The sequence below is a fragment of the Urocampus carinirostris genome, chromosome 3 (genome assembly GCF_059441175.1).
Source record: "Urocampus carinirostris isolate Australia breed hairy pipefish chromosome 3, RoL_Ucar_1.0, whole genome shotgun sequence".
NCBI classification, from domain to species: Eukaryota; Metazoa; Chordata; class Actinopteri; order Syngnathiformes; family Syngnathidae; genus Urocampus; species Urocampus carinirostris.
This window is the reverse complement of record NC_142351.1, coordinates 32,273,416-32,535,423: the sequence shown is the minus strand read 5'-3', so window position 1 is coordinate 32,535,423 and position 262,008 is coordinate 32,273,416. Positions and strand designations below refer to the sequence as shown.

General features: G+C 39.5%; 1 protein-coding gene and 1 pseudogene across 1 annotated transcript; one reads left to right on the top strand and one right to left on the bottom strand.

Annotated features, from left to right (window-relative positions):
• Positions 1 to 17,284: 17,284 nt before the first annotated feature.
• LOC148369474 (5.8S ribosomal RNA) lies at positions 17,285 to 17,430 on the bottom strand (annotated as a pseudogene).
• Positions 17,431 to 60,661: 43,231 nt separating this feature from the next.
• Positions 60,662 to 202,320, top strand: LOC148369473 (neuroligin-4, X-linked-like). Its single transcript, XM_088331498.1, has 6 exons — positions 60,662 to 60,876; positions 86,707 to 87,367; positions 126,642 to 126,794; positions 189,390 to 189,575; positions 191,732 to 192,521; positions 200,485 to 202,320. The coding sequence occupies exons 2-6, from the start codon at positions 86,926 to 86,928 to the stop codon at positions 201,365 to 201,367; spliced, it is 2,454 nt and encodes an 817-aa protein (XP_088187624.1). The 5' UTR covers positions 60,662 to 60,876; positions 86,707 to 86,925; the 3' UTR covers positions 201,368 to 202,320.
• The last annotated feature ends 59,688 nt before the right edge of the window (positions 202,321 to 262,008 follow it).

Below are 262,008 nucleotides of genomic sequence, written 5' to 3'. Positions count from 1 at the left end.
ATAAATTGGTAACTACGCTCCACTGTTAACATCCATGAGTACTTTCCCAAACACTGAGTGCATTGCGTGTGATGTCACGTGTCCTCTTCTGCGCATGCGCACCAGTTGGGGGGTTAGTAATAATCATAATAATAATTTTCCTTTTAAAACAGAAATATGTTTGAAATATAGTACTGTACAAGTGTTTAATTATTTAAATAATTTTACTTTATAAATTTGTTCATATAGTAGAATAAATATATTTATATGTACTCAAAGCGATCAATGTTTGGTGGCATATAACAATATATGTACGTAGCAAAGGAGTGAAAGACCCAAATAGTGTACTTTTTTCTGTATGTCTTCTTATGGCCCAAACAAGTGCACATTGGAAAGAAACCATTTTTGTTTGAGTAAGTATTTTTTTATTCTGTTAAATGAAATAAAAAAATGCTTATTGTCTTGCTTTTTGTTTCTAGTACCTTGCATTTTGCAGCAGACACTTTAATAATGATCCTACACGTGTTTTGACATGCAAACATCGTTACCAAACTGATTAATCAGCGATCTTAAGAGCAAAATGCCAAAAGTGAGTGGAAAATTGTATCCTAATTTATTTTTAGTCCAAGTCAATTTTTTTGTCCATTTTTAAACATACTTGACATACAAGTAACAGAAATTCTGTTTCCCACTCTCTCATGCGTGGACAATAAAGTGCAAATACAAGAAATAGCCCTGATATTGAATAATAAAAAATAAAGTGTCTTTTCAGCTAATACTGATGTAAAAACAACTGAAATATAACACACGACATATAATAAAATAATATGTCTTTTACGTGATTACTTTGTCTACGCATGTCTAATCTCCTTGCAAACAACATCGTTTGCAATGACAATAAAGTGGGTGCAGTTTAGGATCCTGGGAAATTGAGTCCTATATTCCTTAGTTTCACCATCTTCCAAATCCTTGATGCGAAGTATAATCACTCTAATTAAACCCCAACGATGCGTGATGCTGTTAAAGATCGTTCCTGACTTGTGCACGAAGGCTCATTTCTGCCCAACGTGACGGAACCGAGTGAGTTGCTCCCCCAGCATCAATTAAGCTAACATGGTTTCAGCATTAACTCTCAACACACTCTTGACGTGAACTCACACGAAGCTAACACTGATTGCTACGGGGAAAACTTTATGGCAGTAAAATGCGTTTTGCTTTCTGAACACTGCCAACCTTTTTAGGATTTTTGGGGTCACCACCCTGTTGACAATCCCTAACAGGAACGTGTGTAATTTTTACTGCCTCATACTGGTACAAAAAAAACCCTTTAATTTAAATACTGGGCAAATATACAGTAAATGAACTTTGATACTAATGTTGTTGTTGTTGTCATTTATTTTGAATATGCATTGGCTTCCTGATTATTGTCAAACCATTTCTCAAAACAAAAACATGTATAAGTAGAACAACAAGTGAGGAAACTACATAAACAAAAAACAAAGGAAGAGAAAACAAAATACATATTGAGAGAGGAGTGAGCAGTAGCGTAGCTTATTAGCTCTTAACCCTTTACAAAACAAAAACAAATATATATGTATACACATATACATATACATACATACACATGTGCATATGTACACCAACATACGTACATAAACACAGGATGCATACTGTTCATGCATTTACACACATACAAGCTTATATGCATAATTACACATAGATACATATTAGATTTACAAGTTATTCAAGATGATTTTCCAGATTAGTGGATTTTGAATCGCTAAACTTGAAGGGTTTTTGGCCATTGGAGGTTTCCATAATTGGGAATCAAGAGAATCTTCCAGACTTTTTTAAATGGATCCGTTTCAGTTGAATTCAACCAGCAACCAAACCAGGCCGCTGGTAAACTGAGAAAGAAGCAATCACAATACAGTTAAGCGTAAAGTATAATCCCTGAGATCACATTTGATTCTCACTAACGCTGTGCTCTTCACTTTGTGGCATCTATTCGCGAAATGCAGAGTGCAATTCCGGTTTAGATGGCAAACAGAAAGATTTTATTACCATTTAGCACCGCATAATTAGCAATCACCAAATTGACTTAATTTCATTTTAAGGGTGGTGGGGATTTACACCTCTATTAAGCTGTTACAAACAACGCGCAACCTTTCTAAACACTCGTCGTTGATAAACGCCCTTTTCCTGTGCAACATGTGAAACAAATGCAGAACTGCTTTAATCTTTCAAGCTTAAGTGGCTTAACTTAACCAGGAATTGGTTTACAAATGTTAGAAGGAATCAGCAATTACTGAATCACGAACTGGGTAGGGAACAGCGGAACACTATTCCTTCTGTTTTTATTATTCGTATACAGACGCTTACCTAGTTACGATGAAAATAGGTTCCAGTTGATCGTTTTGGTAATTTTGGTCATTTACAATCGCCGTTGTTTGTATTCTTCCTTGAGCTTTTTAGTCAAATAACATGCACTGTCCCCTTACATTTTGCAGACCAGTCCATGTGTTGTTTAAGTTGACCAAATAAGTAAGACAAATGACCCAAAGTGTGTGTATTCTTATTTTCGAAAGCTAGCCGGACAGTTAATGATTGAAACCATATTTTTCCCATATATTCGAAACAATAAATATAAAAAACAAATCACAATGATTTGAATCGGGATTAAAAGATGGGTTACAGCTATATTTTCTGGTTGTCAAATAATATACACTCTTCCTTTAATGTGACTAGAGCAAAAGTGTGAGAGTTGCTCTTACCAGAAGCGGCAGAAAAGCACATTAGTAAGGAAAGCCTTGAGCCTATTTGATGGTGATATTGCTTTTTTTCCTCTTTTAGTTTATTGATGATGGTGTTGAATAATGAATTCACCAGGCAATGATCTTTAAATGCTTAGTTTCTTGTGACATTCACGGCCTTACATACATAGAACAATTTAGTTTAACAACACTGTTTAAATAATATGATACGATCGCATGAATTACCCCTTAGTTTATACCTTTAATGAAAACAGACCAGACAATTATGTTTCGTTTTATATGTTAAAAAAACAACACAAGAATAACCAGAATTTATGTACTAGGTTTCAGACAAGGCTATTCAACTGTATAAAACTTTCAACGCACAGGAGGAAAATCTCGGCCCTTTCTCCTGGAACGTCATATTTACGTGAAATGTGTTAGGATCGAGCATGGGTTGACTTATAAATTAATTTTCCCTGGAACGAGATCAATACCGCTGTCGGTGTTAATTCACATAGGAGCTATAAGATATTGGGAATGTGAGCTACCAATTGACAGTGGAATTGCAAATCGTAGACCACCATCCAACGAGATTTACCCCAAGGTCACAGGTCCAATTTTACTGACCCCCTCCACCCATGTAGAATCTCGATGCCTCTGAAAAACAGCTTCTTCCAGAATTTCAACATGACACATCACTAAGGTAAACAGTAATTGATTTAGAACAAGGGTCCTCCAACGTTTTACGGTGAGGGCCACATACATTTTCCCTCCTGTCATGGGGGCCAGGGTCAGTTTGTACCGGGGCCAGTGTCACGATTTTTGTATGCCAGAAAGCCGCAATCCCTTCCGGATTCTTTACAGAGCAAAAGTGATAAAGTAAAATAACACCATTAATGAAATAAATATCAACCAGAGAGAGAGAGAGAGAGAGAAAGATATAGTGAAATACAGAGAGAGAGAGAGAGAGATAAAAAGAGGAATAGAAAGAGAAAGAGAGAAAGAAATAAAGTAAGGAAGATAGAGACAATGAAAACATGTAAGAGAGCAAGAAACAAAGAGAAATGGAGAGAAAACAAGAGGAGAAAGAAAGAAAAGAAAGAGAGACAAAAAGAGGAATAAGGAGAAAAAGAAAAAAGCAAAAAAGAGGGAGATGGAGAGGGAGGGAAGAGAGGATGAGAAAGAGAGATAGAAAGAAAGAAAAGAATGAACTACATAATGAGAGAAAGAGAGATAAAAAGTGAGGGGAGAAAAAGAGAGGGAAAGAGAGAAAAGAAGGAGTAACAAAGAAAGAGAAATATATCGAGATAGAGTAGGGCAAGACACTGAATCCCTAAAGCCCCCAATATGCAGGTTGGCGCCTTGCATGGCTGCATGGCCGCTATTGGTGTGTGTGTGTGTGTGAGTGTGTGTGAATGGGTAAGTGTGAAGCACATTGTAAAGCGCTTTGGGAAGTCTTCATTGACTTGAAAAGCGCTATATAAATGCAGACCATTTACAATTTAGGCTTTGAGAGAGGCATTGGGCTTTGGCGACATCAAGTGGACATATCTATAACTGCAGCTCATTTTTCTTTTGCGCCCCTCTCAGTGTTGTCTTGTGTACCATCTTTAAATCATTGGCTGCATGCTTGACACCCTCAGTCGTAACAGTTCCGAGTTGATCTTGTTTGTACGAGCGCAGGACCGCAAGTGGTGTAAGTGACTAGCAAAAAGGGGAAAATATGGCAACTTCTGAACTGAGAGCAACCGCGCTAATCCGAATGTCAATTGGCAGGACAAGAGGACATGGTCGGCTTTCTCGTCTTTGCTCTAAAACGACCATAAAAAAGTATTCACGAAACTCCAATTAGGGGACCTCGACATGATTCAACATGTCACATGCCCCGATGACATTTACTGCAAAAGAACTCTTTCCCCCCCTCTCAGATAACAGGAGACTGCATAATTACGTGTCGGGTGTTGTCTGGAAGTCCAAGGTACCAATTTAGAGGTTTAAATTGCCTCAAAATTCGAATTCACTTTAGTTGTTAACACACAGTTTTAGTGTGCGCCACACAAATGTACTGGGTTTTGCCCAACCACCCCACACTTATATATTAGTGCACGGGTCTCTAACCTTTTTGTTACTAATTATCGCAAAGGGCATCCAATTTTTAGATACATTTTTAAAATAGCAACATATAGCTTGCTAAATAGCTAAATAGCTGGATAGTGAGTTGGAAAGGTAAACAGGTTCAAATCTAAAAGAGAGCTAGATATTTAGCTAACAGAATGAAAAGCCAACAAAATAGACTGAAAGGGAACTATAAACTGGATGACTAGCTATAAAGGAGGCCAAAATTTAGCTTAATAACGGCACAAAAAATAAAAAAGCTAGATAGTGAAGGATCGTGGATTCTGATCTTGTCCTTCGCGTGTTTGTTAAATTCCAGGTAAGGAGAATGTTGGTAAATTAGGAGGCTGGAGAGAGCTTTTTCCACAATTTTTTTATCAGCAGAATACATTCTGGAGACAACTGGAAGTCTTTAATTGGACAATCTTAGCAATAGTCTGTCTATGACATTTTCAAGCAAGATTCTTATACCTTTAAGGGGTATTGTATAGGTAAACAGGAAACCGAAACTTCTGATCTCTGCTTGACATCTGTTCGCACATTTTTGTGTTATCAGCCAATTCCTCAGTTTAGGTTTTTAGAAGCAAGGTTAACAGGAAACCGCAACTTCAGTTTTCTGCTTGCGCTTAGGTCTTAGGCTTAGGCTGGACTTCGTTCTTTCGCTTTAAGTTCCTGGCATTAGTTTGAACTTGAAGTTTGCATTGAATATCCATTTATAATAAAAGCTGGTATATTTTTTTTCCATAAGGTCTTCAATAGATAGCTAGCTCAAGAGTTTATAAGGTAGGAAGATAGCTAGCTAAAAAACTGCACATTATCTGCTAATTTGCTTTATCTAAAACATTAAATTATCGTGATGTTACTATGTGATATGTTATCACCAGCCTTATAATAAAAAAGAAAGGTTTAAATAAAGTCAGTCAATCAGTCAAAAAATATTTTTCCAGAAAATCACGATGACCCAGCACTGGTGAGATATTTTCAAAACATGTTCTCGAGCAAATCAACTGTCCTCAGGGGGTGATCATTTCAAAAGACTAGGGAAAAAAAGGAACCAAAGAAAAATTAATCAAGGAATGCATACAGAATAGTCCTTATTGCCATTGATAACAATGTAGTGTTTGCAACAATATTAGACATGGCACTCCAGGATAAGCACGTATTAAAGACAGAAAAGAGGAAAAAGAGATAAAAGGTTTTTACAAGGTAGTGATTAAAGACTGGCTTAACTTCTAACTTCTATTTATTTCATCATAATCGTGCATTGAAAAGTACTGCAATGTTATTTAGCGGCAAATCCATTTTTTCAATACAGCTATCCATCCATTATCCGCATTGCTTATCTTCAGTAGGGTCGCCGGGGTGCTGGAAATGAAATGATCTGCATTTATATAGCGCTTTTCAAGTCAATGACTTCCCAAAGCGCTTTACAGTGTGCTTAACATTTCCCAATAGCGGCCTTGTATTGCAGCCATGTAAGACGCTAACTTGCTTATTGGTAGTATCAGGGGTTCAGTGTCTTACCCAAGGACACTTCGAAATGTAACACGGACAAGCCGGGATTCGAACTGGGATCCCTTGACTGCAAGACGAGCGCTCTACCTCCTGAGCTACTGGAGCCCATCCCAGCTGTCCTCTGGCGGTGGGCATGGGACACCCTGAACCGGTTGCCAGCCAGTTGCAGGGCACACAGAGTCGAACAACTCTTGCGCACATTCTCAGCTAGAAACAATTTGGACCGACTGATCAACCGGATATACATGTTTTTGTAAACCCGAGTGGCCGGAGGAAACCCACGCAAGTGCGGGGAGAACATGCAAACTTTGCACAGGACGGCCCCTAGCTGAATTTGATCCCACTGTGCCGCAGACGCGCTGACCACTCAGCCGCCATGCTGCGTCAATACTACTAGCAAAGTATATATTTTTTACACTGCTTATCTAAGCTTGTGATGTACTAAACACAGTTCCTGAAGCAGTTCTTCCAAAAATAAAAACGTTTTTTTTCTTTAAATACACTTCTGGTCATTTGAATGAGGACAAACAGATTCAATTCGTTCCAATCACAATTCTGATGAAAGTCGGCTCTGTTTATTGGCATCAACAAGCTTACATTATTGTTCAGTTTGTTTTCAAGCGCATTTGGCTAGGAATTGTTTTGACTCGCCGTCTCGCTCGCAATTATTCATTTGAATCCCCACCGTGGACTAATGTAGAACTAGCAAACGTGCCGTGAAAATCTCATTCCGATGCTAAAAGCAGCCCGACGTTGCTTTTCCTCTCCGTTCCACCATAGTCCTACCTTTGCCAAATATTCCGGGGTTTTGCTGTTTTCCAATAGCTTATTATGTATTTCCATTGTTTCCTCCCCACTACATTTCGTGCAGGTCAATCGGTATAAGAGTTAAATCATTCAACAGGCCATCAGCGTGTAATATTATTAGCGGCACACAACGATAAATTAAACATCAGCATCATAGGGGAGGAAATTATGTAGATGGAAATGAATGTAGTGAATAAGTAGAGCAGAAATAGACGTGTCATGAAAAGTATCTTCCACTTTGTGTTTTCGAGGATGTAATGGCATCAAAGCTTTTTACTTTTGAAATCCAGGGAGAACGGTTTTGCATCTAGAGTGGAAGTCGCTGCAGGGTTCTGCGTTTTAACACGACAGCAATTTAACTCGGAACGATCGCCAGCCTAAGAATGGATTTCTTTCTTTGGTTCTTTGACTCGATAACCCGGTTTAGGTGTCGGGACATTACCAGGAGGGTAGGCGTCGTCTCATCGGATTGCCCAAGCTTGTTTTGGTGATGGTGATTAATGACTCTCAAATTGCCCTTGGCTGCCATTTCCATTATCTCGGATGCATCACGGCGAAGTCCAGAAGGAAGGCGTCTGCCGCAGGCTCATCGGGCACCTTCTGATTTAACCTCCGGCTCTTACGTCTTAAATGATAGATCAGCCAAACAAGGCCATTAACGAGGTTTCAATTTCACAAGGAACACACTCGCTCACTTAAAATGCTACTTTACTCGGTTTGAAGTTCCAGGATAAGAATCCATTACATCTTGTATTCGATGCTCATTATTCAAAAGAGATGCAATCTAAATATGGTCTATTGACTTGGACAGTTCCATTTTCATTTTGAGTTTATTTTTCCTTTCAGTGTTTTGGGGTTTCTGAGGATTTTCGCCAGGGGAGATGGTCATTCCAGTCGCATGGAGATATTGAATTAATCACATCTGTGAATCTTCAATCGCCTGCTTTAAAGGTATTCCTAAAGATGGGCACAGAAGGTGTAATGTTCCTTCCCACAAATATACAAATATGTTGCAAAATATGCCACGCGCTAGGAGACTCAAGATATTTAGTCTGAAAGATGAACCATCTTTCTTGTTGCTGTAGAGCTTTGACGTCATTGAAGAAAACGGAGAATCTCATTATGTGAGGCCAGCTCCAGAACAGGCAGCGATTGTAGTGAACAGCGATTGCGTACTGCTTATTTCTGCCTGTTGGTAGGAAATTGTAGCTTTTGTTTGTGTTTTTCGCCACGCGTGTCGCCATTGGTATAATTTTGTACGGCTAGCTCCCTGTTAGCATTTTGTCTGGTGAGGGTTTTCTTGTTTTGTTTGCTCCCGGATGGCATTCGTTGGCTGCACAGCTTTTGTTTTTTGGCCGGCTATCTTGGTGTTAGCGCCGGTTTTGCAGTGTTCCTATTCCCAGCCGGCTTTGTTTTTATCGTCGTAGCTGTTGCCGCTTTTCGTTGTCGGTTGTTGGTTAGCCTGGCTACTCACCACGTTTTTTCCGCCAAGAATGCGGCTGCCTTTCGTATTACATGTTTTTTTTATTTTTATGTTCTTTGCCACTTTTTTGCTGCTTTCCATTTGTTGTACCTTCACTGTATCCACTTTTGACTCAACACCTTGGGATTCTTCACAAACTACCAAAACTTTTTGAATAATCAACACGTGAACTAATATGGCGACTAACCTGCTGAGGTGCTGGTGTTTCACCGATGATGTCACAGCTCAGGATGACAAAGACAAGACCTGCTGTCTTCAAAATGCATTATTTTTCAAATTGAAATATGCCCACAAAATATATGTAGACTTTATGGTAAATCCATGTATCGTAAAACCGCGACTTTTTTGCTAAGCTTTCAACCCTACGGCTTATGCAATGATACGGCCAATTTATGCATTTTTTCAAACGCCCGCCAGGGGCGCCGAGCAGTAAAGGTGAGAGTGAGACACGTGGAATATATATATGTCAAAGAAGAGTTTAATGCAACTGTGCTTTGTGCATGAATCAAACAAGCATGAACAAACCCTCAACATGGAAACGGTGTCAATCGAAAGGGGAGGGCTAACTACCATATTGGGAATCAATAAGTGTGCTTATTTGTAAAACGGGAAAAATGGGGGGAAACGAATAGATTCCAAGGAGCAACAGCCAACAAAGCAGAAATGTTTAAGGCAGATTCCTATTCATCTGTTAGCATTATTGTGTGTTTTGAAATACATATTTTACACTGACATATTGTATGGACTGTCTTTAATGTAACGAAGCCATTTTTTCAGACATTCAAACTAGTTGAAGACGGCCAGGGGACGTTAAACCGGCTTTATAGGCATCTTGGTTTAGACTGATCGTGATGTTTCTCTGATGAGTATATTTTGAATATCTTGAATATCATATCTTGAATCGCAAGGGTTTAAGCTTTCCATTGATATGTGACATGACGTATTTCAGTGATTGGTGACATTGTTCAGACACATATTAGTTTATCAAAAGTTCGGCGACCCACCAGCACGTTCAGGGGTTAAGATACCATATATTATTATAACTCTCTCTGTGTCTTTCTTTGTAATATTTCATGTTTTAATGTGGGCACATGCGGCTTATAATCAGGTGCGGCTTATGTAGGTACGAAAAAAAAATCCTCTAAAAATCGAATGGGTTCGGCTTATAATTAGGTTTTTTATTTTACAGTACCAGTTCCTCACATTTTGTATGTTTAAAAATTTGGTATTACGTTTTTCATTCCTTGTTTTCCTTTTTTTCCCTCATAATCCGAATAATTCTCTTTTTTTTCCGGCAGTGCACAGGAAGATGCTGTGCCAGACATAAATCCAAATAGGTGTTTTTTTTTAGATTGTAGACATACAGTACATATTGTGCACAAGATCATTTATCACCCTGCCTTAATCTCCTCATTGGAGCGGAAGATACAACATCATAAAATACTTAGCTTGAAGTCTGCCATGCAGTACGGTTAGTGGGCCTCTGCTTGCTTTTAATGCTTCGCCTCAGCATCTTCCTTTGATTGCTTATCAGTTCTCACTTTCTGTGCTCAGCTTTAACGATTTCATATCTGGACACCTAACTCTCTTGTTCGAGACAAATGATGATGGACTTTTTTATCTCTTATCTTAGACCAGTGTTTTTTCAACTGGTGGGTCCGGACCCTGAAGTCAGTCGTAGACCGTTTTCAGTGGGTTGCAGGAGTTGCCCTGGCAAAATAATGCTAAGAAAAGGAAGATAAACCGAGAGTTAATGACATCCTTAAGAGTCGAAGGCGATAATACCCTGATAAAGTGATAAAATGAGATATGTGTTTTATTCTCTTGAAAACATAGCCACTGAAGTGAAGCATTTCAGGTTTTATTTAAAATGTATCATTGGACCACTATATGTCACTGTATTGTGTTGTGCGACCAAAAGTGAGTGTTAAAAACCACAAGGAAGAATATAAACCAAGGACACTCAAAAGTACACGAAAAAAGAGAATAACAAATGAAAGAAAAGAAAAGTAAAAACAAGTAAAGCCAAGTCAAGTCATGTTTATTTGTATAGCCCTTAATCACAAAGAGTCTCAAAGGGCCGCACAGACCACAGATTAACAAAAACAAAAAGGAAAAACTAAAAGTATATAAATAAAATGAAAGATGAAGCAGAAACATAGAAAATAAAGGAAATTTTAAAAAAACACACAAAGAAAAAAAGGTAAAAAGAAAGAAAAGAGAACACAAAGAAGGAAAAATAGAGAGTAGAAAGAAGGGAAAAATGAAAAAATGACAAAAGAGAAAAAAGAAGAAAAAAAAGCAAGAAGAAAGAAGGGTAGAGAGACAGGTTTTTGTTTGCCCACAATAGCAAAATGGCTTACAATGATGAAAATTCTTTCTAAGACTGGATGAGGATGGTGTTTAGATTCTGCCTTTGGATTATTCCAGAGCATGTGCCTTCTTGTGTAAAATGCTGTATTTGACTTATAGAGCGGCAGAGTGGCTCTTCTTTCTCAATTACCATAAATTGACACAGCACGAGTAATATGTAGACCACTGATCTTAGTAAAGGATGATACTGAGGAGATATTGCAGAGGATAGCAAGTGATGGTTGTATCGATCACAGCCCAAAACTCATCTGCCGTTCCAAGAAAATGTCCAATGGATCCAATAACCAGCGGACGGCTCCCGTATAATTCTTGTGGGTGGCTAATGCCAATTCTACATTTGTATACATTTGAGTCAGAGGGCAAGCAAAAGGATTTGTAGCTAGCACATTTTCAAATGTAATGAGTTACATTTATTCCCTTACATTTACTTGAGTAAGTTTTGGAACATTTTGTACTATTTTAAAGTCACTACACTTTTTACTTTTACTTGAGTACATTAGTGAAGAAGAAACTACTTCACTACATTAGGCCATATCGAACCTGTTACTTAAATTTCCTTCCATGTAAGTACACGCATTTGATTCGCTTGTTTTTTCTCTCCGGTGTGCCCTCAGTGAGAGCCGCTGTGCCCAAGTTCCACCCCTTTTAAACTAGAGCAGGTGGCTGTTTTAAAGCAAACTAGTGGATGTGTGATCGGCCATGGAGTCCAAAGGTAAAAAGGGATAAATAACACGTAGAAATCAAACTTAAACGGTAAGTGAAGTCAAGTCATGTTTATTTGTATAGCCCTTAATCACAAAGAGTCTCTAAGGGCTGCACAGACCACAGATTATTGCAAACCACAGACTATTATTACACCATCCCCTGATCTAAAACCTCACTGAGGGCAAGGAAAAACTCAACAACCTCAACATGAGGAAAATGAAGAAACCTTGAGAAGGGACCACACATGAGGTAATCCCCCTTCCAGGAGGACCAGGCTGCAATGGATTTTGCAATAACAAATAATACACAGCTATCATGAACAGGATATATGGGTCATTCATAAGCTATAGAATAGAAGTGTGTTTTAAGCCTAAATTTAAACATTTCCACTGAGGTTGCCGATCGAATCTCAGGGGGAAGAGCATTCCACAGTACGGGGGCCCGAATGGAGAACGCTCTCGAACCTGCAGGTCTCTTCTTGGCTCTTGGGATCACTAGTAGACCAGCATTTTTAGACCGAAGGCTCCAGACTGGAACATAGGGGGAAATTAAATCTGAAAGATATGAGGGAGCAAGTCCATCCATGATTTTATATACTACCAACAGAACCTTAAAATCACATCTTATGTTAACAGGGAGCCAATAAAGGTTAGCTAAAATCGTGGTAATGTGATCAAACTTTCTTGTCTTAGTTAAAGGCCTCACTGCAGCATTTTGTACCAGCTGAAGGCTCTTGATTTTAAACTTCGGGAGACGGGAGAGTGGTGCATTACAGTAATCGAGACTGGAGGTAACAAGCGCATGAATTTTAATCTGCGAATCTGAATGAGACAGCATAGGGCGAATTAAAGCAATTTTGCTAAGATGGAAAAAAGCTTTTCTAGTAATATTCTTGACGTGTGTTTGAAAAGACAGATTTGGGTCAAATATGACACCTAAACTTTTAACTGAGCCACTCTGGGTGATATTACCTTTGTCTATGTTCGGAGCAGTTTTTGAGAACAAGTCACGGCATTTAGATGGAGCAATAACTAACATTTCAGTACTATTGTGATTCTATTTACTTTAGCTTTTCAAAAAGTTGCCTTCTTATTTTAATTACTACATGGTACGTTTTCTTGCTCTCTTTTTGTTGGCCAAATAAGGGGGAACATTATGCACCCTTGTTGTTGTCTTTTTGCAATCCTCGAAGTAAAATGACATCAAAAATTGAATTTCTTTAATTTTCTCAAAAAATTAAGCATTCCCCAATTCATTTATATAGTAACAAAATTAAACTTGAGCCGGTTTCATACAACATAGTAGTCATGTCAGAATGTGCTGCATCCAACGTCGTGATTGTGATAATAGGCTAATCTTGTTACATACAGCATGTGTTGCTTTTATTGCCCAAAAAAAATGGTGTGCCCTGTTAAAAAAACAGACGGCGATTGTGGTAATTGAAACTTTCGCTGGGGGACTTCTGACTCTTGTCCGAGTTACGGGCTTTCGTCATCTCAAGCTGCCTCCAGTAACTTTACCTGCCGTCTTGTACAGTGACTTTTATCGCTGCGTGTTTTGCAATTAATATAATGTTGTCCAGATAGCTCCCCATTTGCTGGCGGCACCCGAAGATTTCCAGATTTGTTTGATCTAGGTTAGTCCCGTTATTAGTCGGCTTGCTGGGTTGCCTGCTGTTCTCGTTGTTTTTTCTCCCGGCTGGGTTCCTGTCTGTTGCTGGTAGTTTTTTGTCGTTGGCCCGCGGTTATCCTGGCTGCTTACTGCATGGTTTTGGTCAGACTGCCTCCTGTTTTTCCGCCAGTTCACCATTTTTTGCAGCAGGCTAGCCCGCTGTGTTCCAGCTGGTTTAGCCCCTGTCGGATCTCTGTGTGTTATTTTTGACATTTCTCCCAATTTCGGGTGCTTGCCATCTGTTGTACCATTGCTGCATCCACCTGCAACACAACGTCTAGGCATTCTCCACAAAACTGCCAAAATTTGGCTTAAAACGCTCTCAAAACCTTTTCGACTAGTTAACATGTAAACCAATAGGGTGTGCTTCATATTACGTCAGAGCACAGTAAGTCAAAGACGATAGAGACTGTCAAAATGTTTTATCTCCGAAAATAATTGTAATATACCAATGACATATATACATATGGATATTATGCAAAAATATGTACTATTTTCTCACATTTTGTATCCTTTAGAATTTGGGTGTCCCTTTGAATTCAAGCCAGACTCGACCCAAATGTTAGGCTGGGTCAGGCCTAAAATGTCAATCTTACGTTCAGGGTGGGCTAGGCCTCTCGCTCGCTGCCTTTTTTTTCTTTTTTGTGTCTCTGCCTCCCTCTCTCTAAGGGCCCGGTCACACAGCCGTTTGCGGCTGAATCACGGCCAGAAATTTCTGCCTGTGAGGCGGACGCTATTGGACGCTTTGAGATCGCCATACAGACGAGATACAGCAGTGCTTAACACGCGGTCGGAAATTCACGCGCGGTTGGCAGCGCGAAAAAGTTTTGAGCTGCTTAAAACTTTGAGCCCGTGTTAACCGCGGGCGGCACACGAGGTAATGACGCGGAAATGACGCGGAACGACGTGCTATGGCCGCGGCCAGGGCGTGGTTACACATGGGTAGGACAGGAAATTTCAGCGGGTAATCGTGGGTGGAGCATGGTATTAGCATGTTCTGCGCCTGTATCACGGTGTTGTTACGTGAAATTTGCGTGTTACGCGTGTGACGGTCAAACGCCTTTCTCCGCGTATATACAGCGCGATTTGCCGAGCACACGTCAGTTGTGCTCGAGACGTCAAGGGGTGGACATGGATCCCCGTCACCGTAGTGACCTCGTCTTAATCCATTTTTATTTCTTGACATTTATTTTCATTTCATAACAAGATAATAAAATAAAAATGGAAAACTTTTACAATAATAACATATTGGCTTCTTCGGTGCCATAGCTTGAAATCTTGATCTTCACGGGACTGTGTCTTGAACGGTTATGATTTCTACAGCCCGGTGTTATGCCGAGAAATGCATCCCTGCCGAGATTTGCGTAGGAGTCGTATTTGGGCACAACACCGGCTCTGGAGCTTTTATACCTGTGGTCCACACAAGAAAATGACGCGGAAATGACGCGATGAGGAAGCGGAACACTCGTCGGCGTCTGTTTTGTGGGCATACCACCGATGAACAGCGGGTTGGCCAATTTTGCGCATTTTCCATCGCGGGCAACCACGGGCAAAAAAAAAACCCGCAAAATTTTACCCGTGATACAGACGCAAACGGCTGTGTGACCGGGCCCTTAAAAAGCCGCACTAGACTCTTGAGGATGCACAGCTGTTGTGGTTTATGGTCAACTTTTCAACCCATCGAAATGACGGACGACCTAAAAATGTTCTTGTCAACTCTTAAAGAAATTCGTTAATGATAGAAAACTGTCGGTTTGTGTAACTTCTGCAGACACAGAAAAACAAAAAATGTAAATATTTATACAGAATTTTTCAATTTAGATTCCATTACAAAAATCTGGTTTTAATGTGTTACTATAAACCACTTCTCCTCCTCCCGAGTCCTCACAAATTAAATATGCCATTTCTGGTTTTGCTTTGGGCTTAAGTTAACTTGTCGGGCTTGGGGTGGATCGGGCTCTAATACCTGAGAGACGGGATCGGGTCTGGCTGGAATCAGGCCCGATCTTACCTCTGCACGCTGCTGCAGTTGCCTGTCTGCTGTAGCATCACTGAGATTGAGAGCCCAGAATGATGACATGGTATCCTCTGAGATTAGTTAATGTAAAAAAGTCCAAATCATGTCAGTAAGCATGAAGAGCACGCTTATGCATCTGGAAACCAAACCAGCGGTGCATGCAAACGTACTATAATGCGACAGACCTCTCAAATGAAATACTGCAAACACCTGCCAGAACAGAAGGGGAGAGTGCAGAGCAGCTTCTGGGAATCCAATCATTTGTCTGGTTGTCTTACTCAGGATTGATTGGTGGGTCAGTCGGGAGATATGAGGGTCACCAATCAGGGAGGAGCAGTTGGAGGTGATAGCACGTCCCAGCAGAGCACCAATTATTCCGATTAAAATACATAAGCACTTTGGCAAGACGGAGTGACAGCTGGAAAATACAATGCACCATAAGAGCCTCTCACTCGGCAAAGATCAGGCGATCGGCAAAACAGACGGGGTAACATAAATTTGCTACAGAAGCCTTTGAACAGCCCGAGGCCAGTTGGGACAACGATTTAGTATCAACTTTCCAAAGCTTTGAAATGCTGACGGTTGGGATGGGTGATGGGACAATATTAGATCGTTAAAGACTCTAACGAGATTGCGATCTGAAAGACAAATGAAAATGGAAAGATTGCTTTAGCGACTCTTTCTATCCAAATCAATTTATGGGAGTTATTAAATTATTCATTGATGTTTTTAATTCTGTTGGGTTTCGTTTGCTTTTCGTATTATTGAAATTTAGAATTGACTTTAGCTTTAACTGAGAAGCCGTTTGAGAAGTAAATAATACTTGCTTTCACATATATCATCATACTCTCACTCATGCTCAACAACACTCTCATACAGAGACAGTCAAAACCATGCACAAACACTACTATACTCTCTCATACATACTGCTACACTCGCACATACTATAATACTCTAATACACCCACTACTAAGGTTTCACAGACGTACTATTATTCTCTCACACACATATTACACACAAACACTATGATACACTCTTATACTCTCTCATGCACACACTATTATAAACTCTCACACATATTCCTATTCTTCAGAGACCAGAAAACATTACTCTAGGGGTTTTTTTCACATCTAGTGTGATGATCACCTATATTAATTTATTAATTAATTGACTATATTAATATAATGTACAGTATGAGTTTGTACCCAAATATATTAAGGCCTAGTAGAATCACTTCACATTGACAATATATTTGACAATATATTTACAAATAATATTGAATTTACAAACGTCAGTGGATTACTGGTTTGTGATAGTTCTGATCACCTACCAGTATTTACAGTGTATGATGAAAAGGTTACTGGACAAGAATCAACCAAGGAATATGTTTACAAACGAGTTAGAACTGAAGAGACTATTATATCACTCTATGAGGACTTAGTTAATCAAAACTGGAATGCTATATATGGTACAGATGATGTGGATTGTGTGTTTGACATATTTCTGGAAATATTCACCAACAAGTATAACAAGAACTGTCCAATGAGATAAACTAATATTAAGAATAAATCTGTAAAGCATCCATGGAATACTAAGGGTTTATATATACCGGTTATCGCGGTTAATGGGGACCAAAACCACCCGCGATAAGTGAAAATCCGCGAAGTAGCGGCGCACCTAAAAAAAAAAATATATTCTCGTTTTTTATTTTTTAATTATTATTTTTTAGACCCGGTTAATGGGGAACAAAACCACCCGCAAAAAGTGAAAATCTGCGAAATAGCGACGCCCCTTCAAAAAAAAAAAAATCTCATCTCATCTCATTATCTGCACTGCTTATCCTTATTAGAGTCGCGGGGGGCTGGAGCCCATCCCAGCCATCTCCGGGCAGTGGGCAGGGGACACCCTGAACTGGTTGCCAGCCAATCGCACCTGCAAATCACATTAGTTCTCGCAGCTTGCTGCGTTCTTCATCGACGCACGAGCCGAGTTATCCACCGCTAAAAGTCGTACAGCTGGGCGATTTTACGTCCGCCCGGGACGATCAGAGACAAATTCACGACAGGGTTTTTACCTGCGCCGCACCGCGGGTGCCGTTCGGTCGCTCCCGCGAGCGAGCCCCTAACCCGCGGTGCGGGTACTCTTGGGCGCGATACGCACAACACCGACACAGTTACGGGGGTCCCGCGCACGTCCGCCGCCTTTCGCCCGCCGCCTTTTGCCCGCCGCGCTACTGGGGTCGTCGGACGAGTGGGCTCCCCTCCAGTTACGCGTGTAGCCCGATCACGCTCGCCACCTTTTCTCGCATTGAGCCATGTGACGCCGCGTCCGCCGAACTCGCTCCGTCGCGTGGCCCGGGAGTGACCCCCGCCGTGACTAAAAACTGGAAAGATATGGCATCAGGGGCGTGGCTTTGCAATGGATTCAAAGTTATTTGACGGGGAGGAAGAAATATGTAAAAATGGGAGAGTTGCCATCTGAATACTTGGACATGTGTTGTGGAGTACCACAAGGTTCTATCCTGGGTCCAAAGTTATTTTATTTATGTATCAACGATATTTTTAATGTTTCAAAACTTTTGAAAATAGTAATATTTGCAGACGACACTAACATTTTCTATTCAAACGATAGCTACTGTATATTGATTTGGTAACATGTATTAATTAACCTAAAAGTATGGAAGGATATAAATAAATTACGTTTAAATTTAAATAAAACCAAAGTAATATTCTTTGGTAATCGCGAGGCAACTCAAGATTTAGAAGTAAAAATGGATAATGCTGCAATAGACGCTGTATCAGAAATTAAGTTTTTAGGGGTCATAATAGACAATAAATTGGGCTGGAAAACACACATACAAACTAAAGTATCTAAAAGCATTTCAATAATTAATAAAGCCGAATTCATTTTAAACTATAATGCATTGTAGCTCGGTGGCCTTGGGGGTATGGCGCCCGCCCCGAGACTGGGAGGTTGTGGTTCAAGCCTCGGTCGAGTCATACCTGACTTAAACATTGGTACCCGTTGCTTCCCTTCTTGGCGTTCAGCATTAGGGGTTGGAATTGGGGGGGTTTGTTCACCTAATGACTCCCAACACCTAAGTTATATATATATATATATATATATATATATATATATATATATATATATATATATATATATATATATCCCTAGTTCTGCCATACTTAACATATTGTGCAGACGTCTGGGGCAATAATTACAAAAGTTCATTACAGCCCCTTTTTACTCTCCAAAAACGTGCAATTAGAACTATACACAGGGTAGGATATCAAGATCATACTAATATTTTATTTCTGCAGTCCAAATTATTAAAATGAGATGATTTAGTAAAATGTATCACTGCACAACTGCCATTTAAGGTCAACAAAAACATAGTGCCAGAAAACATCCATAAAATATTCATTCGGAAAGAAGGAAATTATAACATTAGGGGCTGTAGTGAATTGATGATCCCAAACGTGAGAACCACCAGGAGAAGTATGTGTGTGTCTGTGTGTGGAGTCAAGCTCTGAAACGGTTGGCAAGACAAGATCAAACGATGTCCATCTATTCACTTGTTCAAATTTAAATACAAAAAACCATTCCTGGCGGAATACAGGGATGAAGAAAATCGGGTATGAGTGATACGAGTGCGTCTAGAACTATGATTAACTTTGTGTTATTGTTGCTGTTGTGATACCATAACTGTTATTATTATTAGTATTACAATTGTTGTTATATAATTGGTGTGTTTAGTAGAAAGGATGAAGGGGTAGGGAATATAAGCATTTGCCTCTGACTACCCCTTTTCGAACATATTATGTAATTTTATTTTGTTGTCGAGTTATTGTTTTTGTTCTGTTTTTATTTTAATGTTTGAACAAAAGTTTTCACTCATGTTGTAAGATTTATTGCACCTGAACTACAACAGATTTATCCTACACTAAACTGCCGCGGGAGTGCTGGAGCCCACCCCAGCCATCTTCAGGCAGTGGGCAGGGGACCTCATGAACTGGTTGCCAGCCATTTGCTGGGCACACAGAGACAGACAACTCACTCGCTCATTCACACCTAGCGAGGTAACCAGAGTGCCAAGAGGAAACACAAACAGGCACGGGAGAACATGCAAAGTCCACACAGGAAGGCTGGGTAGCTGGAGTCCAAACCATGACCTCAGAACTGTGCTGCAGACGTGCTAACCACTCAACTACTGTGCCACTAAACAGTAAACAATATAATAAAATAAAACTGACCAAATCAAACAATGAAATGTGACTTAAAAAAACAAATTTAACTCTCACAACCTCAGACAACTGGTCAAGAAGACATATGCTACTGTACTTGGTTTAACACTTGAGTGTAAAATTATACAAATCACACTCTCACAACCACAAGCACTGGTCAAATAGAAAAAGGCAAATGCACTTCAAATGTTTTATTCACAACAAAGGTCAACAGCAAAACAATTTAAAGTGACTATCCAATCTTGCTCTCTTTGTGATGGTATGTGCTTGATAACACAAGAACTGCATTACCCATAATGCTACATTGTTACTGAGCATACACGGTGTGTCCTCTAATGTTTACAGTTGTATGTCATGGTTTAATTTGCGAGTGACACGGAAGTAAACACTTGTCCACTCCAACACGCCTTGTCTCAATTTGTTCAAAATAACGCACTGCATTGGCAGAAATACCGATTATACATTAACCCAATTCTGAAAACAACGCTCTTAAGTAACCATTATTTACAACACGGTTATTCCCACCACTGTTGATACGCGTTTCCAAATAACAATGTATTCCTGCTAGGTTATTTATGTTATTACCAGGTTATTCATTGGAAGTAGGGTTAAACGGAATCACCCAACCATTTAAAAACAATTACAATGACCCTATATCCTGAACCAGTCAGCGGGCTACAAACTTTTTCTTAGTGGGCTTCTTGGTGCCGACAGGAACCCCATTTGAGAACCCTGCTTTAGGGTCAAATTGTGTTAATACTGCATTAGTCTCATTACAGTCACACACACACCCCACTGTCTTGCTACTTTCAATCCATGCAAGTGCATTTGAAGGATAACAGGTCGTAATGTGTTTAAATTGTGATTTTCTGCTACTCAAGCTGTTACCAGGAAAACACCCCTACATCAATGTCAGAGTATTCTATTTTTTTTTTTTAATTTACTTTCATACTGTTTTCTGTAAAAAAAACTTGATTAAAACGTCATCAACGTGTAGCCAATATTTCATCTTTTTTTAATTACAAATGTAATAAAGCCCAAGCCCTTTTATTTGTGAATTGTTTTTCTCAGCGATGTCGTTCGGCAGTAGCGGGACACTGAATTAATTAACTCACTTGGTGAGCAGCAGTTTTGCAGATTATAAAAAAAAAACTATATTAAGGTGGTAGAATAATATATTTTTCATTCTTCACAGAAAGTGACTATTATTGAAGCAGTTTATCAAAGAGCTGGGACCAGCTTCTTGCACACTACACTTGAATGAATGAATGAATGAAACTTGATTTCCAACATGAGAAAACAAAAATAAAACAAAACAACAAGCCAAAAAACAAAAACAATGTGACGTAACATGTCCGAAAAGGAATAGGAAGAAGCATATGCTTATTTGACCCTAACCCACTTCCTTAATAATTGTGTCTTCTAGCTAAATATCCTGTGTATTTAACCAGCTCGGTGGCCTTGGGGTAGGGCGCCCGCCCTGAGAGTGGGAGGTCGCTGGTTCAAGCCTCGGCCGGGTCATACCTAAGACTTACAACATTGGTACTCATTGCCTCCCTGCTTGGCGCTCGGCCCTAGGGGTTGGAATTGGGGGGTTTGGTCACCTAATGACTCTCAACACATCAGTTGGGCTGGGCGAGGCGGCTGGGAATCCCCTTTTCTATATCGATTTCCCAGAAAGAGTCAGAAAAAAGACTCTAGCCACCTCCCACTAGGGGGACATGGCTTTGGTATACAGGACTGTCTCAGAAAATTAGAATATTGTGATAAAGTTCTTTATTTTCTGTAATGCAATTAAAAAAACAAAAATGTCATACATTCTGGATTCATTACACATCAACTGAACTATTTCAAGCCTTTTATTATTTTAATATTGCTGAATTTGGCTTACAGCTTAAGAAAACTCAAAAATCCTATCTCAAAATATTAGAATATCATGAAAAAGTATACAAGTAGGCTATTCAACTAATCACCTGAATCATCTAATTAACTCGAAACACCTTGCGAGGGTTTCCTGAGCCTTAAAAACACTCAGCTTGGTTCAGTAAACTAAATCACAAGTATGGGGAAGACTGCTGATCTGACTGCTGTCCAGAGGACCATCATTGAAACCCTCCATCAGGAGGGTAAGACACAAAAATAAATTTCTCAAAGAGCAGGCTGTTCACAGAGTGCAGTTTCAAAGCATATCCACAAAAAGTCTGTTGGAAGGGAAAAATGTGGCCGGAAACGCTGCACAACCAAGAGAGATGATCGCAGCCTTAACAAAATTGTGAAGAAGAGCCGCTTCCAGAATTTGGGGGAGCTTCAAAGACAGTGGGCTGAAGCTGGAGTCCAGGTATCAAAAGCCACAGTTCACAGACGTGTCCGGGAAATGGGCTACAATAGCCGTATTCCCATGGTCAAGCCACTTCTGAACTCAAGACAACGGAAGAAGCGTCTGACTTGGGCTATGGAGAAGAAGCACTGGACAGTTGCAGAGTGGTCCAAAGTCCTCTTTTCAGACGAAAGCAAGTTTTGCATTTCATTTGGAAGTCAAGGCGCCAGAGTCTGGAGAAAGGCTGGAGAGGAGCAAAATCCAAGTTGCTTGAAATCCAGTGTGAAGTTCCCACAGTCAGCAATGGTTTGGGGAGCCATGTCAGCTGCTGGTGTTGGTCCAGTGTGTTTCATCAAGTCCAGAGTAAATGCAACTGTGTACCAAGAGATTTTAGAGCACTACATGCTTCCATCTGCTAAAAAGCTCTAAGGAGATGAGGATTTCATTTTCCAGCATGATCTGGCACCTGCCCACAGTGCCAAAACCACCAGTAACTGGTGCACTGACCATGGCATCACTGTCCTTGATTGGCCTGCTAATTCCCCTGACCTGAACCCCATCGAGAATTTGTGGGGTATAGTTAAGAAGAAGATGAAAGACACCAGACCTGCAAATGCAAATGAGCTGAAGGCCGCTATCGAAGCATCCTGGGCATCAATAACACCTCAGCAATGCCACAGGCCGATTGCCTCCATGCCACGCCGGATTGATGCAGTAATCCGTGCAAAAGGATTCCCAACCAAGTACTGAGTGCATCAATGGACATTTTCAAATGTTTGATTTAGTTTTGCTGTTATAAAATTATTTTTTTACTTGGTCTGAGGAAGTATTCTAATATTTTGAGATAGGATTTTTGAGTTTTTTTCAGCTGTAAGCCAAAATCAGCAATATTCAAATAATAAAAGGCTTGAAATAGTTCAGTTGATGTGTAATGAATCCAGAATGTTTGACATTTTTGTTTTTTTAATTGCATTACAGAAAATAAAGAACTTTATCACAATATTCTAATTTTCTGAGACAGTCCTGTATATATATTTACATATAACAAACACCTCAAGAATATACATGAGTTTTGTGGATGCCCAGTCACTCCGTCATCATTATCATTATCACCGCCATGTTCACCGTCATTATCATTACTGTCTCCATTCATTGTAATAAGAGTATCTATTATAATAAGAATAATTCTCATTGGTGCTCATGGTGACAATTGCGTTGTATGTTTTAAGTCATACAAGTATCTTTGGACCTGCTACTTTAGGGGGGCCGCCTCCAGGCAGCAGGACCACCGTTATTGAGTGTCCTGATTTTTGCATTAAAATGACAAGGTACGGGAGCTTGAGCTAGATGCCACCAGCATCAAAACTCCCACTTGTCTGCCCTAACTAAGAAATGTCCATATATGTCTGTTCTGTGTTCTTTAAGCGATTGAATCTCCAGTTATCTAGTTTTTGTTTATTTGTAACCATTATCACTAACATCACTAGAATTTTGGAGAACTACGGAGTCTCCCACAAGCGAGTCTAGCGCTACTAAGGATTATCTTTAGGCGCCTTGAGTGACTCAACAACAACGACAATAAGAATAGTCATATAGTTCACGACAACAAAAATAATAGTCTCGATAATAGTTCTAATAATCTCATCTCATCTCATTAGCTGCACCGCTTATCCTCAGTAGGGTCGCGGGGGTGCTGGAGCCCATCCCAGCAATCATCGGGCAGTGGGCAGGGGACACCCTGAACTGGTTGCCAGCCAATCGCAGGGCACACAGGGACAGAAAAAACGCTCGCTCATTCACACCTAGGGACAATTTGGACCGGCCAATCCACCTAAAATGCATGTCTTTGGAATGTGGGAGGAAACCGGAGCGCCCGGAGGAAACCCACGCAAGCACGGGGAGAACATACAAACTCCGCACAGTAAGTCTGGTAGCTGGATTTGAACCCATACAGGAGGTTCCCAAGACCTTAGAACTGTGCCGCACACGCGCTAACCACTGCGCCGCCGTGCTGCCCAGTTCTAATAATAACAAGCTTAATTATTAGCTTTAGGGTTTGCTCTTTGGTTTCTATAAATAGTATAATATTTGAATAAATACATATTTATTTTGTACTTTGCAGGTTTCGGCTATTGAAGGTGTTTTTTTTATGCAACACCTATAAAAAAAGATGGATCACTTTCTATTACAGTAATTCTATATTTCTGGATGATACTGCCGCGAGGCTACTGAGGCATAAACACCGGAAAATGTTGAAAAATAGAGTAAAAATAGAACCATTGTTGACATTTAGTATCCAACCTGTCATGGTTGCCATGGCGGCCAATTGGCCGCGCCCGTGTGTGTCACGGTTACCATGGTGCCCCAATTGGCCGCGCCCTGTGTGTGTCACAGTTGCCATGGTGCCCAATTGGCCCCGTCGTTGAGGGATTAGATTTCTGTCTGTATAAAGCTCAGCCCTCTCTTGCTTCGGTTGTCAGCCCGTCAAACGAACTTCTGCCCCACTGACTCGGCCCTGTCTTCCTGTTTCAAGTCCGGCATTGTTATGGTTCATTTTTGTCCTGTTTAATTTCGGGTTCAGTCTATTTTTGTACTGTTTGTTAGTTTCTCCAGTTTTGGTTCCCGTCTAGGTTATCCTGTTAATTTTGTTATCCTGATTCGTTATCGATCTCGTCAGTCTCTGGCTTCCTGTGTTTCCACGCCAGACCAGCTGCTTAATGTGCATGACTCCCCTTTTCCCGTAAAATAAAGGCTTGTGAGAGAACATCACGCGATTGGGTCCTGATCCTGTTCTGGCTCCTGATAGTAGGGGCTGACCAGAAAATGGACCCAGCGAACGCTTACACGAGCGTGGATTAGGGAGAGCTGGAAACTCCCTTCGTCCCACAACAGTTGCACCGGACGGAGGGCGAGGTCTGGTGGCTGTCAAGCGATGTCACCGCCCTTCAGCTCCTGTTCCAGCAAAGTGAACAGATCATGCGGCGTCAACAGGAAAAATTAGCTAAGCTTACTGTCGGCTGTCGGCAACGGCCCTGCTTCCCGGGGGCTCTCCTTTTGCCATGCGGTCGCGTTTCCCGCCCATTCGGCCCACTGACTCGCCTGCAACGGGAATTGCTGTGCCTCGAATGGGATTTTTGGGAAAATTTGGTGCCGATCTGTCCGAGGTCCACGTCGGCCTGTCCGCCGCGCACGTGGGCCACTCCGCCACGCACGTCGGCCTCTCTGCCGCTCCCGTCGGCGTGTCTGCCATGCCCCTCGCCCGGCCTGCCATGCCTGTCCGCCTGTCTGTCTGTTCCTGACACAACCGTATTACATGACGCTGACATTGTATTCAGTTTTTTTTCTTTCACAAGAAAATACATTATTTCTGATTGACTGAACTATTTTAAACTTCAAAGAAAATATGAATTGAAGGCCATCTTGATTTGTGAAATGTCTTTGATTTATATAAAGATCTTGTGGTTACCCTCATGTCAGAAAAGTTTTAAGGTATAATATGTGACCTGCATATTCTGAGATGGGTTACATGAGTGTCCACACTCATAGGGAGAATAACACAAACTTGATGCCTCAGGTGCTGTGGTTTACAATGGCGCTCTGTGACGATTGCATACATATTGGAGAGGTAACACCAGATAATAGGTTTCCTGCCCTCATAACCGTTACCATAGGGCTCACGATTCCTAAAAGACAAGACAGATTTTTTCTCAGTTCTTTTCAATCATTGTTGCTGTGCTATTTATAACATGCAGAAATATATAGTGCTAGTGTTTGTTTTTTTCAATTTTATTTTTTGGGTTCTGATTGATAATATTCAAAAATAGTTCAGCAAAAGATGGCTTCAGTTAAATGTAGTAAATGAACTCAGAACTTGTATCCCTTGCTACTGCTATATATGAAAATATGAGAAGTAGCAATGTTTTAATAGAAATGGTTGGGCTTCTGATACAATAGTTAAAAACCAATCTGATACTGATCCGGTCTTACTTTTTTGTGTACTCCAGACCCAAGAAATGGACAATGCTTGAAACATCATCTTTGTGATGTTGTGATTAGTCCAAACTTGAGACAAAATCAGCTTGCCTTGGATACTTGTTGGAAGGATCCCAGGGTATTAGAGGTCCTGAAAAACAGTGAGGAGGGAAATCCACATGGGGCAAAACAATCAACGATACATTTGTCAGATGTGTGTTGTAGAATAGAATAGAATAGAATAGAATAGAATAGAATAGAATAGAATAGAATAGAATAGAATATACATATATATTGTAACATTAGTGTTATCGTTTTTTTAAACTTGAATCTTAAGGAATGACCAGCAATCGTACTTAGTTAAAAAAAAAAAACAACAACCAAAAACTCAATCCTGTCACCAAATTTAATTATCTTGGCACTGTCATATCAGAAAAGGGGTCAGAACCAGAAATTATGGCAAAAATAGCTCAAACCATAGCTGCAATTGCCAGACTTAAACCCATCCAGAGGGACAAGAATGTAGCAGTGAAATTAAAGCTCAGACTCAAGCAAGTCTCTTAGCTTGGGAGACATGGACTCTCACTGAAAAGCTGGAAAGGAAATCCAGGCCATGGAAATGCAATGCTACAGGAAACCTCAAGGCACCAGCTACATAGTGCATGTGACAAATGAAACGGTGCACAGCACCATTCGAGGGCATATTGGTCCCTTCGGAGAACTGTTGTGCATCCATATGATGACATCACAAGATCATCAGGACGGGGCAAGCTTATTCTGCAGGGCACAGTCCAAGGGAGCAGGAGGAGTGGGAGATGGACAAAGAACTGCACAGACAACATTAAGGAATGTTCTGTTGCCAACTGTGCCAGCCCAAAATCAGGCCAGGAACCATCAGCAGTGGAGAGAGCTGTCCAGAATTGCGTTTTTAACGGTGTCCCAACAACCCATGTGGTTAGGGGTTCTGTCATTGCTGTTTAGTCATTCCAATAGCAGCCACAAACTTGCCTATTCAGACAAGTTACTTACAGGTTTTTTTGATATACAATAGGAGTGGGTAATATGCCAAAAATCAAACAAACAAATAAATTAAAAATAAAAAAATAAACAATTTGCACATTTCTCATCTTTTCCTTTCCATTGTACACATAACTGAGGGACAAATTGTCTTAAGATGAATGGACAATTAAAAAAATCAAATCAAATATGAATCTTTTGGCTTTGAATAAAATTACTAAATACCCAGAGAGTGTAAATACAAAGTAAACAATACATGAAAAAAACTATAAGTCAATACTAAAAGTTCATCCTTCAATTGTACATGTCCCTTTTTAAATACACGAGAACAAAAAACACATTCTACTCAATAATGAGCAACCAACTAGGCTTCCTCTTGTTTAATATCAATTTGTTATACTCACCCTTTTTTCAATCTTTTCTCTCCTCCCTTCTTATTCTTATGTATTGAACTCTCTTGTCACTCTATTATCATTTGTTTATGTAGGGCAGTTAGTGATAAGTGTCACTAGCGGGTGAGCTTTCAATGTCTTTTGTATTTGAGTTCTTTTAAAGTCAAGCAAGCGGTTTCGTTTTGTCTCCTTATTTTGCCTTCGGCGTCCCGTGGTGCCACTTTCACGTCAGTGTTTCTTTCGGTTTAAAAAGGAATTAAAAGTGAAGGTCTTGGCTGCATTTCTAGCTCTCTGCTGGTTTCTTCCACACCAACATCAACAACCAAAAACACAACGCAATCTTTTCAAGTGTGCAGCCGGCCGGTGCAGCGAAGAAGGGTTACTTATACATAAGAAATGCCTACAGCCTTTCACGCTGTTAAAGCAAGTAGGGGAACGGTGATTTTGGCTTGCGGACCTCTTTTACGGGGTTTTCAGACCGTCAATTTTCATCTAGGCTTGGCAGTTCTAAAGTGAAAGTCAAAGATGCGGTTTGTGGGAAACAAATTGGCCCATCGAGGGCCTGTGTTGGGGAGCTGACCCCATGCATTTGCCTGTCTTGCCTAATCGGAAGCCGGTGGAGAAAAATATAATCATACTTGATTTGTATCATCACATGCTTATTGGCAATGCCAAATTATTAGAATATGAGTTTCTTTATATACGAAAGACAGCAATTTGACATTTCCCCTCTGTGTTTTCCTTTTTTTGCTTTTTAAGGGGACTTTGTGTGTAATTTAATGCCTTGTAGAAAAAAAGAAAAACCTAATTCATTCGAAAAACAACAACATTGGGTTTAATTGATTTTGAAATCGGAAAGAAAATTGCTTTAAATTATATTTATTTGGTTCAGAATCTAATTCAGTGGTAACGGATTTGAAGAACAGGTAGTGCTTACGGTTTCCCACACAAATTAATTTGACTCTAGCCTTATCGATATGTCTAGCATTTATCATGAAGGAAGCAATACTCTAAACATATCTTATTTTGGGGCTTTAAATTATTTATTTTGCAGTTCATTGATATGGATAAGCGTTGATCAGTCCGGAAGGAAAATAATATTAACACCCCAATAAATAATGCCGTGGTTTGATTCTAACAAACTACGTTTTATTTACATGACAAGGAAAATTGGATCGAACGAGAGAAGAAAGCACATTGTTGACACTCACGATGTTAGCAAGGCGTAAGGCGGAAGACATTCTGTAGCAATTATGAAAGTAATGTCGATAAACCCAGTTTTAAGATAATCAGCTCGTTTAAATGATCAGGAATTATTTTCATAGCGTATCAGATATCAGAAAAATATTCTTTGCCCCGGCACCAAAAACATGTTGTTGCGTTTTATTTTCTTGCGTACCTCTGAGAACAAAGGAGGCCTCTTGGGGAAAGGGGTGTGTGAGAGGCACATAGTCTCACAGGGGCTGACAAAAGCCAGGTCCCTTTTTGCAGTTGATCCGGACTTCACGGTGGTTGTCCTAATCTAGGCGAAAAGGACAGTGAGACTTACAGAATCTCACAATTTTGAGATCCAAGCCCGAAGAACCCGTCAGCCATCTTCATTTCACAGTGTTGTACCGTTGGTCTGTTTGCTTCTAGCAATCATAGTATCTGTGAGCAGCAAACCTGTGAGAAGATTTTTGTCATTGCTTCTATGTGGGTCACAACTTAGTTCACGAGATTTTGTGCATTTGTCCTCAGACAGCCAAAATATGGCGTGAAACAGTTTCCTTGCTCTGATTTTGTGCTGTGGAATGCTCTTCCCCCTGAGATTCGATCTGCAACCTCAGTGGAAATGTTTAAATCTAAACTTAAAACTCACTTCTACTCCATTGCATACGAATAACCTACTCCTCTTGTCGGTTGAAAATAGTTTGTGTAATATAGTGTAACAATCTGTGAAGCCCTTTGAGACTCTTCGTGATTTAGGGCTATACAAATAAAAATGACTTGACTGACTGACTGACTATTCATACATTCATACTTGGTCCACAAACGGAATGTTGACATGTCTTCGAATTATCTTTACCTCCAGTCCAGTTCGCCTATGTCAAGCACTGCTATATGCGTCATGCACCCAGCCTACACTCCTTTGCCCTCTCTGGTTTCATAAGAGGCTTTCTGTGTCAGTGATTTCTGTACGCTTCCAGTCCAAACCCTAATCCCAGGAGTGCTGCCTTGTTTTATGCATGTCCTCTCCCAGCCACAATGCCCATAAATGGTCTCTGGGTGAGCAGAATTGGGCCAGGCTGCTGCATGTCACTCACGTGGGCAGCACCGGGCAGCAGAATGGAACTGATGGACTGCCCTGAGCTTCTTCAAATCGTGATGATTCTTCTTCCCTCAACCTGTGGAAGTACATGGTAAATGGTCCGCATTTATATAGCGCTTTTCAAGTCAATGAAGACCTCCCAAAGCGCTTCACACTTACCCATTCACACACACACACTCACACACTGATTGCGGCCATTCAGCCATGCATGTCATGATTGCTGGTTCAGGGCACTTGTGACTGCCCAATTGGCGCCAACAGCCCTGAGTGCTGATTGGTTCAGAGACTTTTTAAACCCCCGGCTTCCAAAAGGAAGCCGTCAGACCGTTTGCGAACCTATGCTCCCAGCTAGGCAAGCTCATAGCTTCCGACATTTTTCAGCCCTGTTTTCTCCTGCCTGATACCTGTTGCCGACCTGTTTCTGCCCTGCTCTGCCATTCCGACCACCAACCTGTTTTGCCCTTTTTCCTGCCTGATACCCGTTGCCGACCTCTTTTCTGGACTCGATACCGCCCTTGCTCTCCTGTCCCGGCTAGTGACCAGTATCCTTGCTGCCTACAATTATCCTCGCTCGACACGGAAGTGCCACTTCCGCGTTCCAGCCACCTGCTAGCCATGTCCGTCGATCATCGGATCGTGGAAGCAAGCACTGCTCTCTCTCCTTATCAATAAAACTGAGTAAAAGAATGCTACTGGGTCCTGTCTCCGTTTCTGGCTTGTGATAATGCAAGGCGCCTACATGCTTATTGGGGGCATTAGGGATTGAAGTCCATTTAACTGTTCAGGAATAATATTAAATGTTTGTACAATTTGTTGATAATGCTTTCTGAAAACAATGTTTTTAATCCCAATTCTAAATTCTCGTCAAGAAGCAGATGGAAAATCATCAAAAATAATTCTCATTGATCTATTTTTCACTTTTTTTCACACCCACAAACATATTCAATACTTCTACATGGATAGAATCCATCCATCCATTATCTTCACCGCTTATCCTAAGTAGAGTCGCAGGGGTGCTGAAGCCCATCCCAGCCATCTTTGGGCAGGGGGCAGGGGGCAGGGGACACCCTGAACTGGTTGCCAGCCAGTCACAGGGCATACAGAGACAGACAACTCACTCGCTCATTGACACCTAAGGACAATTTGGAGCGACCAATTAACCTGACATGCATGTTTTTGGAATGTGCGAGGAGGAAACCGGGGTGCCCGGAGGAAACCCTCGCAGGCACAGGGATAACATGCAAACTCCGCACAGGAAGGCTGGTAGCTGGATTTTAACCCATGACCTCGGAACTGTGCTGCCCACACGCTAACCACTGATCCGCCCTCATGGAAATAGAATATTATATTATAAAAAACATTAAAAATCAAGCGTTTTTCAAATAGCTTAACAATAAACAAAAACACATACAAATATATGATATACACTTGCAAATATGTATAATACCTTTTTAGAAAGTGCAAAAAAAAATAGGGGTAACATCAGAGGAGGATTTGAGTACTTTGTCGGCTCAAGAGGACCCCGGGCAACAAAATGTGATCTCGAGTCACTCTCTGCTGGATTAAAGTGGGACTACAATCTTCCCTCAACAGACCGACTACAGTACAATATCACAGCAAAATCCAATGCACTCTTGTTTGCATTGAAGTATCGTGCTGAGTGACGCATAAATCGTGATCAAATTCGTTGACAATACTTTTAATAATTGATTTTAATCAATTTTATCAAATAATTGTTCCATTACGCTATGTCATCTTTTTATTTCATTTATTTATTTTATTTTATATTTTACTATAATTATTTTATATTTTATTTTTATTGTTATTGTTATTGTTATTGTTTGTTCATGCAACTTCCATTGCAGCCTGGTCATCTTCTCAAGGTTTCTTTATTTTCCTCATGGTGAGGTTTTTGAGTTTTTCCTTGCCCTCATATAGGTTTTAGATCAGGGGATGGTGTAATAACAGTTTGTAGTTTGCAATAGTCTGTGGTCTGTGCAGCCCTTTGAGACTCCTTGTGATAAGGGGTTTTGGAAATAAACATGACGTGACTTGACTACTTTCGAGCGGCCAACTGTCAACAATGTTTTTCTGGATTTTTTTAAAGTCAGTAGTCATGCAGCTTTCGCTATGTAGTCACACACATATACACATCGGTCCACAGATAACCACGATTGGAAGGGTCAGTTTTTCCTCCTTCCGCAAATAGGCAGTGTTGCTGTGTGTTCGGGACACAGACACAAAAGCGAATATAGGTAACATCAGACTAGGGGGATTTTCAACAACAAAATGTGCTTGTTTGAAACCGGAAATACCAAACTTTTAACAAAACAGAAATCTAATGCGATCGTCGGCGCGGTTAATATACGAATAAAGACTAAGTCTTGCTTAAAGATAAAGCAGTTGTAGACTTAAATACTAATCAAGATTTTTTGTTGTTGTTTAAATTATAAGAAACAAGAAAAGAAGAAAAAAACGTAGATTCAAAAAAAACACCGGTAGGTGTTTTTAAAGGGAGAAAAACAGAGTCTAACGCATAAAACGGTAAGTTTGTTGAGTATGGAATCAGTTACATCCATAACAATGACTCCATCTTCCTGCTGAGACGGTATCTAGTTACTGTAATGACTGTGGTCAATGTTCCCTCTAATTTTCCACGGGTCTGAGCGTTCACACAAAGTCGGTGAGCAGCGCTTGAAACAACAGTGAGCAACCATAATCCCAAGTGTGGCAACTAAGTCATTATCAAACATGTCCAAAACTTGACATCAAGTTACATTTTTTTTGGCAATGTAAAATTATTTTTCTCTTTTGAATGAATTGACTCATGTACTATTGCAAAGGTTGTACGGCCTACAAACGTCGTTTGTTGTTACAATTCTTTCACAAGATATCCCTTTCTTTTTATTTCCTGATATATTTTGTCACATAATATTAACATTTTTGGGGGCTTATTTAGTCGGTTGTAAGATACAGAACTGTACTTAATCACATTTTTAGTGGAAGTACAATGTTGGCAACAAGATTCACTTGATATAATTGGAAATTATTTGAATGCAACACAAACTTTTTCTTCTTTTTTCTGTTTTTTTTCTACTTTTTTTTAAATTCCTTTAAAAAAAATCTCATTGTGTTTATTTTTTCCGAGCTGTTACTTTTTTGTTTTTGTTCTCTATGTACTTTTTTCCTACATTTCTTTCTTTTCTTTTTTTCGGACTTTTTTCTAATTTTTTCCCTTTTTCTCAGCTTTTAACTACTTTTTCATTTTGGTATTTTTTTCTTTTTTGTTCTATTCCCCCCTTCCTTTAAGTCATTTTGTGCATAATTTTACATAATATTTGGTCATGTTGGGATTAAAGAAGCAAAAACAACCCGAAGAGCCGTTTAGGACCTGAAAGAGCCGGTTCCTTTTACTGAGCCGAGCCAAAGAAGCCGGTTCCCCAACAAACTCTACCAACTTTCCTCAACTTCGTTCTCCTTCGACTCGACTTCAAAATACCGCATTTAGGACACAACGTCAGGGAAACCCGTGTATTTTTACCTTCATGCACTCTAACTTTGACTTAAGACGCTTCTTAATTAGTCATTTTGAGCCCTCATTTTTGTGCGCTGGCTAGATTTTCTTGTGCTCTGAGAGTGTGCGAGCAGTGTGCAATTGCGCACGCGCGCAGCTTAGAGGGAACACTGACTGTGGTGGTAGATTGCTGTGCTGACTGGCTGCCAAAATTTTCATATGTGTTGCCGGGCTGCCACACATTCCGGTACCAGACAGTGAATTTACTGGATCAGCATTCGTGTTTACTAGTGATAATAAACCCAAACCCATATTTTATTTCTATGGTCTATTGAGGACAGGCACCGCATAGTGATGGTTCAGCTTTGCTTACTCCGAAATTATTTTTAAGCTGATGTATTATTGTTTTGTCAATTAATCAAGAAGGTTTGCTATTAGCTCCCAGGTTTTTGGTCTGTATCTATCCATTATCTTACAGTGTATATAGTTTTCTTTACTCATTTTTTAACCAATCTTTAAATTCTTTGTATCAGGCAATGAATGTCCCACACTCAATAAAAACCTAACATAAAATAAAAATCTCCTCCAGGTAGGTATCCCGATTATTTGCGGAACTGATCAGCCTTCCACACAGTGTTGTGACACACACTAGATCATCTTGAGCTCGATCCCCCTCTATTGAGCAAATTGCTCACTTTTGTGACACTTGAGATGGGAAGAATAGCTGGCTATGTTGGGAATCATTCCCCATCCACTCAACTGTGACCCATATAGGGAGTCCCCTCTTTTCTGATGCTCTTTGAATTTGTACATCGTATCCCTGTGGTTCTAAAACGTCTCATACTATCCCTAAAAATAAGTCTCCCCATGTTCAATTATAATGAGTGAGCTTCAACTACAGCAGCATAGTTGGACAAAATATGAAATAAAAAACCCAACAATGTTGTATTTTCAACTCGTAATTATGTGAAGAAAATCAAGTAGTTGAGCAATTACACATCATTTAAAATTGACTGAAAATAGCCGATTGAATGACCGGGTTTGGAGTCTATAGATATAAAGATGAAATATAATGAAGAATAACTGGGAATACAAAAAGACAAGTGTACATTTAAAAATGAAGGAAGATTGAATTGAAAGTAAACAAAAATAAGGTCATAACAACAATACCGTTTTTGGAAACATTTTAAGTTATCATAACATTAAGATATACAGATGGTTGCATAAAGTGTTGTGTATAATTTATTTTAGAGATGTTCGAATCAACATATTTTCAAGTAATACTCAACTTTCATCAATACTCTTACCAATACCACCGGTACAGTAAATGTCATTCCCTCTCAAAAAACAAACAAACAAACAAATTTAAAGAAGTATTTGTAATTCCCAACATAATCTTTTTTCATGAATATTCAATCCGAATAATAGCAATGTCGTATTCATCTAACTTCAGGATCTTTATCATTAATTGGCTATTAGATGGAAGCCACAAATGATCTCCCTTGAAAGTACTGATACATAATAAAAGGTTGTTATTGGCACCCATACCTGGGGCTTAAACATCCCTAATATTAAAAAAAAAAACGGTTGTTCCACATATTACAGTGAGAGTAATAAGTAAACAGGTAACAAGGTATCAAACAGTATCAGAAAGTTTTGTTTGCTAATCTGTCACTGAATATGTTGTTACTATTGCATGAGTTTTCTAGTTAATGTTTATCCATATATTTTATTAATTAATTACTTGCTGTATCCTGCTATTTAGTATATTCCCAGCAATGTTTCTAAGTAGTACCTGAGTCTGCCCTAATCTTATCATACAACCTTCAAAATCAAACTGGGTCCAGTCTTAACAAAAGTCTTGTACTCCCTTACTTCAATTGGGAGATAAGTTTCGTTTTGGTCAATCCACGCCCATTTATTTTATAAAAATAGTGGTCAGCCATTTTTAGATGCTTGACAGGGAGGAAATTGTCCTGATGCCCCAAGACCTAAACATTATGTTTATTTCTTATTTTATTTATGTGTTATAATAATCCTCAACAGAATTGCAATCTTCAGCTCTCGTTTTCTTCGGTAAAATACTTGGTCCGAATCCCGGAAATTGAACACAGCGGGACACAGATTGTCTACACCAACACTGCTCCTAAGCACTTCAAATGTTGCTCACCAAAACAAATACACCGAGCATCGATGGGAGCAAAAATTCACATCTAATCCTAAATCCTCCTAAATCCTAATCCACTATTGTTTATTAGCGCCAAAGGAGCATTTTTATGTGCAACTCAACTTTGGTGAGCTTGCAAAGGGAATTCACTTTTATTTATTTTTCTAGCACTCTACCTTTCACATGATGAGCACCTCTGAGACGTGTCAAGAACCTAAATACTGGTACTCAATTAAAAACATTGCAGTACAAAGTCCAATGCAGTTTATAAAAATGATGGCATTGGTTGGCAGATGGGCAGAGAAATGTTACTACGAGGCAGCTGGCATGGCGCAATTGTGCCAGCTGGTAGTGACCCACAGCAAACAAGTGAAAGTCCATCACAATTTTCAATTGAATCTTCGAAAAAATGACAGCCCAGAGGTTCATCCCCTAAATACAAGGGATTTTATTTGTATTTACTGAAACTATAATGAAAAACATGTAACAGTTTAACATTGTATGCGGTAACCCAGAATGCACGCTTGCAATTTAGTTGAATGATGGACTTACTTTACGTGTGATTCAGTGGCGAGCGCTGAGGTTCCAGTCTGGTAAAGCAAAGTGAACTCCAAATAAACGAACCTGCGGCACAGTTTATTTATCATTTGATTGGCAACACATTAAGTGTTTTGTTTGAAAACCAGCATACCTTTTCCAATCAATATACAAGCTGTAGCAGAGAATAATAAATTAAAATGTTATTGTCTTAACTCATCAATCAAAACTAAGCACCGCTCCTTTTAAAGAAAAGTATGGCTAACTTGTCCCACGGTTTGATTTAAGGTACAGTGTGAAAGGTCAAGAAATGTGGCTAAAATTTCCAGATGGCTACACTTGAATTGCTAGTAGCATGCAAATACGTCTTTTTTTATCAATTTACAGGAAATCCCTGGTCATGTTTTCATGATCGCTTTCATGACTTTTGGCCCTCCCTGGGGGCAATAGTGAGACAACTAGATATGAAAATTCAACAATTTCAAAAAAGGAAATTCCCACATTTGTGAAGCTAAATAAAAATGAACTTCAGCACTGAATTAAAAAAAAATTCAATATAGATTTTTTAATTTTATACTTTCATGATCATGGAATGAGGAGGGTTTGCCACCTGCCCTGACTGCACGTCACTGGTGTAATTTGATAAGTCCTATGTAGCAAGTATTTAGCTATCTATCCATCCATTATTTGCACCGCTTATTCTTGTGAGGGTCTTTGGGCAGTGGGCAGGGGACACCCTGGACACTCTGGTTGTTAGCCAGTCGCAGGGCACACCGAGACAGACAACTCGCTCGCTCATTCACACCTAGGGACAATTTGGACCGGCCAATCCACCTGAAATGCATGTCTTTGGAATGTGGGAGGGAAACCGGAGTGCCCGGGGGAAACCCACGCAAGCACGGGGAGAACATGCAAACTCCACACAGGAAAGCTGGTAGCTGGATTTGAACCCATGACCTCAGAACTGTGCCACGGATGCGGTAACCACTCAGCTGCCGTGCCGCCCCCTCCTGCGTACCGACTATAATTTCTTGTCGCCCTATTGGTAAATGGTCACTAAAATGCAACTGTTACAGTTAATTACCACCGGGAGGCTTTATCAGTACTCAGTACTTGATAATTTCCTACAGCACAATAAATCTAGATGTAATTTATTTAGTTGATTTATAAGGGCAGCAAAGATTTGATGAGAGTGGCAACGGGCGTTATTGTGTGGGATACTGGGAGCATGGCAGTGGGCAGAAATAACATATGCAGAGTAATCAACACAACCCTGAAGATTATTCGCTGCTTTAACCAGTCTGGAGGACATTACCTTGGGATACCACAGCAGACCCATCAACATCACAAAAGACTCTTCTCTGTACTTCAAATAAATGCCGTCCAGACAAGTGTGAGGATCTCGCTTACAACAAATCAAAGCCGAGGCACAATTATGTTTTAGCCAACTCTAATGGAGGAGAGCTGTTGAAAATCAACCCCGCATATAAATCAACACACAAATAAATAAATAAATCAGGGTGCCAGTAGAGTAGCCTGCCAGTTCATGAACCCACATAAGAGATTCAGACCCTTTACATTTTTATAACCCCACTTGAACTGCATCACTGGGCGGATATTAACCACAACAGAAACATGAATGCCTCAATTATCGGTAGAGAGCAGTTTTGGGCGCGTTACTGTAAAAAACATAATTTATCACAATCATTAGTTACTTTATTTAAAATTTTATTTCGCCAGTCAATCAGTCAAATTTTCTCTTTTCCATTTCTGGGTAATTTCCCAGACATTTTTTTCTTCCCCAGGCTCGGTGTATTGCAAAAATGATCTTTCAAATGAAACGACCAAAATTCCGCACTCTTTTACCGTAAATTCTGTGCTCACGTCTGCCCTATTGATTTTGTTGTTCTTGCATAAGCCACTACCCCCTCCCCCGCACTACATACCAGTGTGTTATTCTACAGTTGTAAAAACGGCTTGGTTGGGAGTATACGAAGACCCCCTGGCTACTTTGCTTTTCGTTTATTGTGACTGGACGTCACTGGTGTGATTTGACAACCATTAAGTTAGCTATGTAGCAAATGCAATTGCGAAGGCAGGTTAGGAAGAGCATTTTGTGTTGAGTTGGCGTCACTGCTTGTGTGTGTGACTGTGATAGACTGGTGTATGCTATCAGTCGGCGGGGCGGGAACGCAAGTCCCCCCAAAAAACTGTGGTACAAGGCTACACCTGAGCTAGCATTTTAGCGGCTTGTCCCATTGAAAATGAATTCATCAATTAAATCGGACTCTGAAGAAAAGCAGAAGAGCTCAAAGAAACGGTGATCACCAGCGGCTGCTTCATGGATCGTTATCGGGTCTGGGAAGAGACTAAGACAGCGTCAGGAGAAAAGGCAATACTGCTATGGCTAGGCTAACAACTCTCTTAAGCCAACCTTGTCTGGACCTCACCAAAGCCATTACCCTTAAAACGGACTTGGAGCTGCAACTCGTAGTTGTATTTTAATCATCGTGGAGACCTTGCTGAAATCACGGGGACCTACTACTAGTGTGCAACTAGCCGGCGGCCGGACATTGCTTTCTTACGCTGAAATGAAAAGCTCCCTAATGTTGTCGTACTTTCAATATGGGAAATAAAGATAATTCATTCAACTGCAATTCTGTGTTCTGTGTTCGTTTTACCATTTTTACCATAGGGGGGGGTTTATGAAGGTGTAACGCTACATCATGGATTTTCACTTTTCACGGGGTGTTCTTAATACGGTAGGAAGAATTTCAGAATATTAAAATGGAAAACTGACACATCTTTGTACTCTGTGCTTGAGACTGCGCTACTGTAAATATAGCGCTACTGTAACTGTATTAATTTGTATTTTGTGGGTAGGTATAACTTTGCCCACCCTTTTTCGATGTCGTGTTCAGTATTGTGTTGCTGGCGGATCAAGGGTTGTATGTTGCAGTCAAAGCACATAAGACATGATTCACTATTAGCCTTTACAAAGTAGCGGAGTAACGCACCAGGATGTAACGACAGTTGAGTTAAAAAATTGATCAAAAACACATTACAGTACTCGTTACTGAGAAAACTAATTGCATTCCATGAACGTGTTTCTTTGTAATGCATTACTCCGAAGGCTGTTAGGGAGGTGAAGCGACACATGTTGGACTAGTTCAATTGAGTTAAACTGGATATGTAGTTCTGCTTTTATCTTCATATAAATTCCTCAGCCTGTTAACAAGCAGCCTGCGAGTTGGCTTTCTAAATACAACTCTGGAGAGCCTTTCCCTTGTTTTCCAAATAAACATCCCTGCCGACAGCAAAAAGAAAATTATTTTTGGCCTCAGTGCATTATAAAAGCACAAGAGACAAAGGCGTGTCCGAACTGTTTGGAATTGCATTCACAATATTACATTGTCTCCAAAACAATGAAAATAAGGCCTACGGGTCTTTCTATTTTTTAAAAGCATTTTTAGTTGGGACACAAGTTAACTCATTCAATGCCAGACATACAGTATAGGAAGAGCCGGTGCCAGCCAATTTTTGCAAATTTGACTGACTTTTGAAGGGCCGACGGAAAATTTTGTTCTGTAGCACAAAGAGGCATATAGCCTTAGAACATAAAAAGAAAGCTTGAACGCTCATCTTTCATGAGAAAAAAAGCATTTTTCTAGATTCTACCATTGTTTGGTAAACAACAGTTGAACATTTCTAAGTTTCTTGAACATAATCATTTCCAGGATAACTTCTGAGAAAAAAACACCCTTTTGTGAAAGGTTGTGTTTCAAGCAGAACTTTTTTTTTTCTTTTTTTTTTTTGCATTTGTGAAACCTCCAATATCTAATCAATGTCAAGAACCGGAACAGGAGGAGAACCCAAATGCGTGACGTTTCTTACACAAGCTTTGATTTTATGGGAAATGGGGCAGTCATGCACGTTAACACAAAACGCCAGTGATTCGGTGATCGCTGGGCGAAAGAAGAAAGACAGAAGTCTGGCGTGGAACAACAGAAAGCAATAGACCAACGAGATCAATACCAGTTACACGAGCCAATACCAGACAGAAGATGTCAATACCGGACAGAACGGGATTGAAAGGAGTGATAACAGATATAGGAGACCGGAGACAGTTATCAGACAGGACGAGAATGACGGGCACGATACCAGACACTGGAGACCGGAGCCTCAAATCCAAACAGGACGAAACAGACGGGATTGAAACCGGACATAGTCAAAACCCACGTCTAGCGGGTGCAGAGGTTTGTTGACGGACTGAGAAAGGGTGAGTGAGAGCACTGAGCTTGAATTGAAAGGAAGCCAATACGCAGCTGGCGCCAATTTGGCGCCATGACAACCGTGACAATCAATGCTTTCCATAAACAGAAGTGCACTTTGCTAGCAAAACAACATTTTATTGCAGGAACACTGAAATTATGCATGAACGATGCATACATTTTGCTCAAACTTTTCAGCATCACAATGGCGATCACGCCCATGCGAACGTTCACGAAACGTCATCTGTCTGCTGAGTCCTTGTTATCATCCTTTTTAGAAAGAAAAAGCTCAGTTGAAGCGTCTGTCCGTTCTTATTCATATATTTGCTTTTCTCACTACAGACGCTTCACTACTTGCAAACTGAAAATGCATTTGTACATTACAGCCCTAAATGAGAAAAGCAGTGAATTACTTGTGTAGTTGTGAAATCCTGTGCACCGTTTGTGCTATATCTTAAGCATGGAGCGTCTTCTTTGGGTTTCCTTCTTATGTCTGTTTTACTCAACTTGCTTTGCACATATTTGATGTGCCATCTCCTCAAAATAGAGTGGCCTCTTATCTTTAGCTGAGCGTTGCAGAGAATTACTCCTGGATCCCCTCAGACGATCTTGCGGGGCAAAACACTGCGCATAATGTATGCACCGTGTGGCTTTTGAAAATTCAATTGATTTATTTCACTTGGAACAATATTCGACATGCATTCTGTTTACCTGCAAATTTAGATTAATACATTGAAGAAAAGTGAGGTTTAAAGCTTACTGATCCAATGTAAGGCATCTATGAAATCATCTTCTATTGAGCATGAATAAGTGGGGCGAGATATATTTTGTGTAAATTAGAATTGTATTTATTGTCATTGAGAACAACATATTAGACATTGTTTACAATGAGATTAGACACAGCACTCCAGGATAAACATGTAATAAAAGACTAAAAAGGACACTGTGTAATATCTGTCCACAAGATGTTGCTGCATTGTGCAAACAAAAACGAATGCCACAAAGCACAAGGAAGAATACAAACTACGGAAACTCAAACTGACCAAAACAAACCACATGATGTTTCGCCTCATTTTTTGGCCGGCCTTTCACAAAGGTTTTGGTTCTTAGGTATACCCTTGGCAGCAAGATAGTGGACAATCATGTCAGCTCCCTCTATGTGAGCCTCATGTCATGTAAAATAAATACACATATCTTGACCTATTCGTATCTGAAAAATGTACATGTAAATGATAGTTCATTTAAATCAACATTGTTTTTCTTAATTCATTATGTTTTTTGACCACTAGAACATGCTACAAATACATCAAGTCCTTTCAAGAGAGAAAAATAAGAATGTTTGGATAAATAGATAGAAATGTACACGGTGGTGCTTTGAGGTTGGCCTAAGAAGTGATTGTAATGACATAGCAGCAACATATTTCCCAAAATACAATCAAATTTGCTGTTAGTCACCATTCAGATGCTGGTGGCAAACAATGCTCTGCTATCAATTGTTACAATTGACCTTCTTCTATCTGGTTGTAAATAATAAATATTGTAGCAATGTGTCGTGTGCAAACGAAACTGTTCTTTGAAGACAGCTAGCTCCCTACCAATCAAAAGCTGGCTCCCTTCACGATGCTTTTTTTTTCTTTGTCAATATGCATTTTTACATGGATTCTGTGTCATTGACTTTAAATCTGTTGAGTCTATAAAAGGCTAAAAAAATGTATTTTTACTTTTTTGTATATCTGTAAAACTTTGAATTTTCATTCATTGTAGAGTGAAAAATTATGGATGATGTTTTTTTGAATTCTTAATTCCTTTTGTGTAGAATGTTACTATTGATATTATCCTTCTTTTCTTTTCTTTTTTTTCTCTATTTACCTTTCATTTTTGTCTTCATTTATTTCTTTTTTTCCCAGCTTTTTACTTTTTTCCCCTGTTCTTTGTTCCCCTCTTTTTCCTTTTTTTATAATAATTCTTTTCCTTTTGTTTCTTTTTTTTTATATTTTCTTGTTTTTTTTCTCCTTTTTTATTTAATTTTTTTCATCGCTTCTTTTTTAATATTTGGCTTTTTTGCTCTATTTTACCCCTTTTTAAGTCCTTACGTGCATGATTTTACATAATAATTGATATTATACTTCAGACTTCAGAAGGAATGGCAGGAATCCAGCACCACTCATCATAAAAGGAGACTGTGTACAGAGAGTGCACTCCTTCAAATTTCTGGGTGTGCACATCTCCGACGACCTCTCCTGGTCTGCAAACACCAGAGCGGTGGCAGGGAAGGCCCAGCAGCGACTGCATTTCCTTAGAGTGCTCAGGAAAAAAACAGCTAAAACAGCAGCTGCAGGTGTCCTTTCACAAAGCCACAGTGGAGAGCATTCTGATGTACTGCATTACGGTGTCGTATGCTGGGTGCACAGCAGCAGACAGGAAAACGCTCCAGAGGGTCATCAAAACAGCCCAGAAAATCGTCGGTTGCTCTCTGCCCAGTCTGGAGGACATTGCCTGCTCTCGCTACCTCAGTAGAGCAGAAATCATCATCAAGGACTTTTCTCACCCCGGCCACCACCTCTTCGACCTGCTGCATTCCGGCAAGCGCTACAGGTCACACAAAATAAAAACAAACAGACTCAGAGACAGTTTCTTCCCCAGTTCACCACCGTAAACACACACCGCACAAAAAACTGAAAAACTAATGCAAAAACACTACCTCATACGAACGTAACTTGTACTCATGTCTATGTTTCTTGCACAATGTTGACTGCACTATGTTACTGCTCACCTTGCACAATGTTGACTATCTTTTTTTGCACTATGATGACTATTCTGCACCAAATGCATATGTTGACCATTTTTTTGCACATGATGACTATTTTTGCACCAATGCATATTGCACAAACCCTACAATATGTAACATCCTATATGCCGACAATTCTTGGGTAAATTTTGTGTAAATTATAACTATAACCTTATCCTCCTTGTTTTATAACCTTATCTTCTCTGTTCCTTTATCTTCTTGGGATTTTTACCTCACTGTGAATGTGTGAACTTGAGTGTCATGCCCAATTTTGTTGTCACAATATGTTAACCCATTTTGTAACAATGACATTAAAGGTATATTCTATTCTATTCTATTCTATTCTATTCTATTCTATTCTATTCTATTCTATTCTATTCTATTCTATTCTATTCTATTCTATTCTATTCTATTCTATACTGATTAAAGAAACAAAACAATCTAAACAGCTGTTTTGGGGCTAAAAAGGCCAGCTCTTTTTAACGAGCCGAATGGAAAGAGACACTTTTTTAAAAAAAAGTCATGTGTCCAGTTATTACAAAAAGGAAGTAACAGTTGAGCTGGAAAAAAAAAACAACAACCCAAAAATTAAAAACTTGAATTGTTGATGTTTTTCTTGCTTGAAAATACTTGAATAAAAAAAGGAAACATCGAAAAATAACAAAATCCATCGGTCAACTATTAAGATATTTCCATTTCCCCAACAATATTTTTGAAATTGATGATCTCCCTCTGCAATGTGAATTTTACGCGGTGGGCTTCGGTATAGATTTATATTCATTTCGTTCCCACGTCGTTCTCCATCTTCCCATCTGGCGAAAACAAATCATTTCCACCCAGTCGGCCAATCAATGTGGTTTCATCTTCATACAAGTCATTAGGCTATCGTCTGGTGTGCTGACATAAGTTCAATGCATCTTGTGCATCAGTGTTGGCGTGCCCGGAATTGGAGCAATGAAAAAAAAAACTTGGGAGTAGTCTGCACAGCAATAGAACTGATTTTGCAGGTTGATATGCAAACATTTTAGATGCTAGGTGTTTGAATGCATTCTTTATTGTGGTCATCATGTCTTGATGCTTTTTAATGTAACAACTGTTTTTGCCTTAGTGAGGGGACGGTCACACAGACATTTGCGGCTGAATCACGGCTAAAATTTTGTGTTTTTTTTTTGCCCGTGGTTGCCCGGGATGGAAAATGCGCAAAATTGGCCAACCCGCTGTTGATCTGTGGTATGGCCGGAAAAAAGACGCCGGCGACTGTTCCGCTTCCTCTCATCGCGTCATTTGTCAAATTGTTGGTCTATCTTCTTTATTCATTATTGATCAGATCACAATACGCTACAAAGCTTAGGAGCCGAAATTCCTACTCTCAGCTAAAAGGCCAAGTTAAGGTCCTAGCAATAAAGCGTTGCTGCGATCATTGAGAATGCACCGAAAGATTTATTCGAAATGAAGAGAAACTATGCTGACGGGGATCCATGTTCACCCCTTTGACGTCACGAGCACAACTGACGTGTCCTCGGCATTCGCGCTGTTTATACGCGGAGAAAGGCGTTTGAGTGTCACACGCTTAACACGCTAATTTCACGTAATAACACCGCGATACAGGCGCAGAACATACTATTACCATGCTCCACCCACGATTACCCGCTGAAATTTCCCGTCCTACCCATGTGTAACCGCGCCCTGGCCGCGGCCAGAGCACGTCGTTCCGCGTCATTTCCGCGTCATTTCCGTGTCATTTTCTCGTGTTGACCACGTGTGCGGCACGCGGTTTAAACACGTGCTCAAACTTTTGAGCTGCTCAAAAGTTTTGAACGCGGCCAACCACGTGAAAATTTGCGACCGCGAGTAAAGCACAGCTCTATCTCGTCTATATGGCGGTCTTTAAACGTCCAACAGCGCCCAACGGCATCTGCTTCAAGGCCAGAAAATTCTGGCTGTGGATCAGTCTCAATACGCTCGTGAAAGGCTGCGTACCCGCACTCTGAACAATTGAGCAGGGCAAAATTTTTTTGCGCTGCCACCCGCGCGCGAATTTCCGAACTCGTGTCAAGCACCGCTGTATCTCGTCTGAATGGCGAACTCAATGCGTCCAATAGCGTCCGCCTCAAAGGCAGAAATTTCTGGCCGTGATTCAGCCGCAAATGTCTGTGTGACCGGCCCCTGAGGGCCAGCGGAAACTTTCACACAATCAAACTTGTTCCTTTTATCTTATTGTAATGAAAATAAACATGGATTTCTCTGCCAAATCATATTGTTCTGTAGTTGACATAATCAGGATGTCAAGGAAATGTGATGTAAATTATTAAAAGTGTTAGGTCCTGAATTTATTTCTTTTTATGGGTTTAGTGGGACATTTTTCTTCATGTGAATCCTTGATTTTCAATGTCAGGTAAATTTGTATCATGCCCACTGATATATTGTTGTTTCGTCTCTGGAGACCGGCTATCAGCTCCTTTATTTGCATTTGTTGGTCAGTGAGTATTTCTTTAATGGTTTTCTCTTTCAGTCATTGTCAGGTTGTTGACTGTCAATTTTGGGTTGCTGTCCGTTTTCTGTTATGTTCAGGGTTGGGTAGGGTTACTTTAACTTGATTACTTTCAATTACTTTTGGATTACGTCGATACCAAATATGCTAATAAAAGACAAAAGAAACTAAATATGAATAAAATTACTAAATTTTGTGCAGGCTTGGGGAGTAACGGAATACATGGAACGGCAAAAATGATGTTGGCAAGCTGTTTGAATTTATTTTCATTTTGTTTCTGTCGCATTTAATGTTAGTTTTGACGGAGATCAAAGAGATCAAAGCCAGGAGAGAAAGCTTACCACGTGTTGTGAGTCATAATTGTATTCATATTTAGTTTCTTTTGTCTTTTATTAGCATATTTGGTATTGGAGTAATCCAAAAGTAATTGAAAGTAATCAAGTTAAAGTAACCCTACCCAACCCTGGTTATGTTTACCTTTTCTGTGTTTTTTCGTGTTCGGTTTGCTACTTTGATAAATAGATAGATAGATAGATAGATAGATAGATAGATACTTTTTTCATCCCCATAGGAAAATTCACACATCCAACAGTATCCTTGTGTTGAAAATAAAACAATAATAAAGTAAAAGGAATATCACACATAAATACCCAGTGTAACGTGTTGATATAGAGTATTTAGATAGTGCTACATAAAATACACTCTGTAATAAAAATAGCGCAATGTGCAATGTGGGGGTGTGGTTTAATGTGGGCTTTTACTCCCCCAGGTGGAGTTAGAGAGCCTCATGGCATGAGGAAGAAATTATCTCCTCAGTCTGTCCGTGGAACAAGACTGTGACAGCAGTCTGTCGCTGAAGCTGCTCTTCCGTTTGGAGATGATGATGTGTAGTGGATGTGATGAATTGTCCATGACTAACCGCAGCTTTTTCAGTGCCCGTCTCTCAGTTACAGTTGTCAGGCTGTCCAGCTCTGCCCACAACAGAGCCCGCTTTCCTCACCAGTTTATTAAGACGAGAGGCATTTGTTTGATTTTGAAGAGAGTGTTTTATTGTAGAGATTTTTTGTTACTTTGTACCTCACATTTGTTAATCAAAACACACCTTTTTGAGCACACGTCTTTCTTATTCCTGTTTCCCAAATTAAGTTCCACAATCCTCAATTGGCAACGATTTTGGTCAGAAATGCGTTTTGTGTGTATTTTGGTGGAAGGGGTATGCTCATACATGCCAACCTTTTGAAATTAAAAGCGTTATGTGTTATTGTGCACTCTATTTTGAAACACATGAAACACAATCCTTCTCCAGAATAAGAAGAAACAATCAAACAACATATGCTTTTTCAAAACCTGAATGACAAAATTTTACCAAAACGGAAATCTATTACGATTGTTGGCGCGGTTCATTCTTGCATACTTAGTCTTGTTTCAAAATAAAGCAACCTTAGACAAAAATATCAGTCCCAATTTAAGATTGTTTTATTATAGTTTAATTGAGAAAAAATAAAGAAATAAATAAATTATCTAAAAATGGTAAGCGTTTTAAAGGGGAGAAAAGCAGTAGTCTAACGCATAAAACGTTAGCATTAGTGAGTATTTATGTCATGGCAATAAAATGTTGAGATAACAAAAAAGTAATGACATTTGCCCTTAACAATATCGAATACAACTATTATATTTATCCACTGTAAATATGTAATCGGTGACATTTTGGTGTTTAAAGCTAAATGGTACAATCCCAAGAATTTTCACACTGCATTTCAAAAAGTCTAATCAGAAAAAGAATGTTATTGAATGGGTAAATTTATAATATTTCCCTAAAAAGTATTCTGGTTCTGATGGCATGTTATCTTGGTACTTTAAATATTTTTCTAATTGTTTGTTTCGTTTTTATTTTTCAAGATTTTCAAGAACTAAAAATTACCAACAAAAAGGGGGAAAGGGGGAATAATGTGTGATTTTAATGTAAGTCTGTGTTGAATAAATTCTTACCTTTTCTGTATTATTATTATTACCAGTGTCTAATGATTACATCGTAAACATTTTCGCCTATTTATCCTGACAGTCTCTTATATTTCTCTCTGGAAGTTTGAAGTCTTCATTACATGTTTACAATAAAGTATGATGTCTAATAACATTGCATACAGTGTTTTACCACGTTAATATCAATGAAAACTTCAATTTTTTTCACTTCATATTAACAATTTCCAGCTTTATTACATGTTCTGAAAGTTATTTCATAGTAGAATGTTTTGCTAAATTAGCTGATACAATAGTATTTATTATTGAACTCCACAATTAAAAAATAATGAAACACTAGGTTGAGTTTAAGAGTGTGCCCAATGTTTGTAATTTAATAACTATTTCATTTATTTTGTCCTACCAGAATCCCACTCTTAAGGGATTTAATCTGATTGAGACATTTTATTTAGGGAGGAAAATAACTCTCCTGGTTTGACCTTTCATTGTACTTACTACTTAATAACCCAAATATTTACAGTATAAAATTGACATTCATTTAAATGGATAGGGATAAAAAGCGCCTTGTAAGGGGCTTGCATTCTTAAATACCTTCTTTTAATGTGTTCTCATGGGATATAAATAGATCTTGTTTTACCTCAAAGGGATAAACAACACCCAGGTAAAATACTTTGTCTCTCCTTTCCAAACAATAAAAATTTTGCATTCAAACTTGGGGGAATTCCAGAAATCTATTCACTCATATTATGATTGATGCAAGTGTCCCACCTATCTTTAATCCGGTGATCACCATCAACAAGCACAAGATTAACCCTCAGACAAATAACTAATCCATCTTAATCCGGAACAGCACCTGTGCGACTGCGGCCTCCCACCTCGACGTTTGCTATGGAACATATCGAGTTCTAATGCTGCTCCAATGAACATTAGACATAGTTTGTTTCCTCACTGCACTGACTCACGCGGCCTGGAAACATGCGTGATAACATAGACTAATGCAGCTTATGATTTTATGTGATTAACCAGAATTTCTGAAACCAGCCAGTGAGAATCTTGGCGCTTGTCGCCACCTGCCAGACACTAATGGGCCCTCTGTGACCGTCCCCTGTTAACTGACTGCTAACATGGTTCGCCCAATTTTTAGACGACTAGGGTATTGATAGTGTGGTTTTGATTGTTTTTGTGCAAGCGATCCCAACTATCAATCATTTGAAAAACGCTGGTAGTGCAAGTTGAAGATGTCAAACAAAGACACAAACCTGATGTTTATTTTTAACAAATGCTAAACTCAAATGTGACATTTGACAAACTTTTGGACATTCAAAAACGAATGGTGCACCAACGCATAGACGATATACTCACATGCATTTATTCTTTATGCGTTGGCTTCATTTTACAGATTTACTCACCATATTTGTGAAACGGTTATTTTTTATAAAAAGTTGTATTAGTCCCTATTTGGTAGAATGGCTGCGTTCAGTGGCCGATCAGGTGCATCAGAAGAATGCCAACGCAATTTTAATGCTCTGTTAAATTTTGCACGTTTTTACATGAATTATTTTTATAAAGTGAAATACTTTATGAAAGTGTGATAATTTTATTCCCTTGAATGAATGAATGAATGAATGAATGAAACCTTTATTCGAACATTAAAATAAAAACAGAACAAAAACAATAACTCGACAACAAAATAAAATTACATAATATGTTCGAAAAGGGGTAGTCAGAAGCAAATGCTTATATTCCCTACCCTTTTCATCTTCCCTATTAAATACACCAATTATATAACAACAATTGTATTAATAATAACAGTTATGGTATAACAACAATAACACAAAGTTAATCATATTTTTAGACGCACTCGTATCACTCATACCCGATTTTCTTCATCCCTGTATTCCGCCAGGAATGTTTTTTTGTATTTAAATTTGAACAAGTGAATAGATGGACATCGTTTGATCTTGTCTTGCAAACCGTTCCAGAGCTTGACTCCACACACAGACACACACATACTTCTCCTGGTGGTTCTCACATTTGGGATCATCAATTCACTACAGCCCCTAATGTTATAATTTCCGTCTTTCCGAATGAATATTTTATGGATGTTTTCTGGCACTATGTTTTTGTTGACCTTAAATGGCAGTTGTGCAGTGAAACATTTTACTAAATCATCTCATTTTAATAATTTGGACTGCAGGAATAAAATATTAGTATGATCTCGATATCCTACCCTGTGTATAGTTCTAATTGCACGTTTTTGGAGGATAAAAAGTGGCTGTAGTGAACTTTTATAATTATTGCCCCAGACTTCTGCACAATATGTTAAGTATGGCAGTACTAGAGAACAATATAATAAATACAATGCATTATAGTATAACATAAATTTGGCTTTATTAATTATTGAAATGTTTTTAGATACTTTAGTTTGTATGTGTGTTTTCCAGCTTAATTCATTGTCTATTATGACCCATAAAAACTTAATTTCTGATACAGCGTCTATTGCAGCATTATCCATTTTTACTTCTAAATCTTGAGTTGCCTCGCGATTATCAAAGAATATTACTTTGGTTTTATTTAAATTTAAAGATAATTTATTTATAACCATCCATACTTTTAGGTTAATTAGTTCACGATTAATACAGGTTACCAAATGAATATAGTTATCATTTGAATAGAAAATGTTAGTGTCTTCTGCAAATATTACTATTTTCGATAGTTTTGAAACATTAAAGATATCGTTGATATATAAATGAAATAACTTTGGACCCAGGATAGAACCCTGTGGTACTCCACAACAGATGTCCAAGTATTCAGATGACAACTCTCCCATTTTTACATATTGCTTTCTCCCTGTCAAATAACTTCGAATCCATTGCAAAGCCAAACCCCTGATGCCATATATTTCCAGTTTTTTAAATAGTATATTATGATTAATGGTATCAAATGCTTTTTTTAAGTCAATGAATACCCCGACTGCGTATCTCTTTTTTTCTATGTTATGGGTGATTTATTCTACTGCATCAATAATAGCCATTGTTGCTGATTTGTTTGCTCTAAAACCATATTGACTTTCATTAATCAATATATGTTTATCTACAAATTGTTCTAGTCTATTGTTGTAAAGTTTCTCTAATATTTTAGAGAACTGAGGAAGCAGAGATACCGGACTATAATTTGTAAAAATGTGCTTGTTTCCATTTTTGTATATTGGTATAAGTTTTGCTATTTTCATTTGATTTGGAAATTTGCCTGTTAGAAATGATAGATTACATATGTAGGTGAATGGTTTCACAATGCTATTTATAATTTGCTTAACTAGTACCATATCGATGTCAAAACAATCCATTGACGTTTTGTTTTTACAGTTGTTAAACACGTCTAAGATTTCTGATCCCGTAACCCCAGATAAAAACATAGTCTTGGAGTTCATTTTTATCAGTGACTCAAATTGCTTACCACTACACTCTGGGATATTTGCAGCGAGCTCTGGTCCAACATTTACAAAATAACTATTGAAATTCTCCACAACTTGATTTCAATTATAATTTTCACTGTTCTTATCAATAAAATAGTTTGGATATGCATTACTTGCGTTCTTTCCTTTTATTACACTATTTAATATATCCCAAAAACCTTTAATATTACTTTTGTTATTATATAATAAATTGGTATAGTATAATTTCTTGCTCGCTCTTAATATTCCTGTCAATTTGTTTTTTTATACGTTTTATATCGGATTTGGCTTCCTCAATTCTTAGTTTAATAAATTTTCTATATAAGGTGTTTTTTTTTCTTACAAGCATTATATAAACCCTTAGTTATCCATGTGTCGTGATTGCCTAAGTGAAGTCACCTGGGGCAATCGTTTGGCGCGCTGTAGCGCACTTCCTGATTGGCTGACGTTCTCCTCTTAAACGGTCTGCGTCCAGAGATGGACGTCGGATTGTACTTTTTGTATCCCTGTGTGTTTCTCCAGATTAGAAAGTACCTACGACTCCTCTTGCCTGATTCATGCCTGCCTTCCGTTTTTGACCTGTTTCCGTCCCACGTTTTTCGACCTGCTCTTCCGCCCTGGCCATCGACTTACCTGCTAAGCTGTACCTTCCACTTACCTGTCACGGAGCTGCCATTCCACCCAAAGAGGTTGATGACCGACAAGCGCCGGCGTCACAAGCCAGCTCCAACAACTCTTTCCAATAAAAACTCCTTTGAAACAAACGCTATTGGATCAGAGAGTCCGTTCTGGTTCTTGACACCGTGGATGCTTTACAGATTTATTCTTAATATTAGTTTGTCTCATTGGACAGTTTTTGTTATACTTGCTGGTGAATATTTCCAAAAATAGGTCAAACGCACAATCCACATCATCTGTACCATATATAGCATTCCAGTTTTGTTTAACTAAGTCCTCATAGAGTAATATAATAGTCTATTCAGTTCTAACTCGTTTGTAAACATATTCCTTGGTTGATTCTTGTCCAGTAACCTTTTCATCATACACTGTAAATGCTGGTAGGTGATCAGAAATATCACTAACCAGTAATCCACTGACGTTTGTAAATTCAATATTATTTGTAAATATATTGTCAATGAGTGTTGCACTGTGTAAAATGATTCTACCAGGCCTTAATATAGTTGGGTACAAACTCATACTGTATTTTATAATTATATAGTCATCAATGTTTTTATGTTTGTTTGGATTTATTAGATCGATGTTGAAATCTCCACAGATGAATAGTGTTTTGTTGCCTATTGTTGAATATGTTTTTTCAGCCCAGTTTGTGAAGGTTTCAAGATTTGAGCCCGGTGATCTATATACACAACTGACTATAATATTTCTCCTTTTTTCATTTCTAATTTCTATTGTAAGACATTCAAGTAAATCGTCAATGACAAATGACATGTTTTGTAGTATCTTCGATTTGAATCTTTTGTGCACATATATAGCTAGTCCTCCTTCTATTTTGTTTGTTCTATTTACATAGTTCAAATTATAGTCGTTTGATTCAAAATTAACTCCTTTCCTCACTGAACCACGTTTCAGAAACTGCAATCACACTGAACGGGTTCTCAAATTGATTGAGGTGATTGATGTAAGAAAGACCTCATCTGGTGTACCACTGTCAGATTTTCCTTGTATTACTTAGGGGCCGGTCACACAGCCATTTGCGGCTGAATCACGGCTAAAATTTTGCGGGTTTTTTTTTGCCCGTGGTTGCCCGCGATGGAAAATGCGCAAAATTGGCCAACCCGCTGTTCATCAGTGGTATGCCCGCAAAACAGACGCCGGCGACTGTTCCGCTTCCTCATCGCGTCATTTCCGTGTCATTTTCTCGTGTGGACCACGGGTATAAAAGCTCCCGAGCCGGTGTTGTGCCCAAATCCGACTCCTACGCATAAAAGTGAGATAAAACGAGGTAAAAGTGGTTGTAGTAGCGAGGGGATGCAAATCTCGGCAGGGATGCATTTCTCGGCATAACACCGGGTTGTAGAAATCATAACCGCTCAAGACACAGTCCCGTGAAGATCAAGATTTCAAGCTATGGCACCGAAGAAGCCAATATGTTATTATTGTAATAGTTTTTCATTTTTATTTTATTATCTTGTTATGAAATGAAAAGAAATGTCAAGAAATAAAAATGGATTAAGACGAGGTCACTACGGTGACGGAGATCTATGTTCACCCCTTGACGTCTCGAGCACAACCGACGTGTGCTCGGCAAATCGCGCTGTTTATACGCGGAGAAAGGCGTTTGACCGTCACACGCGTAACACGCTAATTCACGTAATAACACCGCGATACAGGCGCAGAACATGCTATTACCATGCTCCACCCATGATTACCTGCTGAAATTTCCCGTCCTACCCATGTGTAACCACGCCCTGGCCGCGGCCAGAGCACGTCGTTCCGCGACATTTCCGCGTCATTACCTCGTGTGCCGCCCGCGGTTAACACGTGCTCAAAGTTTTGAGCAGCTCAAAACTTTTTCGCGCGGCCAACCGCGTGTGAATTTCCGACCGCTAGTAAAGCACTGCTGTATCTCGTCTATATGGCGGTCTCAAAGCGTCCAACAGCGCCCTACAGCGTCTGCTTCACGGCCAGAAATTTTTGGCCGCGATTCAGCCTCGATATGCCCGTGAAAGGCTGTGCACCCGTGCTCTAAAGTATTGAGCAGCGCAAAACGTTTTTGCGCTGCCAACCGCGAGTGAATTTCCGACCGTGTGTTAAGCACTGCTGTATCTCGTCTGTATGGCAACCTCAAAGCGTCCAATAGCGTCCGCCTCACAGGCAGAAATTTCTGGCCGTGATTCAGCCACAAACGGCTGTGTGACCGGGCCCTTAGGTCATCATTAAGTGGTTGGTGGACAGCTTCTAAGATCATTTTGGGAAGAATCTGCACTCTCTCCTCTGGTTTTACTAAACTCCTTCAAAATCATTGACCTTTTGGATCAGGATCAATACAATTCTGCTCAAGTCCCCTGCTCATGATTGACTTTAAAGGAGTTTATTTTGCAGATTTTGAAGTATCAGCAAACTTTTTTATTCTGCTTTAACTTCCTCTTTCCCTAATTTCAGTCTTGAAAATTGAATAATGTTATCACACTGCATAATAACCCTTGAATATTTCACGTTTAGCTAAAATCACTTCAGGATTGTGACTGTAATTTTTATATGAATTGCAAATATTTCTCCATCCTGCATTTCTATCCATATATATATGGAAGCACTCAAGTGTTCAATGCATTGATACCCAAAATCGTTGCATAAATTCGTCTATAAAACTGTATACTTTTACGTTTAACCCTGTGGCACACAGTCTGCAACAGCACATTGTAATAATTGAAAACGGGTATGCTAGGTATTGACTTAAAAGATTTGCAACGCCAATTTTTACAGAAAAAAATGCCACTAGCTTTCAAAGTATACTGTTATGATTTGGGGGTGAATGGACCCGTGTGGGGGAGGAAGGACCTGCAGGGGATTGTATTTAATACCAAACTATGCTCAAACTAGAAACAAAAAACAAACTTGACAAAGTTAAAACTAGAAACAACGACCAAAACTGGAAATGGAAAATATGAGGGTCAAAGTAACAAAAAACCTAGAAAAAAGAACTCTCGTGGAAGTGAAATTGACACAGGAAGGATGACAGAAGATCTCAAAATGACCCAACAGAGTTTTCTAAACAAAAATGTCCTTTTAAAGGGTTCAGGATTATTGGGCACGAGTGTGTGATAATTAGACACACATTCTGTTATTGGTATACAACACCTTCAAATATTACAGTATCTATGTGCATAAAAACATAAAACCCAATTTCTCCCAAACATCCTGACCCTTGTGGCACATAAAGTCTGGCAATGGCATTGCAAAGAACTCTGTCCTAAAACAGAGGCCAGTGGGGAAGTGGAATAAAATGGAAACAGTGACAGGAACATCTCAGTGTTGCCGACCAGCCTCAACACACTTTTCTGCTGCTATCATTGACGTTCTTTGTCTGGCTTACAGGTAGAAAGTAACCCAGGACATCAGTGTAGCCTCCAACTGCCCTGCAGTTAGCAGTTTTGATGAGAATTTGCTCTGCAGTGTGTGCGGGGAAAATGAAAAGAAATTCAGACCCGGATGGATGTTTATATTATTTACGTTTGTATTGAGGCAACAAGAGTTGTGGAGAAGTTGTTCTCTCAGATGACCTGTTTTGAGCCTTTTGAACCCTTTGGGCTGTTTTCTGTTATGGTTTTCTATTCTTTAATCAATCCCCCAATCCTTGGTATTTTTTTCAACTATTTATTTATTATTGTAGGGCATAACCCCTAATGTATTTCAGGCTTGGATGCAACCAGGATGACTTTGCCATGACTTTGACAATAATTATGATATTTACTTTGGTGTAAATCGCGGATGCATTGCCGCCCATGCAGGGGTTTTGTTGAGGAGGTCATAAGGGGCGGAAAACTATGACAAATCCAGTGAAACTGGTTCTGTCCTATGAACCTGAGTAACACAACGGATGGATGGCTGTCCAGGAAAAAAAATGAGATGTCAACTTGAAATGTGTTGGTGAGCTTTAAGTCTAGTGGCATCAGTCTTTGAGTGTCTGTCTCTTTTAGTGTTCCAGTTCGAATGCAGGTGTGGAATCTTAATGTGTTGTCCAAGGGAGCAGCAGAGGGAGCATCAGGAATTGTTTGATGAAGTGGTTGCCTCCAAACTCAAAGGTTGCCGGATTTTCTTTCAGGCGTTTGCAGTTTAAGTTTGCGATATAGCCCAAAATCATTTCAATGAAATGTTTTGACCCTAGTTTTTTTGAAAAGAAATAATTAATAAATAGCCTGATTTAATCTGAAAAAATAAATGATGATGTATGGTGAGTGGTAGTAGCTTTTTAATTGCTGCTGCCGTAATGTATTAGCCGAAGCTTAATTCATTCCTATGACTGAAAAGGACTGCTAACAAATGTCATATGAATTGAGATATCCATTTGAGTGTACTGGAAAATATTCTATCTTAAATGCTTGTGAAAAAAACTATACATGAAAAGACTGCGGTGACAGGGAAAGGTGCTGTTTATTGGCGGAAAGCTAATCCATTGAAGCTTTTATTGTACAAAGGTTTTGTCTATTAATAAAATTCTCATCTGTGTCATCAGCATCACCAAACTTAGACAGTTCAAATGTCCAGAACCTTCTTGGTTTATAAGTTTCTTAGGTCAGTTATATAATAAAACATTAGTTCCACATGTCCTGTAAAGTTGATGCCGAGTTAACCGGGTCCCTCAAAAATAACTTTGTGAGACAGAAAATTGAACGGGGACATTTACCGTTAGCAGAAAGATGTCGGAAAATTAAGTCAGCTCATGTTATGTAGAATAAATACAAATTTCTCAACCTTCGAGTTAAAGAAAAAGTGCACGTTCATGTGATATATAATTTATTTTTCTTATTATTCAAATGAATATTGTGTTTGTTTATTAAACAAAGCTTTTTTACCACCAGGAGGCGCAGAATAATACACAATGTCCCTTTAACTCATCTCAAGCTAAAACAACCCAACTGTTTCATCGCTACTTGAAAAACTTTCGCCGAAATAAAAGGCACACTTGTTGCCAAGCGGTCCGGAGCTAGTTTGATGTCTGAAGCCTTCTCATTGAAGTATCAACATTACACTCCTGAATAATCCCGTCATCACACCTCATTGCTCCTCGACTGCCTTTTGGTGTCTTTTTCCAGCCTCGAGGCGAAGGGAATCATCTGTGCCCAAACACAGAATCGAAAGAAGAGGTCTTTTCTTCGCTTACCGCCACTCTTAGTCTTAATGGTCATAGGCAAGCTTGTCGCCAGTGAAGTATTTAAGGCGGCGCTCTCGCCATCCCTCGGCAGTGCTGTAAGTCTACAGGTCTGACAGGCCGTTCACTCAGCCAAGAAACGCATGGCTGCGTTCTCCATCCTTCCTCTATTCCTTTTTTCACAGCTTCTGGTTTCACCTGGGGCCCTCACTCAGTCTCAGTGCAGCATGGACGTATTGTGAGCTAATCATCGGAGGTACCATTTTAGTCCTCATAATAACAAATGTGACTGGATGTGTGCTCTAAATATGTGAAACTCACATTCTGCTTTATGTCCTTCAGCGGCGATATAGACGTCAAAGCAAGTTTAACTGGTATTGTTCTGAATAAACGCCATTCTCACCAGAGCTGGACTGGTTCCGAATAAATCAGCTCCTTCATTTTGGCTTGGGCCTGACAACAACACACATGGCAAGGCTCTTGACAAATCCTATATCTGCACATGGTAAAAAATACTTAGTTACTTGTTACTTAATTTAAAAAGTAATTCAGTTACCCCCAGATTAATGACACCCAAATGGTAGCGTATTGATCTAGTTTTAAATTACTGTATTTACTCACATTGAAGCCGACCGCCTAAAACTGCTTAAGAATAGCCTCATAATTAAAGAACTAGAAGAAAATGTGTACACCAATGTGTGAAGCCCTCATATTTCTTGGCTTGTGCAATCTTGAAAGCTTGCAAACAAGTACTTAGCCAAGAAAATCCATATCCGTTTTGTCTCTGGGCTTCAAACAACTCGAAAATCTCCTCCATTTCCGGGTGATGTCAGAGACATTGTACATATGAGGTATTGCAAACACAATTATACAAAGGAAAAGACTGAAATTGTTTACTGTAAATTCTGTGCTCATGTTCGCCCCATTGATTTTTTGCTGGGTTGTTGCTTGTGTATAATCCCCACTTATACAGATTCTCAATTCTTGATTCTAGCCACCTTCAACTAGGGGATTTGGCTCCTGTATATACAGGACATGCAATCCAATAAACAGTAAATAAAACTGTAAAACACACTTCACACACATACAAACTAAGGTATCTAAAACATTTAAATGATCAATAAAGCAAAATTATTTTTAAATTTTAATGCATCGTATCTATTATATTGTTCTCTAAATTCTTTCCTTAGTTAACGTATTGTACAGTTGGCCAGGGCAATAATTAAAAAAGTTCACTCCATTCCCTCTTTATAGTACAAAAACGTGCAATAAGAACTGTGCAAATGGCAGGATACTGTTATCACACAAATATTTTATTTCTGCAGTCCAAATGACTAAAACTGTTTGATCTCGTTGAGTTTTCTACATCACAACTATTTTTTTAGGTGAACAAATTTGTACTGCCAGAGAACATCCAAAATACGGAAAAAAATGCGATAGGGGAGCATCTGTAATAACTATTGTACAGTATCTAAAAACATCTTTGTCAAAGATTGTCAGATGCAAGGGAGCATTTTTAAAATAGGTGTTACAAATCCAAAGGTGCCATCAGTTCTCACTTTTTGTGACTGTTCAGTCCGTTTTGCTGTGTCACTTGAGTTTGCAGCAGGCAATGTACCATCCTCTCTGCTCCCTGGGTTCATATTTACCTGTAGTAAATACTTATTGAATGTTCGGCAGGAACTTAAATTACACGGCTTTTCTCCACTGCAACCCGATTTTGTCCAGGAGGCAGTGGGCCAGACCCTCCTACTTTTTAAGAGCAGACTTAATAGCTTGCTTTTATTGTCATGGTTGACTCAAAATTGTCCTGAGTCATCCTTTAGTTATGCTGCCATAGGCCACAACTGGCAGGGGGGAATCTTCTGTGACAAGCCCCCCACGCTTCCACTCTTCACATGCCATGCTTAGATGTTTTGGGAGGCCTTGTAGACAGTGTAGGATAAAATGACTCCTGCCGAAAAACATCCCTAAAGTAGGAGTTTTGAAACGTCTGTCGTATGGTCGCAAGAACATCAGGAATTCAACTAATATTTGAAATATAATTTATCAGTCCAAACACACTTAGTTGTTCAGCAAGCTGTGGGGAAACGAGACAGCGATCCTGATGATCTAAATAAGGTGCTTTGTGTGAGACAAATATACACGTGTTATTTGTTTGTTTTTACAACAGTCACTAATATTCTCATGGTTTTTAATGTTTGCAAAGTTTCAAATAGGTATTTTTTGGAAGTTGTAACTGTTGAAGAAAACAAGCTCAGTTATTAAATAAACAAGAGAGGGGCAAGATAGATAGATAGAGAGAGAGAGAGAGAGAGAGAGAGAGAGAGAGAGAGAGAGAGAGAGAGAGAGAGAGAGAGAGAGAGCTTCTTTGCGCCTGGCTAAGTCGGATGAGATAGAGCAAGACAGGTGAAATAGTGAAATAGTGTGCGTGCGTGTAAGAGAGAAAGATAGAAAACACGGGTGAGCAAGATGGAAGAGAGAGAAAGAGCAAGAGAGAAAGTGTCCGATGAGATAGAGCAAGACGGGTGAAATAGTGAAATACGGTGTGTGTGTGTGTGAGTGAAAGAATGATAAAAAAGACGGGTTAGCAAGATGTAGGTAAGAGAAAGAGAGGAGACACAGAGAGAGCAGGGGAGACAGAAAGAGAGAGAGGGAGAAAAAATGAGAAAAACAGAGAGAGAAAAAGCTGGATCAGATAGAGCGAGATAGTGAAATAGAGAGAGAGAGAGAGAAAGAGAGAGAGACACACACAGACAGACAGAAATAGAAAGAGAGAGCATACAATAGAGAGATATAGAGAGAGAGAAAGGGAGAGAGGAAGAGATAGAGAGAAGATAGAGTGAGAGAATAAGGGAGGAGAGAGAGGGAGAGAGCAGAGAGAGAGAGAGAGAGAGAAAGGGAGAGATGAAGAGATAGAGAGAAGATAGAGTGATAGAATAAGGGAGGAGAGAGAGGAGGAGGGTAGAGAGAGAGAGAGTGAGAAAGGGAGAGAGGAAGAGATAGAGAGAAGACAGAGTGAGAGAATAAGGGAGGAGAGAGAGGGGGAGAGAGGAGAGAGAGAGAGAGAGAGAGAGAGAGAGGGAGACAAACAGAGAGACAGACAGAGAGAGAGAGAGAGAGAGAGACAGAGAGAGAGAGAGACAGGAAAGAGGAGGGGAAAAACTGGATGAGATAGAGCAAGAAAGTGAAATAGAGAGAGAGAGAAAGAAAGAGAGAGAGCAAGAGATAGAGAGATGAATATGAGTATGAGAGTGAGGGGGGAGAGATAGGGAGACGGTAGAGCGAGAAAGAGAGTGAGAGAAAGATGGATAAGAGTGAGAGCGAGTGGGGTGAGATAGTGAAACTGTGTGTGTGAGTGAAAGAAAGACAGAAAAGACGGGTGAGCGAGATGAAGGGAAGAGAAAGAGAGGATACACAGAGAGAGCAGAAGACAGAAAGAGAGAAAGGGCGAAAAAATAGAAAAACACAGAGGGAAAAAGTTGGATGAGATAGAGCGAGATAGTGAAATACAGAAAGAGAGAGAGAGAGAGACAGACAGACAGACATAGCGAGAGAGAGAGAGAGAGAGAGACAGACAGACGTGGAGAGAGATAGGGGGAGGAAGAGATAGAGAAGAAAGAGTGAGAGAGTGAGGGGGGAGAGAGAGGGAGTGAGTGGAGAGAGAGAGAGAGAGACAGACAGACATTGAGAGAGATGGAGAGAGCATACGAGAGGGATAGTGAGAGAGAGAGAGAGGGAGCAAAAGAGAGAGAAACAGAGAGATAGAGAGAGGGGGAGAGAGAGAGAAAGAAGGAAAGAGAGAGGGAGAGAAAGTTGAATGAGGTAGAGCGAGATAGTGAAATAGAGAGAGAGAGAGAGAGAGAGAGAGGGGGAGAGAGAGAGAGAGCTTCTTTCCGCCTGGCTGATCTTGTCCCGCCAATTGACTAGCTGGCTGGCTGGCATCCCAGTTGTTCTCCATCGCTTTCAGTGTCGCTGCAGTGACTCACTGAACCTCATCTGCGCCCTTCACAACTAAGCGCGCCTCTCGTCTTGCCGCACGCGCCATCCTGCAGGATTGATAAGAGTTGTGGAGAAGCTCCATCACTTTGGATTTCGCAGTTATTCATTTAGCGGACTGGGATTTAGATGCACGTCTGCGTGGACCCGCACAAGGGAGTTGAAAGGGCTGAGGTAAGAATTCTCGAGACAAAAATGCGGAGACCCGTTTTGACGCACGCTGTTCATGCCGTCATTTACTGCGCTTCACTCGTCCCCAAATGATCTATTAACAGCGCGTGTACGCCTTTGATTTTCCGGGGATCGACCCGTTGAATGTGAAGCTTTGAGCCACAGTGAGGCACTTTGGACCCAAACGCAGCGGTCGTTGCGCGAAAACGGACGCGTGCGTCGTTCAAATGATTGAATGGCAGCGCAGCGACTCATCACGTGGGCGCGCGCATTTATTGTTGGCGCTTTTCCTTAGACTCGGCGTCATGTGCGTCATTTGCTGTTTCGACGAGGCCCCCAGCGTTTTCACTTGTTTTCCCTTTTCGTTGGAAGCAAAAGACCCCAAAAACATTTATGATTTGTTCCCGACCACCCCCCCCCAACCCTTAAGTGTGAGATCAAAATGCAGACTGGCAACTCTGTGCACGCACGCCTTTTGCCAAGCAACCACAAGATGGGGGTGTGTGAGAAGATGTTTTTTTGAGGGGGCGCAGGGGGGTTCCTATGTTTAACACGTCTCCTCAGATAAACGGGTTGGACTTTAAAGTTGTTAAAACATTTATCAACGGAATCTCAACTTTCACCTGCTCTAAATGCACAGAGAGCTCATGTGTGTTATGCAGTTTTGGCCTTGCTCAAGGGCACTTTGACACATGTCCGATCAATAACTAATTATATTGATAACATATGACAGATCAGAAATGAAATTTCATACATTTTCGAGGTGCTTCCATGATAAAGTGGAACGATTCGATTCGACGATTCGATTTGAATCGTTTAGTGCAAGGTAATTGAGGATGTTGCTTTTTGGTGGACTTCTTACATGTTTTCGTTTCTGCTTCAGCTTTTAAATTTAATCCGTTCCAGGTTGGAGGCTGGCTTAGTTTTCGATTTGCTCAAGTTAATTTTGGCCAAAGAAACTAAAGGTAAACTCGTTAATCTGTTCTGGCCCATATGAAAAACCCTATTTTTAATAAAATAAAAGGTGTATTTAACCCACAATTTAGTTCTTAACATGGATATGTAAATAATACTGATATATAAATGTATTCAAAATGATAGTAATGCCTTGCTATAAACACTTTGTGGACATTTACTTACCTTTGACACAGGCTTGACGACAGATACCTTCTAGTCAAGTCAAGTCTTGTTTATTTGAATAGCCTTTAATCACAAGAAGGCTCGAAGGGCTGCACAGACTGCAGACCACCATTACAACATCCCCTGATCTGAAATCTACACGGGGGCAAGGAAAAACTTAACAACTAACACTAATTTGATCTAAATGAAGAAACCATGACAGAAAGAAAACAAAAAAATATGACTTGACTTGACCTTGGAGTGACTCGTGACGGCATCTTTGTTTCCTCCGTAGTAAATGTGAAAACTGGCTGCATTTTCCCAAAAAGACCGTGGGCAGAGAGCAGCCGATGATTTTATGGACTGTGTTGATGACACTGTAATGGTTTTCTTTTTGCAGCTCGGCTCCCAGCTTACCACACCGTAGTGCTGTATGCCAGAATGTTCTTTACTGTATCTCTGCTAAAGGACACCAGCAGCTTCTGGGTTCAATTTTATTGTTGTGTTTTAAAACATTGAAAAGTGCTTAAATGTTGGTTGAAGTGCTTGTAACTGCTTAAAGTTGTTGCCATGTTTCACAATTTTGCTTAAAAATGAGGTTCGCTCTGCTCTTTGGTCGCTTCGCTTTGCAGTTGTATTACTCCCCTCGTGATTGACGGCAGCCGGCATTAGTATGTATGACATTGTCCTATGATGCGTCTTCTCCCCTTACAGCTCGCGCCCTTGAGGACAGGTGTACGCTAAACCTAACCAGCTATGAAAGCTGTATTTGTGCAAAGATTACATATTGATTTTGCCTAGGGAGGGGTGGGAGCCACCAGGCTGGACTTGCCCAAGACACACCACAGGAAATGCTGCCCCTAGGACCCTCGTGGTTAATGGATCCAACCAACCTACCAACCATTATGGGCCGTGCAAAATAATAAGGTAGTGTTTCCCAGTGGTAAATTGTAATGGGAAGAACTTCCTGCAACTGAAAATAAGAAAGCTACAAATTTCTGCCATTTTTACCCAACACTTTCAACATGAGAGATTGCTCTCAAAACTACTTAGACGCATATTGTTCGGATTCATAAATGTATTTGCGTTTTACTCAAGATCTAAAAGTCCTGCTCATTCATGCGTACGATTAAAAATCACATGTTTAAATCACGGATATAATTGTATTATTTGTCACCTCCTAGTGGTAGAAAAAAACCATTAATGACAAAGAACATTGATTTAAAGAAGAATCCAAAATACATCAACTATAAAATAAACGTGCATCTTTAAACAAATACTCCTTGCTTGAGAAATTTGCATTTCATTAGCTAATTGTCAGCCATCTTGTTGCCAAGGGTAAGTAAAAACCTCAAAAAAGCCTGGGCAAGAAATTTAAGTTAAAATTGTGCATTTTGGTCACTTTGAGTCTCCATAGTTTGATTTATACCTTGCACTATTTTTTAGTTGCACTACACAATACAGCAACCTCTAGTGGTCAAATGATACACATCGTCCCTTTATTCTAAGTAAAGCCCATGCAAAATACAGAATTATTTATACTTTTTCACATTATTTATAGTTTTACCATGATTCTTAATGTTTTTCAGATCTTATTTTGTAAATCGAATTCAAAAATATAACACAGAACAGTGGGACATGTTTAATCAGAAGTTTTCTTGTTGAAATTCTGATTTGTTCTAGTTTTACCAGGACCCTAGCTCCACAGCAGTGCTAGGAATTAAATAGATGGAACTATCTCAAGGCAGTGGAGTATATCTAATGCTGCGTTGTTCACATTTTCGTTTTCCTTTTTTCTTTTTTGAATCGAGCGTTTTTCACTATATTAAAGCTGATCCTTTTCTTTATCAAGATTTTTTTTCTTTCTTTCTTTCTATTTGGGGTTGCCTGGGTTGAATGTGGGGTCCTCGAGCACCCGGCAAAACAGGTTGGTTACATCCATGGATACAATTTCACTATAGAATAAAGTGGATTCCATCGTTCAGCTACTCCCCCCACCCCTCCAGGGCTGGTAGGAGCACAGCGGCGAGACAATACAATGTTTATTATCCAATCAACTATACATAAACATGTTGATTAACCAATAAACTAATTAACCGAAATAGCGAGTGCGAGGATGAAAAAAGCCAGCAAGTGGAAACACCAGCGCGTTTGCTCTATCTAGAATGGCTTTATATGATAGAGTCTATCATATAAAGCCATTCTAGATGGCCAAACACTCCATCAATCATATAACCGACCATGAATTTTAAAAATATGCAGTGTTTTACGTTAGTCAAGAGAGGTCATATTTATTTGTATAGCCCTTAATAACAATGAGTCTAAGAGATCTGCGCAGACCATAGAAGATCGCAAACCACAGACTATTATTACACCATCCCCTCATCTAAAACCTACATGAGGGCAAGGGAAAAAAAAAAAGAAGTAATCTTGAGAAGGGACCTCTCATGAGGTTTTCCACCTTCCAGGATGACCAGGCTGCAATGGATGTTGCAATAACAAATAATATACAGATATTGTCAACATGAAATTTACTTTAGGCCATTCATAAGCTATGGGATATAAATGTGTTTAAGCCTAGATTTAAACAGTTCTACCGAGGTTGCAGATTTAATCTCAGGGGGCAAAGCATTCCATCAATTGGATTTTGTTAATCGTGCAGCCCTTATTTTATCTGCACTTTATTTGTATGCAGTGTAGATGTAGAACACATTTTCTTGGACAATCTTGATTCTTTGAAAATATCTCGGCTTGTAAAAGCAACCTGTATTGTTTTGTACTAAAAAATAAAAAAAAACATTAAATAATATGCTTGATAAAGATAAATTAAGTTAAGTTTAACTTACTTTTGGAAATAGGGCTTCAAGAGTTCGGCTACTTCCTCCTCCGTGGTAAATAGTGGCCAAAAAATCTGACCATTTTCTCAACCGCTTCAAGCTTCCATATTCCACTTTCATTTCAAATGAAACAGCTTGCCTCTATTTTACACTTATTGAACGGATGCACGAGATATCAAACAATAAAAATATCTAAGTTCTTAGCACGCTGGAGATAAAGTATAGAATTTTTACACATGATCTAGGAAAAGGAAGCGGATTTCTTCGGGGTGGATGCTGTGTGACCTCTTACAGCGCCACCACATGCCGGTAGTGGCGGAAAGAAGCACAACATTGCCAACATCATCCCTGTGCCAAAGAAACCCCAGATCTTATCATTCAACGATTACCGGCCCGTTGCACTGACTCCTATCATAATGAAGTGCTTTGAGGGACTGGTTAAAGAGCACGAAGGCTGTGTCCTGAGCCCCTTGCTGTTCACCTTCATGACACACGACTGCGTCCCTAGGTCCGCCACAAACCACATCGTGAATTATGCTGACGACACAACAGTGGTGGGCCTCATCAGGGACGACAACGACCTGGCCTACAGAGAGGAGGTGGAGCAGTTGGTGGCCTGGTGCAGGGACAACAGCCTGGTCCTGAATGTTGACAAAACTAAAGAGATCATTGTCGACTTTAGGAAAAACCAGCCCAACCATGCCCCACTTTGCATCAACAACAAGGCTGTGGAGGTTGTCAGCAGTATCAAGTTCCTAGGGGTGCACATTACAAACAAACTCACCTGGTCCGTGAACACTGCATCACTGGTTAAGAGGGCACAGCAGCGCCTGTACTTCCTGCGGAGGATGAGGAGAGCCCACCTGCCCCCACCCTCCCTCATCACATTCTACAGGGGCACCATAGAGAGTATCCTGACCAGCTGTATCTCTGTGTGGTGTGGAGGCTGCAGCGCTACCGACTGGGGTAGTGTGAGGAGGGTAACGAGGACAGCAGAGAAAATAATCGGGACTACACTTCCCTCCATTCAGGACATTGGCCAGAAGCGCTGCCTATCCCATGCTAAGAACATTATCGGGGACCCCTCTCACCCCCATCATGGACTGTTCACTCTGCTAGCCTCTGGGAAGAGGTACTGCAGTGTGCGGTGCAGGACCACCAGGTTCCGCAGTAGTCTAGTCCCCCTGGCCATTAGACTGTTAAATGGTCAATCTAACATATAGTTAACCTAAATCTTAACGGCTGCTAATCTGACTTTTTGCACTACTGGCAGTTCTTTATAGCTTGCCACTCCTTGCACATTTGCTCTCTGCACTATTGTACTTACAGCGTTACTGTTACAGTGTTAATGTTAGTGTTTACCTGACTTGTTAACCTGAATGCCCATTTTGCACATCTGGTTAGCTACTCCTCTTGCACTATCGGCACTATGGTATGGTAAAATACTATACGTAGCCATAATACAATACAACTTTTACTTATATCTGTACATTCGAGGAAACTGTGCGGGTCAGATGTATCGACATTTCGTTCTGTATACACGTGTACTAGAATGACAATAAAGTAGATCTGAATCTGAATCTGAATCTGAACAGTAATGTCCTGTACTTGGAAAATACAATACAATATATGACTTACAACAATGTACGGATATTTTTCGACATCCCGAAATTTTTTTCGAATCTATCCAAAGGTTGTAAGTAGGGGAGCATACATATTCAAAATAATTTGTTGCCACTGTATTATCATTATTCTTATTCTACAATAATACAATAATAAAAATGAAAGATAACATAGGACAAATATATTATTAAAGACATCGCTCCCTCTAGGAAAACACATTTTAGTGTTCAACAAGCGCCACAATGCAGGGCTTCTGTATTTCAAGGTGGCTTTTAAGAATGAGCACCTTGGGTCTAAAGGGAAAATGGGACGCTGTGAGTGTGATTGTATGTGAGAGATTTCAAAGATTACAGTTTTTTTTTAATCATCTGTCTTCCATTTACTCTGGATTCAGCATGTCAATATTAAAAAGGACAGCAAATTGCATGACCCTTACGCGGCGCATCTGTGCAGTCATTTACGATTGTGCTCTCAGATTTGAGAGGCTTTTTCCTCTTAGACAAAAGCAAACTTTATGGTGCATGTTGAGGGACATGGCAAATAAAACAATCAAACATAAAGTGAGACCAGATGTTCATTGTTTTGGAACTTTTAAAGCTAAGTTAACTTTTGCTTTACTCACATTAACCCAATGTCATGATTACTGATGCAAAGTACCTGTGCCCGCTCATTTGGCGCCAACTGCCTCGGACTCTGATTGGCTCCCTGTCCCTAATTAAACCCACCCCTTTCTGGCACCTGTTGTCAATCCATCTGAGAACCTCTTTTTACTCTAGGCAAGCGTTTTGCGACCCTGACTCCCACCTTTTTTTGTTCCCTTTTGTTCCCCGGCTTCGACCCGTTTTTTGATCCTGACCACGTCTACTCTCCTCTCCTGGCTTTCAACTCGTTTTCAATCCGGACCACGTTTTTTGCTCTCCTGTACCGCTACTGCCCCTTTTTTTCCGTTCCCGACACCGCCATTGCTCGCCACGGAAGTCCCACTTCCGCGTTCAGAGCGACCTGCTTCCCGCGCCCAGCGATCACCTGAACGTGGGTGCAACCCTTTCCTTGAGAGAAACGTAACGCAAGTGGGTCCTGTCTCCGTTCTGGTCCTGATACCTTAATCTTTAACTCTTTCTACTAATCAATATTTGAGCACAACATATTTATAGATTTTATTCATCTCCTTACATCCGTCTGAAATGTAGCCGAGAGGACTCCCTTATTCACTTAACTCATTCAATACCAAAACGCATTAATACGTTTTCAGACGCACTGTCCCTGAGTGCCGAAACGTAATGTTTTTTTTTTTTTTTTAATTTAAAAAAAACTACAACAAAGGCTTTGACATAGCTCCGCAGTAGGTATCAAGCCTTTGGAAATGGTTACAGTATGATAAATCACCATTATTTAGCAGAAGAGGCTTTGATCAGATCTTTGTCCACACACTAAGAAAGGCCCCATTTTCTAGTTTCGCTTCCTGCATCCAGCGCTTGAGAGTTTGTTGGTGGCCCCATATGGCGAGTAGGCGTTGTGAAGCAGTGTGTTTAGACATGGAAAAATAGTGATAGGAAGGTAACCCTTCAACAGGGCTTGTTTCTTTTAAAAAAGATGACATAGTGTCCTTGGGTAAGACAATGAACTCCTAATGCCCCCAATAAGCAGGTTAGCACCTTACATGGCTGCACGGCCGCTATTGGGAAATGTGAAGCACACTGTAAAGCGCTTTGGGAAGTCTTGACTTGAAAAGCGCTATATAGATGCAGATCATTTCATTTCATTTCATATTCCCATCGTCATCGTTTGCTCAGAGAGGGTTGATCGTACACGCGTCTGTGGGAACGCAGTCGTCCGAGGGAAAGTAATCGCCATGGTGACCGAGATAGTGTGAGTGCATCAGTTCACTGTTTTTGCAATAAGCTGTTCTTTTGCATCAAATGTCCCCCTGTGCTGTTTGTGGACAGCAATGTTTGAAAATTGGAAGTTTCACAAATGCAAAAAAACAAAGAAACAAAACACCAAAGTGAAAGTTCTGCTTGAAATGCATATTTCTTGGAAACTTATCAAGGAACTTCGATGTTCGACTGATGTTTTCTAAAAAACGGTAAACGCTAGAAACAAACGTTTTTTTTTTCTAATGGAAGACGAGGCTTTATTTAAATATGCCTGTATAACTAAAAAACTAAATTTTATGTAGGCCTTCAAAAATGAGTCAAAATGTCAGAAATTGGCTGGCACCAGTTCTCCCAATTTTAGAGAAACTTCTGCGATTGAATGAATTTTTCTAAAAGGCAGGAAAATTGTCCCAACATTGATAATATGACTTTTATTAATGGAATTATTGGATACAATTGCTCTGCAGTATTATAATTCAACGGCAATCCAACCTTGGGTGGCACTAGGAAATTGAGTGAGTAAGTGAACCATTTTGTTTATTTCCTTATCTCTGTCATCGAAGTTGTGTTTTGCACCCGTTTTTCCACCTGCCCATTCCTGATCTCCCCGTTTGTCTCCGACTACGACCTGTTTTGATCCTGACAATGTCTCCTCTCCTGTCCCGGCTTACAACCCATTTCCAACCCTGACCACGTTTTTGCTCTCCTGTCCCGACTATCGATCTGTTTTTCCGTCCCTGACTCCCCCATCGCCCGCTAGGGAAGATCCACTTCCGTATTCGGATCGCAATCCGATTGCGAGAGCGACTTGCTCCCCGCGCCCAGCGAGCACCGGATCGTGGGCGTAGCCCTTCCTATTTCTATTCAATAAAACTTGTGAGAAACGTTACGCGATTGGGTCTCCACTGTGCTGGTCGTGACAAATTTTGAAAGTTTTCCAAACTAATGAAACCCTGTTTAACTCCAATGTAAAATATTTAATTCTTTTGAAACTTCTATATAAACCCAAAACCGGCCTGATAATTTTGAACCCTATATTCGCCTGGAAAACCACATAAAAACAGTAATCCGGCATTTGCCGTAGACTCCAAAATGAAAACTTTTATTTAAAATCCTACTTCATTATCCTAACCTTGATTTGAAACTCTTATATGACACTTAAACCCATTTAGAACCGTAAACATTTGTTCAAAATCCGAATACAAAAATATTGAATTTGCATTTTAAAGTTTTAATATGAAACTCTTGGCATTAGCTCAGGAGGTAGAGCGCTCGTCTTGGGATCAAGAGGTTGCAGATTCAATTCCCAGCTCCTCCGTGTTATATGCTGTCTAGAGTGTCCTAGACACTGAATCCCTAATGCCCCCAATAAGCAGGTAGGCGCCTTGCATGGCTGCATAGCCGCTATTGGTGTGTGAATGGTTAAGTGTGAAGCACATTGTAAAGAGCTTTGGGAGGTCTTCATTGACTTCAAAAGCGCTATAGAAATGCAGACCATTTACCATTTTTCTGTTAATGAGTATTTGTGTGTCTTTTTTCTCTCTTTACTTTGCTTCTCTGTTGTATGTTTTTTGAAGGTGTCGTAGAAATGTATTTGATTAGAACAGTCTCTACATCAGGGGCGGGCCACATTTGGTCAAACCATTGGCGGAGGGGCTGGACTTGGAGGAAAAATCAGATTGATTTTATTTTTTTCTGTCTACCGATAGTCGCAGATCCAATAGCTTGTCAGTAAACGAGTAAAAAAGAGAATGCAGACCTATCCAATTTTTTTCAAATTTGCATCTGTAAATAAGTGTACAATCAGATATCTACATTTCTATGTGTTTTTTCAGTTTATATTTGCTTTGATTTGATCATTTCATCAAATTGGCTCAAAGACACTGACAGTTATAGCAAAATAAGATCGTTAGGGTTAGGGTTCTTCTTAGTTTGTTTTTAAGCACTAAATTTGATAATGTACACAGAATAACTGAAAATGCAATTGTTCTAGCTCGGAAGGATATTTTTCTTGCACAACATTTTATGAATATCCTGTTTAATAAATTATATAAATAAAATAAGTCCACGTGAAGACAAAATGTAGCTATTGAATGTTGAATGTAGGTCTAAAGTGCAGTACACATTAATGCTTCATGAAAAACAAGAGAAAAGGGGACAAGATATATATATATATATATATATATATATATATATATATATATATATATATATATATATATATATATATATATATATACATATATACAACAAGCAAACCATTTATAGGTTTGCTTGTTGTTGTGGAGTCTGTTGTTTTTTTAATTCCTTCCCTCAAAAAATAAAATAGATACACAGAAAAAACGATGTAATATAATGTGTGAGGGGAATGCAATTTTAAGGGTACAAGTATTTACAAAATTGTGTTACTTATTTTACCTTGGGCTGGGCTCTTAAATTGGATGATGAGGAAATACATGTCTTATTTTATTTCGTACCATTATTTCCTTTTTGTTTTCTGATGTGAATAATACAATGTAAATAATTGAGCACAGCATATTACAATAAAATGTTGCAACAAATAGGTTGAATGCTTTTACCATTTTAAGTAAAGCTCTAAAACGGTTTTAACTCATAAGCTTAAAAGTTAATGCAGATTTAAAGGTTAAGGTTACTGGCCGGGATTTGAGAATCTGCCGGCATCTCCTGGCTTAAAATCATGATCGCAGTTTATGTTTCAAGTATGTACATTTTTTTGAAGCGCTCCTATAAACTCTTTTTTCGACTGTATTTGAAACAGGCCTTCTCTTACTTTCACCATTTCAATGCTTCATTGAAAGAAAAATGTGATGACGAGCATAGAGTCACTCTTCAACCCCCTATCCCACCTAATGTCGTGCACGTCTAAGACCAGCATTAATAAAAGTTAGATTAAAGTAGATAGGTGCGATGGAAAAATAGAACCTCTTTATACTCCATTTTGCATTGTTAACACATGCCTAATAGACACAATAATCTATTTTCAAATGTTTAAGGACACCTCTAATGACGCACCCTACCGCTTACCTACGAGTTAAAGAAATTTGGATTTTTAAAAAATCTTTACCTCAGCTTTAGCTCAATGTTAAAGTCAATTTGTTAGGTGTGACTGCTTAAGGAGTTTATTTCAAGCTAATCTTCAAATCAGTACGGATTTGATAAACCATTTCAGAGGATTGTGTGTAAAAATAAAATGGATTTACAAATAAAAATAAAATCCCAAGGCGTTTATTTCACACGGCGTTGATTCAGACACAAATTAGTGATGGAACTCATCGCAGCAAGTTGTGATTAAACGTCATTATTGAAACCAAAGTCAATATCTGTGAAGCATCCACAAACAACTCTTGGCAGGAAGATAAACCATAGAAACATCTATAATGATCCGGCAGCTGAGAACATTTCCTTGGCTTTGTTTTGCTTGGTCAGGAATGAGAAGTGTTGCAAACACCAGCTGCTCTGGAGATTTCAAACAGCATACTATTTACTAAAACATACAGTGCCGAGCGAAAGTAGTGCCAGATTTTGTCATATTGCTTCCTTTCAGGCTTCAAAGTTAAAGCTAAAAAACTGAACATATTTTTTAAGAATCAACAATATGTGGGACGCAATCGTGAAGTGGAACAAAACTTTTTTCAACATTTCATATCATCTGTACAACAAAAAACTAAAAAGTAGGTGTTGCAAAAATATTGGACCCCTGTTCTCTCAGCCAACTAACTCCAAAAGTTCCCTGATGACTTCCGAACGATCCAATGTCGACTTAAATGACTAGTTCTAATATACACTTTTTGTGCAACTTAAGACACATCATCAGTGTTGACACCTGTGTTCACTGGGTGTTTCAGGTCTCACAACAGACACCCCGCCCAGGGGAGCTAGCTGGAGTTGATTAAGTTCCTGCTCGTGTCTTAAGAGCCTGTAACCACGTGTCGTCTTGCTTGATCCACAGTCGTGATGTTCCTGATGGCTTGCACGTTGGGCAGTCCTTTCACTCCCAGCACATTGAGTGCTCTGATGAGAGACCTACCGGCAAGTCGTCTTCTCTATGGGATTGCACCAGGTCTTCTATCCCCTGCTTTAACGTTTGCCTGCTGATTCCTCATACTTTTCTCTCGTACTTTAAAAAGTCTCCTCCATCCTATCTTCACAGAGAACAGTCAATTCTAGCAGGACCACTTGCCTCGTTGTTTCTGACCCAAGGACAATATCAGGCCTGAGTGTGTTCACCGCAATGTTCTCTGGGAACTTGAGCCGTTTCCCTTATGTTGATGATGGTAGCGGACATCGACTGCAATTACTGGTCTACTTTTACTCCTGCAGTAGCGTCCAGAATTTGCTCCGGATCCTCGTCAAATGGAGCCACTCTCTTCCTTTGTTAGCAGCTGAGCACAACACCCGGTGCTGTTCAGAATGCCCATAGCAAGGTTGGGCTTGCAGTGTGTAGAGGGTCTGGGCACTGCGGGTTCACTCTTGCATTTCACCAGGTTTTAGAAATTTTCTTTGCACCACTCGCATCCTCGTCAGGCATCCCATTTTGGTCTGGTGGATTTACAGACAACTCGAGTTATTGCAGACTTTGGCACATGGATAGACTGCACTCATTGTTGATATTTAATTTAGTTTTGTCACCAGGCTATCAATCCTGTTGGAGTGCTCATTCACCCTCACCCCCTCTTGGGCACTCCTGGGAGTATAGCTCCTTGGGGCTTTCTGTAGCTTCTTTGTGGGTGCACCCTCACGGACGTTGCAGTTTGGGTTGCTAGTCCTCACTGCCCCGGTTATTGGCTTTCCAGTAGTCAGCCGTCTCTCCAGCAGTCGCCATTATGTTCATGGTGTTGTTAGGAATTAATTATTAAAATGTACTGTTTACCAAATTGTTCGAATTAGTTATCTGACTCCATTAACCAAACACAACCTACATTTCCCTAACAATGCGCGCTCGTCTCTTGATGGAAAAATGAACAAGAGACCGGCATTTCCACACAGGACCAGATTTAATTTCTTAAATAATTTAGTTAAGTAAGCTAATTGAATATATGGCCGAATTAGCTGAAATAGGGACGCTCGAGTCTCCGTCAAGCCTCTCTCAATCTTCTGCTTCTCCCTCGGCCCACGTTTTTTTCACAATCTGGTGTGCCGGCTCCTCCCATGGGCGTGCCAATGAAATGGGGTCCAACCCTCGCCTCGATGTCTGGAGAAACTCAAAACAACACCGTGCATTTGTCAAAACAATGCCTGACGTCCTTCGTCAGAGTCGTGTTATCAAAACGTTTCGAATTTGGAACAGCGTGACCTGAAGCCCACTCAGTGAAAATCTTCATTGCACTCGATAAATATGTATATATATGTATTTAATCGTATAAAATCATTCATAGTAAAATGTATAAAATCCTTCAGTGTCATCCGGCTTATTCCAGGAGGTCACTGCTTTAGCCAGATTAAATAGTTCTAATGTACACTTTTTCTGCAACGGAATGGTTTAAAACTAACAATATAAAGGCAAAGCCAAAGCCTAGACCTCAATCTCATAGAGCAGGGGTGGCTAACCCGGTCCTGGAGAGCTGCACGCCCTGCATGTTTTGGTTCCACCTGGATCGTTATCAAGCTCTCACAAAGCCTGCTAACAAGCTGAAAATTGGCGTCATCTGTATTGGGGCAGAGAAACCTCCAAAACATGCAGGACGTGCGGCTCTCCAGGACCGGCTTAGCCACCCCTGCCATAGAGCATTTGTGGAAAGATCAAAACAATGCTGTGCACAAACAGTGAACATTAAACCTTAAGGAACATGAGCTGTTTTGTAATGAAGAATGGGCAAATATTTATGTTTTAAGATGTGCAGAACTTATAGAGACATACCCATAAATTCTTGTGTTTGTAATCACAGAAAAAGGAGGTTTTACAAAGTATTAACTCAAAGGAGGCCAATATTTTTCCAATGCCCACTTTTTAATTTTCTCATTTGTTTGCACAATATACAATGTTGAATCCATCTGTTTTATTTTCTTGATCGTCTCTGACATGTTGATGATTCTTAGAAAATATTTTTAGTTATTTTAGTTTGCAGCCTAAAATTTTGTAATATGTCAAAAAGTAATTGGGGGAGAATATTTTTGCAAGGCACTGTAGCTTGTATCCCCTTGCTATTTTCTTCCATTAGTTAAGACGATGCCTAGGTGTAAATCAAGACCAAGTGTTTAGAACATGAACCTGCTTTTTTTTATCAGTGTGACTCCAGAGAGAGAACCGTATACTCTTCATCTTTGACTCCCGACTTTTTTTTTCATGACTGTGGAAAAAAAAGATAGTGAAGTCATTCCACCTACAAGAAGTGAAATGTCATCAGCGTCAAGGAATCTTTGCTTTAGGGGTCTATAAAAAGCGCAGAGTTACATTGAAGTCAATTGCATTTGAGGCGGTGTGCAACAACAAACCCCGGGGTACACAAACACACATTTGAAAAAGCTTTGGGGGTATTACCCTTTGCCGCCGCGAACATCAGAACACGTTTATTTTTGACCCGCTGTTTCTAAAACAGAGGGCAGGTTCACATCCCAAAAGTGGGTCACAACCCATCACTTTAGAATCGTTTGTTTTTAGCGTACCTCAAGGGGGAAAAGCTCCCTCCTATCGTAGCCCTGTTGTGTGTGAATGTTTTTCTTTTTGTAAACGGCACGCTCTACGCAGCATTTTTTTTTTTAATAAACTTCTAGACCAGTGTTGGGTCTGAACCCAAAAGGAGAGTCAATTACACAGCAGATGGCAATAATGCCTTGCTCAATCTTTTTAACCTGTTCAGATAATTGGCACTGTCCCAATTGCTTTTGAGAGGGACCACATCTCATTTTATCATGATTTTGTTTGTTAAATTTCCTTTTTTTGCTCATAATAATGTGTCTCAAAAAAGTTATTGATAAGAGTATAAAAAAGCGGAAGACATAAGCAACGAGGATTGAGTTGAAGAAAGAAATAATCGCAAATTACAAAAATAGTGTAAGAGTGTCTGCCATTGAAGGTACGGTGAATGGTTTTAAAATGTCATATTTAAGAGCTTTCTTACCATAAATTGGTCCATACTATCTACTCAATTAAGTAATTACTGTTGTTAAGGTACAGAATTTGTTTAATATTTTGTGTATAAATTTATTTAAGTATGTGGCTATTTTAAAGCAGGTTTAGTGGTTTACTTATGCGAGTTTATATGGGATTTGAAGTCGTTTTGGTTTTGCTGGTCTGGATAAGAAAAAGTGGCTCATAAGGAAGATTGTAGAAATCTACTTATTGGAAAGGGACATTGTCTATTATTTAGTGTCTCTTTATTCATTCAAAACATATTTTAATTTTAAAAAACACAACCTATCATATAAATGTAACTTAAAAAAATATTTTTGGGTCAAGATATTTTCATTTTACATAACCTGAGGCTCAGATAGAGAGAACTGACAGGATTATCAGCCATCTTGCGGCAAAGGGTACCTCTAGAACCCATAAACAATTGTGAAAAGCTGGGGAAATATTTTTTCACGATAAATAATACAGTTTGGTCACTGTGTTTTGTAGCACTCATTTTCAGTTGTACTACACTTTACAGCGGCATCTAATGGTCAAGTATTAAGAGATGTCCCTTTACCTATTATTATTACTATTTTTGATTTTTTTAGCTATCAGAGATTCACCGAAATAAAAATGTGTGCCCAAAAACCACAAACACTTGGTTGAAAAACCAATAAAAAAATAAAAAATACAAATAATGAGCTAAACAAATAATACATATAGTTTGCACTGATTTGCCTAAAAATGTACAATAAAAGGGCAAATGAATGAGAGGCATTTTACCATCTTCTGATATCAAGTATTTCTTTTATTAAATTCTCATTAAAAAGGCATTTTTAGTGTTGAAAAAAAAACTGCTGAAAGATTCAAAAATCAAAAAACATAAACAAGTTGTTTTTTCTAAGTAAAGTTCTTGGGATGGAAAACTTTTGCTCCTTTCTTATAAGTACATATTTTTTGGTCATTTCTTCTTTAATGGAGAGTCAATTGTCATAAGAAAACGGGTGACGGAGGGAACTGATGATGGTGATAGTGGTCTATACAGTTTAATGCAAAAAAGACAAGTCACACTCACATATTTTCCAGCGTATTGTGATAATAATAATAGTAAATTAACCTCTTCTTGACAATGCTTAGCGCCAGCCAGTGGACTTCGGAGACAAAGGCACTGAATTTCACAAACAAAGTACATGTTTACGGATAAAAACTGGTCAACTGCAGCACATTAGCTCTGTCATGCTTCCATGTAAACATTAGCTAAAGTTGTGTAGACCATGGCTTTCTCCAACCTTATCACGTGCCAAAAAATAAATAAATAAAATATGAAGCCGCATCCTGCGAAAAACTGCATAATATTATTAGTATTTTTATTTTTTATTGTTATTATTTTTCTTTCCTTTGGACGGAAACCGAAAATGCACTTAATCCATTTTTGGACAAAGGTTTTTTTGGTGCTGAAAATTTGCTGCATCCCTAATAAGTATAACTATTATAATTTCCTTACCTTAGTCTAAAACAACCCATTCCTTTTACTTGGGAAATAAATTTTACCTATAATAGATTATGAAAAATATATTATGGAAATAAGCAACATTTTATGATAAACAGGTAAGAATTTACAATTTTGCACAAAATAAAGCACACCAGGTAATGGCGCATCTTCAAATGATAATCTTATATATCTCTTATATTTTTTATACCTAAGGCCATTAGGCACATGAAATTGAGACCAGAGTAAGAGCTACCATATTTATAATACCTGCAATGCAATGTTGGTGCTTGATTAACTTCCCATGGTGTACCGATTGCAGTTCATGGTCTCAAGGTGGCGGACAAAACCTTTTCTCTGTTGCGATTTCTCATTAATGTCCAGCTTTTCTCAAATAGTCTGTCTTAAAAATTGCTTTGACATTCGCATACTGCAAATCTGCCACCAAATCCAATTAGTTTCCTCCTTCTGCCATTGTGGGTTATCAAAAATGCTATGAAATTAACAGAATATACCGTATTTGGCGGCATGGCAGTTGGGTGGTGAGCATGCAGCCCTATGGTGCAGAGGTCCAGGGTTCGATTCCAGCTTCCTGTGCCTGCGTGGGTTTCCTTGAGCACTCTGGTTTCCCGCCACATTCCAAAAACATGCGCGTGTAGTAAATCGGCCAGTCCAAATTGTCCCTAGGTGTGAATGGGCAGGTGAGTTGTCTGTCTCTGTGTGGCCTGTGAGTGGCTGGCAACCGGTCCAGGATGTCCCCATTCCCACTGCCTGAAGATAGCACCCCCTGCGACCCTTGTGATCATAAGAGGCCCAGAAAATAGATGAATGGATACTTTACTTGTGCAGAGGGTTAAGGGCAGCAGGTTTGCACTGTTGTTTTGGATTATTACCACTCTTTATGAAATGAACCTAACCTGCTTATTGGGGGCATTAGGGGTTCAGTGTCTTACCCAAGGACACTTCGACATGTAACACGGAGGAGCCGAGATTCGAACTGCGATCTCTTGATCCCAAGACGAGCGCTCTACCTCCTGAGCCACTGCCGCCACCCTTTAGTTTGTGATAGCGGTAACATATCTCTTGGCCTTCCAGAAGGCTGATTTAAACCGATTGGAAATTTGATTGGTTGAACCAACAGCAACACCACACCTATCTTAAGCTGCAAGAGGCCTTCTCAGAAAATAATGAAGGCCTTTATCTTTATCTAGCAACAAGTAATGACTAAAATGTGATCGGTTGAATGCTAATTATGAAAGCACATGTCTAGAATCAATTAAATTTGAGACCAGTTTAAGACCACTGCTCTAGCGTTTGTGCTCAAAAATCCTTTGACACACCTTGTATCTATAACTTGACAGGTATGTGTGAATAATCGTTAGCCACCGCGGTTCAAAGTGTCAGTAACGTTTTTCCGATAAGACTTGAGTAGCCTCAGGCGGGATCATGTTCTGATTGAAATGCAAATTAAAAACCTTCATTGGTATTCACAAGACCTAGCTGTTATAATCAGTTACAGTGAAACAATGTATGCTATCCTCGTCCAAGGGGAGCGCCGGCTGTGGCAGCGCGAAACGCCTCGCATTCAGCCCCCTCACTCGCCATAGAGAGCCAATTGTCATTATGTTCCACATTAACACACATACTGTACACCGTGTCCGCTCACAAAAAATAAAAGTAATTTACAAGCCTATTACTTTACTTGGACTTTGAACAAAAACTGCAGCGTAGAGGAAACGTCGCCATATATATCCTTTTAACTCTTGTATGTTTTTGCTCTACCGAGTGGCTGCTATTACTACTTTTGGTATTGGTTAATCTCGTCATTATATAAGCACTCAAATCAGCAGATAATGATAGAGACTCAGCATCTGTATTCAAACCGCTTACTGCAAATGTACTAAATGGAGGTCAGGGGGTTTGAATAGTCTTATACTCGACATAAGAATTCTCAAATACATAAAAAATCATGTGTCAAATTATATATAATTTTTGTCCTCAAATGCTTTTAAACCTGAGCTTGCTGTCCCTTCATTGAAAGATTCAGGATCATGGAAGTGCTTCATTGGTTTGCAAAAGAAAGAAGGCATCAATTTTAACCATAAATTGCATATAATACAGGCACTCTTATAGCAGACAGGTGTCAATTGGTTTGCCATAAAAGTTGATATACCATATAGCACATAAGCCCATATCGCATGTAAGTTGCAACCCTAAATTTGCTTAAAAAAGCCCAATACTAAAATAAATGTATCCCGAAGGAGGGAGGCTTTATCTCATCCCCCCTGCTCAATTCAACATCCAGGTTCAGCGAGACTTTATGGCGAATAAAACAAAAGCTGCTGGAGAGACACAAAATAAAACAAAAATCGAATATATTCTGGACTTTTGAATAAGACAAAATGTGTTCCCCAAAAAGCACCAGAAAACTGGTCAGGATATTTTTTAAACGTGTGCAAACGTGTGAAAGAACAGTCTCTGAACATAAAGGAATATTCTTAATGGCCTTGTTTACAACCAAATCCAGTTCAAATGGGCACATTTGCATTTGCATGTGGTCTGGACAGGACTCATACCCTTACCCTTCGGCAACCATAATCACTTGTAATTCAAAGAACGTACATGGACGGGACGAGACATCAACACATCTAGATTAAATACTTTATTAAATTATACAGATATTAAATACGAGTAATTATTACAACTAAATTAATAATCTGATGATCAAAAAAAATGTGACAGGTAAATAATAAAACAAATATTACTGGAAAACTTGTACAATCAGGACTATATGCAGTGACCTACTACAATATTCTAACAATACCCAAAATATTATTCAAATATGAACCTAAATATCAATAATTATTGAAATGTGTAGATAATGAATATTGAAATATTGATAATACAGATAAAATAAACCATTTTAAACCATTTATTGAACCTTTAAGAAGCACTTCAAAAGCAGCCACTCGAACACCTTTTTTGTTCTTTGCAATAATTTCCTTTTTCGACTCGATCATTGTTTTCACGGTGTTCCACTTTTCCTTCCCGTCATCACCAACTTTCTTGCGAACCATTATTTGTACGTGCAAAAAAATGGCAATAAGAAGCAATAATCAGAATAAAATGAGATGTGGTCTCCCTCAAACATAATCGAGACGGCGCCGATCGCCTTAACAGGAAAGATACATTGGGTGGGGGAGGAGCCTAACCCCTGATTTGAGTCTTGTATTTTATTGTTCTAAATTTGACCTATATGCCAGTGTATACAGTATCTTCAATTATTTGCGTGCACTACACTTTGCATGTCTTGCAAAAGTGGCAAAACAAGATTGTTTATAGCTTTAAACAAGGCAAAATAAGCCAGATTCCGAATCTGGATATGTGTAAAGTACATGTTGGCATATATCATTAAATGAATATGGAATTTATGGATATATAGTAATTACCCTAGTTATCGTGTTTAAGGGGACTAGAACCCCTGCGAAGAATGGTAAACTGCCAAGAAGCCACAACCCTTCTTATAAGCGCCCAAGGGGTCAGACCTACCTCGAGATCAGTGGCTGTTCTACACTAAATTACTCCATGTGTGAGACCATCTTCAGGAGATGCTCTCTGCTTGAGCCACCATGACAGGCAGAGTGAGGAAAATGCGAGCATTTTACATATGATTTCAAAGTTATGAATAATATGCGTTATTTGGAAGACAGGAGCCGCCAACTATTTTTTACATATAATAATAATAGAGAGAATCTTTCTCCTTCCCCAGTCAAAGGTGAAGTGTCCCCCGCGTGTACCCTCCCCTACACTTTTCCTCATCTCAGCATCAGTCTATCTGCACACCTTGCATGGGCATCAAAGCTGCAACGAAGGGGCACTCTTAATTGTTTTTTGTTTTTTTTCTTTTTGTGAAGATCTCGTGAGCAATCCATCTTAGCTTCGGGACAATCTCCAGACATCATATCTCATAAAGCAGAGTCCAAGCATGTTGAAGCCCTTAGCCCCCCGATGATGCTGTGGCTTTGTTCTTTCCTGCACACAGCTTTAAATCCCACTGGGAGGCTTTCAGAAGTGGAGAGTTTTGTTGCCCATTAATGGTCTGCAGGGTTTTAGTTAAAAAAAAAAAAAACCCAGATGCTTAACTCACACCCGCTTAGTATGCCGTGTAAAGACTGACCAGGCAACTGAAATAGAACAGCTGCATATTTTTAGAGCAGAAAGGGGATAGCTTTTGGCGTTCTCTGGAATTGCATTGTGCTAATTCTTATGACTTTTGTGGTATAGCGTCATATGGTCTGTGTTGGAATTTAAACTCCAAACGTTCCGAATGTTGAGTAGCAAATGTGTGTATGATGTCACCAGTAACTGAAATACATTATGACACATATCATTGGAAAGCTTAAACTCTTGGGATTACTCCAAAACACACAATAATGTTGACACATAAAACAAACAAAAAAAATGCCGAAAAGCATCCCTTCATTGATGGACATTCCTAGGTGTTAGCTGTCTGTTTAGCAAATAAACAGACTAGTAAAATTATTATCTCTAGGCCTTTTGCATCCAAACTTGTGATTGACATCTTTTGCAGACAATGGCACTTTAGGAAGGACCCAAACCGATCCTTGGATAAATGTGAAAAATACAATGTTTTGTTTTTCAGATTATGATCAAATTTGACAAGCTACCAGATAAGGCTTACCTTGTCTGTTTTCCAGCTAAGATGCCCATGCTAAACTCTTTTGCAGTCATTTATGGGAAAGACAAAATCCAGGCGACAATGTCTGTGTGTTCTAACTCAGATTACTAAATGTGAGTAGCACTTGCAGTGATTATTTCATATTGGGACAAAGTTTCAGGGTCTTACCTTTCAAAAGAGATCATAAACAACCGTATCCTTCGAACGCTTCCAAAACAGCATTCAATTTACTGGGATTTTAGGCGAATTTTACAGAAACTTTAAGGGTTCATTATTCAAGTTTAAAAAGTGGTTTGATCGCAATTCTGAAGGTCTGAAATACATAGCTAAATAGAATGATTTACCCAAGTGTCAAATAAGATTGAAACTATGTGAAAAGTGAAACTCTTAAATTGATTTGAGCTTGATTTTCGAAGGCATGGGAGGAACAAAAAAAAGTTCAAGGCCATGCAGTGTATGATGTGACTAAGGGTGGGATTATCAAAGCAAATATAAATATTATTGATACTGCGCAAGTAATTTGATCAGATTGATACTATTGTCCTAAGATTGATACTGTCTTCCCACTGCAACTACCACTATAATAATGTTGTTCATGTGGCGTAAGATAATACATACAGCACATGATAACTTTCAAATTCGATCCATTTGTGGTTACAATTTTTCCACGACTGATTTTAATATTTAAAATATTGAAAGGTACCGTGTTTTTAAAACTTTTAGGCACACCTGATAATAAGACATTTTCATTTATTAGGCGCAACAAACTATAAGGCGCTGCGATTAAAACAAACGTATTTCATCGAACATAATTATTAGGGAATCTGGTTTCACAACTAAAATTAATAGATTAATTCTTAAACGATTACCATATGTATAACCATTTAATTATGACTATGCATTGCTGATTTTTTTTTTAACCGAAGCTCCGGCTAAATGAAGGAAAGCTAGATGATAAGACACACTTTCGAATCTCAAGCAAATTCTGGGTTTTCGGGTGCACCATATAATCTGGAAAATACTGTATTTGAGTTGTCTTGTTGAAATTGTTATACAGTATTTGTAGTTTTGATTTTTTGGTTTGGCTGTATTGACTTTTGTCCTGCAACAGTTGTTGTCGTTGTGATATTTTAACTTGTATACCGTTGAAGGTTTTTTGCATCATATTGTTTACACTATTTGCACATTGTGCAATGGCAGGGATTATATTTGTCATTTTGACATGTTTTATGTGTATGCTTGTCACATTGATGCTTTTTTAATGACTTTTGTAAAAGTTGTAACAGAAATCTAAATATATTGCTAAAACTGTTAAAATTTAAGTTGTAGCCATTCAATAAAAAAAATAAAAAATATAATTTCATTATTCAATGCTCATCAGATTTTCAAGCAAAAACTGTCAGTTTCGTATTGGTATTGATCGTTAACACCCTGTTTTCACTTGAATTGGATCGATACCAAAACCCCAGTTGGGCCCACCCTTATCTGTGACAGGATAGCATAGCTGCTTGAAATGAAAAATTATGTTTTCATTTTCTTCTACCCAAAAATAGAGTTTCTGAGATTATCCTCAGATTTGGAAGAAATCGTGGCTGATTAAAGCGAACCACCCATCCCAAAATATCATCCTCCTTCTCCACCTTTATCTCAACACGATCTCTCATTTCCAAATTGATTACGCCTCGAAGCATTCACTTCAAAGTCAAAGCAATCGTTTAGATTAGGCATGGCGGTCGCCCCTGTCACATTCAGAATGACTCAGAGCGTCTTTGTCCGGCCTTCTGTCTCAGGCCTACATGGGATTCAGATCACGTTTGGAAAGCTGCTTGCTTGTCCCCATATGAAGTTGGAAGTATAGAAGAATGCTCCGCCTACCTATGCAATTTCCTGCACTGACTTTGAAGACAACCTATGACGTTTTTCATAATTAGGTGTGTGTGAATGTAAATGTGAAGTCAAGTCATGTTTATTTGTATAACCCTTATTTACAAGGAGTCTCAAACGGATGCACAGACCACAGATGATTGCAAACCACATACTATTATTAAGCCATCCCCTGATCTAAAACCTACATGAGGGCAAGTAAAAACTCAAAAACCTCAACGTGGGGTAAATGAAGAAACCTTGAGAAGGGACAGCACATGAAGTAATCCCCCTTACAGGATGACCAGGCTGCAATGGATGTTGCAATAACAAATAATACACAGATAGTGTCAACATAAAATGAGGTTTATTCACATGCTATAGAATTGAGGTGTGTTTTAAGCCTAGATTTGTACTGTTCCACTGAGGTTTCAGATTGAATCTTAGGGGGCAGAGCATTCTACAAAATTGGGGCCCGAATGCAGAATGCTTTTGGGTCTGTGGTTCTCTTCTTGGTTCTTGGAAACAAGAACCAAAAAACAAACAAACGGTGAGATAGAAGCCCGGCCCAGCCTGACTTAATGATTGACATTCCGGGCCCAGGCTGAACATCTAACCTCTAATCCGGACCAATGAATGTATGGGTGTCCCGATCTAATATTGATTTAAAATATCGATACGAAACAAACTATCAAATTTTAAAATGTCTGACATTGCGGCTTGTATACATGAAATCCATTTCCCCCCACTTTTCCCTCTTTTTCCTGCAGTCTAGAAGTAGCTTGCACATCAAGTAATACCTGATCAAGACCAAAGTGTGTTTTAAATCATTCACTTTCTACATTGGCTATGGAGCAGTTTAAAAAAATCAAATGTAACTGAATAAACTTGAACAAAAAGCATTCTTGTACCAAATTTCCCTGAAATTTTTTTTTAAAATAAACAAAACACGACCACTATTGGATTTGTCTGTACGGTACAACAGTTGAGGCATACATTCTTTTATTTAAAAAATTGAGGCACAGTCAATAATGTTCAAAAATACATTGCCGCCACCAGAAATGTATGTTCATCTGAAATCTTAATTGAAAGTGTAAAGATCATTTGTGGCTAAGGTTGTTCATTATGCCTAATAATTTTGCTGTAATTTGAGATGTTGTTGTTTTTTCCCGTTATATAAAGTTTTGCTTTATTTTTATCAAAATTTTCTTGAAATATAAATAATTAAAATGAGCAAAAATTATCTTCTGGTTGAAAAAAAAAATATAATTTCGTTTTAACGTTTTTTTTTTAAATATAAAATAATAAGATAATGATAAAAATGATGCGCCAGATTTGTATTTTATTTATTTACACCTATTTCATCAATTTTTGCTGGGCAAAAAGCGACCTCAACAGCTTCATTGGAAAAAATGAATTATTAAATATACTGTAGAATTAGAAGATAAATAGTACCGTAAATTCCAGACTATAAGCCGCTACTTTCCCCCCAAAACTTTCAACCCTGCGGCATATTCAGTGATGCGGCCAATTTATGTAATTTTTCTAACGGCCGCCAGCGGCGCTCGAGTACAAAAGGTAAGATTTAGACCGATGGAATATATGCGCCGAGGAGGACTGCAACTTCACTAAAACTGGCCGCATGCGAAAGGCAACTTTTTTGCAAGTCTGCCAGTGGATCCTGACAGCGTTGGGCAGCATCAAAAAATCCACCATCACCAGTGTGGATTTTTCTGCTGCGTGACGGAAAGGAGGGCACACCAGCGACAGTGACAGCACGAGTCAGGTTGCGGGAGCGTGGGACGACGTCTATATGACACTGTTTCTTTCCGACAATGAAGACTACTTTGATGGCTTCAGTTGTAAGGAGTAAGATAAGGGACGGTTTACAGTGATTTTTACAAGTACGGTATGTTTTTTTAACTGACCCGTTTACTTTGTTGCGAGCGTGTTGCTATTGTGTTGCTACCATTAACGGGCACCGTTATTATTAAAGCTTTGAAAACTCTCGGTGTACTGTCTTTCTTTGTAAATATGTGTAACCCATGTATAATATGTATTTGCAACTGTATGTTTTTGTAATGTATTTATTTGTATTTATTTAAGACACTTATTCTGATATGTTTTGCGAATTAAGAGAGGCGGAGCAAACGCGGGCTGACGGGAAGTGGGGTAATGGTGAGTGAGACATGTTTGTTGTCGCGGCGGACAATAGTGGATATATATTTTTCCCACCCTTACCTTTGGAAATATGTACTTTTTTTTTCCTTGGATTACTTTCAACGCGACCCGGACTCTGCAGGTCTGCATCAAACCATAAGTACCGGTATTATTTTCCGTTCATTTTGCCGGCTGTGACTTTTGGACTGTGTACTTTAATGAAGGACATTCAGTTTCAATCGCGGGACTTAAAGTCAAGTGTGGATCAATTTTTTGTTTGTGTTACAATTTTTTAATGTGGGCGCATGCGGCTTATATACAGGTGCGGCTTGTGTATGTACAAAATCGGTTTTCCTCTTAAAATGTGGTGGCTGCGGCTTATAATCAGGTGCTGTCTATAGTCCGGAATTTGTGGTATATAATATTGTTTAAAAGAAGTGTGCCACCATGTAATGATATGGATGCATTTATAGTTTCTTGACTGACCACAGGAAAAAAGCAACAACATGTGTTTTTAGAAATAATAACAGTAAAATAATGAAATTCGTCAATATCCTGCGGCACACTGGTTGAAAATCCATCCATCCATTATCTGCACCACTTATCCTTAGTAGGGTCGCGGGGGTGCTGGAGCCCATCCCAGCTATCTTTGGGCAGTGGGCAGGGAACACCCTGAACTGGTTGCCAGCCAATCGCATGGCACACAGGGACAGACAACTCGCTCGCTCATTCACACCTAGGGACAATTTGGACAATTCACCTGAAATGCATGTTTTTGGAATGTGGGAGGAAACCGGAGTGCCCGGAGGAAACCCACGAACATACAAACTCCGCACAGGAAGTCCGGTAGCTGGATTTGAATCCATGAACTCAGAACTGTGCCGCACACGCGCTAACCACTGTGCCGCCGTGCTGACCTGGTTAAAAATCACTGCTGTATAATATTCCGGGCTGCAATGTCATTATCGTATCCTAAGTGAAATGATGAATGAGAAGACCCCTAGATCAACTTAAACATTTCAAAATGGCATTTGTTTCTATGTTTAGCAATTAGCATGTGTACACCCAAATTTCATACCACCTTTCTATTTCAGGCTCCCATCAAGCCGGAGCTGAGCCAACCGCGTCCCAGATCATCTCTTCTGCATTATAGCACCTGATCAACACAGAATGGAAAACGCTGGGCAAGCCACGTCTTTTTGCCAGGACACTTTCTCTGTCTCGCAGCTTTTAGCCTGAGGAAGTTAAGGAGGCATTGAAAAACCGGAGGGCGGACTTGACCCACTCCAAACTTGGCCCAACAAAGCAGGAGCATGTGTGCTCACAGAAGCCCTTCATGGATGTGTTCCATGGCTTTTCTGCCACCATGGTTGGGCTTTTTGTCCATCTGCGCACTCGCAATGCAAAGTCCACAATCTCCCGTGGTCACCACCAACTACGGAAAGTTGCGGGGGGTGAAAGTCACATTACCCAATGAGATCTTAGGACCGGTGGAGCAGTATTTGGGGATACCGTACGCTTTGGCCCCCACAGGGGAACGGAGGTTTCAGGCACCGGAACCACCAATGTCCTGGCCGGGCATCAAGAACGCTACCCAATTTGGTCCTGTTTGTCCTCAGTTTTTGGAAGATCGCTTCCTGCACAACGATATGCTCCCGGTGTGGTTCACAGCCAATTTGGATACGCTGGTAAACTATGTGCAGGACCAGAGCGAAGACTGCCTTTATCTGAACATCTACATCCCCACTGAAGATGGTAGGTCCATTTGTTTTGCATGCATTCCATTTTATTTGACTTTCGCCTTGTGATGTTTACATCCTTTATGGAATCCTTTAGAATTTAGATCAAGAGCCAAGGGGTTTAGAAATCCAGTGCAATTATTGAAGGTTTTCTTTTTTTTACCAACACCATTTAGACTCATGAGTGCCTTATTATCTGTTAAACGTTGAATTTGGCTCAACCTAAGAATGGCTCACATATTTATTCCAGGAAATTCGGTTTCTAAGGGTTAGTTTGAAAGTCCTCAAACTCCAAATTTCTGACTTTTTCAATTGTTTAAAGCAGGTCTCTCAAACTAATTTGAACTTTAGGGCCACTTGGTAGAATACAAAACTCTCACAGCGGCCGGACTAGTAGATTTAAGAGAACAAATAGAGAAGGATAGAGAGGATGAGAGGAAGAGCAACAGAAAGAGAGAAAAAGAGAGAGAAAGAAAGAAAAGCAAGAGAAAAAGAGAGACAGATATAAAGAGAGAGAAAGAGAGTGAAATAAAAGAAAAAGCAAGGGAAGTAAAAATATATGGAGACATAAAAAGAAGATGACATGGGAAAAGAGAGAGAAAGAAACAGAAATAAAGAGAGAAAAGGAGAGAAAAATAGATAGCAAAAGAGAGAGGAACAAAAGGAAGAGAGGGAAAGAAGAAGACAAAGAGAGTGACAGAGAGAGAAAAAGAGAGTGACAGAGAGAGAGAAAGAGAGAGCAAGAAATTAGCAAAACAGTGAACGAGAGATCGGAAAATAGTGAAAGGGTAAGACAGAAAACAGAGAAAATGACAGAAGAATAAAGAGAGAGAAAAATAAAAAATATAAAGAAAGGGAGATAGAAAGCAAATAAAAAGGGAAAAGAGAGAGAGGGCAAGAGAAAGAGAGAGCAAGAGAGAGAGAAAGAAAGACTGCTAAGTATGACATTGACACCCCAGGATACATAAAACTATTAACTTCCAATCATCTTATATTTACCCTTATGTCCCTATCAGATGAATTGTCAGTCAACGATCAGGGAACATTAATCGTATTGCCACCTCTCGAGTGCATTGACAGATTAAGTGACATGTATTCTTTATGGACTTAAAAAAAAATTGAAAGTCCATTTGAGCAGACAATGGCCATGCTAAAATAACAGGGTGTCAAAGCATGAAGTGCTAAAAGGCAAGAATCTCAAGAAAGAGTAAAATCCTATAGGCTGGATCTGTTTTGGACCAATTCTGATTAAAGGGGTTGCTTTACATGCATCTAAACCAGCGTTATTCAACTTTTATTTTGTCAATGTACTCCTGCCATATATATTTTTTTTCAGCAAATTACCCAAAATTTCCGTGCTTCAAAACCTTGCACTGTACCTTACCAAAAATGTTTAAATCTTTTCAGATTATTTTTCAAATTAATTTATTCTCATATTAGCAATGTTTGTTTTTTGGGAGGTACAGGGACAGGGGAGGGATTTCTCATTTTAATAAAATGATAACTGATAAGTAAAAGAAGATAAACAAAGAAGTTAAAGATTATTTTAAGGTATTTCCTATTCTGTCATATTTGAACTTGTTTGTTTTTGTACTTATCATACTTAAACCTATTTATCAAGTAAAATAAAAGTGCTATTTATGTATTGTCTTTCTTATTTTACTATGTAATTTTAATGTTCTTCATATAAGACAACTCTGATATGTCTATAATTTTTCTAATTGGACGCATACTTTTTTTCTAGTCAAATAAGGAAATATTTTCACTGAGAAAAATAATATTGATATACAAATTGGACGCATATTACCTAAAATCTTCACATAAAAGATATGAAATAATAAGTCATGAAATAAGAAATATAATCATTATAATTCACAAGTTTATTTGCCAATCAGACATTTTTTTTCAGATGAGAAATAAATCAATTTATTTTATGTTAGTAGTACTTTTAAACATATATACGTAGTTAAAATCTTAAGTACTCTTTAGACTACTAGAACTCCTATTAGAAAACCATTGGTCTGAACAGATGTGGAATAAATCCTTTTACAAAAAATGTTGCATTCCTTTTGTTGACTTATAGCTATCGATTTTATTTAAATCTATTGATTTAAGAAAGGGTAACCTCTCAATTATTTAACTGACCAGCATGAGCTTTTAATTTCTGTGTTTAAAGTCTAATGTTTAATCACTTATATATACAATAAAAATACTAGTACTATTAACACATACAAAAGTACTTTACAGTTCAAATCCAACCTCAGTCTCGTGCCCTGTTTATTGCATAGAGAAAAGTAGTTCCTAACCAAAACACAAAGAATAAGGATAAAGAGACAGTGTAGACCACAGGTGTCAAACAGGCGGCACTGCGAGACAACACTCAGAGAAGCGCAAGAGAAAAACAAGCTGCAGGTTGAAATATGTCAACTTGATGTTGCCAAAGCCAGGTGCGTCTCACAAAGACACTGTACTTGTATTTATTTCTCTCTCTTTCTCTCTCTCTCTCTCTCTCTCTCTCTCTCTCTCTCTTTCTCTATTTCTTTTCCAGCCCTTTTCTCCCACTGTCTTTGTCTCTTACACTCTCCGTGTATCTCTTTTTCTCTTCCTTTGTTGCTCTTTGTCTCTTTCTCTCTCTGTGTCTTTTAAGCTCTTTTGCTCGAACTTCCTCTTTTCCTTTTCTCTCTTTTCTCTTTCTCTCTTCATACCCTTCACGCTTTCTTTTCTCTTTTCTCGCCTTCTGTCTTTTTATTTCTCTTTGGATTTCTTTCTTCCTCTCCCTTTCTTTTCCCCCGTCTCTCACGACTTTTTATCTTTTGTTTCTCACGCTCTCTCCCTCTCTCTCTTTTTCTTTCTTTGTCCCACCCTCTCTCCTTTTCCCTCCCTCTTTCTCTTATTTCTTTATCTCCTTTTCTTTCTCTTTAATCTACTAGTCTGGTCCCCGACAGAATGTTTGTTCTATCGTAAATTTACATTTACATTTTTTTCTGCCGCTTGCAGGCTTTGTTTTGCCCTGTTTTAGCCTTTGCGAGCCTGTAAATGCTAAAAAAAGACCCACCTTCTTTACCTCCAAGTTAAAATGAGTTTGACACCCCTGGTGTAGACCAATGGGACATGGCTGACTTCATATTCAGACCTTTGTTGTGGTTTACTTTTCCACTACCTTACGGTTTGTGCTTTGTACCCCAACCGCATTGCATTTTTAATTGGTCCTTATTTTTCACCTTGTGTGTTTTTATACCATACTCAGTGTAATGCCCTCCTTCAATGTTGGAATGGAAAGCCACAAATGGTTGATGCAATGCGTGGCTGTTTATTCAAAAGTGCCTCGCTGAAAAACACGCTCATGCAGGAACTGCTGATTGCCCTGACACTCGTACATAAACTCACGTGCTGCCCATAACTGATGAAGCTACACCCTTTCGAATGCATTTGCACAGACACTTCAACAAGCAGTTGGTACAGGTGCTTGAAAACGTTGAAAAGCTTTGAATTTTAATCTTGTCTTTACAATGATTGAAAAGTCCTTGAATTTTGGGTGAGTGCTTTCAAATGCCTGAAATTGTTGCCATGTTTCAGATGTCTGATTTGATTAGAATTGACGCACAGACTGCTTTCTGGTAGCTACACATTCCCGTTGCATTTCTTCCCCCGTGATTAACAGCAGCTGGCACGAGTTTGTATGGCATTGTCCTATGTCTAAGGGTCGCGCATTGGAAGACAGGTGCATGCTAAATCTAAACAGAGCACTATGAAGTGTTTATTAGTGCAAGCATAACATATCAGTTCTGGACATTTATTATTGGCTTTGCAAAAAATCAAGGTAGCGTTTTCCATTGGTAAACTGTCCTCGGAAGAACTTCCTGCACCTGAAAATGTAAGTTACATATTACCATCATTTTATCCAATGCTTCTATGAAGAGGGATTAGTTTCAAAGATATTAACACACGCATTGTTCAAATGCACAAATATATTTGCAATTTATTTAAGATCTAAAAATCATGCCTTGATAAATGCACACGCAAGATTAAAAATCGCATACCTAAATCATATTTTTTGCAAGATACATGATTCCGACTGAATTTCTTATTTTAATGGTACTGACGAAATTGGCCTTAAAAGTCCTTAAAACGTTTTTGAATTTGGCCTTGAAAAAAGGGGTAGGGTCCCAGATATGAATGCCACATTCTCCTTGAAAAGCCATTTTTGTCACAAGTCAGTTTTCTGATTCATATTGCATGTGTAACTGAAATCGACCCCCCCCCAAAAAAACATTGTAATTAGCCATATTCAATGGCCTTGCCTGGTAAATATCACATGACGGATTTCACACAGTAGGTAAGCTGTGACTTATAAACTCAAACCTTTTGGCAATTCAATTCTTAGCTGCCAATTACATACGGAACAGCCGTCGTTGAATGGTCGCCTCCGGAGAAACACACAAACAAATGCATTTTCCCGGATCGATTCATAATCCACAACCAAGTAATGGGTACCATTCAATGTATTTACATGACTACAGACGTCAATTCTTAATGTTCCCATTTAAGTTGGTTTGGTATAATACATTTCGTATTCCACGCACTATTAGGGGCACCTGACAGACTTTAAAGCACGTGGAATTAAGACTACAGCAAGGGCTATTATTGAATACAAATTAAAGTACCATATTACTGCATTGATTGATCAGTCAAAAAGTCACTTTTTACAGTTGCTAAACTTTTGGACTGGATCCTATCCACTAGACAACACGGGATACAAACAACACATGAAAAGGTATTGTGTTTGATCATCACATTCTAGTCACTACCATGATAGAGAATAAGGAAAACAGAATCATCCTGAGAAATATAAATAAATGTAAGAAAAGCAGGAGAGGGAAACAACTCTGGTTTATCTAATGATAAATCGAACTTTAAAAAAACAACCGTATTTTCACGACTATAAGGCGCACTGGGTTATAAGAAGCACACCCCAAAAACTGTTTTTTTGTCCTATATATTCCATGCATAAGGCGCACTGGACTATAAGGCGCTACAGTGAGTTTGTCAACCAAACAGTATGATAGTTCAGTGAAACTTATTAACCTCTTAACATTCCGACGGGTTGCAAAGAGGCAAATGTGCGTCCCAGACACATATGGACATGGTGTCTGTACGATGTCACCAATCACTCAAATGCGTCAGTTCACATATGATTGGAAAGGTTAATCTCTTAGGATTCAAGAAATGTCAACCATTTCTTAGTCAGTCTGAAAAAAGATACTGGGAGAATTTAAAGCCGGGGTAGCTCACCAAAGTCTTCTTGCAGCCATCACGTTCAATAATAATACGCAACCATGGTCCTCTAACATCCGTGAGCATAGTAAATCCAACCGTGTAAAATATCTACATACTCCACAACACGCAATAATGCCGACCAAAAAAAAAAAAAAAAAAATCTCCCGAGAAGCATCTGCATCGATGGACATTGCTTGTTGCTAGCTGACTGTTTGGCCCAGGGGTGGGCAAACTTTTTGACTCGAGGGCCACAATGAGTTTCTAAAATTTGACAGAGGGGCCGAGCCAAGAACAGATGGATTGAGTGTTAAATAAATTACATACAGGATCTGACCTATTAATGATTTATGATTAATTTAAATGCATTTCAGTTGAATAAACAAAGCAGGAAAACTCACCATTAGTTTCAGTGGGAACAGTGTTGTTGATATCCCTGTTTTGTCAATGCATCAAAGTCTGGAGTAAGTTTTGTTGTGGCGATTCTCAGGATAGATCCAAGGTGTTGTTCAGTTGTCCTGGATCTGTGACGGGCTTTGTTTATGTTCATAACACTGAATGTCTGCTCACATACATAGGTCGAGCCAAACATGGCCAGCATCTTCTATGCCGTCCTCCGTAGGTTTGGAAAGTTGGCTTCGTTCAGTGAAGCATAAAAGTCGTTAAGTTTAAGAGTGTTGAACTTTTCCTTCAAGGTGGCGTCAGACTGAAGATCGATCAGTTCCAATTGCACCTCATGTGGTAGTGTTTCCGGGTCTTGTGAGAAAGGACAAGACACGAGCTGAAGTGACTCATCAATGTTTTCAAAATCAGAGAACCGGCGACTGAATTCTCTGTGCAGTTCATCCAGTGATTTGCTTTATTTCTTTGCATATCGCGTCGCCTCTTTCTGGGTGTCAAGTGTGGCGAAATGAGTGAAAGATGTGTTCGCAATTTGTCTGGAGAATAAAATGAGCTTAGATTTGAACGCTGTAACATGTTTGTACATGTCTCGCACAAACTGATCTTTCCCCTGCAGTTTCACATTCAGCTCATTCAAGTGTCAAAATATGTCCTCGGTTTTCGAACGCCTCTCAGTGTAGAGAAATTTTTGCTTCGTTGTTCGGTCAAAAAATCTGAGTTCGAACGCCGGTAATGCGTGAGTGCGTACGCTAGGGTGCGATGCTGAGCGGCGTACGGGTGTAGATCGCTCTTTTAGTGACCAACTGTTATCGCGTGCGGACGTGCTTCGTTTTGCTTTCGCTTTTAATATAGGTGTACGAAGTGTTTTAGCCCCTATTTATGCCTCTGAAGAAAATCAGTGCAAGCAGCAAAGTTGCTACAGGTGAAAAAAGAAGGGTAGTGCGTACAACTATTGCATTTAAGAAATAAATAATAGCAAAATATGAAGGAGGTGTGCGAGTGTCTGATCTTGCTAATCATACAGCATGGCTTCTGCTGAGCACCACAAAGGTAAGGAATCCTATTCATAATTCTTTTCTTTATCCTTTTTTTAATTTTTAATCGTTCATGTTAGCGTAATCTCCCGTACGGAAGGATACGATAATGCGAACGTACGATTAGCCTGGGTTAGCTTTATGTCTACGTTAAACATTAAAGGTAAACATTCAGGGCGTTGGAACGGAGCCCAACATTTAGAGTGTTGGAACAGAGCCCCCTTTCCAATGAACCGCTTACTACTTGTTGTGGAGACCCGGGTGCTAAATGACTTGCAAACTAGCTGATTTTTTTACTTTTACACGTTCATGTTAGCGTAATCTTTCGTATGGAAGGTTACGATAACGCAAACGTATATATGTATATATATATATATATATATATATATATATATATATATATATATATATATATATATATATATATATATATATATATATATATATATATATATATATATATATATATATATATATATATATATATATATATATATATAAGGCTCGCAGTATATTAAGGCGCATGGTCAGCTTTTGAAAAAAATTAAAGGCTTTTAGTTGCGCCTTATGGTTTTGAAAATACGGTACATCGTAAATGTTATGTTCATGGCTACTTTGCCAGCTTACGGCCATACTACCCTGAGAACGCCTAATTCAATTTTGATCTTGGAGGCTGAGTTACTTAATCATAGCTGCACATATTCAAAAACATTTCTCAATTAAAATGATTTACTTGAGCTGAGAAGAAGCGAGACGAATTTTTAATCGATTTTTTATCACTTTCTGTGTTCTTCATTCTCTATCATTCGTATCTGGTACCATGACTACAACTAGTTTGATAATGAGACAAGACCCTTCGCCTTTTCTTACTCCATCAATGTCCCTTGTGGCCTGGTGGTTAGGATTAAGCGATATTTTTCAATAATTTTACAAACATGGTAACTTACCGATATGCATTTCCAACTTTATCCATATGCAAGGCGCACGTTTGAATTTCTGGCCAGTTTGTGTTTTTTTGGTGCACCTTTATAGTCTGGAAAAGAAGATATGATTTCCTTGTTCCCCAGTTGCAAATGAAGAAATTTAAAAGATACATTTTGGAATTTTTGGAGCTTACGTTAGCACTACGTTTTTTTGCCACTGCGTTCCAGAAGTACACTGCTCGTCATGTCAAGTCAAATCAAGTCACATTTATTTATATAGCCCTTAATAACAAAAATGTCTCAAAGGACTGCACAGGATTACAATGACACAATTACATGATCTTAATCCAACATGCGGGCAAGGAACAACTCAAAACCTCAGCGTGAGGAAAAAGAGAAACCTTGAGAAGGGACCTCACAAGTGGTAATCCCCCTTTATGGATGACCAGGGTGAATTACGTTTAGCATTACAATACACAAACATTATAAACACTAGGTAACATGTTCAAAATTTGTCCGGAAAGTGTATGACAGCAACGACGCCCCCAGCCTGTAAACTAGTCCAGAAAGTCTATTGACGGCCGCGACGCAGCTTCCCATCTCTGCCAGCTGGTCCATGCAGGCGTTGACATGCTTCAGGTCAAATGCTGGTCCGCTGACTCATCTCAAATCGTCCTTCTCCTTCGTATCACCACCAGGCAGGCAGTCGGAAAATGACAGGACAATACAGAATATGAGGTGGGCATCAATCATAAGCTTTGGAATAGAAGTTTGTCTTAAGCCTTGATTTAAAAACTTCCATTGAGGTTGCAGATCTTATCTCCGGAGGCAGGGCATTCTATAGCACCGGGGCCCGGATGGAGAACGCTCTAAAGCCTACAGACTTCTTGGCCCTCGAAGTCACAAGTAGACCGGCATTTTCCGAGCGCAGACTCCGTGCAGGAACATAGGGGGAAATCTAATCAGAGAGATAAGAGGGTGCAGATAAGTCCATGCAAACATTTGTATGTTAATAAAAGAACCTTAAAGTCACATCTTAAGTGGACTGGGAGCCAGTGCAAGTTGGCCAATACAGGAGTAATATGCTCAAACTTTTTGGTCTTAGTCAAAAGTCTAGCTGCCGCATTCTGAAACAGCTGCAAACTTTTGATGCTAGACATCGGGAGACCGGAAAGCAATACATTACAGCAATCAAGCCGAGAAGTAATAAACGCATGTATTAAAACCTCTGCATCTGATTGGGACAGCATCGAGCGAATCGTCGCAATATTACGGAGGTGGTAGAAAGCTATTCTAGTAATATTTTTCACGTGTGACTGAAACGACAGATTAGGATAAAATATAACACCTAGATTTTTGACTGAGTCACTATGGGTGATACTACATTTGTCTAGGTTCAGGGCAGTGTTTGAAAACAACTCACGACAGTGAGCTGGACCAATAATCAACATTTCAGTTTTTTCTGGGTTAAGGCGCAAAAAAATAGGTGACATCCATATTTGAATCTCAGTAAGGCAAGCCTCTTGATTTCTACAACTTAACTGTCCAGTTGTCTCCAGTGGCACATACAGTTGAGTGTCATCTGCATAGCAATGGAAATTAATATTATACTTGCGGATAATGTCGCCAAGCGAGATCATATAAATACTAAAAACAAGGGGGCCAAGTTCAGAGCCCTGTGGAACACCACAGGGGACATTAGATTGTTTAGAGGTCAGATTGCCATAGTTAACTGTCACGGAATGGAAGGGGTGACCGGACCAGAACGGAGGCAGGAGGCAGGAAGGGAGAACTCAATTGCGTAACGATCCAAAACTTTTATTTACCAAAACAAAAGTTGTCCATAACTCAGGGACAAGACAGAACAAACAGGTTTTAACAAAACGTGCAAACACAGGCTTCTTCCAACTCAACAAAACAGGACAAGGCATAACAGAACGGACAATGTGTATTAAATGAGCCAGCACCCGCAAAGCCCACAATCCAGCCTTAAATAGCAGACACGCGATTAGTTGAACTGCTTCAGCTGGTGCCCAGGGGGCGGGGCAGACCGGTCGCCAAGGCGACCATGACAGAGCCCCCCCTTTAAGGGACAGCTCCCGAGGTCCCAAAAAGAAAAAATTACTACCTCGCGCCCCGGAATGGTTCGACGCTCACGATTGGGGCAACCCCGCTCCCTCCTCCGAACACGCAGGAACGGGGAGAGGCAGGCGCCATCTGCGTCGGGCGGATCGGAATCGGCGCTCGGCAGGGGGGGTCCGGCGGGCAAACTGGACAGGCGAAAACAGACAGGCAGAACCGGCGAGAACAGGACAGGTAAACAAGGGAGTCGGACAGGCAGAATCAGGGGAGTCGGACTCAGGACAGGCAGATTCAGAAGAGTCGGACTCAGGACAGGCAGATTCAGAAGAGTCGGACTCAGGACAGGCAGATTCAGAAGAGTCGGACTCAGGACAGGCAGATTTAGAAGAGTCGGACTCAGGACAGGCAGATTCAGAAGAGTCGGACTCAGGACATGCAGATTCAGAAGAGTCGGACTCAGGACAGGCAGATTCAGTAGAGTCGGACTCAGGACAGGCAGAATCAGGAGCGGCGATTCAGACAGGACAGGCGGAACCAGGACAGGCGGAATCAGGACAGGCAAGACAGGACAGGCGGAATCAGGACAGGCAAGACAGGACGGGCGGAATCAGGACAGGCAAGACAGGACAGGCGGAATCAGGACAGGCAAGACAGGACAGGCGGAATCAGAACAGGCAAGACAGGACAGGCGGAATCAGAACAGGCAAGACAGGACAGGCGGAATCAGAACAGGCAAGACTGGACAAAATCAGTACAGGCAAACTGCAGGCAGGCCGGAGAGTCGAACAGGCAGGCAGGCCGGAGAGTCGAACAGGACAGGCGAAAACAGGACAGGCGGAGTCGGACTGGCAGGCAGCGGAGTCGGACTGGCAGGCAGTAGAGTCGGAGTCGGACTGGCAGGCAGCAGAGTCGGGGTCGGACTGGCAGGCAGCAGAGTCGGGGTCGGACTGGCAGGCAGCAGAGTCGGGGTCGGAGTGGCAGGCCGCGGAGTCGGGGTCGGACTGGCAGGCCGCGGAGTCGGGGTCGGACTGGCAGGCCGCGGAGTCGGAGTGGCAGGCCGCGGAGTCGGAGTGGCAGGCCGCGGAGTCGGGGTGGCAGGCCGCGGAGTCGGACTGGCAGGCGGCGGAGTCGGAGTCGGACTGGCAGGACGGGGAGTCGGACTGGCAGGACGGGGAGTCGGACTGGCAGGACGGGGAGTCGGAATGGCAGGCGTCAAATCCTCCCGGGACCCCATTCAAGGCACAGCATAGGCCACGACGGGCGGGGCCGTGGTTCGAACGGGGAGGGAAGGATACCTCAATGGGTGCTTGCCAAACGGCGTCCTCCAGCTCTCCCCAAATCGCGCAGGGATCGTTCGCTGAGTTCAAATGTTGGCTGGCTCATTCTGTCACGGAATGGAAGGGGTGACCGGACCAGAACGGAGGCGGGAGGCAGGAAGGGAGAACTCAATTGCGTGACGATCCAAAACTTTTATTTACCAAAATAAAAGTTGTCCATAACTCAGGGACAAGACAGAACAAACAGGTTTTAACAAAACGTGCAAACACAGGCTTCTTCCAACTCAACAAAACAGGACAAGGCATAACAGAACGGACAATGTGTATTAAATGAGCCAGCACCCGCAAAGCCCACAATCCAGCCTTAAATAGCAGACACGCGATTAGTTGAACTGCTTCAGCTGGTGCCCAGGGGGCGGGGCAGACCGGTCGCCAAGGCGACCATGACAGTTAACACATTGCATCCTGTCTGACAGGTAGGACCTAAACCATGAGAGTACAGTTCCTGAGATACCAATGCATTCCAGACGAACAAGTAATATGTTGTGGTCGACAGTATCAAAAGCAGCACTGGGATCCAGCGACAGTAACATTGATGAGGCACCGGAATCTATTGCTAAAAGGAGATCATTGGTTACTTTAGCCAGGGCTGTCTCAGTAGAGTGATTTGCCCTAAATGCTGACTGGACAGTTTCAAAAAGGTTATATTCTGACATGAAGTCATTTAGCTGCTGTGCAACGACCTTTTCAAGTAATTTTGCAAAAAATGGCAGATTTGACACTGGCCTATAATTAAAAGTTAGCTGGAAAAATATTCTGATCAAGCTATTCAATTCAAATCTAATTTATTTTTTAAAGCACCTTTCAGCCCTAAAATTGCCACTCAACATATTCAGCATACACTAAGTCAATAAAATCCCCGCTCCCATCCCACCCAAAACCCAACACATCACATCATACACAGACACACGTGATGGTTAAAATACAATGAAAACAAAATAAATAGTAATAGAAATACAACATAATTTAGGGAAAGGCAAAGACAAACCATGCGAGGATACGGACCTGAGGGAAGTTTACGATCACTGATAGGGATGTCAGCAGATGCCCCCAAGATTTTCAGCCATAGAACCACACCCTACCATTGTGGCCCCACCAAATGAGGAAACACTGAAATATAAAATAGAAATATAAACAACGGCAGTACAAAACATACAAGTGTGAAATAAAACAGTAAAGTATGATGGACTGAAAGATCAGAATATAAACAGATCAAAACAGGGTAAAAAGGCTCAATCAAAAGCCAAATTAAAAAAGTGGGTCTCGAGCCTCCTCTTAAAAACATCAAGGGTCCCTGCAGACTTGATGTCCTCCGGCGGACCGTTCCATAGATGAGGACCAACGTGGCTGAATGCTGCTTCACCATATCTAGAAGGTCTTGACTAAATTTTGCTCAGGCTTGCTGCTTCAAAAACAGGATCATGTTCCAGAAGTATGGTGATGAAAATTTTGTTTTGCCATTTCTTTTTCAGGTGTTTCTCCGATCAAAACAAGCCAGCTTCCCACACTTTTTGGTATAAAAGATAAAACTTTAAAGGGTTCATAAGGGAGCAAATTGTCACTTTATGTAAGCTACAGTTTTCTGTTCTTTTTAGATAACCGCATGAAGGTATTGGGTGGTTTTTAAGGGTAAAATGTGAGTGGCTCCACTTTATATGCTGGCTTCAAGAGGTGTTTTCCTTAAAATGAGTGGTTATTTTACATTCGCAGAGGTAGGTTACATTTGTGATGAAATAAGATCATTTCTCCATTCGTTCATTACACAGACAATTTTCAGGCAGCTAAAGTGAGACTCGTGAAAATAAAGTTAGTTCAGTAGAACCAAGTGTAGTCAAGTCATGTTTATTTGTATAGCCCTTAATCACAAGGAGTCTCAAAGGGCTGCAGAGACAACGGATGATTGCAAACCACAGACTATTATTACACCATCCCCTGATCTAAAACCTACATGAGGGCAAGGAAAAACTCAAAAACCTCAACATGAGGAAAATGAAAAAACTTTGAGAAGGGACTGCACATGAGGTAATCCCCCTTTCAGGATGACCAGGCTGCAATGGATGTTGCAATAACAAATAATACATAGATTTTGTCAACAAAAAATATAGGTCATTCAAAAGCTAGAAGCTATACGTGTGTTTTAAGCCTAGATTTTAACAGTTCCACTGAGGTTGCAGATTTAATCTCAGAGGGCAGAGCGTTCTACAGCTTTGGGGCCCGAATGGAGAAAGCTCTCATCCTGTGATCCCTTCTTGGCTCTTGGGGTCACTAGTACATCAGCATTTTCAGAGCGAAGGCTCCGGACCGGAACATAGGGGGAAATTAAATCTGAAAGATATGAGGGAGCAAGTCCAAAGTAATTTTTTGGTTGTGCATCTGTAGTATTTTTATTGTGTTTTTCGATTATAGTATTGCTATAGTATTACTGTAGAATTATTTTTTTAGTATTTTTGTACTATCTCTGTTGTATTTTATAGTATTTCTATATGAAGATGTTTGTTGTATATCTATAGTATTTCTGTAGTATTTTTATAGTACAGTGTTCCTGTAGTTTTATTTTTGTAGTTTTTTTTTGTATTATTTCCATAGGAGAATTTTTGTAGTATCACTATAGGTGTGATTTTCAGAATGTCTGTTGTAAATATCTTGTAGCAGTAATTTTGTAGTAATATTTCTCTAGTGCTTTTTTATATTAGTGTATTATGTATTGGGGGGCAGCACGGCGGCGCAGTGGTTAGCGCTTGTGCGGCACAGTTCATGTCATGGGAACCTGTCGTGGGTTCAAATCCAGCTCCAGACTTCCTGTGCGGAGTTTGTATGTTCTCCCCGTGCTTGCGTGGGTTTTCTCCGGTCACTCCGGTTCCCTCCCACGTTCCAAAAACATGCATTTCAGGTGAATTGGTCGGTCCAAATTGTCCCTAGGTGTGAATGAGTGAATGCGTTGTCTGTCCCTGTGTGCCCTGCGATTGGCTGGCAACCAGTTCAGGGTGTCCCCTGCCCACTGCCCGGAGATGGCTGGGATTGGCTCCAGCCCCCCCGCGACCCTAATGAGGATAAGCGGTACGGCTGATGAGATGAGATGAGATTATGTATTGGTATTGTTTAGTATTTCAGTAGAAGTAAAATTGGTGTATTTACAAAGCAGTACTTTAGTAATCCTTTTGTAGAATGTTTGTAGTATTTCCAAAGTAGTATTTTTGTAATATTTCTTGAGTATTTTTGTAATATTACTGTAGTTGTCGTTGTGTAGTATTTTTGGCGTAAATAATTTTGTAGTAGTATTTTGAATAGTATTACTGTAGTAGTATTTTTGTAGTAATTCTATACTATTCTGTTATTTTCAGAATGAAAGCAAAACAATACATCAGGTCCCTGTTTGTAAGCACTATATTTGATATTTAGTTTTGAAGTTATTGTGTAGTAGAAGTATTTTAGAGTGGACATCCAAAGTGACAATGGGGGACATTGTTGGCACCGAAAAAGTTAACCACTCTTGGCGGCCCCCTTGTGGTTGCGGGGCCCTAATACGCCACGTAGCTCGTTCACTCTTCGTACTGGGGCTCTGCACAAAGCCCTCCCTAACCTCCCCTGTAGTAGCCTTTGCTGTGTGCTGTCTGCTCCAAACACAATGCAAGACACGTTTACACGACAATACGAACAATTAAATGCAAAATCGGCGAAAACCACAGCGTGAAGTACCGAATGGTCTCAGTTTTTACTTTATAAGTAAAGGAAAATCTCTCCAAGTATACACCTTCTAAGTCCTTATGTGGTGCCTAATGGGAAGTATTTCAATATTTTCACAGAATATCAACATACCAAATGTTAATAATAAAACAATATCATCAAATTTAATCTCAGATTTGTTGTCTGTTTCCCATCACCAGTCAAATTGCCGACTTTTAAAAACTCCAGGAACCCCCCCCATTTTTTTTCTCTTTTTAGTTTAGCATTTTACAAAGCAACAATAGTTTCTCCCCTTTTTAATTTGCACTTCACTGCTCTCACAAGGCAATCGGGCAGAAAACTAGAACACAATTTGTGTTCGAGGTGTCACAAATGTAATTGCACAAATAATATCACATCAGGATTTTTAGATGCTTCTATTCTTTGTTTTTTTCCTCAACACCAGGCTGGAACTATCACAGAAAGGGCGCAGATTTCAAGAGTAATGATGGTGGCACTCATCAAAGTATTCTTTCATTTATTTTGCCAAGCAAAAAAAGAAAACCCTACAGTGAAAAAAATAAGTACTAAAACAACCCCGCTATTTTGCTATTTATCAAGAAATCATGGAGGGGTCTGAAATGTTCATCGCAGGTGCATGTCCACTATGAGAGAGATAAACTAAAAAGAAAAACCCAGAGATCACAATGCATGATTTTTTTTTTATTTATTTGCGTGATATAGCTGCAAATAAGTATTTGAACACCTGTGTGTCATCGAGAATTCTGACCGTGAAAGACCTGTTAGTACGCCCATTAGAAGTCCACCTGCACTCCATGTATCATCCTGTATCATCAATCTCAATCGGACTTGAGCCTGATGCAAGAAATCACCTCGTAGGGTCTCATTAATTCTAAGAAAGGTGACGCATCAGCCCGGAACTACACGACAGGAGTTGGTCAATGACCCGAAAAGAGCTGGGACCACCGTTTCCAAGGTTACTGTTTCCAAGGTTACTGTAGGTAATACATCATGATTTAAAATTATGCATGATACGAAAGGTTCCCCTGATTAAACCAGCCCATGTCAAGGCTCGTCTTAAGTTTGCATATGACCATTTGGGTGATACAGAGGAGTCAGGGGAGAAATTTTTGTGGTCAGATGAAATCAAATTAGAACTTCTTGTCCATAATTCCACAAAGCGTGTTTGGAGGAAGAAGAATGAAGAGTACAATCCGAAGAACACCATCCCTACTCTGACGCATGTGGGTTGTTAGCATCATGCTTTGGGGGTGTTTTCCTGCACATGGGACACAAAGAGAGCACTGCATTAAAGAGAGGATGACTGGGGCCGTCCATTGTGTGATCAACCTCCTTCCCTCAGTCAGAGCATTGAAGATGGGTCGTGGCTGGCTCCTCCAACACGACAACGACCCAAAGCGCACAGACAGGGTAACCAAGGAGTGGCTCCTGTAAGAAGCATATCAAGGTTCTAGCATGGACCAGCCAGTGTCCAGACCTGAACCCAATCGAAAATCTTCGGAGGGAGCTCAAACTCAGTATTTCTCAGCGACAGCCCAGAAACTTGACTGATCTATAGATGATCTGTGTAAAGAAGTGGGCCAAGATCCCTCCTGCAGTGTGTGTAACTTGGTAAAAAACTACAGGGAACGTTTGACCTCTGTAATAGCAAACAAAGGCTACCGTACCAAACATTAATATTTATTTTCTCAGGTCTTCAAATACTTAAATGCAGCCAACACCCTCCATGATTTCTAAGTGGGAGAAATAGCAAAATAGCAGGGTGTTTAAATACTTATTTTCTTCACTGTAACTCCTGATTTTGCATGACATCAAATAACGTCCCACCTCATATTCCTTTCTTTCATTGTTTTGAAAAAGAGCATCCCAAAAAAAACATTTAACCTGTATTCCTGTGCAAAACATATTACAAACCATGCATGTTTTTGGTATTCTCAAATGAAACCTCATTTTCTAACCCGGCTCGACTCGGCCTGGAGATAACGGAGATTAGGGAGGTGTCTTCTCGTATTGTTGGGGGAGCAATTGAAGGCGTTTTAGTTAAAGGTCACCCTCCTCAAAGGAGAGATGAGCAAGTGCCCAGAAAAAGCTCTGACATTTCCGAAATGCATCATTACTGGCGGTGGTTCGATTTAAATTTTAAAATCATTTTATGTAATACGCACTTTTGGTGTGACGGCAAGATTCACTGCACATTCATTTTGAACTACTCACTAGGATTCAATTTCTATCAGCACAATATTGGCTTACATTTTCAAGGTGCAGTTGTTAGCGGGTGTGTGGCACATTTCTAAGGTCATGGGATCAAACCTTCCTGTGTGGAGTTTGCATGTTCTCCCCGTGCTTGGGTGGGTTTCCTCCGGGCTCTCCGGTTTCCTCATTCAGCTTGTTCATGATGTGCGTCCAAGTACGTGCATTTCTTTAGACACGCTCAAATAAACTCTTCTTTTTCCATGTTTACAGGGTTTTGGTTTTGGGTTGGTGTTTGGACTCGCCTTGAATCTGACCTTTTCTTATTTTTACCGTTTTTATGATATACTGACAAATAGAAGTGAAATAAAAACATGCTGGTGCGAGCATGAAATTACCCTCTTGCATTCCCTTAGCTCCCTTTCCTCAAACCTAATTTACCTCTGTGAAAAGTAAGATAAAAGCAAATAGGTGCAGTAGATTTTTTTTTTTTTTTTTTATAAAGGACAACTCCAATTACCACGGGCACCAGGGTGCGGACTTGTTCTGAAAAAAAACTCACCGTTGCTGGGCGTTTGCGATTTTCTAGTAAAATGATTTTATTCATTGGTTTTGCCGAGTCTAATTAACCCTATGTTTAATAGTTAACTTGGTAATAACATGATAACAACATAGTAATAACAAGTTATTTTTAGAAATTCAAATAAATTAATTCCAGTTTATAGGCTTCATAGACAAAAAAATAATGTTCAAGTATTGAAAAATATTTTGACCAATTATTTAACAGACTAAAATGAGAGTCTATTTGTGTATTAAACTAATGTATTGATTAATTTTTAATTGATTTATTTGACAGGAAATCTAACTAAATACGTTTTTTTTAGCTAGCTACTTGGGTAACTTTTTAACTTTGTAGTTAGCTATCTTCCTACCTTTGGCCATTTATCAAGCTACATAGCTAGCATTTTAATTTTTTTTGTATGCTGTCTAGCTAACATTTTACCTTTCTTGCTAGCTATCAAGCTAAATTTTGGGATATTTTCTAGCTAGCTATATAGCTTTATTTTTAGCTTTCTATCTGGCTATTTTTACTCTTTTACCTAGCTATTGAGCTCCTTTTTAGTTTATTATCTGTTTACCTTTCTAACTAACTATCAAACTGCCTTTATAGCCATTTAGCAAGCCATCTAGCTAAGTTGCCTTTTTAGAAATTCCTAACAAACTGGGTGCCCTTTGGTGTAATTTGTAACAAAATGTTGCTCTCAGCTTGAAAAAGGTTGGAGTCCCCTGGATTAGAGCATACATTAGATCAAAGAGCCAGAAGTGACACAAAAAACCTTGAAGTACTTTACCCGGAAGTAGTATCATTTTACTATAATTTTCAACTTAAACACAGTAATTTATTTATTCAACAAAGCAGTTGTCATAAGTACAGTTATTGTGAGCCTATGTTTGTGAGGTGTCAATTTTTGGGCCCAATGTTTTGAACTTGAAAAACTACATATTGAAACTGTAAATACATTTGTTTATGTGTATTTAGAAACATTTTGTTAGGTATTAAAAAAAACTAATTTTGAGAAATGGTTCTTCAAGTTGGATATTGTTTTGATTCACTTGTTTTCAATGCCAGATATTGGTTAAGTTTTTTTTAGAATTTACATCTTTTTTTCGGTTTCAAACATTTTTAAAATGTTCTCTTGAGTTTCAAGCTTTTGGTAGTGGCAGGGTTTTCATGATACCAAGCTCTGATCAACTAATACCATGCCCTCAAATGATATCTCGGGGCCTTTTAGTTCACGGTTTCAATTACTCTGACAGCGACAGGCACAAGGAGTGGGTCATATGAAGGTTTTCACGCCATTCCCTGGGATCACAATTCATTTTGGAAGTTCTACCACCAGCTGGCACATGGTCTGACCCAAAAGCAGTTGTTGGCATCTGTGAAGTAAACCGTGCCTTGGGCAAGAAATAACAAGATGGCGAAGATTATTTTTTTGTATTCTCAACCTTCATCTGTGTTACTTAACAGAGAGCATTGTCAAATTGATGCTGCCAAAATCCTTTTTGAATCAGCTATTAACCCTTGGCAAAAATGTCCATGTTGTAAATGGAAACACTGATCCCATTTTCGACATTTTACGCGTGCGTCTTTGTTTGTTAAGGTATAATCGCGGGCATATCCAATGTAGAATTCAAAGTTTTTGAAAGCGTTCAGTTTTACTTCTCCAAGTCTGTGTTTACATGTGCATTAAAAGCCAAGATGTACGAAAATATCTTTGCTTTGCCAACTAAAAGGCATCGTTTGTACACCACGTATAAGGGCTACATCAAATATTATATATATTCAATTCAAATATTTAGTTTAGTTGCTTTCTGTTTTTTCAATCTTCATTCTCAGACTTTCTTTTGTAATTTCTGGCATGAATGCGTGTGTAGGTTTGTGGTTGTGAAACTGACATCCTCTGTGACACTGAAAATTAGTATGTTCCAGGGGTGTTTCTCTGTCATTATTTGAAACCCATTGAATGACTGTTGATGCACAATCACTGGCATCCGTGCTGTTTAATGATTGCTCGAACAGTGTCTGAAAACCAGGACAGTAAACACAGGTGTAATGCTGGAAAGAAAATTAACTTTTTATAGCAAATTTTAAAAAATCATTCGCAAAACTAGTTTGAATTTCTTTTGAATACCAATTGACTTTACAAACAAAGCATCTCACTTGGGCATTTAAAAGATGTATTGTTTTACTCTTTATTATTTAATAGTTGAAACCATTTCAGGATGTTTTTGAAACAGGTAAGAGGTGCTCCAAAATTTAGGAAATACATTTTAAATACTTAATGGACTCAACTTAGTAAGCGTGGTGTCGTAACACACTGGTGAACAGGAAATTTGAGCATTGTGTGATGTGTTATAATAACTTATGTAAATGCTGAACTGAGATCACACCAAAGGGTTAGTTAGACCCTATCCATGAATTGTCTATCCATTTGCCTGTATATTAAAAACCCTGAGTAGAGAAGGTTGGCTTATCATGAGGACCGCCCCAGTGATGCCATCGAAGCAGTTTTTGATAACTCTTGTCAAGTAGAATATTAAATGTTGTATCTTTCACATTCCAAATCAGGCGAGTCAAGCATACAGCCTGTGGCCTGGACCTGGCTCGTTGGATAAATTCATCCAGTCTGCCGTACATTTCCGAGTATGTGAAAAATGTCTCAGGTCATTTCTATCAAAAGTTATGTTTTAAAGAAAAAACAACAACAAAAAAACAACAAATCAATCCAGTTTGGTTTTATCTTAACTCGTTCAATGTCAGACGTGTCTCTGTACTGGGTCAAATGGGAAGTGCGTGTAGCAATTTTTTGCCATTTCAACTCATTTTTGAAGGCCTACTGAAAATGTTGTTTTGTAGCTATGTAGCCACAGGACATATCAAAAGAACCCTCATCCCCTCACTAAAAACAAGTATGTTTCTAGCTTTTACTATTGTTTAGTAAAACAGTTGAAGTTGCGATATATTTTTTTAAATACTCGTTTCTGTGAAAGTATGCATTTCAAGCAGAGCGGTGCTTATTGGCATTTATGATGCCTCCAATATCTGAACAATGTTTTCCTTAAACACAAGGGCACTTTGCTTGCAAAATAACCATATTTCTATCCATAGCTCTTCAGCTCGTTTGTTTGTGGTGGGTTGGTTCAGATGTAAAGCTGCATTTACCCAACCGTTAAAATAAACAAGTTGTTGACACATTCAATGCCAAACATAAAAATAATATTCTTCTGTTGTTTGTAATTAAAAAAGGCTGAATGATAAAGCATAGTAGTGAAAAACAAAAGCTAAATATTTGGCGTTGACATCTTCTCACTGATCCAGTCCACCTGAGAACATAAAGTCTGAATCCAGGCCCTGGGCCAAACTTAGTTTGACATGCCTGTTCTAAATGCTCTACTCTCATCATAAAAACTGAATGAAAAGTGAATTAAAGCAATTGAAACCTTAAATAACATTTTCCACAGATATTTTAATCAAAGTCTCATTATAAACGATCTTATGACTCATTCCACAAAGAGGGTTACTGGGCATACCTTTTAATGCACACATATGGATTGTGATTAAGGCCTTAACAACAATATTAAGCAAAACTTGCTCGTAATAAACACATTAATCAGCAAAGGATTTGTTTGAAGTCGCCTTTTTATCCATCATCCATTAAATACACAACCGCTTGGCTAGCCAAGGTCCATTTATGAGTCCTGGGCTGCACCCAAGGCCCATTTAGCTGCGTGTGTTTTATTGCCTGCCAGCGATAGAAGAACAAAATCAGCATAAATAGAAATGTCTCACTTATTGAAATACTCGTGCACCTGACACAGGCCGGGCATAATGTTGATGTTATAGCTTCCGGCCTGTCATCAGATGAGGGATTGAGGCCGATAAATTGGGCCCTTGTCTGAGGAGAGGAAAACAACTGACTGATGCGTGTCTGTGATTATATGAGCATGTCACAGAGAATGACAACAAATACTTTCGACAGTGATTATGAAGGGAAATCCCCCTGATCCTTCATGCTCTAAACCAGCAGGAAAAAGCAGAACCAAATATCGACAGACAATTTATGATTCATTTGACAGCCGAGAAGCAATCTATTTAAAACTGTCAGTCTGTTGGAGAGCCTCATGCCTGCAGTGTCCGACCTATAAAGGTTTCTGATTGGTTGGGAGATCAATAGCCAGAGCCAATTAGTTGTGATCCAACTTAGTCCAATCCCAAAAACAGATAAAGTGAAAAAAAAAACAAAAAAAAAAAAAACACTATTTCAGTCAAAGGCAATTCAAAACAAAACACCCTCTACTGAACATTTCTCTGTTCAGAGAACGGGTTGCCAGCCTTTTTGAAACTAAGAGCTACTTTCTATTACTGACTGGCAACTTTTTAAAATGATAACTTATGTTATTATTATGTTATAACTAGTTGGAATTGGAAGTTAAAGTTGAGGTGCGTTGTTTGAGATGTCCTTAAAAAGTTGAAAGTAGAATACTTTCTTTATTAAGTATGTGGTAACTTACTTGTGGTAACTATTTTCAGAACTTGTGCGCTGGCTACTCACGTGTTCTCAGGGGGAAGCATTATGTTGGAGACCCCTAATTCAAAGCATATTGAATTCTGTTGTAAATTAATATGTTATATATTTTAATAAATGGCCTACAAGTCAAGTCAAGTCATTTTTATATGTATAGCCCTTAATCACAAAGAGTCTCAAAGGGCTTCACAGGTTATGAATCACCACTAGCCTTCAAGGCTAAACTGCACACATGCTAACAACAAACTATCTGCTTATTTGCTCTAATAGCCAACCTGGAGCGAGAATTACTCAAATCATTTACATAAACAATGTTCATTTTATCCATCAATTGATCATTCTGATCGGAGGAGGGTTAGAAATTTATCAGTAGCGTTTTGCTGGGGGCCACTTTAAGGCAATGGTGAGGAAAATAGTGTTACATGTACTTTGTTTTTCTTACACACTCTACTTTCGTGTTATTTGTTGATTTATTTTTTGCACAGTAGAATGATGATTCCTGAAGAAGAGTCCAGTCCAGTTATGAAATAGCAGTGCATTCAAAGACCTTGAATGGCGTCCAAAACAAAGAAAAAGCTGCAGCAACTGATTTTTTTGCCTTTTTTTTTCAAATAAGGCGACACGGCAGCTGAGAGGTTAACGCCTCTGCACCACAATTCTGAGGTCCTGGGTTCAAAACTAGATATACCAACCCTTCTGTGCAGAGTTTGCATGTTCTCCCTGTGCTTTTTTGGGTTTCCTCCGAGCACTCCGGTTTTCTCCCACATTCCATAAAAAACATGCATGTCAGGTGAATAGTCCGTTCCAAATTGTCCCTAGGTGTGAATGAGAGAGTGGGTTGTCCGTCTCCTTGTGCCCTGCGACTGGCTGGCAACCAGTTCAGGGTGTCCCCTGCTCACTGCCTGAATACGGCTGGGATGGGCACCAGCGCCCCCACGACCCTTCTGACGACAAGCTGTGCAGATAATGGATGCATGAATGGATGTCTCAGATAATTTAAGTTATACTAGTTTAAAAGAAGCAGCTGGGTGATTAGCGTGAAGCCCCACGGTGCGAGGTTCAGGGTTAAGTCGAGCTACCACAGCCTCCCTGTGTGGAGTTTGCATGTTCTTCCTGTGCCTGCGTGGGTTTCCTCCGGGCTCTCTGACTCCCTTTTCCACTGCTTGTAAAGTCAGACACAGCTTAAACCTGTTGTGCCGTGTGCCTTTGGGACTACAGAAGAATACTGTACAGCACAACACTTTTGGTTAATTTAGTTAGTTGTGTTGAAATCCTAATTAAAGTACAATTAAAGTGCTACTAAATTTTATTTGAAACTATAATGAATATTCTTATTTTTGCATTATTACAAATGTATACACACACACACACACACACACACACACATATATATATATATATATATATATATATATATATACCCGCGACCCTAATGAGGATAAGCAGTATGGCTAATGAGATGAGATGAGATGAGATATATATATATATATATATATATATAGATAGATAGATAGATAGATAGATAGATAGATAGATATAATATATACATATATATATATATATATATATATCCCCCTCGGATGGGTCTGGCCTTGATGCGGCGAGGGGGCTTGCGTGTTCCAGTGACCCTGGAGAGCGATACCGTCGGAAGCTTGCTCCTGGTAGGGTCACCCATGGCGGGCCGGTCTCCGGGGTAGGTTCCAGACAAACAAAGACCCCAGCGTGTCGGTACGCTGAGAGGTGGCAGCCCCACCAACCGACTATCCTGCGGAGGGCTAACAACTCACCCAGGAGAAACACACTTTGTTACGAAACTGACCAGAGAAAGAAGCCGGACTGACCAACACGGTAACGGACCCCAGCCTGCCCCCGACCAACGAGTACGGATCGATCTTCGTCATAAGACCCGTGTCGCCACCTGGAATGTCCAGACACTCCTTCGCCCCGGAGCTGCCACCCTGCTGTCCCGAGAGCTCTGTCGCTATAACATCACCATGGCAGGGCTCTGTGAAGTACGATGGCAAGGCAATGGTGAAACAACAGCTGGCAACCATTGCTACATCTGGAGTGGCCCCGAGAGTCGGACCGGCCTTTACGGTGTGGCTCTTGCCATTCCAAAAGCCCTCCGGAGGTCCCTCATCAGCTGGACACCAATAAGCGACAGACTACTGTCTGCTCGATTCCTCCACCATCACGGCAAGATGACAGTGATCGTCGCCTACGCCCCCACCGATGTCGCTGATGAGGATGCGAAGGACGCGTTCTTTGACCAACTCCACCAGGCTGTCAACCAAGCCCCACCACACGACGTCACCATCATCCTCACTGATGCCAACGCCACTCTATCCAGCAGTGATCGGTCCCCCGGCTCACCTGTCGGCACCACCTTCGTTGACAGCACAACAAACGACAATGGCAACCGCCTCCTCCTCCTCTGCCACCAAAACAACCTTTGTGTTGCTGACACCTGGTTTCCCCGGAAATGCATCCATCACTGGACGTGGTACAGCCCAGATGGCAGAACCAGGAAGGCATTGGACCACATCCTGATATCACGACGCTGGAAGTCGTTTGTAACCAACTGCCGGGTGTTCAGAGGAGCACAGCTTGGCAACACAGACCATCGTCTGCTGGTGGCCCAGCTCAAGCTAAAGCTCCGAGCCAACCAGCACAAGACTCTGCCTCGCCCCGACTCCTCCCGACTCAGCGACCCCAACATCGCCAGAGACTTCAGTTGCTCCATCCGCCGCTCTCTTAATACCCTGGCTCCTGACAAGCTGACAGACTGGGCGGCCTTCAAGGAAAGTGTCCTCCAGGCTGCTCACAATGTCCTCGGACGCCCGCGATCCTCCCCGAGAAAGCCCTGGATATCAGAGAGGACACTAAACATCATAGACCAGCGGCGTGAGGCCCGACTCCGAGGCGACCTCACAGAGTATCGGAGACTGAATCGCCTGCGCAATGTGGCCATTGCTGAAGATAGGGAGAGGTTTTGGCAGGCAGAAGCCCAACAGCTTGAGTCCGCGGCCAACAACAACAACATGAGCCGCGTATTCAGTCTACTACGCCAAGCCCGTAGCGGCCCACACATAAAGACAGCCCTGGTAAAGGACTCAGACGGCAACCTCATCATGACAGAAGCCAACTGCCTCGAGCGCTGGAAGGAGCACTTTAGCCTCCTCTTGCAGCACAGCACCATCCTGGCTGATCCCACCCTCCTAGGGGCTGCGAGCACAGCACCTCCTAACGACACCTGCTGCACAGACCCTGTAACACCCGAGGAAGTGAGAGCTGCTCTGAAGAAGCTGAACACCAAGAAAGCCCCCGGCATCTGTGCCATTACCGGTGAGATGCTCAAGGCCGGCGGTGATGGCATGGTGGAGTGGCTAACCCGCCTATTCAACCAGGTGTGGGAATCGGAGCAGCTGCCCACCGACTGGACCAGAGGAGTCATCTTGCCCTTCTGGAAATGCAAGGGCGACAGGCTTGTCTGTGGAAACCACAGAGGCATAACCTTACTCTCCATCCCGGGCAAGGTCTTTACCAGGATCTTGCTCAGCCGTGCCCTTCCAGCAATCAGAAGCTGCCGCCGTCCCCAGCAGGCTGGCTTTATGCCCAACCGCTCCACAACGGACCACATCTCTGCCGTCCGTTTGCTGATAGAAAAGACCCGTGAATTCCGTAAAGATCGCCATCTATATATCGGATTCATTGATCTGAAGGCCGCCTTTGACACCGTCTGCCACTCTTCACTGTGGAACATCCTCCAAGCTCTCAGAGCACCACCCAAGATCATAGCCCTGTTCAAGCTGCTCTACAGCAACGCAGAGAGCTGTGTCCGTATCAACGGCATTGACTCCGACTGGTTTGCTATCTCCAGCGGCGTTCGCCAAGGCTGCGTGGCTGCTCCCGACCTTTTTAATTGCATCATCGACCAGCTGATGTTCAGGGTTAGTGAGCGCATCCCCGGAGTGTCTTTCGGCAACTACCACCTGACTGACCTGGAGTATGCTGACGACACCATCATTCTCAGCACTTCCTACAGCCAGCTGAGAGACGCTCTGGGCATTTACAGCGAAGAGGCAGCGCGGCTTGGCCTGCAAGTGAGTTGGACGAAAACCAAGTTCATGTATGTCGGTGATGGACCAGATCCACCTCCCATCCAAATTGGTAGCGACATCGTAGAGCCTGTCAAGAGCTTTGTATATCTGGGGTCCATGGTGACAGACAATGGGGACCTAAAACCAGAGATTCTCCGCAGAAGAGCCCTGGCAGCATCTACTCTGCAGTCTCTCTGGAAACCACTCTGGCGGCACCAGACCATCGCACGCAAGACGAAGCTCCGCATTTACAACCTCGCCGTACTCCCTATCCTGCTTTATGGCTCAGAAACATGGCCCCTGAACGACACCCTGGCCACAAGAATCGATGGTTTTGATAGCAGAGCTCTCAGAACCATCGAGAACATCAGGTGGCCCCAGCGAGTCTCCAATAAAGAGCTCAGAGCCCGCACGTGCCAGCCCCAAGCATCTTCCTTGGTCGCACAACGCCGCACCCGCTGGTTTGGCCATGTCCTTCGTCTACCACCAGACCATCCGACACGAGCCATTCTCCAGTTTGACCCAAAGGCCGCAGGCTGGAGACGACCACGAGGGAAACCCCGCACTCGATGGCTCGACGTCGTTGCGGGCGACCTCCAACAACACGGAGTTGCCGTAGAGGATGCAGAACAGCTGGCACAAGACCGCCAGCATTGGAAAAACCTGGTTCATCTGGTCGGCTCAACGCACAGGGACGGGACCCCCCGACCTTCGCTGGAGCAATAAGTAAGTAAGTAAGTATATATATATATATATATATATATATATATATATATATATATATATATATATATATATATATATATATATATATATATATATATATACATACATTTATAATATAGAGATAGATAGATAGATAGATAGATAGATAGATAGATAGATAGATAGATAGATGGATATAAAATATATAATTACATAGATATTTACGGCATCTGCGGCACAGTTCTGAGGCGATGAGATCAAATCCAGCACCCAGCCTTCCCGTGTGGAGTTTTCATGTTCTCCCTGGGCTTGCGTGGGTTTCCTCTGGGCACTCAGGTTTCCTCCCACATTCCAAAAACATGCATGTCAGATCAATTAAACCCCACTTGATAAAGACTAACAGTATCCTTGGACTAATTTAGAATATACAAAAAGCATTTTTTTAGTTTGAAATTAAAATGAAATCACAGTAAACGTTGCTTTTCACGTCACTGAACAAATGTTTTTCTGATATTTAAATGATCTTAGGAGTTGAGTTTACCTCATTTGCAAAGTGGGCACGAAATAATTACCATTTGGATGATTCTGGCCAGGCGATCAATCGAAAGTTAACATCATCAAAGCTCCACAGCAATCCTGCACTGATGCTCCACTGCATTTGAAGATTAAGATTCCTGGAAATTGGACTTCTAATTGAGAAAATCATTGGCCTTAAGTCAAAAACGGCAGGTCAAGCACTTATCGATTTGCTCAGTCATTGAATGTACTCTTACCCTTTTAAAGGAGCAGAAACATATGAGACTATTTTCTTAAAATTTGAAAACGTGTGTGGCTTTTTCTCTTTTGCCAAGGTCGTAAACATGTACACAGGATTTTGCAAAATCGTTTTGGGAGATAAGTACACATGCAATTTGGCCACCAAGGTTTTATGGATGTGTGCAATTTTGAATTTATCTAGTAAAGTACTTCAGACAGTTTATATTTTATTAGGTGCTTTTATTTTTATAAAGAAGCTACACAAGCGAAATCCTTTTTTTTTCATGACGAATGCAAAGTTAAACGACTGATCTCCTGCAACTTTTGGTGATGAAAGGATATTTGTTTTCTTGCCAGTCTTGGCTTTTTTCTCTCTTTACCGCACATCCGCATTTGTAGGCAACCAAAAGTTAACATCAGCGCAATCTCCGAAAGCCTTTTCGAGCTCCACTTTCTAATGATGATGTTTCTGTGTTTTCCTTCCTCGCTCATCCATGAAAAGGATTGTCACTTGCAGCAGGGACAAATGCCGAGCGAGCTGATTGTGTGTGTGTTTTTCTGTTTTTTTTCACGGCTTGGCTTGAAAACACGAGCTTGTCTTTTGTGGGCTCGTTGAAAAAGCGCGTAGAGAAACTGTGCTTGAGAAAATAATGAAAGCGAGCGGCCTCTTCCCCTGCACTGGCGGCTGCCTTAGGCTCAGCGATCTACCGCTGTATCGCTGAATACCGTCTTGTCTCATCATATCCTGTCAGTTTTGGACTCATCTGGATTGCACTCAAATGTTATAAAAATCATTATGAGGTTGCAAAACTTGTAAATAGTTGAGCGACACTTTTTTGGACCTGTCAGAATATGCTTTGCGCCGATAGGGTCTGATAACCTTGTTATTGTTCTCTATCGCTCTCTTTTTTAAAATATGTTGAATATATTTGGTGTATTTTCACGATTGTGTCTCACATGTTGTTGATCATTAGAAATTCATCTGAGTTTCAATAAGTCTAAAGCCTGCAATATGGCAATGTGTCAAAAAGTTGTTCGGGAGCCAATACTTTTGCAAGACACTGTATCGTGCATTCTTCCTTTCGATCTCAAAATATTTTTTTGTTTAGGTACACTCAAATTATAGTACTCGGTATCACATCAGATCCAATGCCCTATAGAATCTACAATGTGAGACGATGATGATTTTTCTCGCTTTCTCTGACTCTTTTCATTTAATTGGCCTCGAAGTGAAATGAAAGAGCAAAAGCGTGTTCTCGATTATCTCTGTTTCCCACTTGTTAGAAATTGACATGGACAAAAGGATTCAAACACTGCCAAAGAAATATACCAGGAAAAAACACTGCAGGAAAAAAAAAAAGTTAGGCCTTTCCAAATAAAAGCCTTCCGATGTATGATCGGATAGGGGTTTCACCTCTAAAAGTCTGTCCTTAACCTACCGTTCCTCAATGAGGAATTTCGGCTGTTTTATCAACCGAAAATAGGGACATCAAGGGTTTTCTTTCTTCCAATAAGATATCCTACATGCCTCTACAAGTACTAGTGGAATTGGAAATGTCTTGTCATTGATTACAATGTAGTGAAAATTGTTTACAAAGAGATTGGACACGACGCTCAGGGATCGGAAGTGCATTAAAAAAACATGAATTCGGAACCAAAATTCCTCCATTCCCATTCATCTGAGACAGCTATTTTACTACTTGATCACCAGTGAAAATAACAGGTGCCTAGAGCTCAGCTTGTGACTACAGAGGTAGCACCTGATTTGGTTATGTGATGCTCACAAAATCCAGGCTGCATAGAGCATATCATTGTGAACGCAATTTCTGACCTGGTTTTGTGTTAAATGCGAGTACAAAGGGCATTGTTTTACACATTTTGTTGTTAGTTAACTCATTTAGTGCCACAATGTATCAATACTTTTTAGGAGCATTGTCCCTGATGACCAAAACGTAAACATGTTTTTTTTTTTTTGTGTTTTTTTTTTATTTTTTTAATAACGATTACAAAGGGTTTGGCACAGCTCATCAGTAAGTAGCAAGCCACTAGGAATGATTTCATATGACAAATTACTATAAAATGGCAGAAGTGGCTTGGATCAGATCTTTGTCCTCACATCAGGAAAGCATAACTTCCTACTGTTGCTTTCTATATCCAACGTTTGAGAGTTTGTAGGCGGCCCCATATGGTGAGCTTAAGCATTTTGAAGCGGCGTGGTGAGAGAAGCGAGTATATGGATAAGTACAGACGCTCAACAAAGTCCCTTCGCCATTGTCGAAGTGGAGAGAGATGACGTTTGGTGCACGTCTGCAGGAACGTGATCGCCATGGTGACTAAAATCACAAAACTTGACTGGCCCCGGCTCTTCCCACTTGAGATAGACATCTGGCATCGATTGAATGAAACTTCTTTCAAATGCTTGCGTCACCGAACTATAACTATTGTTATACATGTAGAGTTATGGAATTGAATTTAGTGTAAACAACATGTGTCAACGTTTTTATTCCCTTTCTGGTTGGACGGATTAGTGGCTCAAAAACAATAAACATTCATTCATTTTGAAGTTGCTCATCACAATCAGGACCGGGGGAAATAAACACAATTCTTTTATTCTGCTTGATAAGCAGGTTAAAAATGATAAAACCTAGTTGTTGTTTTTTAATGAGAGTCTATGTTGCACTTCAAGCATTCCTAATAACAGCACAACTATCATTGCCTTGAAAATGCACATTAAATTTGTGCCAAAAACTATTGTCTTAAAACCCAGCATTGTTCTCTACATTGACAGTTAACCGCATGGGTCTTCGGGGCACTAATGAAGACGCAACTCTGGACAGCCTTCTCCCCCAGTTGACGGTCCTAGCACCAATCCATTCCTTTGTCCTGTCAGCCCAGTTCGTTTTCGGTCTTCCTCTCCTCATGCCCCCTTGGACTGTGCCCTGGAGAATTATCTTGTTCAGTTCGTGACCATACCACTGAAGTTTCCGTCTGAGCACGGTTGAATTTGCCCTATGATGGTGGTGCGCACCGTTTCGTTTGTCACATGGGCTAAGAAATCCAGGACATCGACATGTACAATACAATTATATAATATATAATAAATATGTGCCCAAACGCTGAAGCTGAAGCTTTTAGTTGACTATTCCTATTTATTTTTTACTTGTATGATAAACATATTCAAAATAAAACAAGGATATAGAACCCTACTCCACAAAAAGGAAATTAGAAAACAAAGAAATGTCATTTTAGACCTGCAAATATACTGCTAGTGACTCATAATACACCCACAGATACTCTTGATAAATGAATCTTCTTTAGCATATTTATCTAAAATAAATATATATATATAACTGACATATACATCAAAATTTACATAAATTAGAAATAAATTCATAACGAGAGACTAAACCGGAAAAAAACATACAAACAGATTGAGTCCGGAAGCGAACTCTGTCAACATGAATCACAAAGGCCAACATTGTTATGTTGTTGTTTTTATTAATAAAAAAAATATTTGAGGTATTTCGCATGCACATTTCTATATCCAGAATTTTACATTTTTTTAGTTAAAAACTTTTTTAATATGTTTTTAAAATGTATTTTTACCAAATTTGTCACGGTTGGCATGGCGCCCAGTTGGCCCCGCCCGTGTGGCGCCAGCTGTGGCTCGTTGACGGATTGTCTTCCCTTCTATTTAAGCTCAGTGCTCTCACTCACCCTTTGTCAGTCCGTCAACGAACCTCTGCCCCGCAAGACGTGGGTCTTGACTCTGTCCGGTTCCCTGCCTGTTTTTCCTGTCCGGTATTGTTCCCGTCTATTTTGTCCTGTTTAATATCGATCTCCAGTTTCGTTGCCGTCTAGTTTGTCCTGTTTAATTTCGATACCCAGTTTTGATATCAATCCCGTCAGCCCCGTCCTGTCCGGTATCGCTCCATCTGTCCGATATCTGCTCGAGCAATTGGTATCGATCTTGTCGGCCTCTGGCTTAATGTCATTCCACGCCTGACTGCTGCCTTACGTCCTTCGCCCAACGATTTGGGTTAACGTGCATGACTGCCCCATTTCCCGTAAAATAAAAGCTTTTGTGAGAAACGTCACGCATTTGGCTTCTTCTCCTGTTCCCGTTCATGACTAAACTATTATTTGTTATTTGTATTTGTGTCTTATTTATTGCATGTTTGCATGCCGGTTCAGGAAGTAATTGTATCTGTTCCGTATCCTGTGCCAAGAGCATATTTGACAATAAAGTAGTCAATGGCAAAACATATGAATGGATTTGTTTAACAAAATTCACAGTCAATCCCTCGATACATTTCCTGTTTATATTACGATTTTATCCTACTCATTTTGTCAATGCAGTTCTCATTCATTTTTTTTTTTCGATAAAGAGACCAAGACAATACCTTACATTTAACAATGGTTTATTAATACACAAATTCAAACAGGTGGTCCTCAGAAGAATTAAACATCCACACCATACAAGAGACAAGACATGGAAATGGACATTTATGAATATATTCACCTCTATATATTTGAGTTCATTTTAGATTTTTTTCAGAAATTTTACCCCAAGATCATTGACTTATTTACACAGGTAGGATCCTTTATTAGAAACATATTTGGACTGAGAGAAAAGATTGTTTCATTCCTTTACAACAAAGGTCGCTACGACAGCATGGTCTTCTAGGACCACCATCATTTTTTTCTCAGGAATGAACATGTCCTTAGATCAATAAACCAATGCAGGCAGCTGACCCCAGTTTAACAACCTCATAAAACAAGAATAGTAACAATCCGCTTCCTTTTTCTTATGTCTTCAATCCCATGTGTAAGTACCGGACTCAACAGCGTATGGCATGCATGGAACCAGCTCGAGAAAGACAACGACTCATTTGCTGTTGTTTAACCCAAAATGTGCGCTGTTTAATTTATAATCACCGCCAACCCGTCAACTAATCGCCAGGTTTAATCACAACTGGCCTAACTGCAAATTAAGCAACAGGAACAAATGGGCCTAGCCGCATGCGGGGGAGACAGATGTTGAGATTGTCGGCTTAAAGCCGCCGGGAGCGCTTATCAGTCTGTAGAAAAATTTAAAGCCTCCAGGTCATCCTATTGTTGTCATGTAGAAATTATTTAAAAATAAAAAACGTTTTCTGATAAGATTGAACCTTGTGCTGCATTTATTGAAAGCTGCATGAATGAAGGGCATTGCCATCAGGAAAAAAAAGCTTTTTATGAAGCCACCTTATATTATGAATATTATCATTTTTATCTTAAGTAGTAGCAGTAGTACGGAAACATCAAGTTTAGAGTACCGTATTTTACGGACTATAGGGCCCACCTAAAAGCACTCATTTGGTCAGAAATTTGAAAGTGCACCTGATCTTTCCTTATATACTGGGAATATGGTGGATAAAAATGGAAATGCATAGTTATAATTAAATGATACTGCCTACCGTAACTCTTCTGCCTTTGAGAAACATATAGAGTGGCCTTCGAGTGCCCTCTTGTGGTTAATTGTATGTTGCTAAAAGGAAACCAAAGAGGCAGCTCAGGCGCCAACATTCGAACCCTAATTGCAAATCCCCTTTTGTTCTTGGTTTGTACCATAATTGTCTGTAAGTATGAAATGTATTGTGATTACTTGAATGCCGATATTTGTTTATGGTAACAACGTTTTGTGTACAGACGCTGCCTTACTTACGAAAAAGATAGGTACCGGACGATCGTTCGTAGGTTGAATTTGTTCGTAAGTTGCTTCAGTGCTATATTTTGTATGTTTAAGGTCTATTCAAGTATGTTTAAGGCTTGTATAATTAACCTGTATTGTTTTGTACTAAAAATTAAACATTTCATAAAATATTATGCTCTATAAAGATAAATAAAGTTGAGTTTAACTTACCTTGGGAAGATAGGCTTCAAGAGGTCCTCCCCCGTGGTAAAGAGTGGACGAAAAAAAAAGCGATCCAACAATTTTCTCAACCACATCAAGCTTTCTTATTCCACTTTCATTTCAAAAGAAACGGCTTCCTTCTTCTTTACACTTTACACCAACCATATTGAATGGATCGCCGAAATATTAATTAATAAAAATGTCAAAATTCTTAACATGCTGGAGATACAGTATAGAATGTTTACACACGAACTAGGAAGTAGAAGCTGCATTTTTTCTTTGGGGTGGATGCTGGGTAACCTCTCACAGCGCCACCGCAGGCTCAAAGCGGCGGGAAGAAGCACTACAGTACTTTCCTCTACTTGGAAAAAGGTGCACACAATACAAAATTTAACTTACAGCAATGTCTGGATATTTTTCGACATCCCCAAAAAATTGTTCGTATCTACCGTTTTTCGGAAGTCGAATGGTCGTAAGTAGGGGAGAGTCTGTACTCTTTTTTTAAATTGTTTTAGCATGTCTTAGGTTAGCTTGGAATGTGTCTCTAAGGTTAGCAAGCTAACTGGACTTTTTTGTTGTTTGTTTATAGTTATACAACGACTATTGGTTGAGGCCATTGTCTGAACAAATAATAAATAAAGAAATCATTCTGGTTATTTGGGACGTCTTTCACTAGGTATCTGGGGAAATAAGGAATGTTTCAGAGTGAGGACATCACAGTAACCATCTATCAACAAAATTATTATTTCTAGCAGTGAAACCAGGTGCCATTTTGTTTTTCAATGAAATTTTAATAAAATGTATTTTTTTTAATGCAACCTTAGCTCTTACTGAAGTTTCGATTTTGAGCACATCATAGTCCAGTGCACCTCGTATGTAAAAATTATATCACAAAAGACTATTTTGCGCCTTATAATCCAATGGGCCTTATAGTGCAGAAATTACGGTAAATAAAACCACGTTATGGATTTTCGTTACGCTGTAAAACACATTATGCTCTCAAAGGATAAACAATTTATTACATCCGGCTGTTTTTCTATTATAAATCGTATGAGTACAAAACTCACTGATTTTAATCAAAGTGCAAATGCCGCTACTGCCTACGATTCATAAACCTGCAATTTAATCACAGTTTTCTACTCTTCCAATTTATAGTTGCTGCTTGTGAAAAGGTCACAAGAGGTTGACGGTTGAGTACAAATACTTACAAAAAAAAGCTGGGTATCTGCAAAATTTCAATCCCTGGTAACAGTGATCCACTACCTTATTAACTGTTTTTTGTGTTTGTTTTTCTTTGTAAATATGATATTAACATATTCCATGCGAGTATGCAACCGTGAAAATATTCAATTGACTTAACGTAATGTTATACAATTAACAGCAGACATCATATCGAGGGGTCAATTTGTACTTTATGTACTAAGCAAACAAATGCTGATTAGATATGTTGAATGTTTTCACACTTGGAATTAGACAATATACCGTAAAATACGGACTATAGCGCGCACCTGATTATAAGCCGCACCCACCACTTTTTAAGTGATTTTCCACTTTTGTACTTACACAAGCCGCACCTGTGTATAAGGCGCGTGCGCCCGCATTAAAACTTGTGACACGATCACAAGTTTAACCCAGACCAGGCTGTAAGTTCCACGATTGTGATTTTGTATAGATTTATTGTACTATATTCTTTATCAATTATCCATTACCTGTTAAATCATAATACACTACAAAGCCAATAGGCCGAGACACTTGCTCAGAGCCAAGAGGCTGAGTCAAGGTCCTAGCCTCCTAGACTCCTACCGAAACAATCCAAAAGGGGATTTTGTAGAGGTTTATTGTTCTATATTCTTTATCAATTATCCATTAACCGTTATTGGTCAAATTATAATACACTACAAAGCCGGGAGGCCGAGACACTTGCTCCCCAGCCAAGAGGCTGGGTCAAGGTCCTGGCCACAGGGCCAAGCAACGATCACAAAGTTCTAGCATAAAGTACTCAGTTTAACAACCATTTCGCAATTGCAGTACGGCTTTTTTTAACAGTCAATAGTACACAATCCTAGAATCACAGTCGGCATCATGAATGTAAAATGATACCCGTAATTACCGTATGATGCAGACTTGTAAAGTCCGGGTCCCGTTGAAAGTAATCCAAGTAAACAAAATGCATATTTCCAAAGTTAAGGGTGGGAAAAATATATATCCACTATTGTCCGCTGCGACAACAGACAGATCTACCGGTAACTCAGCTTTACCCCACTTCCCATCAGCCCGCGTTTGCTCCGCCCCTTCTTTTTGATTCGCCCGTAGAACACATAACAGAATAAGTCTCTAAAATGAATACATTACAAAAATACACAGTTGCAAATACATATTATACATGGTTACACATATTTACGACGAAAGACAGTACACCGAGAGAGTTTTCAAAGCTTTAATAATAATAATATAACTTTCATCCCAAACCGTGCCTTTGAAGGGTACCAACACGCTAAAAGGATCACGCTCGCAATGCATCAGACGTGCCTGTCAAAGAAAAAGCATCCCGTAATAGTGAAATTCACGGTAGTTAGTCCTCAACTTTCTCCTCATAACTATCGCCATCAAGGGCGTCTTCCTCATTATCGGAACATACCTTTACTTAACAGACAATGTATGCATTAACTTAGAGGTTGCAGTCTTTCTTGGCGCACATATTCTACTGGTCTTAATCTTACCTTTTATACTCCAGCGCCGCTGGTGGCCGTTAGAAAAATTACATAAATTGGCCGCTTCACTGAATAAGCCGCAGGGCTGAACATTTGGGAAAAAAGTAGCGGCTTATAGTCCGGAATTTACGGTAATGATCATAGCTGAGGGAGCTTATTTTGAGGAAAAATGAGACCTGAGGTTGAAGACGCTCTCTTCATTGGACAAAATAATTCATAGTAATTTAAATTAATCTTTTTGTGTACAGGTGACTGGGTCTCAGATTATTGACAATAAAACCAGATTCTGCCTGAAATGCATTCACATGCTATGCTGTTTACAATGATGCGCAAAGTGTGCTTTACTTGTTATTGAAAATAAATCTGTATGTAATCAGATGTTTTATTGAAAGATGTAAAACTAGACATTGGAATATTAAATAGGTAACAATGCAATTAGTAATCCATGTAATGGGTAAACTTTATTTATATTGCACTCTTATTCTTCAGTGATGTGCAGTGACATTTGTGTCTGGTGAGGCACAGCCAGATTTACAGATAAACGAAGCTACATCGTATTCATTATTTGATTGTCAGAGAAAAGCAATAAATAAACTGTAGCATATATCAATCCATACATTATCTGCACCGCTTATACTCAGTAGGGTGGCGGTGGTGTTGGAACCCATTCCAGCGACCTTCACACAGTGGGCTTTTTTCAAGCGTGTCTACGAAATGCACATACTTGCACCCACATCATGAATGAGCTCACTAAGGCTGCAATCATGACGTTGGCGGTATGGAGTAAAAACGTTCTGAGGAGGAGGAATGCTCAACTTTAATAAAAGCATTCATTCTTAAATATGCATACAAGTCAATGCAACAAGAAAAAAAAATAATGGACGGCTTGACTTGTACTGTCACTAATTTTATTGTTTTAGGCTGAGGTGTGCACCAAATCGGAATACTTTGTCTCACTATTACCCTCTGCCATGAGGCAAGAGAATTGTATGCCTCACTCTGCATCTGCAAATGCTAAGCACAGTAATATGTGGCATACTAATTTTATTGATAATTTCCATTATATAATGCGGATATTCAGCGTGAGTGATAACGACTATTAAGTTTTGGTAAAATTTCAGCAATTCTGAAAGAGAAATTTAAAGACTTATGAGGTCAAATGAGAGAGAACAATGCATTAACAATGAATAAATACAATAATTAAATATATTTTAATCAGATATTTCCAAGTTAAAAGGTGAGGAACAACCTCACCTGCCTCCTATGAATGCACGTGATTGATATCTATCCATACCAGCGGTCTGCAACCTATGGCACGCGTGCCAGCAGTGGCGCGCGAGGGGTTAGCCAGTGGCACGCCAGCGCATGGCGAAATAATGATGATTTTTTTTCAGCCGCATTTTTAGGTGAAATTCAGAGATTTTCAGTTGCGAGCTGTGCGAGTTAGAGGCTTTACGGTAGCGCCCCTCTTCCTCTACTCTGTGTGTGAGCGGGTCTGTACCGCGCCTCGCAGAGGAGGAAAGATTTGTGTTTTAACCCACCCACAGAAACACCGATAAATGAACGAATCACAACAGAAAAAATCTCGTTCTTTTCAGCCAACGTGGACAGATGACTGAGGCTTTGTGCAAAAAATGACCGTGCTGTTTGTTGATTATGCCTCGAGAGCATTGTACCTCATGTTAGAAGTCAATACGTAACGAATCATGAACATGAATTAAGGGCGAGCCTGACAAGGCGGAGACATTAAAACGCGCTGTGTCCAGGTACGGCAAACAAACACAGACGCTAAAATATTTGTCACTGCTACAAACGCCACCACTGAAGCAAGCTATCACATTGCTCACTGCATGGCAAAGAGCAGAAAACCAATTACTGATGGCGAATATATTAAAGGTTTGTGTGTGTGTGTGTGTGTGTGTGTGTGTGTGTGTGTGTGTGTGTGTGTGTGTGTGTGTGTGTGTGTGTGTGTGTTTCAAGTTTTGATAGTTTATGAAATAAGATTTTATTGATGAATGGTATGGTAGCTTTCCATGTCACTTGATTTTGATTGTAGTTCATTGTTGATGAAGAATAGTTGAAGTCATGGATGTCTACAGGCCTTTCAACATGTTGTTCACAGTCATTTTTTAGTTTGTTGATGAACAACAATAGTGGAAAATAAATTGGTCAGTTATGCAATTTCAATGTATATCCATGTTGTATATTTGAACTAGTGTAAAAAGATATAATCTGTTGGATATAAAAAAAATTGTTGTGCGAGTCATTAATCTTGGTGTGGCACACTGATTAACTAGGACATTTAAAAGTGGCGCACCACACCGAAAAGGTTGCTGACCCCTGATGTATAGAGACGCTGCCCTACTTACGAACTAGAGGTTCCGGACGATCGTTTGTAAGTTGAACTTGTTTTCGTAAGTTGCTTTAGTGCTATATTTTGTATGTTTAAGGTTTACATAAGTATGTTGAGGGGTTGTATAAGTAATCTGTATTGTTTTGTTCTAAAAAAAAAATTTAAAAACGTAATATAAAATGCTCTATAAAGATAAATAAAGTTAAGTTTAACTTACTTTTGGAAGATGCGCTTAAGAGTTTCAATTAACCTGGACTTCCTCCGCGGTAAAAAGTTGCCGAAAAAAAGTGATTTTCTCAACTGCATCAAGCTTTCTTATTCCACTTTAATTTCAAATGAAATGGCTCGCCTCTTCTTTAGACTTAACACCAACCATATTGAATGGATGCACAAGATATTAAACAGTAAAAATGTCAAAGTTCTTAGCGCGCCGGAGATACAGCATAGAATGTTTACACAGGAAGAGGAAGCGGATTTTTTACTTCCGGGAGGATGCTGGGTGACCTCCCACAGCGCCACACGCCTGTAGCGGCGGAAAGAAGCACCACAGTAATGTCCTGTACTCAGAAAAAGGTGCACACAATACAGAATCTAATGTTTGCATCTACCGTTTTACGTGAGACTAATGGTCGTAAGTAGGGGAGCGTCTGCATATTGAAGCGCCTTTTTTTAAGCACCAATGTGAAAGTCAGCATTTCAGTTCCTTTGTTCCATGACCATGTGCTTTTTTTTCAGATATTCATGACGAGAATGGGTTAAAGCCAGTGATGGTTTATATTCATGGCGGCTCCTTCATGGAGGGAACAGGCAACATGATTGACGGCAGCATCCTGGCAAGCTACGGCAACGTCATCGTCATCACAATCAACTATCGTCTCGGTGTTCTGGGTGAGCACCCATCTTGGGACCTTTTCATTATTTCACTTGTTCCTAAGTCACATTAATGACTAATTAATTTTAAGCATTTTACCAATCAGATGATCATTTGGGTGCAGGCTGTTTGTATAAATGCAAGCAGTCCTGACTATATGTGTTGCTTGCAAATTTAGTCCACAATTTAAACTCCATTTATTCATTCAGACATATCTGATGCATCTTCAACACACGGCAGGTGGCCTTGGAGTAGGGCCCCTGGCAAAAAGGTTGACGTTTTGAACCTCGGCTGAATGGTACCGAAGACTTAAACGCTTTGCGCTCGGCATTAGGGGTTGGAATTGGGGGTTTGGTCACCTAATGACTCCCAACGCCATGTGTTGGGTAGAACTATCGTTGTATCACCTGACCTTACACCTCATGTCAAACTCGCGCCCCACGGGCCACATCCGGTTTGGGGTACAATTATATCCCACGAAATAATTATATATACATCTACTATAATGGCCCAGCTAGATGAAGCGCTGATGACTTTCAAACTACTAATCCCATGATGCAGCGCTTCAATCCGCAGCGCAAGACTTCCAGGAGACGTTCCCGCATCAATCGATTAGCTTAAGCCCGACGAGCACAGTCACTGTAAAAACTACCAACAAACTAATCTACTATCAAATGACACGTCGGCCATTAGAAGTGAATTTTTCGTGTCATGAAGCGGGACGAACCTCTATAAGTCACGCTGCAAAGGAAGGCCAAACCTAGATAAGCGGCCAAAAGAAAAATTGATGCTGAAAACCGAGCCTTTCAATCCGATACATTTTTATGGAGAGCAAAGTATGTGAAGGTATATAATGTTTACATTTTTCGGGAATAATATTCTTGTCTGTTTCGAATTCATGTTCATGTTAAAAGCACACATTTTATTCAGTTATTATAGTTTTTTCATATTTGGAATTGGTCTAGTTTTGACGGAATATATTTTTTATGGAGAACAAAGTATGTTAAGTTATTTAATGTTTTAGTTTGTTTGTTCTGGTATAATATTCCTGTCTGATTTGAATTCATGTTTACGTTGAAAAAAAATCGTCAAGTTCTAGTCTATTCAATAAATGTTTATTTTGTTTGGCCCGTGACAAGAGGTGTGGTTTGAGTTTCGGCCCTCTATGCAAATGAGTTTGACACCCATGCCTTACACAGACACATGTGTATGGGAGCTTACCCCTGATTAATTAGTGAAGAACAAGAAGAATATCTGATGTCAGGACCCAGAACGGAAACAGGACCCACTCGCGTAACGTTTCTCACAGTTTTATTGGGAAGGAGGGAAAGGATTGCACACACTAGCCGGTGATTGCTGGTCACGGAGAGCAGGTTGCTCTGAACACTTCCGCGGCGAGCGATGGCAGTGTCGGGAGTGGGAAAAAACAGGTCATAGAAGAGCAAAAAATGTGGTCGGGCAGACAGACTGACAAAAGGGGACTGACAGGACCGAGTTTAAATACTGACAGGGGGCCAATCTGTCAACAAGCTGCAGCTGGCGCTACACGAGCAGGGCCAATTGGGCGCCATGGCAACCGTGACATCTGATATATTTTGTTTTTGTGACCGTGTATTGTATATATCAAAGTGTTCCTACATATGGCTGCCAGCGTGTAACATTCTAGGACATTTCACTGAATTCATTTTTCACGATATATATTTTTACATCACCAGCGTTAATAACTTCTTTTCTGTGTTCATGGCAACCCTTCGTCGCCCACTCATTCACACCTCAAATGTGTGACCAAAAGGCACATATTAGATGTAGTTACATTAATAAGACGTTCTGTACTTGCTTTCGAGCTTCCACAGATAATTATCTTCTTATACCAAAAACGGTATACGTGTATTATAAGCAAGGTTTGAATTTTTTAATCTCTCTGCACAACCATGGTTGAAGTCTTGGTTTACCTAAAGAGTGAATACTTGAATACTTGAACAAAATGTGTGTTCTTTTGCCTCTTAGAGAGAGAGAGAGTAGAAAAATAAAACTATTTTAGTGTTTGGTACTTTTGGGCTTTTCAGTTTCACTCTTAGTTGGACTGATTGAAAGCCTTCACTTTTTTTTTGGTTTGTTTGTTTCTTTTCTTTTTTTTTTTTGCATTAAGCACACCGAAAAATAGCATTAGGCTACCTAAAAATATTTCAGAGTGAATACTTGAATATTTGTTCAATGTTTTCCTCTTTCCTCTTTGTGTTTGCCTTGTAAAGAAAAAGGGAAACAATATTTTATTTTTTTGCTTTTGAGCTTTTCTCCTTCAGTCCTTGTTGTAGAGATTGAACGCTGTCCATTAAAGAATACCTTCAATAATACACATTGTATATGGCACTTAGCTTTATGAGTCTGTGAACATTAGTTTTATTAGCAGACTGATAAATAGCATAATGCTTTAAGCAAATATATTTCACGGTAAAAACTGGTGTTGTTTCAAAAATTACCATCCCGTTACACCATAAAATACCACCATCCCTCTATGAGCTAAAAGCCAAAGGTGTCCTCTTTTACACTCAAAACAGGTGTTGCCTTTAAAGCTAGCATAGTCAATAACGCTCAAAATTTGAGATTGCCTCTGAACACAAAACTGGCATTTTCTTTGTCAACACCAAATTTGGGCATCTTATCCTGCTTCAAAAGCTAATATTGTCTTTTTCTATGCAGGGATCAGAATTTTCCGCGGATCCGCGGATTTCCGCTGTTTTTGAACCCCAAAGGCATTCCGACTTTTTCACTTTTTCTCTTGCGTAGCAAACAAATTCAAAATCCGACTGTCTCACTCTTTCCTTTATTGCTCTGGCGCACCCTGGCGGCCGTTAGAAAAATTGGCCGCATTGTCGCACAAGCTGCAGGGACTGAACTGCATTTGAACTTATCTTGCAGTATTTACAAAAAAATCAGTTATGTGGGCAAATTATTTTAATCTTCTAAAAATGTTACTTAAATGATAAATATAAGCATGGTTTTGGACAAGTAAATTGCCTAAAACCCAGGTTTTTGGGGGGGGGGGCTCCGCCCTGGTTTATTCCTGGACGCTGGCTATTTCAGCTGAAAATGAAAATCTCCATTCTGATCCCTGTCTATGATTTCCTCTCATTGTTACATAAACTTGTGAAAGTGATTTTAAAGAAATATGGCAGATGGTTTCTATGTGGGAATGATTAGGATTGGGCTTCAACTATAAATAATTTTGCCCTGGCATTTTGAATGATCCGGCTACTTTGTGGCTTTGCCATTCACAATCCGTGTGCTGAATATGTTGTGAATGAACATAATTGACTCCATAATCTAAACTATAGGTTGTCTCTCAAGGTAGATAGATAGATAGATAGATAGATAGATAGATACTTTATTCATCCCCTAAGGGAAATTCACATTTCCAGCAGCATCCCTGAGCTGAGAACAGTACAATAATAAAGCCAAAAGAATACAATATACAAATACCCAGTGTGACGTGCAAATGCCCACTTTAGCATGTTATATAGAGTATATATAGGTAAAACACTTGGTGGTGATTTCTTTTCTGTTGTAAGTTCATTTAATTTTCAAAGAGTGTTGATCCTCATGGGAACCTGTCGTGGGTTCAAATCCAGCTCCAGACTTTCTGTGTGGAGTTTGTATGTTCTCCCCGTGCTTGCGTGGGTTTCCTCCGGGCACTCCGGTTTCCTCCCACGTTCCAAAAACATGCATTTCAGGTGAATTGGCCGGTCCAAATTGTCCCTAGGTGTGAATGAGCGAATGAGTTGTCTGTCCCTGTGTGCCCTGCGATTGGCTGGCAACCAGTTCAGGGTGTCCCCTGCCCACTGCCCAAAGATGGCTGGGATGGGCTCCAGCCCCCCCCCGCGACCCTAATGAGGATAAGCGGTACGGCTGATGAGATGAGATGAGAAGAGTGTTGATCTTAAATGCTCATTCACAATCTATTTTGGACTTCACTCAAGTCAAGTCAAGTCATTTTTATTTGTATAGCCCTAAATCACGAAGAGTCTCAAAGGGCTTCACAGATTGTTACACTATATTAAACAAACTATTTTCAACCGACAAGAGGAGTAGGTTATTCGTATGCAATGGAGTAGAAGTGAGTTTTAAGTTTAGATTTAAACATTTCCACTGAGGTTGCAGATCGAATCTCAGGGGGAAGAGCGTTCCACAGCACCGGTGCCCGGATGGAGAATGCTCTCGAACCAGCAGAAGACTTCTTTGCTCTCGGGATCATCAGAAGACCAGCACTCTCAGATCGTAGGCTTCGGACCGGGACATAGTGGCAGATCAGATCTGAAAGATAAGAGGGAGCAAGTCCATGTATGATTTTGTACAATACTAAGAGAACTTTGAAGTCACATCTTTGGCTAACTGGGAGCCAATGCAGGTTAGCCAAAATCGGTGTTATGTGATCGTACTTTTTTGTCCTGGTTAAAAGCCTCGCTGCGGCATTTTGTACTAGCTGAAGAGACTTGATTCTGGACTTCGGGAGACCGGAGAGTAGTGCATTGCAGTAATCGAGACGGGAGGTAACAAATGCATGAATTATTGTTTCCGCATCAGACTGAGACAGTATTGAACGGATTTTAGCAATGTTGCGAAGATGGAAGAAGGCAGTTCTAGTAATTTGCTTTACATGCATCTCAAAGGATAGATCAGGGTCAAATATGACACCTAAATTTTTAACTGAGTCACTCTGTGTGATGTGACATTTGTCAATGTTCACAGCAGTTTTTGAGAATAAGTCCCGGCATTTAGAAGGACCAATGACTAACATTTCGGTCTTTTCAGAGTTAAGACGCAAGAAATTGAGTGACATCCACTCTTTTATCTCAGTGAGACAGGCCTCCAAATTTCCACAGTTTAGTGTGGAAGATTCCTCCAACGGAAGATATAGTTGAGTGTCGTCTGCGTAGCAATGGAAGCTGATATTGTACTTGCGAATAATATCACCTAATGGAAGCATGTAAATGTTGAAAAGTAGGGGGCCGAGCACTGAACCCTGCGGAACACCGCAGGTAACATTAAAGGGCTCAGATGTCGTTTCACCATATTTAACACAGTGCGTCCTATCTGAGAGGTAGGATTTGAACCACGAGAGGACAGCTCCTGAGAGACCAATCCATTTTTCCAACCGTTCTAGTAGGATATTGTGGCGCACTGTGTCAAAAGCAGCACTAAGATCCAGCAGCAGCAAAAGTGATGAAGCGCCAGAATCCATTGACATTAGGAGATCATTTGTTACCTTGATCAGAGCTGTCTCAGTAGAGTGGTTAGCCCTGAATCCTGATTGCATGGATTCAAAAAGGTTATTCTCCGATATGAAAGCATTCAGCTGCTGTGCCACTACTCTTTCGAGTACTTTAGAGAGGAAAGGTAGGTTTGACACAGGTCTGTAATTACTTAATATTTCTGGATCAAGGTTGGGTCGTTTCAGTGTGGGTTTAATAACGGCGGACTTAAAAGCTGCTGGAACTACACCTGAGGAGAGTGATGTATTTATAATATTTAGAACTGAAGGCCCAAGGACGCTAAAAAGACTTTTAATAAGTGAACCTGGGAGCGGGTCGAACTGGCAAGTTGTCGGTTTGGCCGCATTCACCACTTGTTTGAGATCATCAAGTGACAGTTCACTAAAACCGGCCATTTTCCCAGGGCAGCCACCCTGTCGTGCATCTGTAAATTTCAGTCCTTTAATACGTGTGGTACTAACAATATCTTTTGCAATTTCTTCCTGTATGCATTGAATCTTCTTAGTGAAGAAGACCATTAACTCCTGAGCAGAGTGTGTCGAACTGTCTGCGATAGGCTGTTGCCTTGTAAGCGATGCTACAGTGTCAAAAAGGGCTTTGGGGTTGTTCTTTTGAGACGCAATCACCTTCGAAAGGTAGGCCGATTTTGCAGAGGCAAGGGCCGCTTTATACTTTAACAAGCTGTCACACCAGGTTTGATGGAAAACCTCAAGCTTGGTAGCGCGCCATTTTCTCTCCCATTTCCTGCATTCTTTTTTAAGGGTTCTAGTTTCATCAGTAAACCAAGGTGTGCGTCTTTTAGGACGTGATTTTAGTTTTATGGGCGCTATTGAATCCAGCACACTAGTCAGGGTGGTATTGAACTCATTCATGAGTGAGTCAATCGAGCCATTGTATTTAGGAAAGGACGCAACTGCTCCAGGAAGGAGTTCAAAGAGCTCAGAAACTGTGCCAGTGCTTATATTGCGTCCGCTAAATCACTCAGTTTTATTAACTCTACATTTAGTTAGCACCTCAAATGTCACTAAATAATGATCAGAGATAACAGTAGTACACGGTAGCACCATAATGTTTGAGGTTAAAACTCCTCGAGTCAGAATCAAGTCTAGCGTGTTCCCATTTTTATGGGTTGGCAAGTCAACCAGTTGAGTAAAACCAAATGCATCAATTAGAGAACTAAACGCAATAGTAAGTGAACTGTGTGGGGAGTTCATATGAATGTTAAAGTCTCCCATAATTATAATTTTGTCTGCATAGGTTACTAGTTCAGACAAAAGTTCAGCAAATTCGTCTAAGAAAGTTGTGTATGGCCCAGGTGCACGATAGATAGTTATTACATCAATTGACAATTGAGGGGACCGCATCACAAGAGCCTCAAACGTTTTGTAATTATTAGAGGTACGTGTATTAAATTTGAGCGATTTTTCAGAGATTAGCGCAACACCACCACCCCTTTTCAGCGTGCGTGCTATATGACTACTCTCGTAGTCTGGGGAAGAGGCATAATTTAGCGCTAAGTGCTCATCCGGGCGTAACCACGTTTCACAAAGACCCATACAGTTAAGTTTATAATCACGAATAATGTTATCAACAAGTAAAGCTTTTGGAGCAAGCGATCTAATATTTAACAGACCAAATTTCAGCTTTGCTGAATCATTTGACTTAGCTGAACTCTTTGTAGTCTTTGTCGAGATCTTCAAAAGCTCCCGGCGTTGTGGCCGTTCGTGAGCGCTGAGTTTAAAGCGTCGGTTGTCCGGCGAGGAATGAATGGTGGAATTAGTTACATCCTCGCGTCCATCTTGCTGCTTGGACTTCACACGCTTCACACATCTACCTGCACGGCAACCACGTTTCTGTTTTCTTTCTTTACGAGGCCGCCGCCGTCGTTTATTAAGAGGAATAGCTGTCCACAAGGATGCCGGGTCTCTTTGAAGTTCGCTCGGTATATCATAGGCGTTATAAAAAGTGCCCGAAAAGTCGAAATTTAGACGCCCACCCAACCGAATAAGTTCGTCCCTACTGTAAGTGTTTTTGGCCACACATGTGTCCAAAAGTGAAAGCAAAAAAGACAAGAGAACGGCAATAAATAGAAGATTAGCTGGACAACGAGCCGCAAGCATGTATCCATGCGCCGCCATGTTAAACTGTTGACTCAACTCTCTAGTTAATTTACCTAAATTGTTTCATGCAATCGAACAATGAGACCACCCTCATTTTCTCCTGTTTCATTTTTATTTTAACTATTTTAAGAATGTTTATAATGTAATACGAATATTCAGCGATAGTCAAAATGAAATACAAAAATTGTATAGTTAAATGAGAAAAAACATCAACATAGAATTATTGTAACCATTTAATATATGTTTTTATTTTATAATTCTTGACGACGGGTGAGGCACTACCTAAACTGCCTCCCCTGACTGCACTTGTTGAACTACTGGTAAAATAAAAAAAGTATATTTTCTTGACAATAGCTAAAGGAATGTCTTATGTATACATTAACTATGATGTATCTTTGTGCATGTGTGTAGGGTCATTTAATCACTTGAAGCTCCAGGCATTAAATTAAACAAAAGATAACGTGGATAAAACATGGTGCTCTATTAATTACCGTAATATCCTGACTGTATTTTAGTAAAACGAAAGCAAGTTCCCCTGAAATCACTGAGCTTAGTGATGGCATTGGACGCATTAGTGAAATAAGTACAACTAGCAAAATTAATTGATAATTAGAGAAATAATTAAATACAGTGGTCATATTAAGATATGATATAGCTAAAATACTACACAGATATCAACCCTTTTCCCTGTAGCTGTTTGTCATCAGCCATTTTCTCATATAGGAGGTTTTCTGTCTTTTTTTGTGTGCATACAAGTGGTGCGCCTCTCTGCTTTACTCGCCGTTCGTTATAAGGCCAAGCCTGTCTGCATCACACACTATATTTAGTTTCTTAGGAGCCAAAGTGAGGTGTTGTGGGAGAAGCACTTCATGTGGAAAGGGAAAGGAAGATGAGAGATTGCAGACAAAATATGGAATGAAGCCACTGAAGAAGATAAAAAGGGTGCGGGATGGGATGTTGCAGGATAATGTGCAGTGTGCCCCTTGGACACATTTCAAACAGTGAGACGATAAGAGGAGCTCGATTGGCATTTTATTGACAACTAGCTTAGCCACAGCGTGTTTCTCGCCGGCCAGTATCATTGCCAAGGACTAATGACCAAAAGTAGAGTTGATGCAATGTAGCCAAACACATCTGTTTAATTCAAATTGTTATCGATTCATTAATTTGTTTGGCCAATTATTTGTAAGGATATGTGTTTTTGTGTTCAATATTGACACATTTTTCAATACGTGTAATCACACTATTAATAGACATTTGATTTCCAGTAACAGATGACTGAATAGTAACGTCGACAAGTTTTACACAGTCAACAATAACATTGTGAAACTTGTTATTGCCAAAATGATGTCTGGAATTGTGTGTATATATATAGATATAGATATCTATCTATATCTATATCTATATCTATATCTATATCTATATCTATATCTATATCTATCTATCTATCTATCTATCTATCTATCTATCTATCTATCTATCTATCTATCTATCTATCTATCTATCTATCTATCTATCTATCTATCTATCTATCTATCTATCTATATATATATATATATATATATATATATATATATATATATATATATATATATATATATATATATATATATATATATATATATATATATATATATATATATATACATATCTGCACCACTTATCCTCAGTTTGGTCGCTCAGTCACATCAAGGGACAGTTTAAACCAGCCAATTAACCTGACATGCATATCTTTGGAATGTGGGAGGAAACCAGAGTACCCTAAAGGAAACCCACACAGGCACGGGGAGAACATGCAAACTCTGTACAGGTAGGGCTGGTAGCTGGATTTGAACCCATGACCTCAGAACTGTGCCACGGACACGCTAACCACTCAGCTGCCGTGCCGCACTCTGTAAGGTATTTATTGGTTATAAATGTTATTTGTGGAAAAGAAAAAAAATGAAAACCAATCGGATGGAGTCTTAGAATGATGAGAGACTGGAGAGAATTGAATGCATTTTGTTTTGTGCCAAGATGGCGATTGGGGACAGTTAGCCGACCACTGAGCATTTAATGAGACCTGATCTGAAGTGAAGCTACTCTAAGGGATAAATCGGCTTCTCTGTTATACTTTGCTGCTGGCCACTCAGGCTTTCACAGCAACAAACATAGATAGTTTGCCTAGGGCACGAGACGGAAATGTATGGTTCAGGAGCCGGATATGGATCTTTCCATGAGCACTTCCAGCTCAAAGATAAAACAAGAGCAAAGCTCATCTCCGTTATGTCCCACTTTTAGTAGAAGCAAAGTCAAAGCAACGAAGTACTGTAGATGCTTAGTTCGGTGTAAAATAAATAGGGCAAAGTGCTAACTACAATTTTCAGTCACAATGTTACACAACCAGATCCCTGCCTACATGTCTCTATAAAACCTGTATATAGAAACGCATTAAACACTGTTCACTGTTGAGACACTTCATGATGAAAACCCACAGATCTAACTGTAAACACCCAAAACGCCAGCCAAGCACCCAGAGCAATTTGATTGCGTGTGTGTTAGATGTGGGCGTATTATATGTATACAGTATCGCACAAAATTGAGTACACCCGGCACATTTCTGCAGAGATTTCATCAATATGTTTAATTGAACAACACTGAAGAAACATCGCCTTAATTCAAGTCAAGTCAAGTCATGTTTATTCGTATAGTGAACAGTCGTCTGTGTAAAACTTATATAGCAGTGTCAGTTTATGTTTAACCTCAAAAAACTCAAATACAGCCATGAGTATCCAAACCCCTGGTAATAAAAGCAGGTACACCCTTGAGTAAAAGTTCCTGAAGTTCAATATTTTGTGTGGCCACCATGATTTTGCAGAACCACTTTAATCCTCCTAGCTATGGATTTCAATAGAGCCTTACAAAATGGTTACCAGGTCAGGGTGTTCCCTGCCTACTGCCTGAAGATAGCTGGGATGGGCTCCAGCACCCCGTGACCCTACTGAGGATAAGCGGTGCAGATAATGGATGGATGGCTGACCGATATACAGTATTAGCCAAGTCTTTTCAGCTTATTTGCACATATTTCAAATTCTACCATCTTCATCAAGCATACAACGTCTAAAACAAATGGTTCAGAACATCACACAAGTACAAAAGATTTAGCAAAAATAGATAAATAAAAATACTGCACTCACATGTTGTGAACTGTTCTGAATTCATTAGCAAACTAAAGCTTGTTGTGTTGCCATGAAGAGCATGTGGCCCTGGATGCACCAAGCCTTATCCTCAGTCTGTTCTCACTCAGTACCCTGCCATATGGTACAGGGTGTTATCTTAAAAGGTATCCAAGAATAACTGGAATTGATACAACCAAAATGTGAATCAAATGGCACATATGGCTGACTCTCATGACTGAGAGTGGTTCTAAAATTCCAAGCCAAAATTGAAGAAACACTGTCTTTACTGGGACAATAGAGGAATTACGTATTATGCTGGTCAGCACGTGTGCGGCACAGTTCTGAGGTCATGAGATCGAACCTTCCTGTGTGGAGTTCGCATGTTCTCCCCGTGCTTGCGTGGGTTTCCTCCGGGCACTCCGGTTTCCTACCACATTCCAAAAACATGCATGTCGGGTTAATTGGTCGGTCCAAATTGTCCCTAGGTGTGAATGAGTGAGTGTGTTGTCTGTCCCTGTGTGTCCTGCGACTGGCTGGCAACAAGTTCTGGGTGTCCCCTGCTTTCTGCCCGAGGATAGCTGGGATGGGCTCCGGCACCCCCACGACCCTACTGGGAAAAGCGATGCAGCTAATGGATGGATGGATGTATTATGCTAGCAAACTGACACTTCTTCTACATGTATTCATGATATCCTTTGAAAGAAGAAAACTCAAACCTTCTGTGTGTATATTTCCTGGCAGCGTTATAGGAATTGTTAAAAATTTGTGACCTTGGGTGGGCAATGGAAAGACACCAGTTTCAATAGCTACTTAAGCACTTCAAATGACTTGTCAGAAGCACTTGTGAATGTAAGTAGCTGCATGACATCAATCATGTTTTTACCCTTCGACAAAACATACGAGAAGCACTATCCATAGACGACGAATTCTAGCTTCCTCTTCGACAGGACAGAGGGGACTGATGAACCTTTTTACCCCTACCATAATCTTCAAAAGTGCTCCACTGCACTTCTTAGCCTGTGTCTGCCAGTAGATTATTTAATGTGAAAATTAATGTTAAAAATAAAAGACATCAAAGCTATAAAGAACACTTGTCAAAAGACCCTGTTGGCAGTAAAGATGTTCATTTTGACAGTGATCTTTATCAGAGATGGGATTTTTAAGTCCAGAAAAAAAAAACCCTGCGGTAGTTTGGGTGTAGCCACTGGTGTTTATACCCAATTTATAATTTGACAAACTCCTGAGGAGGAATACCTGGAATATACCGTAAATTCCAAACTACAGAGCGAACCAGATTAAAAGCTGCATGCTCAACTTAAAGAACTGTCTTTGTACAAACAGCATCAGATTTTAAGATGCAGGCTTAAACATCTGTAGGAATAAATTAAGTAACATCCATTTGCCCAGGTCAAGTGTTTACTGATCATGTGAGATTTCAAGATTACGGTAATAAAAAAACTAGAAAGTATTTAATACTGGGCGGGAAGAAAGCGCTATTGTAAAATGGGAGCCCTATATTTCGAAAAGACAGCGCCAGGGCATCCATACTATGAAGCTGGGGCAGGGAACATATGGCTTGGGAGCTATGTATGGCTCTTTTCATGATAATATATGGCTCAGAGATAAATAGAACTTGTGCTATCCTTAGTTGCAGTATTTTGTGACATTTTTAGAAAAGAACTTTGCTTGCAGCTTGTTTTGAAACCATTATCTAGGACAAAAATGAGCCTCAAGACTTTTAAGGAACTGCCCAAGTGAGACCAATTTTAAGTGGTTTATTTAGGTTGAAATGAGACACAGGCTCCGGCATAATTATTAATCATAGATTTTATCACATCATCGAACGTCACACAGTGAAATGAAATGCACTGAAGAAATAGCTTTTGTCGGGAAAGTGGGTTTTGTGTATTTTGTCTTAAAATATATGGTTTCTCTCTCTCTCTCTCTCTCTCTCTCTCTCTCTCTCTCTCTCTCTCCTCTCTCTCTCTCTCTCTCTCTCTCTCTCTCTCTCTCTCTCTCTCTCTCTCTCTCTCTCTCTCTCTCTCTCTCTCTCTCTCTCTCTCTCTCTCTCTCTCTCACAAAAAAGAAAATATCTTTTTGGCTGTCTGGGTCAAAAAAGTTCCCAACCCCTGTCATGGAGAAGATTTGCAGAATGCAACCTAGACGTGGTTTGTTCCTGTTATGTATAATATAAATAATGTTGGAAAATAGTCAAGTCAAGTGAAGTCATATTTATTTGTATAGCGCTTAATCACAAAGAGCCTCAAAGGGCTGCACAGACCACAGATCATTGCAAACCACAGACTATTAAGACACCATCCCCTGATCTAAAACCTACATGAGTGCAAGGAAAAACTCAAAAACCTAAACATGAGGAAAATGAAGAAACCTTGAGAAGGGACCGCACATGAGGTAATCTCCTTTCCAGGATGAGCAGGCTGCAATGGATGTTGCAATCGACTAATATATCACGAAGGGTGTCATAAATGTTTGCATATGTTATTGCAGTGTTTTTTATTTAAAATGCATGCCTTGTGGAAAAGAGCGTCTTACTGTTTTCCTTGGCGCCAACAACCAAAGAAAAAATAGGGCGCACCTGGAAATTAGTAGGCAGATGTCACACTCACATGTGTGTTGTGATGTTGTGATGTTGTAATGCGATGAGTTTTCAAGGTAGAGAAACGATACAGTACTCCTGCCGCTAGTGGTTGAAACATGATGTTGCACTCCCGGCTAAAATGTGTTAAAATAGTGAATGTTATATCAAGCCCTTATTGATGTTTTGTTTTGTTTTATTTCATTTTTCAAAGGTGTGCATGTGTGTGTGTGTGTGTGTGTGTGTGTGTGTGTGTAACAGGTGCTTTCATTTGAGAATCTGTGCGGATCATCTACTTATAGGGCCACATTATGAATATTGCATAGTTGATGAGCGTGCATAGCAAAGTAATGATAAATATTCCACCCTGAACTATATAAATCATGTCTAAATATATTGAGTACTCTCTGGTTTGTTATGTCCACTGTTACCAGTGATCATTTTGTTCATTTTAGGTAGCACAAATCACGCAATTTAAAGAAAGAAAACGTGAATGGGGGCTGCAAGTGACCCCTATAGTTTTAGACAACAGCACCGTGGCAACTATACTTTGGAGAATAGTGCCATATTGCAATACAGACTTGTCTTTTTTGTATTGTTGTCATTGGTGGTTGCCACGTAATAGACCAAACTGAAGTCTCTTGTCATTGTTCCTCAAGGATTTCAGTAAACTCAAGCGACCTGACAATGACACGATGACAAAGAAAGAGAAATGTAGCATTTTTGATGGATAAATTCCACTGCTGTTCAATTCGCACGATGATGACTTGATGTGTAGGTTGAAAAAAATTGAGATATCGTGAAGACGTTTTAAATATTCAGAAAACCAATTTCTCTCGAAGGGCGTCATAAATGTTCTCAGACATCACCGTGATGTTTTGTATTTAGAGCACATGCGTTGCGGAAAAGAGCAGCTCGCCATTTTCTTCGGTGGAGCCACAAGACAAAAAAAAAAGATCATTTGCACCCTACTTAAAGCCACTGTGTTTAAAATGTTGCAAAAATGTAGCGGCTTGTCGTCCGGAGTTTACGGTATTCATTTTCTGATCAAACTCAATTTTATGTAAGGACCAGGACGGAAACAGGACCCACTTGCGTTTACCACAAGTTTTATTGAAGGAATGAGGAAGGGGTGCGCCTACGATCCGGTGTTTGCTCTCGTACTTGGCTTGTGATCCGAACACGGAAGTGGCTCTTCCGTAGCGAGCAATGGCGGTGTCAGTGGCGGAAAACTGGTCGGTAACCGGGACTGGGAGAGCAAGACATGGTCGGCGTCGGAAACGAGTCGTAAGCCAGGACGGGAGAGCAGACGTGTTTGGGATCAAAAACGGATCGTAATTCGGGACGGGAGAGCAGACGTGGTCGAGATCAAAACAGGTGGTAGCGGTGGACAAACAGGAGCAAAAACACAACAGGCGGGAGTCAGGGGTCAAAAAAAGGCTTGCCTTGAAAAACAAAGGTTCCCAGACGGATTGACAAAAGGGGATTGACAGGATCTGTCAACAAGCTGAGGCCGGCGCCCCACAGGCGGGGCCAATTGGGCGCCATGGCAACCGTGACATTTTAAGTCTATTGGTCAAGAACATTGTATTTAAGGTGGTAATTTGTTTCTTCTTTTCAACCACATTTTAGTTAATGGACATTTAGTGTCTCATCTAGAAAAGTGTGTTGCCTTTTCTTTTTTTTTTTTCATCTTTCTTTTCCCTGAAGCAGTAACAATGGCCTCAAGGGAGCTACTTGGTCTACCCGCACCCTCCTCTTTGCGCTCCTTGGGAGCTCCTCTGACTCTTCAAGGACACAAATGGCCGGCAGGAGGTCGTGACCGCTCCAACATTGTCTTTGCCTCCCGGTGATGGAGTGACAAGAGCAGGAAATGTGCAGCCGTTGTCTCATGCCAATTGTCACAGGCAACTATCCGCCCTGGTCATGATTCACATGATGAGGTGATGCCTTCTGACATGACACAGAAAGGCTGCAGCTGCACTTCAGACTCCCCCTGCAAACGGGGAAGACATTATTGGAACAAGGGAGCTAAGGGAGAGCCGATTGAGACCAAAATCGATACATCGATACCGAGCTAATACTTTGACGGATGCTATTGTCTTGGGATCGATGCTGTGGTTCCTATTACAACTATCACTAAGATAATTTTGTTAGTGGGTTGTAAGTTTTGCATAGATTATGATTGTGTTGAAACTTAATTTGCACTATTGACTTTATTTTCCCCAAAAACTGCCCTGGAAGGTATTTTATCGTATTTGTATTTTAATACATTAGTGCTTTTTTTGGTTTGACTCTCTTGACTTTTGTTCTGAAACAGTAGTTGTAGTAGAAGTATTTTATGTGTCATACAATTAGAAGTTTTTATATAGTATTGTTTACATGATTTGCACTTTGACTTCATTTTCAAAACATTGCGCAATGGAACGAATAATAGTTCTCATGTTGACTTTGAATGAATGAATGACCTTTATTCTAATTATACAAGTATGACAAACTTTTCCATTCAGTGTAAGTAATACAAATTAAAAATGTAACAAGAAAAAAAACAATATATTAGTAATATGAAACAAATATGTGCATATTCACAGTGGCAGTACATTGTGCTTATGGACGCTGGAGATGTTATATTTGTATTTTTGTTAACATTGCTGCTTAAATTTGATTGGAGTCCCTTGACATTGATTCTGAATGAATTGTAATATAAATATTTATATTTATTAATTCATTTTTCATTGTTGTTATTTAATAATAAAACAAAATCGTAGTGCCTATAATATTAGTGCTGTTTTCATCATGATTTCAAACTAATTATAGTGGGGAAGGGTTCAGTTATTCAATGACAATAACATTTTCAAACAAAAACGGAACGGTAACGAGCAATACTATGCCCTAATTTACAGGGGTTGCAGGGGTGCTTAAAATCCTTGAAAATGCTTGAATTTTAATGTTGCGTTTTCGAGGATTGAGAAGTGCTTGAATTTTGAGTGAAGTGCTGCAATTTTTCTCCTTGTTTTTTCTGCAGTCTCACTCGATACACGATACACTCGACCACGCATCAAAAATAAGGAAAAATAAAACAAGCCTGCTTAAAAATACGCCTAGCGCCTGCTATGTGAAGATTGCACATACATTTCAGGACTTCAAAAAATACGTATCAAATCACGGATATATCTATGTCTCTGTAAAATAAATTATTCGCACCAGATTTCTTCTTTTAATGATACAGGAGGAATTGGAAAATTGGCTTAGAAATTCCTTAAAACATGCTTCAATTTTGCCATTAAAAGGGTATGTGAACCCTGTAATTACTTGAATCAGATCCATACCAAAAATCTAGGTTTCTTCGGCCCCCAGTTGGAGCATCTGTGGTTTGGCCAAAACGATCAATACACAGACAAATAGATCCGAGTGTGTTCCTTGCTTGAACCGTTTGCTGTAAAGCATGCTTCAGGCTGAGCACCATTGACAGAATCCCTTTCTGGTTCGTGTTTGTCGTTGTTATGCCTTCGTTCAGGATGGACACAGTCGCGTGCAAAGAATAGAACATTTCTGCAGCAGTTGAATTTGGAACGCGAGGACATTATCTTTTGTCACAAGTGAAAAGTGGTTCATCCTGGGTGGAGTATAATGAAAGGAAGCGACAAATGATACCTCAAATAGAAGCCACGAAAGAGAAAAACATGCTTTTTTCTCATTTGACCATATTCTTCCTTTCTACTCAAACATGTCCAAACTGACATGAAATCATCGGTTATTTTCGATTACTCTGTTGGTCATGGCTGCAACTAACGACTGTTTTACTAGTCAACTAGTCAACGACTATTGAGAGAAGTAGTCAAATAATTGGATAATTATTAATCTTTTGTTACCTTTAGAATAGGGCGGCACAGCGGCTGAGTGGTTAGTGCATCCGCGATACAGTTCATGGGATCAAATCCAGCTACCAGCCTTTCTGAGCTGAGTCTGCATGTTCTCCCCGTGTCTTTGTGGGTTTCCTCCAGGTACACTGGTTTCTACCCACATTCCAAAAACATGCATGTCAGGTTAATTGGCCGGTCCAATTTGTCCCTAGGTATGAATGAGCGAGTGAGTTGTTTTTCTCTGTGTGCCCTGGCTGGCAGTTCAGGGTGTCCCCTGCCCACTGCCCGAAGATAGCTGGAATGGGCTCCCGTGCCCCATGACCTTATTGAGAATAAGCGGTGCAGATAATGGATGGATGAATTGATTTAGCATGATGTTAATTTAATTCTATGGCCAACGAAAAGAATGATTATGATGAAAAATATATCTATTTTTGATCATACTCCGGGGTTGGTACAAAAATTGACTAAAACAAATTAGGTTCTGTGCTCGGCCATTAGAGACATAAATCCATAAATAAACTTATTTTTATTGTTTGGGAAAGGGAAAACAATAATACTTAAAATTGAGTAAACATGGTTTATCCGTGTAAACCAAAAACAGGCTGCAGTATACCATAAATAAATCAAACATGATGTGCATCTTGCGAAGTACATTCAGTGGTCAAAGTCTGCAACAAAAAACATAAAGATTCCAAACGTTTTGAAATCAAACCGTATTAAAAGCTGACACTTGAAGTTTTTTTAACGACGTTTGTTCTTCAGACTGCATGCATTTAAGTAGAAATACATTTGCCAGGCATAGTCTGAAGTTCTCTTTTAAGCGTATAAAATGTATAATGCATGTCATCAAAACTGTATTTGCTTGAACGTTACCCGAATCTTACCGAAGCAAGTCAGACTCTGTTTTGTTCAACTGTACAACGTGCTCTTTAAATGTCCGTGCGTCACCGATCTACCGCCGCGATACTTCAAGTCTGCTTTTCAAACTTTGCGAGTAGTCTTTTAAATGGCCGTATCCAGGCTAAAATTCTCCAAAACATTAGAAGTTTTGGTACGCGTACTAGATATTCACGCCTCCATTTCTGTGTGTTTAGGTTACTGCTCCAGAAAGAGACTCTATCGGCTATTGCACATGATTCTCAAGAGACATTTTATTCATGTAGAGATGCCTCACTCTGTTGAAAAAACATGTCTGGTGACAATAGTCAAAAATTGAATTAATTGTTGACTATTTATTGTCAACAATGTCAACTGATCAATGCAGCCCTTATGTTTATATTTTTAAACAATTTATGAGTTTGAAAAAAAAAACAAATCCTAAAAAAGATATTATTCGAAATTAACAAGGTAGGCATCAAGATTCGAGATTGTCTTTATCGTCATTAACAAATGAATGCGACCCCGTTTACAAAGTTGATAAAATAGTTTAAAACTAGGAGACAATAACAATTAAACCAAATATGTATATTCAGAAAGGAAAATACTATGTACGTATAATCTTTGTTTGTACATTATGGTGAGTGCTGGGAATCACAGCATTTCTAAATTCAGTTTAGTTTGCCCCATAATATTCCTGTAGTTTGTTTTTTGTATTATGTATTATAGGTTAGCGTGTTTGAGTCATTTCAGTTTTGAAAGACACATATCTATATCTATATCTATATATCTATATCTATATCCATATCTATATCTATATCTATATCTATATGTGTATATATTCATCCATCCATCAATTACCTGCACCGCTTATGTATAAACTTTGACCTAGTTCTGCTGATTTTAATTATTATTTTTGCTGACTTTTTTAACGCTAACACATAGTAAAAAAAAATAATCCACCTGCAAATAATTTGTGCTCATGTTAGGTGCATGCAAGGGCAGGTTTCCTGGAAAATAATCCAGTATGTGTTGTAAAACTCGCAAAGGATGTCATATATATATATATATATATATATATATATATATATATATATATATATATATATATATATATATATATATATATATATATATATATATATATATATATATATATATATAGTCAAATCCAAAATGACAGCAAAAATAAATCAAAATGAATACATGTATTCACTTCTGAGATAGTGTGACCACAAATGTAATTTTTTTACTGTCAATGTTGGCAATACGATATTTTAAGCTCTACATGAAACTAGTGCCTGAAATTAATTTTTAAACACTTTCGCTGGAACGTGTGGCTTGGGATTTTTTTAATGAAAAAGAAAATTATACCTCGTCTCCAAAAAGGTTGAGAAACAGTGGTCTATGTTTTTTTTTTTTTTTTTACATATTTTATTCTGTATCCCGTGATCCATTCATCATTTTTGTAGTCAAGACATATTTATTAACTCAAAAAGCTTTCACAAAGCACTTTAGTTGAACAGAGATTAATCATAAAAAGCGCAACACAAAATAATAAAAATATGACACTTGAACACACACATTCTGTCCCGTTTCCTACATATTATTTTCTGTAATGTTTTGGTTTGGGTTAATTGCTTATTTAGAGTCTGCAATTGTAATTCAGTTTTTATTTGCCGTTCCTACGTCCCTTTTCTCTATTTGTTTCAAGGCAAGTCATGTTTATTTGTATAGCCCTTAATCACAAAGAGTCTCAAAGACTATTGGAAACTATTATTACAGACTATTATGGCACCATCCCCTCATCTAAAACCTACCTGAGGGCAAATAATACACGTATTATCAACATAAACTATAGGTTATTCATATTATATGGAGTAGAAGTGTGTTTTAAGCTTAGATTTACACATTTCCACTGAGGTTGCAGATCGAATCTCAGGTGAAGAGCATTCCACAGCACCGGGGCCCGGATGGAGAACGCTCTCGAACCTGCGGATCTCTTCTTGGCTCTTGGGATCACTAGTTGACCAGCATTATCAGAGCGAAGGCTCCAAACCGGAACATAGGGGGAAATTTCACTATTCTTAGGTTACCGTAAATTCCGGACTATAAGCCGCTACTTTTTTCCCAAACTTGCGGCTTTTTCCGTGATGCAGCCAATTTGCGGCGCTCGAGTACAAAAGGTAAGATTTAAACTGCAACTTCTTAGCTTGTGCACAAATTAAATTAGCGTAGACATATCCTCATTATGCAAATTGCCAAAAAAATGGCACATGACGCAACTTTCTAGCTAAACGCAATCGAGCAGTCTGATATAGGACTTACATTGCGAGTGTGATGTTAGCGTATTTTTAAATAAGGGAGCGTGGGACCGCGTCAACATGGCATAGTCTCTTTCCCATACTGAAGGAAGACGTCTTTGATGACGTCAGTTATGAGGAGGAAGATGAGGACGGTTTACCGTTCTTATTTCAAGTACGGTATGTTTTTTTAACAGAGCTGTTTACTGTGTTGCGAGCGTGTTGCTAGTAGCGTTTTGCTTCCTTTCACAGGCACGGTTTGGGATGAAAGTTATAATATTATTATTAAAGCTTTGAAAACTCTCTTGGTGTACCGTCTTTCTTTGTAAATATGTGTAACCATGTATAATATGTATTTGCAACTGTATATTTTTGTAATGTATTTATTTTAGAAATTTATTCTGATATGTTTTGTACGAGCAAATGAGAAAGAAGGGGCGGGGCAAACGCGGGGTGACGGGAAGTGTAGTAAAAGTGAGTCGTGTTTGTGGACACGGCCGACAATAGTGGATATATACATTTTTCCCACCCTTACCTTTGAAAATATGCACTTTTTTCCTTGGATTACTTTCAACGGGCATAAATGTTAAGTACCGGTATAATTTTCCGTTCATTTTGCCGGCTGTGTTTTTTGTACTGTATTGGGTAAGGCTTAATTTCGTGTTTGTATTGCGTTTTTTCAATGTGGTCGTATGCGGCTAATATATAGGTGCGGCTTGTGTATGTACAAAGCCGGTTTTCCTCCCGAAATGTAGTGGGTGCGGCTTATAATCAGGTGCGCTCTATAGTCCGGAATTTACGGTATATGCGCAGTTCTCCATAACACTGACATCAAGTAGAAACAACGTATTATTCTTCCCACTTGTAATCATATGCTATTATTGTTTTTTCAGCGAGTTCCTTTTAAAGCACACTCATTTCCGGCCTTTCAGATGGTAGATCACTGCATGACAGCTGAGGTAGAAGTGATGATATGAAACAGTAAACAGTAGCGGGGCGAGATGAGTGGCTTAGTCGCAGTGACTCAAGCGTGTTTGTGAATATACAGATGTCATTGCGAGGCTGCAGGCTGGAAATTGCTCTCCAGTCACGGTTGAAGAGCGCATAAGATCCCGGTCTCCCTTAACAGACTCCTCTCAGACAAGCGAGTGCATCAACCCAGCCAAGCCGTTTTTACATGAAACGAAGGCTTGTCACAAGAGGATCTAACAAATATTTCTGTCCACAGGCTGTCACCTCCTTTTTCTCTTCAAAGATATTGCAGCTGCCTTTAACAGTAGCAACTTACGTTATGGATTTAATTCATTTTTATTACATTTTAAATCATAATTGTGCCTCTCGGGTGGGTTAAAGGGAAAACGATGTGAACAAAATCGTGTTGAGTTAGGGTTCACAACAATTGAGTATCGGTAATATTGGGAATTTTAGTATCGATCTGATCAAAGTAGACATGGTAGTAACAACAAATACTGATCCGCTGATGTCATGATCATTATTTGTACCCTCCCCCTTGTATTAGTTTATATTTACGATAAACACAGCACAAAGATTTTAGGAACTAAAAACGTTTTTTTTTACTAAGTGTTTACAATTTAAACATTAACATTACAAGAAAATAAATAAAAATGTTTCTATTACAACTGTTTCAAAAGCAAAGCCAAAAGTCGAATAAAAAACAACAATGTAACAAAAATACAATACAGTACAACAATTTTAAAATGTTTACGTCCATACCGCGGGATCTTGGAAAGCTCAGATGGGAGGCCGCGTGAATACCAGGTATTGTAAATAGCTTATTTAGCGCACACTCAGCTGTGACAGCACTGACGGTACCCTCCGGTGTTCCTTAAGGGGATCAAATAAATTGAATAACTAATTACTATCAACTAAACTTTCCATTGCACAGTCAGACAATGGAAATCGTGTAAATAATTCAATACAGTATGAAATTCAAATACTTCTACTACAACAACGGTTTCAAAGCAAAAGTCAAGACAGTCAAACCAAAAAAATCAGGTATGTAACAAACAAGCCATTTTGGCCCCGTTTCATAGTTACATCTGATTTACAGTTTTTTTTGTTCAGGAGCATTACATGTTTGCATTCTTGGTCGCAGTGTGTTGCTCTTTGTAGGGTGAATGTTTTCGATGTTTTTATGTAAATTTGCCACAGTAGCGGACCACTTTACCACACAAATGACATTGTCCTTTTCTGTTTACATTGCACTGTGCTTCCCATTCGCCTCTGTCATATTTAGCTTCGGACAAGGATGCGCACTTAGATTTGGCCCTATATTCTGCCCGGCAAGTAAGATGCAGCAGCAGGCCGGGTAGGGTAGGTGCTATAAGTGTGCCTGTCAGTCACACAAACAGACAAAAATTTAGAGAGTGGCCGAGGGCGCTGGGTGAAAGAGAGAAGGACTGTGCTATCAATATTCAGAAGTGGCACTTTGAGGAAATTGGTGGGGGGAAATATTGATCCCAGGACAATAACATTGATCCGATCCGAGTACTTGCGTAGTAATGGTGATATTGATATCTGGATTCATCCGCCCATCCCTAGTTCAAACTGCGCTATTTACAAATAGAAGCGGCGCTTTGAGGAAATTGGTGGATGGTTGAAATATCAATACCAAGACAATAGTATGCATCTGATCCAATTACAAGCTCAGTCTCAATAAAATCGATATTTGGGTCGATCCACCCTCCCTTAGTATTTATCTTTTCCTAGCATGGAAAGAGCAGAGCTGGTGATTGTGGTACATCTCATGCATTTCCCTTAGTTATCCTTATAGCTTTTGATAGCGTGTCTCGTGTTAAGCCCCTATAAAGTGCTAGCCTTTTGGCTATTGTTGGTGAACTGCTTGGCTTTAGGTTCATGCATTGAAACAGAAATAGTTTGTCATCATTGGCATTCCAAATCCCAAATTAATTGAAGTTACGTATGGTGCAACTCAAAGGTCTGTATTTTTTACAACTATTAATTATTTGGATAGAATATGGCATTTTATTGGATGGGTGGTAGTAAACCAATTCAATTACAGTAATACCCCATTTTGCAGGGGTTGCATCTCAAAAACTTCCCATGATAGTCAAAACCAGCAAAGTAGAAAAATAACAGTTTTTGAATAGATGACACCCAAATACACAAACTGGGATTGAAATGATTTTATAAACCATTTACAATGTAATTGGTTTGTCTATCCATTTTGTCATTTTATTGGATGATGACTTTTAATTCTGTAGTGGTAAATTGAGTTTATATTTGATTGCTGTATAGAGAGCCACGGCATAAATCATGGCTGGTTTTATGTCACTTTACGATGCCTGGTGGTTTCATCAAAAAAACGGATATTGACTTTAATGCTTCACAAATATAGTGTTATTTCCTTTTTGAAATATTTTCACCTCTATGATGTAGCATATTTATCTGGTTTTCTAAGAATAATAGGGGAATATCTTGTTCGCAACTGGTTGATTCTCAGTCAGGTTCAGTTTTGTTAGTCACCCTTAGGTGAAGTCTCCCAAATTTGAGAGACTCCCTCAAAACTTAAGAAAACTTGGAAAAAGGGGCGGGAAACTGTGAAGAAAGAGTCGTCATTTGCCTCAAGACTAAGGACAGCAGGTAGGCTCCGTCCCGATCTGGATAAGCTGAGGATGGAGCCGGTTTTCTCATGAGTCAATGAACAACCCTTAAACACAAAGAACTTCATCCTCTGTTTTGAGGCCCTATGCTCTTCTTGGAGTTAAATCGTCGTGTCTCCCTCCGAGTCCCAGATGAAAGAAAGTAAAAGGGCAAAACTCTTCCTCTTTAGTCTCTCTATGGAATTTGATGGGAATCCCCCTACCAGGCGATGCGCGTGTCCAGATGAAGCTACTACATGTAAATAAGCTATGCCATTGTTCTTCATCGCTCATTTGTTTGGTCTAATTTAAGCTCAACCTCCTTAGTTACCTATAACCCATGTTTTACACACAAATTAATCATTAAGTATTCAGAAATAACAATAAAGTAGGCCTACAATAATAAACATCATGCTTTGGACTGCTTTAAAAAACATTAGCTATCGCAAACCATATTGCATATGGTTGCCAGATCACAGTTGGTCACTTTACAAGGAGCCCTGGCTGTAGGAGCCAAAATGTATGTCTGTCATTGATTGCTATTCTTGTTTTATCCATAGGGTGGCACATGTTCATTTGTAGGTGCATAATGTTGATGTTTTTTGTGAGATTGTTCACATTTCCGACTTGCATACGACTTCTATGCGTCCCTTGTGTGAACACGACAAGGTTCTCGCTTGTGCAGAAGAGGACAGGTGACGTGCGGAAGTACTCATGGAGGCTAACGCTTCAGCGTATCCAGAAATCATATATAAAAAAATTAAAAAACACTGTAGCTTAGTAGCCATGTGTCTTGCTCATGCTAGCTTGTGAACATATATGCCCATAAGCTTCAGGTTCTTCATTAATGATCAAAGTGTTACTTTCTAGACATGTTTTGTCCCTCATCCAACGTAAACACTTGCTTGCAGACAGAGTTGTTCAATAGAGCAACACTTACAAAGGGCTAACAGATGGTTAGTGAAAATATGCATAGAGTACTCTGCAATTGAGATAAAACAAACTGAAACGGACATGTTTTCACAGTCTGTTCTCAAAAACTTTTTGGAAAGCTTTCTGGCATACGGCGTCACTGTGTTGTATGCTTGGAGCACGGCAACCGACAAGAGAAAAACCTGTAATTAGGACGGCCCAGAAAATCGTTGGCTGTCTCTGCCCAGTCTGGATGACATTGCGAATACTGTGGCAGAGCTATGAACTTCATAAAATACTCTTCTTACCATGGCCAACATCTCTTACATGTTGCCCTCTGATAGACATAAACTACAGGTCCCTTAAAACAAGGACTAATATGCTCAGAGACCATCACTGCCATAAATGAGCGCTCACAACAGTAAAAATATATATCTTGCGTCTTATTTGGAAACATTTCTGTTGCTGCCAAATATTAGTCTTTTGTTGCACTGCTGCTGCACTATAGTTATAATTTAGGGTGGTCTCTAAGCACTGCTTTGTAAATATTTTTGGCTATTTGTTCTGATCATCTTTGATCAGTATTTGTATCCTTAGGTCCGTATTACATTCTAACCCTGGAATGCTATGTCTAATTGTGTTGCATGCAATGGTTTGTAAGGTTGATATCAAGATCAATAAAGACAATGGGTTTCAACTGTCATTGACGTTCTTCGGAACTGCCAGGTTAAAATTAAAGGCAACTCATTGGTTCTTTTCTTCCTTCTCTAAAGTCTTGCTTATTAGCGTGGCACGGCTGGTGCTGAGTTCGAACTAGCATGATTATAATCCTCAGAGATGACATTAACCGGTTGAGGAAACAGGTTTGTGGGACCGTAATGAAAGTTTTAAAGGGATTCACCCCTCGTCGGAATATAAATACAGATGTTGATGAGGTGTGAGCACATCACAGGCTACGTGCTATGGCCCGATGCCAAAAGCCAGCATCCGCATTGCGACAGCCCATCACAGTTTGTACAGTCAAATGTCTTGGGGTTGACTCATCTCTTGATAACGCAGAGAATTAAACCTCCACCTGGATTTTTTTATTTTCTGCAAGCGTTATAGCATCACGGCACAAGTGTCGGTTCAATTTTTTGTTTGTGAGCATCGTTCTTCTGAGGATGACGAATATGCTATTTTGCGTAGACCGCTGTCATTTAGTGCGTCTTGTTTACGAGGCGTTCACTGACTAAAGGGAATGGTGGGTTCCAAACCTGCTGATCATTTTTTTCAACATCATGTGACAATGAAGGTGATCCTTTCCTTAAATCTGGAAACTCCTCCTGCACATAGATGTAAGCAGCAAAATACAAAATCAGACCTATCATCAGAGAGCGACAGATAATAAAGCAAAAATCCTCCAAATGAAACCACGATTGGTAAGCTGCACTTTCATCTTTCTTAAGCATTCCATACTTCTCTCTACAGCTCCCTTCCTTTTAACTACCTCGGCTTTGTCTTCTTTTATGGTCACTTTTACTTCCACAGTGTAGCTCTCGTTACAGACATGGCCAAGAATGGTAATGCTAATAAGAGAGTGGCCTAAATATAATACTCTTTGTAGAATCAATGCACACTATGCCCCCTTTGTTTGCTTTTTCAGTCAAACTAATATACCTCGTACGTAGCCATCATTTGGGAGCCGGGGAATTGAAAAACATTCTAAAGAAAAAAGAAAAAGAAATCACTGGCATAAAAACGAAGACAAGAAAAAGGGCAGGCGGCTGATTCAGGTCCGTTGGTTGAAACTAGGGGGGTGGCGATACCGGGAGTTTTACTATCATATCCGAGTAAAAACATAAAATGATCGTTTGATATTGATCCGGTACCGATATAGTTTGCTTAGAAATGTTGCGATGATTGAATAAATGAATCCTGCCCCCCTTGATTACGCTGATAATTACAATAAATACAGCTCCAAGATTATAGGCACCAAGAATATTTCATTCTTTCATGCAAAACCTACATTGCAAACTGTATAAAATCATAAATAGAAATAATTTGTTATTTTAATAGGTTACTGAATATGTTCGTCACCATAACATGAGTTTTCCAGCTATATCAAGTTTATTATTTAATCATGACAGCATTTCTTCAATAATAACATTATTCATTTAGTTGTTATAAATGCACTTATGTACATCCACATATTCGAATTAAGTATTTACTTACTGTATCCTTTCTTATCAGTACTTTCCCAGCAACGGTCTTCCGCCCTTATCTTATCATACAACTGCGACCAGTTTTAACTAAGAGTTCTTAAATAAGATGTGAGCTCCTTTCTTTCCCGGTTGAAGTTTCATGTTCCATTTTGCAAATCCACACCCCTTTCCTATAAAAACTGTGGTCAACAATTTCCAATGCCCTGTGAAAACTGATCGGACCAGCCCAGAGTACACACTTTTACTTTTTTTTGAAACTTTGTAATAAATGTCCTCAAATGTGTTGCTTCTCTCTCGCTTTATTTTGCAAAGTCCGAATAATCGGTCTGGTCCCGGAAAAGAACACGCTGCGAGACATCGGAATGTCCCTTCCCCTTCAGGACAAAATCCAAAAAGGTCGAATCAAAAAGCAGCAAAGTAACGAAAACAAAAAAACTGCATTACAATGTCAAAATTATCACTATATTTTTTGTTGCACAATATTTTGAAAAGTCAGAAAGTGCAAATAAATGTGAAAACCTTTGCCAGTATAAAAATATATACACTTCTATTACAACAACTCTTTCAGAACAAAAGGGAAAAGTGTTAAACACCTGTTTGGCTCGCTTGCCATCGTCCGAAAAGATTTACTGTTTTTTTATTGAGGAACAGTTAGTAACATGGTTCCTTTTTTGTTGCAGCCTGTTGCTCTCTGTAGGCTGAACGGTTCCATGTTTTTATGTGAATCCACCACCTTACCACACAAATTGACACCTGGCATTTTCCTCTTCTGCTGAGGAAAAAAAAAAGTCCGGACCCACTGCGCTTCCCCTTTTTCTCTGTCTTTTTTTGCATCTGATAAGGGTGCGCGCGTAGATTTGGGTTTTTTATTCTGCCTGGCAGGCAAGATGCAGCAGCAGGCCAACAGTCATAAACTCTTTTGCTTTATTTCCCTTTCGCTCTCTCTTTCTATCTCTCTCTTTGTCCTTCGTTTTTCTTTCTTTCTCCTTTTGCTTTATTTCTCTATTTGTATCTATTTGTGTCTTTCTCTTCCTCCCTGTCTATCCCTCTTTCGTTTTCATACTCTCTCACTCTCTTTCTCTCTCTCTCTGTCCCTCATTTTTCTCCTTTTTCCTCTTTCTCTTTTTGTGTATTTCTACCTCTGTCTCTCTTGTTTCTCTCTTTGTCTCCCTTTGTTTTTTGTTTTCTCTCTCTGACTACCTCTCTCTGTCTCTGTGTACTTACTCTTTTTCGTATCACTCTTTTCCCTATCCTCTCTCTCTCTCTCTCTCTCTCTCTCTCTCTCTCTCTCTCTCTCTCTCTGTCTTTCTCTCTCTCTTTTTTTCTCTAATTTCCTTCCCTCATTCTTCCTTTATTTCTCTCGGACCTACCTGTCCAGGCCACTGAGAGAATATTTTTTTACGGCTGTGGCCCCCGAGCTAAAACAAGTTTGAAACACCTAGTCTCAATTAAAGTAGAGATTACTGTTCATCCCATGAATCACATTAAAATGTTACGAGGAGGAGGAACAACACATTTAGTAGCAAAAAGACACAGTAAGTAAGAGCACTGTCTAACTCAGAAAGAATCAAATAATAAATATCAACCCCAAGTGACTTTTATCCCATATTCTGATAAGTAGAAATCCGTGACTGTCCATCATCTCAGAACACATGCAGAAATCACAAATGTTATCACCTGCTCTAATCAGCGGAAAACAACGTGCTAAAAAGAGAAATGAAAACATGTCTGCACCGCTCATCCCTGCAGAAGAAAACAAGGAAATGTCATAACTGTCCATCAAAACATCAGAGTGTCACGAACCAGGACAGGAAACAGGAATGAGAACCCAATCGCGTAACGTTACTCACAGTTTATCGGGGAGAGGAGGAATGAGCGCACACTCGTTCCGGGGATTGATGGTCGCAGAAGTAGCTTGAAATCAGAACTAAGGAGTGGTCAAAATCAAACAGATCGGACCGAAAATAAAACAGGATCAAGCACAGGGAAAAACGGAGATTCACAGGACTTGACATATCACACAGAGTCTAGCAGGAGTTTTGCAGACGTTCTGACACCAGGCGACTCACAAGACCGCGTTTAAATAGTGCCGCAGTAATCTGTTAACGCGTTTCAGCTTGTGTCAATGGGTGGGCCAATTAGGCGCCATGGCAACCGTGACAGAACCTGGCGCCACACGGAGGGGTCAAATTGGGCCCCATGGCAACCATGACACAAAGTGCCATTATCCCACCTCGCATACTATCGTTACTGTGCTGCACAAAGTAATGTCAGAAGATATTGCTTGTGACGACTATGATTTTAATTTAACCGCGTACTGTGAATTGTTGGTTCTTTCGCATTTATCGCTTAAGTTTGTATAACACTTAATTTTTTTAGATGAAGTTGTGCCCAATTATTTAAATACCATTTCCATATGCCATTTCTAATATTTTCACACATTTTTGGGGGGAGAGTAACTTGGTGCTTGTCAGTTTTTAATGGTTTTTTTTTGCATTTTGTACTTGCCCAAGAGACACCACAGGAAATGGTGCCCTTGCAACCGTAGTGGTTAAGCTATTCAAAAACAACAATTATGACCAAAATCTACATGATATTTTCCATAAACACAAGGGCACTATGCTTGCAAAATAGCATTGGATTGCAAGAACAGGGAACTCAGGCATGAACTTTTAAGTGCCTAAAGTTTCTGGTTACATAATCACACAATTTTGATCACCATGGCGATTGTGATCCTGTGGACATTTACAAAAAATCAGCCCTCCCTGCCATGACAATGATGAAGAATACATTTTGAAGCGTTAACTGTCGCTACTTGTTCATATGTTTGCTACTCTGAAGACACTGCTTTGCTACACCTATACTCACAATCCGGGACCGCCCAAACACTTCAATACCAGAGATACAGGAAGCAAGACCAAGAAGTGTAAACTCCCTTAATGTTCGGAGAAAGATCTGATCAAAGTCACTCTTGCCATCTAATGGTGATTTATCATCCATCCATTATCCGTACCGCTTATCCGCAGTTAGGTCGCAGGGGTGCTGTAGCCCATCCCATCTTTCTTTGGGCATGAGACACCCAGAACCGGTTGCCAGCTAGTCGCAGGGCACACATGGACAGACAACTCGCTCACTCATTCACAGCTAGGGACAATTGGACTGGCCAGTTATCCTGACATGCAGGTTTTTGAAATGTGGGAAGAAACCCGTGCAAGCGCAGAACATGCAAACAGAAGGCTGGTAGCTGGATTTAACCGAATTTATTCCCAGAGGCTTGATACTTACTTATATAATAGTTAATGTCACAAACCAGGACAGGGAACAGGAATGAGAACCCAATCGCGTAATGTACTCACAGTTTATTAGGGAGAGGAGGAATGCTCACACACTCGATCCGGGGATCGACGGTCGCGGAAGTGGTTTTAAATCAGAACTAAAGAGTGGTCAAAATCAAACAGATCGGGCCGAAAATAAAACAGGATTAAACACAGGCAAATTCACAGGACTTGGCATATCACACAGAGTCTAGCAGGAGTTTCGCAGGCGCTCTGACACCAGGCAACTCGCAAGACCACATTTAAGTAGTCCGGCAGCAATCGGTCAACGCGTTTCAGCTGGTGTCAGTGGGCGTGGCCAATTGGGCACGGTGGCAACCGTGACATAACCTGGCGCCACACGGCAGGGACCAATTGGGCGCCATGGCAACCATAACAGTTACTTTTATTTTCCATTAAGTCAAGTCATGTTTTTTTGTATAGCCGCAGACTACTACAGACCACTCTTACACCATCTCCTGATCTAAAACCCTCGTTTAAAAAATAATAAGATTTTATAATGATAATAATCTAAATAAAACAAAGAAACCCTACTTTTATGTTTTGGCACTCAGGAACAATGCTTCTGAAAACTGATTCAAACCTTACAGCACTGGATGAGATAAAAAGGACCCTCGGTACAGGATGTGATAAAGTAGGTGAGTGCTTTGTGAGCCTAGTAAGAGTTCGACAATTGGGAAAGGACAAACTTGACTAATAGTTATCGTGCATAACAAAGTTCCCACTTGAAAACGAAAGCGAGCCTTTTTAGCTGTCTGGTTCAAGTACGTCCTGTGTGACCTGTCGGGAACTGGAATGGATTTGATGACACGGAGTTTGGAGGCCAGATGGTTGTGGTGTGGGCGACAGTTGTGCGTGCATGTGTGTGTAAGGGCAGCTGTTGAACAAGAGGATTTAATAACGCCCTGTGACCTAGATCTCGCCTAAGCGCTTTCGCTCACTACTGTTGTATAGAATAGGTTTGAAACACCGCGATCCAAAAAGAGTGAGAAAAATCTCTCCATTTAAATATTGATGAGAAATAGTCGAGGTGCACCGACACAAAAAGCACCACCGTCTGAATGAAAGGGAAGTGTTCCTTATTGCTCATGACGTCGTTCAATGTCTCATCTAACATTACCTAAACAATTTTGTGTTAACCTTCCGCTTATAAAGAATAAAAAACCTTTTAGTACACAGAGATCTTTTCTGAGTATTTGATTTTGTAATGAAGTCTTCTGTTATCATTGGAATTCCAAAAAGATTCCATTTTTTTCACTTGGCAGTAGCCATGGTGATTATTCGGTTTTACTAAAGGGAAATCATTTTGCGGCTTGTATAACCAAAGGCAGGACTATGGAGAAGTACTATCATGAGAGGTTGGACCCAAATGAGATGAATCAGGAACAGGATGAATGTTTTTTTTTCTTTTTTCTATTTTTTCTTTTTTTCATTAAAATAATTTAACCGACAATTTATTTTATATAAAGTGTAATTTAATAAGCACATCAAAATCTGTGTTTTTTTGTGTTTTCATTTATTTCATATTACAATGATTGAATAAACTTATTTTATTCTCGAAAGAAAATGGCATTTTCAAAATCAGAAAAAGGTAATTTGCAGTACTGTTAAGATTCTTTGGACAATAAAAAACAGCACACTGTATGACGTACATCTTGTGCTGCTGACCACTGACAAATGGATTGAATCAATTGAATGTAACTGTGTTTATTGTCATTGATATCAACATAGTAAACAGGGAAGCAGTAGAGGTCGCATGTTCAATTCACAGCTTCCCCAAGTTAAAAATGTCTTTGGGCAAGACACTGAACCCCTAATGCCCTCTATAAGCAGGTAGGCCTTGCATGGCTGACTACCCAATAAGTGTGTGAGCGTGTGTGTGAATAGGTAAAGTGTGAAGTGTATTGTAAAGCGCTTTGGAAGGCCTTAGTGGTAAGTAAAGCGCTACATAAATGTACTCCATTTACCATTTAAAGATTGTATGCAACAAGATTATGTTTCTGTAGGCCAGGGGTTAGCACTCTCACTTTACACATGAAAAGTCCCCGGTTCGCGACGAAATATATGTTGGGCGGAAGAGGGATGAGCACTAACAGTCTGTACTTGCCCAAGACACATCGCAGGAAATGGTGCCCCTATGACTCTAGTGGTTAAGGCATCCAATAAACCAACTTTGCAACGAGATTAGACATGGCACTCCAGGGTGAAAATATAATAAAAACTTTTAAAAGAGAGAAAAAAAGACAAGAATAGTTCAGGATAAAAGGCAGAAAAAATAATTACGACAAGGTGCTTAGAGATTATGATAATAGTGCAATTTTTATGAATGAAAAAGAATAGGGCAATGAAAAGGAGTGCAATAACAAATATCATATATAATATCTAGCAGCAACAAAAAAAACATAACAAAAAAAAAATAGTCATTGGAAATGTTTTGTCACTCGTTGAACATTTCTGTCTTTGTTTTAAGGGGTTTGTAGCACCTACCAAAGGGCAACAGGTCAAAGAGGTGGTGGCCGGTGTGGAAATTGCCTTTTATAATGTTGATAGCTCTGCTAGAGCATTGCAAGCAATGTCCTCTTGACTGGGCAGAGAGCAGACGAATATCTTCTGGGCGGTGTTGATTACTCCCTATATGTTTTTCCGGTTAGCTGTCGTTCACCCAGCATACCACACAATGACACCGTACGCCAGAATGCTCTCCACTGTGGCTTTGCAGAAAGGACACCAGCAGCTTCTGTTTCAGGTTGTTCCTCCTGGAAACCCGCAGGAAGTATAGTGGCTGCTAGGCCTACCCTACCACAGGCCTGGTCGTGGTAGACCAGGAGAGTTGGTCCGAGATATCCATGCCCAGGAGATAAGAGGGTTGTACTCTCACCACAAAGTCTTCATTGATGATGAGTAGAGCTGGTGGGCCCCAATTGGCCCACAAGTGATAGCTTAGACACCAATGTACTACACGAATACAAATCACGTTAGCGCCTACACATTGTTTAACCGACGCCTCTGTGTTTGGTTTCTTTGTAGTCTCTCGTTTTCAACAGACCCCTAAACACAAATTAGCTATGCGATTGGTCGTACATGAATGTGAAAATCCGAGGCCTTTATCGTAAACTCACAAGGTTAAGATATTTGGCCCTTCTTCGTTTAGTGAATGTTTTCTGTTTACCTTGTGTACATTGTGTGTGTGTGTGTGTGTGTATGGGTGTGTGTGTGTGTATGTGTGTGTACAAAAATACCTTGTTCCCTAGCTTTGAATGCATTTTCTGTAATTTTGTAATGCTACTTGGCGTATTTCGATTAGTGCAGTCATGATATGAAACGTACCATTTCATCTCCAACGGCATCTAAGGGATTCATCCCTTCCTCTGTGCAGCGTTATCGCATGTTGCAGAACAAATCTGCAAACACTGCCGGGCTCGCGGCGGGAAATCTGCCTAGAATACAAATGACCGCAAGGACGTGACGACCGCGCAAGTGGAAGCAGCTTGCACTCCATCACTGTCCCCTATCTGTCCACTACTAAGACCAATTGTCAGTCCCTTGAGTCCCCGGCAACCTCTGTAATAATGTGACCTCAAAGTAACAGATTCTTGGACGGCGTTCACATGCAGAGAATAGTCCGACTGGGATCAGAAGTCAGACTTTTGGAGCAAATTGAAGCATGGAGTCAGATGATAACCCCCTTACACATGGTTTTGTGTATTCCGACGTTACCACGCCAATACACATTGTTTCCAAATACAGTAGTCCCTTGATGTATTACGGTTTACTTATCACCTTGTGGATTTTCATAATACAGTGGAACCCTGTTCGAAAACCGATTTGTTCGATCACAATCGTTTTTCCCATTAAAAGTAATGTCAAATCATTTTAATCCGTTCCAACACCCTGAATGCTTACCATGAACGTAAACATGAAGCTAACCCAGGCTAATTGTACGTTCGAGTTAAAAAGACACTGCTTTGCTACACCTATACTCACAATCCGGGACAGAAGACACCACAGACAAAGTTGTACACCCCCACAAGGCTGAAAAGGCTACGGAGCAATTGCCGAGGAGTTTGGTGAAAAAAAGGTCCAATGTTTGAGCAATCATTACAAAATTGAATGACAGGAGTACACATATATAAATATATATATATACTCAGGGTTGGGTAGGGTTACTTTAACTTGATTACTTTCAATTACTTTTGGATTACTCCAATACCAAATATGCTAATAAAAGACAAAATAAACTAAATATGAGTAAAATCATGACCCTCAACACATGGTAAGTTTTTTTTCCTGGCTTTGATCTTTTTGATCACTGGCAAAACTAACTTAAAATGCGACGGAAACAAAATGAAAATAAATCCAAACAGCTTGCCAACATCATTTTTGCCGTTCCATGTATTCCGTTACTCCCCAAGCCTGCACAAAATGTAATTTTATTCATATTTAGTTTATTTTGTCTTTTACTAGCATATTTGGTATTGGAGTAATCCAAAAGTAATTGAAAGTAATCCAGTTAAAGTAACCCCTGTGTGCTCTGCAATTGGCTGGCACCCAGTTCAGGGTGTCCCCCGCCCACTGCCTGGAGATGGCTGGGATGGACTCCAGCCCCCCCGCGACCCTAATGAGGATAAGCGGTACGGCTGATGAGATGAGATATATATATATATATATTTATATATATATATATATATATATATGAGAAAAAGGAATGTTAAACTACATGAAAAAAGCTACAATATAAAATGATAAATAACGGTCATATTACTAGATGCTAATTAAAGTGTTTCTTTTACTAAATTCTCATCAAACAACAAAAAGCATTTAAGTGGTGGTTAAGAAAAATCCAGTCTCACAACAAAGTTATACAAAAGAAGACAAACTGTTGGCAGATCTAAAATGCAAATAACATGATCAAGTTCATTCTACCTTGAGTAAAATGGCTGGTTATAATGAAAAAATAAATAGCTCGTAGCTGCTTCTTCCCCGTCGCCCTTTCCCTTGGGTACGTATTTATGGAGCATTTTTGTTTTTATCAAACAGGAGACTGAATAGGCACAAAGAAACTGTAAATAAGAAGGAAGTAGGATGATTTGGTCAGCGCAGTGAGATGCAACATCCGAGTGAAACAAAAACAGTAAACGAAACACTCGGCATGAATAGCTTTGATTCAGCCAATTGGTCTTGGGGATGAAAAGACATGTTCATGAACAGTGTTGGAAATACCACTGTTACAAATAACGCCGTTACGTAACGGCGTTATTTTTCAGTAATTTTTTTCCGCAGCATACACCTCCGTTACTGTTACTGACGGTCAAAAGTGGTGTGTTATTTTGCCTGTGGAACCCCAACGGCGGCGTGCCCCAGCAAACTTGACGTCGTATTCAGCGCCGTGGTTTTCCGCTCTCCTCTGAGTCTTTTTAGATCATGTCACCATTCAAAACAGCCACTATCATATGGTGAAATAGCGATTAAGAATGTAATATTCACCAATGCGCCAAAAGAAAAGCAAATGAGTGCTGAGTGGTGAAAAATGTGAGTCCTATATTTGACATTACTGTTGTCGTTGATGCGGTAAGCGACTCGTGTTGTTCTAGTTGAAGTCTCTATGAGTGATCGAAAGGAGCCAGCTCCCCTTAACAATTTAAGAAGCATTTTTTGGGCAGGATTCTGCTCTGTTGACGTTAGATGTGTTGAGAACAAAAAAGGTTAAAATGGTCTTGTATTTTGTGAAAATTTGGGAGTGTGTCACCAGTAGCGAGGGCAGGGGGCATGGCTTATTTAAGAACAACAAAATAAATGGGGCAAACGTGAGCACAGAATTTACGTAAGAGAGCAGAATTATTATTTGCAATACACTATGCCTGGAGACATAAAGCAAATGTCTTGGACGATACCCAGAAATGGAGGAAATCTTTGAGTGGTTTGAAGATGAAAAACCAAATGGATATGGAGTGTCTTGACAGTGTTAAGTTGCTCGCTCTCAAGATTGCATTAGCCAAGAAAAATGAAGGATTCCCAGCTTTCACAGGTTGGTGTACACACTTGCATATGTGACTATATACTGTCATGTGTAACTAGCTACCTTTAAGTTTCAGTAATCTGATGGTAACTATCATATTTTCTGCACTGTAAGGCACCCCGGATTATAATGGGCACCCCCCCAAAAATAGTCTTTTGTCATAAATTTTACCTACATAAAGCACACCAGTCTATTTGCAACTTAAAAAAGTCACAATGCGGTTGAAAGAAAATTGCAGGGAAACTTCCGACTTTTCCAGGGATAAACAAATACGGAATGTATAACAAATGTAAGACTATATTATTCTTGCTGGCTGTCAAGGTCTGACAAGTTTCGTTTAGTAAATCAGAAGAAAAGTGGTGTGGTTTGATCACTTTGACTCTCAGTAGAGTTTAGCTGTCCTCGTGCTTTGTAATACTTGTTTTCAGTTGCACAACAGACTACAGCGACATCTAGTGGTCTAATATTACACAGTGTCCCTTTTAAGAAGGAAATACATTGTCAATGTTCAAAAGTATAATCCCTTTGTAATATTTACTTTGTTATTGCCATTGTGATCAGTGATATGAATTGACTGAATATTAATTGCATGAATATCGTAACGCATTTCCTATGTTGTCCGTATGTCTGGCTTATCGGATTGCAAGGCGCACGTACAAATTTGGGGTTTTTGAGTTTGCCATATAGCCCGAAAAAGTATAGCAGTTCCTACGCTCTCCTTGCACGTTGAACCTCACTGTTGGTCAGTAGTCGTTGCCAAGACGGAGTTGCAAAACCTTACGTTCAGAAGACATGATTCACCGAAACATCCCATTTTCGAAACCTATACCACTGCGCTTGCCCCCATTCCGTCCCATGCCCAGTGCAGATCTGCCATGCCTGGCTAACTTTCAGAAGCAATTTGGAAATGTAAGTAGGGGGCTGCCATTCCAGTTCTACTCAGTGATGGAGAAAGGCTGCGGTGCGGTTCAAGGGGAAGGGGAGGGGGATTCGAGCAGGGAAGACAGACTCGCAGGCTCGCTCGCAATTCCTTCATTCTGAATATTTAGTAGGCGCTTTGTCAGATATTCTTTGCCAGCCTTGTCAGTTCCTAACGGGCTGTGTTTGAATGCGTGCCATCACACGTCCAAGATGATAACACTTTAATGATGTGGGTGTTGGAGCAACAGCGGGCCTGCCCCGGGCCGACCCATCATGCTTTGCAAATGAAGAGTGGAGGCAGAAATCGCTATTTGGGAATGACACATGGTCAGATCTGACAAGCGCTCTGACGTTAATGGACACTCGCTGAATACCACGCCCGAGGAGCCGGCTCTCCTTTTTTATTCCTAATAACACGTTTCATATTTGTTAAGTTATTCATTTGGCTGTGTACAGAATGCCTTTTGCCAGAATATCTTTTTTACAACTGTTTTTTTTTGCTGCCATTGTAAAAACATGACTTTAATTTACACAAGCCATTCAGAGTTGACACTTTAATATGTGTTTGCTTTGAAACGTGCCCAAAAGGTGCCTCAAATTTAGCTAGAAAGCGGTCAAGCGTCTCTCCGTTTAGTTGTTGTTTTACAGCTGAACTTTATTTTGATTTATTTAGGGCCACTTAAAATGGTGGCAGGTTTATAGTAACAGCCATTTAACACATTTTAAAGCTGTGGGCAACACTCTCTTTTTGGAAGAACTTTTTCAATTTTGTGTCATTTATTTCTTTACATAAACTTAAAAGATAAATCCCCAATTGGAAGACACTTTACATATTTAAGTATTAAAGTTTTGTATCTGGTGAGGCACAGTCAGATTTGCAAATAAATGAACCAAAATCTAACAAGCACAGCTATATATAAACTGTAGCAATGAAAAAAAAACATTTTATAGTCTTATTCTAAAAGGGGTGTCGATAACTTCAAACTACAGTTAAACTCGGTTAATTCGGTTTCGGTTTATTTGGATTTTTGCGAAATCCGGATAAAAAGTTTGGCCCGGATGATTTCTAATGCAATTCTTATGAAAAATCTATGCATATTCCGGATTTTATCATTCGGCTCTTCAGCTATACCGGATCCAAATCCTAATAATCTCGATCCATTCCTATGCCTTTTGCCATGTCTATTCCGAAGTCGTGTTCCAAGTTAACATGCCGTTTTTGATGTCTTTTTCCGGGAAAGTTCTCGACCTGAGGCTGGATGACACAAGTTTCCTGGAAGGTGTATACCATCCTTTTGTCCATAGAAAAACAAATTTCTCGATGTGTTTGTCTTCGTGGGACGTCTTCCCGGTTATCACCGACTGACTATCTCACTGTGCTTCGATTTAAGTTGTGATCTATTCGTGCAAAACGACATTGAAGGAGACTATGTTTAGGTATACATCATGGCGTCGGTAAAGAAGAGGATTCGAGAGGACTGGACATTAGAAGAAAAATTACAGATCATACAATACTGTCAAAGATCACAATGGCATAAAACAAAGATATCGCGGCTTATTTTCACATAAAACCTCAAAGATTGTTAGACATTACGAAAAATGCAGTATGCATGTTTCTATAATATTCTGTAGTGGGTTTACATAATTCACCCACGGAACACTTTTGTTGAGTCGAGAGTTCCAGTGGGACATGTTAGAAAGTTGAGCTCTCCCTTCTTCCATTTGGAGAGATAGCAACGCTATTGTTGTTGTGCCCTGTTTGGAAGCGCTACAGTATGTCAATAAAGCTCCTGTTTGCTCTGGCATGTATTACTCCGCCTCAGACTCCCGTTCTTACATGCTACAATTCTCATTTTATCTGGTGTGAATATAAACGCGTAAATTCATGTTCAATAGAAACCAGATGAGTTATTCATGTACAGTAATTTCTAGTCAACATCATTTTGACATGGGTTAATCCGGATACTCGGATAATCCGGATAATTTTCCGAGTTCATTTGAGTCTGGATTAACGGAGTTTTACTGTATTCTACTTGCTGACTCCATCAAATCAGATTTTTTTTAAAAAGGCTGACTATGCGCCTTATAATCCAGTGCGCCTTATATATGGATCAATATTGAATTACAAGGTCTCGCAACGACTCCATTTTTCATATAAAAGAAGAAGTGCGCTGTGCATACTGGGAAATATTAAACAACGATTCTCTTTTATTTGTGCGTTTGTATAAAGACCCTGAAATGGCTCCTATTAAGAGACACGCTTACAATGCAGAGTTTAAACTCAAGGCGATCAGTCACGCAGTAGAACACGGGAATAGAGCAGCAGCGAGAGGAGTGAATGGAGTTGTGGAAAGCTTGTTCGTTATCTATTAATAAAGTTTGACTGACCTATCTGAATGTTTTGTTGACATTCCCTTTAGCGCGGCACCATCTAACGGTTGCGTAACGTAACTACATCCTCTACGGTAGCTAAGTCAATTTAAGTCACATTTATTTATGACGCCCTTAATCACAAAAATGTCTCGAAGGACTGCACAGGATTATTACAAAATTGCACAATTACCTGATGTTAAACGAGCATGCACTTATAGCGCCTTATAATGGGGCGCGCCTTATGTATGGAAAAAGTTTAAAAATATATCATTCATTGAAGGTGCGCCTTATAACACGGTGCGCCTTATAGTGCGGAAAACACAGTGTGTATATATATATATATATATATATATATATATATATATACATACAGATACCATATTTTGTTACATTGCACCTCTGATCTCATCACCAAATAAACCCAATTTCTTTTTCGATTTAAGGTTTGTCCAACTCAACAGCGGCAAAAGTGCTTAAGAATGACCCTGTGCCTAAGTGATAGTTTTAGCAGCACCTTATCCTTCATGGGCTCGTATAAATAATATCACATGATTCACATACTTTGTTTTTTTTGTTATTAATCACCTTTGCTACGCCTTTGCTCCTTTGTCTGCCGTCATTCTTGTTCACAGCCTTGTCGCCTATGATTTATTATCGTAATTTTCTTCTCTCAGCGCCTTCAAGATTCTACAGTGAACTCTGACTGCTTTGTTTAAAAGTACAGAAATATATAAATAGATTTTTTTTTAAAACAAAAACGGGTGTGGGAGTCGTAAGAGTTGGTTAACCTACTTCCCTGACTTTACCAGATCCATACAACAGGGGTCCTTTACAAAAAGGTTATGTGAGAACCCTGAGTATTTCAACCCTAAAATGAAGGAAATGTTGATGTAAAACTAAATTCACAGAAAGAGGAATAACTATTACGTGAATCCCGATCTTTTGACATTTAAAAGCAGTCTAATGCTATCATTGGAGGGTTTTATTTCCGCACAAAGATTTAGTCTCGTTTCAAAATAAAGCAGCCCTCGACCAAAATACATACCTCAAGTCGAGATTTTTTTTGTCATGTTTAAATTTGAATAAATGATTGATTGTTTTCAAATATCAGTATGTGTTTTTAAAGTAAAAAAAGTGGTAGTCTAACGTGTAAAGCGGTCATGTTCATGAGTATGCTACCAACTCATTCAGAGCCATAACATACAAATACATTTTCAGATGCATTGGCCCTGATTGCCACAATATATAAGTATGTTTTTCTTGATTTATTTGAAAAAAATATAATAAAGAGTTTGGAGCTGCTCATCAGTAAGTATGAAGCCTCTGGTAATGCTTCCAGTATGATAAATCACCATTAAATGGCAGAAGTGGCTTTAATCGGATAGTTGGCCATACATTGAGGAAGCCCCCATTTCTTTTTTCCCAGCAAATTCGTGTGTGTAGGCACTCCTAAACAGCTTTTGGACATATTCTAATGGATGACTGAGCTTAAAGATAGCTATTTTCATAAAATAAAAACGTCATCGTCTGGTCAGAGCGGGATGACCTTCCGTGCATGTCAGCAGGAATGCAATCGCCATGTCGAGCAAAATCATCTGATCACTTCACCAGAAAAAAATCGTCCGCTGAAAAGTTTCTAGCAAAGTTCATGCCTAGTTTTTGCACAAGTTCAATGTTTTTGCAAAAAAAGGTTATTTTACAAGCAAATTGCACCTGTGTTTATGGAAAGCATTGTTTAGATATTGAAGTTATCACAAATACAGAAAAAAAGCATCAAAGTGAAAGTTCTGCTTGAAATGCAGCGTTTCACAAAAAGCTGTTTTCTGGGAAACGAAAATTTCAAGAAACTGTTTAACTGTTTACCAAATAATGGTTGAAGCTGAAAACATACATTTTCTTCTGATGAAAGATGAATGTTAACTTTCTTTGAATATGTCTTATGTCAACATAGCTAAGGAACAACATTTTTGGTAGGCCTTCAAAAATGAGTCAGAATGACAAAAAATGGCTGGCACTAGCTCTTTCCATTTGAGAAAATTGTCTGACTTTATTGGCAGCAAAGAGAGGTCACTTCAGATATCACGCAGTTATCTTAGTTTCTTCAGAACTAACCTGGTCGGTCCCAGGTTTTTCCTCAAATAACTTCTTTTTTTGTCTCTATACTTTGTTTGCCTCTCTAAGATTACTAGTTCAGATGGGGTCAAAACAACTAGATTGCTTTGGTGACATCAAATCAGGGCTCCATTCATGCTGTCTTTTACTTGATCTACCGTAAATTCCGGACTATAGAGCCCACCTGATTATAAGACGCACCCACCACATTTTAAGGGGAAAACCGATTTTGTACTTACACAAGCTGCACCTGTGTATAAGCCGCATGCGCCCACCTTAAAACATGTAATACAATCACAAAATTAGCCCAAATTAGACCCTTTGAGTCCGGCGATTGTAACTGAATATAAAGTACACAGTCCAAAAATTAGCCGGCAAAATGGACAGAAAATGATACAGGTACTTAAGGTTTGATGCAGACCTGCAGAGTCCAGGTACCCGTTGAAAATAATCCAAGGATAAAAAGTTTATATTTCCAAAGGTAAGGGTGGGAAAAATATATATCCACTATTGTCTGCCGCGACAACAGGTTTCACTCACCTTTACCTCACTTCCCGTCAGCCCGCGTTTGCTCCGCCCCTCTTTTTTAATTCTCAAAACATTTCAGAAAAAGAGTCTCAAAAAATACATTACAAAAATATACAGGTGCAAATACATATTATACATCGATTACACATATTTACAAAGAAAGACGGTACACCGAGAGAGTTTTAAAAGCTTTAATTATAATATTATAACTTTCATCCCAAACTGTGCCTGTGAAGGGTAGCAAAACTCTACTAGCAACACGCTCGCAACACAATAAACGGGTCTGTTAAAAAAAACATACCTTACCTGTAGAAGCCACGGTAAACCGTCCTCATCTTCCTCCTTATAACTGACATCATCAAAGTCGTCTTCCCTAGTATGGGAAAGAGCCTTTGTCATATAGACGTCGTCCCACGTTCCCTTATTCCAAAACACGCTAGCAACACGCTCGCAAAGTGAAGTTTACGCGCAGTAGCTCTGTTTCCTTCTTTATCGGACTGAGCGTTTGCTTTTAACTTGAAAGCCACGTGATGTGCCTTTCTTTTTACAATTTGTATGATGAAGATATGTCTACGCTAATTTAATTTGTGCACAAGCTAAGAAGTTGCAGTCTTCCTCAGCGCATATATTCCACCGGTCTAAATCTTACCTTTTGTACTCGAGCGCCGCAGGCGGCCGTTAGAAAAATTACATAAATTGGCCGCATCACTGAATAAGCCGCAGGGTTGAAGGTTTGGGAAAAAAAGTAGCGGCTCATAGTCCGGAATTTACGGTAGTTGAAACGACATTGATCTAAATGAACTTACTGAAATTTGTATCTGAAAACTCAGAAGTCAGGGTTAGATTCTAATTCTAGTTCTAAATACAAGATAAAGTTGTACAGCAATTGTTGAACGTCTTTAGTGAAATGGACTCCGGATTCACGAGGTACCAGTTTACATTTTGGAATCTTTCCGTTCAAGGCCATGCATGAATACATCCATGACCCAATTTTTTCATAATGCCCCCTCCTCTCTTGTTCTCTCAGATCATTTTTCCTATCCACCTCAATTTCCCTCAAGGCCCTAGACATTACTGCGTGAGGAGAGCAAACAGTAGGTCGTCACAACAAGGACTATCTCTCTTGACTGGAGTCACAAGACCTGGTCAACACAAAAGCGACTTTGGAACATTTTTCCTTCACGCTGATGTCTTCATCCTAAGTTTGTCGCTCTGTGTGTTTTTTTACTTCATTTCTTATTAAACTATACCGGGTGTAGGCAACACGCGGCTCAATAGCTGCATGCTGCTCTTAAGCGCTGCCAAGCCGCAATCTGCCGCTTTCTCAAAGATGTTTACACATTAAAAAAGATGGGGAGGAAAATATGTTTTTATTTTTAAATGGGCTTTGTAGGATGATAAACGTGACGCAAACATTTTTAACGTTTTCCAATGCGGTAAAAATGTGTAGCATAAGTAGAACATTTAAACGAGGAGCTGGTACGAGTTGACAAGCTGGACTCTGCTCTCTCTCTCTCCACTGTTCTGTTTGGCTCTGAGGTCTGTTGGCCTGTACAGGGATGGGCAACACCAGATAACAAACCATCCTTGCGCTCTTCTGGCTTTCTTCAGAGTCCGATTTATTTTTTATCAATTTAACAAGCTGCCAAAAGCTAGCTGTCGCCGAACAACCTGCCCCCTGATAGAATTTGTTGTGTGCTTTCTTCTAAACAAAATGGACGATATGTCTGTATCAATGACAATAAAGACAACTCAATTCAAAATTCACAAAGCAGAGAACCAGCGATAACCGAAGCGTGAAATAGCGAGGGATTACTGTACACAGCAAATATGTTTTTATTACTTTCAGACCACTTGTTCTTATGTTTGCATGATTAATAAGTGTTCGTGAAAAGCAGTCCAAATTTATTTTTACATCCTTATTTAATGTATTTTCCAGCCTCAATGAGAGATGAAATCAAGTATGCACACAGTTCAGTATCATAGTATTTGCTTGGTTGATTTTTTGAATAAACACTGAGCAATGTTTATGTTAGTGCCAAAAGCTTAATTAAAACATCAGAAAATGACTCATATAATGATCAGGCTTTTTAGAAATAAAGATGAAATAATGATATCTATTAGGGAATTGAATCCAGCCTTACATTTCATGCGCTGAAAAGGCATGGTCGCAGATTGAAATTGGCTGCAGTATTGCACATGGCTGCTTGTGCCTGTGAGTTGTTTGTGCAGCTCTGCAAGCTGTGCAAATGTCTCCCCACGGATGTCAAATAGATTCTAATTAGCTCTGCAGAATTTAATTACCATACGCTGGTGGATCACCGGGGTAGCGTCCCGGTTGAATGCGTGTGTAACCAATCACACTTTTTCAAGGTTGAGTGCGGCTCTCTGCAAGGAAATATATCAGCGGCACATGAATGCACTGGCGTTTCTTTATACTTTCTTTAGTGGACGACCTTCCTTTATTTATTTATTTTTTTCAATGGTTATGCACAATTTCGGTGACGTGTTTATAATAGAGAATGGATGAACGAGCAAAGCAAATTGAAGCAATTTTTCATTTCCTTTACTCAATATCTCAGACTGTAAATATGAGACCAACCTTATTGAAAAGACAGCTTCTCACATCCCTCAAAAAGAGTAAAAATTGACGATGTTTACTGTATGTGGCCTTTATAGTTTATTTTCTGAGAAGACCAAATTATCCATCCATTATCTGCACCGCTTATCCTCAGTAGGGTCCGGGGGGTGCTGGAACCCATCCCATCTTTCTTTGGGCAGGGGGCAGGGGACACCCTGAACCGGTTGCCAGCTAGTCGCAGGACACACAGAACGACAACTCACTCGTTCATTCACACCTAGGGACAATTTAGAATAGAATAGAATATACCTCTATTGTCATTGTTACAACATGGGTTGAATATATTGTGACAACGAAATGTGACGTGGCACTCCAGGTCCACATTTTACAGTGTGGATAAAGAAAACAAAGAGATAAAAAAACAAAGAAGATGTTTGTACTGTCCTTGTTGCATAGGCTTTGTTTTCCTGCGGAGGGGGGTGTATGAGGGGGTGAGGGACAGACAGAGATGGCCGGATCCAACTAGATGTTTGATCTTACTGTAGACACGGTCCAGTGTTTTTTCCCTAATTGCTCAGTCCACGTATTGAATGAATTTGGGAAGTACAGTCCTTAAGCATGCCTGATTAAAGTCGCCGGCGACGATAAAAGCTCCTCCGGGATGTGCAAGCTGCTGTTTATTGATAGCAGCGGGCAGGAGATTTAGCGCTATGCTAACGTTAGCATCCAGTGAAACGTTAGCATCCGGTGGAACAGCAACCACAATGACCACAGTTAGCTCTCTCAGTAGATTTAGATGCACCAATTAACCTTACACGCATGTTTTTGGAATGTGGGAGGAAACTGGAGTGCGAGGAGGAAACCCACGCAAGCACGGGGAGAACATGCAAACTCAACACAGAAGGTTCGATCTCATGACCTCACACGTGCTAACCACTGCGCCGCCGTTCTGCCCAAGACCATATTAGGTTGAGCTTATTTCTTCTATATAACCGCTAAACAATTAAGTTACTGATAATAAATAAGTATACTGATTATCAATATAAGGCACACCCCCAAAATATAGTCTTTGCTCATATATTCTTCATAAATAAGGCACACTGGACTCTAACGTGCATGCAAATAAAACTACACTAAGAGCTACCTGGTAACCGTTGCGCAATTTGTACAGTTTTAGTCAAAAGTTTATTAAAATCACAAAATATTGTCTGCAACGATATCGAACAAGGGCGGAAATATAACCACTCGATCACTAAGGATACAGATGACGGACGAAAAGGCGTTCAATTTGTCCCATTATCACAGTATTTAACTTTTTGATGTATCTGATGAGGAATTCGACTTGTTTATTGTTTATTACTTTGAGCACAACTTTCCTTTTTGTCCGTTCTCTACTATTTGATTCTGACACGATGAAATAAAATAGTATGATGAAGATATGAAATGGAATGCCTTTTCATATGTCATCAGCAGGGTCGGGTAGGGTTACTTTAACTGGATTACTTTCAATTACTTTTGGATTACTCCAATACCAAATATGCTAATAAAAGACAAAAGAAACTAAATATGAATAAAATTATGAATTACAACACGTGGTAAGCTTTCTCTCCTGGCTTTGATCGCTTTTATCTCCGGCAAAACTAACATAAAATGCGACAGAAACAAAATGAAAATAATTCCAAACAGCTTGCCAACATCATTTTTACCGTTCCATGTGTTCCGTTACTCCCCAAGCCTGCACCAAATTTAGTAATTGTATTCATATTTAGTTTCTTTTGACTTTTATAAGCATATTTGGTATTGGAGTAATCCAAAAGTAATTGAAAGTACTCCAGTTAAAGTAACCCTACCCAACCCTGGTCATCAGGTGGTTTACTGGTTAAGTGTCGGTGCTCTAACCGCTGTGACCTGGGTAGAAACTAAAATTTCCTTAGAATTTCATATAATTCGTATCACTGCTGCTTAAGACGTGAGACAGTTTATTCATTTTGGGTAATCGTTTGGCTATAATTTTGGTAGTTCATGAAATTTTTAACCCATTTTTCCAAATTGTATTATATTGTTATCTTGTTTTTTCTAGAGAAGTCAAGTCGAGTCATGTTTATTTGTATAGCATTTAATCACAAAGAGTCTCAAAGGGCTGCACAGACCACAGATAATTGCAAACCACAGACTATTATTACACCATCCCCTGATCTAAAACCTACACGAGGGAAAGGAAAAACTCAAAAATCTCAACATAAGGAAAATGAAAAAAACCTTGAGAAGGGATCACACATGATGTAAAATCCCGCTTCCAGGATGACCAGGCTGCGACAGATGTTGCAATAACAGATAATAGACAGATATTGTCAACATGAAATATAGGTCATTCATAAGCTATAGAATAGAAGTGTAATTTAAGCTTAGATTTAAACAGTTCCACTGAGGTTGCAGATCAAACCTCAGTAGGCAGAGCATTCCACAGCACTGGGGCCCAAATGTAGAACGCTCTCGAACCTGCAGATCTCTTCTTGGCTCAAGGGATCACTAGTAGATCAGCATTTTCAGAGCGAAAGCGGGGTAAAACATTTCTTACAGTGTTTTTTTCAGCTTTTTTTTAAATGAATAATATTATCCACAATTATGTGCAAGATTTTTTACTTTATTACATTTATTTATTTGTTATCGATAAATCTTAAACAGATTCATCAAACGAAAAGTATTATTAAATATGCTGTACTGTTGTAGTGGGTATATATTTAGTATATACCATTTTTTAAAAGTGATGTGTTGCCAGTGGGGCCGGTCACACAGCCGTTTGCGGCTGAATCACGGCTAAAATTTTGCGGGGTTTTTTTGCCCGTGGTTGCCCGCGATGGAAAATGCGCAAAATTGGCCAACCCGCTGTTCATCGGTGGTATGCCCGCAAAACAGACGCCGGCGACTGTTCCGCTTCCTCATCGCGTCATTTCCGCGTCATTTTCTCGTGTGGACCACGGGTATAAAAGCTCCCGAGCCGGTGTTGTGCCCAAATCCGACTCCTACGCAATAAATGCAAGACGAAGTGGTTTTGGTTATATGTTCGCCATTACATTCCCTAAAAGTGAGATAAAACGAGGTAAAAGTGGTTGTAGTAGCGAGGGGATGCAAATCTCGGCAGGGATGCATTTCAATTTCAAGCTATGGCATCATTTTTATTTTATTATCTTGAAAATAAATGTCAAGAAATAAAAATGGATTAAGACGAGGTCACTACGCTGACGGGGATCCATGTTCACCCCCTTGACGTCTCGTGCACAACTGACGTGTGCTCGGCAAATCGCGCTGTATATACGTGGAGAAAGGCGTTTGACTGTCACACGCGTAACACGCTAATTTCACGTAATAACACCGCGATACAGGCGCAGAACATGCTATTACCATGCTCCACCCACGATTACCCGCTGAAATTTCCCGTCCTACCCATGTGTAAGCACGCCCTGGCCGCGGCCAGAGCACGTCGTTCCGCGTCATTTCCGTGTCATTACCTCATGTTGACCACGTGTGCGGCACGCGGTTTAACACGTGCTCAAACTTTTGAGCAGCTCAAAACTTTTTCGCGTGGCCAACCGCGTGTGAATTTCCAACCGCGAGTAAAGCACTGCTGTATCTCGTCTATATGGCGGTCTCAAAACGTCCAACAGCGCCCAACAGCGTCTGCTTCACGGCCAGAAATTTCTTGCCGTGGTTCAGCCTCGATACGCTCGTGAAAGGCTGTGTACTAGCGCTCTGAAGAATTGAGCAGCGCAAAACTTTTTCGCGCTGCTGACCGCGCGTCAATTTCCGACTGCGTGTTAAGCACTGCTGTATCTTGTCTGTATGGCGATCTCAAAGCGTCCAATAGCGTCCGCCTCACAGCAAAATTTCTGGCCGTGATTCAGCCGCAAATGTCTGTGTGACCGGCCCCTTACAGATATAAATGAAAGTTACAGTTACTTGGTTGATGACTGGAAGAAAGCAACGATATGTTTTTTTGTGCAAAGATCAAATTTGGCAATTTCCTGCAACTAGTCAATGTCTTATAGCACACTAGTGTGTCCCAACTTTATTTATCTATCTACCCTGGTCATATCCCTCTAGAGGGGTGACCGACAGCAAGACAAACACATACAAAAACAAAGAAAATTAAAAACGGCCAAAAGTAGCAAAAAAAAAAACGCAAAAATGTTAGGGACGATGGACAACCCAAATGCCCAACCACCCAAAAAAGTTAAGCACATCGGCACCCAAGTCGGTCATGCTTTCGTCCCTCCAGATGAAACGGGACACAAGAAAGTGACCATGTCACTCAGGTCAGGGTGACACAACACACTCTTCTGTTCAACAGCAGGGCTTGACAGCTTTCACTGGTTTACCCCTGCCGCATCATACAGGTGCCCTACCCATCCCTTAGAATGCGTCTAAACACCCCACTATCCTTTTACAACACCTCTCCACTCATTCATATTTTCTATTCCAACAAGAGCTCTAGCTTCCACTACTTTTTGACCTCTTTCCTGCAGTGCACTCATAACACCATCCATCCAAGTCAATCGTGGCCTTCCTCTTGGTCTCCTTCCATTTACTTCTGCTCTGTAGATCCTCTTCAACACAATGGTTGAAAAACACTGCTCTTAACAAAACTGGCAAGTTCACCATAAAATATCACTTGTACACTATTTTGTTGTGATATGATTTTATCTTATATTTAACTGATATATTATGTCAAAATTGACAAAAAAATATTTTACTGACCTAAGTCAAAGTTTCAACTCATCAAAAGTTAAGTTACTTTAATTCTGATGACTTAAAAGTTATGATACTGTCATTTGCTTTGACTATCTGAGAAAATTAACCACTAGGTTCATAGCGGGCACCATTTCCTGTGGTGAGTCCCAGGCAAGTACAAACTGGTGGCACCCATCCTTCGCCGGGCCAACATTAGCTAATTTAAAAGAAAAATGATTGTGTTTTCTAAAATCCAACAAAAAAACAAAAATAACTAACTTGAACCATGACAAGTGGGTGTAAAAACAAGCGGGTGCAGAAACAATACTGTAGAGCCACATTAGACATTTCTTTTTGTGGTTTTGCAAGTTTTGATATAATGATTACATAATTTAAACTAGAAGGGGTGTGTATGAGTAGAGCAGCGTTTGGACACAAAACCACCTTTTGGGTGGCATTTTCTTTTTGGCAGGGTCATTCACCTCTAGAGTGACCTACCTGATTGCTAGTGAAATATTTTGATGCTACCCAAACTTGTTCTGTCCCAAAAGTCTTTCCAGAAAAGCTGCTGAGTCAGCAAAACCAAAAATGCTAAGTCAGATCTTTTTGGGAAGTTTTCACATCCAGGGTAACCAACTTGATTGCCTGTAAAAATGTGTTGACACTCAATGTTTGGTATGGCCTAGGAGAGGGTATTTCTGATGAAACAGTGCTGAGTCAACAAAACCAAACATGAGTCAGCTTTTTGGGACATTTTTCACATTTAGGGTAACCTACCCAACTGCCTGTAAAAGACAGTGGGCATATCTTAACTCCTCTCTCCTTTTATTTTGTGCACTGACACAAAAACAGACATACAAACAAACACACAAACGACGGAACATACCAAGAAAAAAAAAACATATATACAGTGCGTACTTAGTTCTCAAACGAAAATCTTATCACTACCCTTGCTTTGTTTGCAGGTAATGATAATAACATTTAAAAATAGTCCCTTCTCAAGGTTTCTTCATTTTCCTCATTGAGGTTTTTGAGTTTTTCCTTGCCCTCATGTAGGTTTTAGATCAGGGGATGGTGTAATACTAGTCTGTAGTTTGCAATAAACTGGTCTTTGCGGCCCTTTGAGACTCCTTGTGATTAAGAGATATACAAATAAATATGATTTGACTAAGGCATAAAATGTGAGGTCTCTCAATATTGTATCATTAGACGTGACATTAATTCAATATTTATCTTTTGTCAGGGTCATTTTTTTTTAAACTAGACAATGTAGCAGACTCTATTACAGTAAAGCTCCAGAGTTCCTTTTGTCCTTTCCTTTTGTTTGAAATGAAAGACACAAGTGTATATGATGTGCATTATGTGGTGATATCAAGGCTAACTGGCTTTTGTGTATGGATGTGTACAGAAGAATGAGTTGGATCATTGTATCAGTTCCCGTGTCTTATTGGATATACTAAAAATAAAATAGTTATCATATGGTATATGGTGAAGACTGGAACAGAGAAGCCAGGAGGGGACTTTATATATTTATTCAGTTTCTTATGTTTACCTCTTGTTTAATTGCTTTTGTTCTTTTACTTTTTCTTTACAGTATATAGCTATATTTATTCAGGCTTATCACAGAGCGCCTTTTTTGGGTCGCATTATTGACCCCCAAGAAATTCACATATTGTGGATACCAAACTGCCCCCCAGATATCTGCACATCCACATAATCAGTTGGGCCAAGAAATAAGAAAATATTTTAAAAATGATCCATCCTTCCATCTTCTGCAATGATTATTTCCAACGGGGTCAGGGGCCGTGGTTGAATTAGACATATCCATAAAGATGTTCAAAAACAGTATGAAAATTGTATTTTGTACGGAACACTTATCTGCGCAGAATTCCAATAAGCAGTACTTGACCTCAAGTCAAGTGATGTTTATTTGTATAGCCCTTAATCACAAAGAGTCTCAAAGGGCTGCATAGATCACAGATAATTGCAAACCACAGACAATTATTACACCATCCCCTGATCTAAAACCAAGGAAAGGAAAAACTCAAAAACCTCAGCATGAGGAAAATGAAGAAACCTTGAGAAGGGATTGCACTTGAGGTATTCCCCCTTCCAGGATTACCAGGCTGCAACAGATGTTGCAATAACAAATAATACACAGATTTTGTCAACATGTAATATAGGTATTTCATATGCTATAAAATATAAGTGTGTTTTAAGCTTAGATTTAAACATTTTCACTAAGGTTGCAGATCGAATCTCAGGGGGAAGAGCATTCCATGGTACGGGCCCGAATGCAGAACGCTCTCAAACCTGCGGATCTCTTCTTGGCTCTTGGGATCACTAGTAGACCAGCATTTTCAGAGCGAAGGCTCCGGACCGGAACATAGGGGGAAATTAAATCTGAAAGATATAAATAAGGGAGCAAGTCCATGCATGATTTTGTATACTTTCAACAGAGCCTTAAAGTCAAATCTTAAGCTAACAGGGAGCCAATGCATGTTAGCTAAAATCGGGGTAGTGTGATCTTTCTTGTCTTAGTTAAAAGCCTCGCTGCAGCATTTTGTACCAGCTGAAGGCTCTTGATTTTGGACTTTGGGAGACAGGAGAGTAGTGCATTACAGTAATCGAGACAGGAGGTAACAAACGCATGAATTGTAATCTCCGCATCCGACTGAGACAGCATAGGGCGAATTTTAGCAATGTTTCGAAGATGGAAAAAAGCTGTTCTTTTAATATTCTTAACGTGTGTATGAAAGGACAGATTGGGGTCAAATATGATACCTACATTTTTGACTGAGTCACTCTGGGTGATATTACATTTGTCAATGTTCAGAGCAGTTTTTGAGAACAAGTCACGGCATTTAGATGGAGCAATAACTAACATTTCGGTCTTTTCAGAGTTAAGGCGCAAAAGGTTGAGTGACATCCATTCTTTTATCTCAGTGAAGCAGGCCTCCAAATTTCCACAGTTTAGTGTGGCAGATTCCTCCATCGGAAGATGTAGTTGAGTGTCATCTGCCTAGCAATGGAAACTGATATTACACTTGTGAATAATATCACCTAATGGAAGCATGTAAATGCTGAAAATAAGGGGGTCAAGTACTGAACCCTGCGAAACACCACAGGTAACACTTCGAACATTTTTAGGATTGGCTTTGGTCTGCCAGAGTGGATGATAACTCCAAGTTGGGCAATATGCCATGGTATTTGTCCAAGAGAATAGGATATCATCCCGTAGCAGTTAGTGATAGGCGATACTGGGGATATTAGAATCAGACCCAAGTAAATACATGGTAGTATTGATCTGTAGCGATACGATCCGGATACCTTTTCCTTGTACATATAATTTTTCTTTTTATTTATGTTATGTAAAATAAATCCAAATTTCTTGACTTTTTAAAAAATACATATGTTTATGTGATAGTTCATGTGTTTTTGATTCTTATTCAATTTTTTTTTTTTTTTTTTTTTTTTTTTTTTTTAATATAGTTTGAAGTATTGTTCCTCCGTCATTATGACATTTTTAGGGACACGTTTTTGACAAAATTATGACATCCATTCACCTATACCAATTGGTTTATCATCATTAAAGGGACATTGTTTATTATGCAGCACCTTGAAGTAACACGTTTACATTTTTGGTTGCAGCTTCTTGCACTCTGTAGGTTTAACTTTTATTCATGTTTTTATTGTAAATTTTCCATTGTAACAGACCACTTCACTAATCAAATTACACTTAGAATTGTCCTCTTTTTCTGTTAAGAAAAGAAGTCTACGCCGCGTTGCGCTTCCCATTTGGCCCAATCTTTTGTCTGGCTGGTAAGATGCAGTCGCTGGCTAGCTAGGCGAAGGTGCTAAAAGTGGTTCTGTCAGTCACACAAACAGACATAAACTTTCCCCATTGATTTTGTTGTTCCTGTATAAGCCACACCCTCTCCCCTCACACTGCCTACCAATTGCTACTGGTGACACAACCAAATATGCCCATATAAACTGACCCGAGGTCAGTATGTTATAGTTCTAAATATGGCTTGGATGCGAGTTTATATGGTAGAGAGAATATTAGAATATCAGTAGGGAGAAATTACGCCTATCGTACTCTGTGCTTGAGACGCAGCCACCGTAACTGTATTCTGTTATATTTCGTAGGTTTAAATTGTTGAGTCAAGGGTTGTGTTGCTGGTGGATTGAGGGTTTGTATGTTATTTCGCGAGCGAAGGATGAATGACAGCATAAAAAAGACATTTTATTAGATATTCTGCTTTTAAAAAGTAGCGGAGTAATGCAAAACATATGAATCACGCAAATTGGTTACTTAGAAAAGTAGTTCAGCGTTCAGGAACGTGTTCATTTTTAACGCGTTACTCCGAACAATGGTCATAAGCTTGAATGTCTATTACACATGTAAGGGTTTGGTATCAGTTTCATACAGATGCCTAGATCTAACACTGTTTGCAGTATTTGTGTTAAAGAGTAGTTTTGGGGTTTTTTTTTCATCCATTTTTGTGTTACGCATTGTAAGAGATACGGAGCAATTTACAAAAAGTGTATTTTGATATTCTGACCTGATTTTAGTCCTAGTTGACTGTGTATGCAGAGTTCCTTCTGACTGTAGATCTGTGTGTATGTGACAAACAGGCTTGCCTCAGATCAACGGATGAGTTTTTTTTTTTCTCTGTGATCCGGTGCGAAATAACCAAGCGCTGTCAAAAAATAGGAACAAACTTTCCCTTGTTACTGTAACAGAAGTGCGATGCATGAGAGATGTTCACTTCAATACAGTCTCTCACAAAGTCTTTGTGTAATGATTGTCCATCTAAAAAAGCACTCCCACTTTTAAAAAAAATCTCTAATTTTAAACATTATTTGTAAAGAATTGACGGATTAAAAAAAAAATCCTATTTATCTGTGAAAATCATAGCATTACTTTTTTCACATCACGAGTGAACTTTTTATATATTTGAAACACTGCTGTGCCATTGGGCACCCCCAGGCTGATGCCCAACAGTGAAATCCTGGGCATATTCATTGTATCAACACTATGTGCATATTTATGTGATAAGAATCGGAAAGATTGGAAACATTTGAGGTATTTTTTGGCAACTATACATTGCTTACAGGGTACATTTTAAAAATACAAAACATGTAAAAATGTACACACTCCTGTTAATGCAACCTAACGTATGAGTGTTGCATGTAATCTCTACAACTCCATGAAACGTTTTTTTTAGGTGAGGGAATAAAAATAGTTTACATATGTTTTATTACCTCCGAAAATAAAGGCGGTCATCGTTTTTTTACGTACTCTGTCCCCAAGGTTTCGATTTTACAGCACCATTTTCCCCTCAGCACCATACTCTAGATTTCCCTCTTGGTGAGAGATTTTCAAAAGCTGCACTATGCACCTCTTATCCATGTTAATGTGTTTATAGAAACATTTTAGATGTTTATTCTTTACATAAATAAATAAATAAATAAATAAATAAATAAACACACTGCGCATACAGTTCATGGTTCACGGTTCACAGATCCCTTAACCACGAGGGCATGTGACAATGCTAAGCCCAAATCATTGGGAAAAAACTATTTTGTTCAGAAATTTTGAGTTCCACATTGTACAATACGAATAACATAACTTGGCTTCCATGCTTGTTGAAATACAAACTGTGTGGCAATTACTTCCTTTTGCATTTGTGACATATTAATGGCACTTTGTTTGGTATATTGTTCTATTTTGTATCTATAACTAATTGATTTATTTAGTTAATCGAGTAAAACAACTAGATGGATAAAAAAATGAATTCAATTAAAAACCGCATATGTGAGTTTCAGATATATATTTTTTTGATCTGCAAAATACATAGTTCACACTGGATTTCTTCTTTTAATGATGGTGGAGGATATTAGAAATTGGTTTCAAAGTCCTTAAAAAGTGCGAGAAAATTGGCCATGAAAAAGGCGTAAGGACCCTGGATTTTTTTCTCTCCCTATTTTGAGTGTCAAGTTAAGGCAAACCCAAACTACTAATGACTTATGCTGCCTTTGAACAGAAAGCTGATGATCATTTCAGACACCACTAACACCTGAAAAATTGTTAAAAAAAAAATAAAATAAAAAAAAAAAAAAAAGACGAAAACAGTAGGCAGTGAAAAAGGAACATGACATCTAGATTATTATATAATAATACCCCCAATAAGCAGGTTAGCGCCTTACATGGCTGCAAGGCCGCTATTGGGAAATGTGGAGCACATTGTAAAGCGCTTTGGGAAGTCAATGACTTGAAAAGCGCTATATAAATGCAGATCATTTCATTGGCGGCAGTAGCTCAGGAGGTAGAGCGCTTGTTTTGGAATCAAGGGATCCCAGTTCGAATCCTGGCTCGTCCGTGTTACATGTCGAAGTGTCCTTGGGTAAGACACTGAACCCTTAATACCTTCAATAAGCAGGTTAGCGCCTTACATGGCTGCAAGGCCGCTATTGGGAAATGTGGAGCACATTGTAAAGCGCTTTGGGAAGTCATTGACTTGAAAAGCGCTATATAAATGCAGATCATTTCATTTCACATTTCATTTCATAAAAGCAGATGTGTCCCGGGGTCTCTTGTGGGTATCAACACGTCCAAATTACAGCTAAACTGGCACCGATACTAGGTTGCTGCCGGAGCTGATCTGTGTTTGCTCTATCTATCTTCACTGTCGTTGGCTTTAGTTCATTCAAATCTCAACTTTTGGCTATGGGGGGGATTATCTTCTGAGCATAGAGCACAATTAACTGCTATAAACATCATGTTGTCAGTGTGCTTGTGAAAAGTTTTCTGCACGAAGGGCTTTGTATAGGTGATGCAGACACACTTTTGCCTTCCCGTTTTTTTGAAAATGATGCAGGGATGAATATGTGTTTTTTGATTACCAACCAGTAAAATGCCATGAGGTTTGTGTCTGTTAAGGCAAGTCAAATTTACAAATAAAGGATCATAAATCATTTTTTATCTGATTGTCAGAAAAAGAAAACAAGAAATAAACAGTGGCACAGGAAAAAAGGATTTTCTTACCTTATCTTATAAAGGAAGTCTATCCGCTACTTATTTTGAACAAAAGCGTCCATGCAACGAGAAAAAAAATACTGGATGGTTTGACTTGCTATTAGCTTACAAATACTATCACTAAATCTATTGTTCGGGGCTGAAGTGTGCCACAAAACAGAATCCTCGTTCTCATTCCATGATCAATGATTGTTTCACAGAGTAGGTAATCCTACATTATGGAATAAGTCTATGTAACTAGAAAAAAATATAATTGGATTGCTTGACTTGCTTGCTTAGACTATAATAATACTAATTTTGTTGTTTGGGGCTGAGGTGTGAGCTAAATCAGAATCCTTGGTCTATCTATCGCCTTCTGCCATCAGGCAAGAGAATTGTGTGCCTGGCTCGGCATCTGCAGATGCTCAGCACAGTAATACGTCACATATTAATTGTATTGATAATATGCATGACATAATGTATAAATTCAAGGATTTTGAAAAAGTAAATCCCAAAATGGTGATGTTTAATGAGAAATAACTGTCACACTATCGAGATATAACCATCAAATATATATTTTACATTTTATATTTCCATGATGAGACGTGAGGCAGAACCTCACTTGCCTACACTCATTGCATGTCTCCAACACCAGATCTGTGTATTCCAATTCTAGCCTGTTATAAGGTACATGTACTGACAACAGTAACAGATAACAGTATCAACTGATGACCTTAGGAAGCTCTCAACTTGGCATTCTGTTATTACCTGTATGTCATGTCGACGATGTCTGTGTGCTGTCTGTTCATTCTCCTTATGCTGAGGTTTTTACATTTTACTTTGTCCACATGTAGGTTTGAGACCAGGGGGTGGAGTAATAGTAGTCTGTCATCTGTGTAGCATTTGAGACTTCTTGTGATTAAGGCCTATACAAATAAACATGACTTGATTTGACTTTTTTAAAGGTATATGCAATTTTACGTTGGGGTCCTCTCAAAAGAGGGAATTTTATATCAGATTTTTTAATTGGCCTGACAAAATGTGGTATTGAAATACCTGACTTATTTTATATATTTGTTTAATTTCACTCTCTAAGACAGGGGTGTAAAACAAATTTTATTTCGGGGGCCACGATAGAACAAACATTCTGTCGGGGGCCGGACTACTAAATTAAAGAGAAAGAAAAAGAGAGATAAAGAAATAAGAGAAAAAGGGAGGGAAAAGAAGAGAGAGGGAGGGACAAAGACAGAGAGAGAGGAAGAGAGCGTTAGAAACAAAAGAGATAAAAAGAGAAGTCGTGAGAGAGGGAGAAAGATAGGGAGAGGAAGAAAGAAATCCAAAGAGAAATAGAAAGATTGAAAGAGAGAAAAGAGAAAAGAAAGCACGAAGGGTAGGAAGAGAGAAAGAGAAAAAGAAAAAATGAAGTTAGAGCAAAATAATTTAAAAAGACACAGAGAGAGAAAAAGACAAAGAGCAACAAAGGAAGAGAAAAAGAGAGACACAGAGAGTGAAAGAGACTAGGACAGAGAGTGGGAGAAAAGGTGTTGAAGAGAGAGAGAGAGAGAGAAAGAAAGAGAGAGAGAAAGAGAGAGCGAGAGAGAGATGGAGAGAGAGAGAAAGAAAGAAATACAAGTACAGTGGCTTTGGCAACATCAATTTGACATATTTCAACCTGCAGCTTGTTTTTCTTTTGTGCTTCTCTGAGTGTTGTCTCACGGGCCTGTTTCAATCCCTTAGCGGGCCCGATCCGGCCCGCTGGCCGCCTGTTTGACACCTATGCTCTAAGAGGACAATGTGATCTATGTGAACATGTCTATGTTTTTATTTGTTAATTTGTATAAATAATGTCGTAATATATTAGCTTTGAAGTGATTTTGTGTGTATTTGTGGGTCGGGGGTGTTGATATAGGAAAATGTGAACAATGATTTTCCATCATTGGCGCCACATGATAAGCAAAGCTCTCATATCTCGACTGTTATTTACATCTCATTAGTGTCATAGGGAAATTCTGCTAGTCAGAGAGAATAAATAACCCCAGCCACCGAATGGGCTGGAAAAGCATATTGTGAATTGAAGCAAGTCCTTTGCTTTGAATTTATTTCCTGCGTCTAGTAGTTTTTTTTCTGTGAGCACGAAAGACAGAGGTCTATTCTTTAAAATTCTTAATGATGGTAAGGCACAAACAGGATTGCGTGGGAATGCGTCTCGTAATGGAGGATAGAGGAAATGTAAATCATATTCACCCATTTTCAGTGTGATTTCTGCCAATATAATTGATGAAATCCAGTCCATATCTGACTAGAAATTAAGACAATTTTGTTTTTCTGAATGTTACACGCCAAGGCTAATATTTCCTGTTTTGCTCTTAGGATTAGCTTCACATATTTTCATAGCACGACAAAAACAATTGTAAAACAATACAAGCCACTATTACTCTGAATTTGATATGATGGCCAGCAAGTGCATGTTTTTTTGTAAATTAGCTGGTCTCATTGTATGCCTTCACACTATGTTTTATCGCACTAAGGTTCTTATGCACTTACAACTTAGGCCAGTCTCCAAGCACTACCTTTTAAATATGTTTTCCTATTTATCCTGACATTATTTTCTTTAGTTTTTACTTTCTTTCAAGTCTTTATAACCTTGTCTAAGTGCCTTGTCTAATCTTGTTGTAAACAATGATCACTACATTGCTATAAATGACAAAAAAGAGAATTCAATTCATCATGTGTTAGCATATCATAGCATAGTTTTGAGTAGCCCAGAATAGCCAGCCACCAAAACAATGAACATTTATTTTTCATGAAAGAAAAGACCAAAGGTTTTGGCAAGTGAAAAGCCTAGCGGTATCATTTTCGTAATGATACCGTAATGCTTTTCTGTTTTTTGAAGGAGGAGATTATTTTTTCTCCCCTGCGTGCTCTAATCAACATCTGGGTCAAGAGACTCGACATCTAAAAAACAGTTACTGAAGCAAAGCAGTTCCGTTGAGGTTTTAATCACAATAACGCAGATAAAACCAAAAAAGTGAATTTATTCTGGGCTTTCGAACACAGAACACAGCTGTAAGTCAGTCGTTTTAGTGGAAATGTATGCGGTTTTAAAAGAATGAAGCCTCAAATGAGTGGAAAATCCACAAAACTCCATGAACCTGTTCATACTGGGTCTTGTTGTATTTTTCAGGTGGTCTGATAAGATCCAGAGAGAGCGTCCAGGCTTTTTCTTAGCCATACAGATATCACTTCTAACAATGTGGAGACTGTGATGACTGAATAAATGGAAACATTTAAAATTCGATTAAATATTTGGTATATGAATTATATCTCAATAAGTAAAATGAATAAACTATCAATGTAATGATTGAAATTATCAAATGATAAGTACTGGAAAACTCATACAGTTGATATTATATAGATGCAGTGGCATATTTCAATATTAGAATAGTGTCATATGACATTTACAATGCGGGTGCATGCCGCGTGGTGTCATGAACAACTTGATGCCGCTATCCTGATGAACTGCTATTAGTTTGGCGGTGCCGCTGGTGCAAATGCCAAGACTCATGGCTGAAGCCAGAAACCCGAGGCGAACCGTCGTGCTTATCAACAAACAGCTTAATTGCAATCTTGAAATAGCACAGACTTGCCATATAGATAATGCCTCTGCTACGTGGAGCGTTACTGTCAAGCCACATAAGCAGGAAATTCTTCTTCAAATAGACTAAATGGATGGAGGCCTACAAAGAACAAGTGACTAGCAATCAGTCAACTATTTGTCCGTAAAAGGCTGTGGAGAGTATGTAACGTTCACGATTTGTCGACCATAAGGCTAATCTTTTAAACATCTTGGTGATTTGCATCATTTAGAATTTTTTTAGGTATACACATTTTGAAAAAATGTTTTTTTTACTTATCCTTTCTTCGTTCCTCTCCTTTTTTCATCATAACTATGGCAAAACCAAGATAAACTACTGCAGTGTGTGACATATTAAGTATCTGTTTTCGTCCATTGGTTTTGTTTTCTTGAATATATTTGTCAATAAAAATATTTGATTTTGTCATTCATTTATTCATTCTTCTTTTGAATGCTTATCATCACGAGGGCTGCAGTGGTGCCAAAGCCTATCTAAGCTGATTGCAGGCAGTAGGCAAGGGAAACCTGAACTGAGTGCGGTTACGACTGCTACCCGATAAAAGACAGCGTAAATAAAGCCCCGCAACAACCAGTCACGGTGACAACAGGGAAGACAAGTTCTTTGTTTTTAAAGCTTGCGGAAGACGAATCTTACTCAACGCCACAACTATGACATAGGAAAAAAGGATGACAAATAGATAGATAGATAGATAGAGAGAGAGAGAGAGAGAGAGAGAGAGAGAGAGAGAGAGAGAGAGAGAGAGAGAGAGAGAGAGAGAGAGAGAGAGAGAGAGAGAGAGAGAGAGAGAGAGAGAGAGATTAATGATTTTCATATGTGAAATGTTTAATGCCTCATGATTTATTTCGATTTCTTTCATTCCGTGTCTGAATGAAATTTCGCCTTTTATCATTTAGTCCACCGATTGGAGAACTTTGTTTTGAAAAAGCATCAACAGGCGGGTCTGTTTTTGTCTGTTTTTTACATTCTATTTGTTCAAATAATTGTATAGATTTTTCAGCCAGCCACTAGTGCAGGGGTCACAAACGTGGTAGCTCCCTAAGAGTACCTGAGTTGCCTGTGAACTGGTTCCAAAAAAAACTTACCATTGATGGGTCATAGTAATGTTCTCTGACATCCGACTAGTAACTTGCATACGATTGATATAATCAGTGTCTTTAAAACAATATTTTAGTGGTTGACTGTGATTGTTTTAACCCTATTTCTAAAAATGACAGCCTGGTAATAACATCATAATAACATTGTAACAACATATTAATAGTATGAGTTGCTATTTTGGTAATGATCAGTAACAAGAAAAAAAGCTCTCAGGTTTAAAACCCTGCCCTAGAGGGTACTCTCGACTTGTTACGGAATTGAAAATAGCGAGGGATCAAGTGAAGACCACATTCAACTCATACTCCTAAGAACATATGTTTTTGTATGCATTTTCGGCCCTGTGGATGGTGTCACCGGGCAGAAAATTATCAAATTCCGGACAGCACCTTTAATTCTCCTACGTTATCAGAGCAAATCTGCCTGAAAGGTTGTGGCAGTCAAAGAACAGAAACATTATTGGCTGATAGCGACAATGATGTAAACAGTGTTTAGTACTCAAATGAACCAACATTGAGGTATAATAGTTGTAATAAGCAACTGGCATCCTATGTAATATCCTTTGCTGGTGTCCAATATTAAACAGAATAAAAATATAAATTATGTAATGATGTCATCATGTTATATGTCATTCCCGTCACAAATTAAGAGCAAATGATACTTCCCAAAGATGTGTTAATTCGTTTCTTGGTGGAAATCTTTCAGCCTGATCTACTCGCATATAGAGATTCTTGAAAAAGGAAAAAAACATTAGTTGGGCGGCCCTGCAGATGGGTGGTTAGCGGAGGTCTAAGGTTCAATTCCAACCACCGCGGCACTCCCCATGCATGATCTCCCTGTACTTGTGTGGGTTTCCTCCAGGCATTCCGGTTTCCTCCTGCATTCGCAAAACATGCACGTCAGGTTAATTAGTGACTCCAAATTGTCCCTTGTTGTGAATGAGCGAATGAGTTGCATGTCTGAGACTGGCTGGCAACCAGTTTAGGGTGTCCCCTGCCCACTGCCCAAAGTCAGCTGGGATAGGCTCCAGCACCCCCTGTGACCTTAGTGAGAAAAAGTGGCACAAAAAATGGATGGATGGATGGATGGATAAATGGCAGCCTCCACGATCCCCACACAGCAAATAAACTGCATACATGCTTTTGATTTTATTATTTCCTGGAACATTCTGAAATAAGAAAAGCGATTACTACACCTGTGATGTACAATGTACTGTCATACGGCCGTGAATGAGAACCATTTACGTTACAAGTTCATCCAAAATTGCCAATTGTTAAGGCGACGTCTGCTTATTTCCCGCTTCTATTCATCCCTGCAGGCTTTCTGAGTACGGGAGACCAGGCAGCTAAGGGCAACTATGGCTTGCTTGATCAAATTCAAGCTCTCAGGTGGATCAAGGAGAACATTCAGGCCTTCAAAGGAGACCCAAAACGAGTGACCATTTTTGGCTCTGGCGCTGGGGCCTCGTGTGTCAGCTTGCTGACTCTCTCGCACTACTCCGAAGGTACGTATTTCCAACCACATACGCTTTGGCATGTAAGCATGTTTCATTATTTGGTTATGTTAGGTCTAATATTTTGATATTTTGTAGTATCTTTTGTAAGTTTAAATAAAGTCATTACAATACATTAAAGCTTCATGCTTCCCAAAAAAAGACTCTTCCAGGTCGTATTTCAAATGGATTTATTTTGGGGTGATTTTTCGTTAAACCCAGTAAGTGAACCTATTTCACTTCCTCGTATTCAGTAAGCCTTTTTAATTAGTAAGCTATTTAAAGCCCACATATCAAGGAACATAATTTTAGACAGGAATAGAAAATAGTAAACCTTGCAATACACCAAAAACTACTCAGTGACTACAGGATGATGTTGAACTGAGGCAGCTAGCATTGCACAATATGTACTTTACTTTGAAAAGTTAGAAATAATAAAAAGAAATACTTAAAAGCCCAAATTTATCTGAAACAAACAAGGTTCAAATGGGTTCAAAATGTCTTCCTATATTGGAGCAATGATGTCAAAACAATGGAAATTTCTGTCTGTGTCTGTTACTAAACTTTCTGTGCCACATCAGATAGATAGATAGATAGATAGATAGATAGATAGATAGATAGATAGATAGATAGATAGATAGATAGATACTTTATTCATCCCCGAAGGGAAATTCACTTTTCCAGCAGCATCCCTAAGCTGAGAACAATCGAAAATAACTGAGAACAATCGAAAATAACACGGGAGCTGCTGGAGTGGCTGCCATTCGTGACGGCGCCGGAGAAACGATTCAATTTGAATCATGTACAAACAAACAAACAATTGAATCATGTACAAGAAACGATTCAATCTGAATCATGTACAAACAAACAAACAATTGAATCATGTACAACAAACAAACAATCAAAATGTATTTGAAATACAGCGAATTCTCTTCTTTAAGAATATTTCAAAATTGTCCCCTAAAAATCAATAAAAATCTTAAATTTATACATCTGGATTGAACTGGGGAAGTTATCTACCAAACAGACCATAGTTCCCTTTCCGAATCATCAGAATCATTGTCGGGTTACTGGAGTTTCCTTTAATCCTTGCGGAACAATGACAGGCAAATGCTACTTGGTCTGTTACCGCGGATACCACCAATGAAAACCATACAAAAAGATGACTTCTCACCTTTGTGTTGTAATTTGGTATTATTCTCCACAGTACGATTGCTCTGGCCCTTTCGTCCAGAGATATAGGTTTTACACCACATTTTAAGCTACGAAGCCGTTAATGTGGGTTTTTATTTTATCGCAGAAGAAAAAGGGTGCTTGTTTTCATCATCACCATCTGACTCTGTGGTAATCACTAATTTGAATCGTTTCATTATCCGATGCAACTCAAAGGTGGAGTCCATTGTTTGAAGTGTTTGAATGAAAGTAGAATATTTTCTATATCAAATATATGTTAAAAGTGGCCAACTGAGTTCAAAGAGCCCTTATAAAAAAAATTCCACCGAGCCTTTATGCTTTTATTCTTCTGTTCGCAAAGGTCTTTGGGGCGCATAACACATTAGGCAGGGGGAGGGGTGGCAAGTTACTTCATGCTCATCCCCGTGTTTTTTTCTTCATATTCGGTGGTGCAGAATGAAAATGATGAAAGTAAGAAGTGGCCTATCTTAAGAATAGTCCATCGCCAACCCAAAACCCCAAAAAGATGAAAAAAGAATTATTTATCTTAGCGCGTCTAAGAAATGCATTTACTTGCACACGGACAAGCTGACTATGGTTGAAATCGGGACTTTAAGTCAGGACATGGCAGCAGATAGTTAAAAAGTTCTAAATTCCATACAGCTCCTTTAAAGTATATCTAAAAACGGTGCAGCTGAAAACGGGTTCGAGTGTGCGGGCTACGGGCTTCAAAGAGGCTAACTACTCTTGAGTTTTAGTCCCGTATCAATGCATTACAACATCAATCAGTGTGAAAACGTATTTACACACTGCAGGTAACAATCTGAAATCACCTTGTGGACTATCTTGTCAAACAGCAGGGAAGGTGGCTTTCAAAAAACACTGTGTTCACTTCATATATTCTCTCTTATTGTTTTAAGTATTTTCTGACTGAGAACACACTTAGCCCATTGAGTGATTGTGTTTTGTGTCCTAACCCTCGATGGTATTTTCAGATATGTTCCAGAAAGCCATAATCCAAAGTGGCACAGCCCTGTCCAGCTGGGCAGTCAACTACCAACCCGCGAAGTACACAAGAGTACTCGCTGAGAAGGTTGGCTGCAACATGTTGGACACCATCGACTTGGTTGAGTGCCTACAGAACAAGAACTACAAGGAGCTAATCGAGCAGTACGTGACGCCGGCAAAGTACCACATCGCTTTCGGTCCAGTGATCGATGGCGATGTGATACCGGACGACCCCCAAATCCTCATGGAACAAGGCGAGTTCCTCAACTACGATATCATGCTTGGCGTCAATCAAGGTGAGGGCTTCAAGTTTGTGGACGGTATTGTGGACAGCGAAGACGGTGTGTCGGCCAATGATTTCGACTTTGCCGTGTCTGACTTTGTGGATCATCTGTACGGCTACCCGGAGGGTAAGGACACCCTGCGCGAGACAATTAAGTTCATGTACACCGACTGGGCGGACAAGGAGAATCCGGAAAACAGGCGCAAGACCTTAGTGGCGCTGTTCACAGACCACCAGTGGGTGGCGCCAGCAGTGGCCACAGCTGATCTCCATGCACAGTATGGGTCACCCACCTACTTTTATGCTTTTTATCACCATTGTCAAAGCGACATGAAGCCCAGCTGGGCCGACTCAGCTCACGGCGACGAGGTACCTTACGTGTTTGGGATCCCCATGATCGGCCCGACGGATCTTTTCAACTGCAACTTCTCCAAGAATGACGTTATGCTCAGTGCCGTCGTCATGACCTACTGGACTAACTTTGCCAAAACGGGGTAAGAATTTTTTGTGAAACTTCCTGTGTTATGATTTTGCGCATTAAATCACTGGTAGGCTTAAAAGCTATATACTTTCCTTTAAAATGTTTACCTGCAGATCTCTGGGCACATTTTAAAGGTGGGTTGCGTCATTTAGGGTACGCTTAAAATGTTGAAAGTAGAATATGTCTTACCGATGCCCGACTAAGTTCAAAGAGCCTTCAAAATGTATTTTCCACTGTGCCTATCCGCTTATATCTTACTTTTAGCAACGCTGCTCCAGGACATGCAACACATTAGGTAAAAGGAAAGTGCTGGATAAGGGGTGGGGAGGTTGGTTGTTGTTTAGTGGCTTTATGTTTGTCATTGCAGTTTATTGTTAGTCTAGCAACAAAATGGTAAATGTAAGAAAAGGCTTGTTTCAAATACAGTCCAAACACCAACCCAGACCCCCGAAAAAGGTAAAAAAAAGAAGAGTTTATTTACGTAGTATTTCCATTGTAGTATTTTTTTATGTATTTTTATAGTACTTTTGTCTTTTTTTGAAAGTTGATTTTTTTGTTGTTGTATATCTTTAGTATTTTCTTAGTATTTTTGTATTATTACAGTCGTTTTATGATTATAGTATTTTGTACAATAACTGTAGTATTATCATTATTATTATTTTGCACTAGCTCTGATGCATTTTCTAGTATTTCCATATAAGAATGTTTGTTGTATATCTGTAGTAGTTTTGTATTACAGTGCTACTGCAGTTTTCTTTTTTTAGTATTTTCGTGATATTTCTGTAGGAGCATTTTGGTAGTATAGTTATAGGTGTAATTTGCAGTATTTTCTGTTATAAACCTCTTCTAGTAGTGTTTATGTATTAATATTATAATAGTTTTTTATGTTATATCATTATGTATTGGTATTTCTTTAGTATTTCGGTAGAATTATAATTGATGTGTTTCCAAAGCAGTATTTTAGTAGTACTTTAAGTAGTTTTTCCATGGTCCTATTTTTGCCTTTTTCTTTAGTAGTTTTGTAATATTACTGTCGTTGACTTTTGTAAAATTTTTGGAGTAAACAATTCTGTAGTAGTATATTGTAATATAGTATTACTGTGGTAGTATTTTTGTCGTAATTATATAGATTATTTTATTTTCAGAACGAAAGCAAAATAATTTATGAGGTCCCTGTTTTTAAGCACTATATTTTATGTTTTGTAGTTATCATGTAGTATTTTTGTTGTATTTCTGTCGAAGTATTTTTGAGTGGACACACAAAGTGACAATGAAGACAATGTTGGCACCAAAAAAGATAACCACTCTTGGAGGCCCCCTATTGGCTGCGGAGCCCTAAGCAGCTGCTTAGCTCGCTTATGCCTTGGGCCGGTAGCTAATGCATTTTCTCTCTCTAGTGTGCCAAATAAGAATACCAAAATAGTATAGTGTACTACTAGTGTAAAACACATGAATATCACTGAATACAAGTATAAAAAAATGTACATATAGAAGGCTGATTAGTACGTCTGCCTAACAGCTCAGAGGTCCTGGGTTCAATTCGTGCTACCACCTCCCTGTGTGGATTTTGCATGTTCTCTCCTCCTCGATGCCCGAGGCACTCGGATTTCCTCCCACGTACCAAATAACGTGACTTGAGTCGAGTGGAGTAGCGGGTGTAGATACTGTAGATGAGGGGGCCGGGGGTAAAGACAGCAAAGGATTTTACTGATTTTAAAACTTTCACTTGTGAGGATTGTCATGCCCTCAAAAGATTTCCTTACTTTAATCACTTCCTTATTTTTAATAACAATCCCGAATATAATCTGGCAATGGCCATGCAACTTAGAGAGGTGTAGTGTTTTGCGTGCCTATTTTGTGCTTCTTGACAATCACAAGATTTGTTTCGATGGTTTTATTTCACTGAGTGACATTTGATTATTTCCTAAAATTACGTAAAGACGTTCCCCTACTTACAACCATTCGAACGGTAGATATTAAAAAAACATTCGGGATGTCGAAAAATATCCGGACATTCCCGTAAGTTAAATTTTGTATTGTGCACAGTTTTCCGACTTCGGGACAGTATTGTACTGCTTCTTTCTGCCACTAAAAAAGCGTGTGGCGCTGTGAGAGGTCACCCATTATCCACCCGGAAGAAAAAAAATCTGCATCCTTTTCCTAGTTTTTGTGTAAACATTCTATACTGTCTATACTATGTCTATACTGTCTCCAGGGTGCTAAGAACTTTGACATTTTTATTGTTCAATATCTCGTGCATCAATTCAATATGGTTGATGTAAAGTGTAAAGAAGAGGCGAGCCGTTTCTTTTATAACGAAAATGGAATAAGAAAGCTTGATGCGGTTTAGAAAATAGTTGGGTAGCTTTTTTTCGGCCACTCTCTAACACGGAGGAGAACCTCTTGAACCTTATCTTCCAAAAGTAAGTTACGCTTAATTTTATTTGTCTTTATAGAGCGTATTATTTTATGAAATGTTTATTTTTTTTAGGACAAAACAATACAGGTTACTTCTACAAGCCTTAAACATACAAAACAAAGCACTGAAGCAACTTACGAACAAATTCTACTGACGAACGATCGTCTGGATCTCGTTCGTAAGTAGGGCAGCGTCTGTATATGAAATTTTAATAATGCCAGAGCCTGTCCCATATAAATTAATGTCCCACTTAAAATGTGTCTCCCTCCCGCAGTAAATATTGTGCAGGTTCATTTTGACTGTTGTTTTTGTCCTGAATAATTGTTTCAAAATAAGTTGCAAGCTGTGTACTTTCCAAAAAGGTCACAAAATATTGTAAACGGAAAGGATACAGATGTAAAGTTCTAAACGTGGGAATTGAATGGTCATTATTTGCCTCCATTCCGTTTTATCAGGCTCAGGGAATAACGAAATCCATGTAACGGCGTCACGTAATCAGAATTTTTCAAAAAAATAATTTATTTACAGTTATATATAAAAAACACATTACAGGTATATTTTGTAAAAAATTAGAATTACTTTGCTGGATTACAATTCTATTTAAAAGCATTTTTATGTTGCACACTACAGGGGACAATATTGATGTCCGGTGTGAGTTAGTTTGAATTCCTTTCTATTTTTTTTCTCGTTCGCATTATCTTTATATACATTCGCCATATTTGTTCGCTCCTCTCTTTGCGGTCTCATTTCCACACACACAAAATGGTTATCTGCACTCTCAGGACCCCACCCTCCACTCATGGAGCTGCCCAGAGTGTTGGACCACAAAACATGACTTTATGACCAAAAACGTTGCAAAACGAATGGAAAAGTGCAACTAACGAGACAACATTAACAAGTATGAAAAAATGAAATAACGTAAAATTAAATGATGAATGTCATTTAATGCCGGGGAGCATGTCAATTTCAAGCATCCACTCATTCACTTCATGCATTCGTTACCATGTGTCATTCATTTATCTGTAGCTCTACAAAATACATAATTCATGCTGGATTTGTTTCTTTTAATCATACTAGACACTAATTAGAAAATTTGCTTTGAAAGTCCTTAAAAAGTGCTTGAATTTGGCCATGAAAAGGGTGTACAAACCCTGTATTTAGTTTTTGAAACGATAAGATGACTCCCATTTAGGTTTGATTTTAAAGTATTACACCACTTGAAAAAAAAATAGCAAATATTTGTAAAAGTGGACGTGTCGTTTTAACGTACAACTGAAAAACATGTTGTCCATGTACTGCCAGCTAAACAAAGACAAGATATTCAAAACAGATAAAGCTACCCGGTTCAGTGAGTTAGGGAGAGAAGTCCTGTAGCGGTTAATGTTTGCTAATTTCTCTACCGAGGACAGGCATATTGTGGGAACATATGTTCAGGCTGCGACGACAGGCCCCATGTAGAATACCACCACATGCTAGCAGCAGTCTGCCGACTCACCCTTTGGAGAGCCGTAATGTAATACAGAAGCCCTCAACTGTAATCTTCATGCAGCAATATGTGGTGGTTATAATAAAAACAATCATCCGGATAATTGCATGTAGTTGGTTGCTGGCAAGCTCTTGATTATTTATGCTGGAAAGTTGATGATTGAATTGTTCACACTATACTTAAGAAACACAATTGATTGGTCCAACTGCATGTTCAGGCGTGTTCTGCTCCACTTCACTTTCCTTGAGATGCTAGTTTTTGACTAAAAATGCGAATGCTGAGTTTTACGGCTAAGAAAATTTCAGACGCCGGATACACTCAGCCAGTTGAGAACCATCAAGGGCTCTTTGTTCAACCTTAATCACAGCACACCCAAACAATGCTCAGTGTGTTTCAGACAGTGAGTGTAATAAACACATTGAATGTAGGTATAGGCAATGCTAACGCTACTTTTTACGTATATTGTTTAGAAACTGATAAAGATTTCATGTGAACTCCAAATATAGAAATCCCGGGGACAAAAAGTACATGGTTTGTTTTTTTTCACAGATTGTAATCCCAAAATCAAAATTCTCTTCCAAATGATTTTACAAAAGGAAGTAAAAAAAGAGCTTGTGCGCCTTTTAATTCTCATTGTTCTGCACATTAATTATCTTCTTTGTTTAAAGCAGGGATGGGCAAACGATGTCCCATTGTATTAATATAAGATATTACAATGGTAAAAAAAGTAAAAATACTACTAATAGTAATTTATTTTACCTTTTTCACCGTAATTTCCACGTTTTACTAAAGGACACGACACTCACACCATGAACCAGTTTAGAAATCATTGGCTGATATTAAGATTTCCTCAGCTATCAAATATTCTGGAGAACATGTTGGCTATACATTTGAAAAGCTTCTTTATCAAGTAGAAATTACTAAATGATAGTCATTATGGCTTCAGAGAATTTTTTTTACGGCTCTGGCATTAATCGATCATATGCAAGATATAGTGCATAAATTAGCCAAGCTATATTTCCCTGGTATTTCGATAGATTTAAGGAGGGATTTTAACACAATGAATAACAAATACCGTATTTTCCGCACTATAAGGCGCACCTAAAAGCCTTTATTTTTTTCAAAAGCTGACCATGCGCCTTATAATACAGTGCGCCTTATTTATGGAACAAAATTAATTCGCAAAGTCTTGCAACTAACTTGCCGCCGCCGACTAGATTTCCCCCCGAACGCCAAGTAGTCCGCGGTGTATGCTGGGATTTATTTACCGGCGTTTCATTGGCTAACCAATGTGTCAATCATCATTTGAATGGAACACTATTGGCTAAAGTTATTCGGAGGTCAAGGGGAGGATCCTTTTTATCATTTACAGGCTGGCATTTGCTTGAACGGCAAAACAAAGCCTGCAATTGGCCGAAAAAGATGAATGCATATAGCACGTGGCTGACGGCATACAGAAAGCATTTTTTTCTATTCTGTATTTGTAAATATTTTATTCTCCTGGATTTACTACCCTCACGGATATAAGAGGACATTGGCTGCACATTATTATGAACACAACGACTTTGGTGAGCTACTCCGGGTTTTATATTGTCCCTGTATCTTGTTTCAGACTGAACTCGATGTTTCTGTGATAAGCGGTGCAGATAATGGATGGAATGGAGTGTCTATTTTTAAATTAAACTCAATTCCAAGTATTTATTGTCATATGCACAGTAAAGTTGCGAGCGAAAAAGAAAATAGAAACTAAGGAATGGTTGGCATTTCTTGAATCCCAAGACTTTAACCTTCCGAATGATGGAACGATGCATTTGAGTGACATCGTACGGACACCGCAATCCGCACGTGTTCTCGACACGTATTTGCGTCTTTGCAAGCTTTGGGAATGTTAAGGGGGTAATAAGTTTGACTGAACTATCTGACTGTTTTGTTGACGTTCCCATTGTAGCGCCTTATAATCCGGTGCGTCTTATGTATGTCAAAAATAGGACCGAAAACGATTTTTTCGGGGTGCGCCCTATAACCCGGTGCGCCTTATAGTGCGGAAAATACGGTACTCCAAATATGACATTAACATGTTGTATTAAGAATTACTCATCACTAGATAAAGTCATATCTCTCGTATAGATTTCAATATGAGGAGAAGCGGTGCAGATAATGGAAGGAATGGATTTCAATACGTACTGATTGGTGACAGTAGTTCAAGTTGCATGAGAATTAGATGTGGAGTTACTCAGCGGAATGTGTTAGGACCTTTATTGTTCATATCGTGTGTAGGGATATTTCTAGCTTTAATTTTGAAAATCGCTAGGATTAAAACAAATTATTCCTTACTGCAATGAATAAACGAATTTTCCTCTAGGTGTTGCTTGTGCTCCACCATAAATCTTTTTATTTCTCTGAAGGATGCTAGAATTTCCGCCACTGATAAAAATGAAATTACGTTATCACTTGTGCTCTTTGAGTTCTGATATGAATTAATAATTCCAAGAAATTGGAATCAATGAACCAGGCCGATGGAGACAACACACACAATTTATTAACATAAAGAACTAATGATAAGGAAAAAAGGGGGGGGGGCATGTTCTGGAGATTATGGGAGTTTTTGACTGCTGTAAGTTACTAGCACAAAAAGAAAGTTTCCTGCTATAATGCTCGTCGATTTGGGGAGATTCCCTTGCACAGAAAAAAACGCTTATTCCCAAAAACCAGCAAACATGGTGTTAAATTCGAAACTGTCCTCTTACTTGATGTTGCGGAGTGATTTGGTCTCGTGCTTCAGGTGGTCACAACATGTGGCTCTAGTGCAGAGCTCGCGTCCGCAGGGCAGGCTTGAGAGAGCTATTAAAAATATTGATACGCAAATGACTAAAGTGATCAGGCAGAAATGCAAATGTAGTTTTAGAATCCGCTGTGCTTCGGGGAGAGCGAAGGTAGTATCTACCTTTTTGGGCTATACCAAGACCTCTCTCACCCTGTTTGCAGACAGCGAAATGCGTAGAAATTATCAATGACGTCACAAATACGTCTTTCCATACATACAACGAAAAATAACTATATAAAATTATATGCGTGTATTAAAATCAGACTACGTGTGTGTGTGTGTGTGTGTGTGTATTTTAATGATTACTCATACATTCAAAATGGAAAAATAGTAAGTACAGATGAGAAAAAGCAAGTTAAAATGCGAGTTAATTTCATCAGGATTATTTGTAACATAGAACACAAAGAAATACACAATTAAGTGTGTTGACAAAGATCAATGCCACTCCTGCCATTTTGTGGTGATTCATCATACTGCATTCATTCCCAGAGTCTTGATGTTCATCGAAGGGCTGCGCCAAAGCCTTTAGAATAGTTAAAAAAAACATATTTCAATGTTATGGCACTGAATGAGTTAAAAGCCAAATTGCAGTCAAGTTATTTGTTTTTGCATTAAAGAACAAGCGTGTTATACATTTCTGCTTATGTCCGGTTTCTTGAGTCCAAAGATGCATTTTGGCACTGTAAAAACGTACATGTTTGGCAGGGACGCAGTTGTTTCTCGTGTATTTACACTAGTAGATAGTTCATTTAAAGGTGCTGTACGGAATTGAGAACTTTTTTACTTGCTGATGCCAAGTTCTGGCCTGTATTATCATTGTAACCTTGGTCAAGCTTCTTATGTTGCGCATGCAAGTACATGCATTTCTTAAATGCGCTCAAATAGGCCCGTTTTTTTTTATCTTTTGGGGATTTGAATTTGCTTTAGGACTGTACTTGGGACAGGCCTTTTCCTACTTTCACCATTTTCATGCTACAGAAACAAAAAACTGCAGTGGAGAGCATAAATTCACTCCTCGTACCTAAAATGTTTTACGGCTCGAGCACCTTTTCTAAAGGTAAGATAAAAGCAGATAGGTGCGGTGGAAAAAAATATACAAGTGCCCTTTGAACTCACAAATTAACACATACTAAATTTAAAAAAAAATCTACTTTATACTTTTTGAGGACACCTCCTTTCCTTTAAAAGTAAAAAGAAAAACGTTTTTGTTTGCTCATTATTTATCAGTCTTGGGTTTTTTTTTTCAGTGACCCAAATCAACCAGTCCCACAGGATACAAAGTTCATCCACACAAAGCCTAACAGGTTTGAGGAGGTAGCCTGGACAAAGTACAACCCCAAAGACCAGCTGTACCTTCACATCGGCCTGAAACCTCGCGTCCGAGACCACTACCGCGCCACCAAAGTGGCCTTCTGGCTGGAGCTGGTCCCACACCTCCACAACATCAACGAATTCTTCCAGTATGTGTCCACCACCACCAAAATCCCCCCGCAAGATACCACGCCTTACCCTTACACCAAGCGTTTCCCAGGAAAAAACAACTGGCCCTCGACCACCCGCCACCCGGGCCTGCCGTCCGGCAACACCAAACACGCCACGGACCAGCGCAAAAGCGAGGATTTCCTGGACGAGTCGACGGTGCTGATCGAGACCAAACGCGACTATTCCACCGAGCTGAGCGTCACCATCGCTGTGGGTGCCTCCCTCCTCTTCCTCAATATCCTGGCCTTCGCCGCGCTCTACTACAAGAAAGACAAGCGGCGTGCCGACTCTACCCGCCATGCCTCTACCCCCCAGCGCAACGCCACGCCGGTCAACGCGCCCTCGGCCGCCAACGATGTGGCGCATCTGCAGAGCGAGGAGCTGATGACGCTGCAGATGAAGCAGCAGCAACTGGAGCACCAGCACGAGCCCATGCAGGTCCACGAGGCGTTGCGCTTGGCCTGCCCGCCCGATTACACCCTCACTTTGCGCCGATCCCCTGACGACATCCCGCTCATGACGCCAAGCACCATCACCATGATCCCCAACTCGCTGGCTGGCATGCAGCCGCTGCACAACTTCAATACCTTCGGGGGAAGCCAGAACAGTACCAACCTGCCGCACGGCCACTCCACCACGCGGGTATAACCCGGTCGGGATCGTACCGGTCCCGGTGCCAGCCGGGAGGGTCTAGTTGCTTTGACAAAGGCAGAGAGGGACTACGTGAAGCACAGACTTAACATTTCAGATGGGAGTTATTTTGATACACAGCCTTCTTGACTAGGCATTTAGGAAAAGTTGATGTCTTTTTAACAAAGAATATATGAATTGTGAATGTCAGTATAGTACCTGATCTATCGAGCTAAGCTTTTGAAACACTCCGGTCAAAAATAACTCCAATTTTGTTAAAAAATGCACTTAGATTAATTTGATCAAGAACTACACTACTGTTCAAAGGCTTGTGGTCACCCAGACACTTTTGCCTTTTTTCAAGGAGGGCTGCAACAACAAATTAATTCCATCGAAATGTATTATTAAAAGCGTTGGGAACTTATGTCATCATCGATTTGTTATGTCAGGCGATTTATGAGTCACTAAGTGACTACCGTAAATTCCGGACTATAAGGCGCACCTGATCATAAGCCGCACCCCCCACTTTTCGAGAAGAAAACGGATTTGTTACATATACAAGCCGCACCGGTATATTAGCCGCATGCATCCACATTGAGAATTGAAGTCCTTTTTAACTAAACAACTTTAATAGGGAGAATTTGTACAGATTTAATGTTTGCTTGTTGCTTGCAAATTGTCAGACCTGTTGTATTATACCTACAAGCCGCTACACGAAGATGCTGAATAAGGGTCCTGGCTTAACCCGGTTTGAACAAATTTATTGACACTAATTGCAGCAAACAAACAATGTGAGGTTTGAACAACCCTTCTCGACAATCTTAACAGCAATCAAGCATATTCACAATTTCGTTATAGAACATCTTTGTTAGTATCAATAGATGGGGGTTTTTAAGGGTTATTGTTCTATCTTCGTTATTCATTATCCATTATCCGTTATCGGTCAGTTCATAATACGCTACAAAGCCTAGGAGCCGGGACACTTACTCTCAGCCAAAAGGCCAAGCTAAGGTCCTAGCCCTAAAGCCTTGCTTGCGATCATTGCGAATGCACCGTTCCCGGAGGTACTGCAATACCGGGCCGATGCGTGGAGTGGACAGAGCAAGCTCTTACGATTACATCTGTCCATGACAATTTATCTACAACTTCAAGGTCGGCTGATTGATAGGAAATCTATACCGGTGGTTGTCATTTGATGCAGACCTGCAAAGTCCAGGTGTCCGTTGAAAGTAATCCAAGGAAAAAAAAGTGTACATTTCCAAAGGTAAGGGTGGGAAAAATATATAGGCACCTTTGTCTGCGGTGTCCACAAACACTCACCTTTACTGGTCTCTACTTCCCATAATCCCCCGCGTCTGTTACGCCCCTTCTTTTTAATTGGTCAGTGCAAGACTTATCAGAACAAGTGTCCAAAATAAATACAAATAAATACATGACAAAAATATACAGTTGCAAATACATATTATACATGGTTACACATACAGTGCATCCGGAAAGTATTCACAGCGCTTCACTTTTTCCACATTTTGTTATGTTACAGCCTCATTCCAAATTGTATTAATTTAATCTCTTATCTCAAAATTCTACACAAAATACTCAATTATGACAATGTAAAAAAGTTTTTTTTTTTACTTTTTTTGAATTTATTAAAAATAGAAAACTAAGAAATCACATTTACATAAGTATTCACAGCCTTTGCCATGAAGCTCAAAATTGAGCTCAGGTGGATCTTTTTTCCACTGATCATCCTTGAGATCTTTCTGCAGCTTAATTCAGTTGATTGGACATGATTTGGAAAGGCACACACCTGTCTATATAAGGTCCCACAGTTGAGTGTGCATGTCAGAGTACAAACACCAAGCATGAAGTCAAAAGAACTGTCTGTAGACCTGCGAGACAGGATTGTTTTGAGGGACAAATCTGGGGAAGCATACATAAAAATTTCTGCTGCTTTGAAGGTCTCATTGAGCACAGTGCCCTCCATTATTCGTAAATGGAAGACATTTGGAACCACCCGGACTCTTCCTAGAGCTGGCCGGCCCTCTAAACTGAGCGATCGGGGAAGAAGGGCCCTAGTCAGGTAGGTGACCAAGAACCCGATGGTCACTCTGTCAGAGCTCCAGCGTTCCTCTGTGGAGAGAGGAGAGCCTTCCAGAAGGACAACCATCTCTGCAGCAATCCACCAATCAGGCTTGTATGGTAGAGTGGCCAGACGAAAGCCACTCCTTAGTAAAAGGAACATGGAAGCCCGTCTGGAATTTGCCAAAAAAGCACCTGACCATGAGAAACAAAATTCTCTGGTCTGATGAGACAAAGATTGAACTCTTTGGTGTGAATGCCAGGCGCCATGTTTGGAGGAAACCAGGCACCGCTCATCACCAGGCCAATACCATCCCTACAGTGAAGCATGGTGGTGGCAGCATCATGCTGTGGGGATGTTTTTCAGCAGCAGGAACTGGCAGACTCGTCAGGATAGAAGGAAAAATGAATGCAGCAATATATAGAGATATCCTGGATGAAAACCTGCTCCAGAGCGCTCTTGACCTCAGGCTGGGGCGAAGGTTCATTTTTCAGCAGGACAACGACCCAAAGCACACAGCCAAAATCTCAAAAGATTGGCTTCAGAACCACTCCGTGAATGTCCTGGAGTGGCCCAGCCAGAGTCCAGACTTGAATCCGATCGAACATCTCTGGAGAGATCTGAACATGGCTGTGCACAAACGTCTCCCATCCAACCTCATTGAGCTTGAGACTTATTGCAAAGAAGAATGGGCAACACTGCCTAAAGATAGGTGTGCTAAACTTGTGGGATCATATTCAAAAAAATTTGAGGCTGTATTTGCTGCCAAAGGTGGATCAACAAAGTCCCGGCCCGAAGCCTTCGTTCTGTGAGCGCCGGTCTCCTGGTGATCCCAAGAGCCAAGAAGTGTTCCGCTGGTTCGAGAGCGTTCTCCATCCGGGCACCGGTGTTGTGGAATGCTCTTCCCCCTGAGATCCGATCTGCTGCCTCAGTGGACATGTTTAAGTCCAAGCTTAAAACTCACTTCTACTCTATAGCATACGAATAACCTAAACTTCTTATTTGTAATAACTTGTGAAGCCCTTTGAGACTATTTGTGATTAAGGGCTATACAAATAAAAATGACTTGACTTGACTTGAAAAGTAAAGCGCTGTGAATACTTTCCGGATGCACTGTATTTACAAAGAAAGACGGTACACCGAGAGAGCTTTCAAAGCTTTAATAATAATAATATACCTTTCATCCCAAACCTTGCCTGAGAAAGGTACCACCACGCTACTCCTAACACGCTCGCGGGGATCAAAGTGTCGCTGTTAAAATAAAGGTGTGCCGCAATTATGAAATTCACGAGATGGAATAAGAGCTTGCTCTGTCCACTCCACGCATCGGCCCGGTATTGCAGTACCTCCGGGAACGGTGCTTTCGCACTGATCGCTGCATGGCTCTGTGGCTAGGACCCTGACTCGGCCTCTTGGCTGAGAACAAGTGTCTCGGCCCGTGGCTTTGTAGTGAATTATGAATTGACTGATAATGGATAATTCATAGCGAATATAGAACAATAACCTTATAAAATCCCCCTCACGGCAAGCCGACCCCGTCTTACTCGTCATTAGTGACGTCATCAGGGGCGTCTTCCTCACATTTGAAACTAACCTCCATCCTCTGTCATACGGACAATTCGATCATAATGCAAGAAAATGCAGTTTACCTCGGCCCACATTTCCACCGGTCTAAATTTTACCTATTGTACTCTTGTGCCGCTGGTGTTCGTTAGCAAACTTACTTAAATAAGCCGCTTCACTGAATAAGCCGCAAGGCTGAACATTTTGGAAAAAAGTAGCGGCTTATAGTCCGGAATTTACGGTAAATCAATGCAAACAAGTCCATTTCATTTTGTTGTGAAGGCTAGGTTTGTGGTACCACTTTTGTCTGGCAGAGGGCGCCTCAAAACTGTTTTTATAGTAAATAAGTATTTTACATTTTTTAAAATCCTTTATTTGTTGAACATTGTATAATTTCACACAAATAGCATGAAACAGACAAACACTACAAGTAAAACAATTTTCAAGGGAACAGAAAGTGCTGCAGAAATACAGAGGAAAAAACAGAATGTATAAAAAAAGTAATAACAAGGACATCAACTCGAGCAGCAGATTCTTTAGCATATTATATATAATTTGCCTAATGGTATTGTTTATCATATTCAAAGATTTAACCCCAAATTGACAACATTTTGAAAAGTACGTTTACATTTTTGTTGATACAACATTTAGCCACACGTAAAATGAAATTGATCGCCCTTTCTTCATTTTTGTTTCGTATGATAAGTCCAAATGTAATATGATCTTTAGATAAGGCGGTAGGAAAAGAGTATCTAAAATATTTTCAGCTGTATAGCACACATTCAAATCTATTCTTTTTATTGTTCATATAAGCTTTTCGACAAACACTTGGACCTTTTATTGATTAATATTGTGGAATATTCTGTTGCTTTGTTTACTGTTTAAATATCTGTACAGAACTTTAATATTTGAATTAAAGGTAGGAAGTTAAAAATGTGCTTAAAAAAATCCGATTCATTGAGTTATCGAAAAAAACACCAACCCATTCATCGAGTATATCAAAATAATTGTTAGAAGCAGCCCTATGTCCATGAAAAAGTCCGACCTTTTGGAATTAATCAAAGGAGTTGCGAAATAAAAAGAGAGTGTAGGGGAAACATTGAGATTGTGGGAGGAGGACAATTTTGTCCTTCAAACTTTGCTTCCGTTAAAGAATGGAAATTTCTAAGTGACCCTACATTTTGAACGGTAGTGTAAGTGTTGTTTTAATACAGTTAGGTTGTTAGGTTTTCCAAAAAATTTTATACGACGTGATCCATTTATTGGTTACAGGGGTTGGTTAAAACAAAGCAATACTTTTATTCTTTTTTTTTTTTAAGTGAAATATTTTGGGAGGTTATTTCGTTTTTTAAAAAATTCAATTTTGTGGGGGGTATTTTTCCAAAAGACTGTGTTTTGAAGAACAAACTTGTTGCCCAAATTTCTGGGGGGTGGTTGATTTGGGTAAATGACAGAATGTCCTGATTAATACGGGTTGTTTTAAAGAAACAACACAAATCTATGCGGTTTGAAGGAAATATATCCTTTTTTTGGGAAAAAAACACATTTTGGTAACATTAATTTAAAGGATTCCAATGGTGGATCATTGACCAAAATTGGGTTATTCTTTTGACCAATTGTTTTACAAGTGTAAGCTTGATAGATTTTAATCAACGGGAATACAAAGACAGCGAGTAAGTGACTGAGTTGTTTCTCTTCTATAAAGAAAAAAAGTGAATACATACATAGAGACCTTCTAGATCACATGTGTCGAACTCATGGAGCATGGGCCAATTGTGACCCATCACATTGTTTTATGAGGCTCGTGAGAGCTTAAAATGACTAAAAGAAACAGGCGAAGAATGATTTCACCCAAAACTAGATTCTCTAAGATGCCTGTCTACTACAATATCCGCAAAATGACGTGTCAGTGCCACAAGACGCCAGTATTTTCGTATCAATGTCAATGAGTGGAATAAGAAATAGATTATCCTAAAAACATTCAAAGATACTTCATACAGTGATGCATCTACATACGAGATTCATTTGTTTTTGGAGAATGCTATTATCCAGAATTTCTCATATCTCCAGCTAATTTTCATGATACGAAATGACTAAAAACAAATTAATTCTGTTCCTTGGCATCCCAAAAGCGTCCAAGTTAACCCTAAATATATATAGAAAAATCTTCCGGATCACTAAAACAAATTCAAATAGAAAATAAATATAAAAAATGTACACTAAAAGGATGAAAATACAATCACTTTAAAGCCAGGGTCTCGCGTGGTTATATCTGGAAATTCTATACCAATTTGCCTCATAAACTAGGCAAAATCTTTGCTCAAAATGAATATGTATCTCGAGTAACCCGTATGTAGCTGTACAATATCTAAATTTATTTTTAACATGTTATACACAGTAAGTGTATTGACATTTTTCAATGCAACTGTAATGTTTGAGACTTGAATAATTCACAAATTCGGGGTACTTTCCATTAAGGAATGGTTACATTTATTATATATAACAATTACATTTAGGTACATTTATAAGTTACTTCGTCCCTTTGAGAACAGCCATTACGCTGATGTGGCCCTCGGTGAATATGAGTTTGACACTCCTGCTCTAAATTCTTGTTTTTATGGATTCTAAATGTTTCAGACTCTTTACTTGGTAATAGAAGAGACTTGTTGACAAAGGCAAACTATGAGAGTTCAAAAAAAAGAATTTAAAAAAAAAAGGAGGGAAGTACGTACTTTATATCCTCTTGATATGTTTTAATTTGTCTGTTGTGTTGTAAGCTTTCTGTTGAGTTGTAAATACTGTGTATAGAAATATAGGTGATTTATTCCCCTTAATACGGTGTAATTCCCTGCACAGCAACAAAAATATTGTCAAATGTCTTTTCTGTTCCGATTCCATCAAATTATTTTGAGTTGACACAAAGGACTTTTTTTCTTTCTCAATTTAAAGCTTTTAAGAATCAGGACAAATCTGATCTGCATTTTGTGTGGTTTTACTTTGACTTTTTTTTCTTATAGTTGGTGATTTAAATTGTATTTATATTATTTATTTCTGTCTGCATTCAGGTTGAGGCCATAAATGTAATATTTTTAAAGATACAAACATTGGAATATATGTTACATAGTTCAAATTCTACTCATTTGCTGGCAATCTGTAAAGTACTGTGCAAGGCTTATGGTATATTTTGGGTTACAAAGCAAATGAATGAATGTAAATAGTATTATATTTATTATCATGAAAATAAGAACTCATTAATGTTTGTTTTGTTTTGCATCTGTTACGGTTCAACTGGGATGACAGGACATCTGCTAATTCTATTTAAGAAAAAAACATACGTGTAAAGGAAAGGAAATTCAGAAAATGTTACTTTCTTATATTGTATTTGTTTGCTATTTTGCCTTAAGTGATTATAGAGAGACTATTTCTGGCTGGACACATGTATAAACTTTTTCTGCAATGTTTTTAAATAAAATATCAAAGTATTTTCTATAAGGAGATATGTGTGAAAAAAAATCAAATGCTCAAATGAATTTTATCGGGTCTATTATTCTAACATTCACATTTATGGACATGCTTGCCGTTGTAGCTTGTAGGGCTTGTGTGCTACCGCCAGATGATATTTCATCATGCTGCTGCCGCATCGGGGAGAGAAAAAAAACAACAAAAACGATGCAAGTTGATGAATGGCGGCTGGCTCGCAGCAGGGCAGCACAGCATTTACATTCACCTCACGCGGCAAAAAATTGGGTTTTCCCTCTCTTGATCTCGAGGCCCCTCTTGAAATCTCAACGTGATTCTTTTCCTTTCAGACAGTGTCGGTCGCATTTTTCTTTGGGGGCTAATTTCCTTTGCAATAATGGTAGACCTCGACTTGGGTTGCCATATTTGCTTCAATCAAAGAAAGTACCCTAATAGGCGCAATATTCAGTGTTACGATAGTTGTTTTACTCAATTGAATGTTCATTGAAAATAGTCCAGTTAAAACTATTAAGTACTTAATCACGATTAATCACATGTTCTCATGTTGTGAATTGGGTGGGAGAAGCCTTCGAAGACCTCCTCTATCCCACCAATACGTCTTCCTTGAGGAAGCAGAGCCAGGGGACTTTGAAGTGGGCTCTCATGTCTTTAGGGTTGAAGTCACTGAGGTGGTCAAAAAGCTCCTCTGTTGCCAGGGTCAGGGGTTGATAAAATCCATCCAGAGTTCATCAAAGCTCTGGAATTTATGAAATGAAATGAAATGATCTGCATTTATATAGCGCTTTTCAAGTCAATGACTTCCCAAAGCGCTTTACATTGTGCTTCACATTTCCCAATAGCGGCCGTGATCTGTGCAGCCATGTAAGGCGCTAACCTGCTTATTGGGGGTAACTGGGGGTTCAATGTCTTACCCAAGGACACTTCGACATGTAACACGGACAAGCCGGGATTCGAACTGGGATCCCTTAATCCTAAAACGATCGCTCTACCTCCTGAGCTACTGCCGCCCCAAATGGGCTTGTCATGGTTGACACGCCTCTGCAACATTGCGTGGACGTCAGCAACAGTACCTCTGGACACACAGCATCATGGTAAAGTATGTTCTGAGGTACTTGAGAGGAAGGTCCATCAGGAAGTCGAATCTCTGATTCAAAAGAAGCAGTGTAGTATTTGGCCTGGCCATGGAACAGCAGACCAGCTCTATACACTACCAGGTGCTCAAGAGTGTATGGGAGTTTGCCCATTCGGTGTACATGTGTTTTGTGGACTAGGAGAAAGCATCCGACTGTGTTTTCCTCGGGAAGCCCGGTGGGAGGGTGCTAAAGGAGTATGGTGTACCGCACAGTCTTATCCGAGCTGTGCGGTCCCTGTATGCCCGGTGCCAGACTTTTGTCCACATTGCTGGCAGTAAGTCAGATCTGTTTCCAGCAGAAGTTGCACTGCGCCAGTGCTGCCCTCTCTCACGATTCGGTCCATAACTTTTATAAACAGAATTACTTAGCGCAGCCATGGTAGGGAAGGGGTCTGGTTTGGGGGCCTCAGCATTGCATCTCTGCTTTTTGTAGATTATGTGGTGCTGTTGGCTTCCTCAAGCCGTGATCTTCAGCTCTCACTGGAGTGATTCGCAGCTGAGTGTTAACCGGCTGGGATGAAGATCAGCACCTCGAAGTCTGAGACAATGGCACTCAGCCGGAAAAGGGTGGCATGCTCATTGCAGGTTGGGAATGAGATCCTGCGCCAAGTGGAGGAGTTCAAGTACATCTGCGTCTTGTTCACGTGTGAGGGTACGGCGGATCGGTACAGCGTCTGATGTCATACGGACCGTGGGCTGAGGGAGCTTAGTTGAAAGACAAAGCTCTCGATTGACTGGTCTCTCTACTTCCCTACCCTCACCTATTGTCATGAACTGTGGGTCTTGATCGAAAGAACAGGATCCCGGATACAGGTGGCTGAATGAGTTTCCTCCGCAGGGTAGCTTGGCTCTCCCTTAGAGATGAGGTGAGCAGCTCAGTGACTCAGGAGGGACTTGGTGTAGAGACGCTACTTCTCCGCGTTGAGAGGAGCTGGTTGAGGTGGCTCAGGCCTCTGATAAAAATGCTTCTTGGACGCCTCGGGCGGTGTTTCGGGCATGTCCCACCAGCAGGAGGCCATGGGGACGACTCAGGAAACGCTTGAAAGACTACACCTCTAGGCTGGCCTGGGAACGCTTCGGGATCCCGTCGGATAAGCTGGATGAAGTGGCTGTGAATAGGAAGTTATGGGCTGCTGAGGCTGCTGCCCCCACGACCCGACCCCGGACAGGCGGGAGAAAATGGATCAATGGGTGGTTGAAAACCAGGATGGGTTTCCTTAATGTTCTCTGGTTAATTATGCTAGTCAGCAAATAAAGCAAATGTTGATTCTTATTGAAAAAAGCTTGCATATTTACACTGACTGCAGTGCACAAAGGATGTTCGGATTCAAACTTTTGGGGTATGTTTGTTTGGTTCTTAAGTTTGTTTTGTGTGTTTGTGCAGCCATGTGTGTGTCATACTAAATAAATGCACATTCACAACAGTAGGTTACAGTAGCACTCTCATTTTAGCAGAATGCTCAAAAGTTGTAGTTCATACTTATGGCAATATTACAGTATTTTATTGGTTTCCTTTCTTTTAGCTCTACAGTTTCGAGGAAATGACAGGATTCCGTACTTTTAAAACCTGTGTAAAGTCATAAATAATATTTGATGCAAAATATTGAATCGTAATCTATAATATATGTCTTTTCCTAATCTTATTAAGAAGACATCATAACTCAAATTTTAATTCCCACAATCTTTATAAATGAGGACATTGGTATATATGCTTTACTATTGATACATATGGCACACTTTATGACTTTAAAATTATCACTCTCTCCTTCCTCTTAGTAGTTTTCATTCTAGTAACACTTAAAACGTCCTCACTTGTAGTTGTAACAGCAGCATATTTCATCTTGAGATATTTTGCTTGTTCGGGAACCTTAAGAGTCTTTATCCTACACTGTCTGGTAAATACTGTTTTCTGAGTCTGTGAAGTCATTTGTCAGCACGGAAAGAGGAGAAAGCCGAATGACGTTTTGTTCATTGAGACAAACTACACTTCTGACTGCTAAACGCTTGCTTCCTCTGACATAATTAATACCTGCAGTGAGTGTAGATGAAATATAACTGATGCTCAGCATGTTGTGTGAATGTTAAAAAAAATGTTTAAAAAAAGTTAGTCTCCACAGCTTTTCCCTGACATTTAGGAGAAGACGTCCATGGCTTTGCAGCAGCTAACTCGGAAAGACTAAGAATTAGTGATGGGCGATAGTGGGAATTCTGGTATTGATCCAATCCGGATAAATTCTTGGTAGTGTCAATCAATACCGACCCGCTAGCAAAATTATAAACACAGCAAAATGTTTCATTTTTTTATTAAATAAGCACCATCCAAACTTATTAGCATTCAAAAAAAATTTAAAAAAAAAGTGAATTACAGCTGTTTCACAACAAAACCCTAGACAGTCAAATAAAAAAGCATCAATGTAACGAAAATACAAATATAACAACGTCAACATGTGAACTATACCTTCCATTGCACAATATTTTCAAAATAAACCCAAAGAGTGCAAATTGTGTGAACAATACAATCATAGACCTCTATAATACAATAAAATACTTTACTGTTTCAATGCAAAAATCAAGAGTCAAACATAGAAATCAGCAATGCAACACACAAGGCCTTTTGGCTCTGCTGTTAGTGACAACAGATTTACAGGTTTTTGTTCAGGAACAGTAACATTTTTACATTTTATGTTGTAGCTCATTGCTTTCTGTAGGATATTTTCTTTTCATGTAATTACTTAAATTTGCCCCGGTAGCGGACAACCTTACCACGTAAAGTACACCTGGCATTATGCTTTTCTATTGTTGGGCAAAAAAGGCAACACTTCCTGTTTGCTTCCGTCATATTAAGCTTCTGATAAGGATGCACATGTACATTTGGCTCTCTCCTCTGACTGGCAGGCAAAATGCAGCAGCAGGCCAGGTGGGCAGAAGGGCTAAAAGTGTGCTCGTTACACAAGCAGACATAAACTTAGACAGTGCCCGAGGGCGCTAGGTGAGAGAGAAACATATAGAAGTGGCTCTTTGAGGAAACTGGTGGAAGCATGAAGTATCTATCCTAGGACAATAGTATCAATCAGATCCAAGTACTTCTTCAGTAATAATGACTGAAAATTTCAGAAATGAGTTTAGCATCGTTTTTGGGACAGCATTTACTAGTTAGCCAGGAAGTGCTCGTCAATGTTTTTCCCAAGCTGCGTGAGTGCGCAACGGCACACAGCCCAGACCTTGTCTGCGCACGAAAAAATCTATCCAGTGCATAAAGTCATGTGGAAGTTGTCCTAAATTGAGTAAAGTCATTAAAGTTTTTCAGGAAAGAGTTTTTTTGGCTCAGCTCTTTAAAAAGAGCCAGCTCTTTTGACTCCAAAACGAATTTTCAGATCGTTTTTGTTGCTTTAATCCATATATTAATTATTACTATGTAACATTATGCACAAAGTGGCTTTAAAAAGGCAAAAAGGGGAAAAAGCACAAAAGAAAGGGAAAAAAAATCTAAGAAAAGAAGTAACAAAAAGAGAAAAAAAAACAAAAGAGGTAAAAGAGGCAAAAAGAAAAAAGCTAGAATAAAATAAGAAAAAGGGAAATAAACTAAAATAATACAAATCTGGGAAATTAACAAAATGAGTAAAAATATCAGGAAAAAAAGGTTTTGAAAAGAGAAAATAAAGGGAAAAAGAAGAAAAAGTTAATAAAAAAAGACAAATCTATTTCAAATATATCAAGTCAATCTTGTTATCAACATTATACTTTCACCAAGAAAATCCTAGAATTATGTAACAGAAGATAATCTCAAATTATAAATACAACTAACGTTTGTGGGCGGTACAACCTTTCCAATAGTACATTAGTCAATTCATTAAAATCTGAAAAATAATTTAGCATTGCCGGAAACCAAGCAAATTTTAACTTGATTCCGGTTTTGAACATGCTTGATAATGATTTGGTTGCCACACTTGGGATTGATGTCGCTCACCGTTATTCCAAGTGACACACACCGACTTTATGTGACCGCTTAGACACGTGGAAAATTAGATGGAACATTGGTGCTAGCAGTACAAGGCATTAGCGCTAACGCTAACAAATGAGCTGCCAAGCATGGAAAGGATATCCCGTCGACAACACAGTCAGCGTACGCATCTGAATCACGCCAGCCGACATGACCACCAGTTGGCTGAGCGATTCAGTCGGGTCCATCGGGACAAGCTGTCTGACAAAGATTATTTAATAAGCGTGAATGTGGACGCGTAACAACCATAATGAACATTTAGCTGCATCTGTTGCTTGATTATGATCTCAAATTGGGCATGCCACCAAGTGGATGCAAGCCGCTATGGAATCATCTCTCCAGAATGATTGTGATTCTATTTCGGCTGGTGCTTGAGATTAAGAATTTCATTTAAATTTAAATTATGATCTTACCACTTTGGATTGAGTAGTGATGAATCAATGCAATTGCCCCGAATGCTTACATTTTGAAATGTTTTAGTTCCTAATGTCAGCTTGTGGCGATCACTGTTGCCTGGGTGCAACCTTGGTTCGTTCATAAGCCTGACTGATTGATAGTTGCTACATATATAGCTATATTTAGCTTCAGTTGCAAACAATTGTATTTTTAAACGTGGTGTTTGTCTTTTTTCATTGGTGCCTTCATTTTCCAAAATTGAAATATTTTGCGTTAATTCTGCTATTATTTTCCGAACTCAACAGATATTTTTCATGTTTATTGTCAGCTTGTAGCTCCAATAACCTTGTGTCGGTTTGTTGGTCTGCTAATTCTTCAATTTGTTCTTTTAATTGACAATTTTTTTAAACTTGGCGCTGCAAAACTTTTCTTTTTGTTCCCAGAGAGTGTGTGTACTCGCAATAAGTTGAAGGGGTACATTTTCGACATTTCGTGCACTTCGGCATGGCTAGGCTTGGCAGTCTCAGCTTCAGTGCCTGGGAATGCAGATTTGCTGTTGGACGTGATTTATTGTCATTTATGTATATACATATACATACATAAAAGTGAATAAAGTGTTACCAATGAAAAACAATTGGGGATTGCCAACTTTCTCCCCAGGGTCTGTTTGAAAAACATTACTACACAAATATAAATAAAATACTACAAAATGACTACCAAATGCAATAGTGAATATAGGGATCTATCACATTATTTTGTTATCATTTTGAATAGAAAATATACAGCAGAAATACTAAAAATACTGCTACAATATTCTCAAAAACACTACTACATAAATATTACACCAGAAATACTACAAAAATACAACTATAGAGATATTACAATACTCAAGAAATATGACAAAAATACTACTGTAGAAACCGGATAAAAATTCTGCAGAAATACTTTGGAAATACTTTTAAAAATACTTCCACAGAAACACTTCAAAATTACTGCTACAGAAATATTACGACAGGAATACTGCCAAAATGCAACAACAGTAATACAAAAAAAAATCGAATATACTACAAAAAAATCTATAACTAAAATATTAGCAAAATACTACAGAAAAAAATACAAAAAAATGGTACTGCAAAATTAGCAAAAACTACTACAAGAAAAGAAACAGGGTAACATTTCAAAAATACTATAGAAATGCTAAAAACATCAGACAGTAGAAACACTACAAAACTATTGAGAAAATTCAACTATAGTAATACTATAAAACTAAATGTCAAATGGAGTGCTTAAAACAGGGACCCAATTTATTTTTGCTTTAATTATAAGCGTTTTAAAACCAATTTGATGAAACTAATCAATTTAAAAACAAATAAAAAGAATTGTAACATCTAAATGTCTGCATGTATATTGCATCTATCCATTATCTACACCGCTTATCCTCAGTAGGGTCACGGGGGTGCTGGAGCCTATTTCAGCTGTCCTGGGGCAGTGGTCAGGGGGACGCTTTGAACTGGTTGCCAGGCAGTCGCAGGGCAGACAGAGACAGACAACTCATTTGCTCATTCACACCTAGGGAATTACAAGAAGTCTCAAAGGGCTGCAAAGACCACACACTATTACAGACTACAGACTATGATTACACCATACCCTGATCTAAAACCTAGCTGAGGGCAAGGAAAGACTTTAAACCTTATTCTGAGTGTAATGAAGAAACCTTGAGAAGGTACTGCACCTGAGATAATTAATCAACCTTCCATGATGACCAGGCTGCAATAGATGTTGCAATACACATTGTCATCATGAAACATAGGTCATTCATAAGATGCAGAGTATAAGAATGTTTTAAGCCTAGATTTTAAGAGTTCCGCTGAAGTTGAAGATCAAATCTTAGAAGGAAGAGCATTCCACAGCCCTGGGGCCAGAAGGGAGAATGCTCTCAAACCTGCCGATCTCTTCTTGGCTCTTGGGATCACTAGCAAAACAGCATTTCCCAACAAAAAGTAATACGTTACTGTACAGTAATCGAGACGGGAGGTAACAAACACATTAATTAGTCTCAGCATCAGACTGGCACAGCATGGGGCAAATTTTAGCAATGTTGCGAAGACGGCAAACTAACTGGAAGGACAGATTACTGTCAAATGTGACATTTAGATTTTCGACTAAGTCGGTCTGGGTAACATTACATTTGTTCAGAGCAGTGTTTGAGAACATTTCACGGCATTTAGATGGAGCAATAACTAACATTTCATCCTTTTCTAGGTTGAGGCGCAAGAAGTTAAGTGACATACATCTTTTTATCTCGGTGAAGCAGGTCTCCAAATTTCCACTATTAAGTGTGGCACATTCTTGCATTGGAAGATACAGTTGAGTTTCATCTGCATAACAATGGAAACTGATAGATACTCCGAATAATAACGGAAGCATATCAATGCTAAAAAGAAAGTGACCAAGGACTGAGCCCTGCGGAACGCCGAAGGTAATACCAGAGGGCTCGAAGGTAATTTCACCATATCTAACACAATGCGTCCTGTCTGAGAGGTAGGATCCGAACCATAAGAGGACAGATAACCTAAAGCTTGGTGCACGCCATTTTTGGTCAAATTTCTTGCATTATTGTGTAAGCGACTTTTTTTTCTTAAGTAAACTTAGGTGTGTGGCTTTTTGGTTGAGATTCATGCCGTAGGGGTGCAACGGAATCCATGACACTAACCAGAGCAGCATTAAACTCATTTATTATTGAGTCAACAGAACCTTTATCAAAGGAAACGACGCGTTTACTTCTGGTAACAGATCAAAGAGGGCAGAAGATGTACCAGGGCAAATATTGCAGCCGCTAAATTATTTAGTTTCCTTAATACAACATTTAGCCAGGACCTCAAATGTAACTAAATAATGATCAGAAATAACGCTGGTAAAAGATAACACAGTCACTTTTGAGGTTGAAGCTCCTCGAGCCAGAACCAAGTCCAGTGTGTTATCATCCTTATGTGTGGGAATATCAATTAATTGATTAAAGTCAAATGTTTCAATTAGCGACTGAAACACAACAGTAGGCAAACTAAGTGGGGAATTCGTGTGAATACTAAAATCCCCCATATTTATTATTTTGTCTGCATAGGCAGTTCTGAGAATTGATCTAAGAAAACCGAGTAAGGTCCCGGGGCTCGATAAATAGTCACTACAAAAATCAGCGGTGACATGGAGGAGGATTGCATGACAAAAATCTCAAATGGTCGTCAATGTTAATATATTTACAGAAATAAGCGCAACAGCGCCACCCTTCTTTGAAGACCGTACTAATAAGTGGAAACCTCTTGTTAAAGTTGTTTTAATAACAACTGACTTTTGAGGGCCATGCAGCCTTTCCAATATTACAGTAGCCAAATCACTAAAAAGTAAAAAAAGAAAATTCATTATTATTTATTAAGTCTATTTAAAATGAAAATAACCTGATTTTAATCAGCATTTTTTTGGGGAAAACGAACTTCAAATATAGATGTAGGCCTTTGAAAGAGTGCGTGTTGCTTTTTGTCCAAGCAACAGTCACTTTCCTTGCGTGAATGAGTGCGAATCAAACAGAGAAAAGCAGAACTCACGCCTGAACAGTGGCAGGAAAAACAGGGATTTCCTTCCAAGGGCTCGGATTTGTCTCAGCTTTTGTGTTTTGGCGCTGGCCAGGTGTGAAGAGATTTACCTACTTGCAGTCTTGCAAATCCTCATCTTCAAACTTAATTAAATCAAATTGATTGGATCGAGAGCAGATGTGCTTTCCGAGCTGCGGTAATCGGAACGGACACAGTATATTTGAAGGATTATTTGTTGGGTTTTTCCACTGCGGACGCCATAATCCACTCGCTGTTTAATTTACGGTTTGGAAGCTCCTCTTGTTTAGGACTTGTTTGCTTTGCGGATTATTGTGTTTAGAATGTCTTCGTCAGGTTTCCTCTTGAGGCCCCCACGGGCACTAAGAGTGTAGTGTGGCCTATCGGGGTGCCTGATGTGACATCACAGTGTTACTGTACAATATGCATGATCAGGAGATATGCGAGTGAGAGTGGGCCATCCAAATATCGATATTGTCAGGAACCAGGACGGAATGTCGGACCCATTTGCGTTCGTTTTAAAGGAATCTTTATTGGAATGAGTTGTAAGAGCTTGCTTTGGACGCCGGTGTTTGTCGGTCATCAGCAGTGTCGGACGGAATGGCAGTCCCGTGACAGGTGGGCAGAATCGATGCAGCTTAGCGGACAGGTCGTAGGCCAGGGCAGGAGAGTAGATCGTACACGTGGGACAGAAACAGGTCGAAACAGGAGGCAGGCAGGAATCAAGCAGGAGAAGTCTTTGGTAGTGGTAATCTGGCAAAACACACAGAGAGACACAAGTACGGTCTGACACTCCCCTCTGGGTGCTGAAAGCTTAAGAGGGGAGTGCCAGCCAATCAGAGAGCGTGCTCCTGCGCGCCAAACAATTGTCCCAGGTGTCTTCATTTTGACAATTATGAAAGATATTGCTGAGTGAGTCCTTGGAGCGGATTGATACTATTGGCGTGGCGGCGATACTGTCTTAACATTTTAACAAGCACAATAGTGAAGCTGTTAGTGTATTGTAAGATAAAACATATATTCTAACCAAATCTAATAACCCTCTATTCTTCCATGGGTCTAAGCGTTCACACACAGTTTTCGAGCATCTCTTGGAATAACAATGTCTTTGGACTGGCATACAGTTTAAGTTCCTGTTGAGCCTTTCCTGTACTCAGGTTGCATGTGAGTGGAGCTTTTCTGCTTTACGATGTGTGAAAAATAGGCTACACTAGGCTAAGCTCACTGTTTTGGAGGCCTTCATGCATAGGTAAAGATGTTTTCGTCTATATCAGAATCTTTATATAATTTTCCTTTGAATTAAAATGGTAGTGTCGTCTGTTAACTTGTCAACATGTAACTGAATTTATTCCCAATAAACATGCATCATAAGAGCTCGATGCTGTTCCATTCATTGAAATTCTTCCTCCATAACCAAATGGGTAGAAAACTCCCAGGGGGCCTTTTTCAGCCCGCCTTTTGAACAGTCTAAACAACAACAAAACTGTTATTAGAATTCAAAGTTTTTTTAGGGAACTGGCTCTTTTGGCTCCCAAACAGCTCCTCATCAATCGATTTATCACAGATTACATAAATGTATATATATATATATATATATATCTCATCTCATTATCCGTACCGCTTATCCTCATTAGGGTCGCGGGGGGGGCTGGAGCCCATCCCAGCCATCTCCGGGCAATGGGCAGGGGACACCCTGAACTAGTTGCCAGCCAATCGCAGGGCACAGAGGGACAGACAACGCATTCGCTCATTCACACCTAGGGACAATTTGGACCGGCCAATCCACCTGAAATGCATGTTTTTTTTTTTAGAACGTGGGAGGAAACCGGAGTGCCCGGAGGAAACCCACACAAGCACGGGGAGAACATACAAACTCCGCACAGGAAGTCTGGAGCTGGATTTGAACCCACGACAGGTTCCCATGACATGAACTGTGCCGCACAAGCGCTAACCACTGCGCCGCCGTGCTGCCTATATATGTATGTATATATATATATATATATATATATATATATATATATATATATATATATATATATATATATATATATATATATATATATATATATATATATATATATATATATATATATATATATATATATATATATGTTACTGTACAATATGCATGATCAGCTTCTGTGTGTATATATATATATATATATATATATATATATATATATATATATATATACACAGACGCTGCCCTACTTACGAACGAGACGACTGTTCGTACGTTGAATTTGTTCGTAAGTTACTTCAGTGCTATATTTTGTATGTTTAGGGTTTATAGAAGTATGTTTAAGGCTTGTATAGGTAACCTGTATTGTTTTATACTGAAAAATAAACATTTCATAAAATAATATGCTCTGTAAAGATAAATAAAGTGAAGTTTAACTTACTTGTGGAAGATGGGCTCTACGAGTTAGGCGACTTCCTCCTCCGTGGTAGAAAGTGGCCGAAAAAAAGCGTTCCAACCATTTTCTCAACCGCATCAATCTTTCTTATTCCACTTTCATTTCAAAAGAAACGGCTCGACTATTCTATGCACTCTACACCAGCCATATTGAATGGATGCACGAGATAATAAACAATAGAAATGTCAGTTTTTAGCGCGCTGGAGATAGTATAGACATAGACAATATAGAATGTTCACACACGAACTAGGAAGAGGAAGCATTTTTTTTTTCTTTTAGGTGGATGCTGGGTGACCTCTCACAGTAATGTACTGTACTCAGAAAAAGATGCACACAATACAAAATCTAACTTACAGCGATGTCCAGATACTTTTGGACATCTCGAAAAATAGGTTCGTATATACCGTTTTACGCAAGTCGAATGGTTGTAAATAGGGGAGCGTCTAGAGAGAGAGAGAGAGAGAGAGAGAGAGAGAGAGAGAGAGAGAGAGAGAGAGAGAGAGAGAGAGAGAGAGAGAGAGAGAGAGAGAGAGAGAGAGAGATTTCTACCATTTTTCCCACATCAATCACTGGTTGGACCCAAGAGATGCATAATGGGCCTTTGGAGCAAAGGTCAGGAGGTTTTTCTCCAGCCTGTCAGATTTAGCTAGAGAGGAATAAAAAATCACGAAGCTCATTTAGTCTGCTGACACCAAAGGCCCTTCATTTACATGCCACTGCCTGATCCTCCATCAAATGGCCTGAGGTGAACAACCAAGGGTGAATAAATTGGACGGTTAACTGGTATGGATATTCGGTTCCGAGCTCGGTGAGAGTGCTGAATGTGCGATCGCTAATGTGCTCACGCAATTTACAACTCTCTTCCTATTATGCCATGTAATCGGTTCCTCTTACCAGTGATAGATTGGAAAAAGTAGGAATCTAAAAGGTGACAGCCCACTGCGTATACAATGGATCAGAAATGACAAGCAGGAGAGCTCGAATTGAAAATAAAGATCTGAAGGACAGAAACGTATCGGTCCGCAGAGGTGCGTCGTTGAAACCTATGTAGAGCCCTCTTGAGCCGTGTACCAATAATTTACGTGCCGTGAGTCCGATTTACCGCCCGGTCCCCCGGCATCGGCCTCCGTGGTCTTTCCTCAACTTTCACAGACTAATATTGCAAGGTCGGCAAGTACTTTGAGTACCTGCAGGATGGAAAGACGTTGCTTGTTTGTTCTATGGTTTTCCAGTGTTTCTAAATGACTGATTTCTTCATTTGCGATAAAATTTATTTTCATCAAATTTATGTTCACAGCCTGCCGACATTTGAAGTCTGAAATGACCAGTGTTGGGACTAACACGTAACAATGGAGCGCGTTCCTGGAGCGCAATTACTTTTATTACTGCTTGGTATCGATTACTGAAACGCTAGCAAAATATAACTTAACTGTCGTCACAATACGGTGCGTCACTCTACTACTTATCAAGTGAAGATCATTATTGACAACGTTCTCGTCTGGCTTACTCTCACTCCTTTGCACACAATGTAACAACTCAACAGTCATCACCAGTAAGTTTACAGTTACTGTGGTGCTGTCCCAAATACAGAATATGAGGACTGAATTTTTCATCATATAAATACTTTCCAAGACCTATATACTCGGATCCAAGCCGTATTTACAACTATAAAATTTCATTCTGAAGTTGGGAGTCAGTTTATATGAGCATATTTGGTTGTGGGGCTACGGTAGCAAATGGTAGGTTGCATGTTGGGAGGGGGGCGTGGCTTATACCAAACCAACTCAAGGGCAAACATGAGCACAGAATTTACAATAAAAGTGTGCTTAATTATGCTCTTTTAATTTGTAATAAATTGAGAAGTAAATCTCAAGTAGTTTGGCCCCAAAATGGATATGGGTATGGATACGGAGTGTCTCGGTTAAGGGTTTCTTTGCAAGCTATCAAGATCCCAAAAAATGTAAAGGCTTTACTGTTTCCACTGGTTGGTGTACACATTTTCTTCTATTACTTTTATTATGTGGCGACATTAAAGGAGCTCTGTGGAGACGGCTTCAATGGAAGTATGGTATTTCGTAACCAGATAGTTACTTTCAGAGTAATGTGCTACTTTTGGGTGTCAGTAATCTTGGGGGCAACGTAATTACTTATTTAACAGAATTACTAGCAACTGTAACTAATTACCTCTTTTCAGTAGCCCGGCACTGGAAATGACAAAGGTCGTTTTTTGGTCCAATTGTAAGGAAGTACAATGTACTCAACCCAAATGTTTTTTATCAGAATATTTAAAATGTGACCAAACTTTTGTACGATTGTAGGTATTCAACATGTACACTACTATGCTTTGGCTTGTTGACTGTGGCTGTGGAACCTCCAAGGTCATTTTGAATTCATACGATTGCCTAGCCCCCTCATTCATCATTCATTCATATTTAAAATTCTATTAAAATTAGATCATTGAAAGGGGGATGAGCCATTGAATTGTCAAATTGTATTTCAATAAAAGTTTCGATGTTGCAGAGATCCGTAACATCAGTCGGAGAATTGTATGCTGATATTTCAAAGTCTTCTAGGTAACAACATATCTAGGGACAGGTCTACACTATTCCAGCGGCTTCTAAGTCCGCTGTTATTAAACCTTTCTAAAGTACTTTAAAAAGTTGTGGCACAGCAGCTGAATGATTTTATATCCGAGAACAATCTTTTTAAATCATCCAATCAGGATTCAGGACTAACCACTCTACTGAGACAGCACTGATTAAGGTAACCAACGATCATCTACTGGAAATGGACTCCCGCGCTTCATCCGCTTGCTGCTGCTGGACCTTAGTGCTGCCTTTGACACTGTGGACCATAACATCTTACTAGAACGATTGGAAAAATGGATTGGTCTCTCAGGAACCGTCCTCTTATCTTCAGATCCTACCTCTCAGATAGGACGCACTGCGTCAAAGATGGTGAAATGACATCTGAGCCCTATAGTGGTACCTGTGGTGTTCCGCAGGCTTCAGTACTTAGCCCCCTTCTTTTCAGCATTTACATGCTTCCATTAGGTGATATTATTCACAAGTATAATATCAGTTTTAATTGCTACGCAGATGACACTCAACCATATCTTCCGATGGAGGAATCTGCCACTCTAAACTGTGGAAATTTGGAGGGCTGCCTCAATGAGATAAAATAATGGATTTCACTCAACTTCTTCTGCCTTAACTCTGAAAATACCGAAATGCGAGTTATTGGTCTATCTAAATGTCGTGACTTGTTCTCAAAAATGGCTCTGAACATTGACAAATGTAATATCACCCAAAGTGACTCAGTCAGAAATGTAGGTGTCATATTTGACCCGATATGTCCTTTCAAACACCTGTTAAGAATATCACTAGAACAGCTTTTTTCCATCATCGCAACATTGCTAAAATTCGCCCTATGCTGTCTCAGTCAGACACAGAGATTATAAATCATGCATTTGTTACCTACCGTCTCGATAACTGTAATGCACTACTCTCCGGTCTCCTGAAGTCCAAAATCAAGAACCTTCAGCTGCTTCAAAAATGCTGCAGCGAGGCTTTTAACTAAGACAAGAAAGTTTGATCACATTACCCCATTTTAGCTAGACATAAGATATAATTTCCCCCTATGTTCCGGTTTGGAGCCTTCGCTCTGATAATGCTGGTCAACTAGTGATCCCAAGAGCCAAGAAGGGATCCGCAGGTTCGAGAGCATTCTCCATTCGGGCCCTAGTGCTGTGGAATGCTCTTCCCCTGTGATCCGATCTGCAACCTCAGTGGAAATGTTTAAATCTAAGCTTAAAACACACAGCATATGAATAGCCTATATTCTATGTTGACAATATAATGTTAAAATCTGAAAGAAGTCATCTGGAAGCAATGCAACCACGGGGAAAGCAATGAAAAGAAGCTTACAGACAATTTGGAATGTATGTATTATTCTAATAAATATTAGTATTGATAGACAACATATTATTCACATCGCATGGTTCATATAACTCCAGTACTTTGCCACATTCAGAAAACATGCATGTTAGGTTAATTGGCCGGTGCAGATAATGGATGGATGGTTCATATAGTCAAGTTCTTCAACGTGCATTTTGTATTAGAAATAAAAGTATATTTCTAACTTTCACCATTGTTTCGTAAACAACAGTTGAACATTGTTGAGTTTCCTGAAAAGGCTCGTTTCCAAGAAACTTCAGAGAAAATGGCTTTTTGTGAAAGGATGCATTTGAAGCAGAACTTTCAATTTGGTGCTTTTTTGTATTTGTGATACATCCACTATCTAAAGTTCCAGGGGTGACCAACCTGGTCGTTTAAGAGCCGCATTTCCTGCATGCTTTTGGAGTTTCTCTGCTCAATTACAGGTGAGTCTAATCACCTGGATCATTATCAAACTCCCACATAGCATGCTAACAAGCTTTAAATTTGAATCACCTGAGTTGGGGAAGAGAAACCTCCAAAACATGCAGGACATGCGGCTCTTGAAGGCCAGGTTGGTCATCCCTGGATCTAAACAATGCCACCCGAAGCACAAGGGCACGTTCCTTGCAAAAACCTTTTTATTGCAACAACACTTATGCATTAACAATGCTTGATTTTTGCAAGAACTATTCAGGGCCCATTGTTTCTGGTGATGTGATCACTCGATTTTGGTCACCTTGGCGATCGTTTTCCTCCACAGGTGCATGAAACGTCATCTCTATCTGATCAGATGATGACAATAGGACTTCATCATGTTGTTTGGAAAGGAAATAAAGCTCCATAGAATTGTTAACTGTCTTCACTTGTCCATATATTTGCAACTCTCTCCCTTCTGCTTTACTAAGCCTACTCGTCACATAGGGCCGCCTACCCACTCTCAATCGTTAGATACAGAAAGTAACACTAAAAAGTTGGGCTTCCTCGATGTGTGGACAAAGATCCGAACAAATCCACTCCTACCATCTAATGGTGGTATCATGTTGAAATCATTCCCAGAGGGTTGATTCTTACCGACGACCTGCGCCAAACTCTTTATAATTTCTTTTTAAAGGAAAAGAATAAACCTATTTTGTGTTTCAGCGCTGAGGGACAATGCTGCTAAAAATGTATTTATACTCTATGGGATCGTTTGAGTTAATATAGAAAATATTTAATTTGCAACTTTTTAAGGACACCTTACCTTTAAATCCTTTAAATGATGGAAATGTAATCTTGACCTTCCTTATGTTTTCTTTGCACTCCATATCAATTAAAACTAAGAATGAACTCGTAGTTTACAAAAGAAAACGCGACAGCAGCGCAACTCACCGATCATAATGGTGTTGACTCTGTGATCTACTGTTTCTAAGTTGCCTGCCAAAAGATGTGTTTGTCACGTTGTCATTACCACTCTATATCATTAAGAGAACTGTAGGGATTTTGAATGACATCTACTCAGTGATTTTTATGGTATCTTAGCAAAATCAATTTGAGGCCTATGGTCATATCGACAGCACGTCTATGAGAGGCGGCAGCACTTCTCTAGGAAGAATTTCAGCTAGAACTGAGCCACCCCTGAGGCTGCACATTATTATTATTTTTCTTTTTAAATGTGAGGATAGGGCAAGAGATGGATAAGGCAGTGATAATTCCTTCGTGGCAGTCAGGTTCTCTGGAGATGAACTCATGAGTATTGCTCCTGGCAGCTGCAATTATCATTCGGGCTAATCTGAATGACTTTGTTTGATATCAACCAATGTAATTTAGAGCCGGGAATTTAGCAGAAGTATTTTTTTTTTCTTTTTTTGAGCAACACTTCTGCATGGCGAATGGCGCTTTTGTTCGGTGTGAAGGCGCTTTCGGCACTGGCAGTATTTAACATCATACTTTTAAGTGACAGCATTAGTTCAGGATACTGCAAATAGGAAAATATATTTAGATAAAATGTACCAATCTTGAAGTTAGTTTGATAATGAATGTTTTAAAATGTGTTTTGAATGAGGAGATAGTTAAATAAATATTGTTTTTGCCTGTGTGTTGGTAGCATGTCTCTAGAATCCTGCTGTTATGTGACGTACAGTATGGCTCTTTGCCATAGCTTTATCCCACAACACCAGTTCTTTATCTTGGCTACCATTCTGGGAGCCAGATGTCGGTTCATCTATTTGGCTGTTGGCCATTTTTTCTGTGATTAACTTGATTGCTGTTGTTGTTTTATTTATTTTAAACACCCAAACATGCTTACCGTGAGCATAACAGTTAATGACGTGACGTAATCTATGCAGAAGTGAGCAGGTTTTTTGTCTTAATCTAAAAATGGCCTCCAAAAGGCTAGGACTGTCTGGTAAAGGAGATGTTTTTTCTCCGCTTGTTCTAATCGACAGCAGGGTTGTGAGACTAGACGTTTTGACTCAGGTGTTCCCTCTTTAATACTGGTTAAAAATGCTGCAGCAAAGCTTTTAACTAAGACGAGAAGGTTTGATCACATTACCTCCATTTTAGCTAACCTGCATTGGCTCCCTGTCAACTTAAGATGTGATTTTAAGGGTCTGTTAGTATTATACAAAACCATGCATGGACTTGCTCTCTCATATCTTTCAGATTGGACTTCCCCCTATGTTCCTGTCCAGAGACTTTGCTATGTAAATGCTGGTCTACTAGTTATGCCAAGAGCCAAAAAGATATCCACAGGTTCGAGAGCGTTCTTCATTCAAGCCCGGGTTGCTCTCCCCTCTGGTGTTCGATCTGCAACCTCAGTAGAACTGTTTAATTCTAGGCTTAGAACACACTTATGAATGACCTATATTTCATGTTGACAATGTCTTTGTATTGTTTGTTAACGCTACACCCACTGCAATGCATTTGGTCATTATTTTATTTTATTTATTTTATTTATATCATATCTTAATTATTTTATATTTTATTTTTATTGTTTGTTAATGCAACAACCATTGCAGCCTGGTCATCCTGGAAGGGGTATTACCTCATGTAAGGTCCCTTCTCTGTCTGTGGTATGTGCAGCCCTTTGCGACTATAGAAATAAACATGCCTTGAATTGACTATTAATTTTACGACTCATCAAACCTAGAACTAGTTCAGTAGCTTTTCTCCTCTCTTTCTAACAGCATAGGTGCTACAGTAGCAGTTTGTGTTGAATTTGTGAAGGGGTTGAAATTGTGTCCATGTCAAAGCAATTGAAAACTCATCGCTTCCCTATTTGTAAACTTGTCTTAACTGTACCGCTGATAAACAGCACCCTTGACAGGGATTAGGGTCCTAAGCACATGTGTGCTAATGTTCATCATCCTTAGCCAATAATCAACAAGTCTGCATCTCTTGCTTTTTTCAACAGATGCGCATTAATCATTTCCACATCAGCCAACCCAGCGGCCACTTGCATCTAAAACTAACACTGGTGCTCTATTTTGCTGACTTTCTGAATAATTTTGACCTTCATATCTCCACTGCATCAGTACAATATTTTCTAGGTAAAGAGTAATTCAATCAAATGAATACTCTTCTCCGAGAAGCACTTGTCTGTTTTTCAACAACGCAAGAAGTTACAAAATCAAGAGTGACTTTAGATCTCAGGTTTATTTTGGTTTAATAAGTATGCAGGTAATTTGCCCCATTTACATGGGTGCTTGTGCAGAAGGTTTTAAAATAAAGGGCGATTAGAATTTGTGTGAAGTGAAAAGTGCTGACCAAGGGGAGCTCTTCCTTCTTCCTAGAAGAAAGAGAAGAAAAAAACAAAACAAAGGGATGGTGCCGTAAGCAGAGTCGATTAGAATCCCAGAGGTAGCTTGGTGTGTTTTTCAAGCTTCATCATTACTTGCAACCAATGCATGAATCACACATACCCATTATGTTGCTGAAATCAATAATTTCTGTCTTACTGTAATAAACACAGATAAATACCAAGGGGCTGATTTTAATGGGCGTTCAAATTAGTCAATGTTAAATTGCATATTTCCTTTAATTGACATGTTACTAAACAACAACAAAAAGGTGTAACAAATGTTTGAGGCTTCTATATTTTGAAAGTTTTGTGCTTTGCAAGTGTTGAAATTGTAGTTGTGAAATCTTACATGAAAAAATAAAGTGCGAAGGGATGGAATTGAAAGTGTGAGCTCAAAACAAACAAAACCCATCGTTAAAGGTGGGGTTGTGTCATTTGAGGCGTCCTTAAAAAGTTGTAAGTAGAATATTTTCTCCATTGAGTGTGTGCTGACCATGCATCACTGAGTTCAAAGGGCCTTTATATTTTTTTCTTCCACCATGCCTAACTGCTTTTATCTTACTTTTAGCACTGCTATTCCGGGACGTGCAAATTATTAGGAAGCAGGAAATGAGGGGGAGGTAAGAAGGGGGGTTGAAATATGAGTTAATGCCTGTACCCAGTGTTTTTTGTTAGTGTAGCCTGAAACTGGTAAAAGTAAGACAAGGCCTGTTTCAAATACAGTCCAAACGGCAACCCAAACCCCTCAAAAAGATGAGAAAAGATAAGTTGATTAGTACTTAAGGAAGGAGCTTACTGAGGCTGCCAACATGACTTTAAGCCAGGAGATGGGTCAGAAAGTAACAAAGTTTCAACTTCTGTAACGCATCTTTAAAGATGTTGTCGTAGAACGGTAGCTTTCTACCATTTCTAAAAATGAAATGAAATGTTTTTTTCAGCTAATCATCCCAAATCAATACATTGTTTTTGTTGGAGTTAATAAAATTAGTGTTTAAAATACAAATGCTTTATCTATTCATAAAATTATGCAGCTTCATTTGTATACAGATACTCTGGTGAAAATATAAATCATTAGTCATAAAAGTTCACACCTATTGTTACCTACGCATTGACTGAATATGACCTACAAAAAACAATGAATGCACAATTTTGCTTATTTTATTGTATTCAGTGTTTTGGTGTATTTAGAACTTGATTCTCCAGTCCTATACGATGAATGATAATTAAAAATTAGCAAAATGATGTGATATGACAGATGGCTAGCACAGTGGGGCAGTGGTTAGCGCGTGTGCGGCACTGTTCTGTGGTAATGGGGTCAAACCTTTTTGTGTGGAGTTTGTATGTTCTCCCCGTGCTTGCATGGGTTTCCTCCGGGCACTCCGGTTTCCTCCCACATTCTAAAAATATGCATGTCAGGTGAATTGGCCAGTCCAAATTATTCCTAGTTGTGAATAAGCGAGTGAATGGTTGTCTGTCTCTGTGTGCTCTGCGACTGACTGGCAACCAGTTCATGGTGTCCCCTGCCCACTGCCCGAAGATAGCTGGGATGGGATCCAGCACCCCCGCGACCCTACTGAGGATAAGCAGTGCAGATAAAGGATTGATGGATGACAGATAGCATCCTTCCATCCATCCATTATTTGCACTGCTAATATGATCAGTGTTTTTAAAATGTGGGGGGAAACCGGACTGCCCGGAGGAAACCAATGCAGGCACGGGGAGAACATGCAAAATCCACATGGCGAGGATACGGTAGCTGGACTTGAACCCTGAATCTGTGCACCGTTGGGCTGCCACCAATGACAGATATTAGTTGTATATTATTACAAGATTAATTAATTAATCTTGTAATTGGAAATATTATGAAGTCAGAATAGCGTAAATAAAAAAAATACAACATATAAACAGACAAAATATTTTGACAACTGGCAAGATTTTCTTTTGTAATGAGTGAGTGGAAGTGCAATGGGCATTTTCATTACCTTGTACAAAAAAAAATCAGTCTTTAAAAAGGTATAATCAGTTTGAATAATCAAAAACACGTTATAATAACTACTTTGATACATATGATACAAGTGGTTTTTTTTTATTTTTATTTTTTTTATTTTTAAAAACCTTGCATACCCAATGGACACACGTTCCCCTTTCAGAAACTGCTGTCATAGGGCCCTATGATTCAATTGTTTGTTTGTTTGTACATGATTCAGATTGAATCGTTTCTTGTACATGATTCAATTGTTTGTTTGTACATGATTCAAATTGAATCGTTTCTCCGGCGCCGTCACGAATGGCAGCCACTCCAGCAGCTCCCGTGTTATTTTCGATTGTTCTCAGTTATTTTCGATTGTTCTCAGCTTAGGGATGCTGCTGGAAAAGTGAATTTCCCTTCGGGGATGAATAAAGTATCTATCTATCTATCTATCTATCTATCTAGTGTTTGAGTTGCATGATAAGTTTTTATTCCTACAGATGAATGTTCTTTCGATCTATCGTTTCACGTCATTATCATGTCTTACATCATATTAAATGTGAGACTCTGGAAGTAACATCCACTCATCCTAGCATAATGAGGCAGAATTCACCAATTGCTAGATCGTTCCGCCAATTATAGGAATTGTATGTTCGGTTGGATCATCATGAAACAGGTTCGTTTTACCCAAGGAGACGCTCAATTCGCTAAGTGCCAACTCGGTAATGATCTTTGACATTAATACTATAGCAGTGGGTCAGTTAGGGAATGTGCAAATATGATGATTTATACTATAGGCATTTTGATCTTCACATCCATCTTTAGAGATTCCCCAGATTAAGAAACCGGAGATTAGGCGAGCAATGACCCTAACTGAATAGCATTGAACCAGATGGCTTTCGACACAGGAGATTCCATTCAAACAGGTCAAGCGTTGAACTTTTTCATCTGCTTTTTTGTTTTGATCTCGTTTTTGATCATTAGTCACTGAATGATTCAAATAAAAATGGTTGAGACACTTTTTTACAGTCATGAAATGTTCAATGCATATGTTTCAGTCACTCACTTGTCTATCAAATACCACCTATAAAACTTCCTTCAGCACCTATGTATTTCCCACGAATAAGGACATAGTCAAACTATTTTTTGTTTGAACGTGACCTGGAGCTAATCATTGCACTAAAACCTACTTCAAACCATGAATTCAAACTAGTATTGCATTGAAAAAGGACACATTCTCAAAATGGAATAGTACTCAAGCCAAATTAAGTTGGAAAAGTGAAATTCATTTTCACCGGCCCACTCTCACTCTGTGACAGGGTGTTTGATGATCAACTGCATGGCTACTTCAATTTTAGTATTTGATAAATCGAGCTGTCTAAACATGACTCTGCACAGCTCCATCCTTTTAAATGAGTGTGTGAGCTGGCCAATGACAGTTTTGACTTATTGGAGATTTAAACAACTTTGCCACTACCAGGCAGGTGTTTACAATCTACAACAGTTGGCTCAAAATAACTCCATATGGGTCAAGAGTGGACCGATTTACGGATGCAGCTTACTGGGTTCCTTTGCTTTTAATAAATACCAAAAATTAATAATAAACAACACACATACATGGACACACACATGTACAGTATACATTGTCAAGTACACCAGGGGTCTCCTACCGCCAGGCCGTGGATCAGCACTGGCCCGCAGGTCATTTGGTAGCAGGCTGGACAGCTAGAAAAAGGTTCCATTATTTTTGTTTTTGATTGTTTTCCTCACGCCCAACTCCAGTAAGCGAAAGGTAAACCAAGCAGTTGAATTAGAGTGAGGTTCACACTGGTGGGCACAGTTGCCTGTGGGGCGGTGCGACTGTCACCTCAGCTTTAGCTGCAGCCAATCATAATGGAGACTGGTCAACCGAGTCTCTATGTCCCGTTGATATGCCGACGCATCTTCAATACAAAACCTAAACTAATGGCCATGGAAACACTTGTAGCAATAGATTGACGATTGTAACCCGAGGATACACATAATCTCTATGTTGATGCCATGACAAATAGTGCATGGGGACCACACAATACCAAGACACTTTTTGAGTGGGTTGTTTTTTTGGGGTGAGTTTGTATCATTGATTACTTGAAACGCCTCTCAAGGTGCCATTTTGCATTGAACATTACAATACTGACAGGTTGTGTTGATATCATGCTGGTGCAATGTCATGAGGACCCCAAAATAATTTTCACATAGATTAGATTTATTCTTTTTATTGGGTTATTATTCATCTCTTTTGTCATTGTTGTAGTTGCTGTTATTATTTTCAAAAAGTACAAACATTTTTATTCCAGACCTTGAGCAGGTGGTGACAATGTTGTCAAACATTAGATTGGTCCAGAGAACAGAAAAAGCTGTAGACGCCTGCTGTACATAACAAAGGCAAACACTGGCTTGTTTAATACAAAACCATTTATTTTAATCACTAATTTGTTTAAAAAAAAACACTTAATGGGTAATTTAATAAAACCCAGTTGTTCTCCTTTGTTTGTTTGAAAAGACTACAAATAATAAGGTTATTCCTTTTTTAACCCAAACACCTTATTTAGTTTGTTGTTGTAACTTATAAAGAAAATTAGAGCATATCATATCAAGAACCCCCCCAAAAATACTTTGTGTTTTTGAGAAAAAAAAACACAAAAATTGGTTTGTATAGAGCAGGGGTCTCCAATGTGCTGTCCGTGGGCACTAGGTAGCCTCCTAAGAACGCCAGAGTATCATGCGAACATTGTGAAAGTGCTGAAAATTGTGATTTCCGAGTGAATTTGATTTCTGACTGACATAGTGTTTTGTGGTTGACTTAACTTCTAATAATTCGAACCTGGTAACAATATAACAACATCTGAATAATAACATAAGTTGTACTTGTAGAAATTACCTGTATTTTAAGATGGCAACCCCCTCATGCCAGTTAGTTACTAAAAGTAGCTCTCAGTTTAAAAAAGGTTGGTGACCCACTTGTATAAAGAAGTATCCCTGTTTGTTTTAATCCTTTAAAATACTGAGGAACATTCTGAATTTGTTTAAAACAATTCCTTAATTCCACTTACTTTGTTCTAATGTCCCAAAATGTTGTTGTTATAACAACCTCAGAAATGCCATCTTAACTGAAACCCTAAAAAACATTGCATTTTATCTGAAAGAACACAAAAAAACTCATTTAAAGCAAAACAACCCAGAAATTGTCATAGTCAAGTCAAGTCAAGTCATGTTTATTTGTATAGCCCTTAATCACAAAGAGTTTCAAAGGACTGCACAGATCAAAGACTATTGCAAACTATTATTACAGACTATTATGACACTATCCCCTCATCTAAAATCTACACGAGGGCAAATGATACACATATTATCAACATAAAGTATAGGTTATTCATAAGCTATCGAGTACAAGTGTTTTTCAAGCTTAGATTTAAACATTTCCACTGAGGTTGCAGATCGAATCTCAGGGGGAAGACCATTCCACAGCACCGGGCCCCGGATGGAGAACGCTTTCGAACCTGCGGATCTCTTCTTGGCTATTGGGATCATGAGTAGACCAGTGTTTTCAGAGTGAAGGTTCCGGTACGAAACATAGGGGGAAATTAAATCTGAAAGATATGAGGGAGCAAGTCCATGTATGATTTTGTATAATACTAACAGAACCTTAAAATCACATCTTATAATTGATCCACTGAGTTATTTGGCCAATTCACTTTTTATTGAATTTTTATTAGTACACAATGTGTTGTTGTTGTTTTTTACCCGACTGTTTTTTAGATAATAAATGAACCTGGTGGTTTGTGCAGGCAATTGGGACAGTTTGTCGTTAGGGCTGTACAAATAAACACGAGTTTACAATAATGATGTTATTAACAGCACAGACAAAACTGTGTGGTACACATTTGCAGTTTCAAACAGATAGGTCAACAAGTCTTGATTCATCCCTCCATTCATATTCTAGCCTTTTAATCATTTGACAATTGCACCTCAGGAAAGGACCTTACTTTGAGACAAAAGAAACCTCCAAAGGTGAAGTGAAGTTTCTGTGGCGCTAAATGGAACGCAGCTTAGGCTGAGTGATGGACTGCGGATAGGCCAATCTACATCTTCCCAAAAGTGCTGACTTTGAAGGAAACGGGAGGGATGTTAATACATTCTCAAAGTGAAGGACCATTACAGGGAAGGCATGCAAATGACCGGTGAAGAAATAATCTCCAAAGGGGGTATTGATCACTAAGTTTAACGCGGAGGTAGGACGTGGGTAGGGGTCTGTTCTTATTCTCCAACACGAGCGCCTTAATGTTCAGCTTTTAATTAGATATTGATTTGCATTGTCAATGTGTGTTTCAAACTAGCATCTTCCTTCTTGAGGGATTTTTGTTAGGACTCAAATTTATCGTCTTCTGTTTTTATAGCAGAAGCTATGAACAGTGATGAGGATATTTGGACAAGCAAGGGCTCCCAAAGTCACGCCCATTCGACTTAGGCAAAATGGTAGATTTGATCTTTTTTTCGGGATGTCGAATAATATCAGGACATTGCTGTAAGTTAGATTTTGAATTGTGTGGACCTTTTTCAGAGTACAGACATTACTGTGGTGCTTTTTTCCGCCATGTGGCGCTGTGAGAGGTCACCCAGCATCCACTCCGAAGAAGAAATCCGGTTTCTATTTCCTAGTTTGTGTGTAAACATACTATGTGTACTTTGACATTTTTATTGTTTAATATCTTGTGCATCCATTCAATATGGTAGGTGTAAAGTGTAAAGGAGAGGCGAGACGTTCCATTTGAAATGAAAGTGGAATAAGAAAGATTGATGCAATTGAGAAAATGGTTAAATCGCTTTTTTTTCGCCCACTTTTTACCACGGAGGAGGAAGTTGCCAAACCCTCCCAAAAGTAAGTTAAACTTAACTTTATTTATCTTTATAGTCATGGCAAGTCATGTCTATTTGGATAGCCCTTAATCACACGGAGTCTCGAAGGGCTTCACAGCCCACAAAATGTCAACGCCTAATGTGTAGCTTTGTTTCTTAGTGCTATGCTTTATCATTCAGCCTGCTTTGTATCGTTATAGAGCATATTATTTTATCAAACGTTTATTTTTCAGTTTCAAAACTATACAGGTTACTTATACAAGCCTTAAACAAACTTATATAAACCCCAAACATGCAAAAAATAGCACTGAAGCAACGTATGAACAAATTCAACTTACAAACAATCATCCGGAACCTATCTTGTTCGTAAGTAGGGCACCGTCTGCACATGAGTAGTGTGTTTGATAGAGAATGCTTATTATAACCCTTGCACAGTCTCTGAAAACTTTATATTGATGGGTTTGCTTGATTGCCTTTGTATTTTTTTTCAGAAGGAAGTAGGTACTCAAAAAACAAACACACAATACAGAAGAATGTATTCAATATTAGCAAAGACACACACACAAACGCACAAATCACTGAGCTGCAGTGAGACAAAATCCGATTTGCAAATAAATGAACCTTCATCTTATTCATCATTTGATTGGTGAAACAAAATATCTAGGGGAAACAAATGTTTATTGTTTTGACTTATGAATGAAGTCTATGTGTTGTTCTCTTTGAAGAAACACATCAATAGATAGGTATTCCTTCTTTATTAAATAAGTCCATGCAACAAGAAAATAAACACTGGATGGCTTGACTTCCTGTTTACTTGTTAATTATATCACTAATTTTGTTGCGTGGGGCTGAGGTGTGCGCCAAATCAGAATCCTTAGTCTCACTACTGTCTCTGCCACGAGGCAAGAGAATTGTGTGCCTCACTTTGCAACTGCAAACGCTCAGCACAGTAATATGTTACGAACTGAATGTAATGATAATATTTACCGTGGTATGTACAGACGCTCCCTGACTTACGAACATTTGATTTACGTATTCCGGCAGATACGATTCTTTTTTTCGAGACGTCGAAAAATATCCGGACATTGCTGTAAGTTAGATTCTGTATTGTGTGCACCTTTTTCCGAGTAGAAGACAGTACTGTAGAAACCCGGCTTCTACTTCCTGGTTCGTGTGTAATCATAACAACGTGTACTGTATGGCTAGCGCACTAAGAACTTTGACATTTTATTGTTTAATATCTCAAGCCTCCATTCAATATGGTTGGTGTAAAGTGTAAAGAAGAGGCGAGACGTTTCCTTTGAAACGAAGTCGAATAAGAAAGCTTGATGCGGTTTATAAAATGGTTGGAACGCTTTTTTCTGCCACTTTTTACCATGGAGGAGGATCTCTTGAAGTGCAAGAAAAAAGTAAGGAAAACCTCATTTTATTTATCTTTATAGAGAATATTATTTTATGAATTGTTTATTTTTTAGTACAAAACATTAGAAGTTTCTTATACAAGCCTTAAACATACTTAAATAAACCTTAAACTTACAAAAAAATTCTTGTTCGTAGGTCGGGCAGCGTCTGTAGTTAGAAAATTCAGGGTTTTTTTAAAAAACAAAATGCAAAAATAAATGTATTAATGAAATACAGTTTTATGCTAACTCTAATCAGGGGAACAAAATCAGAAACTTAAATCATGCACTACCGACGTTGTGATAAATCATAAAAATCATGGATTTTAAAAAATTAAAAAAAACGTAATTTTGAGGTATTCGTGTGATTTAAGCACAACATTGTACGCAGATGACACTCAACTATATCTTCCGATGGAGGAATCTGCAACACTGAACTGTGGAAATTTGGAGGCCTGCCTCACTGAGTTAAAAGAATGGATGTCACCAGTGTTGCCTCTAAGCTGCGCGTGTGCGCAATTGCGCACTGCTCGCACATTCTCAGCGCACAAGAAAGTCTAGCCAGCGCACAAAAATCAGGGCTCAAAATTACTAATTAAGAAGTGACTTAAGTCAAAGTTACAGTGCATGAAGGTAATAATACACGGGTTTCCCTGACGTTGTGTCCTAAATGCGGTATTTTGAAGTCGAGTCGAAGTATAACAAAATTGAGTAAAGTTAGTAGAGTTGGTCGAGAACCGGCTTCTTCGGCTCGGCTCACTAAAAGGAACCGGCTCTTTCGGGTCCTAAACGGCTCTTCGGGTTGTTTTTGCTTCTTTAATCCCAACATGACCAAATATTATGTAAAATTATGCACAAAATGACTTAAAGGAATGGGGGAATAGAACAAAAAAGAAAAAAATACCAAAATGAAAAAGTAATGAAAAGCTGAGAAAAAAAGAAACAAAAGGAAGAGAAAAAAAGAAGGAAACATTTAGAAAAAAAGCCGGAAAAAGAGAAAAGAAAGAAATGTGGGAAACAGGTAAATAGAGAACAAAAAGAAAAAAGTAACAGCTCGGAAAAAATAAACACAATGAGATTTTTTTTTTAAAGGAATTAAAAAAAACTACAAAAAAAAAGGAAAAAAGTTTGTGTTGCATTCAAATAATATAATTTCCAATTATATCAAGTGAATCTTGTTGCCAACATTGTACTTCCACTAAAAATGTGATTAAGTACAGTTCTGTATCTTACAACCGACTAGTTAAGCCCCCCAAAATGTTAATATTATGTGACAAAATATATCAGGGAATAAAAAGAAATGGATATTTTGTGAAAGAATTGTAACAACAAACGACGTTTGTAGGCCGTACAACCTTTGCAATAGTACATGAGTCAATTCATTCAAAAGAGAAAAATAATTTAGCATTGCCAGAAACTCAGCAAAATGTAACTTGACGTCGAGTTTTGGACATGTTTGATAATGACTTAGTTGCCACACTTGGGATTGCTGTTGCTCACTGTTGTTTCAAGCGTTGCTCACAGACTTTGTGTGAACGAGAGGGAAAATTGGATGTCACTCAACTTCTTGCGCCTTAACTCTGAAAAAACTGAAATGTTAGTCATTGCTCCATCTAAATGCCGTGACTTGTTCTCAAAAACTGCTCAGAACATTGAAAAATGTAATATCACCCAGGGTGACTCAGTCAAACATTTAGGTGTCATAATTGACCCCGATCTGTCCTTTCAAACACACGTTAAGAATATTACTAGGAAAGCTTTTTTAGACAAGAAAGTTTGATCGCATTACCCGATTTTAGCTAACCTGCACTGGCTCCCTGTTAGCTTAAGATGTGATTTTAAGGATCTGTTGGTAGTATACAAAATCATGCTCGCTCATATCTTTTGTATTAAATTTCCCCCTATGATCCGGTCTGGAGCCTTCGCTCTGAAAATGCTGGTCTACGAATGATCCCAAGAGCCAAGAAGAGATCAGCAGGTCTGAGAGCGTTCTCCATTCGGGCTCCTGTGTTGTGAAATGCTCTTCCCCCTGAGATAAGATCTGCAACCTCAGTGGAACTGTTTACATCTAGGCTTAGAACCCCCTATTCTATAGCTTATGAATGACTAATATTTCACGTTGACAATATCTGTGTCTTACTTGTTGTTGCAACATCCGGTGCAGCCTGGTCATCCTTGGAAGGTGGATGCCCTCATGTGCGGTCCCTTCTCAAGGTTTCTTAATTTTCCTCATGTTGAGGTTCTTGAATTTTTCCTTGCCCTCATGTAGGTTTGAGATCAGGGGATGGTGTAATAATAGTCTATGGTTTTCAATAATCTTTGGTCTGTGCAGCCCTTTGAGACTTCCTGTGATTAATGGATATACAAGTAAACATGACTTTACTTGACTTAACCATGTATTTGCAACATAATATCAGCTGTGTAATTAATAGGTAAATATAAAGTTGATCAAATACTGAAAAAAATGGTTTATTTTGCACAAGGTCCATCGACAGAGAAGTTATGGTTAATGGTAAAATATTGCCATTGTTCCTACAAGTGTTGTCTAGGTTTGAACGCCTTTTTAAAGTACACTAAGACTTATTTATCGATTGCTCTTGAAGATTTTCCGATATGAGTACATTTTTACGTAGTCCCAAGATGTTGTATGAATGCATTCAGAAAGATAAACTGTTAAATCATTAAATATGATATAACACACATTTCTGGGTTGAACACGGACAGTATTTGAAAGATTCATAGTTAATTTGTAACAGATTTGGAATGTTGTTTGTCTACACGTGTCTTTGAGCTAAAACAAACAAATATTTCACACCGTATTACAGTGTTTGAATTCATGGAGCTCATTCTTGCAGAGACGTAAAGGATGCCGAAGCTTTTCTGCCTACTCGGGGGACATTTATATCAATATGCTCTTGTTCCCAAAATGATTGCGCCAGAATCCATAAATCATTGATTTCTCGATGGAATTGGCCTCCGAGATACTTAAGACGGATGAGGACTCTATTTGATGGCCGTGCCCGAGTTAAGACTCACAGTTCAATATGTCGATAACGATACTCGGCCTGAAACTACAGAATGTCTGGTTAGCATGCAGTTAAGTGTTGCAATTGTTAATGAGTAAATGAGTGGGAGCAACATGAGGCTATCCATAGTTTTTTTTTTTAAAACAAGAGACGACACAGAAAGATCAACAGTAAATACCTTGGATTTTAGTTAGATAATACTACATAATTACATTAAGTAAATGAAGAGATGATGTGCTGTCAACTGATCATTTTTCAAATTCTACTGTCGTACAATAAAATCTGCTATTCTTATCCAATAACAGACACAGAGTTTCACTTTCAAGTCATCAATATTTTGCTAACAAATCAACTAGGTCTAACATCTCACATTGGTACCACTAAATACAAATGCTAGCAACATTGTTAGCGTTGCGCCTAATTACTTAAATTAGCAATGTCAAATCTACGGCTCGTGGATGATTTACTCGGTCCCACCACAAATGTTTAAGTATATCAATTGAAATAATCAAGTCACTAGACCATCTCTATCAAATTGTATATTTCTTTTTTAGATAAATGCAAACCAAATGCTCTCTCTGACTGCTAGAGAGCAGTGTTGGGTAGGTTCAGGTACAAACCTGCATTCACTCGACTGTTAAAATAAACCAGTCAACACATTTAATGCCAAACATGAAAACGTTTTTCATAATGTTTGTGAATGAATTTGTTGTCTATAGAAAAGATCCCTTGTCATCTGTGATTATAAAATGTAAGGAAGATTACTACTGTAACTTAAAGCATGACACGTATATTATATATATATATATATATATATATATATATATATATATATATATATATATATATATATATATATATATATATATATATATATATATATATATATATATATATATACATATATATATATATATATATATATATATATACATATATATATATATATATATATATATATATACAGTGGAACCTCGGTTCTCGACCATAATCCGTTCCAGAACCCTGTTCGAAAACCGATTTGTTCGATCACCGAAATCAGTTTTCCCATTAAAAATAATGTAAATCGTTTTAATCCGTTCCAACACCCTGAATGTTTACCTTGAATGTTTAACGTAAACATAAAGCTAACCCAGGCTAATCGTACGTTCCCGTTATCGTAATCATCCATATGAAAGATTACGCTAACATGAATGTGTAAAAATTAAAAAAAAGGATGAAGAAAAGAATTATGAATAGGATTTCTTACCTTTGTGGTGGTCAGCAGCAGGCGCAGGTGGACGGTGGGGAGGGGAAAATCATCCAAAGTTTTTCAACCTCTTCCAAAACTTGCGGCTGTTGCTTGCTTATAGCACTCATTCCCTTAGCCACATCACTAGATTTCACAGCCTCCTTATTCTTTAGTATCGTACTGATCGTAGATTTAGCCATGCTGTATTCCCTAGCAAGATCGGACACTCGCACACCTCCTTCATATTTTGCTATTATTTCTTTCTTAAATGCAATAGTTGTACGCATTACTTTTCTTTTTTCACCTGTAGGGGCTAAAACACCCGTACGCCGCTCAGCATCGCACCCTGGCGTGCGCACTCACGCATTACCGGCGTTCGCACTCCAATTTTTTGACCGAACAGCGAAGCAAGAATTTTTCAAAATTTTTTGTAGGACTTCGATTTGTTCGAACTGAGAGGCGTTCGAAAACCGAGGTTCCACTGTGTGTATATATATATATATATATATATATATATATATATATATATATATATATATATATATATATATATATATATATATATATATATATATATATATATATATATATATATATATATATATGTATATATAGATAGATAGATATATATATATATCTATATATATATATACTATGTATATTAAAGGCTCTAGGTTTTATTGCTGGTAGGGACTTTTTTAGACAATTGTTTACATATTATCTATGTTTTTTTATCAATATTCACTATGTATTTGTGGATTGTAGCCCGATGCTAAATCAATTGCACAATGGTCATCCTGGAAGGCGGATTAGTACCTCTGAGGCCCCCTCTCAGTGTTTCTTATTTTCCTCATGTTGAAGTTTTGAAGTTTTTCCTCACCCGCATGTTGGTTTAAGATCAGGGGATAGTGTAATTTTAACCTGTGCAATCTTCTGAGACATTTCGTAATCAAGGGCTATACAATTAAATGTGACTTGATTTGATGGGAAAAAAAGCTAAGGAGTTGGAGTTCAGAATGGTAGGTTTGGATCAGAGCCGAATCTGAGTTTAAGACCCTTGATTTAACCCCTTGAAAAAGTGCTACGGGACCTTACGATATTCACTGCAGAATAGTCGAGGTTATTTGAAAAGTTTCTAAAATTACACTGAAAACTTCTGTGAAAGCGCCTCGCGTCTAGGGCAGAGTGTTGTGAGTGCTTTGTTTTCTTTGGCTTTTCCTTATTAAATATGAATATTCATGGTTACAAAACGATAATATGACAATATAAAAACCCCAAAATGAAAAGAACCACAAGCGTTGACCATTTTTTGATTGAAAATTTTACTAAAGCTAAATACTTTCCCACAACACCGGCAAAGCTAGCCACTAATTCTGGCCGCACCATTGGCAAAGCTAACTCCTAATTTTAAAGGCCACAATGGACATAATTTGAAAGGAATCCAGGCTGAAAAATCCTGCAAATAAAAGGAGCAACTGAAACACCCAAGAGCAAGGCTACAGAAACCCTTGAGGGTCAAATGTGCAGCGCAGAAGAAGAGGGTGTTCAATTGTTATCACTTATTTACCGTCTGTAAGAAATCTCTAATAATTGCTGAAGCCTAGCACTACAACGACATTGTAATGAATAGGTAACACTAATAGTTTTACAGTGGACTTCAGGGTTTGAATTCGGGACAACCAGAGAATTTATTTTTGGCTGACAGGCAAAATTACTCAAAGTTAGTGCAGAGGGAGCAAGTAACCCTACAGTAATCAATAAATCCATCATGGAGCTAACTGAGCGTTCCTGGCTTTGTGTCACAAAGACCCTTGTTTGATTCAGGCTCAAACAGGCATGCTAAACTAATTTGTTTTGTGTTCCTGTGCGAGGAACATCCTTCCATAAACTTTCTCGAATTCAGGTCTCCTGTATGAGACAGGTCAGGTTTGGCATACAAATCCACTTACTGCACTTACACATATATATATATATATATATATATATATATATATATATATATATATATATATATATATATATATATATATATATATATATATATATATATATATATATATATATATATATTTTTTTTTTTTTTTTTTTTTTTGAGATATTGCATTTGGAAGACAGCATGGCTTGTCTTTGTGATGCTGAGCTGTGATGACATCGGAGGGACACGAGCACCTTAGCAAGCCAGTCGCCATATTGTTTTACGTGTTTATTAGCTAAAGAAGAGCTACCGCAGCCTCCCGGTGTGGAGTTTGCATGTTCTCCCCGTGCCTGCGTGGGTTTCTTCCGGGAACTCCAGTTCCCTCCCACATTTCAGAAACATCAGCATCAGGTAAATTGGCCGGTCTCAATCGTCCCTAGGTGTGAATGAGCGAGTGAGATGTCTGTCTCTGTGTGCCCTGCGACTGGCTGGCAACCAGTTTAGGGTGTCTCCTGCCCGCTGGAAGATGACTGTTATTGGCTCCAGCACCCCTGCAACCATACTAAGGATCAGCGGTGAAGATAATGGATGAATGGATAGTCAAAGAAGTTGTTATTTCAAGCTAATTTTAAGTAGTTTTAGAGAAAAATGCCCAGGTGTTGTGTCGCGCGTGGTTGGAGTAAAGGGCGAGCAGCCAAAAAAGTTATGACTGGCAACAAAAGTACTCGGAGAGCCACCAACATGGGGCCACCGGGACAGACCAACAAAAGCCAGCCGAAGACTCTGCTTAAAAAGGCAAGGATGGCTGATTGAAAAACACACAGAGAGCACCCAGTTTAACACAGGACAACGTAAACCAGCAACAAAGAGAAAGCCCCATCCGAACTGCCTGGTCTCCTGTCTCGACAGCGGGGAGAAAGCCCCTCGGCTGCTCCTGGGTCCCCGTCCTGATTGCTTGGAGAGACCCTCGACCATGCCTGCTTCCCTGTCTTGGCAGCAAGGGGCAAGGACCATCAGCCGTCCCGTTGCTGCGGCAAAAAAAATGTTTTTTATGGGTTAGATTTTTTTTTAGATTATGTTAGGATCAGGTTCTGTTATGTTAGGGTCCTTCCACCAGGGGCGTCAAGCGAGGTTAGAAGTGGAAAAAAAAATGTGTTCAATATCTACACCCCTGTCCCTAAATATCCCAACATTTTAGACAGGACATGGTTGGGTCATTTTCATTCCACTGCCACGGCAAGTCTTGTTTCGTTTGTGTCTGGTTTCTTGTTTGGACATCTTGTTAGTGGTTTAGTGTGCACTTGTTTGGTAGCTTGTTACTTCATTCCTTGCATTTTTCATTTACGATTTCGGTATTTGTTTCTGGTTTTGACTGTTTCAAGTTTGATTTTCTTTGTTTATTTGGTTTTGTGAAACCCTTGTTTATTTGTCACTTTGTACCTGCTTTTGTTTTTAAAAGCAATCTTTTTTTTTTAAAAAACGCTACTTTGCCCACATGGTTTCACCCCCAAAACAGAATACAACAAGACCGGCACTAACGCTAGGCTAACTCCAGAAACTCCACAATTAGACACGTTTCTTCATGGAGAGTTGACTTTTATGATATAATTGCAGCACCTTGAAGCCATTTCTCCAAAATTTTCATTTACCTCGCAAGCTCAGAGACCTGTTTTAAAAAGCACCGATGCGGTCCAAAATAGAGGGCTGCCGTTCACCGAGAGCATCACAACCGCAGGGCTTCTGCAGTCTCTTCCCTCCACCCAGCAAATCTTTTGATTTCTGTAGGTCCTATTTTAAGTATTCCTTTTGATGGCATCTTTTATATCCTCCTTCATTACATTCTTACATATAAGCTTTTTACATCTCCGCCGGGCATGTAATTATCCGTGGATCCACAAGGAGAGAAAGATAATCATCAGCGCTCCGAGAGTCTTAACGTCTCGTGAATATTTGTCTCATCCATTTTATACGAGTCAACCTGGCAGGTCTCTTTTGGTATTCCCGTGTGTCATTTTCCACGCCTTGTTTCTTTTTTTTTGATTTATTTATTTCACCTTTGCCTCACAGCTTACTGCTTGGTACACTATTTCAAACAGGACTGTCAAAAACATCTCAGTTTGGCCTCTGACAACTACATCTATAAAAAATGGATGATGCTGCAAGATATCAAGCGTTCTATAACTCCAAACATGAATGCAGGAATAAGTGTCTTTTTAAGAGTACTGTTAGCTTGACACTGTCATAAAACATGCTTATTGGAAAAACATTTGATTTTTTTTTTAACCAGTAGTGAAGGTGAAAGGACATTCTGTTGTCTCGCTGTGTGGTCTTTTCCAGGACCGTGTTGGACTTTGAAAAAAGAGTTGGAGAGAAGCAATGCTGTTAAGGACGTTTATTACAAAGTTTCAAAATAAAATAATAAAAGTAAAAGTAAAAGGGAATGCACTCCGGACCGATCGATCAGGGAAGCGAGAATGTCTCTGGCCTTCTCCTATAGTGGATAGGACTATTTGCAACAATAGAGCATGCAGCACAAACTCACATGACAAGGCAAACCGTAAAGGGTCTGCATTTATATAGCGCTTTTCAAGTCACTTAAGACCTCTCAAAGCACTTTACAATGTGCTTCACACTTACCCATTCACACACACACACACACACTGATAGCAGCAACAGCAACCTGCTTAACGAGACATTAGGGGTCCGGTGCTTTTCAAGTCACTGAAGACCTACCAAAGCGCTTTACAATGGTAAATGGTCTGCATTTATATAGCGCTTTTCAAGTCAATGAAGACCTCCCAAAGCGCTTTACAATGTGCTTCACACTTATGCATTCATACACACGCTCACTCACCAATAAGGTGCTACACACTTACCCATATAACCTTATATATATATATATATATATATATATATATATATATATATATATATATATATATATATATATATATATATATATATATATATACATATATATATATATATATATATATATATATATATATATATATATATATATATATATATATATATATATATATATATATATATATATATATATATATATATATATATATATATATATATATATATATATAAAACCTGTGTGGGTTCAAATCCAGCTACCAGGCTTACTGTGCGGAGTTTGTATTTTCTCCCCGTGCTTGCTTGGGTTTCCTCCGGGCACTCCGGTTTCCTCCCACATTCCAAAGACATGCTTTTCAGGTGGATTGGCCGGTCAAAATTGTCCCTAGGTGTGAATGAGCGAGCGATTTGTCTGTCCCTGTGTGCCCAGCGATTGGTTGGCAACCAGTTCAGGGTGTCCCCTGCCCACTGCCCGATGATTGCTGGGATGAGCTCCAGCACCCCCGCGACCCTACTGAGGATAAGCGTTGCAGCTAAGGAGATGAGATGAGATATATAAATTTAAATAATAACCACAACAGAGAATCATCTAAACGTGTATAACATTAGCCTCGTTTAAAGGAAGTTAATATAACTGTGCATTATCTCACTGCTCCAGCTTCCCAAAAACCTCAAAAAGCCTGGGCAAAAAAAGCAAATGTAAAATGGTTTGTCTTGTTCTATTTGAGTCTCAATAGTTTGTATTCTTCCTGGTGCTTTTCAGCATTCATTTTGGGTTGCACTATTACAACTAATAGTATTACGGTGTCACTAATTGGTCAAATAGAACACACTGTCCCTTTAAATAAAATAAAATGTATTTTGAATCGGACCAGAGACAGATATGAAGAATGATAACTTGTAGATGTATGCATGCACATTTATTTATAAATGATAAAATTTGGATAGGTCTCCAAAATTGGCCCCTTGGCAAATGTGTTTAGCCCAATGCGGCCCGCGACTGAAAGTAGTTGCCCACCCTTGCTTTAGACTGCATTAATGGGATGATATTGGGAATGAAAAACAAGTATTGGGACACTTCTAATTGTCAGCAATGAATGTTACTTTTAAAATCTATTAATCAGTAAAATCAGTAACTAGTTCCTTAATTCGTAACTGAGTGTTTTCCTCAAAGTAAAAAAGCCAACACTCATAAAGCCTTTCTAATGTTATTTAATATGGAAATCGCATTTTATTACCACGTCAATTTTCTTTCCTCAATGCGACATGCAAACCCCAAAAGCACTATGGCCTTAAATCTTCCATATTGAAATTGGCCTCCATCCCCACCACTGATTTCTATTTATTGCTCTTGTCACAGTCAGTTTACTATCCCACCATTTTGTTATCTTTCCTGCATGCCCCACACTTGTCATAGTATGAAAAGTTGACTCGGCTATAAAACAACAAATGGCAGTGTGTGATAATTCACCACCGAAGGTCCTTTTATCTTCAAATAGAGCCAAAGTGTGTGCAATTTGAAGAAATTACACAGCAAGTTCACAGGATACTACTTAAAATTTTCACACGTCTAATTCCAAATTTCCTGTCACAATAGCAAAGATGAATTGTGTAGAGTGACAGGATATAAAAGCCAAAACGAATCCCTGTGAGCGACACAGAAAGACCGAGCGAGCTGAGTTTATACAGAGCGGCCCAAAAAAAAAGCAGCCAGCTGGAGTTGGCTCGTGCTGGAGTAGGCAGCTTACAAATGGCTAACTTGAGCAACAAGTGAGAAAAGCTTCTAAAAAAACTCAGTGAAAGTTTGCAAGAGCAAACCAGAAGTGGACCATGAATCGTTGGACTCAGCTATATCTGAAACAACTAACAATACCAACATCAGCTAGCCGCAAGAAATTGGCCGCATTTAAGTAGCTAACATGAGTGGTTAGTGAATGTGGACAGTATTGTTTTCCTCTGCATTTCCATAAACATCATAGACAGGTAAAACAAATGCTGGAGTTCTGTAGAAGGCTTTTTTATTAAAATGAAAATGCTGTGTCTGTGTGGCACTCGAGCTGTACAGTAGCAGACAGAAAGAGACTGCAGAGGGTGACCAACACAGCACAGAGGATTATCGGCCGCTCCCTACCACTCCTGTCCACCATCCATAACTCCTGGTGCCTGGGAAGGGCAAAAATCATCATCAGAGACTACACACATCCTGCTTCAACCTGTTCCCCATTGGTGGGCGCTAAAGTGCCATACCAACCAAAAGAAATAGACTCAGAGACAGTTTCTTCCCAAGAGATGTCACCATTCTAAACTCCAGTTTTCACTAAAAATCTAAACCGGAAATAATTATAATTTTGCACTGCCATATGACGGTATATTTGCACCTACCATTACCTTTTCAGACACTTTCGAATAGCCGGCAGTAGCTCAATACTGGTTTTATTGCGCACTTTTTCTTACCTTATTTTATTCTATTTTTTATTGTACATATTTTCTTATTCCTATGTATGTGTGCACTTGTGGTAAAGCTTACATTTCGTTATACTTGTATAATGACAATAAAGAACAATGGTGTGATGTTCACAAGTGCACTAATAAAATGCATGACAATCATTCATCTACTGGGGCGGTTATGACAAAAACAAAATGTAAGCCAGTGGAAAAGTCCTCAAATCCCAGCTTCACAAGAGTGCTTTTTCCAGACTAAATCATGCTCGCGGTTTGATAAGACTCAAGACTTCCCTCCCAACAGTAGATCACAACTCTACTTAGAAAAATGTAGAGATAGTTTGACAACTAAATGAATATTTGAACATTGAGACAGAATAAAGGTTTAAAAAACTACATTTGAATATATGGATTCTCACAAAGAGCATTCATTTTGACTGAATGATGTCATGATTACTAAAGTGATTCACCTTTGCACGCTCATTTGGCGCCAACCGCCGCGGGTTCTGATTGGCTCCCTGTCACTATTTGAACCCAATCCTGTCAATCCCCTGTTGTCAGACCGTCTGTAAACCTGTGTATAAAAGGATAGCCTTTTTCGACCCTGACTCCCACCTGTCCCGTTTTTTGCTCCCGTTTGTCTCCGGCTACGACTTGTTTTGATCCCGGCCACGTCTGCTCTCCCGTTCCGGCTACGACCTGTTTTGATCCCGTCTACGTCTGCTCTCCCGTCCCGGCTTACAACCCATTTTTGATCCCGACTAGGTTTAATCTCCCGTCCTGGCTCACGACTCGTTTCTGATCCCGACCACGTTTTAGCTCTCCTGTCCCGGCTATCGACCTGTTTTTCCGTCCCTGACACCGCCATCGCCCGCTACGGAAGACCCACTTCCGTATTCAGATCGCAATCCGATTGCGAGAGTGACTTGCTTCCCGCGTCAAGCGAGCACCGGATCGCGGGCGCTGCCCTTCCTCTCTCTATCTCAATAAACTTTTGAGAAACGTTACGCGATTGGGTCCTGTTTTCCTTCTGGTCTTGACAAATGATTTACCTGATAAAACAAAATTATTGTGATAATCAAAAGAATTAAAATGATTTAACAATAAAAGTGACAGAATTATGACTATATCTGCAGTGACACGTTTCAATGCCAAGTCAAGTCAAGTCATTTTTATTTGTATAGCCCTTAATCACAAAGAGTCTCAAAGGGCTTCACAGGTTATTACACAGACTATTTTTTCAGACTATTATTACACCATCCCCTGATCTGGAACCAACATGAGGGCAAGGAAAAACTCAAAAAACCTCAACATGGGAAAATGAAGAAACCTTGAGAAGGGACAGCAGATGTGGTATCCCCCTTCCAGGATTACCAGACAGCAAAGGATGTTGCAATCACAAATAATACACAGATATTGTCCACGAAAAGTATAGGTTATTCATATGCTATAGCGTAGAAGTGAGTCTTGAGCTTGGATTTAAACATTTCCACTGAGGTTGCGTATCGGATCTCAGGAGGAAGAGCATTCCACAGCACCGGTGCCCGGATGGAGAACGCTCTCGAACCAGCGGAACACTTCTTGGCTCTTGGGATCACCAGAAGACCGGCGCTCTCAGAACGAAGGCTTCGGACCGAAACATAGGGGAAAATCAGATCTGACTGAAAGATATGAGGGACCAAGTCCATGTATGATTTTGTATAATACTAAGAGAACCTTGAAATCACATCATAGGCTAACAGGGACCCAATGCTGGTTAGCCAAAATTGGGGTGATGTGATCGGACTTTTTTGACAGCAATAGAGGATAAAATGAGTGGTGAGTGTTTGCAAGAGCAAAATAAAAGATGTCATTGGTGGAATGACGGTTTTCCGCTGTTAAATTGGTGCTAAACACACCACCGGACGGGTTATCATAGCAAAATCTTCAGTCTGGTAATTATAATAGGAAGATGCCGACAAAGCATGCCAATGCCAAAAACGTCTTAAGCCATGTAACATAATAAGAAAATTCTAGACCTTCCAGTATTACCATGTTTAAGTGATAATACTTGTGTTTTTGATTATCACTGGAATCAAATTGTGTTTTTTTTATTGCGACTAGCGGTCGGCATATAATACACACTGGGGCTTTAACACTCAAAGGTTGTACAAAAAATATTTTTGGATCATATTTTTTTCTTTTGTTTTGAAGTTATCCGCTTGCAAGCTTGCACAAGTGTGATGACACTTGCCGTGTACATTTCTGTAACATTTTGATCTTGATTTTGACTGATTTTGTGACATCTCCTTGGAAACAGACCCTCAGAGAGGAAAAACGTTGCAATTCCAGCTAGAAGGGCAAAAGAAAGTGATTGAAAAAAAATAACAATAAAAAAACACAAAAAAAGAAAAAAATCTGCTGTCAAGAATGTTTGCGTGTACATTAATTTAAAGTTGAAAGTTGAATATTTTCTCCATCAAGTATGTGTTGACATAGCACAGCAGAGTTCAAAGAGCCCAATTATGTTTTTTGCTTTAATCTTATTTTTGGCAAAGCTGTTCAGCCCGCGGAACTCATTAGTTAGGAGTAAATGGATGGAGAGGGAGTTTATCCTTGTAATCACAGTATTTTGTTATTGTAGCATAAAAATTGTGAGAAAAGACCTGTTTCAAGTGCGATCCAAAAAAAAACAAACACCATAAATGAGGAAAAAGGGAGAGTTTGTTCAAGCGCATCTTAGAAAAGCACGTGCTTGCACGCGCAACAAAAGGAGCTTGATACATGCTGCAATGATGACAAAAGCCAGAGATGGCGTTCCAAGTTCTGAAGAGTTCCAAGTTCTGAACAGCATCTTTAAAATGACAGTAACTGTAATTTGAATTGTAGATTAAGCACTTGTGAATCATCAACAGTCTTGTGCTCTGTAATTCCCCCCGCACCTCTCCCCCCAATATTACACCAAGAATACACCTCCATTACGGCAACTGCCTCCATGATAAACTCGCATTTATTTTTGTAGCATCATCGTATTTATCTTATCACTGTATCTTCTTATGGTTAATTATGTTGTAGATGTGTGTTTAGTGTTCAAGAAGATGTTTTATAGTTTATTTGGATCATCTTAGATGCATTACATGACCGATTTGAGCAACAAGCTCAATCCTGAAACGAATTAAGATGGCGTGAAGAAGTAGCAATGTACTGGAAAAGTTCAAACCAAAAAAGGAATTATCAAAGGCCACAAAATAGACACACGCCCCCTTGTTGTAAGGCTTCTCCGCTGCAGTCCCGTGTTGTTCCGAGAAAGTCTCTCAAGCTCTTAAAGCAAGACGGCAGCTGCAGTCAGAGCCGCTGCAAACACAAGCAAGCTTGCTCTCAGCTGCTCCTGGGAGTGTTTCATTGCGCCTTTTGTGCTGTTGATCTGAACATGAAGGACATGAAGCACACATGATTCATTCTCTTTTGATGAAACAAGATGCGCTGCACCTGCAAAGTGACTACATTTACAAAAGAGAAAGGAGCCTGAACATGGTTGTGGACAAATGGATCTCCCCCCTGAACAAGCAGTTTCTGAACTTAAATGTTTGTTATTTCTAGTGCTAAGCAGCATTGGGAGTAATGCGTTACGAAGGAACGCAATTACTTTTTTTGATAACGAGAATAGTAACGCGTTATTGATACAATTTTGTAACTCAACTGTTACAACATGGTGTGTTACTCCTCCTCTATTTAAAAGCAGATTATGAACCGAAACGTCTACTGCGATTTGATAATTGCTCCTCCTGGCAGCAACACGACGCTGCATACAACAACTGATCAAGGCGGGGTCGTTTCTATCTACTGTATCTACAAAATACGATGAATACAGTTACGGTGGCAGTGTCTGAAGTAAAGAGTACGAAAAACACGTAATTTCTCCCTACTGATATATCTGATATTTTTCCTACCGAATAGATACTCGCATCCAAGCAGTTTTTACAACTATAAAATGAAATACTGAATTAAGAGGGTCAGTTGTGCATAATTATTTGGTTGTGTGTCACCAGTGGCGAATAGTAGGGACTGCATGGGGAGGGGCCGTGGCCAATACAGGAACAATCATATCAATGGGACATACGTGTGCACATTAGCAATGCAAAAAAGTGCTGAATTTTGGTCTTCATCCAATATCCATCCATTATATGCACCGCTTAACCTCACTAGGGCCGCGCTTCGTCAAATTATTTTTGCAATACATCATGCCTGAAAAAAAAAGAAGGCAAATCTTCGCATGGTTTGAAGCCTAGAGACAAAATGGATATGGAGTGTCTTGGCACTGTTAGGTTGTAAGCTCTCACCGCTTCCACAGTGTTTTCTTTTGTTTCTTGTATCACGAGGCTATTTTATGCAGTATTAGGGGATCGGCTTGAATGTGAGTAGATTTGGTAATTTGTAACTAAAAGTTAATTTCAGAGTGAAGCGCTGCTTTTGGGTCTTAATAATCTGGGGTTGAACATATTTATGTTTTAAATGAAATAACCAAAAACTGTAAGTAATTACTTTTTTCATTTTATCCCCGACGATAATGCTAAATGTTATCAGTACAGCCTAGAAATTTGTGGACTGTCCACTTCCCTCACTTCACAAACGAGAAAAAAGAGAAGAAAAAGAGAAAACGTGCTTCGGATGGGATTGTGCAATAATGGCAAACGGTGGTTCAGTTCATTTTTTATTTAATATTATTGTATAATGTTACTTTTAAGTTATTATTTTGCTCTGTGGCATTTTACCGTATTATAAATTAGCTTGCACCATTAAGAGACACAATTTGTAAGGAATTGGTACTCAGCAGGGTAGCCGATACACATTTTGGCTGCTTTCTGGTGGCCATTGAACTAGCAACTGAAATTTAAAGGATCCGTAAATTCCCATAAAATGCTTCCACGATTGAGGACAAATAATATTTTGGGAATAATAAGTATTAATATGTAAACAATAGTCAGTTTCAGGAAAAATTAATCATATTTACTTATGGCATCAATGACTACCAGTAATATATATTTGTGATTCTCAATTATTTTCTGTCACGCCCCCCCTCAGAAGAAGAAATCCTCTTGCGCCCCCCCAAGAAGTCTGTCTACTCATCGGAGTTAAAAACTTTTCCATGGTATCACTTGAGGGTCTGCTTCACTTCGTATCCACACTTCACACTCAATGCTTATACTATATACACAGCGTGGTGTCAGAACCCGGAGAGACGTGGACCCAGTCGCGTAACGTTTTCAAAAAAGTTTTATTTTGGGAGAACGGGGCAGTGATGCGCAGGAACACAAACGCCAGCGATTCGGCGATCGCTGGGCAGAAGAGATTGATACCAGACAGGACGGACGGGATCAATACCAGATACAGGATTGACGAGCAGATACCGGACAGGGCGGGATAGACAGGATCGATACTGGATACTGGATACACGAGCAAGATACAGGACAGACAGGCTCAATACCGGTTACTAGTTACATGAGCAGGATACCAGACAGGACAAGACAGATGGGATTGATTCTGGATACTGGACACATGAGCTAGATACGGGAGAGAGCAGGACAGATGGAATCAATACTGGATACTGGAGACTGGAGCAAGATACCAGACAGGACGAGACAGACGGGATTGATACCAAATACTGGAGACTGGAGAAGGATACCGGAAAGGACGAGACAGACGTGATCGATCACGGATACTGGAGACTGGAGAAAGATACCGGACAGGACGAGACAGACTGGATCGATACCGGATACTGGATACACGAGCAGAATACCGGAGAGAGTCAAAATACAAGTCTTGCAAGTGCAGAGGTTCGTTGACGGACTGACAAGGTGTGAATGAGAGCACTGAGTTTAAAAAATGGGGCGGCAGTAGCTCAGGAGGTAGAGCGCTCGTCTTGGGATCAAGGGATCCCAGTTCGAATCCCGGCTCGTCCGTGTTACATGTCAAAGTGTCCTTGGGTAAGACACTGAACCCCTAATACCCCCAATAAGCAGGTTAGCGTCTTACATGGCTGCAATACAAGGCCGCTATTGGGAAATGTGGAGCACATTGTAAAGCGCTTTGGGAAGTCATTGACTTGAAAAGCGCTATATAAATGCAGATCATTTCATTTCATTTCGATAGGAGGGAAGCCAATCAGGCAACGAGCAGCAGCTGGCGCCAAACGGGCGGGCCCAAGTGAGGCCAATGGCCAACCGTGACACGTGGAGTTTGAATTTAAACAAAACACTGCCAATGAGAGTACCACTGCTCCCTAGTGTGTTGGAGGTGCAACTGCACAAGATTCTTTGGAAAGTCAAAAAACAACACGACCGCCCCCCCCCTTCACAGAGCCTTATGTACCCCCCAGGCGGGCCCGTCCCGTTTTTTAGAACCACTGCATTAATCTAACTTGTTTGGGGTGAAAACAGGTTATTTTATCTCTATTTTGCATTCAGCTCCTACGCCATATGCATTGATCTGGGACAACTAGAGGTCAGTCCAATCTACACTTATGATTAAGAAAGCAGTATCTGTGTGCAAAAATGTTTGGACTTGATCGTTGAACTTTTCGTCAACCACTTCGCCTTTGAGTGACATCAAAATAAAACACATAACCTCATTCTGCCATTACTCCATGTCTCCTTAGAAACTGCGTCTGTTATTTAAAAATTCCCCTTCTCCTCTACTGACTGTCTGGGGAAGATTAACCTGCGGATGAAAGATAGAGAGCAGCTTTACGGCATGAATGGTGGTACATTTATCTTTTATCTACAGTCGTCAATACTTTTCTTTCACTTTTTCTGTTCAGGGTCACAGATGAGGAAGAGCGTATGCCAGCTGACTTTGGCTGAGAGGCAACTTTATCACCAACTCGGTAGCCTAGATGGTAGGGCGCCCGCTCCGAGACTGGGAGGTCGCTGGGTTAAGTCTCAGCCGAGTCATACCTTACAACATTGGTACTCATTGCCTCCCTGCTTGGCGCTCGGCATTAAGGATTGGAATTGGGGGGTTTGCTCACCTAATGACTAAAATGGCTGTGCCCTGTTTGGCTGCGGCTGCATCGGCTCGCTACAGTTTAACTGTACGGGTCAGGTGTATCGACATTTCGTTCTGTGTGCATGGTTACAAAGAATGACAATAAAAGTAAATTCTATTCTATTCTAACTTCTAAGGTAAACGAGTTAACTATTTCAGCACTGACCTTTTTCATAAATCTAATATTCAGCGCATGCGTGAGGTTTCTTTCAGATGAGGAACACTCAATTTTACTGATAAATGAGCCTACGTTGCGGGTGTGGAGCCACTGCATCGAGAGGAGACGGTTGAGGCGGCATCTGATAGGGATGCCTCCTGGACGCCTCCCTCGGGAGGTGTGCAGGGCATGTCACACCGGCAGGAGGCCCCTGGGATGACCCAAAGAAACCATATGTATTCAATACTTTATATTGTGCTAACAAATAAAAATAAAAAAACAGTGGTCCTATTTGAGTAGATAATTTGTATAACCTCCTTTTGCTGCAATCAAAGCAAAAAATCTTTTTGGGGTTGGCTTTACGATGGTAAGGCGCCCGCTTTGAGACTGGGAGGTCGGTGGTTCGCGCCCCGGCCGAGTCATTCCTAAGACTTAAAAAGTGGTCGGCGGCGCCCTCTGTTGGCTGCGGCTGCATCGGCTCGCTACAACGGGTCAGGTGCAATCGACATTTCGTTCTGTGTACATTGTTACACAGAATGACAATACAAGGAAATTATTATTATTATTATTATTACACAGGATGATAGAAGAGGTAACTGCCTCACCCACCTCTCTTGACTGCATGTCACTGCTACTATTGTGTCATTCATCTTGCAGTGATTCATCAAAGCAAAGTGTATACAAATTCAACAATTTGGTTGGAAAACAATCATTTAGGTATTAGTTAACTCATTGATTTGCAATTCTGCTCCCCATTAAGAAAAGATAATGAATTTAAATTGCAAAAGAAAATCCCAATATGGTAACGACTCTCCTCAGCCACAAAAACCTAAATCAAGTTCCTTAACTCACTGTTGAGAACCCACTGCACAATTTCTACGACTTACTTTATGACAAGCAGCGTGTTTTGGCACCATTTCCAATGTTGTATTAAAAGAAAGTACGCAAACTTCAACCTTCTGACTGTCATCATCTATCACGTTAAATGTGCTGAGTGGCCCATCCTTCTTCCTGGGGGAAATAAATGCCTGATTACAGAGTCAGTTGACTCAGGGAAGCTGGCCCATCCAAACGCTCGTAAATTGCATTTCTGACTTCATAAACAAGACCAATTTTGGAGCCGTTCCTGATGTCCATTTTTGTAATGTGCATGCTATGGGCCGTAAACTGTTTTCATCCCATTTTAACACGCGAGCTCAACAGGAAAGACTTTAATAAGTCAGAGCCTATTCAGAGTTTTGTGTGCGTTTTTAAGGTTGGTTTTGTGGTTCTGAACGTGAAATAAAAAAAGAGAAAAGAACGTTTTCAAAGGGACACTGTGTAATATTGGACCACTAGACATTGCTGTACACTGAAGGCAACAGAAAATGAGAACTACAAACTGCTAGAAAGAGTACAAACTACAGAGACTCAAGTGACCAAATCTCATTTTTTTTGTCCAGCCTCTCGCAAGCTTTTCCAGGGTACTTGTAGCAGCAAGATAGTTGACAATCATGTCAGCTCCCTCTAGGTGAGCCTCATGTCATGTAAAATAAATACAAATTTCTTGACCCACAAGTATTTTAAAAATGCACGTTGATTTGATGGCTCATGTATTTTTTGCTTATTATTCAAATCAATATAGTTTTGTTTTTTTAATGAATTAAGTTTTTTTCAACACTACGAGGCGCCAGTTAATACTCAATGTCTCTCTAATGAACTTATTTTAATGTATGTGAGCATTCTTGTTTTCCATATATCCCACAGAATTAGTCAAAAAAATAGTCTATGAGGAAAAGTATTGGTGCCATATGTAAAAAAAACAAAAACAAAAAAAAAACATATTTTGGGGAATATTTTACATGCTTAAGGCGTCGTTGCTGTCATGCACTTTCTGGACAAGATTCAACATTTTGTCTATTGTTCCCTTTAATTGATGTTCCCTATGTTTTGTGTACTGTTCCTCAATGCTAAATCTACTGCACCCTGGTCATCCTGGAAGGGGGGTTACCACTTAAGAGGCCCCTTCTCAAGGTTTCTTATTTTTCGCGTGCTGAGGTTTTGAGTTTTTCCTTGCACGCATGTTGGTTCAAGATCAGGTGATGGTGGAATTGTAACCTGTGCAGTCCTTTGAGACAAAATCAAGAGCCTTCTGCTGGTACAAAATACTGCAGCGAGGCTTTTAACTAAGACAAGAAAGTTTGATCACATTACCCCGATTTAAGCTAACCCTAAGATGTGATTTTAAGGTTCTGTTGGTAGTATACAAAATCATGCATGGACCTGCTCCCTCATATCTTTTAGATTTAATTCCCCCCTATGTTCCGGACCGGAGCCTTCGCTCTGAAAATGCTGTTCTACTAGTGATCCCAAGAGCCAAGAAGAGATCCGCAGGTTCGAGAGCGTTCTCCATTCGGGCCCCGTACTGTGGAATGCTCTTCCCTCTAAGTTTTATTTTGCAACCTCAGTGGAAATGTTTAAATCTAAGCTTAAAACACACTGCTATTCCATAGCATATGAATAACCTATATTATATGTTGACAATATCTGTATATTATTTGTTATCGCAACATCCATTGCAGCCTGGTCATCCTGGAAGGGGGAATACCTCATGTGCAATCCCTTCTCAAGGTTTCTTCATTTTCCTCATGTTCAGGTTTTTGAGTTTTTCCTTGCCCTCATGTAGATTTTAGATCAGAGGATGGTGTAATAGTAGTCTGTGGTTTGCAATAGATGGTGGTCTGTGTAGCCCTTTGAGACACTTTGTGATTAAGGACTTTACAAATAAATGTGGCTTGACTTGAATTTCATGATGCAATAACAGCTTGAAATACGCTGATAAGACATAATGAATTATTCTCTGAATGCCATTTATTGATTTATTTAGAATGGCAGGCTTTCTGAAACAAAAACCACTCATCTTATTTGTTTCAGATGTACCAACTGTTTTTACTTTCGTCGTTGTGTTCGGAAGAGAGATCAGGAGTCAGGCGGGCAGGGCAGGTCGTAGGCAAATTCGGAAACGGGTCGGCAACGGAGATCAGGTAGAAAAACAGGAGGCTGGCAAAGAGTCGGAGGTCTGGGCTTTCTGAGCAGATGGCAACAGATCGCATAGTACAATCGGACAAAGTGTTACCGGAAGCTGGGGATTTAAATGTACAGGTGCGCCAATCAGCTGTCCTGGCTGTTGGCGCCAAATCCTGAACACAGGTGTTCCCGATACGGGTGATGTGACACTGTGCTCAGTGTTCAGATACTTTTTGATGAATCGACGGAACAAATTGTCAATACGCTAAAACACCGGAAGTTATTTGACTGGGTGAGTGGGAGGGATGGGTGGAGCTATGCAAAAAAAGCAAACACTCCCTCCCATCTCTCGCCCTACTCCGTCTGCGCCAAAGGCAAGCACATCAGGCTCCCTGTTCTCAGAATGTTGTGACGTTTTTACAAAATAATTTGTGTAGCATTTTTATATTTGTACTTTTGACAGGAGATATATTAAGGAGAGCAAAAACTTTTGGGATATTTAAGTTTTTTTAATATATACATTGACATGGGAGCAAAGGAATTTGAATATTATTCTAATGTTAAGTTGTTTAAGTTCTAAGTTGTATAATTTAACAAGATATTTTTGTGTACAGCAAAATAATAAATACTGTATAAGTGATTTAAGGTTTAAATTTAATATGTTTGTCTGTTTTTAATTCATATTTTTCTTTCAAAAAACATTCAGTTAAAGTGTGTTCAATAAATGTTTATCCTGTTTGCCCCGCGACCTTAAGTGTGTTTTAAATTTTGGCCCCTTGTGCAATTGAGTTTGACATCCCTGCACTAGGGGGATATGGCTTCGGTATATTATATTATATTATATTTCTTCCAGCCTGTCAATGTTCATTGTGTAATGCTTTGAATCTATGATTTATTCAAAAAGAATTGACTATGATGAAATCAGTGCAATTAGAGCTTACATATATCAGTATACTATTCCCACTTTTGGTGGCCATTCTCCTAATGAAAAAATTAGGGGAAACTGTTTTTTTTTCCTGATCGTCAATCGCGGTTACTTTCTCTGCATTTACTAAGATATCAAAATCATCAAATATAACAAATAAGGCACAAGGGTAAAATACTTTGGAGCTCATCCGACAGTAATACAACCAATGTGTCATTGAAGGCATTTAACCAACCTCTGCATCAAAACCATTAAACACACTGCTGGAGAGCATACGGGATGTCATTTAAGGCAAGGTTTTTGAAGTAATCACATCATCCAATCTGATCATTAAAAAAGCAATCATCGTGTAATGTCTCTTTAGGTTGACGTATTCTCATTTAAGAAGAGAGGATGTGTGTACGTGTAAATATGTGCGTGTGTCTATCAATCAAGGTGGGACGATCACGGCTTGCAGTGGCGGGCCGTGCATTTCACACCTAGGCATACAGTGATGTCCTACTTAGGCTGTCTCCAACAAACATCCGTCTAAATACCAGGGAGTCACATCGCCTTGATCTGTCACAACCAGAAGAGAAGGAGGACCCAGATGCGTAACGTTACTCACAGGTTTATTGAAATATAGAGGAAAGGCAGCGCCAGCGATCTGGTACTCGCTGGACGCGGCAAGCAAGCCGCTCACGGGACCGGAGCGTGTCCTGAATGCGGAGGTGGATCTTCCGGAGCAGGAGTTCGTAGCGTAGCAGGTCGTTAGCCGGGACGGGAGATCAGAATGTGGTTGCGGTAAAAAAATGGGTCGTTAGCCAGGACACAAACGGGGAAATCAGCAATGGTCGAGTGGAAAACAGGTGACAAAACTGGCCCGACGGGAGTCAGAGTCAAAAATGCTTGCCTTGTGAAAACAGAGGTTCGCTGACGGACTGACAACAGGCGCGTGAAAGGACTGAGCTTAAATAGGACGGGGAACCAATCAGGTAACCAGCAGCAACTGGCGCCAAACGAACGGGCACAGGTGAGTGTAATGAGTATTCATGACATAATCATGTAAAACACAGGTGATTTTACAGTAAATTTTCGGACCATAAATTGCTTTCAACCCTGCGGATTATGTAATGATGCGGCTAATTTCTGCAATATTCTAATGCCTGCCAGCAGAATAGGTAAAAGTGAGATACGTGGAATATATGTCGAGGAAGACGTTTAATGTAACTTCGTGCTTTGTGCATCAATAATTGTACTTGATGTAACGAAGCCATTTTTGCGGACATTCAAAGATGAAGAGGGGACGTAATGGGGGAGTTACACCAACCTTTTAGTTTTTGAGTTTCTTGTTTCATACTTATAGTGATGTTTCTCTTATGAGTGTATTCTGAAATGTTGAATCGCAAGAGTTTAAGCTTTCCAATGATATGTGTCATGACGTATTTACGTGACTGGTGACAGACAACTATGTGATTAACCGAAGTCTGGGCGCCTGCCGCCCAGCCATTGGAGTATTAAGGGATTGAGATACCGTATATTATTAAAACTCTTTCTTTTTAGATATCTGATGTTTCAATGTGGGCACCTGCGGCTTATCGTCAGGTGTGGCTCAGTATGTACAAAACGGTTTGGTGCGCTCAATAGAAATAAGCCCGAGTCAGTAATTAACATATCATAGCACATCATAATGCAAAAATGTAAAACCATAATTTAAAGTGAATTGTTCTCAAAGTTTAACCTGATGTGAGATTTTGCTTCTCTTGAAAGGTCCATCTTGAGAATGGCTTGTCTGCGACCAAAACTTTGTTGTCATTTCCTTCAACCATAGTTGGTTAAAAAAATTATAAATGGACAGATTTCTAACATGTTTAATTTGAAAAAAGCTATGATGTAGGTTAGTTGATCTGCATAGCGCTGTCTTTACTTAACTCGAGTACCCAATCACAAGATGTGTCCCTTCTTCGGGTTTACAGGGGTTGGCACCATCTTTCTCGTGCATTACTGCCCCCTGTCACGTTCAACATGAACCCTTCTAGCTGGCCTTGTCGCCATCTCGGGATCTGATTGGCTATTGTACCATTCACTTACAGTGCTCAGATGCCAGCACTGTTGATTCTGGAGCCCAGGGGCAGATTTCATTCAGGCTGACGACACAGGCTAGCTAAATTCTCATTGGATAAAAACACTGACCTTAAATTACTGGAAGGAGTGTAACTAAATTGATAAAATATATCATAAAAACTACAATATATGGACAATAATTAGAAACATGTATACACTATGGAAACAAATACATTTAAAAAGAAACATACTTTTGTAACAATCATGATAAGGAAGTCTGGTTACAGCTCACCACTGATCTGTTTGTGAGGTAGACGCGGTTCTTTTAACTTCGCTGCAACTTTCGTCCCTCGTGCATATAAAATGGAACACAAATCGGTTTGAGGCTTACAATGAAATAGAAAAAAAATGTTTATTAGGGAAATAAATCAGTTAAACCTGTAAGTTAGAAAAGAAAAAAGAAAATAAAGCTCATTTGTCATAAATATAAAGATGCCTACTTTTAACACAACACTGGCCTAAAACCCTCTAAACCCAGTGTTTCTCAAACTTTTTTGAGTTAAGGCTTACTTTTTTTTCCCAAAAAATTTTTCAAGGCAAGCAGTCTGTTTAAAATGTTTAAAAATTAATCTGATCAGTTTCATGTTTGTTTTTATAGCTTGAACTCATATGTTGCCTAAAAGAACAGTATACCGTTTGTCTTCTCATATGTGGACACGGTTGTTCAGGATATGATACACATTATTCATTATTGTTTATAATTTTTTTTGTAATTCGTAATTTTACCAAATTTTAACCTGCTTTTAAAGTTTCACCAAATTCTTATTTTGTTTTTGTAGAAAAAAATGCATTAACAGAAAAAAATGATCTGCCAGTGGAAGAAAGAAATGTTTTACGTTCTAACTTTTTTCAGGATTATTTTTGTAAAATAATAAGATAGCAACCGAAATGAGCAAAATGATGTGCAGGATTGTTACTTAATTTGATTTATTTGATTAGCTATTAGTGTATTCCTCACGTCCGCGGCACAGTTCTGAGGTTATGGGTTCAAAGCAAGGTACCAGCCTTCCTATGCGAAGTTTGCATGTTCCCTCCATGCCTGCGTGGGTTTCCACCGGGCACTCTAGTTTCGCCCCTTATTCCAAAAACATCTATGGAAGGTTAATTGGTGACTGTAAATTGTCACTAAGTATGAGTTGGCGTTTAAGTGTGTCTCAGTGTGTCCTGCGGCCGGCCGGCAACCAGTTCAGGGTGCCCACTGCCTAAGGTTAGCTGGGGTGGGCTCCAGCACCCCCGCCGCCTTAGTGGGTAAAAGTGGTGCAGATAATAAGAGTATAGACTTACACAGCTTCATCATAATAAATTAGTT

What these genes read in the sequence shown, in the direction of transcription:
- LOC148369473 (XM_088331498.1), top strand. Translation starts at nt 86,926, where the DNA reads ATGTGTGCTCACAGAAGCCCTTCATGGATGTGTTCCATGGCTTTTCTG. An exon ending in TCTCTCGCACTACTCCGAAG is followed by an intron (nt 189,576 to 191,731) that starts GTACGTATTTCC and finishes TGGTATTTTCAG; the next exon opens with ATATGTTCCAGAAAGCCATA. An exon ending in ACTAACTTTGCCAAAACGGG is followed by an intron (nt 192,522 to 200,484) that starts GTAAGAATTTTT and finishes TTTTTTTTTCAG; the next exon opens with TGACCCAAATCAACCAGTCC.